The 284,831-nt window shown below is 42.8% G+C and overlaps 17 protein-coding genes across 44 annotated transcripts in view; 5 read left to right on the top strand and 12 right to left on the bottom strand.

Annotated features, from left to right (window-relative positions):
- The window catches only part of nrxn2a (neurexin 2a), a 187,996-nt gene extending 102,886 nt beyond the window's left edge, over window positions 1-85,110 (top strand). For 6 of the 12 annotated variants that reach the window (XM_048238051.1, XM_048238049.1, XM_048238056.1 and 3 more), the window contains 6 exons: window positions 56,234-56,415; window positions 70,174-70,345; window positions 74,210-74,299; window positions 77,115-77,443; window positions 80,196-80,274; window positions 81,949-85,110. In XM_048238051.1, the coding sequence (XP_048094008.1) occupies window positions 56,234-56,415; window positions 70,174-70,345; window positions 74,210-74,299; window positions 77,115-77,443; window positions 80,196-80,274; window positions 81,949-82,802 (1,706 nt within the window). In that variant the 3' untranslated portion in view covers window positions 82,803-85,110. Of the gene's footprint in view, window positions 1-16,327; window positions 18,289-56,233; window positions 56,416-70,173; window positions 70,346-74,209; window positions 74,300-77,114; window positions 77,444-80,195; window positions 80,275-81,948 lie in introns of those variants that run through there. The other 6 variants (XM_048238059.1, XM_048238061.1, XM_048238057.1 and 3 more) reach the window with 5 other exon arrangements.
- A 3,250-nt stretch (window positions 85,111-88,360) lies between these two features.
- Window positions 88,361-95,524, bottom strand: LOC125290906 (HAUS augmin-like complex subunit 3). Of its 2 annotated transcripts, none has more exons than XM_048237340.1 (6): window positions 95,485-95,524; window positions 93,537-94,310; window positions 93,214-93,426; window positions 92,189-92,577; window positions 89,699-89,963; window positions 88,361-89,154 (listed from the first exon to the last, which is right to left on the bottom strand). In XM_048237340.1, the coding sequence occupies exons 2-6, from the start codon at window positions 94,272-94,274 to the stop codon at window positions 88,948-88,950; spliced, it is 1,812 nt and encodes a 603-aa protein (XP_048093297.1). In that variant the 5' UTR covers window positions 94,275-94,310; window positions 95,485-95,524; the 3' UTR covers window positions 88,361-88,947. The 2 variants fall into 2 exon arrangements, with proteins under 2 accessions (XP_048093297.1, XP_048093296.1); XM_048237339.1 differs by lacking the exon at window positions 95,485-95,524 and adding an exon at window positions 95,026-95,226.
- A 1,413-nt stretch (window positions 95,525-96,937) lies between these two features.
- On the top strand, window positions 96,938-121,214 carry LOC125288335 (pecanex-like protein 1). Of its 2 annotated transcripts, none has more exons than XM_048234628.1 (36): window positions 96,938-97,346; window positions 99,136-99,439; window positions 99,942-100,150; window positions 100,261-100,366; window positions 100,561-100,600; window positions 100,900-100,995; window positions 101,200-103,059; window positions 103,968-104,097; window positions 104,487-104,662; window positions 105,031-105,088; window positions 105,201-105,351; window positions 105,522-105,679; window positions 106,382-106,535; window positions 106,658-106,690; window positions 107,002-107,173; window positions 107,299-107,409; window positions 107,593-107,684; window positions 107,791-107,900; window positions 108,132-108,237; window positions 108,333-108,425; window positions 109,099-109,249; window positions 109,548-109,692; window positions 110,718-110,895; window positions 111,073-111,181; window positions 111,490-111,619; window positions 111,724-111,782; window positions 112,353-112,568; window positions 112,931-113,184; window positions 113,628-113,858; window positions 115,626-115,729; window positions 115,906-116,053; window positions 116,413-116,643; window positions 117,047-117,321; window positions 119,394-119,563; window positions 120,454-120,881; window positions 120,966-121,214. In XM_048234628.1, exons 2-36 carry the CDS (start codon window positions 99,287-99,289, stop codon window positions 121,113-121,115), a joined length of 6,987 nt encoding a protein of 2,328 aa, XP_048090585.1. In that variant the 5' UTR covers window positions 96,938-97,346; window positions 99,136-99,286; the 3' UTR covers window positions 121,116-121,214. The 2 variants fall into 2 exon arrangements, with proteins under 2 accessions (XP_048090585.1, XP_048090594.1); XM_048234637.1 differs by lacking the exon at window positions 96,938-97,346 and adding an exon at window positions 97,680-98,160.
- Window positions 121,215-124,677: 3,463 nt separating this feature from the next.
- zgc:165604 (uncharacterized protein LOC792578 homolog) lies at window positions 124,678-131,672 on the bottom strand. Its single transcript, XM_048234650.1, has 6 exons — window positions 131,556-131,672; window positions 129,479-129,633; window positions 128,127-128,325; window positions 126,805-126,960; window positions 125,803-125,925; window positions 124,678-125,524 (listed from the first exon to the last, which is right to left on the bottom strand). Exons 1-6 carry the CDS (start codon window positions 131,617-131,619, stop codon window positions 125,316-125,318), a joined length of 906 nt encoding a protein of 301 aa, XP_048090607.1. The 5' UTR covers window positions 131,620-131,672; the 3' UTR covers window positions 124,678-125,315.
- A 757-nt stretch (window positions 131,673-132,429) lies between these two features.
- Window positions 132,430-149,216, bottom strand: pacs1a (phosphofurin acidic cluster sorting protein 1a). Of its 4 annotated transcripts, XM_048234557.1 has the most exons (25): window positions 149,100-149,216; window positions 147,654-147,872; window positions 144,704-144,791; window positions 144,409-144,498; window positions 144,000-144,125; window positions 143,736-143,880; window positions 143,355-143,437; window positions 143,077-143,160; window positions 141,424-141,483; window positions 140,680-140,840; window positions 140,363-140,456; window positions 140,049-140,114; window positions 139,767-139,873; window positions 139,378-139,510; window positions 137,876-137,980; window positions 137,248-137,354; window positions 136,692-136,846; window positions 136,342-136,470; window positions 135,549-135,657; window positions 135,332-135,374; window positions 135,155-135,197; window positions 134,867-135,008; window positions 134,304-134,542; window positions 134,023-134,142; window positions 132,430-133,803 (listed from the first exon to the last, which is right to left on the bottom strand). In XM_048234557.1, exons 2-25 carry the CDS (start codon window positions 147,806-147,808, stop codon window positions 133,685-133,687), a joined length of 2,703 nt encoding a protein of 900 aa, XP_048090514.1. In that variant the 5' UTR covers window positions 147,809-147,872; window positions 149,100-149,216; the 3' UTR covers window positions 132,430-133,684. The 4 variants fall into 4 exon arrangements, with proteins under 4 accessions (XP_048090514.1, XP_048090508.1, XP_048090535.1 ...); XM_048234551.1 differs by lacking the exon at window positions 149,100-149,216 and having other exon boundaries at window positions 147,654-148,212; XM_048234578.1 differs by lacking the exon at window positions 149,100-149,216 and having other exon boundaries at window positions 136,360-136,470; window positions 147,654-148,211.
- Window positions 149,217-149,949: 733 nt separating this feature from the next.
- Window positions 149,950-159,458, top strand: si:dkeyp-50d11.2 (calpain-1 catalytic subunit). Of its 2 annotated transcripts, none has more exons than XM_048234591.1 (22): window positions 149,950-150,231; window positions 150,443-150,708; window positions 151,025-151,094; window positions 151,246-151,364; window positions 153,724-153,857; window positions 153,996-154,164; window positions 154,258-154,341; window positions 154,448-154,533; window positions 154,750-154,824; window positions 154,941-155,101; window positions 155,295-155,455; window positions 155,665-155,676; window positions 155,813-156,024; window positions 156,234-156,273; window positions 156,562-156,627; window positions 156,724-156,781; window positions 156,886-156,950; window positions 157,067-157,135; window positions 157,260-157,338; window positions 157,435-157,551; window positions 158,956-159,014; window positions 159,348-159,458. In XM_048234591.1, the coding sequence occupies exons 2-22, from the start codon at window positions 150,457-150,459 to the stop codon at window positions 159,372-159,374; spliced, it is 2,115 nt and encodes a 704-aa protein (XP_048090548.1). In that variant the 5' UTR covers window positions 149,950-150,231; window positions 150,443-150,456; the 3' UTR covers window positions 159,375-159,458. The 2 variants fall into 2 exon arrangements, with proteins under 2 accessions (XP_048090548.1, XP_048090557.1); XM_048234600.1 differs by having other exon boundaries at window positions 150,079-150,191; window positions 150,448-150,708.
- A 54-nt stretch (window positions 159,459-159,512) lies between these two features.
- On the bottom strand, window positions 159,513-172,092 carry bbs1 (Bardet-Biedl syndrome 1). Its single transcript, XM_048234613.1, has 17 exons — window positions 171,808-172,092; window positions 171,037-171,113; window positions 170,917-170,951; window positions 170,310-170,582; window positions 169,646-169,692; window positions 167,975-168,013; window positions 167,701-167,773; window positions 167,263-167,394; window positions 166,937-167,043; window positions 166,488-166,608; window positions 166,074-166,232; window positions 163,185-163,254; window positions 162,693-162,851; window positions 161,382-161,515; window positions 160,829-160,963; window positions 160,588-160,674; window positions 159,513-160,425 (listed from the first exon to the last, which is right to left on the bottom strand). Exons 1-17 carry the CDS (start codon window positions 171,939-171,941, stop codon window positions 160,339-160,341), a joined length of 1,869 nt encoding a protein of 622 aa, XP_048090570.1. The 5' UTR covers window positions 171,942-172,092; the 3' UTR covers window positions 159,513-160,338.
- A 2,115-nt stretch (window positions 172,093-174,207) lies between these two features.
- On the bottom strand, window positions 174,208-179,177 carry LOC125289534. Of its 3 annotated transcripts, none has more exons than XM_048236437.1 (7): window positions 178,904-179,177; window positions 177,881-178,198; window positions 177,375-177,605; window positions 177,102-177,218; window positions 175,379-175,417; window positions 175,167-175,201; window positions 174,208-175,003 (listed from the first exon to the last, which is right to left on the bottom strand). In XM_048236437.1, exons 1-7 carry the CDS (start codon window positions 179,013-179,015, stop codon window positions 174,746-174,748), a joined length of 1,110 nt encoding a protein of 369 aa, XP_048092394.1. In that variant the 5' UTR covers window positions 179,016-179,177; the 3' UTR covers window positions 174,208-174,745. The 3 variants fall into 3 exon arrangements, with proteins under 3 accessions (XP_048092394.1, XP_048092403.1, XP_048092410.1); XM_048236446.1 differs by having other exon boundaries at window positions 175,379-175,408; XM_048236453.1 differs by lacking the exon at window positions 177,102-177,218 and having other exon boundaries at window positions 175,379-175,408.
- Window positions 179,178-185,523: 6,346 nt separating this feature from the next.
- On the bottom strand, window positions 185,524-190,515 carry ift46 (intraflagellar transport 46 homolog (Chlamydomonas)). 2 transcript variants are annotated; one of them, XM_048235500.1, is made up of 12 exons: window positions 190,409-190,515; window positions 189,812-189,908; window positions 189,637-189,716; window positions 189,370-189,503; window positions 188,762-188,836; window positions 188,526-188,619; window positions 188,295-188,423; window positions 188,041-188,159; window positions 187,879-187,945; window positions 187,032-187,092; window positions 186,851-186,936; window positions 185,524-186,122 (listed from the first exon to the last, which is right to left on the bottom strand). In XM_048235500.1, exons 1-12 carry the CDS (start codon window positions 190,430-190,432, stop codon window positions 186,030-186,032), a joined length of 1,059 nt encoding a protein of 352 aa, XP_048091457.1. In that variant the 5' UTR covers window positions 190,433-190,515; the 3' UTR covers window positions 185,524-186,029. The 2 variants fall into 2 exon arrangements, with proteins under 2 accessions (XP_048091457.1, XP_048091464.1); XM_048235507.1 differs by having other exon boundaries at window positions 189,370-189,500.
- A 1,457-nt stretch (window positions 190,516-191,972) lies between these two features.
- vps11 (VPS11 core subunit of CORVET and HOPS complexes) lies at window positions 191,973-201,350 on the bottom strand. Its single transcript, XM_048237915.1, has 16 exons — window positions 201,197-201,350; window positions 200,839-200,987; window positions 200,599-200,734; window positions 200,336-200,499; window positions 199,211-199,458; window positions 198,888-199,089; window positions 198,513-198,664; window positions 196,970-197,156; window positions 196,726-196,869; window positions 196,257-196,454; window positions 195,981-196,142; window positions 193,739-193,872; window positions 193,382-193,584; window positions 193,058-193,229; window positions 192,712-192,934; window positions 191,973-192,611 (listed from the first exon to the last, which is right to left on the bottom strand). Exons 1-16 carry the CDS (start codon window positions 201,336-201,338, stop codon window positions 192,447-192,449), a joined length of 2,781 nt encoding a protein of 926 aa, XP_048093872.1. The 5' UTR covers window positions 201,339-201,350; the 3' UTR covers window positions 191,973-192,446.
- Window positions 201,351-201,740: 390 nt separating this feature from the next.
- Window positions 201,741-214,436, top strand: nxf1b (nuclear RNA export factor 1b). Its single transcript, XM_048237374.1, is given in 23 exon segments — window positions 201,741-202,150; window positions 202,695-202,911; window positions 203,284-203,396; window positions 203,433-203,494; window positions 203,700-203,783; window positions 204,354-204,458; window positions 204,567-204,647; window positions 205,108-205,177; window positions 205,562-205,650; window positions 205,833-205,940; window positions 207,332-207,441; window positions 210,754-210,790; window positions 210,952-211,023; window positions 211,245-211,300; window positions 211,403-211,510; window positions 211,810-211,868; window positions 212,229-212,344; window positions 212,443-212,485; window positions 212,586-212,623; window positions 212,625-212,659; window positions 212,796-212,978; window positions 214,075-214,135; window positions 214,271-214,436. Coding segments are annotated over 23 exon segments (1,914 nt in total). The 5' UTR covers window positions 201,741-202,122; the 3' UTR covers window positions 214,310-214,436.
- Window positions 214,437-215,800: 1,364 nt separating this feature from the next.
- On the bottom strand, window positions 215,801-218,627 carry prdx5 (peroxiredoxin 5). The gene is made up of 6 exons (XM_048236551.1): window positions 218,468-218,627; window positions 217,223-217,357; window positions 216,960-217,091; window positions 216,591-216,629; window positions 216,418-216,482; window positions 215,801-216,081 (listed from the first exon to the last, which is right to left on the bottom strand). The coding sequence occupies exons 1-6, from the start codon at window positions 218,555-218,557 to the stop codon at window positions 215,973-215,975; spliced, it is 570 nt and encodes a 189-aa protein (XP_048092508.1). The 5' UTR covers window positions 218,558-218,627; the 3' UTR covers window positions 215,801-215,972.
- A 4,509-nt stretch (window positions 218,628-223,136) lies between these two features.
- On the bottom strand, window positions 223,137-240,056 carry esrra (estrogen-related receptor alpha). 2 transcript variants are annotated; one of them, XM_048270277.1, is made up of 8 exons: window positions 239,524-240,056; window positions 235,968-236,066; window positions 231,077-231,460; window positions 229,301-229,417; window positions 228,933-229,046; window positions 226,936-227,103; window positions 226,409-226,678; window positions 223,137-225,578 (listed from the first exon to the last, which is right to left on the bottom strand). In XM_048270277.1, the coding sequence occupies exons 3-8, from the start codon at window positions 231,453-231,455 to the stop codon at window positions 225,325-225,327; spliced, it is 1,302 nt and encodes a 433-aa protein (XP_048126234.1). In that variant the 5' UTR covers window positions 231,456-231,460; window positions 235,968-236,066; window positions 239,524-240,056; the 3' UTR covers window positions 223,137-225,324. The 2 variants fall into 2 exon arrangements, with proteins under 2 accessions (XP_048126234.1, XP_048126242.1); XM_048270285.1 differs by lacking the exons at window positions 235,968-236,066; window positions 239,524-240,056 and adding an exon at window positions 235,264-235,450.
- On the top strand, window positions 234,673-264,717 carry LOC125311928 (protein RD3). Of its 4 annotated transcripts, none has more exons than XM_048270335.1 (6): window positions 234,673-234,854; window positions 238,306-238,502; window positions 252,044-252,232; window positions 262,714-262,888; window positions 263,318-263,613; window positions 264,049-264,717. In XM_048270335.1, exons 5-6 carry the CDS (start codon window positions 263,318-263,320, stop codon window positions 264,392-264,394), a joined length of 642 nt encoding a protein of 213 aa, XP_048126292.1. In that variant the 5' UTR covers window positions 234,673-234,854; window positions 238,306-238,502; window positions 252,044-252,232; window positions 262,714-262,888; the 3' UTR covers window positions 264,395-264,717. The 4 variants fall into 4 exon arrangements, with proteins under 4 accessions (XP_048126292.1, XP_048126285.1, XP_048126302.1 ...); XM_048270328.1 differs by having other exon boundaries at window positions 263,285-263,613; XM_048270345.1 differs by having other exon boundaries at window positions 262,692-262,888; window positions 263,285-263,613.
- Window positions 242,652-260,722, bottom strand: LOC125311888 (potassium channel subfamily K member 4). Of its 2 annotated transcripts, none has more exons than XM_048270260.1 (8): window positions 260,311-260,722; window positions 249,048-249,177; window positions 248,504-248,771; window positions 246,765-246,879; window positions 246,513-246,673; window positions 246,160-246,346; window positions 245,639-245,781; window positions 242,652-245,560 (listed from the first exon to the last, which is right to left on the bottom strand). In XM_048270260.1, coding segments are annotated over exons 1-8 (1,626 nt in total). In that variant the 5' UTR covers window positions 260,312-260,722; the 3' UTR covers window positions 242,652-244,939. The 2 variants fall into 2 exon arrangements, with proteins under 2 accessions (XP_048126217.1, XP_048126222.1); XM_048270265.1 differs by lacking the exon at window positions 260,311-260,722 and adding an exon at window positions 250,883-251,135.
- Window positions 264,695-272,027, bottom strand: stx5al (syntaxin 5A, like). Of its 3 annotated transcripts, none has more exons than XM_048270318.1 (11): window positions 271,941-272,027; window positions 270,996-271,224; window positions 270,751-270,821; window positions 270,576-270,631; window positions 270,410-270,480; window positions 269,501-269,617; window positions 269,103-269,159; window positions 268,907-269,003; window positions 267,230-267,336; window positions 267,008-267,129; window positions 264,695-266,303 (listed from the first exon to the last, which is right to left on the bottom strand). In XM_048270318.1, exons 2-11 carry the CDS (start codon window positions 271,203-271,205, stop codon window positions 266,144-266,146), a joined length of 1,068 nt encoding a protein of 355 aa, XP_048126275.1. In that variant the 5' UTR covers window positions 271,206-271,224; window positions 271,941-272,027; the 3' UTR covers window positions 264,695-266,143. The 3 variants fall into 3 exon arrangements, with proteins under 3 accessions (XP_048126275.1, XP_048126264.1, XP_048126253.1); XM_048270307.1 differs by having other exon boundaries at window positions 271,932-272,009; XM_048270296.1 differs by lacking the exon at window positions 271,941-272,027 and adding an exon at window positions 271,564-271,806.
- Window positions 272,028-273,036: 1,009 nt separating this feature from the next.
- On the bottom strand, window positions 273,037-282,331 carry adssl (adenylosuccinate synthase, like). Its single transcript, XM_048237916.1, has 13 exons — window positions 281,917-282,331; window positions 280,926-281,028; window positions 280,690-280,758; window positions 280,541-280,591; window positions 280,332-280,398; window positions 278,219-278,326; window positions 277,897-277,978; window positions 276,700-276,826; window positions 276,394-276,548; window positions 276,162-276,286; window positions 275,966-276,063; window positions 275,719-275,868; window positions 273,037-274,708 (listed from the first exon to the last, which is right to left on the bottom strand). The coding sequence occupies exons 1-13, from the start codon at window positions 282,157-282,159 to the stop codon at window positions 274,656-274,658; spliced, it is 1,431 nt and encodes a 476-aa protein (XP_048093873.1). The 5' UTR covers window positions 282,160-282,331; the 3' UTR covers window positions 273,037-274,655.
- Between the last annotated feature and the right edge of the window lie 2,500 nt (window positions 282,332-284,831).

The raw sequence follows: 284,831 nt of genomic DNA, 5'->3' as shown, positions 1-284,831 counted from the left end.
GAGAGCACAGCACACCCAAGGTCTAAGCCCTCCTCTGGTCTTTGTTCCCCCGCCCTCACCCTCCTGCAGTGATGTTGTGCGGAGGTCTTGAGGTCCAGGGGAGTGGACAGTGGATGAGCACTGAGCTCCCTGGTCTCTCCTGCCAGTGCTGCACACTGCCCTAAGTGCAAAGTTTTGTGCCTTGTCACTCCTGATAGAGTCAATAGTGAGACAGTGGAAGGAGGGCGTAGTCTGTTGCACGACATGCAAAGTTGAAACGACTGGATCTCAAATGACTTAAGCTCCCTCTGGGGTTGTTTCTGATTTGGGAATGGAGTTTCATTTGAATGACTACAAGTTATTAGTTCACGTCTTCATTGTAAGTCCACCTCTTGGGAGTATCCTCACTGTAAAGACATTCATTCATTATTCTAGACTACATAATCCTGGTTGACTGTGGCGCTTGTTCTCAATGGCCATTCCTATGCCATTCTCTGGAGATGATTGTGTATAGTAGTGGTATTGCTGAATACAATATATTTTTTCCAAAAATCCTAAATAATGAGATTTGTACCATAAGAGGCTGATTACTTGTAAACATGCCTATCGTGTGCATTTCAGTGTAGTGTGTGTGAGTGTTTGTGTATGTGTGTGCATGTGTGTGTGTGTGTGTTTGTGTGCGTGCGCGTGGAGGACAAAGAAACAATGATGGCGCTCTTCCATGATTGATGGTTGCCTTTGTTCGGCTGCATTTATCCCTGCTGTTGTAATTGCTTTTTGATCATTATTACAAATGGGAAATTAGCGAGGCCATTAGTGAACCAGCAAACACCAAGTCTCCTCCACACCACAATAAGGTGCAAGGCAATCAAAGATGCTGACTAGGGAAGCTCAAGTGCAAAAGATGAGCTACTTTTGTCTTCCATTGCAATACTAATGAAGCATCCAGCTGCTGTTTGCTATGCCAGATGCAGCGGCGTAGCCATTTGCAAGGAAGACACATGAATACCTCTACGCCTCCTCTGTGCCGGCCTGCACTGAAGAACCCCATCCCTGCCCTGCACAATATTCAGGAGTCAATATTTCTTTTAAAGACTGGGCTTTGTTTTATTTGAACATCATTTGTTTATATATGCAGAACATATGGCTCGTTATTTGTTATTTGTATCACATTGTTGTAATATCCAGAAATATGCAGAATTCATCTTGGATGAAATGTTGCTGTTTGTGTATAAGTTGACAGGGTTACATTATTTCTGCCTGTCTGTGGTTGATTTGAGCATCTTTTCAAAGGGTGGTGGATTCTGGTCCTTAACTCTGCATTCCCTCTCCAACAGCAGTTGCGCACACTTAACTCTGATGATGCTCTCATGGAAGTACACTCCAACACTGGCACTGCAGAGCTGTTCTCAGCGCTTGTTGAGACTGATGTGTGATGTGCTTGTAGCACTCCAGGATAGCAAAATGTTGCTAAAATGGACTTGTTATATTGCAGTTTTGATGGAGTTTTGGGAATACTCAGAACTAACAGAGATCCAACAACAACACCCTCCCCATTTACTGGTACTGTAACTCCTACGGTACGGTAAAGCTAAGTAAAAATAGGTATAAAAATGATCTTTTGGCGTTATAATGGCACAATGAAAACAATGAGGAAAAACCCAACCTTGAAGGAAAGCACATTTATTCTGGAAAGAAAAAATCCTCATAAGTAATAAATGCTTTGAACAAAAACACACGTGCCATTGTGAAAACATATTTGTATACCTACTCTCATCTTTACACGGGGTGCTGCCAATGCATGTGGAGGGCACTGCTGTTTTCTTAGAAGACTCATAAATTAGAGACACACTAATTATACTCGTTTTTAATGAGCAAAATCATAAATGTCATGGAAATATTTCAAGGAACGCAACCATACACAAGTGAACACTAGAGTGCACTGTGTTTTCCTCTCTTGGAAGAGCTAGACTATTTGTACGAACAGGCAGTCCTCCCATAGTAATAGCATTTTAATCCCGTTGCTCATTTGAAGAGTACTCCCACGGTAGTGCTTTCATTTTTCCATGGAACATTCTGGAGTCTGAAGGTCTTTTCGAGTGTGACTGGAGATATTTAGAATGCATGTCGTGTCCATTTCTGTCTGTTGCTTGCTTGTAATTGCATTTCATTCATGTCTTTAATACAGTCCAGTGGATTCATGGCATTTTAATGATTGAGAGAAATTGCATGTGAGCTCAGAGACACTGGGATTAGTTTAAATACAGTATGGAGATGGAACACTTGAAAACCCCTAAAGCAGTTGGTATATAGGAAGTGTATGTTTAGAAACCAACAAACTCCACCCCATCAATTGGGACATATGTAAACTAACCAAATATCATACCATGCATCCTTTTCTACCTGTGCTCAGAAATACTTTTGAAATCTTCCAGATGAGTTTTTGTTTAAAAGTGTGTGTGTGTGTGTGTGTGTCTGTGTCTGTGGGTGTGTGTGTCTGAGTATGTGTGTCAGCGCATGTGTACAAGTGCTTTGTGCACGCTGGTATGAATATTCAGCTCCTAAATACAGCCCTCTGCTCGAGTCAATTGTCCATTAAATACTCTGTGTTGAGCAGCATGCAGCATGTTTGCTCAAGCATGCCGTTGGTGTTGTGCTGCGTGAGAGGAAAGACAGTAGGAGGAAGGCCCAGGGCATATGTTACTCAGTATGGCCAAACACAAACAAACCCTCCCACAGCCGGGCCTAGCAGGCCCCCCGCCACTGCACCAGTGTGTGCTCAACAAAGCGGGAAATGGAGAAAGGGGAGAAAGTGACCAGACATCAAGCCCTCATCGTTACGTGACTTGTGATCACTGCTCTCCGAGCGCGTGGCCATGCGTGCGCACGCGTGTGTATTTCGGAGAAACACTGAAAGGGATTCTGAGTTTTTTTTAGGCACGCTGAGCGTGATGTGCCAGCGGATTTCATCACAGGGGGGAATTTTTGAAGTGATGGTGTCAGAATGTTCACCATCATTTTCTCAGCAGCGCCTTCATATTGGCATTTATGTCGCTACCATTTTGTCTCACATTTGAAAGTGTGTGTGTGTGTGTGTGTGTGTGTGTGGAACCCATGCTAAACTGGTGCATTTTTTCTGGTTTTATGTTTTTGTATGGTTTTTAATGTGTAATTTTTGTATGAAGTGTATACATTAAACCAGATTGGTTTGCTTGGTTCAATTGGTTGTTATTATTTATCATTCCGTGTATCCAGTCATGTCAAGACAAATAGTTGTGTCTGGTTGCAGGGTCGTGGTCATATACTGTAAAGGCCTCTACATCTTTAGTTTGTCTTATAATCTTTTCACTAATGTCATCATGATTTTCCTTCTAATGTTTCCAATTTACTCTCTTCTCATCTTGTTTTTTTGGTTGAGATTGGACAAAGGCAGCAACAACTCCATTGACAGATGTAGATAGGCTTAGTAATCAGTAACAGTATCATAAAATGCTTTCTTTTAAAATGACTTTTTCCTTTAAAAAATGCACATGATCATACACAGTAAGCAATTAAGCAAAATCTACAGGCTGTGTCTCGTGAGGCACAGCAGCAGCAGTATAGACTAGCTGTAATTAACAGCAATCTGTCAATTCACTGTGTGCACAACTGGGCTTTAGGGACTCCTCTGGCATTTAGTGTATTCCAATTTTCTTTATGTTGAACACTTGCCAGGGCTCTTTTGAACTAGGAATTACTTCACCAGGGTGGCCTTTTGCTTCTGCCGGTGCGCTTGGCTGTAAGTACATGACTGGTTTGGAATAGCAGGGCCAAGTGGAGTCGCATGCAGGGCCATAAGTGGTGTTGAGCAGTATTGCTCTCACCTCCACTGGACCATCCAGCTAAATCACTTTAACAGCCCGCCTCTCCGCTGAATGGACCCATAACCAGATAATACGCCGCCGGCTCAGGCCAGTGGAACCCACTTACTGGGAGAAAATCCACAGAAAATCCACAAAATTGTTTCCTAGATGAGAGGAAAAAACTCCAGGCTGCACAGAGAAACTGTACCTAGTGTGTACTGTATGAAAAGGCTCCATAGGAGACTTTATGGTGGGAGTGTTTGCACCGTAAGGTAAATGTCAATGGTATCTGTGTGTCTATTCTGCGGTGAGCTTGACTCCTATGGGTGTGTGCAAGCGCATGTGTGCATGTGGCGCTCTTTAATAGTCCACCTTGCCATTGATTCAGTAGTGTAATATCCTCCACTGTCTTCCCTTAGGTCACCAAAGTAGCCGGGAGCTACGTCTGTGAGAATAGAAAACACTTTGTGAATACTGTATGCGCAGAGGAATACCTTTTTAACCAGCTTTTCTGCAGCACAGCACAAACCCTACGGCAATAAGTAACTCTCGCTTCCTCCTGTGGGTGTTGCTTCGCCAGGAACACGGCAGTTGTTGTTTTTAATATCAGAAATGATATAAGGAGGCTTGTAAACATCGGACGTCCATGTCTCATGGTCTAGTATCGCCTGCTGTTCCTGCTGCACATCCACAAGCTTCACTGGCCCCTTTAAAGAAGAGAGACTCTTGCTTAAGTTATGGCGGTGCACGTACACCTCCGGCTTTTTTATCAAATGTGAATAGATTCTCAATTACTCAGAAGATGAATATAACTACAGCGAAAAAAAGTATGGTTTTATTGGATTAGAAATACATGTACAACAACCCTTAATTCAGAAAATCCATTTCTGAGGGATGCTGTTGCCTCTATCTGTGGATGTGCTTTAGTCTCGCAGCTTAGTGGTCATTACGGACAAGCAATTCTGCCCCTTGTCCCTTTGCTTCTCACCCCGCTGCACTTCTGTTAATGTAGTAGATTGCTTTAGCCCAGCAGTCTCTCATATTTTATGGGGTAATAGTAATGATTGAAAAGGCCCGCGGATCAGTATGCATTGTCATGCATCCGCTCTGAATTGTTATTTAAAGTGAGGGTGTCAATAATGCCCTTCATTGTTTACTTACCGTGGTTACCGTGGAAGCATTGAATTACATCCCCTCTTCTTTAATTCATTACAGAGGGCTTCAAAATAGCAATATTGGATATATTTCCCAGGAGGACGAGGAATATAAATGTGCTGGCAACTCTGAGGTCTTTTGTTGTGATCACTGAAGTCTTTGGCATGCAATGACAAATACAGTTACACAAATGATACAGGGCAATGTGGTCCAGAAGTTAGCATTGCAGCTTTCCAAGCGGTTGATCTGGGATTGATTCAAAACCACTGCAAGATCTGTAAGTTGCTGTGGGTATTGTTTTATATATTATTAAATGAAGCTGTTGATTCGATTCGGCACAGGACCTGCTGGCAATGGCCTATACTCCTCATCCTTGTAGAATTAGATTTCTGGCCATGTTTTGAGTTCACACATTTAGCTCAGTTGGGAAGCAGACTGCACGCACCACATAGAGTAATCTAAGCTTGTTTACGTTCCTCCCTGACCCTCTAAGAGAATGAGTAATGAGTACACTTGACCATCCTGGTTCATTAACAGTTGTTGAAGCCTCATTATATAAATGGCTCACAGTGTGGTCAGACTGGGCCCCAGCGCATTTGTTACTGCAGTCTGAGAAGGTGTTGATTAAAACAGGACCGTACATACACAGGCTCCCCTTGAGCTTTAGTGTTTGTGATGGCTACGGTTGGATAGGATATGGCTGAGCTATTTTTGTTCCTGTTTTGTGTAGGTTAAAAGATGTTGTCAAGGGGGTATGTCCTCTATAGCCAAGGGAATTTGTGCACATGGAAGTTCTGCTAGTAAAGAGTTTCAATACTGTATGTGGCTCTAGAGCTTCTGAAGTAAACCTCTCTTGAAAGGCTGCCTTGCTGTGTGTGTATTGGCTATATTTGTTTGTGCATTTGTGTGTGTGTGTGTGTGTGTGTGTGTGTGTGTGTGTGTGTGTGTGTGTGTGTGTGTCTGTCTGTCTGTCTCTGTCTGTCTGTCTGTCTGTCTGTCTGTCTGTCTGTGTGGAGGTGGTTTTTGTATACTTTGAAAAGTAAACAGTTTTGATAGAAACTGCCCATGCAGTTTACCACAGCAGATTGTCCCCTGTGGTGAAGTAGCACAACTGAGCAGGATTCATTCACGCTTGGCAGCAGTGGCCATGACATTCTGTGATATTACAGTCTTTTACTAGCAGCTATATCTAAGTTATAGAAGATTTTTGCTGTGAGTAAAAATTTTAACATAAAACCTGCTGCCTCCAAAACCTGCTTCATCCAAGCATTGTCTTGAGTTGCCCTTTACAGCTAACCAGCATAATTGATGATTCCTTATAAACTCATAGTTCAGTTTATGGGAATACCTATATAATTATATTGGCATGTTATGTCATCAGAAATGCAATGCAGCATTCCAGTTCCCTAGATGGACAGTATGACGCAGAGTTTCTTTTGCCATCAGAATATGCAATATGAGCACGATATAAGCCAATAACTTGAATACGACCCTGAACATTAAAATGCTGAATAGTGAAAAGCTATATAAAACAATCCTTTTTGAAAGGAGTGTGTTTATTGATGTGTTTATTGACGTAATTGATGAGCTCCCATCCCTGCGACAGGCTCCCACAAGGGCAGGGATGGATTATTGAAGTGCAGGGAAAGGGCACATGTTCTCAGACGCCCAGTGAGCTCCGCAGGACATCGCTGTGCTGCAGAGGCAGCCACAGCTGAGCCGGAACACAGCCGGAGCCCAGCCGGAGCTGGAGTCTGAGCCAAACGTCTCCACCACTTTAATGAGTCACCCTCCCTCCCTCTGCCTCCACCTCCGTCCTCTCCACTCCTCTCCTCTCCGCCTCTCTCTCTCCCTCTCTCTCTCTCCCTCCGCATCTCAGGGCTCAGGATGGCGGCTGCCGAGGGTTCAGCCGCGTTTAATTGGGAGAGAATGCAGAGCTGGCGCTGCGTGTGTGTGTGTGTGTGTGTGTGTGTGTGTGTGTGTGTGTGTGTGTGTGTGTGTACGCAAGTTGATTTGACTCATCTCGCTGTGGTGGCAGTATGAGTGGCTGTCTCCATCGTGGAGGTGAGGGCAGGCGCTGACTGTGCGCAGTCCCCCATCTGTCCCAATGGCTGCCACAACAGCCGCTCAACAAGCAGGTCTGTACATGCGGGCGTGTGTGTAAAGGTGTTGAGTGTCCGGTGAGAACAGCCACACCTCGGGCGGAATCTCCCAGAATCCTTTTCACTTGGTCGACTTGGTCCAGGATGTTTGTGTTTGTCTTCGTGTTGAAAGAGTGTGGCGTGTTTCATTGGAGAGAGCTGCTTCTGCTGGCGCTGAGGGCTGCTGTGTTCGGTAGAGCCACAGAAATGACAGCCCAGACAAAGATCATATTTATACTGCAAGACGAGGCAGGCGGACAGGGTGATGTGGAGGGAAGAGAGGAGATGAGTGGGGTGTGTGTGCGTGTGTGTGAGGGGGTGGGCTGGGGGTGTTGTGTGGACACACTCCCAGGAAATGAGAGGCCCGGAGACAGCTGACAGTGCAGAATTGCGTTGCAGCAGAGGGAGAGAAATGACCAGCTGTCTCAGGGGGTCTGCCATGCACTCAGCAGGCTACCTACTGTGCGCTTCCACAGGAGGGAAAAAGGAAAGAAAAAAATGGGCAGTGTGGTGTAGAATGACAGCGTGCTTGTTATTTTAACTCTGACAGGGAGAAAGTGAAATGTTTGACCCTTCTCGCGGTGAATATGGGCAAAATACCATTTCCCCCCTAATGCACACAGCTTGAAAATCCCCTCTATGGTTACACATTAGCAATAGAGTCAGCAAGATGTGTCTGATTGTCGAGGTGTGGCCAGGGCTGGTGCAAGGGATCGATCATCTGTGGCATTAGGTCCCAGAGCCCATTGCCCAGGAGAGAAATGAATATCTCCCATCAGAGCCGCTGCAGTTGATAAATGGGGGCCGGGGAAGCCCGCATTGCTCATCCCCATCTTAGCCCTGCCAGCATTAGCATTGATCTTTACTGACATATTACTCATGGGAATGACCCCGGTCGAACTATGCAGAGATGCAGCCTTTTTTCTCTTTTTTTCGCCTGAAAAATGCAAACGTTTGTGCGATTCATCGGGGTCGGCACCCGACTGTTTGCGCTTTTGTTGTTGTGGTTGTTTGTGCCATTGTGGTGTTTACATCTCACTGTGGACAAGGTGTTAAAAGAGGTGCGTCCAGCTCCGTGGCTGCTCTTGGCAGACAGGCAGCGTTTGCAACCTAACCTCGGCCACTGGCATCATCAGTCGCTCTCCTGTCCAGGGCTGGGCTCCGGGGCAGAGTCCCAGATAAGGGCTGTCCTCTTCTCTTCTCGGCTGGACTCGGATGGCTGGCACTGGGCCCCAAGGCCAAACGGGGGGGCTCTCCACCTGAATCACATCAGGACTGGCCTGCTCCTGAGCCAAGCTGACAGGCTCACCCACCTGACTGGCTTTTAGCCAAACACCTCTCCAGCCACCACAGCACAACTGCAGCAGGCCAGAACCACACACTCCCTCACACTCACTCTATAGCAAACCCAAGCTCACACACATGGAGATAGACACACTCTCAAACTCATGCTGTGTGTGTGTGTGTGTGTGTGTGTGTGTGTGTGTGTGTGTGTGTGTGTGTGTGTGTCTGTCTGTCTGTCTGTCTGTCGCCTGACAGATTGTCCCCTGTTGTAAAATAGCACACCTGAGCAGGATTCATTCACGCTTGGCAGCAGTGGCCATGAGATTCTGTGATATTACAATATTTTACTAGCAGCTATATCTAAGTTATAGAAGAATTTTGCTGTGAAAAGATTTTACCATGATCCTGCTTCCCCTCAGGCATTGTCAGGAGTTACCTTTTACAGTTAGCCAGCATTACTGCTTATGCCTGATATAAATTCATAGTTCAATGTATGGGCTGTACCTGTATACTTATATAGGCCTATAATGTCAGGACTCCATCATATTATATAGGGCCCCTGCCTGAATCACAGATCTGGACTGGCCCATCCACTCCTGAGCCAAGCTGACAGGCTCACCCAGGGCCTGTCTGGGTATTACCCAAGCACATCTCTAGCCGCCACAACTGCAGCGGGGTCAGAACGACATACAGTACTCCCTCACGCTCATTCTCCAGGCTCCCACACATGGACAGTTACACAAACACTCAATTTTACACTGGCATCCACTCACGACTGCATTCCTCTCTTGACAAAGCAAACTGGTCGTTTTCTACCAAGTTTATCTACTGTACATGTCTTGGTACCTATCTTTCTCACCAACCATTCAGAGCAGTTTTCATTGGAGAATTTGATGTTTGCTGTTTGCATTTTATGTAATTTACAAGGCCGCAAGCAATGCATACTCACACACGTGTATGCGTACACAAACTTGTTGAAATATATATTGTTTTTGAGAACAAGCCAATATTTCCACTCCTAAAATCGTGTCTCTCCTATTGATTTGCAATCCTGTCAAGTTTGTTCGCTGCTTTGTTCAGTGATGCTTGCAAATAATTTTCTTTATCTGTATCTCGGGAATCTGATTAGGTTTTCCTTTTGCATAATTTCATACTTTTGTGTTGGCCTTGGACTATTTATATTCCCCACAAACAAAAACAGGAGCACTTGATTGTTTACACAGTACAGAAGCTGATCTGCTGTGATCTGCCGTTGGAAAAAAGAAATACAAATGACCACAGGGGATTGACCTCTGACCTTTCAGGGGAATACCAATACGATACAAATGATCACAGGGGATTGGCCTTTGACCTTTCAGGGGAATACCAATACGATACAATAGTGAGAAATTAAGTCAAACCATTGCCTTGCCAACGAATAAAGTTCCCGTCACTTTTGAAAAGCCAGCATGCTTTTATGGAAATATTAAACTGACACTGCAGGCATGTTTAAGCCTGTCTGAAGCGGATTTGCCAATGAAAAATGGCATGGATTTTTTAGTGTTTGTTATATTTTTTTTGTGTGTTTTTAGCGTATTTTGGCATGGTGTTATTTTCCATTTTGACAATAGAAAATAGCTTATTTTGTTTACTTGAGAAAACATGTTGTTCATTTAAGAATTAGAGACTTTGGCCGATCAATGTGAAATTGAGAATCCCATGCTGACACAATGCACTGGCATTGGAAAGATTGGTCAATTCAAGTCAATTATATGAATATCTGGCGTTTTTGTTATTTACTCCAAACTCTTTTGTCCCATTTAACACGTATTCACCTTAATGTGAATCTCACTTGATTTGTTTTTGTTGAGACAGCTGGAGATCCAGTGTGGTTACATTTCTCACAAGTCAGTGAATAAAGTCTGCCTGAAAACGAGATATTCACTACTGTTTACTTTTCTCCCTGTCTCTGCGCCAGAGCTCTCCTTGACATGACTTATTGGTCTTTTTAATTGACTGAAGGCTTCGAGTCTAAAGATCTTATCTGTCATTCTCCCGGGCTTTGAGCGTACTCACTCACCACATCGGCAGGATTATGTGGCTTTTTTCAGTTTAGGCATTCATGTGCCCTCTCTAATTGGATTTATCCCTAAGTGTGTGTTTCATATCAGTCTGAATACGATTAAATGGACCATGATTAGTTCAAAAAGCAATAAAGAGCTTTGAGTGAAGTTAATTGAAACATAATGTTTAGATGGGGAGGGGGAAAGTCAGCTGTTCTCCCCTAGCAAACTGACGCGTCAACTCTCCCGCTATCAGAATGCATAGCCTTACCATTTCAGAAATTATTTCGCTTTAAAGGGTGGTTGTTTGACACATATTCTAAACAAAGTGTCAGAAATCTCTTGGGATTTAGCTTATTGTTGTTTAGCTTCCCCTAGTGGAAAGACATAAAGACATGCATGACTCATAAACACCCAAACATTTTTCATGTCATCAGTCACTCAAATGGTACTGTATAGCCGGCGCCACTGTTGCATAGTAGGATGTGGTGCTCCCCCCTGCTGTGATACACAACAGCGTCAGCGACAGAGCACAGAGGAGCATTGTCTTAACACCATTAATTATTTAAGAGACACCGCATGTATGATAACGTCTAATATGCCAATGTGCATTAACATTTTACATCAAGTCCATGGACCTCCTCCTGTGGTAAGAGATGCACTGTGCAGGAACAGAATGCATTTGTTAAGCATCTGAGAGAGAGTCTGCAGAGCCATACTGTGAGAGCCTCTGAACTCAGCCTGTAGCTCCTCCCTGTAAAAACTGGTGTGATTGTTGATGTTGCAACTACTACTCACTTCGGACATACTGTACCTGAGACAGAGGTCATGATGCTACCTTGTGAATCTTTGTCCATCGTCGGTGTCTGCAAGTCCGTTACATCATGCCAGATATCCCTGGCAATGCTGTCTATAGCTTTGTGGTCTTGTCTGGTTGGGCAAGGCAGTCTCATGAGGTTATGATTTAAAATGCAAACGAAAATAGCAAATGCACACTTTGTCTAAGTTGTCTGTGTCAACCCTCTAATGTATGCATATGTGAGTGTTGTCCATGAGGTACACTTTGAGAGCATGTTTAACAAGTATTTTTTAACATGAGTGTTTATTACTGTATATACTGTAGGCTGCACTAAAATGTCAGGAACCATAAACCCTAGTTTAATATGCCATCAGAGCCTTATTGTATTGCAAAAAAGCCCACTGAGATGTTAACAGGGAAAGAAGATTATACAGCATTATGTACATATAGCTTTTTATGTATTTCCGTTTAACCTGTCCATTTAATTGGTCATTGTTTCACTAAGCAGTCCAGTTCTGTGATATAGTGCAGTTAGTTACACCTTAGGTCTCTCAGATGGTTTAAGTATCTATTTTTATATATATGAAGTGTTTTTTTGGATCTTCAAAGAAGGTGGATCTGTTTTAGGGGAGCATGACGATTGGCTTTGACGAATGTAAGAAAGATATGATACAAAAAAATACATTTTTATTTCTCACTCCCTCTTCATAATGAGCAGCCGAGGCCACAATGGGCATTATGAGCCAGCCAGCAAAGATTAAAAGGAAAATTTGAATATTGTCCTCTATAATTGCATTTTTAATCAGTGTTCTGCACGCTCACCTCCCCTCCCTCTCTCTCTCTCTCTCTCTCTCTCTCTCTCTCTCTCTCTCTCTCTCTCTCTCTCTCTCTTGCTGTGTAGAGGACAGGCCGTGAAGCTTCACTCAGCTTCACTCTGCACCATTAGAGTCGCCCCCGTTTGTACACATCACTCAGTGAGAGTGTTTCATCTCCAAGCGCCGGCTTTTATGTCAATAGGTTGTGCACTTTGAGATCAAGGCCGCCCCTTCTGTCGGTGCGCCAGGAGGACTGTGTGCGCGTCTGATGCGTTTGTGCGGGTGGGAACGCAGCTCGTCATAAGAAAGAGAAAGGTTCCCTCTCTCTCTCTCACACACACACACACACACACACACACACAGATGCTCGGGTTTGTTTTCATTGGCGCAACTGGATCTCTTGGGGTTGGCATGCGATGCGCGTGCCCGTGTGTGCCCAGAGAACCCTGCTCGCAACACGCCCGCCGTGATTGATGAGGTGTGCCAACCGTGGCACCATGTGGCCAAGGCATTGGAGTAACACGGGGGGGGCAACGTGTACTTCATTACCCACGTGTCTCCACTGCCACTTCTAATACCAAATCACCACTTGTTCTGCTAATTTCCTCTTCGACGCTCTTGGGAAACGCCATTTATTCCAAGAGTCTCCACTGAACATAGTCTCTGGCCTCCACTTACCCTAAGAGGTGGTCTAGTAGAGGTAGATGATATGAAACAGCACTCGCTGACTCACAGATTTGCATGGAGTAACTGGACTAGACTTTCCGTGTCGGCCAGTGAAGTGCCATATCCGTTAGCAAGTCTATCTTTTGGTATACGTGCTCTTACTGCCCTTCCACCACAACCCCCCCCCCCCCCCACCACCCCCCCACCCCCCCACTCCCACCGCATTCCCCACCATGAGCTACAGGATGTGACAAGCTGCCGCTTTAAGTTGAATTAAATCATCCCGAGATGTGAACCGCAGGCCATTGGTTCCTGAGGAGGTGGGCATGATGAGTAATTATACCCAAACGGCCATTATTAATCCTGATATTTCCTCCCCAGAGGCCTTAAAAAATGTGTAGGATTGAAAATACACAGCCACTCTGTCTGTGTGTGTGTGTGTGTGTGTGTGTGTGTGTGTGTGTTTCTGCATGTATTACTGTATGAGTGATATATTGAGTGTTAATTAACAAGCGATGCAACTGACAGACAATTGAGTTTAAACATCTCCCAGATTTATTGCTACTCAGTACATAATGGCAAATGAAAAGTAAGGTAGAGAAAGTGAACAGTCTGTTTTGGCCTTGTATAAAACATTGCAGTCTGTATAAAGCAGATTTCATTCCATTCGTCTCTGCTTCAGGCTTTAATGGAGAATTGTTTTATTTCTTTGCCTTAGAAGTAGTTCTGCAGAGTGATAAATAAGTGTAGCGAACCAATTCGGCAATGACAAAGCCATCAGGGTGTAAAGTTTAATGACATAAGGCAGCCTCAGCCTCAATGGTTTTCTAGTGGTTTCATCCTTGGTGGTTTTCAGAAACAATCATATTTCTGTTTATGTGTCTGAATTGTATTCCATAAGTGCTTCTAATCTTCATTGAAATCTTCCATTTATTGCCTGACAACTTAGGTTTCAGTTGTGTATTACTGGAATTTATTCAATACCGTGTGTTTTCAAAACATAGTAGTTGTGGAATGTTTACATCACAGCTTTCTCATGGAGATATATAACAAAGATGTTTAAACTGACAACTTAAATATTCCTGGGCACTATAAAAAGCATAAAATTGTGCCAACAGATGCTATACATTATAACAGATGCTATACATACTGTACATTCATCATATGTGCATCTATTCCACCCAACAAAGCAAAATGGTACAATGCTATGCATGAGTGCAACCAGTAGTGCGACTGCAGCTGAAAGGCGTCTGTGCGCCAGATATCAGCAGTGATGTGCCAGCGTTCTGCAGCCAGATGCAGCAGGAGTCCCAGAGGCCTTCTGAGACAGCGTATGCGAGCCCATCATGCATGTTGGATTCAGTTTGAACCCTTCACCCGTGATGGGGGTCAGAGCGACGTGCTGGCGAGAGATGAACAACTGGTGCTGGGTGATCAGCAGAGTGCAGATGGTTAATTTAAGCACTGCACCCCCCCCAACACCCCTTCTCCCCCTTCCCTGGCCCTTCCCCTGAAGTGTTGCGAAAAGAATCGTTTTGTTTGTTTTCCCCCCCTTTTTTATCGTGTTGAGCTTGCCCGGAGCAGGCAGATTGATTAATGCAAGCCTTTCATCGTGCGAAGATACCATCACTGCTGAGAGAGATGCTTCATATACACTCAGGGACTTGACAACGTGAGTCTCCTACTTAAAAAAAATGTCATCGTCCATTTTCCTCACGTCCTCTCAAAGCCTTTCATCGTGTCACAACTCTGACGTTACACCGTTCTCCGGTGGCGCGCTGTTACTGTTGTGGCACATATCATGTTTTGATCGTTTTAAAACCAACGGACCGCTTGCTAGTCCCAAGCACTGGATTCTTTTTATTTAGGTTCGGGTGTGCGCCTCTGGCTCTGGCAGGCGGCGGGGGTCTTTGATCTAATGTCACCGAGGTGTAATCCCTTTGCCAGGCCCCCACATCCACCCACCATCCATCTGCCATCCTGTCAGATGGCTGTTTGCGCTGTGCCGCTGCGCCAAGAATTTCTTTGCTGCATTCACCTCGGGTCTTCACCTCGCCTTCGCCCAACTTGACCCGAGTTTCGCACTTCTTTGAGAAAGGGGAGAGAAAAGAGAGGCAGAGCACCATTTGTTGACCTTCCTTTTGCCTCCAATGACTTCCATCTCACAATGTCTCCCATACACAGTATATCTCATCAACAAATTTCTTTCTTCTCAATTTTCCATCTGTACGTTTTCAATACTCAGGCTCTTGTCAGCTTTGCCGTGACACAGAAGGACCCTGCAACCTTCCACCGTGTCGCCTCAGTTCAGCGTGCCCTCCCCCCCCCCGGCTGGCCTCGGTTGGTGGAGGCCAGGCCTTGCTCCCTCTCATGCGGAGCTCTGAGTAATGGCCCCACACTGCCTCCCTGTCACCATGAAAGGTGGAGCCGGCTCCTTTCTGTTGCCCTTTTTTCTCGAGCACATCCTTTCAAGCGGCAAGGCAATCCCAGCTAAGATCTCTATCCGTGGTGATTTATCTGATCTATGTGTCCATAACACTCCCTCCAGCTCACACACTCCCGCCCTCCCTCCCTGCGCGCGCACGCTAATGTTCTAATTCCCTTTCACTCAGATACTTCCTCAGGCTTCATCGCCCTCACTAGCAAGGCTGGACGCTGGACATAAACACACCCTCCATCTAAACACACCCTCTCCCAGCCCAGCCCCATCTTCCAACAGATGGGCAAAATAGACGGGTCAGACAGGGAGTGTGTGGGGTGTTTTTTTTTTGCATATAAATTGGGGGACAGCCAGTAGTAAAAATAAATGATAACATGTTGTTCCGTGAGCAGATATTTCAACAGATGCAAGATGCAATGACCGATGGATGCAAGAGACATCACAGAGAAGGAGAAAAGGAGGAGGGAGGAGCGAGCCAAATAAGCAAATGGTCAAACAAGAGGGAAAAAGAGAGAGAACTGACAACAGTTCCAATAAATAACTATACACTTGTATAAGTGAGACAAGGTACAAAAAATGGTGAAAGAAACAGACAGGTCTTGTGAAGATTTTTTTGTGTGTATGTGTGTGTTGCTAAATAATTCATTGAAGTCTGGGACAAACCACTGCTATCTTGGTAACAGTGGGTGGGCTGCAATGGGTGGGCTGCATCTGGTATCTGGATTTGTTTCCAACTGTTTGCGCTCCCCTGATCAGCTCTGGAAATAGCGTACATTTGGAGAGCGATTGCTCCCCTCCCACTCAGGCTTCCATCTGAGGAGCGTCTTTGTTTCTGCTCTCCTGATCATCACGGGTTCCTCCTTTTCGTTCCTCCTTTTAGACTCAGCCTGGGCTGTTAAACTGGCCTCTCCTCTTCCCTGCAAAATCACTGGAGCATACTACTCTCTCTTTTTTTATTGAGCTCGCATGTTTGCTGTGAATTTGTCGGCTTGGGTGAATATGTGATCGAGCAAGTTGCCTTTTTGTGTGCCTTTACTCCGTGCGTCTGTATGTGTGCTTGCACACCATGCCTGCCTCAACCTACCCACCCCCTGTTCCCACTCCCACCCCTCCTCTCTCTCTTTCTCTCTCACTCGCTCCCTCACTCTCTCTTCCACACACACACACACACATTCACGCTCTCACACACACACACACTGCACCTCTCTCCTGCTTGCGCTCATTCTCGCGGCTCTAGTCTCTAGCGCGGCCATCTGAGAGGGGGCTGTGCACCCTGTGTCGGTGTGTGTTTGCAGCGGACAGCTCAGGTTGACGCCTCGCTTTTCTTTTATTTATTTTTTTTGCGCGCGTGTCGGTGTTCGGCCATCCTGGGATTAAAGCCATCGAGGATTCAGGGGGAGGAGGATGCTTCAGCTGCTGCTGCTGTTGATTTAATTAGCCTCCGAATCGTACCAGAGCAGCCGCGCGCCACTGAATGTCTGAGCGATCCACGCCGTGCCGTAGCTCCAGGAGGCGTTTTACAGCCACCTCTCCTCCCTCTCCCTCTATCTCTCTCTCTCTCTCTCTCTCTCTCTCTCTCCCTTCAGGGATCATTTTTTCCCCTCTTCTTCGTCTTTTCTCTTGAATACATCGGGAACTGTGCATTTTAAGAGGGGAAGCAGGAGACAGACAGGAGAAGAAGTGAAGGAAAATGCGGCAGCGATCAATATGGTGCGCGCTTGAGCAGAGGCAGAAGCAGGAGCCGAAGCAGGCGGACAAGGACTGGGTTGGATATTGAGTTGCAACGACTCTTCACTCTCCTCGCTTTCTTCTTTCTCTTGCTCGGAAGCTTCAAAGGTGAGGCGTTTGAGGCGGCTGGTGTGTCGTAGAGGAGACGTGCACACAGAGCCGGCAGGCTTTTTTTTTTTTTTACCACTTTATTTATTTATTTCCTTATTTTTTCCCCCCTCAACCCTGCTGCAGTAGATTTCTCTCTCCTGCTTGCACGTCGGTCTCTCTCTCTCTATCTTTTCTTTCTCTTCATCTCTCTCTCTCCCTCTCTTTTTTCTTGGGAGATAGGCAAACGTGAGAGCTCAATCCTGCAACCCCCTTTTCGCCAGCTCAGGTCAGATTTTTTCTCTCTCTCTCTCTCTCCCCTCTCTCTCTCTCATTTTCCCACATCTCTCTCTCTCTCGTCTCGTGTCTGGTGCTTTCCTTTTTTGCTCTCTATTTAGATAATCCTCGGCCCCGCCAGGATGCTCCTTATCTGTGTCTTTGCTGCGGAGGGGCCGCCCTCTGGGCCAGAGTGGTCTTAACGGCCCATAAGTCCTTCCTGAGGGGCGCACGGAGAGAGCCTCCCACAAAAAAACACGCCACGCCTGGCACCAGAAGCAACGCCCCCTGAGTTGGGCTTTTTTCCAGCATTGTTGGGGGTTTTTTTCGACTCCAAGATATTCTCTTGAGGGATTCTTCGAGTTTTGTTAAATGGTGATAGTGGAGGATTTGTCTGGTTCTGATGGACTGTGTGTTTAGCATGGCTGAGGAATGAATTTGTTGTCCTGAGTTAGATTACCACTGACCACCAAGAAGGGTTCCTGAATGAATGAAAAGTTTTTCTTGTTTTGGATATCACAGCCCAACTGTAAAAGAACTGGGAAGGGTTATCTTTCTTTTCCTATTCCGGAAATCACTTCGGCTTTTATGCTTTTTGCATCATTTGTCAACAAAGAGAGTGCTCTCGCTTCGTCCCGCCAAGCTGTTTTCCGACCAGTCCAGCGGATTATGGACGGAATGGGCGCCGTCGCCTCTCACTGAGATGTGTCCGTCACGTCGGGTGGAACCAGCGGAGGCCAAGGGTGCCTCCCCTCCACCTTCCCGATCCCGGCCGGAGCTAGTGCTGCCTAGGTGCGATAGTGGGAACGCTGGGAGCGTTGAGAGCGAGGCGGGCCGGGCAGGCCTCGGTTGGCGCTCCTGCTGGAGGTTGGCGCTCTCCTTGGCGCTGCTCGCCTCCCTCCTGGACAGAACAGGCAGTGCCCGCGTGTCCTCCAGCCTGAGCACGACACACCACGTCCATCACTTCCACAACAAGCATGGCCGAGTGCCCATCGCTATCAACAGGATGCCCATCCTCACAAGAGGCTTCCCCAGTAAGTTCTCCTCTTCGTTGTTGGCCTTTGCACACTGACATCGTTCATTTCATATGTGTTCTCTCAGTCCGCCCAATACAGAACACTGCTGTAGGAAATCTCTTTTACTGACTGAACGGATGCGAAAAACGCAGAAACTTAAGCCTGTTTCAAAAACCTTTTTTACAAACGAAAGTCAATAATATAAATGCGATTGATACAACACGAGGTCGTATTTATTTCTCAATCGTGTGACAATTCATACAAAAAATGCGGACTCGGTGTGCAAAGGCCTGTACACTCTCTCCCCTCTCCCCTTCTTTGGATAAACTTGCTCTTTGTGAGTCAGATTAGTAAAGTGAGGTTGTCCAAGCACATTAGCCAAACGCTAAAAGCTAATGTGAAGAATAGCATGTGTGTGTTCGGTGTCTCTAAGTGCTTTGGTTACATGACTAGTGAGGCCATATAAAGGTGCTTACTGGTGTTGCTTTCCTCTTAACTTCTGACCTTTTTACTCTTACTCTTATGTGTACATAAAACACACATAACACAAGTGCTCCCCTGCAGGCAAAAGTGCATAGAGTGGTGCAGGCCTCAGTGGAGTGTCTACTGTCTTAAGGCCGGTTCAGACCTCAGACTTCTTCCCTTGATTCAAACTGAGGGTTCAAAGCATTATTTTTACCAGCCCAAAAGTATCACAGCACTATAGAATAATATGATATCGGACACTGGAAGCATTTTTACTTTTCAGTTTCACATTTTATGACTTCTTAGAGGACTGGTAAAGGAACCTCTGTGGTCTAACCCAGTGTGGACAGGCTTGTTGTGTTGATATAGCATCTGTGTTCAAAAAGGGTGATTTAACCAAAAGATGAATCCATTATCAAAATCACACTGCAAATATAACATGTACTATATGTTATATCTTAACAGCAAATAATTACAGGATCCATGAAGCAGAGGAGACATTCCCCTATATCCACATCTTCCTACTTTGCTAAAGCCCTAATATAGCTTTTATATACAGATTCTACTAAGTGTATTGATCTGCACACAAGCACACCTTATGCACGTAGTTCATGTTTTCAGAATTACCCAAAAGGTTGTTTGACGGAGGCCTGTGTGGCTGAATTACATCCTCTTTTTGGTTTGACACTGAAATTGCCATTCTTGTGAATGGAAATGTATGTTTGAGGGTTTCTATTTCAGTGTTGAAGCCAGGCCAGGTTTGCAGCATCTACGAAGGCGGTGAGTCATCTATCGGTTATTGAGTTGCACTGACGAGAATGTGGCCAGCATGTCTGAATTGCATTCTTAGATGCAGCTCGCTCTGCTGAATCTCCCCATTGCAATATATCATATAATTTGAATGAACTGGCAACACCAATGATGTATGCTGCACCAACTGTGCCTACAGTAATATTTGATTAAGAACAAATGGCATCACACAAAATGGGAGGGGTATTTTAAGACCCTGTTAATTATGGAACACATGTTCACTGAAACGCTTTTTGTGCTATGCCCTGCCCTCTGTTCAGGAAGATCTATGGCACAAAGCATCCGCTCTGTGTTTCAAAACCTGCTCCAAGCCCTCAGTGATATGCTGTAGTGCAGTAACAACACACACTATGTGGCTGCTTGTGTAAAATCAATGCAGGGTGCCGTAGCAATTCACAAATTCAATCAATGCAATGTGCAATAACTAGTGGTGATTGTTAAGTAGTGGTAGTAACCAGTGATTTACTGATTAGGAAGTGGGGAAAGACAACAGCGTTCATTTTGTCACCTCTTGTTCAGTGCTTCCTGTTAGGTTAGGATGTGTTCGAGCAGAGCTCTGGCATCACCCTTGGATCAGTGAATTGAGTCCTCCTCAGACCATCCATCTTCCGCAGCTCTCACTTGGCTTGAGCAGTGTGGAGAGGGCCCGGTGGAGTAATACTGTCGGCCTGTGATGACATCAGTTAGTGGAATCATTGTCTGCGCCTTTTTGGCCTCGAATGGCTTGAGAGAGAGAAACATCTCACCACTCAGCTTTGATTCTCAGCCAGAGCAGGCCCATTCATCTACAAAAAAAAAAAAGAGATTCCAACATATTTCCAGTACCCTTATCTTTCTGACACAGCCAAGGTATTGGACATGAGGTAAAGTCAAGCAGACGTTCCGTGAATGATACGAGGACTGTAATAGCGTTCACCTTTTCCGTAGCGCAGCCTTTCATAGGCCTGCAGATCACTATAAATGGTGCTATTACAGAGGCTGTCAAAGGGACATGGTGAAAGGGTAATGTCTCAGATGGATATTGTTGTCCGATGGCCTCTGTTGTCAATGAATCGTTTCAGTTTTGTTGCTCCGTAACAGAAACAACCAATTCTGCAGATACAGGGAAATGTTTCAAAGACCTCCAGTGTCTGGTGCAGGGGTAAAGGATGTGCTCTCTTGGAGGAACAGAGAGAAACATAAAGGTGCTGTCCAAGAGGAATGATCACCTGCTCCGGCTGTGATGTACAGTACAGTAGGACCACACAGGCGTCAATGCGAGTGACTGCAGCGAGTTAAGTGAATGAGTAAAGACTATTGATAAGTGCCTGCCTCGGAGGGGTGTGGGCAAAGAGCGTGAATGACAAGGAGCAGGGGTTTGATTTCTGCCACACCATCCCGGATCCCCTTGGAGGCCCTCGTCGACATCGACACCCCGTGACAGGACACAGGCCTTATCCATCACACCTGCCAACGCCACCCCAGCTCCTCCACGCTGTCCCCTCGGAAGGAAAGCCCTACCAGTGACAAGAGGCCAAAAGCTCTCTGACATGCGCTCCTGCCAAAGCCTTGTCACGCTCCCCCATGCCGCACTGATGCGGCTGCTGCATGAAATGGCCTTTTCATTTGATTTCCAGAGAGTGGGAGTAGAAGCTGGAAATAAAGAATGCTGTTTTCATTGCATCTAGCCTAATGTTTTGTGCCTCCCATTGACTGCTCAACAACAGCAATTGAACCTACAATTGTATGTTCACGTTGTGATCCTGTGGCATGGCTGTCGCTGCGTTGTTGGGTTCAGTGGCTGGGACGCGGTCCTCCTGTAATAATCTCTAGCTGCTGTAATGATTATTAAGACGTTAGTGTTGATGTCGACCTCCTCTCATCTCTCACTTATGATAAGCACCCACAGGGCTCATGTGTCTTTGTGAGGATGCCGTGGTCCTCTACTGATCCCTCAGGTCCTCCTGAGCATCCCATCACCCCCCCTCCCCCCAGTGTTCACTGATGTAGATTCCAACCTCCACGCTCCCCGCACGCTGCTATCATCTCTCATTGTGATGCACAGGCGCCCCTCCCCGGCTCCTAATACCCCAGGCCCAATGCACTGATGGAAGCTGCTGTTTGACAACCAACGGGCCCCCTGTTTGCTCAGCCAGTCCGTCCCATGCATGTTGATGTGAAGGTTCCTGAGCCTGTCCAATCACATACGAGAAGGGTGGGTGGGGTGGGGGCTGAGGGTGGGGGAGGTGGTTGTGGGTGCTGCTGTCGTCATGACGGCAACCTGAGATCAAACTGCAATCTGTTCAAGGACTTCGCCCTTTTTCTGTGCACAGACTCACTTTTTTTACACTTTACGGCTAACGTCTGTGACTCGGTGAATATGCTGCCCACGCCTCTGCACATTTTCACACTTCCTGTGGAGGCTGTAGCTTTGTACACAAAGGGGAGTACACATTTATTTATTTATTTATTTATTTATTTATATATATATATATATATTTATTTATTTATTTATTTATTTATTTATTTATTTATTTATTTATTTATTTTCATTCAGATCATTGACCTGGCCAGTGTTTCTTTTTTGTATTGAATCCACACTGCATTAGAAATGGCCTGTAGACAAAAGGACAATAATGGATTTCTGCTGGAAATCAGTGCATGAATGTGCCATTGTTTGCCATTTGGTGCGTTTAACTGAATAGCTGTGACGACTGAGCAATTCATGTGGCTTCATATGCTTCAGCTGCAGTCGGACATTCAAGGCACATTGCTCTTACATTAGCAAACCTGATGACCATGAAACTCTACCCACTGCTGATTCTAGATCAGACATGGCTGTGATATGCAGCAGCTTTGCATTAGGCCCATTTTACCTACAGTCTAAAACAGACATGTCAAAGTCAAGGCCCCCGGGATGATATTTGATTAGTATTAGAACCGGCCCGCAGGCCACAGCCGCCGGCTGCTGTTTTGCACGCACCAATACTCCATTCCCCACAATGCAACTGTAGCCCACGAACTCACTTCGGCGCCACAAGTGGGCCTCAGCTTCATTATTCATCAGTATTCGGTCAGGGCAGATGTCAACTTTCAGCTACCCCCCTCCCCAGTGTTGTGCCTAAACGCGTTCATTGAACGAAAGTTCATGAACTCGTTCATATTTTGAGCGAACGTGAACTGAACGTACTGTATTACTACTGCCGGATGAACGTTACTGTGAACTCTTTCATTCTGGTGTCTGTGAACGGCACGCTCTTTCAGTTTAACTTCGTTGAATAGGGTGCCAGATTTCCACAGAGCCTTCCACGCGAAAACCCGGCTAAAACACACCGTGAAAAGGCCTTTATATGGTAGCATGAAGGTCACCATTCGTTAAACTATGGGCCGAGGTCCGTAATGTGGACAATGGTCTGCAGAGTGAAATTATTCCCGGGCCATCGTCTGATAATTTGCTGCGCAATTGATCAAGGAGCCGGCAGACAGGAAAAAAAAAACATTTCTGCAATTAGTAGGAAATACTTGTTTGGTGTCATCAAATATAGAGGCATAGAATTAAGTCGTGGTATGAGCGTTTATTCAATGCATGCGTGTGCCCGTTGGTAGCAAAGCTAAGCTTCAACCTATTGGAAGGCTATTTAATTATGAAACAACATTTAATAGAACGACATGGATTTATGCAACTTCCATAAAAAACAGAGCACAGCTTATATAAAACACTGTTTGGCATTAAGTATTAAAGTCAGCCAAAAGCTATTAATTAGTCTTAGTTAAAGATAGTTAAAGATCTCCAGATCAGTGATTTACGCATGATCTGTTACCATTCACAAAAGCTGGTATTGTGTTTCCTGAATCCTTACATTCAGGCATTCAAATTAAATGTAATTAAATAGCATATAAATATTCTATCAGTGTATGATGCTTGCATGAGGGAAACATCCCAAAACAACGGCACCCATATAACTGCTGTTGTTTTGAGAAGTATTTCTCATGCAAGCATCATGCAACAATGCAAAAACAATGAAACTGTTGTAGGCCTAATTATATTTTACATTAGTAAAGCAGTAGCCTACGCTGATGTGCATGTTTTCACAAACTTTTGTGAACAATCTTAGCATTTTAAACATTTGACTGTTTTGAAATGCATGTATAGCAATATAGCATAAAAATAATAATAATTGTGATATCATTATGATAATTTGATGGGGGGTGGGGGGAGGGTGTGGGTTCATGAAGGTGGGCCCTATGACCCCAAAGTATGCCTTGACTGGGCCTCAGGTCAAAGAAGTTTGAGAAAGGCTTATGTAGACGACAAAGCAGCAAGGAGGCATCGTATGATCATTTAAACAAGTTTTATGACAAGGTCGGTGAGGATGGGAAAAATCGTACATTTCTGTGCAAACTTTGCCCGCACTTCAGTCACAGTCATTATTCATTTAATCATTAAATAAAATACAATACACGTCTTGGTTCAATAGGTTACGTGCAGTCATTTTAATATGTTTTAATAAACATTGAACCAGTCCGGCCATTGGCTTGTAGCAAATTTGGTTTTTTGGCCCTCTAATGCATTTGACTTTGACATCCCTGGTCTAAAAGTTGTCAACTGACAAGTCTACTACGTCTACCTTACGGTAGCACGTTTGTCCGTGTCCACAAATTTGACATGTCCACAAATTAGATTTTTGTTTTAGCACCATATAATATAAAATAATATGATGTGGTGCAAAATGATGATTATATTTACAAAGTAACAAAATGGAAATTAAATGTCATAGAATGGTTATTATTTCATTGTCATATTTTTCTCACTTAGTCCAAAGAACACTTGAACCTTAATTCTCAGTTGATGAATTTGAAATGTGTTTTCACAACTGTCAGACTGTCTTGTCAGTCTGATTTAAAGTCACATTAGGTATCCCCTGAGTTGCCTGTTCAGTGCCTGCACTCATATACTGAACTCATACTGAACTCATATACAGTCTTGACTCTGAAAATGGGGAACAAGCATAATAAACAATATCAAGCCATAAACAACCACAGCCAATCAACCAATGCCGTTTCAGCCAATAGTGCATTTTAATTGTGTAGTGGCAGTAACACATCTGCTGTAGGATGGAGTAGTACAGAAGTCCTATTGTGATGTTCCGTTCCTGGCGCCAACTCCTCATTTCATGTGGCGGTAGTCGATTGCAGAGAGCCTAAGAGCGATCTGTTTGATGTTAATGGTGAGTCAGTTACTGGGATCATCTCATTCTTCTGCACTACCCAGCAGCACTCATTTGAAAGGAACAAGAAAGACTCACTCCCTCCCTGTGTTATAATGGATGTGAACTTCCTGAGTTGCCTGGATCCTAAGGCAAAAAAGAGAGATATTTCAGGTATTTCTGTTTCAGTGGAAGTCATCTGCCATGTCAGCACTGCTTGTGACTGTGTTTAAATAGAAGAACAGGCCTGCCATTTTAATGTGTTCCCCCATTAGTGACATGGATTAAAATAGTGGTATATGAGAGAGACTACCCAAAATGGCTACTTGGGTTGAATTAGGGGCTTGGATAGTTTCAAAATGTACACATTAGCTACAGTACAGCTTTGCAATTGTTTTTGGGACATCTCTGGAATGTTTTCTGAACATATTTGAAATATACGTAAATATTTCTACTTATATACCCAAACATTATGCAGTGCATTTTTATATGTAAATGAAAAATAACAGACATCCATAGTTTTGTTTAGTTTGGGTATGAGTCTGATTTAAGAAAAAATAAATGGCAAGCTCAGTGTGTGCTATTTGGCCGTAATCTCAGTTTGCCCACATCCTATGCTTTGAAACCTTGTCTGTAAGAAACAGAAAAAGTACTGAAAGCGCTATGCCACTATGATAAATTGCATAAATGACATGGAAAATTGAAACGAAAAATGGGTCATGACCTTGAAGGAACACATTTCCTTCTACTACATTATGCTGAAGGGAAAGAAGTAATGCAGGTTTATATTGATGCTCCAAGCATCTGCAGTCTCATGGCCATAGGCATATACTTTGCAGCACGTCTGTGTTGTCTGTCATGAATGCTGAAGACGTGTTAGAGATTCAGTACCATGCAGTTTTACACAGTGTGTCAGGATTTAGATTTGAATACATTATTGTGCAAGTTTGAGTCGAGAGTTGAAGAGTGTAGACAGCCCCTCAGAGTCTGAACGTCTGCGTTGATTGTTACCATTGTTAAATAGCTAATCCACGCTAACCTCATTCCAAAAAACATGCAGAAATCCAGCTTGGACGAACAGCAACGATAATGCGTAAATATAACCTCCATCTGATGGTCATTACTCATGTGTTCATTGGCTCGCTCTCTTTTTGTGTGGATCGGTTGGACCGTCCTCCGTGTTCTACCGGTGTTCTCGTTCCACCCACTCCCGTTTCCCCTGACGGAGACGAGAATAGCCTAGCGCACACTGGTACCTACTGTGATGGAGACAACGCACAGACAAACACACACACACACACACACAGACACAAAGGAACACTTACCTGTTAGGGTTATTGAAATTGCAGTTCTGTACATCCTGAGCTATATCTGAGATATATCTGTACATCCTGGTTGTAGAGAATACACAATTCTGTACTCCCCACTCCACCGACACTATTAATAATTTGCTTTTAAATAACATTTGCCAAAGGAGGGATTTGAGCCTTAAAAGAACTGGTTGCAGCTCATTGTGCTATTTAGAGAGATAATAAAATTATTCCTGGCAATCTCTCTAAGGATTACACAATTTCACAGATAAACGAGCACATAGCCGACACAAGCCATAATGATAATACTGGTGGCAGAAGTGGGATCCACACTGGCGCATCGGGGACAGCAGTGCTAACGCTAACACGTTCTCCTGCCTCGGCAACTCTGGAATTAAGAGGGGATTATTCCAGTGCTTCATCTCAGTGTTTACAAAACACCATGACATGGCCCGGCTCTGTGAAACGCCCCAGTCAGGGCATTTTGAAGTATGACATCATTGTGGAAAAAATTATAAAAGACAGAGCGGTTTAGACGTAAGGGCTGTATAAGCTCTCAAATGGCACTGCACACCTATAACTTTTACTGGAAGCGCAGTGAATCCAAACGAAGCTGTATCTCTGGCTGTGTGGGGGTCCACCATGTAATATTTATCATCATTTCTTCAGAGACTATAAAGGGCTTTCCGGGCACTTTGTTGCAAAGCTCTCTTTCTTCAGAGCTGCACTGTCATGACAGAATTTTTACGGCCTGCACAGCACATCAATGAGTGCAGATATACGTGGCTCTCATGCATTTGTCTTTTACTCTGAAACGAGCTTTTCATACCTGGTCTTAAAACTCCTTATATCACCACATCATCCGCCAGACACTACCGCACTGCTGTTTGGCTCCCCTTTGGTCACACGTGGGCTTCTTATGTGCCAGAGGAAACCTTCAAAGCTGCTCTGTCTCTCTTACACACAAATGGCGGAAAGGAACCCATTGTAATTCATACCTGACATTATCCTTAGCTGCACAGGACAGTAAATTGGGGTTATGGAGACTTTGAAAGAGTTTTTTTTTTTTCTTTTCGGGCTGTCTCACGGAGTACCTGGAAAATGCACGGGGGTCAGATGTGCCAGACGGGAGACACTGACAGCCCTCCAAAACATGTCACCCTCATTGGCATTACAAAGTATTTATCTCTCCTTCCTCGGAGGGTATTCTTTCACCACCTGCTCTCTCTGGGAGAAGCCTGGAGGGCACTCAGAAATCATCGGTGATAACAGTGTAATCAGATCAGAACACGTCCGCCGCACCGTGATTGCAAAGGGCACTTGAACCACTACAATCAAGCTGTGACTTTAAAATGTGAGCCTTTGCTGCTTAGTAATACCCCCTCCTCTGCAGCGACGAGACGGGACTGAGTGTGTGGAGAAGTGGCCAGGTCTGCCGCTCTGTCCAACTTCTGGGCCTCCCGGAACCAGCTGCCAGAGGTGGCAATGTCTGACTTCATCTTACCATATGTTTGTTCCAACCATTCACTAAACCAGGTGACGATAATTAGCACAGCTCTTCAGCCAGGTAGATCAGCTAATTACAGATTTCTACCTCTGCCAGCTGTCTTGACATACTTCCCCAAAGCCGTACAAGCACTGAGATTTTTGGCCCGATTTTTAGTCACAAGTTAGTCAGCCACGACGAAGTTCAGAATCGGGCTAAATTCCTGTCCGATCGATAGTTGTTTGTTGTATAGTTTGAGCCTGATTAGAATACATAGGGGCAGCCGTGGCCTGCACTTCGTTAGCGCTTCGGACTTGTAACCGGAGGGTTGACAGTTCGAACCCCGACCAGTAGGAATGGCTGAAGTGCCCTTGAGCAAGGCACCTAACCCCTCACTGCTCCCCGAGCACCGCTGTAGCAGGCAGCTCACTGCGTCGGGATTAGTGTGTGCTTTACCTCACTGTGTGTTCACTGTGTGCTGAGTGTGTTTCACTAATTCACGGATTGGGATACATGCAGAGACCAAATTTCCCTCACGAGATCAATAGAGTATATATACTTACTTATACTTTATACATAACTATATGTATAAAGTATAGCTTCCAACTGATCAGTTTGGATTGCTGCCATGTCAGACATCTTTGTTGCCTGTAGTAGTTAGAATATCTTATCTTATACACTCTGGACGCACAGTGCTTAAACTAATAGTGTACCACATGTGCATCAGTGTTGCAGCCTGCATTGTTTGGGTGGTAAGCCCAGTAATGCACAGACTAATAAAGTTAAATCAGTCATTAAATGTGGTACACTATTAGTTTAAGCACTGAGCACAGAGTGTACAAGATAAGATGTTCTAACTACTACAGGCAACAAAGATGTCTGACATGACAGCAATCCAAACAATGCAGGCTGCAACACTGATGCACATGTTTTGTTTTATTGTGCTACACGGTCTTATTATATTGACTAATTGAGAACAGAGCTAAAAGACGGTACCCCTTTTATTGGTTCTTTTAATTACATGGGGTAATCTCACTCCTGGATACACACTGTAACTGTCAAATATAAGTGGCAATTACAGGGGCACTCTTACATGCAGCAAATTGCATTATTAGATACTCTTACCAAGCACTCTGAAGGTGAATTATTTTATTATTACATACGGTTTCAACAGCCGACTTAGCTGCTGTTCATCATCAGTAAAGTATGACCCTACCACATTCTCCTGTGCTTCATGGGCATTTTCGCCAGATCTCCTTCTGGATACAAATGTGTTCCATGGTTCCTGCATTGTTCTATTTGAGGCTAAGTGCAGTACACATCAGAGGGTCATTGGCCATATTGTATGCCTGGCAGTTATTGTACTATGGCAGTTATTGTACTATGGCTATGTTATTGCTACAGGCATTGTAGCTTTATGTGTACACCAAGGACCCTGGTTTCAGTTTTTTTTTTTGTTAATGTGTCCACCTTCCAGTGAGTGCAGAGTTGAGAAATGATCTTGAAATACTGAAATGGTTTGGTTACTTGCAAAACAATGTGCCGTTGTATTAGGGGGAATGTTTTTTTTCTTTTTCTGGGTTTATTAATGCACAAATAGCCATATCGTTCTGCACTTATTTCAACACATTTTATGTTCTTATGTGAGAGACAGGCATACAGGCGGCACACTGAAAAACAAGACAGACCTTATTTTATTCCAAATGTTGCAGTCCATTAGACGACATAGCTTGAGGCATATTTGCCAAATTAATTTGATTGTGTCCCAGTGAATGGCAAAGATGGTGCGCTCTCTTAGAGAGGTTATTAAAGTAATATTATTTTAGCTCAGACCCAGTCAGAGTGGTGTTCAAAGTAAACTGTGAAAATTTCATTGACCACCCTCCAGCTCCAGTAATATAAGTCTCCTTTTTATGTGAAACATGGCCTATCTCAGCAAAGATAAATGCACTATGTATTTTAATGGATTCAACATTCACTCACCTCCTTTTACAGCTTGGCAGGGAACAGCACAATTTAATACTGTTTGCACACTAATAATAACAATTGTAAGAGCAGAGTACTTCCCTAAGGACCGTGTCATGTATTGCATTCAATGAGGCGAAAGACAGCTGACAACTTTTGCCTACTGAGACTACTGTGTAAAAAAGAAAGGAGTAACAGTAGGATTTGCCATTAATAAGACTGCAGTGGTCTTGTCTGCACACCGTTGATGTACAGAGAGGAGTCATGGTGAAAGCTTTTGTCTAGCCAGGGTTGGTTTCTCTACATTGTTTAATAGGCACTGGCAGTAAATTGCTTTCCTCTCGTTGTCTTTTATTCTTCACTTCTGTGTTGCCTATTTCCTATTATTTTCCTCTGAGCTCAAGGTGATAATTTAGTCCCACAATGTGTGTTGAGAGGGCTTCCTCTCTGTGACAGGCAACCCCCTGATGAAGAAGACGCTGTAATTAAGGGAAAGGGTTCATTTAGTCACCGAGATTCTCAGAGAGAAAAGCGTCCAGTCAATACAAGCATGAACAGAATGCATAGCGATGCCTGACCTAGCTGCCATGATCAATTTGCATGGAATCGCAAAGAAAGTACTAAGAACACTTTTCTGGCAGGAGCTGCACACTCCACATATGCTGCCAGGAATAAAACTCAACTTAATGTATTCCAGAATATTTACCTGTTATTTGTGTGTACAGAGGAGCAAAAGACTAGACCGCTCTCCAGTCAATTGGGAAGGCTTCGGGAAAGAGCCTGGTTTCTGTTCGGTCTGATTTCGGGACAGAACTGGAAGGCCTGAAGGAAATAAACGATCTCTTTCCTGCTCAGATCATCTGTATTCATGAGATGATTGGCGCCGCCGCCATGCGGTGTTTCACCGCCTACATTAGATTCCGGGGAGCCTTTTGTAATCTGCCTGCTATGTCGTTTGCTAAAAGTGCAAAAGAGATTCTCTTTGCGCGAAATTATGAATTGGTTGTGTGTTAAGTATGTGTCTACAGCTTAAATACGGGTCTATTTGTTTCCTTTTTGGTTGTATTTGGTCTATGTTTCTCTCCTTTGGCATGAGGTCTGGTGAAGACAGAGGAGGAGAGGCGAGGAGAGGAGAGGGGCTGTTTTACTAAGCAGCACCTGTCAGCCTCAGTGTGGGCCCTGGCAGCCACCATGTTCCCTCATTTGAGGGAGAAAGCTTTCGCAGACAGAGCCATGACTCATCGTCAATACAGTTTGTGGCCCCGTTCACAATGGGATATCCACACACACACACGCCCACGCACACTCATGTGTGCGTGCAGACATGCACTTGCAAACACACACAGACACACACACAGACACACACATACTCACACACATAGACACACACACACACACACACACACATCAGAGGTTGACGCCAGCCAAGGTGGATTCCCACTTCCAACGCTGCTGCGGGACAAAGCTGAGGGTTTTGATTCACAGTAGTATTCCTGTCAGCTGTGGTGTTCGCGGTGCCGCCAGCACACATGTCTCCAGCCCTCAGAGGACGCCATAGAGCACACTCACACACTCACTCTCACACTCACACTCACGGACTCCCCGCTTTCAATCCCGGAGAGGAGAGGAGAGGAGTGCTGGAGTGGGAGAGCTCTGAAGTGACTCATTCATCTGAAAAAAAAGATGCAGTAATCACAGCTTGATGACTATGTTTTAAAACAGGGAAACCATTTCAAAACTACCTTGAAGTAGAGGTCTTCTTTGTATTTTATCAGCATCTACTTAAAGGCCACCACCTCATTAAAGAAAGTTCTATGTCATTTTTGCTGCTCTTAATAAGACCAAAAGGTTATGAATTTAAGATAATAATGAGCCGAGTTACACAGAGATGTTAAAACACTTAAGCTGTGTGCCTTTGAGGTGAATATAGATAAATCACATTATTAACACCAGCGGAATACAAAAAAGCTGAGATTTTTTTAATATGGCTTGAATTGCATATGCACCATAGGCTGTAAAGATATGCACACATTTAACTTTGGTTAGAGCTGCATAGCTGTTTGCATCAGGGCCTGATTTTATTTTTCACTTCATGGTAATGTAATGACTATTACTTATACTGTAGTACGTAAGAGACAAGAAAGTTGGTGGAAACCACCAAGAACACCCATTTTTTTGTTGTTGTCTGGTCTAATGAGTAGCAACACTGGAGAGACAGAGCGAGAGAATGAAAGGAGTGGGAGAGGTGGGGGTGGGGCTGATGAAGCACAGAAGCAGCTCACAGGCACGGTGCCTGAAACAGACGGTGTAGCAAACTTGCTTTCACATGTCAGGCCTGGTGCATTAGCCCTGCATATTTTATGGCGGCCATTATTATTTCATATGTTTCCTTTTTATGTGTAGTCTCTGAGCCCCAGCTCTCAATGGCTGCTGAAAATACAGAAGGCTGTAGGTCCAGCAGGACTCTGATTCGCCTTCTATCCATTTGTCTCGTTTGATCTTGGGAGTCCTGTTTTTTCTCAAAAAAAAACATGACCCAGATCAATCTCATGAACACATGGTTATGATCGTTTCGATTACTGAGGACCCTGAAGCCGGCAGCTCGTGAAGCTCTTTCGAGTGTCTGGAGGTCTTGATTTCTTGGAAGATTGTGGGAGTACAGCTCTTAGTTCCAGATGTGACTGTTTGACTTGTGTTCTAGTTAGTGAATCCATGCTTCATGAAAAGGATGCTTTTTTAATGAAGGCTGAGTGTATTGTCTCAATGTGTTAACACCTTCCATGGCATGCATAACCTGATATTTCAAACATGGACCACTAGCTGGTCAACAGGCATGACCATGAACAAGTCCTCATTTGTAGGGTATACAGTAGGAAATGAGTAAAAGAGTCAGCTAGAAGGGCCCCAGGAGAGTGGAGACCTCCGCCAAGGCCAAATGCTGATTCGTGCTATGCTGGCAAAAGGGAAACTTAATTTGTCTAGCCACTCGATGAGTTGGAACTGCTCCAAAATTGAATGGGTTCTACTTTTGCACCAAGTTTCCTGAAAACTGCTCTGGTAGTTTTTTTATGTACTCCTGCTGATAGACAAACCACACCAAAAACATCATCTCCTTGACAGAAATAATTAGGAAATCCTATTGGTAATATGAGGCATGGAGTGTAAGTATAATGTAATGGACATTTTAGAATGATGGAGGAGTATTGCATTGTAATGTTATTGTAGTTCATTTGGAGTAGTATTTTTATTCTTCAAAATTGTGTTTTCATTCCTTAAAGTTGCCAGGTGTTTATATTTTTTTCCAAATGAAGCCTTGCTGTTTGCTTTGAAACAGTAGCAATCTAATGCACATTTGAACAAAAACAAACCTAGAATTATAAACCAAGGGCCATTTACATGATAAACATTGTTTACAGTCTTTCTCTCTGTATATGATCGCCATGGTGACCCAGAGGCTCTGCAGCAGCTCTGCTCCCACAGGGACAGCTCCATGGTGGGAGTGGCTGTTCAGCGTGTTTCAGCACCTCGGGCAGGGACAGCTCCATGGTGGGTGTGGCTGTTCAGCGTGTTTCAGCACCTCGGGCAGGGACAGCTCCAGAGCAGCTCTCAGTGGCCCTCCTCCGTATCTGCCACTGTCCATTTCAGAGCAGCATGTAGGGATAGCACCAGGATTATTTGCTGATAATCCATTTAGTTCAGTTCTGACTACCATGTCCTCTACATGTTTTGTCACGTCTTTTTGGGGAGGATGTGGTCTTCTATACAATAGAATACAATAGACTCGTAATGTTTTGAAACAACTGAACAAAATGAATGAATGAAAAAAAACTGCCTACCTATCATGATTGTGCATCAATTCTTTCCCCAGACCTTTTATGCTCAGTGCTACCTTCATACAGCAGCTGTGATATTTAGAAAGGTTACAATGTAAAAGATAGTGACAGAGGCTCACAGCAGGGGAAAAAGAAGACGTATTCTCAGAGGGTTGTTTTTCTACTCCCTGCCTGCCCACGTTTTGGGATCTTAAAACACACACTCACAAACACACAAAAAAAAGAAAAAGAAAAACAACTCCCACTTCCCACTCTCTTAGCAATGAAGCCCTGCCTAGACTGTACCTCAAGGCCACCCTGCTGTATTTTTACAGCTAACCTGCTCTCCTTATTTTAATTTTATCTGCCTCGAATCTGTTCTGAGCCAGCATCCTTCCCCTTCTTCTCTCTCCTTCTCACCCCCCCTCTCTCTCTCTCTCTCTCTCTTTCTCTCTCTCTCTCTCCCTCTGGTTGCTTTCCTCATTGCTCACTGGAGGAAGCTGGCCAGGGATGCGCCAGGCGGGCAGGCACCAAGCGAGAGAGCGAGGGAGCGGGGAGAGCAGGGAGGGAGCTGAGCGGAATACGAAGCAGCTTTACGCACTGCGCATAAGGAGCAGGGGACGGGAGGAGCAGGGCAGAGCTGCAGCTGCGCCCGAGCGCCAGGGGAACGCCAACAAAGACGGAGCGGTGCAGATCGCTGACGATAATGAGGGTGGGAGCTGGCAAGATGAAGAGAGAGAGAGAAGGATTGAGGGAGGGAGGAAGAGAGGGAGAGAGAGAGAAGGATGGAGGGAGGGAGGAAGAGAGGGAGAGAGAGAAGAATGGAGGGAGGGAGGAAGAGAGGGAGAGAGAGAGAAGGATGGAGAGAGAGAAGGATGGAGGGAGAGAGGGAGGGAATGAGTAAGGTCCATACATGACAACTCCTCTCTGATTGCCCCCTCCTCTCTGATTGCCCCCCCCCCCCTCCCTTTGTGAAGCCCCGCTAACCTCAGTGCAGTGGCTCTGCTGCTGCTGCTGCTGTTGTGGGTTAGCGGGTGATTTATACTGACTAGTCAAATTGTGGCCCTCGGTTTGCTAATCATGTTGTTAGTAAACTTAACAACACAAAGGCACACATGCTGTACACATGCTCAAGCACGTGCTGAGTGCTTGCAATTATGATTCCATTTGAAGTGCAAATTGCAGCAGTAGTGAAGGGCAAAGTTGGCTATTCAGAGTAAAGAGAATCAAATGGACAGATAGCGTGCGCATTCGGAGATACTGTCAGGTTTATCATCCACGATTTATCTCCTGGAGCCTTTAGGAAGCGGAGATGTCACTGAGAGTGTTGGGGGGGAGGTGTCTGTGAAACAGAGAGGAACCGAGCCCATCTAGCATCTAATGAGGGGCTGTGCTTTCCAATTTCATTACTTCTGCCCTACTCCTGTCGTTACGACGTCTCACTGACAAACTAGCTGCTTGAGCAGGTTACTCATTGGTGTTGCTGCATATATTTGTCATCAGATGGATTGCACCGACTGCTGTCCCAAATGCACAGAGAATGTGTGGAGAGAGGATGATCTAGAATGCGTTGTCAGCTTTTTTTTCCCCCACCCCTCTCTGGGGTGACATCCGGAGACGGCGAGGCAGAGCTCATCACACATGGCTGTCAATCAGAGCCCTAATCATGCAGAGCCTCCTCCCCCTCCGCCCCCCCTTCAGATAGAGCGGCCCGTATCACATTTACATTTCACCTTCAGCCTGTTTGCACAGGTTAGTTAATGCATTCATCTTTCTGTGTATGTGCTTATAGTGTGTGTGTGTGTGTGTGTGTGTGGGTGTGGGTGTGTGTTTCAGGGAGAATATGAGTGGTTGTGTGTGTGTGTGTGTGTGTGTGTGTTGTGTGTGAGTATGAATGTGTGTGCATGTGTGTGTTTGTTTGTGTGTGTGTGTTTGTGTGTGTGTGTGTGTGTGTGTGTGTTGTGTGTGAGTATGAGTGTGTGTGCATGTGTGTGTTTGTTTGTGTGTGTGTGTGTGTGTGTGTGTGTTTGTGTGTGTGTGTGTGTGTGTGTGTGTGTGTGTGTGAATCACTCTGTTTGTGTCTGTTTGTTTAAGTGTGTGTGTGTGTACCACTCTGTTTGTGTCTGTTTGTTGTGTGTACGTGTGTTACGTCTCATCATATCTGTAGTGCAGTTGTCTCTAGCTGCCGAACAAGTCAGAATGAGGCATGTTCCTCATGAGCACATCCACCCGTGAAAGCCCGAGGGGACTTTCTATTTTTACCAGTTGTGGGTTTTTGTCTCAGAGACATGACTGAGACTGAGTCTGCATTGCAGGGTCCCCCTTGCTAAGCTCTGTGTCTCTCTGTCTCTCTCTCTGCTCTCGCCATTCTCTCTGATGGGTTTCATGAGGAGCCTATTCTGAGCTAGTGGAGGTGGCTGACAGATGTTAAGAAGCACGTGATGATGGCTTCGCGCTCCCAGAATAAAATAGGGATCATGTTACCTTGTGTTGTATTTCTGTCACTCCCCTGAGTTGTGTGTGTGTGTGTGTGTGTGTGTGTGTGTGTGTGTGTGTGTGTGTGTGTGTGTGTGTGTGTGCGTGTGCTTTCAGTCAGGGTGGTGTTTGCTAGCTCTGAGGTGTGTAGTGGAGGTGAGAACCTGTCTGTGATGGCACCTCTTTGTACGTCGAGGCATGATTGATTTTATGTTCTTCTTCTCCATGCCCACGGAACGTGGAGATGTGTATTGACTTCTGTTAACTTTGCTTTTGCAAACGACACCTTTGTTGCACACATTAACATGTGCGTTTCTGCTCTTTGAGTTGAATGAGTAATGTTTTTAGAATGCCATTGATCCATTAAGCTAACAACAGAAATTGATTTTTTTTTGTTTGTGTGTAATTGTTGAAATAGTCCTTGTACGGTCCGTGTCTGAAAGCTCTTGCCATTTTTGACATGAAATGCCTGTGAATTTTTTCCCTTTTTCCCCACCTGCAGATTGGAATTTATTTCACCTTTTGTAGAGCATTTGGCAAGCGCTTACCTACCTACTGTGAGTAGTGAAAAGGTGCCGAGGACTGTTTTCAGCATGATTCCACTTCAATAGAGAGGACAAGGGAGAATATCAATGTCTGACAGTGCATTTTGGACGGCCTAATCTCTCCCTGACAGGCCCGACTGGTCGCGCTGCCCTGCCAGCCGACTGCTCATCGCTCAGGCTGCTGCTGCTGCTACCGCTGCTGTTGGAGGTGTGGATGTGGGCAGGGCCGGAAAGCATTGGAACACAGTGGATAAACTGTGCCCAAAAGCATTATTCCTTTATGCAAGCCGAGCAGAGCGGCAGGAAGATTTGGATTAATCTGTTGACTCATTGCTGCCGGTTGTTTTGTGGCGTTCCTAGCTGCCTGCAAACAGGGCCACGGTCCTCTGTGTCGTGTTCCACTTTCTCAGACCTCATGTACGACTGAATTTTTGTTGGGGGGGGTGTGATCACATTTCTTTATTGAGATCTTCATACATAAAATGCCAGGGATTTTTCAGTCAGCACTTGCCAAGAGTAAAAAGAATTATGTACAATTACGTACAATTCCTTTTAGAGCTTTTCAGAAATGGAACAAGCAGTTTTTTAATGGGAAATTAAACAGATCCTTCACATCCCTGATCCTTAGATTTGTGAAGCAAATGAGTTCAACAGATATATAAGCAAAGGGTCATATTTTCATTGGCCTGTCTGCTAAAAAAGGGAGGCAGTGTTCAACTCTCCAGCAATGAATTTGACGTAAATCTATGAATTATTTGTCATTGTCCAGCACATTCATTAAAACCTGCTCTGGTACATTACTGACTTATTAATCATTTGAAATAGAACAGCGGAAAACTCTCAGTACCTGACCAACATATACTATTATGTTGCTGCTAACCTTTAAGGAAGGCTCTGTTTATTAATTCATGGAGGGCTCAGGACCTGTTCCGCCGCTGAAATGAGCACTCGAGGGGCAATGTCGGGAGGAAATCACATGGAACAGATTTAATGGCTTGTGTAGTGGGGCCCACTAGATCAGCGGTCAGCTCGATGCAAGGCGAGGCAGGGCGATGCAACAAAATGTGAGGCGACACGGCGTTCCTGCGGTCAGAGCTATCGTTCCATCGGCGCCAAGCCGCCAGGTGGTCCAAGCACGCCAAACTGACCGGGCCATCTTTCCAGACTGCCCCCCACCCACCTACCCCCTCAACCTGCTCCCCAGCCTGCCCCAGATTCCGAGTGCAACGCTCCCGCTGCACTGCAGGCGAGGCGGAGAGGGAAGGAGAAAGACAGGCACTCCACCAGAGCACGGTGGCCTATTTTGATCAGACGTGAGATTGAGATTTCTGTGCACGATAAATAAAAAGGAAGATTTCCCCCTCCACTTCTTGGCCGCGAGCATTTCAGAGAGAGAGAGAGAGAGAGAGAGAGAGAGATATGTTGAATTTCATACACTCATTTTTACGGTGGTTCCTCTTCTGTGCGTGCTTGGTAGATCAGATTAACTTTTCTTTAGTTCAGTGTTTGCCGTAGAACATTTGAAGTTCAGTTACTGTGAAGCATCCCCCCCCCCTTCTGACACCCTCTGCACCCCCCCGCCCCCCTCCCACGTGTCAAACTGTGCTTTCCTCTGTCAGTGTGATACACACAGCAACAAATTAGAACTCAAGACAACTGTGCTGCATGCTGTCTTGTGCTCTGATTGAATTAGGAGCCTAAGCCCTTCTCCGAATCTGCATAAGCCTGTGCAAGACCTGCTCACTCAGACCTGCTCCGGCACAGCATGCCAGCACGCCGAGCTCTGCGGCACCAGGGAGAATCTGGACATTAGGCAGGGGACAGATGATGGTCAATATGCCACCGGAAAAAAGACTGGCAAGCTCTTCCCACCCCCTGTGACTACAATGGCAAATAGGACTTAACCTCTGGCTGCATTCAGTGTGCTCAGCAAATACTGTCCCTTGACTCCAAAAGGGAAAAAAGCTCCTCATAGTAATAGATTCACAGCAGAGATGTAAGAGCTCTCCATGTGAATTGGTGTGAAGAAAAGCAAGGTACTGAAGGAAGTAACCTTGTGTAGCTGAGGTATTCAAATAAAATGGCATTTAAACAGCTCATTAAGAGAAAGCCTCACCCAGATGACATGCATGGAACTATTTCACTCAATCACTTAAGAGATACACTATGTAGACAAAAGCATAGCTGTCAACCCTCCCGGTTTTCTCACAATTTTAGCTTTTTTCCCATTGTCTTCCCATTTTAATATTTTCCAGTGAAACAGACATTGTCAAAGCAGAAAAACATCATTGTGCTTGCTTCAAGGTGCGCACATGTGCGTCTTCAGAGTGATTGGGTGTCATCAGGTCTTGATGTCAATCGGTAAGCAAAGTCTCGATACAGCTTCACACCTTGTTCAGTTAGTCCAGCAGTTGTGTAGCCTGTGAATTCTTGCTATTAGCAGAGGGATTGCAACAGAAAGCATAATGTGGAAAATGCTCCTGTTTTTTGGGTTGGAAACCCGGGAATTCTCCCTTATTTTCAGAGCTCAATGTTGACAGCTATGGACAAAAGTACAGTATTGTGACACCTGTGATTATACCTACAGAAACTTCAATGACATCCCATTCTAGATCCATAGGCATCAATATGGAGTTAGTCCCCCCTGTACAGCTGCAACAGCTTCCACTCTTTTGGGGAGGATTTCCACAAGATTTTAGAGTGTGTGTTGAAATGTTTGCCCATTCATTCAGAAGAGTATTTGTGAGGTCCGAGACTGATGGCCAGGCTCACAATGTCTGTTCAAGTTCAACCCAAATGTGTTTGATGATGTAGAGAACCCTATTCTCTACAAGCTAGTTAAGTTATTTGACCGTTGCAAAAGAATAATGACCATTGCCATTGTCAACCTGGTTTTGTGGTTCTGCTTGATATATTGTTCCAGCAAGTAGTATTTTTCTACAGTATATTCTCGGGATGTATTTCCCTATACTGACCAACAGACACATAATCCCTTACCTCTGCTATTCTAAAACGGATAGTTCCGGTCCTTGATTATGATTGGCTGAATCGCTTTCAATGCCGTTGTAAAATCCAGCACAAACATACACCCTGATCGCATTTGGTTCTATATTACTGCGCTACCACAACTCAATACAAAAGTTAGAGTAGCTGCATCTCGAAGTTGCTTGGCAACCATTCTGATAGAGGAAATATATTTCTTGGCGGAATGCATTGTTACATTTCTCGTTGCTGTGCCTTTATTTGATTAAATCTTGCCCGATATATGTACAGTAGTAACCGTTTTAGAAAAGCAATAAGCCTCTGGAGGCCGTAGGTTACACTGATTTTAGAACAGCTAAGGAGGTTTTAGTCTGCTTGCACGTTGTGCCTAACAACGCCCCTTAGCTGTTCTAAAATCAGTGTAACCTACAGCCTCTCGGGGCTTATTGCTTAATTCTACATGTATAATATATACAATTCCATTGTACCATAGCACGGCCATTCTGCAGCACACCATCTGAACACACTCAGTAAGAACAGACCCTATTTCAGCCTGTCCACAGTTGGCCCCCGTGTCTGCCAGTGGAAAATGATACAGTAGTTATGCCACATCAAAGCCTGCAGTAGGCACAGCACAGCACAGCCAAGCAGCTTCAACCACAAACCATCAGTGTGACACTCAATTCTGCCAGTGCTTTTCATGTCCCCCCCCCCGCACTGGCCAAATTGCTCGGTGAAGGGCCCAACTGGGGAGGTATTAATTGGAAGCTCCATTGTGGGTGCTGAGAAATTCACCATCAGCCATCAGGGCATCCATTTTGATCTAAAGCCAACTAAATTCTAGATTCATGTTATGAAAAGACCATAATTTTGTTAGTGATTTTAGGGTTTTGGGCATTTTTGTCCCTTACATAAAGCTCTGCATAAAGATGTGCCGCAATCAGGAAAATTAGGCCTTTTATAACGCAACTGTACGTTAAGAAATGGAAGGTCTCCTGTTTATGTATTCAAAGTAGAATGCATTACCGTAATGCAAAGTGATGTAAGAGATTACATAAATGTTATTGTTTCAGAGGCTACAGTTGCTCCAACTTATCATGTATACAGTTCCCAGTATATGGGACATATTGGAAGTGAAATCACACTCAAAAATGCTTCATCTGTTGGCAACACTGGAGACCTAGCGTGTGTTGTACATACCGACGGCTACAAAAGCATTCCTTCTTTTATGAATCGGAGCTTAACTCCCTCTCTGCTATGGAGGTCCTCTGTGTAATGTTTACTTCACTGTCCCCACTCTGTCCCAGGGTTATATGTAATTAATTGCTGGATTTTTGGATTCAACTGTAAGTCGATAACAGTAATTACAGCTCTGAGTCACAGTCTGTCGTATTTAGTGGTCTCTTTTTTTTTTCTCACGCAATCAAGATACACTCAAGCCATTTTTTTTTGTCAGCAGTAGAAATTACACATACTGTATTTTTCCCATGGACTGCATTTGGTGCTCCTAATCTATATTCCTTCAGGAAGCGATGCATTACTTTGAAGAGAGCTTTTATTGAACTGATAACAACCCATTTTCAAGCATATGTGTGTGTGTGTGAGTTGGAAATTTTAAGTGAAGAAAGGATTGCGCACAAAAATCGTCGGGCACACTTAAAGGCTGACAGCCCTAAAGCATAAGCCCAGAAGCCGTCAAGGTCTGTCCGGCGTGTAGCCAGAGACACATTCCGCTTGGAACAGAAAAATCAATTCCCTTTCCTCTCTCTCTCTCTCTCTCTCTCTCTCTCTCTCTCTTTGCCTCTTTATCTCTCTCTCTCTTTCCCTCACTCCCTCCTCACTTCGCTCACACGAGCTGGCAAACCCCCATCGAAAGTCTGACAGGCGAAGAGCTTGTTTTAATTAGTGGTGTTGTGGAGAACACAAGACCGCACTCAAGAGTTTAGCTGTCATATCTGCAGCAGTAGCAACTGAGCAGTGTGTATCAGCACATGAAAGATGAGCATTACATATGCCCCTACAACCGCTGTAGAGCAAGATGGTGCCGCTCCTTCTCCTCCGAGGAACGGGTACAGGGGGAGGCAGCATATCTATTCTGTGCCCCATGCTGTTTATATTCCAGTCGAGGACGTCCTCTCATCAACCTTGCGCGATACTTTAAGTTGCATCTTGGAAGGTTTCTGGTGAGATGTTAAAGCGGAAGCTGTGTTTTCTCACAACCACCTCAAAGTCTCAAATTGGAAATGAGGATGCCTGGCATGCCAGTGCATAGATTTGTACAAGTCTGTATTTGAAGAGTCAACCGTGCCTTCTTTAATGTAACTGGTATGGAGTTTTGAGGTTGTTATTAGGTCCTTGATTATTTGATAATATTTTAAAGGTGTTAATACATCTTGTTGTTTTGCTGTCTCTGTATGAAAATTGTCACTTTCTGTATTTTATTTTATTTAATTTCATTTTCATTTTTCAGAAAAGGCCTAGAACATCTAATCTGAGGTAACTGAAGCAGAGGTGTGCAATTACAGCTTTCTGAAAATGAAAGTCTCGGTGTGTTTGTGCTCCGCTTCTGCACCATGCCTGCCGATTTCACCAATCTCTTCCAGACTGGTGGTTTCCAGGTGCTCGGCACCAAGCAAACACAGAGCAAGATTTTCACGTTTCTCAGCTTTGAAGTTCTACCTTTCAACTGGCAAAAATACAATCCACTGTTGGGGTTATACATGTGATTATACAGAACTTAAAAAGAAGTCTGAGAGAAATATAGAAAGTAAGAGTGTTGCTAAGGTTGTCCATGCTCCTGGGACACACCTAAACCAATTTAGTTGTTTTTTAGGTCTTTCATGACTAACCTCAGTTATAGCTGTGTCTTATGTAACCTTTTTCTCCATCTTGGTAACAACTTTAGCTATTTACATGCATTTTGGGCTGTAAAAATAGCACATTATTATTTACATGTTTAAGATTGAATCATTTTTGTCCAGCAGAGGAGATGAGTAAGACCCTTGCCCCAGTTTAAGGTGTATAATAAAAATCCAGGGTGACAGTGGGAGGAAAACAGTAGATTGGCCTCATGTTATTCAACACCACAATTGATGGGCAATAAAAGCCAATGATGTGAGGCGCTGTTCCACTTGACCTTCACTTTTACTAGTCTGAAATCTTCTCCTCACTTCTCGCAGGACTGTGACGAGCATTAAACAGAGGCCAAACCGCAACCCCTTGGTTATCAGTTTAATTGGATCAAACACAATTGCATCAGGTTGATTCCAGTGTAGTGAAATTTCACACCCTCTGTCTCCTCAAAAGATATGAAAAAAACTCAATAATATGTCTGCGTGTTTGTCTGATTGCAACCTAGATTTTCTAATGGTGTATTTGGAGCTCTGGCAGAGGCGGAAATAGAGGGAAGAATAGAGTGGGGATGCTAGAAAAGTGTCCTGGCTCATATTTACACATTTCTCAAAGACCTTGACCTCTCAAGTATCCTTTGGTCCCCTGACATACAATTATTTTTCAATAGAAGAGATTCTCAGCACATATCAGTGAACCTCGGTGGCAGAAAGAGTGCTCTTGGCTGTTTCTACCCTTTTCTGTTTCTTTTTTTATGTGGACTTTTTACAAGTTGGATTTTGAGTGTTCTGATAAATGTCGTTTTTGATCAGATGGAATGCATTATTAATGCATTTGTGGCGTCTACTTTGATTTACCCCCCAATTAGCTTTAATGATGACCAGATGCTAACTCAAATGTCCTTTGAAAATTATAGGTTTCCTGAAACTGCGTCGGTTTAATATTTAAGTGGGATGGCTTTGTCTGATGAGCCTTGAGGGCAATAAAGTAGTCTGTTGAAAAACTAGTCTGCTGAAGCAGCTGTTTAGAAACAGCGTTATGGAATTCTCCTCTGAAACTAAGCTAACTGCTTATTACTGAGGTAGATTGAAAAAACAACACCAACACCACTGATTAATGACAATATATTTTGAAAAGCATAGCAAAAGTAGTTCATTTCTTGTATCAGAAAGTGGCTACCGCTAAAACTTTTTACGCTGTGTTGCATTTTGGAAGCTACTGTAACTACTGCAGATGGATTGTCTGCAGATTGTCTCTACAAAAGATGTGTATTAAATACCTTCACAGTCCCTCAGGGGTTGTCTGCCATTAAACCGGAAACCCAGTGACAGGCTAGACAAAGAGCACCTCATCAGAGGGTTCTTGTATTTTTTTTAAACTGAATTGTTTTGGCCTGCCCACTGAATTGCTTAACTAAATGACCACTCAGAGAGCACAGACCTCTGCCAAGGCCAAATGCCCTATCTGGCGATGTTAATGAAAGCAAAATGTAATTCACAGATCTGCCCTGTGATTCAAATCCGATTCAGAAGTTAATGGCTTCTTCCTTGGCCTGTGCTACAGCCCTCCACTCCCTCCACTAAAATTCTTGAAAATCGGCCTAGCAGTTTTTTACATAATCCTGCTGATTGACAGACAGACAAAAAAACAACCAAATCATCTGTAAACTGTGACTATGCATCTGTCGACTGTGACCTCAGATTGGTGCCTGTGTTTACGCTGAAACTGCAGGAACAGCAAAAGCGTGTGCAAGATCCCTCTCCCCACCAGTGTGTGTTATAATCCCCACTAAATGAAAGTGTGTAATTAGAAATAGCAACAGAGTTTGGTCCCGTGGACTCACGGTGATGAGGTGGGTGTAGTGTAAATCAGAAACTCATTATCTGGAGCAAAGTGAAACTAATTAACAAGGCTGCCATCACAGTCGTCCAACACTTTCCTAGGTCTAGTTATATAAGCGTCTCACTCTTTACCCCTGCATATATAATATGTGCGATGTGTTAACATCCCATCCTGAAAAAATCTCTGGACAGCTGGATTCCTCTTTATGTCTTGGTGCCAATGACATACAGTTAAATTCTGCATCACACCTACTCTGGTCTCTGGCAGGTAAAGCGCTGGCTTCAGCTCATATTTACACATTTCTCAAAGACAGAAAGGCCGTGACCTCTCAAGTATCCTTTGGTCCCCTGACATACAATTATTTTTCAATAGAAGAGATTCTCAGCACATATCAGTGAACCTCGGTGGCAGAAAGAGTGCTCTTGGCTTTTTCTACCCTTTTCTGTTTCTTTTTTTATGTGGACTTTTTACAAGTTGGATTTTGAGTGTTCTGATAAATGTCGTTTTTGATCAGATGGAATGCATTATTAATGCATTTGTGGCGTCTACTTTGATTTACCCCCCAATTAGCTTTAATGATGACCAGATGCTAACTCAAATGTCCTTTGAAAATGATAGGTTTCCTGAAACTGTTATATAGGCGTCTCACTCTTTACCCCTGCATATATAATATGTGCGATGTGTTAACATCCCATCCTGAAAAAATCTCTGGACAGCTGGCTTGAGCTAACGCGTATACTAGGTGGAGCCTTCTCTTAACTCACAAAACATCATCGCTCCCAGTCACTTATGAACAATTCATTGAATGAAGTCCAGGGCCAGGGCTCATCCATTTAGCTACTCAACAAAGGGAGTTCTTTCTTGATCAGCGTAGAAGCTGCAGCTAATGCAAAATCTACTGGAAGAGCCTGGAAGAGGTAGCTCTTAGCATGCATCTCTCTGGAGAGATTACATGGTTCTTTAATGGATTTTCCATTCCTTTTCTGAACCATGATTACATCCATGGGATTTAGCCCAGCTTCTCCTCCTCTATTTGCTATTGATTTCCTCTGAAAGATTCTCCTCCTGGTCTGTCAATGGTTGATCCTTGTGTTTTCCATTAATGGTCTCTTGGTGCCCCTCCTGAAGTATTGACAAATGCTACACGAGACGGTAAGCTAGTAGGTGAATGTCTTCTGCTGTGTGCTGTCGCCATGTCACTTCTGGTTTAAACACACAAAGTCCTTCAGACTACCCAGAATCATGGGGCACAATGGTGGTATTTCTGAACAAAGCCTCCATAAAATGCCTTTGAAGTCACCCTTTGAGCATGCCCATACGTCTTTGTTTAAGACGTGTTAAGGTGTGAAACAAGGGAACGTGCATCCTGGTAAGATTGCCCTGGCTATTGTTCGTCATAGCCTGTAGCTTATATAATTAGACAGTGGCACTTTCTCTGTCGTGAGAAGAAAAATGTAACAAACTGCGGGGGATTATTCTCTTCCTGTCCTCCCTGTGTGCTTTTCATGCTGCCTCAGGTTGAGGACTTCATGGTTGGATTGTCGTTTGAGGTGTCCTTGGTTCTCAGCTTCTTATAATAATCAGAGAGGCTGTGTTCGCCCAGATCACACAACTGTAATTAGAAATGGAGAAAATGTATCAGAGGATACCACAGAGGACAGCCTTTGGAACAGCACCCAACAGACAGAGAGAGACAGAGAGAGAGAGAGAGAGAGAGAGAGAGAGAGAGGATGGATAAGGAGAGGAGACAGGTGCATGCTTAGATATAAATGAGCCCTGGTGACACATGTATATACTGTAATGCAACTACACATCAGGAAGTGATGGATGTGTGCGATTTCTAGTGTTTTCAGCCCAGTGGCAGCTCAGAGAAAGAAATGAGGGAAAAAATGCCAAAGTCAGGAAAAAAAGAAATAGAATCCTATTACGCGCAGAGCTCAGGAACTGGCTAGGCAAACTGACCATGTGAAACCCACCATTTTCGGGGGGTTTTTTTTGGTCACCCCCAAAATACACTTCAGTCATGGGAAAAGAGCAAGATCATTTCCGCAACAAGAGCTGCGATGCTTCTGCTGTAAATTGGCCTCTGTGTTAGAAGGGAGGGAGGGAATCATTGGAGTGGGGAAGGGATGACTGAACGTGGAGATGAGCGACTCTGTGGTGGCTACAGATAGAGAGAGAGAGAGAATGGGGGAGTGAGAGAGAGAGAAGGACTAACACGTTAGTGAACTCCTGCCTTTCAATTTACATCACCATCCACAAAGTCACTTGATGTGTTCTAAAGCCCCCCACCCCTTCGTTTCATGATTATGCTTGTGTCCTTTTCTGCATGCAAGACGTCTTCAGAAGCTGAACGGACCACTGCAGTAATTTTGTGTAAAAAAATTCTACTATCCTCCGTGAACCCGCGTGCCAGAGCCCCAGGGGCGTGTCTTCCCCCACAGATGTAATTGTGCCCTGCAGAAACAATCAGCCCCGGCCCAAACACAACATGCTAAATGAAAAATAGCAGTGCAAAACCTAACATGTTAATTTTGTGGCTAATTTTAAAGCCTGTGAAAGGCCCGAGGTGAGGTCAGAGCGCCCGGACCTTCCTCGCCCCGTCTGAAGGCATTAGTGGGTGCCACGAAGGGCACTGCCTCTTTTTGACACAGGGGCCGCCTGCCTATTAATTCACCTTTCGCTGTAATGAGGGGCCATCTTACTTAATTCATCCGTGAATAATTTATGAGAACACAGGGCGCAGATCATTTCTACGCACCAGGCAACTCTCGGCAAACAGGCATAGTCTTACTGTCACTTGGCCCATACATATCCCGATAATATTTCCATTATTATCGCTTTTTTTTTTCAAAAAAGAAAAGAATGCTGCAGTGTGCGCTGCAGAAAAGGTAATGTTATCTACATCTTTGTGTCTGCTGATAGAACTGGGAAGAGAGGGAGGAAGGTAGAGAGACAGACAGACAGACAGACAGACAACACAATACAACCATCACATTCAAAAAGCACAGCCAAGCTATTCAGATTGTTTAAAATGTACCTGACTTATCAGGCAAACAAAGAGGTATACGATCATTTTCCCAAACATGTCACGTATATATACAGTTAGGCTCATACGTTTTTGAACCCATGCATCCAACCTTTATAAGGACACCAATTTTCTTTGTGAATGAATAATGTATCATAAATAAATAAATGTTCTTACTTAAAATACAGGAATCATAAGTATTGACACCCCTATGTTAAATTCCCATTGAGGCAGGCAGGTTTTTATTTTTAAAGGCCAGTTATTTAATGGATCCAGGGTACTATGCATCCTGATAAAGTTCCCTTGACCTTTGGAATTAAAATAGCCCCACATCATCACATACCCTTCACCATACCTAGAGATTGGCATAGTGTTATTTCAGTTAGCCTATTATGGTTATGGGACTTTGCAAACGCCTTTGTCCAAAGCGACACACAAATACAAAAAACAACATAATATTTAAAATATAACATGGAACAGATTTGAATGTTGGTCAAACTATAATAAGGAGAATAGCAATAATAAACAACAATGTCAATTCAATAAAAAAGCCTAATAAAATAAGCAATGAAAACGAGGGGAAAAGCAATAATAAACAATAATGTCCATTCAATCAATAATATAAAAAAAATAATGACATGGTAAGACTATATTAAGGAGAATAGCTATATATATATATATTAGCTGGTTTGATTTGCATTGAGATCAATGAGCAAAGAAATTAGGATCAATATCCAAAAGATGATTTTATATTCCTCTTTTTAGTCAACTTTAGCATGGGTTCAAAAACGTATGAGCCTAACTGTATATGTATGGATATACACATGTGCGTGTGTGTGTGTGTGTGTGTGTGTGTGTGTGATAGATAATATAGAGGCAATAGCCTCTATTATCCTGCAATAGGATATGACAGGATAACAAGAGGGAAAGGGATGATGCTGGCATGTAAATACAGGGGGTTATATATAACACTCCCCCGGTGCTATGGCAGAGTCGGGTCACTGTCACTGTCATCGGCCCGTCCAGGTCGCCACAGATGCAGTTATTTATGGCAGCAGTTGAAGGAGACGGGCGCGTGGAAATGGCGTAAGGTTTCCATGAAATGCCTTATTAGCTCCATTATGTCTCAGATGCAGATATTCAGATTCACAAGAAGGGGACGGGGGGGGGGGGTTGTTTGCCACAGATCCCCTTTTTGTTACTCCATTGTTTGTTGGTTGACCCATTTAAGCATTGCGGTGAGGCCAAAAACTGCAGCTTCAGCTGAAACAAACACCTCTAACAGCTCCGACAAGATGCCTTTGTTCAAATGTGGATGCGAAATGCATGCATATTGTATCCAGGGACACAAAAAGGGGACACATGCTCAGAAAATGCACGGACACACACACACATATATACACACACACACACACACACACACACACACACACACACACACACACATATACACACACACACACACACACACACACACACACACACACACACACACACACACACACGCACGCACACACACATATACACATACACACACGCACACAACCTTGTATTAAAGGAATTATCCGGAGTAAAATGCACTTTAGATCAATTTACGGATGATTGGGAGTACATACGTTGAGTTGATATCAAAATCATGTCATTAGGATGTGTTTTTGAGAAAGTTCGATTTTACCGTTTTTTAGTCAAAACTTCGTTAAGCGTGGAAGTGAGAAGGGCATATTATTTCGCTACAAAACGCTATTTTTATACCTCTTCTACAGTTCCAAACAACATTACACTTACGTGGTAGTGAGTAGAGGGTCCCTAAAAGCCAAACCAAGTATCCCGAGGTCTTTATGTGGTCGGATAGAGAGTCCAGAATGAATTTCATCAAGCCAGTACCTTTCCGGAAATGTTGCCATCTTTGCTGCCATCTTTAGGGGAAAGTCCGTAGGAGTCGATTGCCAAGTGTGGAGTAACCATAGGGAGTAACACGCTCTGGAAATTCACAATTTTGTCGCCGTTTTTTAAAAAAAAAAAAACATAGTCCAGTATTTCTTTTGAAATTGAAATGAAGTTGTATCGACTGGACTATGTTTTTTTTTTGTTTTTTTTTAAACGGCGACGAAATTGTGAATTTCCAGAGCGTGTTACTCCACACTTGGCAATCGACTCCTACGGACTTTTCCCTAAAGATGGTTGGTTTTAAACTTTTTCAAAACACATCCGAATGACATGATTTTGATGTCAACTCAACGTATGTACTCCCAATCATTCGTAAAATTGATTCAAAGTGCATTTTACTCCGGATAATTCCTTTAATATATACTGTATGTTACAGTAAGTACCTATAACTCATAATTGAACCAAGCAAATAACTCTTGGGCTGCTGCAGCAGCACAGCGCAATATTATGCACAACAAGCCCTACCTAGCAAGGAGCTTCCTCCCAGTATCTGCTAAAATGAGGAATTGATCATATGAAATTGATATTGATTACAATTAGCATTTATATTTGTTGTCAGAGAAGATTTTAGAACCACATAATCGGGTGTCTAGTCAGCTAGTTGCCTGGGCAACATTAAGTCCAGTAGAGAGGAAGAGAAAGAGGATGGACTACTGCATAGTCAGCCTCTATTCCATTATAGCATGTTCATTTAATGCATAAATGAGGTGGGTTTCTCTGAATGGTGGTATATTGGAGGTTTGTGCATTAAGGTACTTTGATTGGCACTATGAGGTCTCATTCTGGTGTATATTTACTTCATGCACCAAAGTGGCGCTTGACTGGACTCACTCCAATATTTATATGTGAGTTTTTCCTTTCCAGTGGCTGATAACATGGCTGTTGCATATAGAGTTAAACAGACCAACCAAGCGTGTGTTTACAAAGTTGTGAACAGAATGGTTTCTATACCACCTGACCTGACATACAATATACACCACTCCAGTGTGGCACTCTCATATAGTGATTCCATTGCAACCCCACTGTGTAACTTCAAAACAGTGCTTCCAATATTCTGAAATGTAATAATGTGTTTCAAATGTTAATTGATTTCCTACCATTGAGACATTAAACTATTTTTAGTTCTGTCAAGATATCAATCAAAAGGTCCATAGAACAGTTCTGTTTACTTTTTACCCCCAGTTTCTCTATCAAAGGCAGTAGAAGGATTTGTCTTTGAACATAATATGCAAAGCCCCTACAGACAAAGTTCTCAGAATGACTGTTTAGAATATGTGTTTACATGACTGTTAGTCCTTAAGATTTTCTTATCAAACATAACATCAAATGTTTAACCAGTTCCTCTCAATCTGAATTTTTGAATTTTCTATGAGATTGGGGTCGTTTGTTGTAGTTGAGGTGGTCACACGAGCCTGGTCAGGCTAGCAGTCAGAGTATTAATGGAATATTGGGCCCCATATAAGCATAAATGTAGGCAGTGAGCGACTGAGAGGGAAACCCCATAACACTTCCGTTATCAACAGATACCTTGAGTCAGATGAGGTGATCACTTCAGAAAAGATGCCCCTGTTCTTCAGCTGATAGGGTTCACTTTTCAGAACAAATTGTTATTCATGAAAATGTAATGCTTTCCAAAGTTGGTTGTCAGTGCAGTTTGAATGAGTTTTGTCACGAAGAAACATACTTACTATAAATATGCATATGATAAATTCATCTTTTAAAAAATACTCATTGGACAGTTGAGTGTTTTGTGAATGAGACATTTTATCAAAAGAATAAATACCTTTTCAGGTATAATCAGGACTTTTAGGCAAACATAAAATCTGCTTTTACTATATTTGTTTACAAACTGTTTAGTGGTCCATCCACTCGTAAAATGACTCGCCTGTAAAAGGCTTCTGGAGAGGCTGTTGATCCTAGATTTTGTAATCTCTACCAAACATGTCTTTACATGTGAATACGTACGGCTTCCTCTAAACAAAAAGTACTTTAATTCACCACCCATTTAATTTCAGGCAAAATGGAAAATTCAATGCCAGAAGCCCTTTCATTTGTGTACTGTATGTGGTTATGTCCTTCCTCTGCACTCGCACGCTTTGGTATGGAAATTGGACACAATACCATGGCAGCTAAAAGCGTCGTTGCTAGCTTTTCCATTAATGCTTGTTTTCAAGGATGACAGCGATTGTTCACACGCACATAGTTCTCTAAGCTTGCCATCATTACCATCCCTGTATCCACTTGCCGAAGGTTCAGGGCGCAGGCCAGTGTTGTTTCACACAGCACAGACCTGTGGTCTTAGGCTAGGGGGTCAGGGCGGGCACCAGGGAAGAGAAAAGTGACTGCTAATTTAGTGTTTATTGGGTTCAGGGGTGAGGTCAGAAAAACACTGCTCTTGCTAGCTGGCCTGTAACATTTGCACCCGATCGCCATAAAGCTTAATGGATGGCTGGCTAACTAGCGTCTGATGGCAGGTGGCAATTGTATTATTATATATGATACAATAGAAATAATAATAAGTGTATTGTATTTTGATTGTATTCTGCTCCATTGTGTTGTATTGTAAATAATTCAACTACTCTCTCCTTTAAGTCTGTTGTGGACAAGACCAATAGGAATTCATGAATAGAGTAAATGACAGTGTTGTATTCTAGAGAGAGAGGGGCGGGCGTGGCGCTCGGGGGCATGTTCTGAGATGGAAGTGGGGAGCGGCTGATATGTTTATCAAAGCCCTGCCAACAAAACTGGGGCAGCCTGGAACTGGAGGCCAAACAAGTAATAGATGAGAGTTGTTACTCGGCACCATGACAACAAATCCAAGGCTTATTGCTCCCTGTGCATATGCAGCCTGCATATTGTACCCAAATTATCGTGCCTTACTAGTATTTGCCTAAGTCAGTTATGGCAAATAATTACGGTGTGAAACAGGATTATTCTGATCAAAACTTAATGTTTTTAACTTGAGGCATCCAAAATGCGTGTGACCAGTTCAACTTCAAGCAAAAGAACCGACAACTTTCAATCATGTTAATTTCTCTACTGCTATTATAGGGAGCAGTCTTAGTGACCTACCAACTAGCAAGTTCAGTGGAGCGTCACCCATGTCCTTTGGTCTGGACATATTCACCTCATGATGTGAATCCACAATATGTCCTGGTAGCTGGTAAAGAAAATAGATAAACTAAATAAATAAATAAATAAATAAAGTACTAAACTAAGAGCAATAACTAAAACATTGCGCAAGTAAAGTGACATGTCATCAAATACACCACATGAATACATTTTTGGTTAGTTTGTATAATAGAAAAGACATACAGTTAGGTTAAAAGCTTTATTATTGGGTTCTGACAAAGTGCTACCTTGTTTTGTTTTACGGCATCTAGGGGAGTCTTTAAAAGTTTAAATATTACATGTTTTGGGCCCTTGGCACTGTAGTGCCAGTGTCACTATATGAAACTGAAACTGATGTGCGAACGCTGTGTCACCATGGGAACATGTAGTCAAGTCATGTCCCTGACATAACAGGAGAGAGTGTAGATAACAGGATTGCTGTGTAGATCTGTGGATTCATACACCCAAAAGGAAACAGGTAAATAGCCAAACACGGTCAATAGAGGCATGCGCATTCCTCACACATGAATGGTTAAGCCGGAAAGCAAACGCGTTGCTGTAAGCAGGCTTAGGCTCATCTCAGGGTGCCGCTACTGTTCTCTCTCCTCAGTGGAAATGAGTGGAAATCCGGTGCGGTTTATCTGCTGTGATGTTTTACATGAGCGTAATTCTCTATGGCACCCATGCTGAGGTTCCATGAGAGAGGGAGGATATCATATTTCATGTCCTGGGGGAAAAAAAACGTAGAGTCACTGCAGCGAATGCTAAATCAGTGGTGTTGACTGGTGCTGTCCTTATGTTGTAATGCAGCGGCGTCTTTCCACCTTTTTTAAGCCTTACATTCACACTTATATTGATTTGACTACCTGTGTGTGTGGGAGTGGGAGTGTGTGTGGGAGTATGGGCTTCTACCTGTGCACCATGTAAGCCTCGAATATAGACATGTTCAGATAAGAACATGTTTTTCGTATTCAGGCATTGTGTTCCATTGCATTGTAATTCACTGTTTAATTTTACATAGAGACTAATGTGTTTTAATGAACTACAGCATACTGCAATGTGCGAGAGCTTAACCAAATTAGTGTAAGTGTCATAACAGAGATATTTGTGTCTGAAGCTCAGAAAAGAATGCATGAACTGTCAAATCTTTTCTTGGATATGAACTAGTTTATTGTCTTAACTCTTCTCAGATACTGACAGTTGTGTGATATGTCTATGCCACTAGTGTGATTCTGTGATGTATTCACATGATTTATTGAAAAAGCTTTCCTAAATTACACCAGATCAGAGCTTTCTTCAGTATTCTTTATTTACAAACAGCCATCATATATGCCACCAGAAATGTATCAGAGAGATATAGCACACCACAAAAGTAGAATATTAAAGGGTGGCTTTGTGTAGTTGCAAACCAACTAGCGCCTGCTTAAACATGCCCAAGAAATGACTGTGTTACACTAGAGTATAGAGTCCACCTTAGTGGTGAATCATTATATTTGATTCATCAGCTGTCTTGGTAAAACTTAGCTTTTGAGAATTTCAATTAAAATTGTATTAAAATACTTTCTTGGGCTGAGGAAACACATAGAATGTACCATATACATGCTTTCTACATGCCTATTGGATTTTAAATTAAACTTGTAAAGTCAGTACATCGATTAAATAACTCTTGACAATTGATTTAACAGCAAGCCAGTGTTTTTGTTTCTTGCTGTCTTGGCCAATTGTATGGATATGATTTTTTTTTCTTTTTTTTTTAAAAACTGTCATAGTTATGCGATAATTGAATTTAGTGGAGTGAAGCGAGAGGACCTGTGGGTTGGCTTTAAGTCCAACATTATTCCCAATTAAAGAAAAGCATATTGGACCCAGCAGTCTGAGATTTATGCTGGCATTCTGTTTAAGTCAGGTCTTATTGAGGTTTCCGTTTAATTATTTTTGCATGCAGTTGTGTCTGCTAGATCCCTTATTGCGTTCAAGCCCAGGGGCATTGTTGTGTGTGATTTCTCCCGATTTTCAGTATATTATCATAATTTCTTCTTCTTTTTTTTGTTTTCCATCTAAAAATTGTAATGATAATTGAGGCAGAGCAGAAGCCTGTGACAGACTGTTGCAGGTTGTTCTAAGAGCCTGTGACTGAGGCTACATTTATACGGTGACGATGAAAAGAGAAGACGCAGAAGTGGCGTTTTATTCGCATTTAGACGAGCATTCTCAGGGGGAAATCTTTGTTTATATGAAGACGCAAGAGTATGTGATATTCGATTGGATATGCATTCTAGACATTCTAATTTGACAGTTTAGCCAGAGAGGTAATGAAGGATCTTTGGTTTAGCCGTTTAGACGGAGACGCAACCCGGGTCGTCTTCAAAACTACACTCTGGAAGGAGTCTTCAGATTTTTGCGGGCAGGGTCGCCGTGTAAACGAAAGGCACTTCCTTCGCAATCGTTCTCGTATAAACGGCCCCTGAGTCACTGAAATGGATTCAGCCCAGAGGTATCTGCAGAGATTTACCGTAGACATGTAGCTCCATCAACACCTTTTTTACCTCCTTCATTTTTAGTTCAGTTTCATTTTTAGCTCAGTTTTTTCATGTCATGTTGTGTTTTGGCCTGATGCGCCACCCGCCACCTATCTACTAATCACAGGTCAGTAGTGTTTCGGCATCCGGGTTGGCAACCTCGAGTCAGGGGCGAGGGGGATGGGATACACCTCTCTACAGTAATTTGAAAGTGATTGCAGTACCAGTTTTGGCCACAATCTTACATGTTCCTTTAAATATGCTCATGTATGTAGATAAAATAGTAGCTTAAATGAAAAAAGTGATATACTGTAAATGTGATGCGAGCAGCGTGATATGAGGGGGCATGGGGAGAGATCCATTTCTACCGCATTAGTTCCTCGGTGAGTGTATTAACAATTACAGCCACAGGCGTTGGGTGTGTGCACTCTACAGAGCTTTTACACCCGCCAGTATTTCCAACTCTAGACAGTGGAGACATATGGGTTTGCCCCGTGGCACGATACCACCCGCACTTGAGAACAGAAAATCGAATGTGATATTCAGTGGGCAGGCCCCCAGAACTGCTCAACTTGGTGTCGAACTATAGTTTGGGCAAACTGGCAGCAGTCCATGGTTCTAGGACCTCTGCAGCCCACTTCATGACTCATGCCGTGTGGCTTTTAAAATGCTGTCCTTTCAGCATGGCCAACTCCTTAACACGGCCACATAGTTCAGTCTGTTGGCAGCGCGGGTCGGTCGGTGCGCTGTTTTTGTGAGAGGCTCGGGTCATTTCCATCTCTTGCCCCATTTGTTGTGATTTAATACACTGCTGTAGCCTGATGCAGCCGAAGCTCGGCAACAGGTTAGCAGGTTTCAAGAGCAGGTGTTGACCGCTCTGCCACCCTGGCGCCTTCCTGGGGGAAGGCTCGCCAGATAAGCTAATTTGATCCCCCTCACCTCCTCTGTTATCTCATTTAGAGCACGCTAGGTGCCAGGAATGACAGGTGGCACCGTGATAGCGACGTGGTGTGGAGGTTAAAGTTTAAAAGCTTTTTTAAATTGCGAAGGGTTGCCAAATTGATGAGACATAAAATCAGGCCAAGCACATAGAAAGATGGAGTTGTACATAATCTATGCCTAACTAAGTGCATGTAAAATGTGAAATGTGTAAGAAATGTAACCACATCCACATTTACTTATTTATGGCAAAATAGGTTTATCTTGTCAAATGTATGTTCTAAAACTAGAATTGTGTTTAAACAGTGCATAAACTATGTCCTTATCGTATATGTGTGTAAGGATACTGTCGTTTTTTTTGTTCTTTCAGTCTTAAAACAACATCATGACATTAATTATGAAGGCACTGAGTAGTTCTGACTCAGAGACACTGATAAAGCAGTCGCTAAGAGGAGTCACGCAGAAGGCTTTCCTTTCCACTTGCCATTTCTGCCTTATGCACCGACACATCTTGGCAGGAGTCCGCTATCCATCAGCTATCAGCTGGCATGACGTCACAAACTAGCAAAAGTATTGTTGTCTCACAAACACTCTAAACTGACCCAAGATCTGATGAAAAACATGTCAATTATCTATCTATTCACCTGTCTTTTTCTCTCTCTCTCTCTCTCTCTCTCTGTCTGTCTAACAGCTGGGACCACATACATCTTTGGAAAAGGAGGGGCTCTCATCACGTACACCTGGGCCCCCAACGAGCGGCCGAGCACGAGAGCGGACCGGCTAGCCGTGGGCTTCAGCACACAGCAGAGAGACGCCATCCTGGTGCAGGTGGAGAGCACCCAAGGCCTCGGAGACTACCTCCAGCTGCACATAGTGAGTACACTGTCTATTGGGTAACACTTTACTTTACAGTATCGACATAAGAGTGACATGGCACTGTCATGAACACATGACACTGTCATGACACATGAATCCTAACCTCTAACCCTAATCCTAATCCTAACTTGTTATGACAAAAACCGAATGTCACTTAATAACAGAAGCGTTGTGTCATAAAAGTTTATGACTTGTTTATGACACGTTCATGACAGTGTCATGTCACTCTTATATACTGTCAAGTAAAGTGTAACCGTCTATTGTCTATATGTTGTTTTGTATATTGTCAGTATTCTCTGTACTGCTAGAGTGAGACCATTGGCCTGAGCCAAATCCCTTATGTGTGCTAACTCACCTGGTTCTGATTCTTCTGAGTGCTGCTGGTCATCTCAAATAAGGCCCAGCAATCATGGGACTGATGTTATCACACAAACACTTTTGATTTGGTGGGCGAGGGAGAGTTTATGGATGGACAGCAAATACTGAGTCCAAATGGCTCAGGAATAGATGGGAGAGAGAAAAGCACATCTTTACAGTCATGTGGGGAAGGTTTCTGGGTCAGATAGACTAGAGGAGGCAGAGGAGTAGCTCTCCAGAAAAAGTCCTTAAGGCATGGCCTTATGTTAAGATATTAAATGACAATTGACCTTTGACCTGGTAATTGTATTTAAATTGAACACAAAATATATTGTGATTCCAGCAAAGTGTTCAGTACTAAGGAGCAATTTCTGTTACGATCACTGACTTTGATACTTTGACTTCCAATTTCACAGCCAAAAAAAAATAGTTTAGGAAATTGCAAACTGTGTCTGTGCAAAATGTGATATCCCCTGTTTCAGCCCATGAAGTGAAAGATCATTTGAGGCAGCTGATGGATCCCAACCAGGCTTCATTGCATGGATAGATGGGGGTGGGGATGGGGGGCAGAACAAAGACAGGTCAGATCAAGAAGGTCAGAAAGGAAAACAAACCATGCTATTTGTCTACCTGGAAAGGGTACACAAACATTTTGAAAAGAAATGGGATTCAATGTGGGATTTAGTCCAAAAAGAAAACACTAAGAACAGCAACATGCCTTCCCAGGAGTGGCCAGCCTGCCAGCATTTCCTCATGGACCAAGCATAAAATCATCCGGGAGCACTCGAATGGATCTTACGAAATCAAAATAAACAGCCCAAGACCTGCAGGCCTCTTTGGCCTCAGCTGAGGCCGGTTTTCATGACTCAGTCGAAAGAGGCTGGCCAAAAATGGGACACTGTGGAGAAAGTAAGCACTTATGCCAAACGCTCCAAGACTATCCCCAGGGCTATTGGCAGGATATATTGGACAGAGGAAGTAGACACTGAACCTTTAAGATGACATGGGTTCAGTTAGGTTTAGTGCTGGGCAAATACATACAGTTAAACCAGCAGGGTACTCAAGAGAGCGTAGACCCCCTGCCAAGGCCAAAAGGCATATCACGCAATGTATAGCAAAACTGAAATTAAATTAGCTGAGCTGTCCCATGAGTCAGTTCCTGTCCAAAATGTTGTCTTCCTCAGGGCATGCTACACATTTTCACCAAGTTTCAAGAAACTTTCAAGTCTGGTAGTTTTTGGGTATCACTTTTGACCGACAGACAAACAAGCAAACAAACCACACCACACAACCTCAAAACATTGCCTCCTCAATGGAGGTAAACTGGTATGTTACATCAGGATCTGGACAATGTGACATACCTGTAAGGCTATTGTGTTTCCCTTTGTGTCCGTTAAACAGCACATTTCATGCTGCAGTCGTCTTTCTTTGCATTGATATTTACAAGGATACAAGGATACAAGGATACAAGGAAGTGTATTGTCACATGCATATAGTTACTGGAAGTAAGAAATGCAGTGAAATTATGTCTGGTGTCAGCCTGTTTGTGCATTAATGGGGGGGGGGGGTAAAGAGTGCAGTAGAAGAGGGGTTTAGTAGATTAAGTGGCAAGGGCTGCATAAAAAAGGTGGGGGAGGATTGGGATTGGGTGGGGGGCACCAACAAGGAGCACCCAAGAGCAAGTTTGCACACTGGTTAAGCACTGCCTGTTATATCTATCTTTGGCTTCAACAAAGACATTTTCAGTTGGCTTTCTTCTCAGAAGAATAATTACTTTAGTTTACTCTTAATTACTTTGCAACATAAAACACAGTAAAAAAGGAAATATTTCCCTCCAGAGGAAATGGCATGTTTTCTTAGAATATCAAGCATTTGCCCATAAGACTGGCGCTAAACAAAAACACCACTCTGCTCCAGTGCCATCCACATCAGCATATATTGTCTCTATCTCTATTTATGTTTTCTGAAACTACACTGAAGTGGAGTTTGCAGTGTCATTAGGCATGACAGAGTCAGATAAAAAGTAAGCCATCCTTCTGTGTTTAAAACACATAAGGCCTACAATATCCTATTTACATTGCCACTATGGGCTGTATGAGGGTACAGTATGGATTTGTGAGTGTGTCTATTGACACCATAGAATACTAACAGACTATTGTACATTATCGGTCTACAGTCCATATGCCATTGAGTCAGTCCACATGAAGTGTTAACTGTCTGAGGAACAGAAATCGTTTTCTGGCATTTCATAACCCTCTTCAGTCTACACATTTGTATTCTAGATAGATAGATAGATAGATAGATAGATAGATAGATACTTTATTGATCCCCAGGGGAAATTCAAGTCTGTCAAGCTACAGCCATGAAAACCACAGAAAAAGACAGTAATATACAATAGAGAAATGAGAGCATCTGGGTCATCTTGTGTTTTATTGCACTATGCATAAGTGTTCACCAGAGAATGCTGGAGTACTGTGTAAATGGCATGAAGACATGTCAGATTTGAACTGCTGTGTAAATCGCATTAAGGCATGTCAGATTTGAACTGCTCTGGTTCAAACATATTGACTGGACTCACTGCTAAGTGAGTACCGCAGATCTAAGTGCCTAGGAACTGCTGTTGCCCATCTACAGAAATAAGGTTCTTTGTCTTAAGAACAGCTAGTGTGACAGATAAACCGTCGAGGGGGAGGGGGTTGGGGGATACAAACTGGCCATTGCGGCACTTTTTTTTCCTCTCTGGTGAAGATAGGGATTTCACAGGCCTGACGGAATTTGATCATAGGTTTGAGCTATCGTTCATTTTCTCATATAATCCAACTGGTCGAGAACAATACAGCGGCAGGAAATTGCTGTCACCCCTAAGCCAATCTCTCTCAGATGTCCTCTCCTCGAGTCCAGGCAGCTCACAAGCCAAACGATGGTGCGGTTTCTTATTACCGCGGAGTTTGTGAGAACACAACACTGTGGCAGAGTCCCTGTCGGTAACCGTGTGCCTCGCAGGAGCAGCGATGGTTACCGGTGCGGAATTGAGAGAAGAAAGGGGCCTCGTTGGTATTCCTGGCTGGCCGCGTGCTGTATCGATCTAGACGCAGAGGGTCCGGCTTCATCCGTCTTTGAAGCAGGTGGAATGAGGGAGCGCCCGAGATGCACCACCCCTCCTGTCAGTGTCACTGTGATGGATTAATGGAGCTTTCGGTGCAGCCGCGGCAGAGCGCGCGACCCCTGGCCAAAAGGGAAGGAATTGAACGGACGTGTGCGGGCACCTCTGCGCGACCCCCGTGTTTCCAACACCTGTAAGGCCGTTGGCCCGTGCTTGGGCAGGCACCGTCCATCCACAAACGGCAGTCTTGGCAGAGGGAAGTGTATTGGGTACTTTTTCGAGGACATCCGCAAAGCTGTCAAGCCCAGTCCATGACATTCCACTTCGGAATTCAATTACTCTCTTCACCACAGCAACAAAGGTTGTTTTTCTTCCAGTGAATTGTCATCACAAATGCTAGGGGTTTGCATGCATACAAGGAAAGGTGTCAATATTACGGATCTACAGTATGTCCGTATTGAACGCATATTGCTTTTATAAATAAAAAAAGAAAATGCTGTCTTTCATGTAATGGAGGACAAAAAAAAACATGTCTGCCACTCCCTGGGTGTACAAGAGGGAGAAAGTGCACAGTTATCTCTCCACTTCTCCTTCTCTGCACACTCTTGCCTCTGCTTTTCTTCCTCCTGGTCTCCATTGTGCCTATTGTCAGAGTGGCGCTGCTAACTGCGGGGAGATAACGGGAGGGTGGAGAAGGAGGTTTAGCTGGAGCAGAGGGCCCATTTAGGATTACGGAGCGCGCTTGGTGTGCAAGGCAGTACAATGGCACCGTCGGCTAACAGATCTCCAAAGCATAACACTTGATGACAAACTCGGAGATAATTTGATGCACATCCTGCGGAAAAGACAAAAGAGCTGGGCTGATGAGGAATTAAAGAGCTGGAACCCGTCCCGGCATAATTAGCTGAGCCCACCCGTCTGTTTGATTAATACTCAGATGAAATTAGCCTCCCCTCAGCCGTGGCACTCTGTAAATGTGCTCCATTAGGCTAGTTAGTCTGCACACAATGGCAGAGGCTATCTCAGTGGGTCAAAAGGCAAGGGCAGAGCGGCCATGCACGTATGAACATGACCGGCTGGCCGGCGCGCATGTGTGTGTGTGTGTGTGTGAGCACAAAAGGCAGGCTGGTGTGGTGCAGGCTTTGTGTCTTTGGTCCCCTGAGTGCTGGGATGACTTCCGGAGTCTTATCCCCGAATCGCTGCGCCCAGCGACGGTGACGATCTCATAAGCCCTCGCACCTCTGGTGCAGCCTGGCAGTCGTAAGCAGCACCACGCAGCAGGAGAGGAGGGAAAGAGGCGGGAGAGGAAGGAGAGAGAGAGAGAGAGGAGGAGGGAGAGAGAGAGAGAGGAGGAGAGGAAGGAGAGCGAGAGAGGTGGGAGAGGCTCAGGGGTCGCTACCCAAGCGAGTGAGGGAGCGGACGCGTGGCAGGCAGGCGAGGCTCAGCCTCAGTGGCGTGCGCACCTCACGTTTGACTCGTGGAGGACTCGGGCCGTGAAGCAGATGCCAGGGGCGGCCGCTGCCCCCAGGGGAAATCAGTCTTTTTAGTAATGTGTATCCCCTGGACAGATGTGGCATGATTAAAAGACGGAGGGGAAATCTGTCAAAAGGCGGTGCCTGGCACCATAATTACACCAGCACCTGCTCTGGAAGAGAGTGGTCTCTCGCCATGGGAAGGCATCTCATACAGCACATATAGTATAACTTCTTGGTTTCTTCTTAAAGTTTATTTTCATGGTACATCTGAGGAATACTGTGAGAGCCCCAGTAAGCTCATCATTAAAGCAGTACCAACTGATCAGTTAACCTACTGATATCATATCCTTTATACTGTAGATCTGGTTTGAATTGCCAGTGGAATTGTAAGTATAAACACTTACAAAAGACTCAGTATGCAGCATCATGACATTCTGTTCCTACCTGTCATATTATTGCACATGTGAGAGGTGGATTTAGCATGCTGGCTTTACTGTTATAATATTCCCTTTATTGCTGTCTCATTGACAGTAATAATAAGTAGCTGGAGATTATACGTATTTAATTAATCATAAAGTTGTTTTGATCATTTGTTAATCAGAAAAATCCTTGAGTCTAGCAGTATTGTGAATGTATTGAGAATGTATGAGCTTTTATCCTGTTTACAATATAAGAGACTTCCGTTAGAGCCTCTTCCTTCCTGAATATTGTATGGGGTTTCCACTGATCTGTTCTTTCACTGAGTGCAAGAATGCATTTGTTGATGTTCTGTAGTGAAGGGGACAAGTGAGGGGGATTTGAGTCTAAAATGGTGGTGTCTCTGATGGTGGTTCATCCTACGGACATTATAGGGTTATAGCACAGCGCTGTATCCTGATTTGGCATTATATATGAATTTTAGTTCCTTATTATTTTAGTGGCATTCCTTTTATTAACAAAAACAGTTCGACCTTTTTTTAAGAAACTTTACATCCCACAGTTGTAAACACCAAAACAGGCATGCATACACCATGTAAATTTCTGATGCAATAGGAATGAAAATGTCTTCTTCACAGAGCCTTGGAAATTACATATTGTTGTGCCTTCCCTTTAGAATCCACTTTAGAGGACCAAAATAGAAATGCAGTGTAATCCAAAGGGCTCTGGATCCATTTGCTTTTCATTAGGGATTTGCCAAAAAATGTTAAACACATAAAAAATGATGCACTCATATTTTCATACCATGTTTTATGTACAGAAAATACCAGATAAAGTTACTTCACCACATCAATCACTTGGAAATAGAGGTTAATTGGTGTAAACAGTGGCCTCATAAAACCATTTCTGGCATTAAATCACAATAAAAATGTTATTGATATAGCACTTTTGAAAATGTGCTTCAGAGTGCTTTCCACTCCCATTTGATTGACTAAACAATATGCAGAAAATCCATAAAATGGAGGAAAATTAAAAAAAAATTTTTAACAAGCTATCGAATGGGAGCTGACTGCATAAGGGACCCTAGAAGTGTAGGCACTGTTGTTTTGATATATTTTATGTTGTGGGAGAACAATTGTGCTTCTTATCATATAATGGAGACACCTCACAGAGCAACAGAACTGTGTCAGAAGTAAACACAGGATCTATTCTCTACAAATGAAAAGCTTCCTGGAAGCAATCATTTTTACCGCCATCATAGATCAGCAAAAATGGGAGTGACCTGAAAAGATGTGTCAGCTAAGCTTCCTCCGTTACAGGACATGCAAGTCGATGGGTGATTTATGGTATGGGGAGGACCAGGGTCTCAGTCAAACACTGACCTGGAGTGCCCTGTCTTAGCCGTATGAATTTTTGATGGCTCGTCTCAGTAGGGAATACAGCGTTGGCCTTTGGTGTGACAGTGGAAAGGCAGCACTCTGCATACAGGAAGATGCGGAGTGAACACTCCCAAGGTGACCCTGCAGATCAAGAGTAAACAGTCGGGGACGCTTTTGCAGCAGGATCAGGATGCTGCAACCGTGTACACTGTTTCCTTTTCCCTCTTGTCATATAGAAAGGCTTTGTTTTAACACTGCAATCCAAGAATTATAAATTAACAATCAGAGGCGAGTACTGCCTGAATGTGTCCAGATACTGACTGGGCAGAGCTCTTTATATGCCATCAGATAAAAATCATTTTTGGCTTTGGAGAATGGCAGTGTCGTAATTGTGCAATTATTGGCTTCCCTTTTGGAATGCTAATATGACCAAAAAAGCCAGGTGCAGTCTGAATAAGTTTCACACTGTTGCAAAGCAGCGTTGAGCTGGCACACCATCATTCAGCGCATTCAGTTCCCACATCCTTTAAGGGAATGCAAGTAGAGTGTAGCGAGCCAGCTATCATTTTTTGAATGGTAGAATCTTCTTTGGATGCATTAGCGAACCTATTTCTGTGTGGGTGCAATTTCAAGGTAACGTTTTTGTTAGAGATGTATACATGTTGTTTAGTTAAACTACAGCAGGCTGGCTGGAGATATTTGGAAGTTTAACATGGCCAGAGACCGAGTCTTTTCCCCTTTTTTTCTGGAGTCTGTGGAAGTAATGAGATTTGGACTTACCGGGTGCACTGGGATATCTCCGTCAGTGAAAACCAGACACTGCAGCGTGAGTGGACCACAGCTTCCTATTTGCCCCCCAGCAGATCCACATTGTGCATGCAGCGCTAGTGATTTGCCTTCAGGCCAGATTAGTCACAGGACAGGATTTTGGACGCTGCAAAGGATTAATTGGAGGCCCTGCTTCTCCTGAAATTACAGAGGACTCATTTATTCATTTATTTGTTTTTTTTTATCATTATTATTTTAAATGTCAAACTATAATCAGTGGAGATGTGAGATGAAATGCAGACAGGATTCATTTTTAACACACCAGACATTGTTAATTAATGATTTGCTTTGTTAGATACAGGTTTGTTAATAGTATCTCCTATCTCCTAATAGTTTGGGTGACCTTCAGGCTCCATGATCAGAAAGAAACGTCAAACACAAACAGCTTTAAAGGATTCCCAAAAAGCAAGCACTGAGAAAGTGTTTGTTTTGACTTATGTCGAAACAAGTATGCTTTGTGTATAGCATTAAGCATTAAACACAGATGAGCAAAGTTTTTTCAGTGCAACATTTCAGATGTAAAAATGTAGTATGTTAAGGCTGTAGCGATAAATGTGCTTTCGAAGACAAGTTTTTTCAGATGATGAAAACCCAAAACACCAGAATGGGCATGTAGCAGACATAAATGTTGGACAAGTGCAAAAGAAATATGAAAGATACATCAATATCTTCGTAGAAGAATTTCAAGAGTTTTCAGAAAAGCACGGCTTTCCAAGAGTCAGACCTCGTTTGGTTGCAGCAAAGCATCTCACAGGAGAGGACATGCCAGGGATGGTTTACTTGCAGGTCTGAAACAAATCTATCAAGAATTTTGTAGTGTATTATTACCTTTCTGCAGATAACTCTGCTTGACAGGAGAGCACAAAACAAGACAAGCAAAAGCGCCCATTCTCTCCAAATGTCACTGCAGTAGCGTCTCCAGAGGGTGTGTACGATTCATAAAGACCCCTAACCCTCCTCCTTTGATTTCCTGTAGCTGAACCAGTTGCGCTTCTTCAGCCTTGTCAAATGGAAGTAATCATGTATTCCATGAGCACAGGTGCTTATCTGCACAACTTGTGGTTATCTCAAAAATTCAGATTACGGGGCCGACAACAGAGGATGGTAATTTTGGAATAGAGAAAAGGCGCTAAAAACCACAATGTCAGTAATCTGCCGTATGTGTTACAAAAGATTTCCAGAAGGGATATGTGAAATAGGCTTGGTGAACTATTGTTTTTACTCTTTTTTTTTTGAAAAGGACCCAACAGATGACCTTTACACATAATCAGATGCGTGAAGTAGTGAAACATGTGTCATCAAAAGGGGACTGCTGGATTTCTTCGCTGTTGATTTGGCTTTGTGTGTTTACCTGTGTTATCATTAGCAGAGAGATAAGTAGCTCGTGGAAATAGAGGGAATGTGCTGGTTTTAATTTGCCACTGAGGCAAAGCATCCAGTTAGCATAAATTAGCTTTATGGCTCCTTTACCCTAGCCAACCCCTCTTGCTTTTTTAAGTAGGGCACATCATTTAAAAGGGTCCCTATTAATGAGAGAGGGTAACACTTCAAGTGGGTATTAATAAATGAGTGACCCACGGTTTCCCTGGCGTTAGATACAGCAGTGAAAGGAATGCTGAATCAAAAAGGGTCTTTGAAGCTATGTACTTTATTTTTTACACTAAACATATCCTAAACCAACACAGTGCTCCTGCAGTTAGGGTTGAATATATGATTGAAATGCTTATCATACGGTATAATAATATTCTTTGCCAAATACGCATAGTATATGTATATAAGTATGTATGTATATAGTTGCCATATACGACCCAATGAGGTAGTATTTGTATTGTACATGTACTGTGTGTACTGTATACTAGCGTACACTTGAGTGGTCTGAATAAGATATGCGGGGCTTCAGAGAGAGCCTGCTACACAAGAGGGTGTGAGGAACATCTTGGTAGGGCAGACGTGCAGCCGGTGCAGGCACGGAGAGTCGGCGGGAGGCAGCTGAGGAGGTGAGCGAGAGGGCATGACCCAGGTCCAGGGAGCGCCAGGAGGCCACGCTAACCTCGCACTCCGCAAAGGAACCCCCCGCTCGCAACACACACTCATCTATTTCAGGCTGCCGCAGGGTGAACGACGGGACAGCGCGGTCAGCCCGCCGGGCGGGGCCAAGGCGTCCTCTCCTTCAACCCCAACACTACCACCCCCCCCCCCAACCCTCCTTCCACCTGCACTCCCCCTCCTCACACATCCTCCACTCTTTTCTCGGCGCCCGGCGCAGTAGTCACATGCCGCTCTGTGCCGCGCCCAGCCCCCTCCCCCTTCCGCAGCGGAGGAGAGAGGATGTTAGCTACCCCACTGTCAGAGCAGATAGGGTCACTGAACATCACATCGAAGGGCCAGCACTGGAAATAAAGCACCGATGAGTGGGTGAGAGAGAGAGAGGGGCTTCACGCTTGCCTCAACTTGCCTCGGCTTCTGCGCTAGAGAATGGACACGCTAAAAAGCGATCCCTTTTACAGTCACACATTAACACCTGCGCAACAAGCAGTTTATTGATTCTCTTCTAAATGTACAGTAAATCCATTCCTGTTGGAGATCACATGATCAAACTGTCAGGGGAGGCTTACCTTTCCGAGAACATCCGAGTGGCTTTCACCTCTAGAGTTCACTAAAAGGTTGTACTCCATATAGTGGCTACCGGTACATACATATATGCGTGCATACTGTGCATGCATATATGTATGTACCTGTGCAGTCTCTCACGTGCATAGTTATATATTTAAAACCACATTTTCCAAATACAGTAGAGCCTAATAGACTGAAAGAGGACATGGCACTTGGCCTCCAGATGAACCAAACAGGATGACTGGAGTCTTGACTGTGCTGATGAATATTTAACCAGGTGTGCCATGCAGGGTGTGAGGTGTGGTGATTTAGAAACACATTATGTGAGGACCTCAGAATCTGATACTGAAGTGTAAATCTGTGTGAGGACCTTAGAAAGTGTGTGTGTCAATCTGTGTGAGGACCTTAGAATCTGATAGTGGAAATCTGTGTGAGGACTTTAGAATGTGTGTGTGTCAGTCTGTGTGAGGAATTTGTGTGAGTACATTTTTGTGAGGATTTTGGAATCTGGTTGTGGAAATCTGTGCGACCACTATTTGAGTGACATTGACATCCTTCAGATTTTGACCATATGAGACCAGGCTTTGAGAAAGACTGTAAGGCAGGGTGGGGTTCATAGGAGAAGGTATGGGGGAAAGCTTGACACTGGAGGACAATTCATGATTCTTTGCTTAAGTATTCACTAGGCATTGGGCACTGGCCATGGGCACTGGAGTGATGGATCTCCCCTAGTGCTAGTGAAATGGATGGAGAGGTGCTATTGTGCTGGAGGCTGTCAGAGAAAAAGACAGAACATGGGAGCACAGAGATGTGGATGTAGAGAGACAGTTCTATAAGCCCTTGGATTGCATCCAGAGACAGGTAAATGATAACACTGACAATGTACTCCCTCCTTCATGAAACATAACCTACCAGCAGTCCTTCAATCAAACTAGTCTGCTGCATCAATGGTTCTATATTGGAAGAAGGAAAAATACTGCTGGTATGGCACAGGAATTATCAAGATATATAGCAAATCATAATATAGGCAGTCAGATTTTAATGATGAATACATTTTAAAGGAAGGAAAGAACGAACTTACTTTGTTATTGATTACACTGATGAAGATGAACTGCTGCCTTCTAGTTGGGAGATCAACCAAGGGGCCACTGCCATTATCCCTGGGTAAAAGGACATAGACAGGGCACAATTAAAATAATGAGTCATTTGAAATATAGTCCATCTTCCTGAGGTTACACCGAAAGACAGTGACCCTTTACTTATATACAGTACTGCACAATGGGTCATTTTAGCCTGTGTTTCACCTCTAGAGTTAGTTTCAAGATTTCAAGTAGCATTTTTGAGTGCTTTGGAATGATGAGCAAACACAATGTTTTGGAGCCGCCATCCCAATTAGTTGTAATTAGTTTCCTCGGTGCAAATTAAAAGCCCACAAACCCGTCCTGCAGAGAGGGTACTGAGGAGAGAGCTGCTTTAAAATCCTCTCTTTGTGTGATTGAGTCAGAGTGCCTCTCTCTCTCTCTCTCTCTCTCTCTCTCTGTTGGCGTTCGGAAGTACCATCGCTCATTAGTGTGCAGGGGTTAGCCCATAGTTTTGTTTGTGTTTAAGTTGTTCCTCCCTCCATTAAAGAACCACTCGTATACATTGGCGCGTGACTGATGTGCAGGTCGTCCACATAGACGGGAGATAAGGGATGGGAGGGCAAAATGGCTGAGGGGGGTTCCGATTCAGCTAACCCCATTAGCTCTCAGTCCTTCTGATCTTGTATGTGTATCTCTGAAAGCCCCAATCAGTCCTTCAGGAGGAGAGGGAACGGGCGCGAGGGCTGCGTTTTGTTTCCGAGATGGATTATTCAGGAAGAGGGAGGGAGACGAGACGAAATGAAGACTTGCCATCGGCGAGCATCTCGAGAGGGCGAGGTGCCAAGGGCCTGCGATGAAATGATTTCCACCTTGCACTGTATGAACTGGAATTCCTGTGCTGAATACATGAATACTGTTCGGCGGTATTCGAAGCCAGAATTCATGGCTGTCTATTTCATCATGCTCAGGAGAAGAACAAGAATTTCTGCCAAGATTTCGTACTCCCAAAAAAGGAAAGCTGGAGTGCACCTGATTAGTCGGATCCATTCCTCTCTGCAGCACTCAGTCTGTCTGTCTGTCCACCTACCCACCTATGTATCTCTTAATCTATATCCAGCTCTGTATCTGCAATAGATAGCTATATCATAGTTACAGTACATATAACCATATACTGTATCTGTATTAATTACACAGATCTAATTATTTAGTTTCAATAAATATTTCAAATGGCACTGCATTTTTTACATTATATATATATTACACATTACTCTTTTACTGTAGCTGAAAAATGACCTTTAGAGAAGAAAACATATTTTGCATTGTTGATCTAGACAAGCATCGCAAAGACCCTTGACAATAAGTGAACTATTCTGAAAATTAATATATTACAATTAGAATGAGAAGGAATGCAGCAAATGCACACATTTCAAAGGCCGATCTGTTGTGGCAAACACAACAATAGCCATCGAATCTCTCATTGTGTTTGAGCTGTACTCCTGATATGGCTCAAGGAGCATTACTTTCTTTGTATTCACAACATGTTCTGGCATCATGTTCAGCCATTTGTCAGACACCTGCATTCCAATCAGCTTCCTCAGTGCATACAGGCTGGACCCTGACTCTGCAGGGCTCCGAGCCAGCCGCTCCTGCATGCATGCACGCCCGCAGTGGCTCCGCTTTAAAATTAGTGGAAATCATTTGATCACCTCCAGCCTGGCGCATTAGCACTTTGACCCGTTCTCCCCTCTTGGTGCTGCAGTGGCGCACCACACACACACCACACACAGACACACACACACACACACACACACACACACACACACACACACACACACATACGGCTCACCCCCACTCGCCACGCCAGCTCACATCTGAGCTCCAGACATCCAGACAGCCCCGCCCAGGGCATGTCCCCTGGCAGGCCTTCCATCTGGGACTTGAGACAGAGAGAGTGGAGGGTGGAAGGGAAGACCAAATAAGTGCGAATTCAGAAACAGCAGGATGCTGTCAACTCTGATCCATGTCAGAGTATTAGGTGGGCGCGGAGGGGAGAGGCAGGTGATGAATGCAAAGCACTGAGGCACATTTACAGAGGACGATGCCCAGGCTCCCCTCCCAAGGGTACGCTGCTACAACACGACATGACAGATGCCATTTTATATGCTGGCTCTGTCCGCTATATGTTGCCTTTTGCTTTTATGGCTTGTATTTGTCATTTTATGCTTTGTGCTTTTCCAATCTATCTTTCGTGGGCTTAACTAAATACGTATTTGCATTTGTGGCGTCGTATAACATTTGGTCAAGGACACTGAACAACACTGAAAATTAGCCTCCATTTGCAGTTTTGATGTTGATGGATGGGCATTTAGCTGGTATCAAGTTCTTTCCTTATCAGTATTACCAATGTCTGCTGAATCTCTAAAAATGTTGAATGTGTTGAAACATATAGCGCCATTTATCTGATTTTTCTCAACGTATTTGAATTGTTTCTTGTTCTACAGGAAGAGGGAAAAATAGGAGTCATATTCAATGTCGGGACTGATGACATCACCATCAATGAACCTGCCATCGCAGTGGCCGACGGAAAGTACCATGTGGTGCGTTTCACACGCAGTGGTGGCAATGCCACTCTCCAAGTGGACAACCAACCGGTCATTGAACGCTACCCTGCAGGTAGGACACCAGACGACTCGTGGGGGTCAAATGGTTAGATGATGATGGTTGGTCAACAAGAACACCCCCCGTGCTGATGTAACTATCACCCTGGCCCGAGTGGAGAGAAAGAGAAACAGAGTGATGTTGAGTAACAAAAGTCTTTTTACTGGAAAAGTAAACTGACAGATCCATTATATCATTATTTTTCAAGGCATCCTAAATATTCTAAAACCCCATGGCAAGGAAGGAATTCAGAAATAAGTTGCAGGCTTGTCTTTTTTTGCACCAAAGTGCAAATCAATTCCAATTGGAGCATGTATGGTGTTTTATTGGGAAGCATAATATTTCACTTTTTAACTATTCCCAGCTCCGTGTGAGTCACCACATGGAGAGCACAGATAACTACAGCATGAACAATCTAATAATGATCAGAAATTGACACAGTTGCCCCAAGTTGGCTCGCCTTACTCAGTCTGCCCAGGCATCCATGTGCTGCATTTTGCACTTGTTTTAAAAGCTTGTTTGGGTTTTGGCAAGAAAGGAAACGGGCAGATAGCGCTGGAAATATGACTCCCCCTTTAGCAGGGATTTGTTGATGCTGACGTTCCTTAAGCAGCTCAGCCACAGTTTCAGCTTCCCTCTCCCTGCAGTGTTCAGTGGAGACACACACGACAACAGCAATGACTTTATTAAATATGTATGTAATGACATTGGTTGTCTGTGTGAATATGATAACATTACCATATATGAGGCGACACCAAAGATCCACCAGCCTACAACAAAGCGGTTCAAGAAAATGTCTCTTTTTGAACCGCTGTGTGTGTTTTACTCGATTGTTGTCTTTCTTTCCTCCGTACAGTCCAGAAAGACTCTCTCTCTCTCTCTCTCTCCACTGTGTGCTCTGGGACCTGTTTCCTCACTCAGTTGCTGTTGAACAGGAAGACATTTTCTGTCTCTCTAATAGCTTCCCCTGCAGTGTTTCAATTTTTATTCAATTTGGATCCCACTAGGCCTGCGAGATTACTGTGCAGGAGTGGAGATCTCCTCAGAACCACAGGCCTAGGCAACCAGGCAAACCTGAATAGGTTTGTGCAGACAGTATATATGATAAGAAAAACACACGCAATTGTCTTTTTTGTCTCTCTTTAGTTAGATAAAGTAATTTGCAAATGTTCAAATTTTACTGTGGCATTATAGCAAAGTCTACAGCTCCAGGGTTAACTCTTGAGCTAGACTAGATTACCGCAATGGCTTTACCTTTAGAATCACTATAGGCTTTTCAACAGTTACATTCATATGTTGTCTCACAGAGGAGGACACACAGGAATTGTGTAGTCAAGGACACACAAGTTTTTTGTGCCATGAATGTTGCTAAAGAAATGGCTCGTCCGCCATTTACTCACTCGACTAAGCTGTTTATTTTTTAATGTGCTATTTTGGAACTTATCTGTGCTGTTGTCACACATTAGAGCCTTTAAAACAGGATTAGGAAGGTGTGAGCTTGGGCCTCGTTCAGAGTCCAGGGCAGGCTGCCAGATGGGACCGAAATAGCCCCTGTGTCTGAGTGAGAAGAAATGGCTCCTGAAAATGACAGGAGTCTCTTATCCATTCCATTTGTGCTCTTTCGTGTTGAAAGTACGGAGAAAAAAGTCCAGTATGATTAAATGTTTTAGATCCATGGTAACGATCACTTTGCCTGGGCTTGCTGATTATCTAATTGCTACTAATTAAGATAATGGTCCCTTTACTGTCATAGACATGCAGACCTATAGACATACAGTCATATAATAGTGTTAGACTTTGCTATGTCATTATCTGAAATTGTATATGAATAGGTTGTGTTTACCCCTCATTAAAAAGTGAGGTTGAAATGAATTTCAGATTTAGAAAGACAGGCCTTGTAAAGTTTGGTTTTTGAATACATACTGGCATTGGAACACAGAATCATTTTGACTGATGCTTTAAGTTTTTTTTCTTTTGAAATGCATATGAAGGTTTAATCACCTCGCCATCATGGAAAGTCAGTTCGTTTGTGTTTTATGTTCTCTCTGACAACTGATTGTCAGTATTATGTGCTCATTTGTGTTCTCCCAAGCCTGCATGCAGTGAGTCATGACCAACTCTCACTCTGGCCAGATTTAGCAATTAATTTGAGTTGAGAGTACTCAACCAACTCAATAACCAACTGATCTTCCGCTGAATGTTAACACCCCATCTTATATACTCAGGTGGTAGTTTTATTGCCAGATCCAACTGCTGTGTAATGCAATTTTCCACCTGAACAGTTCTTAATGCCCTCTTCACTAATCCTGCAACTTTGTCCACTTTGGCGAAATTGCCCACTCAAATGCCACTGGCTGATGGCCCGATGTGTACGCTGCAGGCCAGATACGTACAAATGCACCATTTGACATCAGTTCTTTGAATGTTTTCTACTTTTACCGAAACTAGTGCAGTAAACCTCACTGTTTGGATTATCCTCTCTGAAAAATAAAAAGCATAATATCAACAAACAGCAGCTGGCTTGTTAAGTGGAGAGACTTGCCATGTTCAATGATTAAGGCTGACTCATATGGGATAGGTCTAGGGAAATAAAGAATTTAAGTACATAATATTCTGTTACCACCTATGGATTTTGTGATTATACTGTACTCTGACGCATTGTGAGCCCACATGTGCATTTTAGTGTGTCATCTCCATATGCGGTAGTTGTAATGTTCTTTTAAGATCATCCTTTGCTCGGTTCAAAAAGACCTATTCACAGCCATAAGCTAAATTTTGCATGCCAGTTGCCTAGTATCCATGGTTTTGCTGTAAACCTTTTGTATCTGAGGCTTCACACATAGCTCAGGGAGGTATTTCAGGTTGGAAAACCTAGCTGTGTACCCAGCACGCCTGTGCCATAGTGGCATCTCTATTTTTACTTTTAACAGTTTGTACATACACACTGGTCCTGAGGTAATTTCACTCCACTGTGTGTTTATCAGCTATGGCTGGAACGACAAATAGAAATTGAACTGGAAGTTGGTTAGCTTTGACTGAAGTTGCTACTGGGAGTCACACTGTTGGGGAAGAATGACAGTTGTGCCAAGGCACTAGCAGAGATTCCATAGTAAAATCCCAAGGCAGACTATATCAGCCCCTCATCATTCACTCACTCTGAATGGGTGCCATTCAGGGAGCTCCTCCGCTGTTTACCGAAGAGCGCACTTGTCAGAGTTCCTCACACACCGAGGCTCAGTCAGTGGCAGAGAGTCGCGTTCTTTTCATTTTTATTTCATCAGTGGAAGAACATCTTCGTTTTTACCTGGAGCTTTGCACTCACTGTGTATAATGTGAATGACTGTCTTGATGATTTATACCGGAAAGTGTTTGCTTTGGTTTATTTTACCCAAATTTTGTATTTATCTGGAGACACTGTGGGGGAGCCTTTGAGTTAGTTATGATGTGCTTGACATTTCCCAAGCATGTTTGAGAAAATGTCTTCCTGATTCCTTTCTAAAGATTTATTAAATACAGAGTATGTGAATGTTTGATCTGTTTTATCCTAAAATTGCATGCATTGATATGTTGCCTTAATGCCTCATTCCTTTTCTTTGATGCAAATTTACAGGGACTATGTATATCCAATCCAACATTAACGATGATGACTAAACACTACTAAATATGTCTCCTATAAATATAAATAAACATATTTCTAACTAGAGGATGGTCATAAATCTGAACTCTAACCCACCATAAAATAAACCTAACTTTGGCGCATTAACCCGAAAGCTAATTCAGAATTGCTAAACTTGCTAGATTTGATGCCATGTCTTTCTCCTTGTGACCCATGAACTTCTTGATGTTAACCTCCTATCTGTCTTTCTAAATTCTTTGAAGGGAACTATGATAATGAACGGCTGGCAATTGCTAGACAAAGAATCCCATACAGGCTTGGTCGGGTAGTTGACGAGTGGCTACTCGACAAAGGTAAAAACAATTAATTGATTAACAAATTTAACTTCTTCACAATGTCTCTGAGAGATGTGCAGTTCATAGCGACGCTCATAGAGTGGTACACTTCTATATAATCCGAATTTCATCGATCCGATTCGATTATTTGTACAGCAAAGAATTTCAACAAAATGGCTGACATGCCGTACTGGGCCAAACGATCTCCACTGAGTGTCTTCCTCTCCTTTCACACCTAGAACTGCATCCTGTCAGAGACGGAGGTGTAATAACGTAACAATAACCCCCACTAACCCTCCAATAATACTCCATCATAACTGTCTGTAAATAGATGCTGGTTTTTATATGTCGTATGTCTGCTCCTGTGAACCCCCTCTAACACCTCTAACACTTCTCATAAACAGTCTTTTCTAAACAGTGCTTAACCTCAGACTCTAACCCCTGTGCTAAATAGTCAGGAGTTAAATAGGAAGAAAACTTCTCATATTGGCCTAAATTGTTTTCTCCAAAGAAGGTGGTGATCTCCAAAGAAGAAAAAAACTCTTAATTTCTCTTCATTTAAATTTAATATTTTTATCAGCAGATATAGATAATTTTCTAACATGCTGAATGATCCAATGATGTTATTATCACAGCCATTGAATATATGCCTTGCCAAACAACATATGCCTTGCCACTAATTGATTGTAATCTATAAAGCTGCTTTTTCCCCTTGTATTACCAGTTAAACATGCATTGTGGTAATTTCCTGAAAAGCTGAATAAGTTTGTGTGGACAGTATTGAGTCAGTTTCTGAAGTAATTATCAAGTAACTTCAGATAAACAAAATGCAATTATGTTTGTCTAGTAGAAGGAGTAAACAAAGACCTCTTTCCATTTCCATGTAACCTGCAGCCTCCTCATTGCTTCCTTTGCCTCCTGTTTAGTGGACTTAGTGATTCAATGGTCCTCTTGTATTTCAAAATAGGGAGCATGCCATGCCTTTTAAAAACTGACATTTTAAACCATGAAATAGAAAAAATGGCTGTAAATATTTCATTTTTAATTAAATTCATTACCCAGTGGGTTAGACCTCTCTAAAGAAGACACAGCCCAGAGCTTTTTTGAAAATCATAACGCCATGCTTCTATTTCTCATTCTGATTTCATTATGAAACCCCAAAGACATCAACTCAGCTCAGAGTCAAAGGGAAAGCATTTCCCCCCTGTTTTGCTCAGGTTGTCTATAGTTTCAACATCTCCATAAGGCTCTAGTGTCTAAGAGCAAGTCTGAGATAACACGTCTGTGAAGCTGTTAAATCCGCTACAGAAAGGTGAAGGCTAAAATAAGAGGAGGAAGCGCTAACAGATGCTAAAAAATACTCAGTTTTATTCTCGCATCACTGCGACTCGTTTGTAAACTTCAGAAATGAATGTCAGTGTACAGTAGTATTAAATGAATCTCACAGATGGAACACAGTAAAATAACATGTTTAATACCAGTGTAGTATGTTTTTTTTTTGTTCATATATTCTATTCTATTCCTTACTGGACTAACTTCATTTAACTTGAAGCCCTCAAACGCCTGAGGATCCCCTCCATTAACCATGAAGAGGCTCTTACCAGTGGCCTTATAGCAGCCTACTTGATAATGCACTGAGGCTGAGCACATCATTTACCAGTTTAAATAGACAACACTAGCCTGGACTGATGCCAGTTTTAAACAGCTAGTCATTCAGTGACTTCCTAAACAAACAAGCAAGATAGACATATTAGCTTTTGGCTATCTTAGTTTAAATAATTTCCAATAAAGGCTGCATTGACTGTTACACTCGTAATATGATGACTGATATATCTGTAAATGGAAACTGGAAGCTAATCTTTAAACCAGTTATTGAAACATTAAATGTAGACTACAATAGGCATTTTATAATTCTGGATATATTGAATCATATATGTGTGATTCAATCCAGTTAATTTTTTCCAATTGAGTGGTGCAGTTTTTCATTGCTTCCCAGCTAATACTTTCAGTCTACAAATAATTAATTGCAAAGATGAAGGTATACAGAGGGACCCCAAGTCATTTGCACTCTGTCTGTGTGTGTGCGGGCGTGTGTGTGTGTGTGTGTGGGTGTGTTCGTGTGTGTGTGTGTGTGTGTGTGTGTGTGTGTGTGTGTAATTCATTATTGTGGATCTGAGGCCATATGTCTATGCATGGAGCAAGAACGGGGAGAGGGGGTTCTTCTACGTAGAAGGTGGTGGGAACCCATTAATGTTGGAGCTGGTGGCCGATCAGATCATCATCCATGTAGATTAAAAGAAACAAGGCTTCTGTGTCTAAATAAAACATCCTCAGAAGCTCTCTGCACTCTCATTAATATTGTCCTCCAGTTCCACTCATTTTCCTTCCTTCATTATCTCCCACTGAAGTCTCATATGACTTCAGAGGCATAGATGATATGTGCTCATTTATTTTACACTGATTTGTGTTTCGTAGTGTTCTCTTTAGCCCCACTACTTTTTTGAGGCTGTCATGCATACTTGTGCTGGCAGTATTAATGTAGGTGGAAAGCAATACATTTTTCATATCACTTGGTGGTCCTTGATATTTAATCAGAAAAATCTGAAAAACAGGGACAGATTCAATAATGTGCCACTTTTTGCTCCTTCTATTTTTCCTCTCTCTCTCTCTCTCTCTCTCTCTCTCTCTCTCTCTCTCTCTCTCTCTCTCTCTCTCTCTCTCTCTCTCTCTCTCTGTGTGTGTGTGTGTCTCTCTCTTCCTCCCCCTCTCTCTCTCTCTCTCTCTCTCTCCAAACTGTCTGTATCTCTTTACATACTCCTCCGATGCATCACAGGGCGACAGCTGACCATCTTTAACAGCCAGGCGGCCATTAAGATCGGTGGCCAGGACAAAAGCCGTCCTTTCCAGGGCCAGATCTCCGGCCTCTACTACAACGGGCTGCAGGTGCTGAAGCTGGCGGCCGAGGGCGACACCAACGTCCAGGTGGAGGGCAACCTCCGCCTCGTCGGCGACGCGCCGTCCATCCTGTCAACGGAGACCACCTCGGCCACGCCGCCGGCCGCCGCCGACATGTCCACCACCATCATGGAGACAACCACCACCATGGCGACCACCACGACCCGCAGACAGCGCTCCCCGAGTCTGAAAGACAGCATCACACAGGTCAGTAGATGGGGGGACGCAGAGTGGTGGAGGTAGGGGTGGAGATGCGGATGAGAGAGGTTGACGGAGAGTCAGTGAAAATGAACTTATTATCATTGAAGCAGACTCCATTAAACGTTAACACACCATTAGTTTTCATACTCCAGCTGCGAGTGAGGCAGCCAGGGCTCTGTGTGACCCATCATTTTACGGGGCCTCTTGCCACGATCCTGATCAAATATTAATGTTTCTGGGGCTGCCGGTGTGGATATATGAGAAGCCAAACTGGATCAGTACTTTGCGAGGATCCAGTGGTAAGAAAACGAATATGCCAGACAATGGGCAATGAGATAAGAGAAATCTTTGACCTTTTCTCGGTCATGCGATATTGGGACTTTTCAAGCTGCGGTGGACAAGACGGGGGGTCTCGCTAAAAGCCCATAAATGATCACATGCGGTGGGCTGCGCTAGCTTCAGAATTAGTCTCCGATTTATTGTCATTGTGGACACATGCTCTGTCTCCTCCTTCACCATCTCCCTCTAACGTCCTTTAATCCCTCCCAATCATGTTTTACTTACTGAAGGACTCCTCACAGTCAACACATATGGCAAACCAGTCATATTTTGAGCCCAGAGGTTTAGAAGTTAAAGCCAACAGCTTTAGGATATCAGAGTGTTCAGCGCAAATTGAGTTTTAAAGATGCAATATCTTAAGAGGTGCTCTGTAATGAACACTCAATTTTCTCATGCCTTGCCAATGAATATGCTGTTCATCAACTTCGTCCCATGAGAAATCAGTCCAATCAAACCTTGCATTACCAGAAAGTAGAATGCATATTTAAACTTAACATATTTAGGAAAGCAATTATGTCTCAGTTCTAGGGTGAAATACTAGTTATATGAAAGTATGCATGTACTTTAACACAGTTTGTATAGTTACTATGAAACTTACTTAGTTGGCAAGCGCTTTTTGTCCAAGGCGGCATAGAAAATGAAGATGAAGTAGAGACAGAAGCAAGTGACTATTGCATTACTTACTGACTGTTCAATCTCAGCGGCCATTATATTTGCAGGACCAGAGTGAGGCCTGGGGCATATCTTATGTAAAGCTGTTTTTATCATCAATGTCATCATACAGGAGTTAGTGTAGTTTTCAATTATTCAACACTGTAATTTATTCAGTATTTGTCATTTATGATGGCCCATGTAAAACATTGGCAAATGTGTCCGTGACTAAGTAATAATTGCTTGCCATACTCATTTTCATATATGCAGATCAGCCTAAATTCTGTCGTGACATGTTATAGGAATTACTTGTAAAAGCGGACGATATTTGAACGGGAATACTAATTCAATGAAATTAGATTTAATACATTCTGAATGGCTGACAGGAGGAATTAAGGTTTTAAAGAGTTGCCAAGTCCATCCCTGTTCGTCACTGTTCACTTCACTGTTCTTGGCTCAGCGTACAGCTTTGTGAGAAGTGCTAACAGACCTTGGCATGCATGAAAGCACTTGGATAAACTGGCCTCTCAGAGTAACAAAGTATGACTGACTTTACCATCAAGTCTGCTGACATCACAAATAGCCAACATGACCTACAAACTATAGAAATGTTCCGGAAAGAAATTAGCTCATGCTGGCAGAGCCGCCGTCTGATGGTTTGCTTTGCTGATGGTGCCATGATTTTTGTATGGGCCCTTTATCTGCTGTTCTATGGAAGCTTGGCAGAAGAGGTTAATATTTTCTCAGAATGTATAAATTCACATTTCCTTGCATGACATTTCCCTATCCTACCACCATGTTGCTATTGCTCCCACATATATTCTACCAGAGCAGGGGCCGGAAGGTAACATTTTGAGTCGTAATGCACCATAAATGCACCATTTGCTTTGCCTAAATCAGAGTGGGTTATGTGTTCCAGCCTGCCAGTGACACATAGCTTGTAGTTAACCTTTCATGTTGCAAATTAGTTATTCTACAGTGGCAATTAGTGCAATTTAAAAGTACCAAACCATAGTAAAGATAATCTATGAGTCTTGTTTTGCCAAAAGATGCTGCTTGAATAAATATAGTTTGTGAAGGAGGCTGATAAGCTGTAAATATTCCACAGCTAAACAGATCTAAAATGTTTTTAATTATTATAATCAAATATTAACACAAGAACATTACACATACACTGTTTACACATTATAAAACAGTAAAAGCACAACATGATTGACTGAGATACTTGATTTCCCAGGGACAGAGATGATCATTGAGATGGATAGAAAGGTTTTGTCATTGTCAGGCAAATGCAGGCAATATTTGTGATATGTGTTTAAAACTTAGAGAGAGAGAGAGAGAGAGAGAGAGAGAGAAAGAAAGAGAGAGAGAGTCAGTCAAGTCCTCTCTACTGACAGGGTTTTATCTGTACAGTAGCCCTGACTGATAATTGTTGCTTTGGGCTCGGCTGCATAAACAGAAAAGCCATGGGTTCGCTTCATTAGCACGGGCTTGATTAGAAGTGTCTACATGATAATGGAAGAGATGAAGCGATGTCAATCACACACAAAGTGGCTATTTCCTCTCGGGAAGAGGTGGATGGCACCAGCACAGCGGTGCTGCTGGACATACAAAGGTTTCCTTCCATGGAAATGCAATCTTCTTCAGGGTGTTTTTCTCATGGATATGGACCCCCCATTGAATGTGTCCATTCAACACAAACAGTCATAGCAATGTGCTTTTTAATCAAAGAAGCCACGGTGATAATATTCACTCTCTCTCCGTGCAGAGCTCCGATGACCTGCTTGTGGCGTCGGCCGAGTGCCCCAGTGACGACGAGGACCTGGAGGAATGCGAGCCAGGCACAGGTGAGTGCGGGGCTCCCACCCCGTGGGCACTGCTTCCTCCCTGGGTACCCAAATGTCCCCTCTCCCCCTGGGTAGGGACAATCACAAAAAACGCACAGCACAAAAAGCCAAGACAGAGGGCAAGCAGACAGACCTGTTCTTATTCTCGCTTATTATAAACCTACTTTGCACCAAGAAGCAGCTTTTTTTCCCCCTCCTAATTTCTCACAGCTACAGGCAAGAGAGGTGCTGGCAGGGGCTGGGTGGCATCATTAAGATGCTGGCGCCTCCCCACTGGTTTCTAAGGTCAACGGTAGAGCTTAGAAACCACCCCTCATTCGATAGAGATGCATAGTAATCTGCCAAGCTTGTCTATATTCAAAAGAGTCAGAGCCATTGTTATACTACAGTTTCTACAAGTTTGTAACTGAAAAACAGGATATATGTTGCAGTCTGTATCATAATACATAGTGAAAGAGAGAGGCCCACAGATTTAGATTTAGCCTAATATTAAACCATGATTCAATAACTATAGCACTTTGTTTATAGTGAAATATCCTTAGATATGAAATGCTATTGGATGAAGTGTGAAAATAAACATAATGTGATTGTCCTTAATTCTTCTCATGACTGTGTTACATTTAACACTGACATTTTACAGGCAATAATTTAAATTGACAGCTACCGCATGTGTTAGATTTCAAGACTGTTGTGACAAATAATCTATCACTCACTTCCCCAGTTTATCTTTTATTAATATTCATTCCAATGTGTTATGACTATTCCCCAGTTTATCTTTTATTAATAGTCATTCCAATGTGTTATGACTATTGTAGATGTTAGGTGCCCAATGTTCCGCTATTTTCATTATAGTCCCACCTACAGTAACTGCTGTGAGATTATTATAAGTCATATTTGGTGGATCTTCTCACCTGTCCTGTGTACCTGTGGTTGGAAGCTTAGCTCTCCTGCTTTCCCTAAAAGGATGGCAATGTCATTTGTCCATCCTTGGTTACTAACACCACCCCATCCCTACACAATATCCTGCCTAAATCCGTCTCTTAGTCCCTCACTAACCCTACCTCATGAAGTCAATGTACCGGGACCCTTTCATCTCTCCCTGGACAGCCCCTACTCACACCCCCATGTGACCATAATGGTACTCGCTTCAATGCCAAGCACTATGAGAGAAAGTCCTGTGATTGCACGTCAGACTGACTGTCTGACTGGTTAACACTGAAAGACCAAGAGAGCTGGGGAAAGGATGTGTTTCTCTGTGAGGACAATCTTACACAGCTTTCTTTTTTTGTAATTTGCTTTTTTTCCCATGCAAAAAACATGCGGCCTATTTGTTGATGTAAGTGACCCAAACTCCATGGTATGTTATCTTATTTAAGCAAAAAAAAAAAAAAGAAGCCAAGAAAAATGCAAGAGATGAAAGAGAAGACTCTTTGGAAAATAGTTTGAAGATATTGTGCTATTTTACTCAGAATATATATAAATGCATAGAAAATGTTGAAGTAGTAATTATGCTAAGATAAATGTTAGGAGCAAATGCAAAGACATACGATCACAATCTGTAACAGACTAAGCCATAGAACTATTTTATACTTGAGTATACAACAGTAGTCTAGTCATCACCAGGCATGGCCTTTTACTGATTCTAACTCCTTTTATTTCTCTCCCTTCCTTTAGGAGGTGACTTAGTGATTCCCATGCTGACTGTGGATTCCCAAGACGCTCAGTCTGGCATCACATATTACCCAGCCATCCCCTCGCCCCCCACTTCCCTGACCCCCCTCCAGACCACCAAAGAGTCCCAGGGCCTCCCCGCCCCCCGCCCCCCCTGCCCTCCCGACCAGGAGGACTGCGGCGAGCCCGTGGAGGTCTCGGCCTTCGGCTCGGGCGAGATGACCGAGTCCGACGACGAGGACTTTTACAAAAACACCCCCATGGTCACCGATAGGACAGTCCTGCCCCCTCCCCCGGCCGCCGCCGCAGGAAGCGAGGGTGGGGTCCAGCCCGGGGCCGTCCCTCCGGGAGGCGCTGCCGCGGCCGCCGGCGCGGGCCCCACCAGCAACCCCGAGCAGCTGCACATCCCCGCAGGCAAGATGAACACCCTGAACACCCGCGACCAGATGCTGCTGCCGCCGGCACCACCGGCCTCGCGCCACCCGCCGCCCGCGGGCCTCACTCACTCACCCCCTGATTTCCCCCGTGTGTCCACAGCTCAGCCCGCCACGCCGCGAGAGAAGAACCCGCCCGGCGTGGCCGAGGTCATCCGCGAGTCCAGCAGCACCACGGGCATGGTGGTGGGCATCGTGGCGGCCGCCGCCCTCTGCATCCTCATCCTGCTCTACGCCATGTACAAGTACCGCAACCGCGACGAGGGCTCCTACCAGGTGGACCAGGGACGCAACTTCATCAGCAACCCCGGCGCCGACAGCAACGGCTCCGTGGTGAAGGAGAAGACGGCCGGCACCACGGCGACCGTCGCCAAGACGAGCACTAAGAGCAAAAAGAACAAAGATAAGGAATATTATGTCTGAGAATGAGTGATAGAGAAGTATAAAGAGAGAGGGAGAGAGAGAGGGAGAGAGAGGAGGGTTGGAGAGGAGGAGATAGTGGTCAGGGGAATTTTAGCACATTCATTCCCACACTGAATGCAGAATAATAAACAGAATCATGAAGGTTTTTTTTATACATTTGGAGACATCAGTGTGGTCCTGTTGTCATTATGAAGACTTACATAATGACACGAGGAAAACCAGCTCCATTTCAACATCACATGGTTATCAGCTATTTTTTATATTACGAAACAGTAGAAGGTTAGAGACCACATAACAGTGCTCCTAACTTTCCTGGTCATGACACAGGACTTAAGCACAGCTAAACTCTGCTTAACATTTTCTGTTCAACATTCAAGGTACATTTGTGAACAGTTATGTAAGTAAAAACAGTGCTGTGACAATGAAGGCACTGCTTTATCTGACCTACATCAGTATATTCCCTGGTCAGTCAAAAGAAGCAATGGTCCATCTTTATTTCTGTTTATTTTTCTCTAGCTACTGAGCCACAAGAGAGTGATTGTGAATTGGGGAGGCTTTGCACAAGCAGAGTCTTCTCTGTTGAGAACCAGGGTTGCGCTCAGGTTTGAGGGACATATTCTGCACCAGCAAGAAGCTGCTACCCCCCCCCCCCACCCACCCACCCACCCAAATTGTGGGGAACAGCTGTCTTACTGCTGATCGCTGTGACTGGCTCTACATAGATGTTTGATCTCAACTAAAGGGAGACTGTGAACTCTGCCCTTTGAACTTTTAAAAGGGAAAGCGTAAGTAGTACATTAAAGGACAAAGACAGACATGCAAATGGCCAATAAGACCACTGTTATATTCTATTAGCCTAAAAGGGAATTTTATTGAAGCAGTAATGTCCCAGTGGTCTGAAATCTGTTATTAAATTAGTGTTTGATCTTTTCAGACTAGTGTTGTAATGAACAAAATAAAAGACATCAGTTTTGAAACTGGGAGTCTATGGTGCAAGGAACTGATGTTATACCATATCTGGTTGAAGTTTTGAAATGAAACACAGGCTTATTTTTGTTAAAAGCAGAGGTCCATTATTCCAGTCTCGAGATTAAAAGAAGCAGCCTGCTCTGACGTGGCCTGGGACTCTCCAGCGAGGCCGATTAACCCTTAAAGGAGTACCGTCACACCGGTGTGACGGGAATGTTGGGAAATTAACATTCTAAAGAATATCTGGGTTCATTGAATTCAACATAGAATTTTAGAACCTTCAATTGTTGCGGAACTTAGAATGTTCAAAAACCTACACCTTTAAGGGTTAACACCAGTTAATGCACCGCCTTACCACCTTACCATCTCCTCTATGCCAACAGGTGGGAGAGAGTGTGCGTGCAGTGTGTCCACTATTACTGAGATGTGCTTTCATTTATGTGTAGCCTCCAGTGAACAAAAAATTATCAAGTCCCGATTTAAGTCACAAAAAAGGGGTAGGATACCATACAACTGGGAGTTAACAGTCCGGATGCTTTCTTTTTTTTGTCTATTTGAAGGAATTAGGTTTGTTATTGACTCCAGCAGGAGAAAGGCAGGGAAGGAGAAAGAAAAAAGCCCAAAAGTTAAAAGACACTGTATTTATGTACATAAGACAAAATCTTTTGACATTGTCAAAAATGTGTGTGTAAGTGTGCCAGAAAAAGTGAGCGAGCTCATGTGTGCATATGTATGAGTTTCTGTGCGTGTAATCGTTTCCTCCTCCATGAGACAGACTCAGACAATGACAAACACTCGGAAGACTTTTCTTGGCTTCCTCATTCGCCACAATAAGCACTTCTGCCAGATCCCCAGTGACACGTAACTGCAGACATTGAATATGAAAGGGATCTTTTTGGATGGTGAAAGTGAATCTGGAAGAACTTTCTGGCATCGCTGCAGTGGAAAGGAAAAAGGGACGCGGCCAACGTTGTGCTCAGACGCCTCATTTCCTCTCCTCAAAGTCAACATGAAGTGCAGTGAAGGAACGAAGAGTTGAAAAAAATAAATCTGTCTCATGAAAAGTGTTTTCCAATCAGAATAATGTGAATTGTGTTTAATTTTTTATTATTAAAATGAAATCCTCTCTGAAAAAAAAAAAACTAAACAATTTATGTATCGTCTAGATATTTCTCACTTTGGTTTGGAGGCAATCTTTTCCTGTGCTCACTCTCCTGATCAGCCTTTTTGTTTTTGTTTTAATTGACCCTGTATGTATGACAGACATGTTTTACACTGTAATATGGTAATTTTGCCACATAAAATAAATACTGAATCAAATAACAACAGTCTCCATGAACCAAGGAGAATGGACTCTTCTTCCACATGCACCTGATTTCAGTTGAATACTTATTATTTTCTCTACACACATGATTCAGCCATACCATACAAAGCCATGCTTTATAAATTATTTTTGTTACATTGCTTTTTTATTTGATATTTTTTTAACGTTCAGATATACTGTATGACACAGGCTGTCCAGGGTGTGCTGTGGTTCTTTATGTTCAAGTGTAGTGTTCCTGTGAGATCAACCTAAATCTGTATAAAATGGCAGAGGGGAGAAATACACTTGGCTCTACACTTTGTAAAATCCTCTCTGTGTTTTTATTTGGTCTCAACACTAAAACAATGGAGAAAAGTGAATGGTAATTTCCATTATTTAGCTATGAAGAATACTGAATGGATGGTATGCATACTGGTAACTACCATGTTTTACACACATTGGTCATTTACTAACAGTACGTGGCAGCTAGTGATCTACCTGGAGCTGTGGGGATTTTCCAGAGGTTATTAGAGTGAACAGCAGAGGCGTGGCCACAGGCCAGTGTAGTGGTTATTAGAGTGATCAGCTTAGGCGTGGCCACAGGCCAGTGTAGTCAAACTGACAGACTGCCCACTGTTCCTAGTCCTCATCCCACTCTGTAAAAACGCTCAGAAGTTAGATAGACATAAATGGATTAACTTTTTTTTTTTCATGTCCTATTTCATCCTTGGCTATGCAACTGGGCTGTCCCGCATATCCACCAGAATACACATCTGTTTTGCCAACAGCCTACTGAAGATATCGCCAGCCTCTCATGTGGCCTATGTTCACAGTATCACCATGCTCCTGAACACATTAACACATCAACACATTAATGTAAAACGTGTGGGTGCGATCTCATACCGCACCTCAGAATATTTTTGACATTGATGCCCCGATGCTCTTTGTTAACAACAACAAACTGAACTGTTGATTTTAGCTCCGCTCAACAGCACTTGGCACACACGACACTAAAGTAGACTGTGTGTCAATGTTTAATGTGCGGACATCAAATTGCTCTCAAGCAGTCAGTCCATTTCTAGAGAATGAGTCAACAACAGCACTGTTTATTTGTTTGAAAGTCAGCACCTGACCACTAAATGTGCCACCCTGCATCAGTGAAATGTTCTCTCATCGCATCTAATGTAAACACTCGGGGGAAAGTAGAGGGTAACAATTGGTTGCGAAAATTCTCTCGACAGACTCAACTCTCAGCACGTGCCCATCCATGTAATCACCACGTGGGCAATGGCAACACACTGGTTTTCAGGCCCAGTGGCGCTCTACTCATAACTAGCTTCACTGCAGCGCTGCAATTGTGAAACGACTGTGGGATCAGGTGCTGTCCGTGGTCCTGAAACAGATTAAGCTCCACACACAGCTGCCAGCAGAGACACAACCCACACAGCCTCACACCAAGCGTGGCCAGCAGAGAGACACAACCCACACAGCCTCACACCAAGTGTGGCCAGCAGAGAGACACAACCCACACAGCCTCACACCAAGTGTGGCCTTCACTTCTTCAGCTTCTGCTCACGCACTACCTAACTTCATCCAATCCCACACTACCTAACTTAATCCAATCCAATAAGTCAATAAGTGGCTCCATGCGCGCTATTGATCCACAACTACCCTGAATCTCAGGAGCACACCAGAGGAAGGGAGGCTGGATTGTAAATTAGCTGGTTTCCTACACTACCAATTAAAATCCCTGTTGAAAGGGAAATCCTTTCAGAAAGCACAGGGTAAAGAGGTAAATGCTTAAAAAGAGGTAGCACAGAGAAAAAGCCATTTAGTTGTTGCCTATCATTTTTTCAGTTTTGATCAATTCTGGTCTCCAGGTACATAGTCACAGCATCCTGAAGATGTACAGGCATTTTCTCTGTGCTTGCCGAGATTGCTTTGCACTCGCTTTCCACCTTCCACCTTCCAAAATTGCTCTGTTCTGCTTTGGCTTGTCTCCTCTGTGTCTTCAGGTCTGCTAGTTCTACACACTTGCACAGAGGAAATCACTGAGTGGGTGCTTTTTGTCCCTTTTACCCCCATGCTGTTGGGCTGCTGTAAAAATTGCTAGTATTTTTCTGTATGGCAGTAAAAGGTGGAGGAAGAGCTTGTAAAAATCTTTCAAAGCAAATCATTAAAACTCAGAGATTTCTTTGGCTATGGAGATGGCCTAGTTAGATTAGATAGACTTGTGTCACATAAAATGAAGCATTTTCTACTGCTTTGTTTTGACAACACTGACTTAACTTAGGCTGGCAGACTAGTATGAACAGTGATGAGACTGACATGATGCATTTCATGCAAAAAATAAAAAATAATCAAAAATTGCTCTTCGATAACCATCTGCGAGCACCAAATAGACAGATCAAAGGCCATTTCTACCAATCCCTTTCATCATGTAGTGAATGAACCATTTTGAAAACACGCCGATTTCCCCCCGACATCATCTTTTTCCAGTCCTCCAAAGCCAAACTGCCTATCTAGCAATGGGACTAGACTCCTCTCTGCCTTGCTGAATGACTTAGCTGAGGTACGGAGCACTTATCGCTTATCCCACAGCCAAATGAAGGTTCTCTATTAAATAAGTATGCTGAAAACCTGAGGGGTAACCTCAATGTCTAAAAACGGCTTTACAGCATCCAGACGCCTCCAGTGTAACGCTGTGTGTTACTGCCACCCTCAGGCTAAGGGGTAGTATAGCATCTTGTGCATGTGGGCTCAGGTGCAATCAAACTGCCAGACATGATTAGCAATCTATGTGGGGCTCACATAAATCTGCTCGTGAGCAGCTCAAACCTTGATGACATCTATAAAATGCTACAAGTGTGCATAAAATGTGGTCACCTCACCTCAGCCTCACGTGTGACAGAATTTCAATTATGACATAATTTAACTATGTCTACGGTACGTGTGATAGATCATAGCGCATTATGACAAATGCATGGTGCCCAAATGCACGCAAGGATGTAGCTAAACCTGCCACTGAACAGAAACTGTGCAGCAGGCGTGCCTCGGGTCATAGCAAACAAATGAGTTCTGTAGCAGACAAAATGTCCAATTCAGTGAGGGCCCACTCTGCACTCCCGTCACGTCCTCGGGAGTGTCAGCAGCCTCCAGGGCCTGACCATGGGAGCTACTGGGGAGAAAGATCAGGACTGTGGGGTCCTAGGGGGCGCTCTGTTATCTGAGCTTCAGACTGAATACATTTATACAAAAAAGCACAACAATCCACTGGGAATTACAAGACAAGGGACTGTGCCTTGGGTCTTTAGAATTGTTTAGTTATCTTTTCATTTCTGTTACATTGAAATTCATTAAAATGCATTATCATTTAAGTCAATAACTACGAAATGCGAAACTTTGTCAGGAAACATAAGTAGTATACAAATTAGCATTTCATGGTATGTTAATATTCACACAATTCATGTGGAACTCATTAAGGACATGAATCAACTGACGTCGTAAAAAATGAAAATATAAGAACTTTGCCATATATAAGCCAACAATTTCATCTCCTCATTTGGTATGATTATCAACACCTTTTTCATCACTGTCTCAGTCAGCTCAGTGACACCTCAGAGAGCCAGTGTGATGGAAAAATGAAGAAAGAGTTCATTCACATGGCCATATTCTAGTCAGAAACGTCTTCAGGCGAATGTCAGTTAACTTGTGAATTAACAGAATAAACTTATCATTACAAAATCTAAAAATCCATTCCCATCACCAACAGTATGCTGGTGCAGTAACCTGAGCAGTTCTTCTAATTGAGGTGAATGAGCTTATTCAGAGGGCACCTTTCAGTGCAGGCATGGGCCTGCTGCTGCTCATGTTCTACTCTCGGTTCTCCTGGTCCTCCACCACTCGAATGAGAGTGGCAGGATCCAGGTGGAAAAGAGTGTACAGTTCCCTTTCTCTCCTGAGGGTGGCGCTGCGTTCCACCTTGGTGCATTTGGAGCTTCGGTCTGCCGTCACCTCCTGAAGCTGCCTGTAGAGGGCGCCACACTGCTGTTCCAGCTCCCGCACAAGCTGAGTCAACTCCTACATCAGAGGGAGGAAGGGAGGGAGGGTGGAAGAGAGGGAGAGAAAGAAAGAGAGAGAGGAGAGAAAGAGAAATAGAAAAGGGACAGGAGGAAGATGAAGGACAGAACAGAAAGGATGACAAGAAAGAAGTGGTGAGATATTAATTGCTTTTTGATGGCAAAATATGAATACATATGATTCATCCTGTTTTTGAAGGCCTCCAGTACTCTGATGTGTTTGTAGTCTGTCCCTTTTCTGGACTTTCGTCGTCCTACAGCATTTAATTATTGGCAGAATCCCAGCACCCCAACCTAAAATCCACAGCGATAGACTAAACTGGTGTGTGATGAAACTGTCTGTCAGCATGTGTGTGTTGAGACAGCATCAGCATGTGCTTAGCATGCGTGTGCAATGAAACTGCGTCAGCGTGTGCTTAACAAGACCATGTAAGTGTGTGTGTGTGTGCGCGCGCGTGTTTGCTTTAAAACTGTGATGGTCAGCATGTGTGTATAAGGAGACGGTCGGCGGGTGTGTGACCTGTCTGTGTGGCGCTCAGACGTACCCGTGCACTAGGGCAGAGCTGGGAGGGGGTGGCGGCTGGAGAGGCGGACGCCGCGGTGCCCTGCGGGGGCTCCAGCCACTGTTCCAGACGCCTGCCGTCCCTCTCCAGGCCCGACACCAGCTGCAGCTGCTCGGACACCGCCTCGCTCTGGGCCTCGGCCAGCTGCTGGAGCTCGGCCTGACGCTCGGAGGCCACAGTGCCGATGTCGGCCGCACCAGCCAACCAGCCGTCTGTCTTCTCAAGAGCCTCGCACACCTGTAGTAACCTGCACGAACGGTAGAGCATGGGTGCATTGAGTGAAAGAGGACCGCAGAGCATGTGTGCATTGAGTGGAGGAGGCTAGACACAGAGCACCTCCCAGCACCAATTTGCCTGCACCTTCATTGAGATCTTTTTCCATAGCATGACTACAACATTTACAGCTATTACATTACATTAATACACAGGATTAGATGTTAAAATCCCTTATGCCAAAATCCAAGGTAAAAACACATTCAGAAGCCGCTACTCAAATTAACTTTAACAAGCATGCTACCCACAAATGGTCACAAACACAAGACAAATGGCCCATCCAACAGCAGTATATAGCCTTTCTTAAATCTGCTACATGTCACATGATACCACGAGTAGTGCTGCCACTAACGACTAATTTTCTAACGACTAATCTTTCGACTAATTTTTCGATTAGTCGGCTAATCTAAACGACTAATTTTTTTAAGAATCAAGTGTTTATTTTGTTGTGTCCGTTTTATTTTGAACTCAACTAAAGGGAAAACGTAAAATATATATCAACCTACTTTTGTTAGAAGCTGTATTACTGTAAGTAAACTGTTCAAAAACATTATGTATTAAAAAAAACACCCATTTAAAATGCTACCTTATGTCAGTCCTTTGTCAGACCTTTGATAGACTTTATTTGTATGCCAGTGTTGCCATGGACATAGACAACTTCTTTGACCTGAGGCCCGGTCATGGCATACTTTGGGGTCATAGGGCCCACCTACATGAACCCACCCCTCATCAAATTATCATTATATCACATCATAGTTATTATTGTTACGCTATATTGTTATACATGCACTTCAAAGCAGCCAGTGTTAAAAGTGCTAACATTGTTCACAAAAAGTTTGTGAAAACCTGCACATCAGAGGACTGCTTTACTAACGTAAAATGTAATTACAATAGTTCCATTGCTTTTGCATGGTTGCATGATAAATACAACAAAACAATCAAAACAACAGCAATTATATGAGTCATCGTTTTGAGATGTTTCCCTCATGCAAGCATCATACACTGGTAGGCAAATGGAAAGAATATTGACATATTTAATTATGCCACAAGCTTTTAGCCACGTTATTCAAATGACTATACAATACTCTAGATAGTGTATAGTCTGTGCTCTGTTTTTATGGAAGTTGCATAAATCCACATTGTTCTATTAAATGTAGTTTCATAATTAAATAGCCTTCCAATAGGATGAATTGGAGCTTTGCTACCAACGTTATCAAGTGGTTTCAGTTTCTCTCGGGCATTGAATGAACGCTCATACCACAATTGAATTGTATGCCTCTATGTTTGATGACACCAAATTAGCAAGTATTTCCTACTGATTGCAGAAACGTTTTCTCGGTCCGCGGTTCCTTGATCAATTGCGCAGCAAATTATCAGATGAAGCCCCGGGAATAATTTCACTCCGCGGCTCCGGACCAGCAGTGTCCATGTTACGGCCGGTGCTGGTCCGCGCTGCCCATAGTTTGAGAAACGCTGGACTTTGAAAGGCGACAGGAGTTGAGGACTTTGCAAATGAGCCTAACATCAGCATGTTCAAACCAAGTAGGCTACAGGCACTTTGCGCTCTTACCACATAGGTTACCCCACTTTATCAGTTGGCTTGAATGACATGCCGTTGCGTTGTCAACTTGAGACACTCTTCACTTCATTTATTTCAATTTCCACAATACTATATTAGTCAGAGTCTGGACTAGCGTAACCTACTAGCTTAGCTCCCCCCACTTAGCTCTGCCTAATAATGAATTGCGCTGAAAGCAGGCAGGCACGCAGCTTTGCTGCTGGCGTTAACAGTGTGCGTGCATAGCAGGGTTTAAAACATGACTGCCAAAGTTTTAGTAGCCTGTTTAACATCCAAAGACAGTCATTGTACTTTTCAAGAGTTAATAACATAGTTAATATAACATTACAGTGAGCCGTTTGAGACCAAAAATAAATAGGCGGTCAATAGTAAAACGACTCTTCGACTGAAAAAATTGCCGTCGACTAATTTTCATGGTCGATTAGGTCGACTAATCGCGGCAGCATTAACCACGAGCAGTTCATCAACCTGTTGTAGAGGACCTTTTATGATAATAATGATATGATAAATATGAAAATGTGATTTTCTTGTTTTGACTGTTGGTGAGCTTTGATGCCTATTTAAGTGTGATGAATACTGTGTCCTCTTTCTGAATGAACCCACTCTGTGCCGTCCATTACCTCTTTACTGTGGGGTCAGTGGAGCTGAGGACGGGGTCAGCCTGCGGAGCATCTTCCTGCAGCCGCTCCAGCCCTCTGGAGCGCTCGGCGGCCCGCGTCGCCTCCTCCCTCAGCCCCAGCGCCAGGCTCCGTATGTGGGCGGCCGCCTGCGTGTGTCCACGCTGCTCCTGCTGCAGCGCGTACTGGAGGAGGTCCAGCTGGGCCTTCTGCCACAGCAGCTCCCCCAGCAGACGCTCCTGCAGGCGTGCGTGCTGCGCCGCCAGCTCCCCCTGCTCCACCGTGTGGCCCCTCAGCACGCCGGCACACAGCTGCTGGGTGCGCCGCCACAGTGCCGAGCACACGCGCTCCTTAGCTACGGCAGGGCCGCTGTCAGGGTCGGGGGCCGACAGCTGGGACACGGTGGAGAGAGAGAGGAGCCTTGTCAATATTAGTGTCAGATTATTACAATAAAGTAATAAAGTAATAAACTCCTGTACAGGATTAACATTGTCAGGAATGATGTTAACATGCTGTCAGTGGTGTCTGTATGCTGTAAGAAGTCAATTATTTTGTAAGGGTTGCACAACATTCTGGTACATTGCTTGCAACTATTTGTCTAATGTTACAGACAAATGTTTATACATTTGCAAATGTAAATACATTTTTTTTTATTATTCAGAAATTGGTCAACAAAATGTAGATATAGCATCTTAAGTGACTATTGCAGATTCTCATATTATTTCTCATTTTGCTTTACTTTTTACTTTATTTTACTGTGTACTAAGTACTAAGTGTGTATCGTAATAACCTCATCATCAACCTTTGCACCACTTTTGCAACATTTACATATCAGTAAAACATCAAATAAAGTAAATACAGTATCAAGTAACTACATCCATCTCCTGTTTTTGTCATGTCATGGTGTAAGTGATGTAAGCGGAATGTAGTAGAGTATATTTTGTTCCTCCAATCTGTGCATCTCACCAGGTTAACAGGACGGTATGTGCCTCACTACTCAAACAGAACTCGCCTGAGCCGTTTCTCACCTTTACGTTTGAATGCCTTTGCTGGCTGAGCCACTCCTTGGCAGCGCTGGCTCCAGCCTCCTCTGCTCGCGCCTGGAGCAGCTGTCCCTGGAGCAGCATGTGTGCCGCCTGCAGCTTGCCCATCTCATTCCTGGTGTGGAGGTGCTGCGCCTCTCCCCCATCCACCACCTTCTTCTCCACCCCTTGCTTTTCTTCCAGCAGGGTAGATCTCGCCTGAGGTGAGGGTAGCCAGGATGAGTTAGATTTCAGATTGTTAGAATTGTGTAAAATCATAAGATAGTCGATAGTTCAAATTAATCTCTGAATAAAGAGGTCACCCCTACCTTGTAGTGATCCATAATGCACTGATGGGTGAGATGTGACTTGTGTAGGTACGGCTCCAACGGAAGCTGGGAGAGCAAAGCAGCTGAAGGCATCACGCTCGGATCCATCATCATCTGCTCCTGCTGTTGCCGCCCCGCTTCATCCTCGTTCATCAGTGTGAGCCTCTGCAGCCTGTCCACCTCCTCCTTCAGGTCCTGGAGCGCAGCGTTGGTGGCCATGTTCTCCCTGGCGATAGCCTTGACTGTGTCCCCTCCTTCGTCGCCCTCACTGTGGGACTGGCTCTGCGTGTAGCCCGTTACGGCCGAGGCGTGGTCGTCCCTCGCGAGCCTCAGGCACTGCAGCTGATGCAGGCGCTTCTGCCTCAAGCGCTGGTGTCTGCGCAGCTCCTCCAGCTCCACCTGCAGCTGCTCCACGCTCCTACCCTTCAGTTCATCTTCCTCACTGTTCTCCTCATCTCCACTGTTCTCCTCAGGCCCTGCAGGACCTTTCAGGAGCTCCATCTCCTCCAGGACTTGCTCGGTCAGGATGGGTTTACCAGATGCCTCTAAGGCATGGTAAGCCTGGTATTCTTCCTCTGACAGGACATTCTGAGAACTCAGACTGCTGAGGAATTGCATGAACTCCTTGTTCTCTGGTGTACCGTCAAAGATGTTGTCGAAATCTGAGGGATTCAGGGAAGAGGCTTCTGGGTAACCCAGGTGAGCCAGAATCTCCAGGAAGCGAGCCCCATTCATCATAAAGTCACGTTCACTCAAGTAGGATCAACTTATACACTAAAGAATGAGGAGAGAGATGAACTATTTCACTGCTTTAGGAACAATAACAACATAAACAATAATAATACAATACAATGGGCATTCAAAAGTGAAACTATTATGACAATAAAGATAAATTAATTTTCAAACCAAAGCAGCAGCCACAAAAGATCCAATGCTAAACAACAGTGTGTATAGTTAAGTTAAACAAGTTAAAAGCATGTATTAATGTGTTCAACTGCACACTTTAGAACTGAAAATATTAACAACGGCCAACAACAATGCTGCCCTAGCAGTGTAAACCATGACATTCACCAACCACTAATGGTTTGTGTCTACATTTCACAACGTCAGCTACATTAGCTGTCTGAACAGTTAACCAAACAAGAACGTTATGCTTTACGCTAGCTACTCTTACCCAAGTAATAAACAAACGAATTAGTGAGTTAACTGATATCTTTGAACCCAATTGCTGTTCAAACGTTAGATCATGATCATATGTTTTTAATATGCTTAAGCTCATAGATTGTATAACAGTATACTAGTACACTATGCTTCAGCTAAGTCAAAGAGTACTTATATACTCTTTGGCTAGGTTTAGCTAATGTTAGTTTAGCTAGCTGGCAGAGATGTAAATTATTAGAAAGTTCACTGTTGACGTTGTGTAACAGAGAAGCTGGTTTTCTTGCGAAAACGTTTCATGACACAACACACAACATAACATTAACGTTACCTGAAAAACTGGAAAAGGCTGATTAATGCTTGCTGTTGCTGAGACTTAGTTTACTGTATACATATCGGCACATATCATAGGTACATATCCGTCTCAAAGTGCAAAAAAACCGCCAGTGTGACATCAGTGAGCTATACTACGGCAAGTGGTAGAGGACAACAGTATAGAGCAACTGCGTCTGATTCCGTCTAAAATTTGACTAGAAGATAGCGTGCCGTGTGTATTTATCCTGACATGAAAAGTGTCATAAAGAAATATAATGGCAGAAATCAATCTGCTTAAAGGGGTGGTTCAGGATTTTGGACATAGGACCTCATTTCCAAGTAAGCAAGTGTGATATTTATCAGTGGAGACCGTTTTCAACACGTTTCATCCAGTCCTTCTAATTGCAGAGTTCGCAGGTGCTAGGCTAGCGCAAGTCAACGGTATGTGCTAGCCTGCCACTAAAAACAGTCTTACCTACTCCAAAGGACACTCGAGGCAAATTCCAGACAATCGATGTAAATGTCTGTGTTGATAGAATAGTGTAAGAAATACAACTACCCTCGCATCGCGTTGCAATAGTTATACTTTGTTCCCTGAAGTTGGTAGTAGTCATTTTGCATCTCAGCGGCGGACTGATATTACCAAGGCTACTACTAGGTATCCCCATTGGAGTGCGCTTTACTGTTTACTTTTTGGCGCAGTACTACTAACTGGAGCAAGTATAATTCTGCCGCTGCTAAGACACTAGTCTCTCAAAATGTAATGCGATCGTTGAAATGCAAGGATAGAATAATGTTAGAAATAAAACTATCAATACAGACATTTACATCGATAGTCTGGCGTTATAATTTATTTGCCTTGGGTGTACTTTGGAGTGGGTAAGACTGTTTTTAGTGGCAGGCTAGCACATACCGTTGACTTGCGCTAGCCTAGCACCTGCGAACTCTGCAATTAGAAGGACTGGATGAAACGTGTTGAAAACGGTCTCCACTGATAAATATCACACTTGCTTACTTGGAAATGAGGTCCTATGTCCAAAATCCTGAACCACCCCTTTAAGCAAAAACACCGCCCCCCAAACAAGATGAGATTGAAGCCTATCTTAAATGATTACATAGCCTACTTTACTAAAATTACTGTCTGTTTCCAAATCGTTTCCTCAGGTAATTGTAAAGGAAATGCATAATTTTCAACAGTTTTTTGTAATATCATATTTTAAAAATATATTCAGTAAAACCGGTTGCCACTGAGGGGAGCCATAGGGCTTATGTGCATTGTGGTGCATAGGCATATCATTTGGACAAAGTGCCGTAACTTTAGGGTTTAAATGTTTTCCAAGTGTGATAAGTTACAAGTGCAATCAGCATGATTGCAAAAAAAAAAGAAGTACGCATAGTTTGTGACGTGTGTGTGCAGTCCATCCCTCTCCTTCAGTGCACAAACATAGCAAAAGTATGCCCAATTTTGGTCTCCCGACTAGTTGATAAAGTAGACTGTTCTTAGGTGGTTATGGACAGAGCCCATATCAGTCTTTTTGTCCCCAGACTATTTATTTATTTCCATGTCTTCTCCAATAGACAATTAATTTCCACACAAAAATAAAAGGCAGGGGATATTATTTTATCTCGTTGACAGAACAAATAGCCTACTTTTCAGGCTTCAGGCTTCACTTGCTTATGATCTCCATCAATGTTTAGAGTTTTTGGAGTGTTTCACTGTATAAACTAGAAAGATGCCACAGTGATTCTCCACAACACCAGTAAATTTTCCCTTCAGGAAAATGAACACAGACGGAAAGATTTTTACATGGTCAGAGATCATCGAATTAACCAATTGAAAAGGCTCGTTTGCTTAGACAGGAAAAGGGTCAGACGGGACAAAGACGAATCAGCGAGTGCAGTCTCTATGACAGATTAGTAATGCAGCCAACCACGACGTGGAGTGTATTTTTCTTCCTGTAGGTGGGTGTGTGCTACCTGTGTGAATGGGCGAATTCGATAGGAGGAAGTTAGCAGGTTGGGGAGAAATAATGTTCGCTAGTCAGGATTTTTATTGGCATTTATAATGCCTGTATTGAGTATTTCAATTAATCGTTTATAAAATGCAGAGGACAAACAAGATCACGTGTTTATACTGTGTATTTTAGTCTTAATACTAGAGTATACGTGGATACACATCGACCGTGTCTATCAAACGAAGACACTCGCCAAGAAGACCATTGAAAAACAATGATAAGTTAGCCAGCTTGCCAACATCTACCGCGGTGGAAAAAGAAAAACCTAAGCAGTCTTCTCGGCGGCATGCAGTGGAAAGGATGAAGAGACCTGAAATCAACGGTAATAAATGCAGTTTGTTGATACGTTTATAAGGCCTTCTGCGTTTCGTTATTGTTAACCAAAATCATTTGTATTTAGTAACATTATAGCTATCATTACGTTAGCTAACGTTACTCGGTTGTGTGTGGCCTAGCTAAGATACTTATCCTAGCCAGCTAGCAATCAAGTGGCTAACCTAATATCAAATACGATTTGGAGGTTCCTAAAAACCCAGGGGACATTATAGTAGGTATAACTAGCCTCCCAGTAAACTGCCAGGTTACCATAGCAAGCTGGCGCACGTTGGAACTAACGTTACATTTCTTTTTTGAGGACTCGGTTGGAAACATCTGTGTAGTTTTTTGTCACTTGTCGTTCTTAGATAGCATTGACTAACTATACGTTAGGTGTTAAACGCTCATTTAATGGTAATGCACAGTTAACTTGGCCGTTTTGTCAGCCTCTTTAACTGAATGTTAGCTTGACAGCTATCCAACTAGCCCCCGTTCTTTAAAAGAGTTTTGGGGCTAACGTAATCGAACCTTCATCCAAGTCACTAACGTTATCATACTTTTAGCTAACGTTACCAGCGATAGCTATTTCTTACTAATTGAGATGATTTTTTATGAGCAAACCCAATTAATGCCAATATTCTTTTGTCTAGTAGCATTAACGTTGCAGACTGCAGGATCTTAAATACTATCTTCATCAAAGCTAACTTCGTGGTGATTAATAAACGTAGCTGATGTTGTCGTTAGCTTACAGTAACGTCAAGACCTCTAACGTCAACGTTGTATGGTCAACTTGTTTTCGAAATCTGATGGTCTTCGTTAAGGTGAGATTGATTAGCTGGTAAATGTTTCTGTAAATAAACGCACCAGCCACGTACGAAACTCTAACCTCAGCATACATTACTGTCAACCTAAGGCCAGCTGTAACCATACCTAACTTTGGTAACCTCAGTGTTGAAGAGGGAGTCAGCCCCCTGGTCAGGCACTGTGAGTCCTAGCTCACACTAACGTTAAACGGTTTTAACGTAACGTTAAGGTTTATTTTGTTATTGCAGTGGTTAACCGTATCCAATTAGGAATGCCAAACTGATCATTAACCACTAATGATAGTTATCTTAATCATAGCATCGTATGCATGTTGCTACAAATGATACCGAATGCACCCCTGTGAGTATTTGCTAACGTTTCTTCACTTTGTTACCGAGCTATTCTTGCTAAGTAGTTAGCGCAGAGTTTACCACATGGTGCGGCTAAAAATGTAGTTGATTTCCTGCGTTGCTATGTTGGGATACATTGTCTAGTTTGTGTTTTAGCTGAATACGTCAACTTGATTTTAGATAACTGACCTACGAGCACTCGAACAGTGTACTGTAATGTTATTGGAATAATGCAACACTGTAAAGGTTTATTGGAGTAGCATGTTTAGCTTCAGATGTTCTATCAAACTGTCATGTTCTGCATATGTTATGTGTGTTATGTTATGTTATGTAAAACATGTCCTATTTAAAATTAACTAGACAGCAGGTTGTACTGTTTTGTTTGTGTTTTTTGTAAATGCATAGTTAGGTATGGTAGTATGACCTTTACTGTCTATGAGCTTGACCAGGGCTTCCTGACACAGTTTTGAATGTATTGATTTGATCACGTGAATTCGAAGTTGTTGTTCTTCTCTGTATGAACATGATAATGCCTCTCCCTAGCCTGCATTTAAATCTACTGTCTGTTACTCTGCTGATTATGCAAATATTGTTGTCTTATCTAACAACCATAACAATCATCTTATTCAATGCCCATTCTAGGATGTGCAAAAATGAAGAAAGACCCCCAGTCACCCTCAGTGGAAGTGCCACTATAGGGACGGTGTAAAGGGGGAAGCTACAAGTAAGCAGTGTTCGGCTGCAGCCTTATAGGAAGCTTTACGGCCTTGGCGTGAATGATCTGAAGGGGACCATGGGCTCTCAGGCGCTTCAGATACTCCGTCAGGGTGTGTGGGCTTCACTGACTGGAGGCTGGTATGTGGATCCCCATCAAAGCACCTTCTCCAACTGCTTCCATCTCTACCTCTGGATATTCCTCCTGGCCTTTCCCTTCTTATTGTACATGGTGAGTTCATGCAGCTCCTCTGGTAGTCAAGTTGTTAATTGTTGGAAATGTACAGTGATTAGCTCAGATTATTTGTTTTTGCTCCTACCCCCCCCCCCACCCACCCACTGTCATCCTTGCTGAATCTGATTGAAGTCACTGATCACATCAGTGAAACACACCTGCTAAATCAAGAGATTGTTAATGTTAATACACTCGCTTAAACCCAGTTCAGTTGGTCAGTTTGGTGCAGGGGTAGATAGAGATCAGTGTGTTGAATATGGGTAGTTAAGAAAGGATTGATGTTGAGAACAGTTAGTAACTATGAAACGAAGACTGTGTGTTTGTTTACGTACAGTGCGCTGTATATATCAACATGCTTGATCTGTCTTGAAGGGACATTGTCCTCATCTCTACATCCTATGGAAGATTCGATGTCTACATGTTGGACTTGTACTTATAGAGCAGTCTGATGAGACAATATGACTAATAGACTTACACTCCTTAATTTGTTCACATTCAGGCTCTGCCACCCAGTTTGGTGGTGGCAGGCGTGTACTGTGCAGTGGTGGCAGCCTTTTTCACTGCCATAAAGGTGGTGAACTTTCGCCTCCATGCCATGTTTGACCTGGGAGAGATTGTGGAGAAGAGGCAGGCCTCACTCACCCCAGACAACCAGAGGGTGGAGGAAGGAGAGGATGGCTCAGGAGGACATGATGGAAACCAACGCAGGTCGGTGCATGCAGGACCACATGGTCTTCTCTCCACATGTCTTTGGCTGATGCGGTGTAGGCTCATTTGTGATCAATTGTTGGCTCATCTGGGGTTCATTGTGTTGCCAGGGACAGCAGTGTTGGTGTAGAGATGACTGTGTTCCGGAAGGTCAATTCAACCCCTCCTGTTCGCTGCAGTTCCCAGCACTCGTTGTTTGGACTTAACCAAGTGTCGGTAAGGATCAATAACCCCTCACTAGAGTGGTTTGTCAGTAAGTCAGTCAAAAGAATGGATAAGGTGTATGAAATTTACATCTTGCTTAAAAAATATATAGGATATTCACATTCCTTAGGTCTATCCTCTATTTTCTTCTTATTACTAATACATAGTAATGAATATTGTTCTCTTGGGCTAATGTTTCTTTTCAGGAATTTTTGCCTCAGCTTGATGACACAGCAGGATCAAAAGGTATTTGCACTGTCAAGTTATTCCAGGGAGATGTGTTCAAAGAGACTGGGATGTGGAGTTATTTTCTATAACATTCAAATGAAGGCTGAGTATCATCAGATTGGCTAATAATAGAGAAGAGGTGTTTTTTTTTTTAGTGTCCCAGATTCCTTGAATGTGTGTTGTGGCCTGGCTCCTGTCAGGGAATGGTTTAATTTTAGTGTGTATTTACCAAGGGACTACTTGATGTGGCTGATGCTATGAGAATTTAGGCTGAGCTTTTAAGACACACTTTCCTTGTTTCCTTGCTTATCTCCCAGATATCAAGGAGCTAATGCGAGAACAGGGTAGTAACAATGTGATACTGACGTCTGCGCACCGAGAGGACCTCCGCCACAGCTCACAGGACACTATACGTAAGCCCTCTAGACTCCCCACCGTGTGCCACAGACATGTACTCTTTTAGATAATAGGCCAGATCAAATCTTTCATTAAATCTATGCATTTTAATGTATATATCCGATATAAATGTTTTGACATAGATAAGCTATACCTACATATATGTATATCTACACCTGCTTTGAAAGATCTACTTTAGTGATGGTGATGTCTCTTTATAGGCGCTGGCAGTGTTGTTCAGTCGTGCCTGGCCGCTGCTTCAGGCCTCATGGCCGACTTCCCCGGCCTGATGGGGGTCGGTGGAGTCATGTCTGGTGGATTCAGCAGCCTCCACCCGAGTGGCTGCCCCTCCATCCCTCCCTCCCCTTCCAGCCAGGGGGACGGTGAGGAGAAGGAGCCGGTGGAGGAGGACTGTGGGGTGGAGGAGGACGGGCCCCTGGAGCAGCTGTCCCAGCCCAGCCCCGAGGAGGACCGGCTGGGCGGCTACTCCCCGCTGGGCCCTTCGGCCGAGTCGGAGAGCCTGGGCGACGCGCCCCTGAGCCCGCTCATCAAGAGCAGCCTGAGCGAGGAGCTGAGCGAGAACTTGCTGGGCCTCGGCCTCGACCCCGTGACCTTCGCCCGCGGCAAGGAGCATGCGGGCAGCCGCGGCGGCATAGCCATCGCGGCCGGATCTACGGACAGCTGCTTCAGTGGAGGGGGCGCCACTACGGATCGCGAGACCCTCAGCACGGTCAGCAGCTACCGCAGCGAAAAAACGGACTCGACCCAGCTGGAGAGCCCCTCCCTGGGCAAGCCCAACCTGCCGGCCTCCGCAGCGGCGTCCTTCGCCGGCGCAGGCCAGGGAACAGGGGGGGACGCTGCTGTTGGGCCGCTGCTGGACACCCCCTTGCACGGCGGCAGCGACACGGATGATCTCTCGGACAGCGAGCTACTCCAGTCGCCTTCCAAAGAGCTCTCGCCCGGGCAGGGCCTGGACCGGACTCTGGTAGAGGGCGAGGACCTGCCCGCCCTGCCCAGCGACATCCCCGCGCAGTCCCCGCGCCTCCCGGACTCGTCGCCCTCCAGCAGCGGCGGCGGTGGCGGCAACTCGGGCGTCTGCGACGTGGACCGCGGCGGCGGCGTGGCCGTCCCCCCTCTCCCCCCTCCGCGGCAGGCCAGCTCCGTCCCCTCGGGCCTGGCTCTGGGGCTGGTGTGCTCGGAGCCCGCGCTGCCCATCACGTCCCCGCCCTTCCTGCTGTCGGACCAGGCGTCCCTGCAGGCGCAGCAGCAGCAGCAGCAGCAGCAGCAGCAGCAGGTGGTGCGGCCCAAGGACCTGAAGCTGCTCCGTGGCGGCAGTGGCGCGGGCAGCGTGGACCACAGGCCCGGCCGGCGGAAAGCGCCTCGCAAGCGCGGCACGGCCGGGAGCAGCAGCTTCGACTGCGGCTCGTACCGCCGGCACCATCACCACGGCCACGGGCAGCACCGAGACTACATCCCCGTGCGCAGCCGGCTCGGCGCGAAGGCCTACAGCGAGAGCCTGTTTGAGGACTCGAGCGACGACGACGACGACGGCAGTGGCAGCGACATCAGCGCCGGCTCCAGCCTCGGCTCTCAGCGCCACTACAGCTCGGACGACGACGACGACGACTCGAGCTCCTCTACCTCCTGCTACTCGCCTGACCTGGCCAACGCCGCCATCACCGCGTCCACCCCCGCCTCGGCCAACCCGCTCGGTGCCCGGGACGGGGCCGAGGGCTCGGAGGCGGCGGGCCCTTCACACTCGCGCGGTGCCCAGAGGTCGTCCAGCACAGCCAGTGCCAAGACCCACGCCAGGGTGCTCAGTATGGACGGAGGTGGCGGCGGCGGCAGCCACACCAACGTGGGCTCCCTGGCGTCCACGCTGCTGCCTTTGCCCCCCGCGGCCTCGGCGCCCGCGCCAAGGCCCCTCACCATCTCCAAGTCGGACCTGGAGGCACGGGCGTTGCCCTCGGACGGCTTCGCCAGGGCACACCACCGGCTGGACTCTCTGGGGGGTTCTTGGGCCGGTAATCAGACGGGCTGGAGGGCCGGGGAACTCGTAGAAGAAGGAGCTGTCGGAGGAGGTGAGTAGCCCATCTCCTCTGCTTATTGCTGATGCTGATGCTGCTGATGCTGATTGTGTGTGTGTGTCTGTGTCTGATCGAAGGATATTAAGCCAAGAGAGCGTAATTGATACTACCCACTTATATGCCTTGGCTGTGGTGCATTGTAGTGTTGTTATCCACTAAGGTCCAGTGGGACTGCATTCCTGTTGTGAAAGAGTTATGTCTGATGTAGTCATGTGAAGATCCAGCTGAAATGATAAAAGATAAAGAAGAGTCAGGTGTGCTGTCTTGTTTACTTGCACTGAGAGCAGGCTGCCTTGCTGGCCCTTTGTGAACAAGGCTGACTCCTGTATGCTACTGGTCCAAACCGGACTCCTTTACTGCGTATTCATCCTAAGCAGAAAGTTCGAATCGGATAAAGTTCAGATGTGGCAAATGGGTCAATAGCCAACATGTTGTTCAAAAATTCTCCCTTCAGGTTGGTGTCTCCACAAACATTGTAGTCACATTGGTGTAGTAGGTAATGCCTCTTGAAAAGTGACATGTTGGCCTGTTGCCTTGAAAACCATGAACAAAATCACTTGAATTGCCCAGAACCAAAAGTCATTGTTTTGACAAAATTGTTATTAATTGTTAGAGGACTACCCTTGTTGCTGCTCCACCAAGTCCAGTAAGAGTAGTTTAAATTGCCTTTATGTAATTTAGGCTATGGCAGAACTACAACACTTCATAGGTCTGTTTTGCAGGGAATGTAATATGTGCATTTGTGGTAGGATTGTAGTATTCTTACACAAGGAATGGCAGTAGTTATAACTAACTGTTGTTGGGTGTATCTTTCCCGTGGTTGCTGCATGAGGTAGCACTGTTCCCCATCAGAACTGTGTTTGATCTCCGTCCATGAACTGTGTGTGTGTGTGTGTTTGCAGCGCTGGGCCCAGAAGAAGGCGGTAAAAGGGACTCTGTAAGCAGCGTGAAGAGAACCCAGGCCATCCGCCGACGCCACAACGCCGGGAGCAATCCCACCCCTCCCCCCTCATCCATGGGATCCCCTCCCAGGTATGCCTGCTAAGCATCTCCAGTTTCCTGCAGCAGGAGCACTGTTATCCCCAGCAATAGTATCCCCTAGGAGTATTATCCCCTAAGCGGTTGTGTGCTTCCATACCAGATAAGTTGGAGAATACTGGCAACACAAGTGTGCGGCCATTTGAAGGCTTCAGATCAGTTAATTAAATGAGGTTTGCTGCTGCTTGCATTCAATAAAGACTGGCAGTCAAATTGGGTCCTTTGGGGGGGGACTAGGAGATCGCCCAGCCTGGCACTTTGTGATTCCAATGACGCCCAATTACGATGTCTTCAGCTAAAGGAGCTCCTTGCAGTGCGTGCTGGAGTTTAAGAGTACTGGCTCGTTTGATCTCACTACCTCCATCTTTTCTCCGTCGTCTCAGCCTGCAGGACCTCCAGCGCACGCGCACCTCCTCCCACTCGCGCACACGCACCCTCCCCCTCCCCTCGGCGCTGCAGTTCGCCTCCTCGCTGCTCCTGCCCCGCTCCGGCGTGCACGAGGCCTCCACCTTCGACGACACGTCAGAGGGGGCCGTGCACTACTTCTACGACGAGAGCGGTAAATCTCAAACCTGTGGATCTCCAAACTGTAGCACACAAGTAGCTTGTGTACTTACATTTGTATGAGTGAATAGCTTGATGGTCTAACCGTTACAAACAATTTTTCAGTGACATGCATGTTTGTGGAAATCTAAATAAGGCCAGTCAATCTAGCTCAAAAAGACAAAAAATTTGCAACAGAAATGTCTCATGGTTCGTATTGGTCCTAATACCCTCCTGAATCATGATGCCGCGTAGATGGAGTGGAACATATTTTTTTTAGAGATTAAAGGCCAAAGTTGTGCCCAACACTCTAACAGTAACACTGTCAATACACTAGATTCTAGATAGACAAGTGATGACATGACATGCTTCTGCTGTCCGCAGGAGTGAAGAGGTCATATACATTTGGGCCGGCCGGTGGTGGTTACGAGGACCCAGTGCAGTAAGTTGCTCTTTGTCCATCAAGCGTTATCCGTGCCTCTAGTAACACTGAGGGACAGTGGTCAGTCTGAGGGAGTGCAATGCTCACCTGTTCTTTGCTCTCGGTGTCGCAGGGAGCGCGAGCGCCAGTCGCAGTCGTCCAGCTTCACCTCCACGGACGTCCAGGAGGGGGGGCCGGTGCTGTCCGTGCTGCAGCCCAGGCCTGTGGCACTGCTGGGCATGCAGGGCATGCAGGTGCGCCGTGTGCCGCTGGAGATGTCTGAGGTGAGCCCACAGCTGTCCAGCTCCACCAGCGGAAACGTCCCAACACCAGGCTTTTGTCCTCTCTAGGCTTGTGTGCACATGTTCCAAAGCTGTCAGCATTAACATAATAATCCTATGGACTAGAAAGACCTGATTAGCATCTGATTATTGTCAATTGTCCGGCCCTCTAGTTTGACATGGATCACGAGTCCCTTCACGAATCTCAGGAAAACACGCTGATGATCGAGGAGAAGGCCAAACCCAAACAGTACTACCGCTTTTGGGTTCTACCGGGGAAATGGCTCAGAGTTCGCTACGACCGACTGGCACTCCTGGCTCTCCTCGACAGGTGAGCTATAAGACCTGGTCAATAACTGCCATGCTTTACATACTGTAGTGCTGCTAGATGTAAAGATAGATAGATTCTTTCTTTCTTTCTTTTCTTTCACTGTAAAAACACAGTTGTGTTGCAGAGAACCTTGTCAGATTGATGGTCTTGTTTTTAATGTTCAATTACATGTGCTGTTGCAGTGTGATTTGGTCAGTGTTGCCTTGCTTGAAGGCCTGTTCCTAAATATTTGCTGGAATCATGCTAGTGTTGTGAGAGTGCGACATCCTAAATCCTAAAGGCCATGGCCATCATGGAATGTAGTAAATGCATTTAGTCTGCAGATTAAGTATAAACTGATATAGCTGATTTAATAGAAACTTGTTTAATATAAACCCTTACCACACTTTGATGTTAGCTGGTCTAATATTAAAGGAGCACGCCACCGTTTTATGAAATTGGGTTATTCACCGTCTCCCCTAGAGTTAGATAAGTGAGCAAAAAGATGTCTGTCTCCATGCATGCATTGTCTTAGTCCGGGAGTGCCCCCGCTAGCTTAGCTTAGCATAGTGAATGGAATCTTTCGTTGCCGGATAGCATGTTGTGAGCCAACAAATAATTCCTTCTTGTAGTGGCGTGTTCCTTTAAATGAGGAACTTAGAAGGACACCTAGAAGGTTGTGCAGTAATATAACTGGTGACTGTGCGAATGCCTTTGCTTCAGGAACCGTCGCGTTGGGGAGAACGTGTTTGCAGTGGTGCTCGCCTGCCTGGTCGCTTTCCTGGGGTTCCTGCTTCTTCTACAGGGCTTTTTCAGGGACATCTGGGTTTTCCAGTTCTGCCTGGTCATAGCCAGCTGCCAGTACTCCTTACTAAAGGTCAGAGTTCACCCTTTTGCCCTTTTGAGAGCAAAGATCAATTTTGAGTCTGATTAGTTCATTTTGTTTCCTGATAGTCTGAGTACATGCTCCACTAATCACTGACTTCTGTATCTCTGTAGAGTGTTCAGCCAGATGCAGCCTCCCCAATGCATGTAAGTACAAATAGAAAAGGAAGGTGAATGCAACACATGTCTACACATTGTGGTTCAAATGTTATTTACATTGTGAAATACAGTAAATATAATTTAGGAATGTAATAAAATATGTTATACAAATATAATACATAATGTTATCGAGGCAATAAAGCAAAGTGACAGGACGTTTTATGTGTCCTCAGTAGCAATAAAGGAAGCATTACCAATTACTACACAGATAAGGACCAGATATGCTGCAATTCAGGTGTTGTTTTGAGATTGGATCCCTCTGACGGACTGTAAAGGTGTGTGAACTTCCTTGTGCTCAGGGCCATAACTGGATCATCGTGTACAGTCGCCCCGCCTACTTCTGCCTGTGCTGCGCGCTCATCTTCGTCTTTGACCTGGGCGGCCGCTCCACCCGCCTGCAGCCTTTCTCCCTCTACGGGGTCACCTTCTTCTCGGCGCACTTCCTGCTTTGTGCTCGAGACGTACTCATTGGTCAGTTGCCAGAAAACGACCAGTCCGCATTCCCGTCATGGAACATATTTTTTGCATGTTGTGTCACTGTAGAGGCCTGACGTGTTGGATGTGCCTGATGGTGATTTGCGTTCTTCCTCCTGCAGTGTTCACCCTCTGTTTTCCCGTCATCTTCCTCTTCGGGCTTCTACCTCAGGTCAACACCTTCCTCATGTGTCTGCTTGAACAGGTGGATATGCACATATTTGGAGGAACAGGTGAGCGTACGCCACAGAGATCGGGAACCATCAGCATCAGTGTCCAGCAGTGTTTTTAAATGGGGAGAAACATTACGGTCACTTTGAATTTGTTTCCCCCCCGACTCACTGTGTGTGTCTGTCTCCTCCTGCTCTGTGATTTCCTGACTCAGTGTGTGTGTGTGTGTGTCTCCCTCTTTTCAGCCACCACAAGCCCTCTGTCATCCGTTTACAGCCTGATCCGCAGTGTACTGGTGGCTGCCCTGCTCTATGGCTTTTGCTTGGGCGCCATTACCGTAAGCGAAGCTTCAACACCGCTCTCAGAAATCAGAATATGAGGGGTTCACAAAGATATAACTTTAAAACCATTCTATTTTCATACATTTGTGTGTGTGTGAGCAGGTCAGCTGGGAGGAGCAGCATGTACCTGTCCTGTTCTCAGTGTTCTGCGGGCTGCTCTTGGCCCTGTCGTACCACCTGAGCCGACAGAGCAGTGACCCCACCATCCTCTGGTCAGTCCTCACCCCCACAACCCTTTACTCACTCCTCAACATTCACCTTACACTCTTACACTCTCAAAAATAAAACGAATAAGGAATATGTGCATTTCTAAAGGTGCTTGAGCTCTGTTAGACATTGGCCTCTAGGACACTGCTGTGCCAGTTAAACATCCATTGCCTCATGGTCTTGTTGTTAGACCCATTAAGAATGTTTTGCTTCTCTCTCTCCCTCCCTTCCTCCAGGTCTTTTGTGCGCTCCAAGTTCTTTCCAGAGCTGGAGAGCCGAACTCCTGAGGATCCTCCTGTAGAGATTAAAGATCCCCTCCCTGATAAACTGCGCAACTCTGTGGTAAGGCGTCCTCACTCAAACGCTACAGACTAGGCAGTGCGTCTATTCAATGCTTCTCTCATGTGCGGCTCCTTGTTTTTCTCCGTCACTTGCAGAAAGAGACTTTGCACTCGGACCTGGTCATGTGTCCACTCATGGCCATCATCACCTTTGCCATCAGTGCCAGCACTGTCTTCATCGCCCTGCAGGTCAGTGCAGTCCAGCCTGTAGCACCTCACCACAGAGAATTTGGGACTAACGGTGTAAATTAAGAACCATAACTATAATATATGCACCACTACACAGCAGATGAAGGATCTTCTTACCACATTATATCTTGGTGTACTTATGCTTATCTTTCTGGAGATGTGCACAGAAAGCTTTGAGTTTAGCAAGTATGTAGGCGAACAACATTACCTCAGTTGGTTAAGCAGACTACTATTATGGATTTGTGTTGCAAAATCTGTTCAACAAATGGTGTGAAATGAATGATTATGATGGTTGTATAGTATACAGCTATGTTTGTGGATTAAACTGAACCTATTTTGTATCCTCTGTGTCCTCTCCTCCTCTCCTTCTCTCCTCTCTCCTCCTCTCTTTCTCCATCCTCCCTCCTTCTCTCCCTCCTTCTCTCTCTCCTCTCTCTTTCTCTATCCTCCCTCCTTCTCTCCCTCCTTCTCTCCCTCCTTCTCTCTCTCCTTCTCTCTTCTCTCCCTCCTTCTCTCCCTCCTTCTCTCCCTCCTTCTCTCCCTCCTTCTCTCTCTCCTTCTCTCTTCTCTCCCTCCTTCTCTCCCTTCTCTCTCTCTCTCTCTCTCTCTCTCTCTCTCTCTCTCTCTCTCTCTCTCTCTCTCTCTCTTTTCTTCTCTCTCCTCCCTTCTCCAGCCTGCTCTGAGTTTTGTGCTGTACATCCTGGCCGGCGTGGTGGGCTTCCTGACCCACTACCTGCTGCCGCAGCTCCGTAAGCAGCTGCCCTGGTTCTGTCTGGCCCACCCCGTGCTGCGCTCGCGCGAGTACAGCCAGTTTGAGGTCCGCGGTGAGTGTCACAGCCATCACAACCAGGTTCCTCAGAGACGCAGTGCACATTTTTTGCCGTCTGTATACACGCCTGATTTAAAGTTCTCAGGCACTGCGCTGGAATTCAGGGGTGGGCTGGGCTGTTTTAACATTTGAAACTAAATAATCTTGTACAATGGCTTCAACATTTTTGAAACATTTTTAATTGCTTAAGGTTTGTGGAAGGGTTTAATAAAACAAGTCCATAATGTTTTGAGGGGTAATAGCAGGCCATGATGGGGGGGGTCTTTGAGTCTGATATTGTCTCTCTTCCTCAGATGCGGCCCAGCTGATGTGGTTTGAGAAGTTCTACGCCTGGCTGCAGTGTGTGGAAAAGTACTTCATCTACCCTGCAGTGGTGCTCAATTCTCTGACCACCGAAGCCCATGCTGTCGGACGCAGCCCGGACAAGGCCGGCACCTAGTAAGCATCTCTGGCTCTCATAATTTGTCACCTGAAACATGGGCCGGGTGGGCCAGAGTCACCAATTTTATGATGCCAGTTCAACTCCCACAGCTGAGTTAATATAATCTGGACCAGCACTGCACTCTTGTTAGCACCATTATTTACAGTTTTCCACAGTTGCTTTGTTGCTTTTCTCAGATCAGAATGAAAATTCTCTTAACTATTAGTTCAACCTCCACAACATTTAGTCATTTGTGCACATCATAGTAGCAATGTCTCCTTCCTCTGAACAAATTGCAAATGCTTTTGAACATGTATCAGTTGCTTTGTCATGTCAGTCAAAATGAACTATACTTATGGATGCTGAATAGTCGTTCCCAATAAAACTAATAGTCTTCATTTCATTGCTTGAGTCATTACATACAAAATTGGTGAACTAGTTATCAAATTCTGTGACAATGCTGTAGAATTGCAAAGAGCATATATAGTAAAACTGTGAAACTTACATATTCAGTGTCTTGTACTCACTTACTCCCCTAACCTAGACCTTAAATTTCCACTGGGGATCAATAAAGTATCTATCTATCTAACTAACTACAGCAATTTGTAACTTTACTGTAGTTTTCGAATGGCTGTACAAGTACTGTATAGTGCTGTCTTAAGCATTTTCAGGTAGTGCCTCCCGAGTTCTGACCTTTTTTTTGCATGGGAAAACACTGAGAGCATAAACTGTCGTAATGAAAACATGACAAAGCCATTTGACTATCTTGTTCATAAACGATGGTGTCAAGACTTCTCATTTTGATGACACTGGCAGTTTCATTGACATAAATACTTGCTTTTGAGAAATGGACTATCCATTTTGTGCAAGTGACGTGCTTTTGTAGGTTATCCACTAGGTTTTGCAGTTTGCACTAATTGTTTTGAGAAATGCACTAACTGCTGTGCAAATGTTAATAGTGATGTGAGAAAAGCACCAAAGCGACTGAGGAAAAACTGTAACTTTGACTCGCTTCCTAAAACTTGTCTCTGTCTCCCCCTAGTGGCCGTGCGCTCTTCATCTCCCTGGCCGGCATGAAGCTGCTGCGCTCGTCCTTCTGTGCGCCATCGCTGCAGTACGTCACCCTCTGCTTCACCGCACTCTTCTTCCGCTTCGACTACCCCCACTTCTCCGAGACCTTCCTGTTCGACTACTACTTCATGTCCATCCTCTTCAGCAAGGTTTGCATCTCACCTCCCCCTCCATTCAGTGCACTTGCCATTGGTTGTGTACCGTATACAGATTATCTGCATGAGTAATATTGGAGCAGATGTCACATGAAAGGCTTGACATCAACCCATTCCAAATGGCACACAGAAGGTGATTTTATGTGTGTGTGTGTGTGTGTGTGTGTGCAGCTGTGGGACCTGCTGTATAAGCTGCGGTTCGTGCTGACCTACATCGCCCCCTGGCAGATCACCTGGGGCTCTGCCTTTCACGCCTTCGCTCAGCCCTTTGCTGTGCCTCGTATCCTTCTCAGGGGTTCTGCCCTTGGCATTTCTGTTTAAAAATCATTTTGCCATTCATCCTGGCTACACTACTGCCTAGGTGTCTACATTGTGTTCTTTGATTGTTTAACTTAATACAACCCATAACTGATCAATATATTCTTTTCGGGGTTGGAGTTTTTTTAGGTGTGATTTATATACTAAGCGTTTTAGGTGTGATTATTCATGATAAGCGAGGATTTAAGATATTCAGGACTGTATTCACTGAGGATGCATGTAACTCTACTGGTGTGACTGCTGTGTTGCTTAACCGTGGCCCTGTTGCAGACTCCGCCATGTTGTTTGTTCAGGCTGTGTTCTCTGCCCTCTTCTCCACACCGCTCAACCCCGTCCTGGGCAGCGCCGTCTTCGTCACATCCTACACCCGCCCTGTCAAGTTCTGGGAGCGCGACTACAAGTCAGTTACGCACCCGCTCAGCTGAGTGTTCAGTGACCTCCACACATCAGGACGTGCCCACCCAGAGTGGTGCCTAATGATTTCTGATTTGTTCCACTTTGCAGCACCAAGCGCGTGGATCACTCCAACACTCGCCTGGCCACCCAGCTGGACCGTAACCCAGGTGAGTGCCCCCGTCTGCCCTCTCCTGCCCACTAGCCTGCCCCCGTCTGCCCTCTCCTGCCCACTAGCCTGCCCTCTCCTGCCCACCAGCCTGCCCCCATCTGCCCTCTCCTGCCCACTAGCCTGCCCTCTCCTGCCCACTAGCCTGCCCACTAGCCTGCCCCTGTCTACCCTCTCCTGCCCCCGTCTGCCCTCTCCTGCCCACTAGCCTGCCCCCGCCTGCCCTCTCCTGCCCACTAGCCAGCTCAGTGAGGATATGGAGCGTTTGGTTTTACATTTTTTCACCAGGATTTTAGTATTTTGTGAATAAGATTCAAATATTGGAATAGTTTGGAATTCCAGAAGGTTTTACTATTTGTTTTGTGGCTCTGAAGAATTTATGCCTTGATGTTTGCTGGTGCTATTTATATTGCTGTTGTAAAAAATACCATCATTTTATAAATATTTGTGATATATATTCTTAGTCTGTATCACACATCCGAGTCTGCACTTTTGTCATGAGCAGGAAATGGATTCTATCTGTCTCATTTGTGTCCAGTTGACCCATGACGGCTCATTCTGCCCTTTGCAGGTGCCGATGACAACAACCTGAACTCCATCTTCTACGAGCACCTGACGCGCTCGCTGCAGCACTCGCTGTGTGGGGACCTGCTGCTGGGACGCTGGGGCAACTACACCACGGGCGACTGCTTCATCCTGGCCTCCGACTACCTCAACGCCCTCGTGCACCTCATCGAGATCGGCAATGGCCTCGTCACCTTCCAGCTCAGAGGCCTCGAGTTCAGGGGTGAGCAAGAGAGACTGACCGCATTCACATGGGCATTTACACTGCATAAAATGCTAAGCCTATATACTAGACATGTAGTCGTAAAGTCCTGAACCCGCCGATGTGAAGATAAAAGCGTCTGCTAAATACTAGTCAACTTTAACTTTTAACTTGAATTCCACTACTACTACTACTACTACTACTAATAATAAATAGAATATCTTGGTGTTGGTTCCCATACATGGATTAAGCTTAGTCCTAGACTAATAGAAAACCACGGTGAAAATCTCCATTGAAAATGACTGTGATTATGTGGGAAACTGGCTGTAGAAGAAGCTTTTGCTCTGATCCTCCCTTGCCTGTTGTGGTCTCTCTCTCTCCAGGTACGTACTGCCAGCAGCGTGAGGTGGAGGCCATCACGGAGGGCGTGGAGGAGGACGAGGGCTGCTGCTGCTGTGAGCCGGGCCACCTGCCCCACATGCTGTCCTTCAACGCCGCCTTTGGCCAGCGCTGGCTGGCCTGGGAGGTGGCCGCCACCAAGTACGTGCTGGAGGGCTACAGCATCAGCGACAACAACGCCGCCTCCATGCTGCAGGTGTTCGACCTGCGCAAGATCCTCATCACCTACTATGTGAAGGTACTGCTTAGTGCTCAAGTCACCTACTATGTGAAGGTACTGCTTAGGGGAGACAATCCTCAAGTCAATTGTTTTGATCTATTAGGATGGTCCTGCTAATGGCAGTAGCAATTAAGCAAGATGGTGTATCAACTGTTGTTCACTTTATAGTGACCCACTTTTTTGGTGTTAACCCATTTTTCAAGTCCTAATGGACTTTCACTAGTAAAATTGTTTCATCCATGGTATATAATTATCTTTCACTATGATATACCTCAGTTACAGTTACTGCAATGGAATGATGGAAAACCTTAATCAATGTTTATCTAATGAAATACATTCATATATTAATACATTTAATTACATACATGTAATTAATATTTATACATATATGAATACATTTATGACTGTGGAGTAGTAATGGCGTAGATCTTAACCTTGTGTATGTATGTGTTTGTGTCCAGAGCATCATCTTCTACGTGTGCCGCTCTCCCAAGCTGGAGGAGTGGCTGGCCACCGAGGCCATCCAGGAGGCCCTGCGCCCGTGCCTCAGCCCCTCCTACGTGGACAGTGATCCCACGTTCAACCTGAACATCGACGAGGACTACGACCACAGGGAGTCGGGCATCACCCCCGCCTCCTTCTGCATGATCTACCTGGACTGGATCCAGTACTGCAACAGCCGCAGGCAGACGGTGAGCTACCACCCCACCCCACCCCGGACCGCGAGCGCGCTCTGTGACCGACGGTGGTGTCAGAATTCAACAAACAAAATGGCATCTCATCTCTATCTAGCTTTCCATTGTGTGTGTGTGTGCTGGAAAAATCTCTGGTATTCACACACTTGATCACTCACACTAAATGGGGAACTAACATGAGGGCTCGGACTGAGTCATAGCCACTTCCAACCAATCAACACATTGTATTTTGGTTGGCTGTTGAACTCCAAATATCAACCCCAGAATCGCAGACCCCGCTTTTTAACTTTGAAAGCAGACATAGAATAGAAAAGTGGTTTTACCTTGGCTTTGTTGAATAAGGGGAGTTAGGTGCATGGCCACAAAGCTACTGTCACACAGAAACACCGTTGTTTCCTTCTTCGTATGCAAATCTCAGACTTTGAAATTGTCTCTAAAAAACGGGCAAATCTGAATAACAGGGTTCCCACGGGTCATGGAATTTCTGGAATATCATGGAAAGTCAGGGAATTCTTGGGACAAAGTCATGGAATATCAGGGAATTTTGTTGTAGAAGTTTAAAAATTACTTGCCAAAATACATAAATACAGATATATTTCCCTGCAGAATTGGTGTATATCTGGTTATTAGCATTACTACTTGTTTGAGTAGTTGTGGTTAGCCCAACTTTGTTCATTCAATGCCCATTTAATCATCTCCCACTCTAAAAAAAAGTAAAAGATTCTTCAACGCTCTGTAGCTGCTCTGAAACCTTTGGTCGGCATATTGTACCATTCATTATAGTAGGTCATGGAGTTTCAGTTTTTTTTGTCAGGGAAAAGTCATGGAATTTTACATCAGACTTAGAGTGGGAACCCTGGAATAAAGACAGAGTATGATGCCAATACAGACTGTGATGCAAACCATCCCTCTGATCACCACCCCCTCCACACGCAACATTACCACTTCAAGGTGACAGGCAGAAGTTGCTGGAGTGTATTGTGAGCGGTCTTTGCCTACAAAGCATGAGAGGGCGCTAGATATATTTTAAAATGGGCTATTTTATTCCCTAGCCTAATTATAGGGTTTTAAATAGGCCTGTAAAATAGCATTTCAGCATGTTTGTGACAGACCAACGTTGCCTATACAGGGTTCCCATGGGTCATGGAATTCCTGGAATATTTTAAAGTATATTCCATACCTGGAAAGTCAGGGAATCTTATAATTTTTGGGGGCAATTTCAGGAAATTTTGTTATAGCAGTTTAAAAAGTCCTTAATACATTAATAGTAATATATTTCCCCGCAGCATTGGTGTTTATCCGGTTATTAGCTTTTTTACATTACTGCTTTCATAGTTAGCATTACTTTGTTTTGTCAATGGTTATTTATTAATTTCCTGCTTTAAAAAAGGCAATGAATCTAGATCTAATGCTATACGGCTGCTTGGTTGGTATATTGGTTTAGGTTTAGGTAAGGAAATGAAGGTTTTTATGTCAGGGAAAAGAGTGGGACCCAGCCTATGCCTTCTATGTGGATACCAGAGAAGAAAACAAAGTAGTCTGTTCATCCATGCTGTGTCATATTTCAAGTTAAACTGCATAGTACACAAGGGCAGCCTGGCTGTGGTCAGACTCTGTTATTAGCATCAGGTCCCATTCCACTCTGATGGCCATTTACAGCAAACAGCACTGCTTCCCAGAAGCCTCTCTGAAAGCCTTGTAGTATTGATCTGTTGTAATAAGAGCATGTCTGGTTGTTTGTTTGTTTGTTTGTGTGTGTTGCAGCCCGTTGAGGGCGAGAGAGACTCCCCTCTGGTGACGCTGTGTTTTGGCCTGTGTATATTGGGCCGCAGGGCGTTGGGAACAGCCTCTCACAGCATGTCAGCCAGGTGAGATTCAGCAGGAGATTTGTTTTTATTATTATTATTATTATTATTATTATTGGATCTTTCAGACACGTTGCCATAGAGATGAAGTTGTGCTGCATAACTAGCAATGTCAGTATAGGAAACGTTCAGCTCAATGTCTCCAGACTGTTAATGCTGTTGTGTGTGCCGTTTGGCAGCCTTGAGCCCTTCCTGTACGGCCTCCATGCGCTGTTCAAGGGGGACTTCCGGATCACCTCCCCCAGGGATGAGTGGGTGTTTGCGGACATGGACCTGCTCAACAGGGTGGTGGCGCCAGGAGTGCGCATGTCTCTGAAGCTCCATCAGGTGGGCCATTCCTGCACCACAGCCAACGTTTTAGGACAACACCCATCTTCACCGCCAGGCTGCTTAGCTGTCTGATGGTTCTGTCCTCTCCCCTCCTCTCCTCTCTCCTCCCCCTCCTCTCCTCTCAGTTGGCCAGGACCCCTTTGTGTCAGCCAAAGTTTTAGCCCGACGCCAGTCCTCATCGCCAGGCTTCTTGCTCACTGCTCTCTCTCCCCTCTTTTCCTCTTTTCCTTTTTTTGTGCTGTTTCCTGTCTTTCCCGTCCTGACTAATGGCGTTCTCTCTCTCTCTCTCTCTCTCTCTCTCTCTCTCTCTCTCTCTCTCTCTCTCCTCTCGTCTGCCCTTTTCTTGTTTGTACCAGGACCACTTCACGTCGCCGGACGAGTACGAGGACCCGGTGGTGCTGTACGACGCCATCACGGCTAACGAGGAGAAGATGCTGATCTCGCACGAGGGCGACCCGGTGTGGCGCAGCGCCATCCTGGCCAACATGCCCTCCCTGCTGGCGCTGCGCCACGTCATGGACGACGGCAGCGACGAGTACAAGATCATCATGCTCAACAAGCGCTTCCTCAGCTTCAGGGTCATCAAGGTGCGGCGCACAGCACACCCTGATACTCCACTCTGGCTTCTGCCATCTTCTGCTCTATGACCTGTGGGGTCTGTAGATGTTGTGATGGGATGCAAATCTCTCTCTGGGAATTGAAAGAGTGCACTTTGTCCACTTGTGTCTTGTAAGATGATCAAATCTGTTTCTATTTCCATCCCAACCAAAATTCCTTGAAAAACTCAAATTTCAAATTCAGCAGAGCGGTACTTAAACAGATTTGCCATTTTGGAAGACTTTATATATTTATTTATTTTTTCATTCAGTCTTTCAGTTTATTCATTTAATTTGTTCATCTCTCTCTCTCTCTCTCTCTCTCTCTCTCTCTCTCTCTCTCTCTCTCTCTCTCTCTCTCCTCCTGACTGGTGCTCTTCTGCGCCCCCTGCAGGTGAACCGTGAGTGTGTGCGTGGTCTATGGGCGGGGCAGCAGCAGGAGCTGGTCTTCCTGCGCAACCGCAACCCGGAGCGCGGCAGCATCCAGAACGCCAAGCAGGCGCTGCGCAACATGATCAACTCGTCGTGTGACCAGCCCATCGGCTACCCCATCTACGTGTCGCCGCTCACCACCTCCTATGCCGGCGGACACGCCCAGCTGCACTCCGTCTGGGGCGGCCCGGTCAGCCCGCACAACATCTACACCTGGTTCATCAGCAGCTGGGACAGGTCGGCCCACATACCACCACCACCACCACCACCACCACGCCACACACACACACACACACACACACACACACAGACAAAAGGCCAGTCTGTCAGAACAATATGTTATTTTTGGATCTGTATGTTGGATTGTATATTGAAGGTTTTGTTTGGGGCAGTACAATTGCAGTGTATACAACAATGAAAGTTTGTGAAGCCAAGTCATGGTCATGTGACTTACTTACTTAAAGCTTTTATTGTCCCCTAAGGGCGATTTGGTTTCCGACCAACAGCTGTTGGGTGCATAACCTGCTAGAAATCCCCTGTCAGATTAGTTTAGATTAGATTAGATCAGGGGTGGGCAACTAATTTCCCCAAGGGGCCACATGACAAACTGGGACTGTTGAGGAGGGCCGGACCCAAAATACCGAACTCAAGTCGGAACTCAATTTTGTCCAATTCTATTCTGTTCTTGTATAACATTAAGTAAATCATATGGTTTTGTTTACTACTCGTAAGTACAGATGAAAATGTGAGTGAGACAAAGGAAAAACAGCAATAGGCTATTTAATCTATGTCCAGTATTTAATCCTCATTCTCGAAAATTATTTTTTGACATTTTTTTTTTTTTTTTTTTTTTTTTTCAGTTTTCAAAGACTGATATAAAAAAGTACTACAATATCTATATAATTAGGCTAGGCCATGAAAATGTGAAGGAGTCAGTACAACCATAGGCCTGTGCCACCATTTCATCAACACTCAGCAATATTTCATCATTAAATCATTAAATGAACTCTATACAGAATTAGACTATGAAAATGTGGAGCAGACAATAGTAGGCTGTCATTAGTTAATCAACATGCACAAAGAAAACTATTTTAAAAATGTAGGCTTTGTTTTTGCTTTAACTTTATGCACAAAACTGTGATTGGTCAACTCGCCTTCAAGCAACCTGTGGGTAGTAGCATCATACTAGTTCGCTAACATAAGCTTTGCAAATAAACTCAGACATATTTTGGTTACAATGACGGGGTTATCCAAATGTAAACTATCTATCTGCCAGTAACGCGTTTTGAAATTAACGCCAGATCGCCAACAAACAGCAGGAGTTTGTTTGACAACCTTTTGCGGTGGTGAGCCGCCTATAACATAAGACACAAAACTTTGAAAGGTTTACGAGACTTAAAGGCAACTGCATTGTGTCGACGAGAAGCATAAATTCTATTCACCAGCACAATTCAGTGAGGGTGTTTACATCGTATGCATCCACGCACAAATGTATGGGTGTACAAAAAGCAGTCGCTTTCAAAATAAAAGCAACGATATTGATTTGCGTGCTTTATCTCTATGCTAGGCTCTTGACTATTGTTCTTTCACGGACCTTACACGGGCCGGTCAGGGAAAGCCCACGGGCCGGATGTGGCCCGCAGGCCGTATGTTGCCCATGTATGGATTAGATGAATTGTATTGTCCCAGAAGGGAAATTTGTCTTGGGCATACAGTGCTACATACCTGTAAGATTACCTGTACATATCAGATGACGTGTGGCTGATCATCTCTAAGGTGGTTTCCGACCGACAGCTGTTGGGTGCATAACCTGCTAGAAATCCCCTGTTGTCAGATTAGATTAGATTAGATTAGTTTCGATGAATTGTATTGTCCCAGAAAGGAAATTTGTCTTGGGCATACAGTGCTACATACCTGTAAGATTATCTGTACATATCAGATGACGTGTGGCTGATCATCTCTAAGGTGTTTGTGTTTTGTGTCTGCACGGCTGATCATCTCTAAGGTGTGTGTTTTGTGTCTGCACGGCTGATCATCTCTAAGGTGTTTGTGTTTTGTGTCTGCACGGCTGATCATCTCTAAGGTGTGTGTTTTGTGTCTGCACGGCTGATCATCTCTAAGGTGTGTGTGTTTTGTGTCTGCACGGCTGATCATCTCTAAGGTGTTTGTGTTTTGTGTCTGCACGGCTGATCATCTCTAAGGTGTTTGTTTTGTGTCTGCACGGCTGATCATCTCTAAGGTGTGTGTTTTGTGTCTGCACGGCTGATCATCTCTAAGGTGTGTGTTTTGTGTCTGCGTGCGTGCTGTAGGTTGCAGAAGGGGTGCGGTGCAGGCTGCAACAGCGGCGGGAACATTGAGGACTCTGACTGCGGCGGCGGCTCCACCTCCATCACCAACAACAACCCTGCAGGCCACCTACCACAGAGCAGCAGCACCACCGCCCCCCAACCCCACCTCACCACCACGCAGCCCCCTATGGGTAACGCCACACACACACCACACGCCACACACACACACACTCCACCTCACCACCACGCAGCCCCCTATGGGTAACGCCACACACACGCCACACACACACACTCCACCTCACCACCGCGCAGCCCCCTATGGGTAACGCCACACACACACACACACACACACACACACACACACACACACACACACACACTCCACCTCACCACCGCGCAGCCCCCTATGGGTAACGCCACACACACACGCGCGCCACACGCCACACACACACACACACACACACACACTCCACCTCACCACCGCGCAGCCCCCTATGGGTAACGCCACACACACACGCGCCACACGCCACACACACACACACACACACACACACACTCCACCTCACCACCGCGCAGCCCCTATGGGTAACACCACACACACACTCCACATGCCACACACACACTCCACCTCACCGCCATGCAGCCCCCTATGGGTAACGCCACACAAACTCCCCCCACAGTACAGACTCATGCAGGGGCTCAGTTACAGTGTAGAGTAGCATGCACGTGAACAACTATGTGCATGGTGTAGCCAGTTCCATTGATTATAGTGGAGGCTAATTGTTGCAGCATACACACTGGGAACGGAATGCTTCAGTTACATTCCTGGTGTAGCCTGCCTATTTCTGCCTCAGTATAGTGCAAGAGAAAACTTCAGTTTATGTGCATGTCAGGGCTAACTGTCAGTGAAAAATTATATGTGTTAGTCTGGATTATTGTGTTGTGTTTGTGTGAGTTGGGGGCAGTCACTGCTTTGTTTCTGTCTGTGTGTAGGGACTCTGCTGATTGTCACTCTTCCTCTTGTTTGTGTGTGTGTGTGTGTGTGTGTGTGTGTGTGTGTGTGTGTGCGTCTGCCCTGCAGGTACAGACAACCCAGTTGGTCCTACGTGGCCCCACCACCATCACCACCACCACCAGCCCCTCCCCCTGGCGCTGCTCAGCCAATCAGAGGGCCGCATGGACGCCGGGCTGGTCTCCTCGCTCCACCGCACCTCGTCCATCCAGGGCCTGCTGGGCCAGCACCTGTCCAGCTCGCAGCTGTCCTTCAGCAGCTCGGTGGTGCTGCCCCCGGCCGAGCGCTTCTGCCCCGGCAGCCTGCAGGACAACCTGGGTCTGCGCGCCGGCGCCCGGCCGGGCCTGGGGCTGGGGCTGGGGCTCGGACAGGGCGGCGGGCTGGCCTACGAGGGGCCCTACGGGAAGTGGAGCCTGTCGGGGAAGAAGGGCTTCAACGGGCCTGCCGCCGCCACGGCCGACGGAGACGGAGTAGCCCTGCAGAGCGTACGCACACAGGTGAGCACTTGAGACCGTTTTCACTTATTTCCCAGTTTGTTTGGGTTTTTTTTTTACTTACCGGACGTCGTTTTTGCTCTCCAGCCTATTCCTCCTGGCCATCCGCTGGACTCCAGCCCCACGATGGATCCGATGGGGGCCGGCCCGCCCTCGGAAACCACGCCCCTCACCTCCGACGCCCCCGCCTCCCAGGAGGAGTCCACAGAGCTGCCTTTACTGGAGCACCTCCGCTGAGTCCAGCCGAGTCCAGCCCCGGGTGCCCACACCCAGCCGGACGCTTCTCTGCCTTTGCCGAGGCGTGCTGCCAGGCCGCTCAGGTGGGGGAGTGGGCAGAGGGAGGGAGGCGGGCGGGGGGGGTGAGGTGGGGGCCTCACCAGAGTGACCAGGACTGATGCACTTTCAGCAGGTGCTCACTGTCCAAAGGTGAGTGGATGAGGTGGAGGTGGTAGTTCGGTCCAAGTATGACATGCAGTCCAGGGCCCCCTCGTGTTGACCATGATCACAGGCCAAAAAGCCAGTGCAATCTTTTTTTGTTTGTTTGTTTGTTTGGTTTTTTTTGCGAGGCAGATTTGAAAAGGTTTTCACCCAAAAAAAAAAAAAAAAAAACTGAAATTGTGTATCTTTCACATGATTCATGTCCCTCAGTTAAAACCTGCGGCAACGCAAAACTGAAATGAAATGACATGGAAAAGGGAACTCTGGACTCCTCCGCCTCCTCCTCCCCAGCTGCACGTGCAGGTTTCGGAGGCCGGGAGGGGGGGGGGCCTCGCCCTGCCCTGCCCAGTTCACTGCGCGCCAGATGAACTGATCCAGACCAGGGCAAGAAAATAAACAGAGGAAGCTCTCACTGACTCTTTCTATCCCCCCCCCCCCCCCCCCCCCCCCCCCCCTCCCTTGTGAGTGCTCTGCAAGGCTTTATCATTTCCAAAGTAAGGAGAATTATCAGGTTCTACTGGACATTGTCTGCCTGGCCTGTCGGGTCATGGCGGTTTCTGAGGGGAAGCTGGTCCAGATGGCCTTTTTGCTGTTGGCGCGCCAGACCCTCCAGGTCAGTGATGACCGAAGCACCAAAGGGACTCGTGCAACTCCCTTTGCCCCTGTCTCCAGAGATGACCCTTTCGGCACGAGGAAGGACATTCGTTCAGCTCACCTAGATAAGATTAGCACCCCTCTAATCATCTTCATGATCAGAATCACCTGTGGCCGCGTCGATAAATACACACTACACACACATACTTTTGCAAGTACACACACCACACACACATACTTTTGCAAGTACACACACACACACAACATACTCCCCATGTAGACAGCCACAAACACAGCCTTTCCCAACTGAGGTGCTTTAACCTTTATAGTTTACAGCCTTCTAAGGCAGAGGCACCCAGATACACACACACACACACACACACACACACACACACACACACTCTCGCGGGTCAAATGAGGAGGATCCATGAGAACTGCTGGTGGGTTGGGGTCCAGAGAGGAGGGGGCAAGAGAAGAGCTCTGGTCAGCTGGGGCCTGAAGATATCTCGAAGATTCCTGCAGCGGATGTCCTTTGATTTGGACTGCTCATGTTTTCTGTTCTTTTTGTATTATTATTATTTGTTTTTCTGTGACTTTGGTGGTTGATGCGAATGTGTCTTACAGGACTGGTCATCGGGACCTCCTTAATATGGCTGAGGAAAGTCATCTCTCTTTCCCCCTCCTTCAAAACACTTTTTGCCCCCCCCCCCCCCCCCCCCCCCCATGGACTCTCTAAGTCCCCTCCACACTGGGCAGGACCCCATGTACGTCCCTCCCATTGCAGTGCTACTGCTCTGACAGCCCTTACTACTTACAAACAACCCTAACCAAACTACTGGTGTCTCTACTTTAAAACACCTCCAGCGTTGTAGTTGGAGGAAGAAGCAAACAGAGCAGGAAATGAAAGAAGGAAACAAAAAAAGGTATTTATTTCTTTTTGTGAATTAATATCGTCGGGGAATAATTGGCCTTATTGGTCGTTGTGACGTGCTGAGACTAAACTGGATGGTGAGGACACGAGGCTGACCGCTGACGCCTCTGCCCCCTCTCGGACGGCCTCTCTTGGAGTCTGTGGAGTGTTGAACTCCTGAAGGGCTCCTGTTTATGGTGTTCAATACAACTGGAAATGTTCCTGTCACTTTAAGTTGTATTCTTTTTTTTTTGTTTTTTGCGTTGCACACCACCGGAAAAGGGCGAGTGATTCGCTGATGGAACCAAACGTGTCTCTTAAACCACCCCACAGAACACATATCAGTAGCCTGTCAATAAGTGCACTGCTGTGCGTGTGTGTGTGCGCGTGTGTGTGTGTGCGCGTGTGTGTGTGTGCGCGTGTGTGTGTGTGCGCGTGTGTGTGTGTGTGTGTGATTGTATGCGAGGAGTAATAGCACTATAGGTGTTTGGTTTTAGGAGTTGAAATATTGGCTTAGTTAATGTCCATTGGGTTACGGTCTCGTTACCTGAAGTATGCCGGATTGCATTCTTGACCCAAACGAGAATGTTCTAGTTGGTGGATCTGACCTCTCGACGGGCGTGTGGTGTGGCGTGCAGCCCAGAGAGCCTGATGAAATAGCCATGCTGATGAATGTCTGTGCCCCCGGGACGGCAGCCTGCAATCTGCTGGACAGTGACACTGGCCTTAGCCACGGGAGCCTGGGACGCTGACTCAGTGATGGGGTGTTGCCCCCTGCTGGAAGGGCCACTGGGGGTGGCGATGGCGATGATGCCTTCTTGCCCCGCGGCTGTGACGTGGTGTTTCTGGCACTTTGTATTACTTTCTTAACTGAATGATGCGGCAACACACACACACACACACACACACACACACACACACACACACACTAACACCCTTCTGCTGTGTGTATGCTGGAGTATTAGTAACTTGAATGCAGACTTTAGTTTGGAGCGCAGCCCACATCGATTGGTTGCTGTGCTGACGATGCAGCACTGAGCTGTGAAGTCAGTCAGGGCCCAGATGGACCGGTAATCCACAACGGCATGTTGGACGGGCGTGTGTGTGCGTGTGTGTGTGGGAGGGGGTTGTTGTACAGGCCTCTGCCTGTGAAGAATACAGATAGAGGTGGTGGTGTTGGCTCCCAACCCCACCTCACGGTCACTCGAGACACCCCTGACGTCATGACGGGTGCACCCAGCACTCTGTGTGTGTTTGTGCTCAGACACAGACGCATGTGGAGCTGACCACGGCTGACCGTTTCAGGCCTGTGTGTGTTGCGCTTGGCTCTCTAATCGAACCCTGACATCCAAAGAGAAAAAGCTGCTGCTGCTTCTATCCAAATTGGGAATGAACTGTCAAAATGGCAAATGGCTTTGATCAAGCAGTGGCTTTCATCTGCATCCAGTAACATTGTGACAGAGGTTGTGTGTCTCTGACGCAAACAGGTTTTTTTTTTTTTCTAGGACCATTTGTCTTTCTCTCATATTCAGTGTAATTTCCAAAGCAGACAGGAAGTACTTTTCTTACCAGGAGAAAGGAAAGCACAAGTTACTGGACAAACTTGGGTGTCAATAATAAAAGGGATTTGAAAATCTCTGCCATTTATGTACAGCATGTTTTGTATATAAATATATATTTAAAAATATAAATCTATTTTATTATTATTGGATTTCTGGTTATTTTTAAAGGAAGACACTACTTTGAGTCTTAGAGGAGGCCTTCTGGGTTTCTTGCTTCATCGAGAGACTGCCTCTAGGAGGGTGGGCATTCTCTGAACATTTGAATCATGACGTTTGGGGGAAGAATTGATTAATACTGCTTTTGCACAACTGTAAAATAGTATACCATCCCACATTTTTTATTGCTGTTTTAGTTCATACATGGGGGTTATTTTATTTAAAAACTGTAATTCAATATTCAAAGTCATGTACAGTTTTTTTTTATGTGATTTTCTTTTTTTGTTTCTTTGTTTCATTATTTAAATTAAAGCTTTTTTGTGTCATCGTTTGCAAAGCAAGAAGTGTGTGAGTTTTATTTAGGGTGAGTCGTGCTCAACGATGCAGTCATACTACACTGCCGTCATCACAAGAAACCTGCGCTGCATCTTAGCTTTGCCTACAATTGTCCCATTTGAAAGTGATTCATACTAATCAGCTTAAAGTACATTGTGTGGAACACGAAACTCAATCTAGAAATGCAGCAGAGATTTTCATGACTCATAAGCATTCATAATTCAGTTTCACAGGGTTGTTTTTTTTTTTTTTTTTTTTTTCTTCAATTCACCACAGGGGACTCCTAATTCTTTCCTGTTTTTATTTGCTGAAGTAACCCAGTAGATGTAACCCCGTAATGTACCAGTTAGTGATGTGAAAGTGTCCAGGTGGTTAAGCTGGCTGTTGCCCAGGTTGGCGGTAGCTGTTAATTCTTGGGTAAGCCCTGCAGCGCCCCCTAGCTTACACAAAGGAGCGCTTGATGAGCGAGGGGGTGTATCGGATCTCGTTGTAGCACTCCTCCTCTTCCTCCTGCTCCTTGGGGCTCCTCATCTTCCTCTCCTGGCCGGAGCGATGCAGCCAAAGCACCAGCACCAGCAGGGCCAGCAGCACCAGGGCCATTGAGAGGGTCAACAGCACCCCCTGCAGGATCCCAGGGGAATTGTTTGGTGCTGGAGGACAGCGAGAGAGAGAGGTTGGATGAAACTGGACATAGGCCATGACCCCTTTTAGTCAAAGGTTATAGAACATTTTTGTTATCACTCAACAAAGGGCAAGAAATGTATTGTTTGCCAATATACTGGAACAGGGAAACTATTTTTAGACTATTCCTTGAACCTTCCTTTTTGAAGAAATCATTTAATTACTGTACAAGGCTGTCATGTCTACATGGCTGACATTTGACATTGGAAAGTGGTTTCCAAGTGAAGGGGAGGTTCAGGATACTCACGTGTGTACACAGAGAGGTTAATGTAGCAGCTGTGGCTGCCAAGGACGTTGGATACATAGCAGCGGTACACCCCAGACGTCTGTGCCGATATATTTGCCATTTGAACAGAGCCTGACATGTCACCTTGGGACGAGAGCCATTTTAGAGTCACTGTTCATTCTATTGGATGAGAACTACAACTTTTAGGGAATGTGAGGTGAGAATGGAATGTGGGCAGTCATCTCTCTGTGTAAAGAGGATAAAACGCACGCACACGCACATCCAAGTCTGATCCTGGGTGCTGGACAAAAAAATGACGAAAAAGAGAGGAAAAAGTCTGCAACACCAGTATATGCTCCCAATTTATGTTTTAATTACCGTGACATTTCGGGCCAGCTCAGGGATGGATCACTGCACGGGCCTACCGGGCCCAGGCCCAGGGGCCCAAGGGGTCAGGGGGCCCTAAAGCCCAAGCCTTTGCATTGAATCATTGCCTCAATATTAACAAATCAGGATGTAGGCTATGAATCTGATTGAATTTAGTATTGGTCATCCCCAAAATGCACCAGAATACAAGAAATCACATCAAACAAATTAAAGAAATTCTTGGGGAGGACCCCCAAACCCCCCCTCCCACATATGCGACAATTAGTGGGGAGCCCTTAATACATGTGGGTCCAGGGGACCGAAAGTTCATAATCCGCCATGGGCCAGTTGAAGCCCTCACGGTAATTAAAACATAAATTGGGAGCATATACTGGTGTTGCGGCCGTCATCTCTCTCCCTGCATGTAGACATGTATCACAGGGTGTTGAACTGAAATAGACAAGCTTGAGGTCTTGCACCAGGGTTGTGGCGTCATTTGTGCCAGCTGATGGCTGTGCTGTGTTTATTTTTAGTGTTTTTGGTGTGTGCGTGCCAGAGACAGAGGATGTCATTCATTATCAACATCTTTCAGTTAATAACTGACAAAAGCTATTAGGAAGTTGTCATGAGATGGCGGTGCTGTCCCTGAGCTCTTACTGTCCATGTTGAGGGGCAGCGTGATCTTCTCCGGCTCTGTCTTCTCCCAGTGCATCTCGGGGGTGGGCACTCCCTCGGAGACGGCGCAGGAGAGCGTCACACTGCCACCGGCCTCTACGTTGCCCTCCCACAGACACACAGGCAGGGAGGGGGGCGCTGACCAGGCAGGAACATGAAGAAGAAAGGAGAGGAGAGTAAAACGCTTTAATATCCCCAAGGAATAACTTGACTTGCAAAACAAAAGTAATAGATGAGTAGATATTGTTTATACTGTGTGTGTGTGTGTGTATATATATATATATATATATATATATATATATATATATATATATATATATATATATATATGTACCATGTTTGTATGTATGTATATATATTTATATATACACAGACAAACACAGACACGGTACATATATATAAAACATCCATAAAATACAGTACACACAACACAGTGGTCATTGTCATGTCAATTTAGGTCCCTGGTGTCATCCAAGATGGAGCTAGATGGAAAAATAGGGGCAATATCAAAGTGTCATGACCCTAATTACTTACGTATGTTGCATCTGTTAAATGGCTCCCCTGGCTAGCACTGAACACTACAGTGTTTATTTCAATTTATCAGTACAGATCAAATGGATTTGAATGGCCTCTGTGACGAACTTAATAATGTTAGCTATTGTAAACAAGAGCACTTGAGGCCAAATCAGAGTTAACTAATGTTTATCTAGAATTCATTGGGGGCAGGGGAGGTGTTGATGCTTACTCCTGTGCTTGTAGAAAGTGTTAATGTGGTTATCTTGTGTGAATTAGGCTAGCAGAGCACCGCATGGGACCCAATAATTCAGTGAGCATTTTTAATTAAAGGCCAATTTCCAGACAAAAACATCAGGCTATTATCAAGTGCCCTGCAGGGCCACGTGCACATCAAGGAAGCTCATTCACGCATGAAGAACAGCAAATGCTTCATGGAGGAAATGCTGAAACAGGGAAGGGCAGGGCAAGGATAGAGGAGGGGGTTGTTTCACTTCCACAGTGGCAAGATCACCACAGATTAATCCATATGGCCCACTCTGGATAAGAGTGAGGAGAGCCAGTGTAAAAGTGAGTATAATGAATTTGATATGCATTTTGACACATGGTATGAATCCTTACTGTATTATTAATAAGTTTACAAAGACACATGGTATGAATCCTTACTGTATTATTCAAAAGTTTACTTTTGAAATCCCTGATGTGATGAGGCCTATGCATAAGCCATAATATCACAGGTTGGAAGGTGTCAGTTTTGGGATCAGCCGAGCGGTAAAGGAGGTCTCTCTTACCCAGTACGCTCAGGCTGAGTTCGCCGATCCCCGGATCTCCCACCTCTGGAGGGTTGCTGACCACGCAGCGATAGATGCCCGAGTCGGACACACGCGTGTCGTTCAGGATCACGTCGGCACTCCACGGGATTCCTGTGAACCCTACGCGGCCAGTGAAGGCAGGGCTCTCAATCACCTGCCCTTGGTCATACACGATCACCTGCAACACAATCACCTGCCCTTGGTCACACGATCACCTGCAACACAATAACCTGCCCTTGATCACACGATCATCTGCAACACAATAACCTGCCCTTGGTCACACACGATCGCCTACAACAGTGTTTCTCAAACTTTTTCAGACCAAGGACCAAGGACTTGAAGACCAAGGACTTGAATTTCCCCTGGGGATCAATAAAGTGTCTATCTATCTATCTATCTATCTATCTAGGACCACTTAACCAAAAACAAAAAAAAAATCACGGACCACCTAGCTAAAAAAAAAAAAGAGTAGACCTACTTCAACAGTATATTACAATAGGCCTACTCACTGAACCACCTTGCTTATTGTTTCAGAGGATTCATATGATTTCAACTGGCACAGCTTACATAGGCAGTGTTGCAGAACTGTTTGGATTTACATACAAGTTGGTTCAATATGGCAAACAACTCATCTATATTATATTTCACCATGTCTGCTCGCGGACCACTTGGAATAGCTTGCGGACCACCGGTGGTCCCTGGACCACACTTTGAGAAACACTGGCCTACAACACAATCACCTGCCCTTGGTCATACACTATCACCTGCAACACAAAGGGGTTCCATCCACTTATTGTCAACATGCAAAATAAAATATAGGATGGATGTCCGTAACCTTTCATTTCTATTGCACTGGACTGAGTTCCATTATCACACACTCACACACACACAGACACACACACACACACACACACACACACACAAACACACACACACACACACATATTTGAGACTTTGATCCTCCCACAACACTATAATTACTGTTTCTCTGAGCTTTGAATAGCAAAGTGCTGTGCTCTCTACTGTCTGTAGGAAACCAAGCCCCAGTTGTCACTGCAGAATTTGCACTCCACATAGTTCAGAATTCAGCAGCCTTGTCTAAAAATACAGCCCCAGCAAAATGTACACATATATTTCCATTGTCACATTTATGCAGATGTTTCTGCATAACAACCAAAGCATCCAGATGTGTCAGAGGTCACATTACATACAAGCTTTTGATACCCATCTGTAAAGCTACATCATGTTTATTCACACTAATGCACTAAACATGCAAACACAGGTGTCTTTTCCAGAACACCAGCGCGGTTTTCATCCAGGGTTGTGAGTACCTGTGAGGGAGAGTCGGGGTCTGAGACTGGCGCTACGGTCCAGATGATGTTGAGGCGCGAGAGGGGGATCATGGTGAAGAAGGAGCAGGGCAGGACCACAGAGTCCCCCTGGATGGCCTCCACATTGGCCTCCCGCACCATCACACGCACCGCGCCTGGAAAGGGCAGAGGAGGACAGCATGGTCAACTGAGCTCACACAAGACACAAAAGGACAGGCAGGCAGGCAGGCCTCTAACTCAGACAACTATTAATACTAGAATATATAATCCTCAAGCAGGCCTCTAATTCAGACAACTATTAATACACTAGAATATATAGTCCTCAAGCAGGCAGGCAGGCCTCTAACTCAGACAACTATTAATACACTAGAATATATAGTCCTCAAGCAAGCAGACTTCTACCTCAGCTTACTATTAATACACTAGAGTAGTATAGAAAGGAGCTGGGGTAGCATGCAGTAGTCTTAAAGGTTTTAGGTTGTAGGTTACAATGGCCCTTGTAATATAATTGACATATGTCTGTTGCTTTGGATAAAAGCATCTGCTAAATGAATAAATGTAAAATGCAAATGTACTCGTCCTCAAGCAGGCAGATCTCTAACTCAGTGTACTATTAATATACTACTCGTCCTCAAGCAGGCAGATCTCTAACTCAGTGTACTATTAATATACTACTTGTCCTCAAGCAGGCAGATCTCTAACTCAGTGTACTATTAATATACTACTCGTCCTCAAGCAGGCAGATCTCTAACTTAGCCTATTATATATATACTGTAGAATGTACTAGTATAGGGGTTTTGGTTTGTGAAGCCAGCGATCCCTATACATTGTGAAACTACATTACTGAATACACATTCCACAACCGTGCATCCAATAATGTAGTTTTACTGGGGTAATCGGGGTAATTACATTTTTAATGTAGTTTTACTGGGGTAATCGGGGTAATTACATTTTTAATGTAGTTTTACTGGGGTAATCGGGGTAATTACATTTTTGTTTTATTTTCCTCACACCCAATTATAGTGGTCCACAGGTTGCAGAATGGTTGTCCACAGGTTGCAGAATGGTTATCCCTAGGTCACAATCAATTGGAAATCCCTGTACAAGAATATAGAGATCCTCAGGCAAGCAAGGCCTCTATCTTAATCTGCTTTAATATACTAGAATAAGCCTTATCATGGATACGTTTCTCATTCTCCGATGGCCACAATGATAACTTTGCACATTTGAGTGAGTTGCCATTCAGATGAACTGATTTCATCCCATTCACCCACTCCAATTATTGTGCACAGGCCATGTCCTCCTGTCCTCATTCTACATCTCTCATTACTGTAATAATCACACACACACACACACACACACCTCCTCCCTCATCGCGTTGGTATTCCCAGGCCCTTTGTAAGTGTGTGGGAAATGAAAATCAGGCCTAATTGCACATGACAGACTCCGCCAGAGAAGCCATGGAGCCTCTCCGAGGGAGAACAAAGGAATCTGTGCTCATTTGGATGCTCTCTGATGCATCTGCCCAAATCACAAACATTTCTAATATGATTTCATCTAAACATTAATATTTTTTTTATGATTTGATGTTTAACCAAAGTGAAAATATGCCTCAAACAGTATTTAAAACTGATTCACTTCTTGCATAAGATTATTCATGTGGAGTGGAAATAATCGACTGACAAAGGTTTACATTTACATTTGTGATCGACTGCTAATGTGAATTTGACTTATATATTACATATAATAAAGCCCTAATCAACATTCCAAATGATAAACCATGCAATGATTGGGGTAATGTTTACATGGTGGTCAGCATTATTTGTGCCTCTTAATTGATGAACAGCCCATCAGAATTACTTTTTAGCATAATTTATTTTGTTGAATATATCACCATTGTTGTTGTTATTAATAACATATTGTAAACACATTGTAAACTGAATCAACACAACACATTTCCAGTAGACATTGTGCAAACACTGGTTCCCAGAAACAACCCCCAGCCAATACTTATGAATTATTAGTAATGCATTAGTGCTCATTCATAATAAAGAGAGAGGTTAAGCAGGGGACTCACTGTGCTGCAGAAAGGTGTTCAGCAAGCAGGCGGTCCACAGCAGCCACCATCCTGAGCAGCCCATCACTGACACACAATGAGCCGCTGTGTGTGTGTGTGTGTGGTTGTGTGTGTGTCCCTCTCTCCGACCCCCTCCCTGCACTCTCACCAGGCCCTGGCATTGACTGGGCAAAAATAATTACATTATTGAGCGACGAATCAAGGATCACCACTACCACCCACCCCCAACTAGTTCCCCCCGCCCTCCTGGTCAGCCCAGAGATGGTTCATGAAGGATGCACTGCATTTTGCTGTGAGTAAATAGTTTAGCGTCATATCAAATAAAATAAAAAACATTACAATGAAAGTCTGCCTTGTCACTTTCCCCGTTTCATTTTTGGATGTAGGTCAGGATATTTGAGCTGACTTATGAGAACCCTGTCTCGTGTTTTGATCCCCTAATCATGTCTTTGGGAGCCGTCATCCATCTGTACAGGATTACAATCATCTCGGAGAGCCCATGTCTTCCTCAGAGGGGGTGGAAAGACCGCTTGCCCTACATTTGTCAGGATATTTAGCAGCACTTCATATAGTCTGAGTGAATTTGACCACCAAGGCGATTTTAAGCGTTTTGGAATGTGCCTGGTGCCATCTGCTCTGTAGTCTGTTTCTTAACAGCATCTTCGACCTCCACCATCAGGCCCTGCGGCCAGACAGCACACTATTACTGTGCTAGTTCCTCCTCCTTAATCTTTAATGGGATGTGATTAAGTGTGCATGAGGTGGGAAGTTTTACGATGTGCTCCTCATCATAACATTTTCTAATATACATGTGCAGAGATTTGCTGTAGCATATATCAAATACTGGTAGGTTTTAGTAAATAGCCACTCAAAAAAAATGAAAAACATATTTTTTATTACCTATGCTTTTCAGTACACCAACATCCTGAAATTGGCAGTTACATTAAAATCACTACATGTTTCAGAATCATTCAACATGCAGAAATAGCTAGTGTCATATGATTACAGTTATTTGAACATCTAAGCAGTGGAAAATCTCTGTTTCTATTTTTTTGGTTGAGTCTTGACAATGTGCTTGACCAGAATGGTGGCAAAATCTAAACAAAAAGCTGGAATGTAACAGCAAAGTGCTTGCTGGTCGGATCCTTTTTAAAATGCAGCATATGAAAAGAATCTGGTTCACAAAAATCTGTGACAAGAATTTGCAGATACATGTTTCAAAAAGATCCATTAAATATATGTACACATCGATTTCACAATAAGGCAATTCATACAAAACACTTCACACTGGAAAGCCACATTGGTCCATATTAGCAGCATGGTATATCCTACAATGTTTAATGTTATAGACACTGAGTAATCAAATAAGCAACCACCAAAGAAGCTGTCACTCACAGAAACTAGTTTGGGGGAACCATAGCAACGTTCAATATGTTAGAAATTAAGGCCCACTTCAAATTCTCTCTGAAGCTGACGGAAACGTCCTCTAATAACTGCCTATATTCTTTTGGCAAGGCCTCTGTGTTATAGAAAAAAGATGGGGTTTAAGCAAAAAAAAAACAAATCTTTTATGAGATATTTGACTGATTCAACTACTACACTATAGATCACATTATTGCAATACAAGGGATCAAGTCAAAGGTAATCATCATATTCCACTATTGTTTGTTTACTGAACACCATAAAATTAACACAAAGTTCAAGTGTTATTGCACAAATGCAACATCAACAGCAAAACCCACTGGTGAGAACTAGTTTGTAGAGTGCACACACACAATATCCAGCCTCATACAAGGAATTACAGCTCAAATGGAAGTGTGTGCCTTTTTCTCAATGCAGCATCAGTTAGCCTTCAGCATCAGTTATTGTAACTTGAGGTGTTGTTAACCACAAATTACAGAATGAGTTTCAGCACCTCATCATTTCATTGAAGCTGAAAGAACTCCGGGGTGCTAAACCCCATCCACCCACCCTGGAAGCCAAACGGTCACGGAAAACACCAGAACACGGTCACGGAAAACACCAGAACACTGTGTCACGGAAAACACCAGAACACTGTGTCACGGAAAACACCAGAACACTGTGTCCAGGAAGCTCCTGATGAGATCGACTCGGAGTGTGAGTGGGCACTAAGAGGTCGGTTTGCTGTAGCCGAACAGGCCCACGGGGAGGTACTTCACATGCGTGGGCCACTGGGCGGCCAGCTGGAAGAACTTCACGTCGTTCCACTCCAGGCCATCTACAGACACTGAGAGACAGAACACATCTGCTTAGAACGGTTCCTTATAAGTTGAGCAGCTTAAAGTCATTCCAGTCTCTCTGTTTCTAAGCCCTTCATAGTGAATATTATAAGTGAATGTTATACTTGCTGTATGCAACTTAACAATTTCACGTCTCAGTTGAGTATCATATTGTAGTCACATTGGCTGACACAGAGATAGGTGATGTTATGGGGATGTGTCTGTACCTCGCAGGCTGGTCTGCTGTTGTTTGGATGAGCATATAAGTCTGGTGATGCCTTCGATAACTTGGCTCCTGGACTCGATGTCTCTCTCCTTTGGCTTCTTCCCAAGAAATATGGTGGGGACTGCGGACATCAAGGACATTTGAACAGAAAGGACGACTGTGAACGTTCACAAAGATAATAGGCAGCAGCGTTTCATCATTTTCCACCATGCAAACATGAGGTATGCATGTGAAATAAAGTATTAACCAGTATTAACCAGTATGAACCGTGCGCTCGTTCACCTTTCTTGTTCTTCTCCTTGGTGACCACAGTCATGGCCATGGTGTTGGCCAGGTGCTGGAGCTCGGCCGAGGACGAGCTGGGCAGCCGGCTGACCTGCAGCGAGCGGAAGGCGCTCTTCAGGGTGTTCTTGGTGCCCGCCTCGCGTCGCTCGCCCTCCTTGCGCTTGTCTGGCGCCGTAGCGGCCCAGTAGTCCACCTGCAGGCCAATGGCGTCCATCCCGTGAGCCATGATCGGGCTCCTGTGAAATGGAGAGCAAACACAGCGACAGGAGTTTTTAAAACTATTTAAGTTTGACTTCGTACCATTCGCAATTAATGATCGAGTCCGCAATCCTGGCAGAAAGTTGTTGACATGTCACTCAGTTCAACCACACCCAATCAAATTACACCCCTCTCTTCTGTGCTCCTGAGGCAACATGTTGATTGGCTGGAATGGTTTATGGCTCAGTCCAATCCACTATGTTTGTTCCCCATTTCCAGAGCTAGAACTGTGACTGTGTATGCTCTCAGTCATATGTGATACAGTGGACTCCATGCATTCAGTGGGGTCGTTTCTTCCGTACCCCATAACAGCCAATCCGCTGAGAGAAGGAGAAGGGGGTGGGGTTACAGCATCCTTCAAAGGGGAGCCGGCTGATCCGTGTGCCGGGGGTGAGGTGGAGGGCACAGACAGACACACAGACAGGCTCTCCTCACAGTCTCCGCCTGAGGACACACACACATCAAATCTCCCATAAAACATCTCCCATGTTTTAAATCATCCATTCAATAGTTTAAGGCATTATAGCCAGTAGAGTATAATTAATTCATTTGGTAGATTGTTCAATATAGTATAAATATAAACACTGTACCTGTAAACACTGGACTCGGCTCAACAAGCCCAACCTTCACCATCTGTTTTGAAGATAAACCAGTTCATCTTAGGCGCTTTAACAAAGCTACTCAGTACATTTCCACTTCTAGTCCATCTCCCCAATTTGTATCTAATATATATTAAAACTCATTCAGAACAATTCAATTGTACTTACACCAACAAATGGCACAAACTTCTGGCAGGAATCCTCTTCATGTCTAAACATCCATAAAAAAAAATAACACATGAGAAGTATCCTCAGAGCAGAATGGGTCATTTTAATACTGCCGACACTAGGGTGGGTGGGGGGGGGTTGGTCCTTAATATGTACGTGACATGCATACAGTTCCTTCAGTGACGTGACGTGACGTGATGCAGGCGGCTTGACTCACGTGTTGGGCTTGCAGGTGAGCATGGCCTCAGCGATGGGGAGCTGGTGAGTGACGCAGGCACCACTGATGTACTGGCTGATCCTCCCCACCACATCCACACTCTCCACATCTGTACCATGCAGTCAGTGACACACACACACACACACACACACACACACACGGTTAAGCACGGATGCTTGAGTATGTTAGTTATCTTGACATGGGCATTGTACTGATTGTGATAAGAAAATGCTTCCTGACTTATCATAACAATATTCAAACAGCATGACAAACCGAAATGCAAAACCAACCCAGGGAAATGGGGGCATATAAGAAAAAACAAACTTCAAAAAGAGGACATGTAAAATGGCTGCACTACTGTTTACTGACATCATACTGTTAACAAGTATTAAAAAAATAAAAAAAAAATAATCACTCAATGCTTCTTTTTATTGCTTGTCAACCTCCAATATGCTTTGGAAATCAGGCATTTAAAAGGTCCACATGTGGCGTCCACACAGTGAGTAGGTGGTTGGGAGAGCGCACCTGTGTGAGGGGGCGCACCTGTGTGAGTAGGTGGTTGGGAGAGCGCACCTGTGTGAGTAGGTGGTTGGGAGAGCGCACCTGTGTGAGTAGGTGGTTGGGAGAGCGCACCTGTGTGAGGGGGCGCACCTGTGTGAGTAGGTGGTTGGGAGAGCGCACCTGTGTGAGTAGGTGGTTGGGAGAGCGCACCTGTGTGAGGGGGCGCACCTGTGTGAGTAGGTGGTTGGGAGAGCACACCTGTGTGAGTATGTAGGTGGTTGGGAGAGCGCACCTGTGTGAGGGGGCGCACCTGTGTGAGGGGACTCTGCGCGGCTGAACAGCTCCCGCCAGCCGGAGTCCTGGAAGGAGGAGCTGTAGCGATTATCCAGCGAGGCCAGGTGCTTGGCCACGGGGTGAGAGCCTGCATGTGGACGGACAAAAAGGAGGAACAATGATGGGTTTTACAGATGATACGCATGACAGCAGGCAGCTGGCCTGATAAACTGAAAAAAAGTACTAGAACAGTATCAGTGAAATACAATCAGCAATTTAACAATTATAGTCAACATAACATGTATCTCGCAATAAACACATGAGCAGGTAGACATTGTGTTGTGACAACTGGCTGGCATGTCAACATACCCAGAGGAACTACCAGGATCCTGATGTGACCAAGCCAGTCGGACGTTTTGCTGGCCAGCTCAGAGACAAAGAAGCGGAGGATGGCCCCCAGATAGCTCTGTCCACCAACTGCCACCACCTTCACTGGCTTGGGCGTGGTGGAGTTACAATTACAGCTGCAGACACAAGAGAGGAGAGTAGGTCAGAGAGCAGGGAGTTGCTTCCAGAACGTTTAGAACAGCCATGTTTAGAGAGGAACCCTCTGGAACTGTGGACACAGAAACAGTTCCCTTGATGCATTTCACTTAACTCAAGCAACTAAAACATTACGCAGTACATTACGCAAGAATCAAATAAATAATCGTCCACTAGTAAGTGGCAAGCTTGTGTGTGTGTGTGTGTGTGTGTGTCTCTTTAATCGATTGCACTCACAACTTCTGAATAAGTAACTAAAATAAGCAACTAAAACAGTACATTATGCAAGAGTCAAACAAATAATCGTCCACTAGTAAGTGGCAAGCATGTGTGTGTACGTGTGTGTGTGCGTGTGTGTGCGTGCTTAATCGGTTGCACTCACAACTTCTGAATACGGCTGAGCAGCGCGGAGAGGGCAGCCTGGATCTCAGATGTGGAGCAGGTGCTCACCACCGCCAGACTCTGGGCCTGCAGGGCCTCGGACACATACTGCAGACACAAGAAAGCAACAATGTCACCTCACAAAGTTTCAACAGCAGCCACACACACACACACACACACACACCTCACCTCACATCTTACTGCAGACAAGAAAGCAACCATGTCACCTCACAAAATCACAACAATAGCTACACACACACACACACACATTACTCACATCTTACTGCAGACACAACAAAGCAGCAATGTCACCTTGCAAAGTCACAACAGCAGCTACACACACACACACACACACACACACACACATAACTCACGTCACCCAGCCAAAACAAACAACCACTTTAGATGCTCAATCCGTGACAGTGGACAAATGGAGAAGTTCTGACCAACACTACTCAGTAAGTGGCAGAGCAACAGAAGAGGCTGCTGTTGTTAGGGAAGCAGGAGGCTCCACAGAGTGAATTCTAATCAGGTCTCTCTGCTGCCTCAGCATGCAGCAGAGTGAAGTAAAAGAATAACAGTGGACGTGGATGAGGGCAGAAGGAAAGGAAGGAAGGGGTGAGTCTCACCTGTCCCTGCCAGTCAGTGCCGTTGACCAGGATCAGGCTCTCTGGCAGGGCGCTGTCTGACAGCAGGATCTGATTCAGCTGGTCGTACACAATCTTCCTCGGCATCTTCAAATCACAGATTCACAACACAAAAATGGGTGGTTAACAGATCTCAGTACAGCTGAATACAACAATGACAACAATCACCACTAAGCAAGCACCAATTGTGAAATTCTAGGCTGACACCGATGTAAAATAACCAATTCAACCAATAACCAGCGAAGATACTGACATTTTTTTTTATATTATTAAAAAAACAGAATCATTTTCAAGTCTTTCAGCCCTTCACAGCATTGTCTCTAAATGTGCTCGTCTGCGTATAACACAATGTTAGCTAGTGCAGAATTGAGGCCACAAAACAGATAAACACCAACCACTGCCATCGCTAAATGTCACATTATTTGCCGGTAGGCCGATACCAGTCAACAAGGCAAATATCAGCCGACAACAATGTTGGGCCGATATATCTGAGCACCCCTAATCATTACACAGTGACAAGCTGAGGCCCTGGCCTTTTCTCTTAATGAATTGGCATGGGAGGTTGGAGATCTGCAGGCTAAGCCTACTGAAGCATAGCTAAAAGATGGTGCATAGCAAGTCAGAATCATGATGATAGCAGGCTGGAGCTGTCCCTCACCAACTTCAAACGGCCAGCCAATGTCACAGACAAGCAAACAGCAAAGGCCCCCCAGAGGCTTGACAGTGCATGCCAGTCCTGTCAGATCTCACCACACTTCCCTCCGAACTACAGGGAACTCCTAATGGCCAATGGCAATCATTAGAGACTCCAGAGAGACGTTCAAATACCCACATATAAAGCCGTCGTGGAGAAGCAAACATTAGTCATATATACTGAGTCATCCGAATCCACACTGGGACCTCGGGGAGTTACATAAGGGCGAATTGCTGCCCACTCTTGTTCACTGGCAACATAAAAGCACATCCACCACCACGCACCACCCACACCAAGCCTAATCCCATAGAGCTGGAGAGCGAGAGAGAGGGAGAGGGAGCTGAGGTTGAGGCTGAGGCAACACAGCCCCCGAGGCAGCCCTGATTCAGCAGCCTCGTCTCCCACCAGAGCACCAAAGACTCTGCAGAAGCGAAAAGTGATGAAATAGAAAGTAAAACTCACCGTAGGCTAAACTTCTGACTCAATTTCCCCAACAAGTCAAGTCCCCACCTCCTACAGCCAACTCAACTCCGAGATTTAAAAGCACCCGCCTCCTACGTTTCATTTCAGTTTATCTTGTGATTTCATAGTCTTTATTCTGCGACAGTAAGACATTTACAGTTTACATTATTGGAGATTTACATTTAAAGTATGGTGGTCAAACTGCTATACAAACTGCACCCCTGAAACTGCACTGTGCAGCGTAGAGCTCAAATACAGGGCTCCATATTATGGGGAGAGAGCCAAGGTTCACTAGGTTCACACGAGAAACGTGTACGTCTGTCTGCACCTGTGGTGTGAGGTTGAGGTCCGGCGACCTCTCGCTGTCAGAGCTGTTGGTGCGCTCACTCAGGGGCTTGGACAGCTGCCGCTCTCGCATGGGCGTCCCACGCCGCTGCCTGGGCGTGCGGTCCCCGTCCAGTCTGCAGGTCAGGAGGAGCACATAACACACATGAGGCTGAGCCAAACTGCATTCTGGGTATAAACAACACAGCTGTGTCCTTGCTTGTCTCTGTATTACTATGATCTGCCAAAGATAACAAGGGCACAAATGAGGCACTGTGTTTATGCGTGTGGGATGGAGCCCAAATCTGCTACATCTGTCAGCTCCAACACCAACATTATTAGCCATGGAAATAAGGGTCTGGGTATTCTGAGCCAGGCCGTGGTTTCACAGACCTAGGAGAAGATATGCTCTGATTCTTCAGAGGAGTCCGTGGCCTTTCAGCTACTGACAGGGTTATGCAGGGGGTGACATCAGCCAGAACCTCCAGCTCTGTAAGCTCCTATGAATGAAAAACAGAGACAGAGAAAAATAGAAAAAGGAGAGAAAGAAATAGGGAGATAGAGGGAAAGAGAAAGAAGGAAAGAGACCGATGCAACAGGAGGTACATTGTGAGTAAAATAAAACTAAATAAAAGCTGGTCTGCCGTAAGATTCTGAAGATTTGGTTTGCCTCACCAGTGCATCTGACTCGGAGTTATCGTCCAGGTGTCCGCTGCTGGACCGCTTCAATCTATAATCCATCTGAGAAAAAAGGGTGAGAAGAACATCAAGCTACATCCATAATTTTAAAGCAGAAAAGTATCCACATGTTCAGAGAGCCTGGAAAAGTGTCAGTGAGAGATTACAGTCTGGAGATGCAAAAGAATATGCAGATTCACAATCTTTGTCAAATTGATTTTTTAAGAAGATCTGTTATCTGTGTCTCTGTAAACTTGAAAGAGGCTGATTAGGAAGCGAGTGAATCTCTGTCCTAGAGCTGGCCCACTCACTGTGCTCAGGGTGTCCCTGCCATGGCTGCATCTGCTGTTCAGGCTGCCAAACTCCGTCTGAGAGCTGGACTGGGACAAGCCCTCAAAGAACGGTCTGCAGACGAGAGCAGGGAAAAGATTCATGGATAATTCACCTTCACAAACAGGATTGTGTTATAGAAGTAAGGAAGGAAGAAACAAACAAATAAATAAACAAACAGACAGACAAACAAAGACAAACACACAAACAAAGAGGGAGAGAGAGAACATTCATACATGTGAATCTACTGCATGTATGTGTACAGTATGAGGGGGTGTATGTACAGTATGTGTGAGACCTGAGCTTTGGCTTGGGTGTACTGATGATGCTGTCTGTATCATCCATCTCTGGGCCGCTATCGCTGGGGTTGTACATCTCCAGGCTGTCGTAAAGGTCGTCCAGGTCCTCCTCCACATCCTGGATCTGCTCCTGAGACACGTGGTCCAGGCCAAAGCCCACCTGAGCCAAAAGGAATACAAGAAGGTCACCTCTCACACGTACAGCCATCATTCATGATACAACACAATTAGTCGATCCAGGGACGTCAGCCTCATTTTATCAAATGTGCTTGTCATTTCATTTTAAGAAGAGATTCGTCATTTCGGGTTAAGGCTGCAGTTGGCAAGTCTGACCGATTGAGGGGACTTAGCCAAAATTTTGAATGTTTACAACTCTCATGCCCCTCCCCCACTACCACCGAGCACCCTCTAATTGAGTTTATGCTCGTCAGTGCGCACCAGACTGCACCAGACTGTGATAGACAGTCAGATCTCACACAGCCCTGCTCTGATTGGACCAGAGGAACCGGGAGCTGTGGATTTTTCCTAAAACCGGCTGATTTATGTTGTTCTGTCAGAGCATAGTGTCGGTTTCAGTGAATATCATGCCAACTGCAACTTTAAATAAGAGATTCGGTAACGATCATCTTCCCTAAAGGTGGGAAAGAGGAGCTCAAGGCAGGGGGAGAGAAAAGAGGAAAAATGGGGGGAGGGAGAGAGAGAAAGAGGGATTAAAACAGTATTTTTAGGGCTTGATTATTTACCTCATCAAACACCTTGAACCTTTTCAGCAAGGACACAAACTTTTGCTTGATGTTAGGCTGCTGAGAAACAAAACAAGTTATAAGCAGACCGAAAACAAGACCATCAATGCCCATAGGATGCTGTCCTAAAATCCCAGCACAGGACAGGGATGTCAACTCAAGCCAGAACATCAAAACAGCATTTAAAAAAAATGCAGCTATCAACAAGAACATGACGCATCCTTATGGTTACAATTACTGACAGGCCTGTTCACTTAATAATTGTCAGAGACATGAACACTCTCAGGCCACAAGGGTCAGTGGGAGGGAGACAGGGAGGGGGTGTGGGGTGAAGTCGTGCCTACAGGCTATTGTGATGTGTCTGGCACAGAGGGTAGTGGACAGAGCATGTCAACTTCCCAATCTGCTCGCATTTGTTTTGCTTAGACTTCGCTGCCACGGGCAAACTGCTGTGGTGAATGAGGAAGCAGCATGATTATCTTGTGACTTTCTTTGAAAGCGAACAGCCTAAAGGGAAACTGTGGAACAATACCTGATCCAAATGCTGCCACTTTCAGAGCAGTGAGACTTCAGAAATGTTATGAGAAGTACAGGACTGGCCATCATACTGTGTATACGGAAAGTATTCACAGCGCTTCACTTTCTCCACATTTTGTAATGTTTCAGACTCATCTTAAAATGGATTCAATTATTTATTCTTTCTCATCACTCTACACACACAATACTCAAACACCCCACAAAAAAGCAAGTGTTTGGAGTGTTTTGTAAATGTATAAGAAATTAAAAGACTGAAAGCCTTGTGGCATGGTTTTCACTCTGACATACACCATCAACTGTGAGACCTTATATAAAGAGATGTGTGCCTCTCCTAATAATGTCCAGTGAATTCATTTAGGCACAGGTGGACTCCAATCAAGCTCTAGAAGCATCTCAAGGACCATTGATAGAAGTAGGATGCACCAGAGCTCAATGGCAAGTGTCATAACAAAAGGTGTGAATACTTATGTAAATAGATTATTTACAAAACACTCCAAACACTTGCTTTTTGTGGGGTGTTGGAGTATTGTGTGTAGACTGATGAGAAAAAAATTAATAATTGAATCAATTCTAAGATGAGTCTGAAACATAACAAAATGTGGAAAAAGTGAAGCGCTGTGAATACTTTCTGCTTTCCATATGCACTGTAAGTTTATCCAGCTAAGTAGCTAAAGGTAACTGAACCCTCCCTTTTTTATACATATATATATATATATATATAGGGGAGAATGACAGGAAGCGAGCGGGAGAGAGTCGGGGTGGGATCCGGAAATGACCACGGGGCGGGAATCGAACCCGGGTCGCCAACGTACGGTGCAGGTGGCCCAGCCAGTCACGCCACGGCTGGGACCAACCCTCCTTGATCTTAAAAAGAGTTAATGACGGAGTCTGTGTGCTGAATAGTGCTTCAGTGGGATGATAGCCAGGAGACTGCAGATATGGCCCAGCAACGTCTGGCCTGCTACTACTACCGGTCACTATCATACATGCCCCACCTACACCATCATGTGAGGCTTAAAGACAAGAAAGTACCAAGTTTAAGTTAATCTATTCGTTCATTAGCCATCTATTATCCATCATCTACTGGATCATGCTGTGGTGTGGCCATGTCCTTACATTTGCTCGCGTGATTGATGCAGCTGTGGTCAGTTTGTGTCTTGGCTTTTTCTTCCTCACCTCATCCTCATCATCAAAAGGGTACTGCCATGAAAGACAAGACACATAAAAAAAATTAAAAAAACAACCGACAAATTAGTCAGCCATTCTAACGTGACACACACACTCAAATTCCTACGCAGCCCAGCGACATGCTAAAAGCGGAGTTTGTGCCACTCATGCCCACACACACACGCGCACACACACACACTGCCTCTCGTCTGTGCTGTTGTCCGAACCTGGAGCGGGTCATCGCTGCCTTCCTGTTCAGATGAGTCACTCTCCTCCTCCTCCTCAGAGTAGTCAATGTCTGGGGAGCGGTCTGTTGTCAGCACAGAGGTGGACAGAACAAACATAACAACAGCTATATCAATCTCAGGGATCATAAACACGAGTTGATGCTCAATGGATTAAATAAGGTCATTTTTGATGCCATGTTCATATTATTGCATTCAGGGACTTCTGAATGTGGCCTACATCATGATATTGTACATGTGGAAATAAAAGAACGTACTATAATTGAATCCTTCATTCCAATTCACGGAAATGGCATACACTATATTTACTACTGCAGATTGGGATGGCCTAGACTAGGCTAGCTTTGGCCTTTCTTAGCCTACCTGATAGCTTGGTTTTGGGACCCTCGTGATCGATAGGTTGACTGGACAGGGAGTACACCCGGATCTCAGCCACGGGCAGAGCGGTGTCCTTCACCGTGGTGTGCAGGCCCAGAACGCGAGCCCCCTCAGAGGGATGCTGCATCACCTGAACAGGAAGTGAGGCAGGTAAGAGTAACATGTCTCAACTTCCTGTCAACACCTAAACAAAGTGGCCTCCACTGACTGGGCAGGTGTCAGTGGAACTGGGTGCTCTCACCATCTTACCTCTGCCATGTTGATGAGGCCCAGAGCGAGGGTCTTATAGCCCAGAATGGTGCGGTTCTTGTACCTTTTGCGCCGCTGCAGCATTATCTGGAGTCTATTGGCATCTCTCTTGAGGAAGTGAGGATACTGAGCAAGAAAAGAGGAGAGGATATAGCAAACAGCTTAAAGGTATAGTCCACAATGCTGGTGAAAGATTGCTAATATTTGAACTCGACAGCCAATCAAATTACATCCTTTCCTTCCGTTCTCTTAAAACAATGTCTTGATGGGCTGGAATTGTTATGGCACGGCTTGAGGCACTGTACTATGCTTACATTCAAAAGCAGGTGCCGTTTTACACAGACTAAACTCATTTAAAGTCTGAGCTATGCTCTCAACAGTTTAAAAGAGAATATTAGAGATATCTTACCTGTAAGGAGAAAGTCAACTGCAGATCAGTCTCAGTCAAACCAGCTGAGGACAAAAGGATTTCATTGGAGCGCAGAATTCGTTTTGAACCCTGAAAAGATACAGTGGTTATTGAAAGCAGGATAATAAGTTACTGTAAAGCACAACTGAATAGCCTATGGAGATGAAGTCCTTATATTAACAGATAACTGCTTTGCACAGAATCAGGGCTCACATTACTGGGACAAGTGACTTCTGTACAATTCACCTGGTTCTTGGGATCTCAAATAAATGTATAAATAAAAAAAATGATTAACCTGAAGTTTTACGGCAATGACAACTGATGTGAGATCACGATCCAGCTCTTTCAACATCACAAGCTTCTTCAAAGTGATGCTGAAGATCCTGGGGGAGAGAAATTGAGAAGAGGAGGAGGAGGAGGAGAGAGAGAGAGAGAGAGAGAGAGAGAGAGAGAGAGAGAGAGAGAGAGAGAGGCAGAGAGAGATGTTCCATTACTTAACAGCTCACACCTCAGGCAAGAGTAAACAGTGCAGTGCCAGACTGGACTGACACTGACAAAAAAAGAAGAAATATATCTGTAGGAATCATCCAATTTAGCTAAAGGTGTCTTATTGTGTATGAGTGGTTTCAATTAGTTTTCCTTACTAAAACAACTGTAGTGACTCGAGAAGAAGAAGAATCTAAATGTGTAACACTACAAAATTCATCTTAAAAAGCATATTTAAGATGGCATCATAAATCAGCCGTCACACATAACTCAGAAGGCTGTCAGGGCCCTGCTCTGAAGTAAAACAGGAAATGTCACCCTGGACTTCAGGGACAATGTGTCAGGGGGGAATTGTTGGTGTTGCAGCCAACGGAGTCCCATTAAGGATATTAGATAAGGACATAAATCTTCAGCCAGAAGAAAAAAGAGAGAAGTTGTAAGATCTGAGCTGTGAATGTCATGGCATGTGCCTGGCTGAAGATGGAGAATCTATCTACACAGAAAGACAAATGTGATATAAGGGACATGTAAGAGAAAGTAAAAACAAACACTTAAATTGTTCAACTTAATCATGTGTGTCAGTGCCGAAATGTGCGAACACAACCCTAATCCCAGCCAAATCAGTTCATTTTGTGAATCTACACAGATACCCTTCAGCTCCCACTCTGCCTCTCTCAGCAGACAGATCAATAGGTCTCCATTGCTTCTAATCATATTTATTGTCCAATTTTACAGAAAATTGCATCACGATAATCCTAAACAGATTCAAATTGGATCTCAAAGTTTGCTGTCCTTAAACCATCTAATCATATTTATTGTAAAATTTTATAGAACATTACATTAAGATAATCCTAAACAGATTCAAATTGCATCTCAAATTTTGCTGTCCTTAAGCCACCTTCTATAAAACCAGCTTCACATGTCTTGGTGTGAGAGAGCTTATATCCAAAAACACCGTCATCATGGCGTGAGGGAGAGCCTTTGACAAAGTAACATGCTTTGACAATTTTGTGAAACTCACTACACTCAAAGACTGTTTGGCATGAAGTTTAACCTACAGTATGATGAAAAACAGCACTCCCTCATGATGTTCCATCCCACCAGCTCCTCCGTAACCCTCGATGGCCTGCGCAATCACAAGATCTAAACACTGATGACTGAATTCTATTGGAGTGCAAAGAGTGAAAAAGAGTTCCACCTCCTCCGTTCCTAAAAGAACTGGGTGACTTATTCAGAGATTCAGAGATTGTACGACAGCATTCCTACAAGAGTGGAAACTACTTTAAAGGCAAAGGGTAGGTCCAGAATGACTAGATATTCTGTTTATGTGCTTCCAATATTGTAGCCACCCCTCTACATGCATCAAATAAGTGAAGGTAATCCTAACCCCACTGCATGTAGCACAAGGGTGGCTGGATCGGACACCTGCAGAACGGAGAGTGGCCCTGGCTTTCAAAGCCAGTCCCCGAGGCAGCTAAGAGTAAGTCGATTTGATCAGACTCTGACAACCTGAGGCCAAATTCACTTATGTGTCCATTTTTCCCTATTATGAGGTAATACTAGTAGGAAGATGATGTCTAGAAGGAGATCACAGACCAGCTGGTAATAAGATTAGGACATATGCAAGCAATTGTGACTTGATGTAATGTTCGCAGTTACATAAGCTTCTTGATTAAATTTACTCACAGCATAGAGCATAGAATATGACAATGTTAGACCACTCCAACATGAATTCCCTACACTTTGCACTGTCGACTGTTTTTATTCCCCAGATTTATTCTGACCTCCTCCACATGAACACCTCCAACATAGTCAGTCATAGAGGTAGGGAGCTCTCACACATCTCCTCTCAGCCAAGTCCTTGTATTTTCAAATCTCGGACATGTCACTGCCAGTGCCTCCTTTCCACCTCTGTTCCCATGCCTCACCTTGTCCCCTTCCCATCCGTCAACCTCTCTCACGATGAAGACCCTGGATGACATAGGCTACGTTCTACATTCTGCTCAAGAGTTTACCCAGCTAAAGGGGACTCCCCACACACTCTCTCCCTTCAGAAGGGGGTAGTAACAGATAATAGCCCATTCATTATAAACAAAATTGAAAACAGAAACAATTTTCATTTTGTTAGGGTGACAAGCTACCCTTGAACTGGCACACAAAACAATCTAATAACTAATCTAATCCCAACCAATACCCACACATTTGCAGTATTTCACATACATTCACAAGTTCTATGTATCTTTAACACAGTTATCCTAGATGGTGTTTAATGAGGGTGTATCTGGTCAAAAGCATCCCTTTCAGAGCACCATCAGCCATCATAATTATACATAAACTGCAATCATATAAACAATATAGCCTCCATAATAGCCTCCTATGATCGTAACTGTAAATGGACGATGCATATAATTGTATCCCCCTCACCTCTCACAACTGTACTCGATGGGTGATTATTAGGTGATTTCTGACACACCTTGACCAAAGGTGTCGTTTGTAGAGGAACTACTTCTACATCGTTGCAAACTATTTTAGCTTAAAGCACAAAACCAGTCTACGATCAGCCTTCGTCGCTAATTGGTTTTAGAAATGCGGACAGTTTCAAGCAATGGAAAGAATTTGAAAACAGGCTACAGCGTGATGTGGATTAGCTTCCATGCTGTTGCAGTGTAACATTGTTGACATACCGCAACCCAACGATCAGCGGAATCTGGGCTTTCACGGCACGTTTATTTGCGCCTACTTGGCGTTTGAAATCTTACCTGGGTACACAATTAGGAGATGACCGGTCAACTTCCCAGGTGGCATATAGGTTCATCTGCACCGGCCGAGTAGAAGACATTGTGACAGGCTTGAACGGTTGCAGGTGCGGTCCTGGAGCCGCTCCACTCCGCGGGAGCCCTCCTTTCTCCGTCATTACGAGGATTTTTCCGTGGAGACGAGGTGACTATTTAGATGCTCCCTTAACCATTCAAACAGCCCTAAGGAGTGAAGGCAATAGAGATCACGTCTCATAGGTTACTCGATTGATTCCTCCATACGTAACCACCAGCATTTCCCCACCGCTGCCAACAGCCGCTGTTCGTCACTGCTTCGTAGCTGGTGCGCGCGTGTCCTCTCTCAATACTTGCATTCCGCAGACAGCGCAGCAGCTGGGCTTTTCCACCGACCTGACAAGTTGAACGTTTCTCACAGCAGGAAGCGGAAATTTGCTCTTGAACTCCCCAAGATAGTTACGCCTCTTATTACGGATGCACAACATAGGCCTATTGGTTTGTGCAGTGATAGCCAACTGCGCTCTCGCTCTCACACACGCACTAACACTTGTGGGGGTGTATAAAACTGGCCGTCAATCAATTATCTATCTATCTAACTTTACTCGGCTTCTATTCAGAGTTGGCAACGTCATTAAATAGCATTTTTGTTTGTAGTTAAGCTAATTGATCTACCCATCTCCAAAATAAACCAAACAGGTTCATTCTGATACCTGAACCCTTGCTCATCATTCCCATCACATCAGTGCCTACCCGCATCCATAATCATAACACTTTAAGTAGCCACCCACGCTGCGGATTTCATTATAGCCTATGGTAGCCTATACGCAGGGCCGTAATGGAAGTAGAGCCACTAGCCTACCTAACACGTAAACCGACTCTGCCAGTATTATAATCATTAATTGGTGCCTGTTGTTATGTAGCGCGTGCTTATTGTTAAACGAATAAATCAGTAATTTATGAAACAATGTCTTAGTTACAAGCACTTTAGAAAGTGTTTTTCATTACCGCATTTTCTCTTGTTTATTCCCCTGTCTTTCACTGACCTATACTCGTCAGTTGAGAATCTGGGATCTTGTGATTGTTTCAAACAAAATGTAGAGCTGTGGAAATCTATGAAACAGAAGCTGAACAGTAAAATGTTATTTATAGATCTGTGCATATGTGTGTGCGCGTGCGCTCATACACACGCGCACGTGATAGATAAGTTCTGCAAGAAAAGTGTTTTTATTTATTCAAATTATTTATTTCATGAGTGGCGGTTTGACTATCCTCTGTCAGCTGTGGGACAGACACCTTCCTACGCAGCAATAATGTCGGGGGCATTCAAATGACACCAATGGTTTATCGTTGCCTAACGTTTGAAATATCAGACAACGATGCCGAGCAACTGGTTTTAGTCACAAACGTAGCACACTTGCTAAATAGGCCTACCTGTAATCGGTATGGTATGGTGGTGTACTGAGAACATCAGGTGACCGACTGTTGCATTCCTATCTCACCACTGCCGCCTATTGAGAAGTTTTGTGAAACAGTGGTCAATTTTGGTATGTTGTCGTAAGAGGGACGGCTTCGACTTCTCAGCAGATAAATAGGCAGAGCTTCAGTAAAGTCATGACCTATAACCTATACGGCAGTTCAAGAGGCGCTTGTCCTAACCCAGTTTCACATTTGCTCGTACAGACAGTTTTTGTGTTACTGTTTTATGTCATACTATTAGTTTTTTACTAATTTTACATTACTGTTTACCATGTTGTTAGTCGCTTTGGCTAAAAAGCGTCAGCCAAATGTAATGTAATGTATTAGCAGCCATGAATTCCATAATGGTGAGACTGAATGTATAAATACAAAGTCTTCCATTCTCTCTGCTTATGGGGCAGACAGCTAGCGGATCGTTAGGAAAGATTAGATGAATGTGATCATTTATGTTTGATGTTTGGGCCTTTGTTGGGCCTGAAATCGCTTATACAACCTTGCATACAACAAACACACTGTTTCATAAATTAATAGTGATGCAGTACCATAGGCAATATGTAGGTAGGCTAATATGATGCCATATGCAGTATCCCAATTATGACAGTTAACAGAAAATATTTTCTGTTAACTGTCATAATTGGTGTGTGTATATATATATATATATATGTGTGTGTGTGTGTGTACATATATGTGTGTTATAATGCTGCATATACTGCAAGGAACAACATCCAGTTGTAGCCATTAGGTGGGAGTGTTGTTCTCAAAATGTAATGAGCATGGGCAACAAAATATGTACGTGAACAGTTAATGGCAGCTTCAGGTTTCCACTGAGGTAATGATTTAGCGTAACTGTACATGGTTTATTTGTTTATTTATTGTTATATTAAGACGCAACCCAATTTACTGTGCGTTTTCGCCAATAAATAGGCATGGGTGACTGTGCCGTGCAAAAAATGCACAGCCAGCTTTTTTAAGGTAGTCTGTCCTAACGTATGGGGGGGATCTGTGGGACAGCTTCAGGACGATCAGTCGGATTCACCAATTCCCAAGGTGCGCTTTGTTTCAAGGAATCATATTTACAGTATTTAAGGTAGGATCACAGTCATTTGAAAACGTTTTCCCGTTTCATTTGTAAGCTACCAACAACTTACACTATAGGTATAGTCTTGTTGGGATATAGCAGTCAGGTTAATTTGGAGGCTGCACTTTTGTGGTTAGGTCTGGTCTGTTTCTTTACTTCGGTCTTAAATTTCTTATTCAACTGTATCATCCTCTTTGGTCCTGCGTGTTTCACTGGGCAGTCTAGGTAGTAGGGATGGAGCCTGTGTTTGCTGCGGGAGTGGCTTTGCGCTTGCGAAGCGACAGGGACCGTTCGGAGGGTCTGGGCCAGAATGACAAAGCTCACAAGTTCCTGGGACAGGACTTTGAGATCCTGAGAGCTCAGTGCCTTCAAAGTAAACGACTGTTTGAGGATGACTACTTCCCCGCAAAACACTCCTCACTTGGTTTCAAGGAGCTTGGACCGAGCTCAGCGAAAGCACAGGGGGTCCGGTGGCTAAGACCCACGGTGAGAGACTAATGCTGTTTGGTGACTGACCCCGGAGAGATCCGGTCCTCCTTTTCCCATTGCACTTTTTTAAATCTTATAGTCTTATACCTGAGCTGGAATTTAGTTTCCAGTAGTCTATGATTGATTACTAATGTACAAATACTGAAAACTAGGGAAAATGACAATACGCACTATGTCCATGATGAGGATGAAGTTAGGGATCAAGAAGTTAGGGTAAACAATCAGTCATTAACTCAGGGTGTTGAGAGTCAGCAGGGATGATTCAGTCACTCCTATGCTTGTCTGACCCATAGGTCTTCTCTGTGCACTTCAGGAGTTCTGCTCTGACCCCCACTTTATCGTAGATGGTGCTACTCGCACAGACATCTGCCAGGGAGCTCTGGGTACGTTCAAATCCTCAGTAGGGAAATCAGTGCCAAATGTGAATGCAAAGGGTTCGAATGACAAAGTACTGTTTGTAGATGTATGGCTCTGCAGGGAATACGTGGCCTTATTATTTCTTTCATAGTAGCCTTTGATGCATGTCCCTGACAGGTGACTGCTGGTTGCTGGCAGCCATTGCATGCCTTACCCTGAATGAGCCCTTGTTGCATCGGGTGGTGCCCCATGGACAGAGCTTCCACCATGACTATGCAGGAATATTTCACTTCCAGGTACTGTACTTTATCCTCTCCATTGTCTCTTACTGATACATAGATGTCTGTCTCATCCAATAACAACCACGTGTCATTATCTCCCAAACAGCCCTACTCTTATTGCAGTATCTGACTCCATTAAATCAAACCATAAGACCCTTGCACAGTCCCCCATGTTTAGACCATAACTTATAGTTTGACAGGTGTGGTATGAAATTCAAAGTGGCGTAAGGATTTCCATTTCTCCTTCGATCTGCCTGATCTTAGCTCGGTGACTGGCTTCCACAGTCCTTTAATCCCATCCCCCTCCCCATTGCTCAGTTACCATTCTTGCATATAAGCCAGCTTGCTTACTGCTATATTTAAAGGCTTTATTTATAGGTGAATGGTGACTCTATACACTGTGTTCTCCTCTCTCTGCCCCAACAGAACTTTAGGGCAGGGCCGCACAACCAGCACCCGTCTGCAAAATTCCAGTCATATCCACAGTTCCAGCGGCACTGTGTGTTACAGTTGCACACCCGGCTGGACAGAGAGAGAGAGAGAGAGAGAGAGAGAGAGAGAGAGAGGGATAAACATGAACACTAGCCTGCAGTAGACAGCAAATTCCCTGCAGACCGACAGCAATTCATTTTAGTCAGCAGGTGGAATAACACATAAGCTGCAGGGATTGCCCACGAGCATTGTAGTATTCTAGATGTAATCAGTTTTTGTTTGTCATGCTGTTTAAAATTTATACTCACTTTCTATAATATCACATAGTGCATTACTTCACTGTTCGGCACATACAAAACAATAGATAATGAAGAATAGATATCATTTTTTCGCTTTGGACAAAAGTGTCTGCTAAATATCATAACCATAACCATTACATTACATGTGTGTTAGTGAATGAAATTTGGTCTTACAGTTTTTTTCTGAATGCTTAAACACAACTGTGATTCTTATAGCACAATTTCTAAAACTATTAATACTTATAGCAAAACCACTCACTGAGTTCGCAAAACTAAAAGCACAAACATTGCTTTGCACTCAGTTTGCAATTTTGTAACACACACTTTGCACAACTGTAGGCACAATTTACTGCACAGCACTCTTTTTGCGAAACTGTAAACACAACTCACTGCTTTACACTCAATTTCCAAATGATCAACACACTCCTGGCAAATTTATACACATGTATGGCTATTATTTATACTATTTTGCCAACTCTCTGGCACACTTTCTCATGTGAAAACTGTTTTAGATAATTAGTTCATTTTGCTATCAGCCTAAGCACTATAAATAAGCCACAGGTAATGTACAATGGGTACAATGGAGGGAGCAGGAAAAGTGAGAAGAGAAAGAAATAGCCCTTTTACAGACAAAAAAAACTGTCTACATGTGGGGATATTGTCATGTCAGGCCTGGATACGTCATTCCAGAATATATTTTTCCCGGTGCCTTGGACTAAGACATTGCATGTGATAGACGAAATTTTGAGAGACGACCCGATGTAGACTGATTTGTTTTGTCTCAGTAAAATTGCTATTTTGTGTTTTGACTTGGAAAAACACACTTGTGTTTGTTTTGATGTTTGTAAATAAACACCAATACTTGAAGTTTGGATCCCTGTATGTTTACAGAACTATGACCATCAGTATGACCTCAAACAGTGTGTAGTTGGCACATTGTGTGCTTATTATTGTGATGGCTTGTGTTTACTTGTTTAATACGAAAACATCATTTTTACGAAGGTGTGAAAAGAGGCAAGGTGTGTTAGCTTTTGCAAGGGAACTACAATGTTTTGCTGATTGGGTGAAAGGTTTTCCTATTTGTGTGTAGAGTTTTGCAAAAAAAAGCCATAGTTACACAAAATGTGCTTAAGCAATCAGAAAAAACTGTAATAACATTACTACCCTGCACTTTAGCTCAGTTTAAGCTGGACTGAGTGCACTGAGGAGGAAGAACCAATAATAACTCACAGCAGCAGCATGTCCAGCTCCTGGTGCAGTAAAAGTCTTGGCATCCGTTTAGAAACCGCATATCTGTGTCACTCTCCCATGTGAAGTTGGCTCATTTCCCCCATATCTGCATTGCTGGGAACATTGCAGCTTGACAGATGAACCTTATTATTTGAACCTGAAGATTGTTGAGTTTAAACCAAACAACAGATGGTTTAGTGTGCTCCTTTGCACAACAGATTATTCATATACACAATAATTATTGATAATCATAGTAATTGACAATATACTGTGTGTTAATGTTTACTTGAAGTGAAGGAGGATTTATTTGTCACTCCTGGTGTTGCTGGTGTACAGCTGTGCCACCTGGTGGTCAGGTCAGGTGAGGTCATGACTGACTCAGCGAGTTACCCTCTCTGTTTGGCCCACTGCAGATCTGGCAGTTCGGAGAGTGGGTGGATGTGGTGGTGGATGACCGGCTGCCGGTGAGGGATGGAAAGCTGCTGTTCGTCCACTCAGCTGAGGGAGCAGAATTCTGGAGTGCACTGCTGGAGAAAGCCTATGCAAAGTATGGCAAGAGAAAGGCGACAATTTAGGAGTTTCTTGTATGAGCCTTTCATCCTAATAGAGAGACAGCTGTTTATTTCTCAGCTTTGAGACAACATTATGCTCCTCTGCATAGCAACACTTCCACCTTGTGTGACAGGCTGAATGGCTGTTACGAAGCACTCTCTGGTGGCAGCACCTCTGAGGGCTTCGAAGACTTCACCGGTGGGGTGACGGAGATGTACGAGCTAAAGAAGGCCCCCCCGAACCTCTACAGCATCATCCAGAAAGCGGTGGACAGAGGCTCCCTGCTCGGCTGTTCCATCGACGTAAGCAAGCTCTCGACTCTCCAGCAGCTCTGCCTGAACCAGAGAAAATGTCCGATGTCCGTCTAATGTCTGTCTCTCTGCCTGTGCTCACAGATCACTGGCTTCTTTGACATGGAAGCAGTCACCTTCAAGAAGCTGGTGAAGGGCCACGCCTACTCTGTCACAGGGGTGGAGGAGGTGAGTGAGAACTCTACCCCACTCACCTCCAGAGTAGCGGTGTTAAAATGACAAGAATGCTGCGTCTATGAGAACGAGCCCTTAGAGGAGGGTGTTTCCTGTTTAGGTGGAGTTGAAGGGGAGCCTGACCAAACTGATACGCATCCGCAACCCCTGGGGAGAGGTGGAGTGGACAGGAGCCTGGAGTGACGAGTAAGAAAGAGGGATGAGATGGAGGGAGGATGAGAGATAAAGAAAGAGTTGTGGAATGGACAAGCTGTGTATGGCGAGTACGCCATGGATTTTAAGTCAAGTCAAGTCAGTTTTATTTAGTATAGCGCATTTAACATGCACAAAGTGCAACCCAAAGCGATGACTTTTAAGACTGGTTGCAGTCAGTGTCAGTACATTAGCTGTGGTTCTTTTCAGATCACGGGAGTGGAACAGTGTTGATCCATCTGTCCGGTCCAGACTACATCACCGTAGTGAAGATGGAGAATTCTGGTGGGTCTCAGTCATGTTGTTGAATGTGGGTCAGTTATCGTTTTGGGGGTTTTCTCATTGGCCACCCTTCTCCCCTAAGCTCAGATGAGCTCACGCACATCCATCTCCACACACAGGATGTCCTTTAGTGACTTTATGCGGGAGTTCAGTCGCCTGGAGATCTGTAATCTGACACCAGATGCCCTGCAGGTGAGTCAGCTGAAGAAGTGGAACACGGTGCTCTACCCGGGGGAGTGGAGAAGGGGCAGCACCGCTGGCGGATGTAGAAATTACCCAGGTACACAACTCCCCTAGCCCTGCACAACTACATCTTTTACAACATTTATTTGTGTCAGTTTGTTTGATGGTCACTTATAGAGAGGAATTGAATTGACATACTGTGTATGTAAAGGTATTCAGACGACTAGTGACAAGTTATGAACATTAATGATTGATGTATGGGTTGCATGCATTGTGTTCCTGTTCCAAAGCAACATTCTGGATCAATCCTCAGTACAAAATAGCCCTCACGCAGCCAGACACAGACAGCCAGTCAGATTGCAGCTTTCTGGTGGCCCTGATGCAGAAGGATCGTCGTCGGTTACGTCAGGAGGGCAAGGACATGGAGACCATTGGATTTGCTATATATGAGGAACGTGGGTCTCTGCAGCGGGCAACACATACAGTAGAATTTACACTTAACCCAACTTAAAGGCAGAATCCATAATTAAATTCAGTAGGAACGTTATTGATATTATTAACACATCATCCTACTTAACAAAATGTTTTGACTATCACTGAAGTCTACTTGTTCATTGTGACAAAATCATATTTATTGACCCCTTTTTCTTTATCTAACAGGTTCCTGAAGAGGTATGTCAGTGCCTTCTCTGCATTATCAGCTAATTTTCAGACATCTCACAGTATTGACTCATATGAACAGGACAATGTTGTTGTTTCACACACACTCTTTGACCCTCCTGTGTTTTCTCTCCGCTGGGTCGGTCAGTGTAAAGGTCAGGCGGGGATGCACCTGCGTCGGGACTTCTTCCTGAAGCAGGCGTCCAAAGCGCGCTCGGAGCTCTTCATCAACCTGCGCGAGGTCAGCTCCCGCTTCTGCCTCCCAGAGGGGGAGTACATCATCGTCCCGTCCACCTTCGAACCCCAGAAGGAGGGAGACTTTGTGCTGAGGGTGTTCTCGGAGAAACCGGCCGACTCCCAGTATGTGAGGGAACCTAAAGTGGTTTTACTGCTGGGGATCAAATGGGAAGGTTAAAAATGAAACATGAAACATTTTGCTCATACTGTGATAAAATACAGGTCCAGGTCACCCTTGTCGCCCTGGAGGGTGAACAAAAAGATAAGGACAACACTGGGTTTTGATGGCTAGGAAAAGGAAACTGATTGATGTTGTGTTTCTGTTTGACTAGAGAGCTAGACGATGAGCTGACAGCAGATCTGCCTGAGGAGGTGAGAGACAGAAAGACTGACCAACAGCTAACTTAACGTTACACACACACACACAATCACACACACACACACACACACACAACCCATTTCTACTTAATTCAGTTACCCCTGTCTAGTGCCTCTTCGACTGGCCATTTTTATCAAGACCATTTAAGACTACAATTCAACGTTCAGTGTTTCAACATGCTAAATTATTCATGCTGAAATTTTTCGAATTGAAAGTTAAGTTATGATACCCTGGCCAGAAGGTGTTGTAGCCCTTTTTATAATGTGTGTTCCTCACTGTAGGAGCGGCTTGATGAGAGTCAGATTGATGAAGGCTTCAAAAACCTCTTCAAACAGCTGGCTGGACAGGTAAGACCATGGAAGATGCCAGGGGCGAGGGAGTGAGTGGTGTCATTTTCTGATCCTGCTTATGCCTGTGTATCACGACTATGCTTTTGTCAACAGGAAATGGTGATCACTATATCGAAGTTGCAAATGATCTTGAACAGGGTTGTAAGCAAACGTAAGTGTTCTCCTCAGGAAGCACATTGCATCGTGTACACTACCCTTTGATTGTTTTGTTTTGTACCTAAAACCTTACTGAACATTTGAATTGTTAATATGCAGATAAAGACCTGAAAACAGATGGCTTTGGAAAGGAGGCGTGTCGATGTATGATAGCTCTAATGGACGTATGTGGTCTTCTCTTTCGTTTAAATTCATGCACATGCACCTCATACACTTGTGTTCATCTTTCATGGACTTGCTTACATCTGGATTTATGTCTTATTGTGTTCCTCTCTGACAGACTAATGGCAGTGGAAAGCTAGGCCTGGCAGACTTCCATGTGCTCTGGGAGAAAGTTAAGAAATACCTTGTGCGTAGGATCAACCCCCTAAAAAAGATAATAGTAATACAATTCCATATTTATCATTATTTTGAGTTTGTTTTATTCAACTGAATGGAACTTTCCATTTCTTCCACTACCCCCAAATCCTCAGACTATATTTAGGAAGTTTGACTTGGACAAGTCTGGCACCATGAGCTCCTATGAGATGCGTCTGGCACTGGAATCTGCAGGTACAGCATACCAATGAGGATACTGGGAGACAGTACTGTCAATGCTCATTAATGAGATCTACTCAACTGTTGTTTCTTCTCTCCCCTGACCAACAGGTTTCAAGTTGAATAACCACCTCTTCCAGCTGATCATTCTGCGCTACGCCAAGCCAGACCTTAATGTGGATTTTGATAACTTTGTCACTTGCCTGATTCGTTTGGAGTCTATGTTCAGTGAGTACTAGTCACCCATTGATCAACTGGACACATCTACAACACCTAGTGTTCTTTAGTTTTACATGTGTAACCTCACACCAGAACGCTTAAGTTATGGTCAACAAAGTTACTTTTAATTTCTCATTTGCTTTAACTGGAATCAAACCTTTTTGATTATGAAAACCTGGTACCCTTACACCTACTCACTGGTGAGGTATTAATCTGAAATCTGACAAACTGAAAATGAGGGGCAACCAAACCAAGCAATTATCAATTTACATGAAACCCAAATCATGACCGTATTAACACAAAATCAAATAAGCCCCTTTCTTAGTTCACCTTTAGGCTATAGTTCCGTATTCACTAGGTCTTAACAATTCCCTTCAACAGGCATTTAGATTTAGTAAACCCCCTTCAATTACACATCATAACATCAACAGCACATAACACATTGTAATACACTTGTAAGCACCACAACACGTGATTCAGTATCACAAAAGTCCCTCCCAATAAGTTCAATGCTTTGGCATGACTCAATTCCCGCTGTCAACGACTGTTGTCACTTATAGTTAAATGTTCGCTCAGTGTCAGACAGGATGGTCACTTAAAAGTGTTCCACAAGAAAAGTATTAGCCAGTTCACGGGGTGAACGTCTATTCGTGCCAGTAACTGGAGTGGAGAGTCTCATGTGGCAGGGAATACTCACAGACCACACCGTTGGGGCCGCGGGAGTGAGAGAGGGGAGGGGAGGGGAGAGAGTGAGCTTGACGAACAAGCGCTGGCTTCTCTTGCAAGCTGACGTGATGAAACGTCCCACGTTAATCTAGAAAGACGACGAAACTAACACTTTGTTCTCTAAACTAATTTAACTTCACAATAGGATAACTAGTGAGGCAATTCCACCTCACACTACGACGTCATACACTTTCCGAACGGCAACAACGCAAAGTTGATTGAAGTGTAGACTTGTTCTTCTCCGTGACACAACCGTTCCAGGTATCCTTCGTCCAAGAACCGAACACAATGACACTACTTTGAACTGAACTTAAAGATACTTTACTTAATACTTAACTTAATGCAACTCGATAGAGTACCTTCACTTTTGTCTAACGTGTGTAGTCCACTTGAGGCTGCCATCTTCTCTCTCACTCGTCAAGGCTCCTTCTCCAAGTCCCTCCTCTCCATACTCCCCATTGACGGCACAACAACCTTTACAGCCACTGATTGGTTTACTGTCAATCCACGTCCTAGGCTGCTATTGAATATAGTTCTTCACAGGGGAGGGTTGACACGTCAAGACAGCGGTGTACAGAATAATTATCCATAGTCTGAGGCACCCTTACACATGGAAGTAGGCAAGTCATTTTAAGGCCTGATAAGGAAATGCAAGAATGTTTGCTTTGTCACTCTTTGCCTCTCCAGAGACCTTCAAAACAATGGACACCGATGCTGATGGAGTGGTATCCTTCAACTTCTCCCAGGTTTGTTGTTGCGGGCCTTCTTTATGGCAGACTTCTTTTTACAATGCTCTCACCAAAGAATGTATTTGGAACGGGAGTGACTGAGGTGCAGTTTTGTTTTCCAAGGCTACAATTTGAACACTTCTGAACCATTTGTATTCATCTGGTGTCATATTATATATGGAATATTATATCAAGTCAAGTTTTTTTTCCCTGATTGAATTAATCTGCTGTCATATCAGAGGAAGTGGAATGATGTAATTGTCCTCAAGGCTTTTTAGACTTTCAGACTATCAGAGATTTACTTTCAAAGGCTTAATGAACAGCTTGTCTTTCCTGTCTCTTCTCTTCCAGTGGATCTCTCTCACCATGTTTGCCTAAAGGGACATGTGCTGCTCTCGGAACTGGCCAATGCTAAAGGAACATGTGCTGGTCTCGGAACTGGCCAATGCAAGCATCTACATTTCCACTGACCGTTACCTTTGAGCTGTCTGGGACAAATCAAAACAACGATAGTACTAATTTCTCAGTGACTGAAATCCTTTATTGCCAATTTTCTTTTTTCACGGATATAGACAGATTTAAAGAGGAATGTTACAAGTAAACAGTGCATGTACACAAGTATGTAGCTAAGCCAAAGAGCATGATTTTGGGGCATTAGCTGTGCAAAAGTGCATCATATGCAGCATTAACCTCAAAAAACACAAAAATATCCAATGTGTGTGTGTGGTTTTTGGCTTTAGCTTGATACCATCATGGTATTTGATATGCAAATCATGTTCAAATCACTGCAGTGTTCTGGAATGTACTCTGTGTCCCTCCCTGCTGGTGATGAGACAAACTGTTCAATAAAAAATAAATAAAGCTTCTCTCAAGATCTCAACTCACTGTAGAAAAAAACGTAATGAATAATACTTTAATTTAGACATCTTCAAGAATAAACTTTTAAAACTCCTTCGCAAATAGCATAATAAATAGAGTGTATTTGACATAGAAATATATAACTACTCTGGACATATACATTCAAGACACACGTTATTGTTTTCTTTTCAGTAACCAGCCATCTATAATCTATGGTTTAGCACCATCACAAACAACTTTGGATTCAATACAAACTACTGTGTCCCATATCTGAGGTAAAGCTCACTGTCTGTCTGCTCACGGGGCAAGCAGCCCATATCCACCTACACTACGGAAGCCTGTGAGGGCATGAAAGGGCAGCTCAAGCTGGGCACTCCATCCACAGGGATGGGGGTCGTCTGGTGACAGCCTTGCAGCTAAAGGCTAACGCGTCTCCAGGTTCGCTAACTGATCTCACCGTCTTGACCTGTGTGTTCGCTTCGCTTCAGATGAGAGGCAGACCCTCGCTGATGGGCATGTTGATGTGGGCCGTCAGTAAAGGGGCACTCTTCCCCTCTCTCAGAACAAACACCTGCAGTCGCACACAAGGGGAGACACGTCAGTGCCAGACACACAAGAGACGTACACTACTCCATAGACAGAGCATTCATAAGCGTTAGGTCAGTGTTAAGATATGTATTAAGGCACAAGTGTTAAGATATGTATAAATATGTAGATTAAATATGTGGCTTACTTTGATGATGTCCGAAATGCCTTTGTCAGTCAGGCACTCAACAAACGTGTCGATCGGATAGTTCAGCCCAGGGACCAGCAGTGGGATCTAAACAAACAAGAGGACACAGTGGCTGGACGCTACGACATGATTCACATTGCCATTGACCTGAAGTAGGATTGCTACTGTACACGGCCATTAGCCTGGCTCATTCCAAAGCAAACAGAGTGTCAGCTGTGTTGAGGCAGAGGAGGAGGTTTACCTTGAAGAAGGCCGTTTTCATGCTGTACAGGCGCTCGTCAAACAGGAAGCAGACGACCAGGTTCATGACGGGGCGGCTGGCAGCTGTGTTCTGGATGTTCAGCGTAAGCTTGAAGGACGGGCCCAAACCCTGAACCTGACCACACAGAGGAGAGACGGGCCATTTCCAAGGGCACTGCACATCAACACTGAGGTCCTCAGGTTTACTATGTGCTGTGTCTTATCACTCTGGTTAGAGCCAGGAATCTTGTTGATGTTCAGTTCATGGCGCTATTGGTTACTTCCCACAGTGCCCAAAGCTCTCACTGTCACATGCAAGTGCTCATACCACAACTATTATATGCCTAACTATTATAACATCAGGGTACTTTGAAACACCCTACTGATACTGAACAGTACTTAATAAGATGCCTTTGTGACCATTGCATTAAGCTTGTCAAGTGGGCACCTTCTTTTGTCAATGCCAATATTCAAGCCAATAATAGTACATGGCATGCCATAAGACTGGGATAATATGATCTGTAGAGTTGGCTGTGTGTCGTGCTGACGCTCACCACTGCGTTCATCTTGAGAGGCTCGGTGATGCTGGCTGACATGGGCGCAAGGCTGGACTCCAGAGCCTTCACGTAGGCCCGCGCTGCCGCCAGACGCAAGCGGCTCAGGTCCATCTGGAAGGCCCTGTGCATAGCTACACAACACAGGCACAACATTAAAAAGTAGAAGGTCAAACATATGGGCAACACTGCTTAGCAAATAACACCATAAAGAGAGCGGATTTGACATAGAACATACAACACAAGACAAGTCATGCTCAAAAGGGTACAATAAAATATAAACTATGGGGAAAGGGCGTCTTTATGGGTCTCTTCCTTTCAATAACACCACCAAAGAAAGACAAAGTGTCCTTTGTAATGTATGGAGTTCTTCCCTACCAAACGTGTTATAGCCACACAGTGAGCTTCAAATAATCATGCTGTGAAATGCAACTAATTAACTTTTACTTTCAATAATGCTTGTTCAGTGAACAAAAGTATTATACACATTACTCAATGACAAACAATAGTACTTGGTAAGACTAACAAATACATAGTAAGAAACCCACAATTTGTCAGATAAAAGTCTACACATACGCAAAGAATTGATGGATAGCACACAACATAACCTATAGATGGGGCTGTAATGCAAAAAAAAAACATACTTGGTGCATGGTGTAAGGTTTTGCATGAATTTTCCCCCTGAACCGGAAAATGTCAGACCTCATATACCTCATCTACCAAAAAAGTGAGAGTGAAGGTGGAAACCCCAGCACTGCTATTCAGTACTGGCCCATCTTTCTATCAGCCCTACACTGCAAGAAAACGACAGATGATCTCAATCTTATTTCCTGTTCACTATAAACTTCACTTTCCTACATGTCTGCATTTAGCAGACGCTGCTATCCAAAGCGACTTACATATGTCAATTTATATTGCAAGGCCCACTGTCCCCGGAGCAACTTGGGGTTGCTCAAGGTCACAACGGTGGAAGCTGGACATTGAACCCACAACTTTTCAGGCTACTAGTCCAGCTTAAGGAGCTTGCACACTGCTCCAACAAACGGCAACAAACTCCAACAAACACCAACAGTTGGGTCAGTGTGGGCCGGCCGTCTGTGTTTGTTGGCGTTTGTTGGATGGAGTCGTTAAGAGTTTGACATGACAGTTGGTTTCATGAACATTCTAAAGACTACCAACTGACAATTTCCAACAGCTGCCAACTTTAGAATGTTGGAGTTTGTTGGTATTTGTTTGAGCAGTGTGCAAGCTCCTTTAGTATTACCTTCAGACGTACGGTGCATTGCTGGGAAGTGCTTTGACTGGACATACCCACAGCATTCTCCCTCTCCCTCATGGTCTGGTCCACATACAACTTGGTCTTCTTGGGGACGTTGAGGCGGATGCTCTGGGCCAGAGGGGGCCCTGGGGCAGAGTCCCTGTCCTCAAACACCGCTGTCCTCTTCAGGATCTTCACAATCAAACCTCCACCTAAAGGGCACATGCATGCGTGCACATGCACACATACACACACGCACGCACGCACACACATACACACACACACACACGCAGGCACACACACACGCATGCACGCACATACACACACACATGAACGCATGCACGCACATACACACACGCACGCACACACACACGCATGCACGCACATACACACACACACACACACACATACACGCACACACACACACACACACACACACACGCACACACGCACACACGCACAGCAGTTAAATGGGTCTCTGCTTTTAAATTCTAGAAGTTCAATGTTAATGTATGTTTATGCAATGTTAATGGATTCTTTCCTACCTTTAGTAGTCATGATTAAGGTACCATCCTCTCGTCCATAACGACCGAAGCAAATGCTGGTAACCACGTCCTGAAATTGCAAAAGGGCAAAGTTTGTTTTATGTTGTAGGATGAGCCGGGGTAACTCATATAGTAAAGCATTGCTATTTTAACTAGTTATATGCATATGCACATTATCAAACAGAAGGCTGTGCAAGCAGTGTAGGTGGAGGTTAAAGTAGAATGGTGGAAAGTGTCATAACCACACCAACTGAAACTGCCACTCTGTCTCTTGCACCTACCAAGGTACCATGATTGATGTTACTTACTGTAGGTGTCATGATTGATGACCGGCTAACCTTCTTTGACCATGTTGCCTCTGTGGCCCAGTCGTGCCACTTCACACTATTTAATATAAGGACAGTCAGACCGTACCTATCCCAACACGCCACTCACCTCCTAGTACAGACCATGGTTACCTCACGCCTTGACTACTGCAACGCACTCCTCACAGGCCTAAAACCGATACAGATGGTACAGAAAAACCGATACAGATGGTCCAGAATGCTGCGGCCCGTCTGGTCTTCAGTCAACCAAAGAGGGCACGTTACCCCGCTGTTCATTGAGCTCCACTGGCTTCCCTTAGCTGCCCGCGTCAAATTCAAGTCACTGATGCTTACATACAAAGTGATTGCTGGGTCACTTACCCACTTACTTAAGTGCTCTCATAAAGACTTATGTTAACCCTCGGCAACTGCACTCCTTCAGGGAACGTCGTCTGGCACTGACGTCCCCACACCCACAGCAATCCAGATGTTTTTTATCTGTGGACCCGCAATAGTTGAACGATCTGCCAAGTGTCCCTCTCTATCTTCAAAAAAAGTCTTGAAGACACAACTCTTCCAAGAATATCTCCTCTCCTAGCGCTTCTGACACCTCACACACCTAATATGCACTTATAGTGCCTTAATGCGTCTGGAAGGTGGGAAGGTTCCCACTTCTAAACTCCCAACTTCCAAAGTGAGAGCGTTCACTATGTTGAGTGACATCAAAACATTCTCCTGGGAGCTCTCCCAAAGCCCCCACTTCAAACTGGGAAGTTCCCTCATTTTACACACCGTCCCAATTTTTTCTGATTTGGGGTTGTACAAGTATTGCCAGATGCAGTTAGCCTGGAAAATCCAGACCCTGGTAATCTAGAAAGATTAAGGGTCTGGCCACGAATAATGAAAATGGCCCAACTCAAGGGGCGGCACCAAGCATGCATTTGAAAAAACTCACTGCACACAATTTGATAACACTACGACCAATGTTTACTGACTGATTCCGGACTTTGACGCAATTGGATAACACTACGACCAATGTTTACTGACTGGTTCGTTGCAGCGCTGTCGTCATCTGTTTAGCTCGCCTCATGGCCTGCCTATATCAGATACACCGATGTGATTGGTTCCTCGCGATGCAAGGGGTAAAAGTAACATGCATCATTTTTCATTACCAGAGTATCTCGTCGAGACAATTCAAATTGTGTTCTTGCGAGAACTCTGGATTTCCAGGGTAAGATGCAGTGGTAATTCCTAGCTATAGTATCCTCTGTACCAGTGTTTCCCAAACTTTTTTTCTGGGGACCCACTTTTTAAAAATGACAGACCATCGCGACCCATTTCACTTCAGATCTAACATGCAACCTGCATGGAACTATATTGTTTTAGGCCACAGGTTCTCAAACTTTTCTTGGGGGTATTCTTGCATGCTACGCAGTCGTCACTCTTCAGCATAGTAAGCTGTTCCTGTATTTCTAAAGAGTGATGTTGTAGGCTACGTTGCGTTGCAGACAAATGGATCCATAACACCGTCAATTCCTATGTAAACATAGCAAGTAACTCAAGTCGTTATATTGTAGCCTATTTGTGGAGGTTTCTTTATTTGGAAAGTTGAATCCGCATTTTCCTCTGGAGTTAAACGTTTGTTTGTAGGCCGTATACCAAGGCCGTGTATTAATGTTGTGACAAGCTATGTTGTAAGAATGTGAAATTAATAAATATCAGAACAAGAGGCTTTTGCGCAATAGTCAAAAGATAATGCGCCTTTACTGTAGCCTATAGAGTTTGCAAGGTGGAAAACGAGAGGAAATAATAGCGTTTAAAATGTCCATTTAAATTGTAGCCTAATATAATGCACTGTTGAGCGTTTTAAATCCGAAAGGAATGTGAGGAGGTTACTATTAACTAGTGCATCTACAATTGAAACTATCTACAGCCTATGACGCAAATTGAATAGCCATGTCTTCCGGTATACGGATGTCTGCTTTAGTTGACTAGATTTTAATCGGTCAAGTTGAAGAGCTGGTGTCCGTTAATGTTCGTGCAAATAGGCTGATTCATGTCCCTTCCATTTTACAACTGCGAGGTCCATGGCAGGCGCCCCACAGAAATGTTTCATTTTGCGAGTGAGATGTCCAGGCTGTCCCTTGTGCAACGTGTTCGCCCCCCAGTTTCAGAGCTATTTTAAATGCAAAATTGCACAGAGGGCCGTGACTGTGGTAAACAAACTATATCCTAATAGAAAACTGATAGCTTTCCTGGCTAAATGGTATAAGTTAGGCCTATTAGACAACATAAATTGTGCTGACGAACCCAAATAAAATCTCCTGCGACCCACCCATGGGTCGCGACCCAGTCTCTGGGAAACACTGCTCTGTACTGTAGCTTAAATGTTATTCTAATGCTGCAACTGTAGTTCTGTAGCTTAAATGTTATCTATTGCTGTAAGTCACTTTGGATAAACTCGTCTGCCAAATGAATTAATGTAAATGTAAATGGTCGGAAAACGTGTTTTGGCACTGACATGAACTAGCCACTGTGACCTCTGTGCAGCATTGTCTATGGTGAAGGGTGAAGGGTCACCTACCGGAGTCTTGATGGTGCTCACAAGATTTTTGTCCCGATACACATGCACCTCGCAGCTGGCCAAGGCCACCAGCACAGCCTGAAAACCCCGCGTGGGCAGGTCCATCACCCCCATGGTGGTCACTGGGGCAGGCAGGTAGACGGTCCATAACTTCTTCCCCTTTAAGAGGAGGAAAAGCCAACCAAAAATCACATTTATTTCCTGAAACGCTCTTTAGGAAATATTATTTAGAGTACTGAAAAGTAAAATGTCTTTGAAATTCATGGCATTTGTGTGTGTGTGGGCGCATGTGTATGTATGTGTGTGTATGTGTTTATATGTGTGTATGTGTGTGTGTGTGTGTGTGTATATGTGTGTGTATGTGTGTACAGTATGTGTGTGTGTGTTTGTGTGTGTGTGTGTGTGTGTGTGTACCTTCTGTGTGTAACCTTGCAAGGTCTCCTGAGCACATCCCACCACCACGTTCTTCCCCATCCTCACCAAGCCCACGGGGTGAGCGGACAGCTCGATGCAGTACTTAGGCTGCGGAGAATCCCTGTAAGGAAGCACAGACGTACAATGAGCCAGTGATGCCAAACTGCAAGTCAACTTCACAGAGTCACAGAGTTTGGTCATTGTTTAGGTTTTACCATTTTTTTTCTCTCAATGTGCTTATATGGACTCAGAAGGGCTTTGCTGGAACTAGCTGAAGAAAGAAGTTTAAGATCTGAAATATCTTATCTTTCAAGAAAGCCACGAATTTCTAAATCTTCTGCACATAATATGTCTATATATGGTATGCTGAGAAAGAAAGACAGTGTATGCTAAGTTTAGGGTTTCTTAAGAAACCTAATCGGGAGGATATGGTCTGTTTCACTACCCACCTACGCAGAATATATATATTTCCGTTGCGACACGCCACCGTGATACGGAACTCAACATCAAACTGACCAGTCACGTCCATCATAGTAGGCACACTTGGCAAGGACATCTGTCAAGATGCAAAGGCAAATATAGAACAGAGAAGGAAATGACTAAAAAAACACCAGCTAGAGATAAAACATTAACACTACATCGCCTAGACAACCTGTTTGTGTGTATGTGTGTGTGTGTGTGTGTGTGTGTGTGTGTGTGTGTGTGTGTGTGTGTGTGTGTGTGGCGTGGGGGTGCTTATCTCTGTGTTGGGGTGATTGTGTGATCTCTCACTCACCTTGGAGAGGATGGTAAAGGCCTCTGGGTCCAGAATAAAGACATCCTTATTCTCTGTACCAATGACCAGACAGCTGACCGCGTCCTCATCAGCCATATTCTTCTTCAGTGTGCCTATGCATGTGATGACCGTCTGGCAACGCACACACACACACACACACACACACACACAGGTTAATAGATGTCCAATTTGCCAATTTCACAGGAGGTCGTCACAGTGTAATTGAACTTCTGCTGGAATATCAAAGCTATCACTACTTGATAGCTGTCTTCTGTCAACAAACAGATTAATTAGAAATGTAGCGCTTTTTTCAAAATGTCTTTGTCAAGTTTGCCGAGGTTTAGGTTAGAAGATTTAACCTGAGTGAGGCCAGATGCCTGGACACTGTAAAAGAGGCTTATTGTATTTTGAATTCTGGATTTCACTGCTTCTCATCACCTGTCTCCGTATGGGCTGCTCTTTGTGCAAGTTGACGAAAGCCTCCATGTCCTGTGGCTCCAGCATAAGAAACCTGTCAAAAACATTCAAACCACCAACGCTCACCATAAGCCAACAGAAAATCACTAGGCACTGTGACACCACGTGCAACAGGTCAAAAGAAAATCACACTGACACAACAAACAAACAAAGTGATGTCACATAGTGTACAATATTCCAATCAGCATGAGTGTAAATGCTATAAATGGTATTTATTTATAAGGGTATTTATTACCTTAACGACCTGACGGAGAGGGGAACTTCAGCTTTGTCCCTAAAATACAGACATCAACGCATTATAGCAGATATGCATATTCAATATTGCTACAGTCAGTTAATAGGCACATATGCCAATACAAAAGATACATTTAAAGCGTTTCCATTGCTTTTTAGTGGGAAATAGTGTTGCACGGTGCACCGATACTATAAAAGTATCGCAATACCCTGAAATTAAAAATGTCACAATACCTAATTTTATTAATGTCAATACTAGTGACCAACCCCCCTAGCATGCACGTCTTTTCTACTCACACACTCACACATATAGCTGTCGTGCCATAAACAGCGAGACATGGCTGCTAGTTTAAGTGATACTGTGACCACATAGCAACACATAATAATAGTCTAATATCAAGTTGATTTGCTCACTTACATCTCTCAAGTTTGTGTTGCTAACCTACCTAGGCTATGGGATTTAGGTCATTTAGGCCTATTGCAGAGCTGTCAACTTTTCAAAAAAACATGGAGTGAGATTTGGTGGGGCCAACCAAAATTTTGCAGCGTATAACAGCTGTTTTGTTTGGTTCATTGGTGTATTTGATATAGGCCGGAAGTCCGGAATCAGTCAGTAAACATTGGTCGTATTGTGTTATCCATTTGCATGCAGTGAGATTTTCAAATGCACGCTTGGTGCCGCCCCTTGAGTTGGGCCATTACATTATTTGTGGCCAGACCCTTAATCATTCTAGATTACCAGGGTCTGGAATCTCCAGGCTAATCCTTGCATGCTCCCCTGGAAGAAATGTTGTATATTTTAACGTTTAAATGCATCAATCTTGTGCAGTTTGTAACACAAATCAGAGGTTAGACTTGCTTATTTTTATCTAGGGATTGAAATATTTGTGCTGTAGCCTAAGCTTTCGTTATGTTGATACTGCAATAAGTTCCCAACCACAAATCATATTTGCTGAGTTTCACTTCAGATATGGTCAAAGTGTACATTTCAGCACTCCATGAAATTATGCAGAAGTAGTCAGTGGTGTTGTTCAGTTAGTTAATCTAAGATAAGATAGTTATCTTGGTCATTGTAATGGCCATCTATATATGCTATATACTGTCTCTTCCTTTCCTTTTTCAGGACAGTTTGGGCTACCAATATCTGGGAAAGTAGGCCTATGATGTAATAATATTTACACGTCAGGTTTTATATCAAGAAAAAAAATATATTTTTGCATTAATGTCACCAGGAAGCATGCTAGTATATATATAGAAATATATATTCACATCTGTGTAAGTGGAATTGTCTGAAATCTGGCTATATAAGAACCATGATGGTGGGATAATCTATGACTAAGACATTTACAAAAATGTATGTACTGACACAAATAGTTTACATTAGAATACATCAGAATTTTGGCTCAAAGTTGGAGTTGGAGTTGGAAATGTGTTGCAGTTTCAAAACGGGATTACTTGGGAACCACTTATTGAACAGAGTCATGCTTTATATCCTCATATTCGGTAAGGTCTGCTGTTTATCGTGATATAGGGTTTGCCTTGTGTTGAACCTGGACTTGAGATTTTACTGTATCAAAACGATAATTTTGGTATTGTGACAACACTAGTGGGAAACAATTATGTTACAGCAGAGCATTATAAAAACAGGTTTAAATCTTTTTGTTAAACCCACCTTATTCCCTCCAACATTTCCTTTAGGGTCATAGTGTCAATCATGTCCTTAGGAAAATAAATAAAATCAACAATGAATCCAATTTGACAAAAAATGAACAACATGGAACATGTAGGTTGGATGAAACTGAAGAGTACTAGCAGGACTAGCGTTAATGGACTGATGTAACAGCAGCCCTACCTTTAGTCCAAACAAAAGAATATAACATTAAAAAGCTTTTGAACCAGATCTACAATCTAGATCTGGAGTGATGATTCTTTCAGTTATAACCAACATTCATAACACATTTATAGTCTACCTTAACCAGAATGCTGCCATATTAAAACCATGTTACCACTTTCCAAAAACAGCAGATACAAACCTTCAAGCTCTTGGATCCTGTGATCTGGCAAATCATAAGCATTACGATATATATATAGATATATATATAGTCCACAGGAAGGACAGGGACAGGGAGACATTATAACCTAAACTAGCTTAAACTTCGATGTTAAACTATACATACTGTATATAGCAATTATATTTATAATCAATCTCATTGAATATACTGCAGGTTCTGTCTAATATAAGAAAGAAAATATTTTATATTTTCCATTTGTGCCGTCACAATTTAAAAATGATGAAAAAATTAGGCCATTCCAGGCTATGATGGAGCCCAACTGACCTCCCTGGCTTGACTCCACACATCCTGTTCAAGGCCATTGATCTCCAGTGAGGGCAGGGTGAACTTGAAGTACGGGCGGAGATTCTTGTACACGTAGATGTAAGGGCCCGATGCCACTGCTACGGCCGGTGTGCGGGGCTCGTGCTGGTCCATGAGGAAGGCCACCAGGCCGGTGGGCAGGTCGAGCAGGGTGTTCTCACTCAGTAACCCCGTGCCACGGAATACCTTCAGCTTCATGTTATTCGCACCTGTGCCCAGATCACCAACCACCAGCTGCACAGCAAAAAGAAGACAGATAACCAACACAGAGAGGGCCCCATAACATAAACCATGAGATTCATATGTCATTCAACACTCATCAGTCTTCAACACTCCTTACTCTGATACATCACATATAGCTCAAGACTAGAGATACTGAGTGACGACTTTAGATATGCAACATTTAATCATGGTTTGGTTCTGACAGGTTTAACGGCCAACTTATGCCCAACAGAACCACCTCTTATGGCCGTTACAGAATCTACCTCTGTAACTGCCAACTTATGGCCGTTACAGAATCCACCTCTGCTTTACATCTGTTGAACCTGTTGATGCACCTAAGTCATACCTTGCTCTCGCCATCTCCATGCAAGTCAGCTAGAGCTGTAAAAAATAAATAACAATCAATATAACTGCACTGAAGAGCAAAATCATGATGCCAACACTTGTGTGCATAAGAAAAGCTTACCCATACAAGACGAAAAGGTGTAGAGATTCGCCACAGGATCATAATATGCATCAAGCCACTTAGAACTGGCCATGGAACTGTGAACCGAGAGTTACAATTAACTGGCTTGCCTACAACCTCTCACTATTAACCCTTAAAGGTGTAGGTTTTTGAACATTCTAAGTTCCGCAACAATTGAAGGTTCTAAAATTCTATGTTGAATTCGATGAACCCAGATATTCTTTAGAACGTTAATTTCCCAACATTCCTTTAATTAACATTGACTATAACTGTATTCGCATTAACATTCAAAAACAAAACAGCTAGTGGTATTTACGTTACAATTCTAAAACGTGTGGAGTTTGTCTAATGTTAACGTAACGTTACAATCTAACAAATCAATGTGTCTAACAGTTACAACATAACAGAGGATAGGATTGGAGGGGCAACGACAAAGTAACTAGAAATTCCTGGCAATGTAAAGGTATTTCATTCTAACAAAACAACGTTTCTCAAATTCACCCTTAATGTAATAGATAACGTTTAAGTAATTGTCTATCTACGTGACAATCTAGGTGAGGGATAAACGGCCAGTCAGTCAAGCATAATGTTAAGTTAATGTGTGCTAGGACATGCTAGCACTAACGTTAACGTGACAGAATTGCTTCGGCATTTCCATTTATGGAATACAATAACCTTTTGGAGTTATGCTTCCTTACCAGTTAGCTAGAATCTATTCTCCCATATAAACTGATTTACTTAATGTTCTCTTAATCTTTCTCCACAACTTACTTCTCTTGCTCAATCTGAGCAGCAGACATGGTGATTAGCTTGTTTTCCCAAATCCCCCTGTTATGATACCAGCCTTTCTTCAAAATGCAATTCCCTAGCGAGTCAGCACTCGATGCAGAACCATCCACATGCATGTATGACACTGGCCTGGAACAGTGATCGGGTATCAGACAATAGAGCTCAACCGAGAGAGCTAGTTAAATACCTAGAAGCTAACTTAACTGGCTGAACAGCGTTTTAATCCTTCAGTTTTCCTGTCACTATGGTAGCGAAGCAAGTGGCGGTGACGCATCTGAGTTACACTAAAAGATTCCCCCCTAGAATTACACCTTCTTGGTTTATAGTTCCTATGTTGAAGGCTGTCTTGTAGGCTGGGTGAACCCAGCGGCGAATTTCTTTTTCGCCCTGCAGCTTGGTCTGGTGAAAACCTTGATCTTCTCACCACATAAACCAAGATATGGGCATGAACCGGTTTAAGTTGGTTTGCTATACACATGATTTTTGAAGGCCATGTGAGAATGAGAATATGAGAATGCCAGTGAGAATGGACCCCTTTCTACATAGCTGATCCAATAAACATTGTATGTAGGCCTACGTGTTAAAAGAATCACATCAATATATCAGACATTAAACATTAGAGATACAGACATTTTAGAGGACCATGTTTGGAAGCAGCCCTAACAAGCCTCTGCAAAAGGAAGTAGGCCTATGCTACTTTCAGGAGGATAGTCTAGCCTATAGTTCAGAATTGACCAAATGACAACCCCTTACACAAATCCTCCACTCCCCAGCTCATCCAACCCGTTTAAAAACAAAGCATTTTCTGGCTAAATGACCCAGATGGTAACCCAACTTGGGCAGCAATCCGAGGCAGACCAATGAATGAACACTATGAGAATATAGCAAAGGAATACATTTCTCATAAATGGTGGTATTTTGGATTATTTTGGGTATCAGGAAATACCATTGAGTGGCTCTTGGCTCTATTTAAACTGAACATATGAGAGAACATATTTCTGCTAAAAAGTATGGAGCACCACCAGAACCCCACATGCACAAATGAAAATGCCCTGTCTTCTCTGTGTTCTTTATGTCTGCATGTTTAACACATGCACTCATTGTTTATATGGACCTGACCACACAGACAGGAAAACAGTACAGGAAATCAGTAACATCTGACAAGGAAACCATAGTTTCACACCTATTTGCAGGGGCGTCAGACTGGGGGTAAAACCACTTCTGATTATAGGGGCCCAAGGGTAGAGAGGGCCCTTGAAAAGTCTGGAATATATTTTATTTTACCTGGGTTGAGGAACATGGGGGCCCATCTTGTGCTACGCCCCTGCCTATTTGTACTTACAGACACTCAACATGAGGCTCAAAAACCTCAGATACCGCTAGCTACTGAAAGTGGTTACCTTAACCTCACGCATGGGGTAGCAAACCTGCAACAGGCTAACAGGTGTGGCTGTCAAATTCTTGCATCACATATCTGAAATGGAATGGATAATGGTGCAGTGAGCGATGTCTTTTTAAGCATTCATAGTTCACAGTTACAGCACTTACAACATATGTTGTGTTCACTTACAAAGTAAATGTTTTGGAGGGAGGAGTTGTGAGAATTCAGCTTTATTTCACAGCACCAGGGAAATCTCAAGAGCAAGTCAAAATTGCTGTAAGCAGGATACTCATCTTTTATAGAAACTCATTTGCCTACACTCATGTTCACTTAAAAAAACAAGCAAGACTTATCATACAACTACTTATTTTCCAGCCACAGAAAGTTCATCCTCTCTTTGGTGCTAAAAAAAAGTCAGCCACAATTGAAACACATCCTGTCGACAGACAAGTACAGTGCACAGCAGAGGTTAAAGGAGCACACATGAGTCCATAAATAATCTTGTAAACTGGCATTGAAAATATAAGAAATTATCCTCTCTAGTCTCTGAAATGAATGTACAAATGTGCAAAACTGAATTTGACTAAAAGAGCAATGAATTTGAGTCTGAGAAATTTTAGTTATTTTGAAATGTTTTCAGTTGCAAAAATATAGATGTGGTGTAGATGCGGTGGAGATGCTCAAAGATACGTATTCTGGTCAACACAGCGTCATAGGGCTCCACTGGGGGCTGTGTAAACCCACACAGGAACCACTATAGGGTTCGGCATAGACTTATTCACTGGGAAACACACCTCACATTCAAACAGACGGAACCATTATTTACATACCTCCAAATAGCTCTACATTCACTACTTCAGTTTTATGGTGAAAAAGAGTAATTGCTTCTATATTTGCCATCAGCAATTGGCACAGTCATCAACAATCATAAAAAGCATGGTCAAAATAAGGACAGAATAACAACATTCATTTTAACCATTTATTAATAAATATTACTTTGTACTGTGTTTATGTCTATTTTCATTTGTTGTTATCTTTGTAAACACAGTTTTCTTGCTGTCACGAGTAATTCAGAATATGACTCATATGTCACAATATGTTGCTCTTGATAGCCTAACAATAGTACCACGATACAGTGATTCTGCGATACATTGCAATGCGTTGACAGAAAATGATCTATGATAGATCACCATGTGTAACCAAAGACGGAAAATCCAAAAAAAGGGTGATAAACAGGAATTGTGTATTTAAAATACAAAATACAACAAAGTGCATAGAGTCGTTCATGTCTGCCATTTTCTCTCACGTCACAGTGAGAAGTCATGAAGTAGTAACAATGATAATGATGGCGGTGGAATCTGTTATAACATAATGCTTGATATATCGATATCCCTTACTATGCACAAACAGTGCATTTTATAAGTCTATGTTTATAAAAACAGAGGTCCACCATAAGTTGTGCCAGGAAATATATTGTGCCATACGTACACAGTACTTCCCTGTATGATAGACCTATTGCCTTTCTATCACATTGCCTTATCATGTGTTTTTAGGTGCCTGCTCCAAAACCACAGGTGTCTCTGCCTGCTCCAGGGCCACAGGTGTCTCTGCCTGCTCCAGGGCCACAGGTGTCTCTGCCTGCTCCAGGGCTCGAAGTGTCTGTACCTGCTCCTGGACTTCCCCAATGGTTGAGTACCCAGCTTCTGTCTTCACCTTCTTTGCGTGGCCTGTGGGAAATCTTCCTGGTATGAAGTCTGTGTATACATAAGGCAGCTGGACTACCTCTGGTGGGTTTGGCTGTGGATTATACATTTACATGTCTTGGTAATGATAAATAATAACAACTTGTGTAGAATCAGGTCTATAATTATTCATGCCTGCTAAAGTATAATATTATAATTTTCAAAACATTGTTATATTATCACCATACCATTATTACACAATTTTTAAAACTATTTACCTGCACATTGCTGGGTTCATCATATATACGATCCTCTGTTGCATAAGAACAAGTGATTTTAGGATATTATGAAGACACATTGGCTTTATTCCTCAATAGCAAATGATCCATCATAATGTCTTCATAATATCAAATGAATTGTTATTACGAAGATACATTCACAGCATTCTTCTTTTCAGGTATTATGATTAATGGTTTTATGGTAGTCCTACCTTCCATTCCTGTGTTTGGTCCTCTGTTTCCTAGAAAATCATTTAAAATGATAAGATCATGAGTTTGTGGTAACATACATTTTGACAACAACTTACAGGTTTTCATCATTACCTCTGTCTTCTGGAGTCCATGATTCATTGCTGAAGATACTTGGATATATTGAGTAAAAGACATTTCAGTACTGGAGCTAAAATGGACTGTCCATTGTTATTAACTATGGAAATACCAGGAGATCTGCAGTAGGCAACCTTCTCAGTACACTCATTTCAGTCTTTTCCTGTTAGCCGTGAGCATGGGTGTGTGACTGCTAAACCCCTCTACTGTACTATCTCCAATGTGCATAGTTTCCTGTGCTGTGCAATGCTAGAAACACTGCATCCAGCACATTTCCTATAGTTCCTGGGCTGATGTACATAGCAGATTTTATGGTGTTTTAAGCCCCCAACGTCGTCTTCAGTGCTGCATGAACAGTGATGGGCAAGATACTTAAAAAATGTAGTGAGCTAAGCTACCTGTTACTCTATACTAAATCAAGCTTAACTACACAAAAGCTTCCTCAAGACAAAATGTAGCTATAAGTTACATACATTTCGCAAAAGTAGTTTACTACATCAGAAGCTACTTTGTAATTTACAAAAAAAATAACATAAACCAATGAAGTGAACCAGCTTTCTGCAAAGTCAGTGCTATTTAAATAAGCTATAGCCAACTTAACTTAGTCATAACAGATACAGTAACTTGATCTACACATGTACAGTAACCTTGATTTACACCTGTAGGTTATAATATGTTCAGTTCAAAAACTATAACTAAAATAAAATCAATTTGAGAGAAAAAAAAAGTCTCCACGCAATAGCAAAAGGCAGGTAGGGCCTACTGAGAGAGTGTCCATATGTGGCCCAATTTAAATTTGGGCATTTCTTAAGTTTGCAGGATAAACGGCAAGCTAACTTTTTGCTCTAACTCAAGCTCTTAACTCAGACTCTTAACTATTCGAAGTACAGTAACAAAGGCATACACAATATAACAATGTGCGTGTGTGCATATTTGCATCTTCATTGTTGGGTGGATTTCCATGTGTAAAAGCTTCACCTCTTGATTATCCTAGTTTCATTTCACTTGGCTGAAATGTTGGTGTTACATTTAAAAGTACAATTACCCAGTCAGTATATCTTTACCATGTGCAAGTTAAAACTAATACAAACAATTTTGACAGTCTATTTTATAGACATTGTTCAATAAAACCACACAGTAGACTACCATCAACATCTTTGCAAGCACAATTTCATTGCTTCATCTCTGGCATGGAAAATTAGTTTGTCTTTCAAGTTTATGATTTATGTATGTGACCAGAAGGAAGCTCTACTGTGAGCTCCACAAATGCTCTGGAAAATAGCTTCTGTAAAAGCTACTGTACTACATGGTCAAAAATACAGCTAAGCTATTGAAAAGCTATCTACTCCAGAAAATAGCTTCACTACCACCAAGCTACTGAGAAATGTAAGCTAGTAGCTTAGCTACAAGTAGTGAAGCTACTGCCATGACTGTGCATGAAAGGCACTAGGGTTATAGGTAAGGGTTAGGGTTAGGTGCCTTGAAGTCGACAGTCGCAGCGCTCCCTTGAAGTCGACAGTGGGGGCTTAAAACGCCATCAAGCCACAAAGCAATAACAAGAACTGCTGAAATTCAGTGCACTCTTGTAGATTAACTGTAATACATTACCTGCATGATACTTCTTGATGCAGACAGCAATGACGCAAAAACAAAGCGCACAAATCACAGCAGACACAATCTTAATTTCATGTCTCCCGTCCAGGCCTCTACATATCGCATATTCACCTGTTTGGATAGTCATAAGGATTCAATAACTGTAACCTTCTCATATTCACATATAGCACTAGTAGATGTATTATTTTTTGAAAACATCATAAGCCCTCTTGAAACAAGAAGGATTTTTGCTATTGAGGAATAAAGCCAGAAGACTGTATGTCTTACCATTAACATTGACATGAGCCTCTGTACTTCCCCCTTCATTCGCTGCCACACAAGTGTATTTCCCACAGACTTTCTGGGTTGCTTCATGAACCATCAGTGTCTGGTTCATGTTCTGCAGGGCCTGTCCATCTTTCAGCCAGCTGTATGACACGCTCCCTCCACTGGCCTCACACATGATCATTAGAGTCGACTGAGTTGAGATGATGCTTACATTTGAGATACGTGGAGGATCTAGAATAGTGAACACCATCATTTAATAATATATTTTAAGTATGTTGTAAAATGTAACGTATGTATATTACACAGCTACCACAATGGCTGCATAATTTACTTAATGGCTTACTTAATGGTTATTAAAAAGAATAATTGATGGAAGTCAGAATAAGTAGAGAGAATGAAAGTGTCAGTTGCTTGAAAGAATTTAGTTTTACATTTTCAACAAAATGAAGAAAAAATGTGTGCAAATGTCACTTCAAAGCTGAGGGTGACATCTCAAGTGCACTTACATATGATCTTCAGTGTAATGAATATATTCTTCTTTATTGTACCATTTTGTAACATTATCTTTTCCACATACTTTCCTTCATCTTGAAGGGTCACAGAGTTTAAGACAAGACTGTTGTTTTGACAGTGGAATTGTGCTTTCTTACAGCAGTCCCCCAAACATGTGATGTTCGGTGCCTCAAAGCGTAGGCATAATGTAGAATTTGGTGTATGCTTGTACCATTCCACAGTAAAATTGCATACAGTTGGCTCCTGTTGAGTATTAAATTCTATTGATCCATTTAACTTTGCGTTAACTGTGTCCCCAGGTATCTCAATACCTAAAGGGAAAGAATAACATTTTTAAAGTCAAACATTTGAGGTAGTGAGTACTCAAATTCCAAGTTAACAAATTATCTGTTCCTAGAAACTCATGCTGGCTTACACACACATTTTACATCTAACTGAAGACAACTTACCAGTATTTTAAGAACACTGTTGTCAGTGTATGAATATCTAAATTTATATGATGCATACATGGGTAGGTTTCACCGTATATGTGTGTCTGTGTACATTATAATATGTGATTATGTTGGATAACTATATGTTGTTATTAATGACTAGACTTAGGAGCATCTTGACAATTTGAAAAATAAGTGCAAAATACAATTTGTTGGTACAAAACACATCTTTCAGTCATTTTAATCCTCAAATTGACCTTTTATTTTAGAACTATACCACTTCAACACATTATATTATATTATATTATATTATATTGATGACAAAAAAATGACATTTCATTTTACACTCCCAACACACTTTTGGAAGTACATATCTAGAATCGTCAATGACCACTTGCCATGTTTTACCCTTCAACAGATGTAGATTATAAACAAACAAAAAAACATAAACAATATTTGAAGAAGGTTTAATTTTTAGGCCTCGTAAAACAAAGCACTTGCCCTGATGGTGAAACTACCCACATAACTGGCATAAAACTTGTAAACACAAAATGTACAATGAAACTTAAAACTTAAAAGACTTACCTGAACACGTGCATAGGCAGAATAAAACATGAAACAGAAAACCATGACTATTAAACATGTTCCTTTTAAATCCAAGATCATTTTTCTGCTTAGGGGGTGAAGATCGCTGCATCACTGGCTGTCTGTCAAAAGCTTGTTAAACACAGGAAGAGCTAGCCTACTGTGTAGGCGGTACAACATGTCATGCTCTGAAGTGAATGAAAAAAAGTGCTGTTAAGTATCATGCTCAGATAGCACGTGTGCTATATTCCAATATGGGGGAGCTTTCTCCAAAGATTGTTAAGGCGGAGCAAGATATTTCATCAGGAGCCACTTCCGGGAACCCGGATCGCACGAGGGGGGGCAAAATCCCCCTTTATGCAGAGCAGAGGCAGCGACTGCTCCATTGAAGTCTATGGGCATAGCTCAGAATTTTACCACATATGCTAAGGTCTTGGTTCTATAGAGTTAGGAATGTGAATTTCGGGCACGTTTTCATGATCCTCAAACCCTTCTGAACATTTCAGGTACATTTTTAGCATTTTTGAGCATTCCAGTCTGGAGAAAATCGACTTTATATCAGGTGTCGCCCGGTTATTTATGCCGCTGCTGTTGGCGGTTGCAGCGTATGCTCATCAATACGTCATCGACACGCCTCTTTATGCAGACAGGATTCGATCCCCATTTCGCGCCCATAGACATGACGAAGTATCTTGCTCCGCCTTAACAATCTTTGCTTTGTCTACTCTGCAGTTTGACTAGCCTAGAAATCTAGACGCGCCCCTAGCGGCCGCAAATTACATTTGCTGCCAGGGCTAGTCTAGCAACTCTCCGTTGGCTTGTGAGCTCCAGAAATCGAAACTTAATCAGGCCAATGAAATCGTGTATAGAGTCGTTAGGTGGGCTTAACATAATGATTGATGGCAGAGTTGCAACGGTTTGGCTTGAATTCCCTGCTACTTGAAAACAAATAAGATGGATGTTGCTGCTGGCAAACAGTGTGACACGAGTTAAGCTTTTATTAAGTAGGCAAACGTTTGAACTAGCCAACTAGCTCCGCTGGTGGGAAACGCATGGGACTCATAGCGCTGCCGCTGTCCTATTGCGTGCAGAGGGAATTTGAAAGACAACTGATTATCCCGCCCCTCGGACTGAGCACTGCGAACGGTGAGTGTCCAGACCCTACATTTTAATGTGGGTCTGGCTCGTCAGGCTACAGTTTGAGTTGAATTTAGAGGAAGGGATCGGGGCAGGATAATTACCACAATATATCAAGATATCCTGAAACTCATGTAGCCTAAAGTACATTTTTCAAAGATTCATCTTTTCACTCAAATAGAGCTTTATGGGATAGCAGTACTCTATAGCCTGTATAACAGCAAATAAGAAAGATTGTGTAAAACCTGTGAAACTCCTCACATCACATCAGTTACATTTCTGTTGCCTAATGATATGACCACACTATTACATAAGACCACACTATTCTAATTTGAGCTGAAACTTAACCCATAGCTGCTGTGGCATTGTGGAGAAAAGTTTTCATTTTATTCAGGCAATTGAAGCGTGTTCTAGTTCGGATTCCATGTTCCATTGTGTAGCAGCCATTCTTTTGCATTTTGAGAGCAGATTTCTACTTCAGGAGACAATGTTATGACCAGCCAGCACTAACCCTGACATAAATTATATTACTATAGGAGTGTTTATTAAGCAAGAATAAGCAGAATTGGTGTGAGTTTGACAGCGTATTTTGCCGACAGACGCACAAAGTGGGCAGAGTCGGGCTGAAGTTAATTAATAAAAGATAGATGGATATATCAGAATTTAACACTGGTTGCATGTGATTGGTTTATTGAAATTCATTTTTACTGGAGAGGCCTCGCCAATTTCACAGTCCCCGCCTTGACGTAGCTTCCCACTACATATCACCGCCGAACTCTGCCTCAATAAATTAAATAGAGAGACACTATGTGGGAATGGTAGACTATATAACTGGGTGGACTGGTATTCACAAAGACGTCTACAACAAATACAGCTGTCTCTACTTCAGTCTCTTGACAGTGTAAACTCACAATGGGGCAGATGGGCCTGTGACAGGTGGATCTCAGCTGTAATTAAATATTACATTACATTACATTACATTACATTACATTTGGCTGACGCTTTTTAACCAAAGCGACTAACAACATGGTAAACAGTACGTTTTTAGAACAATTCTCACAATTTTAGGACAGTTTAAAAAAAACAAAAAAACATTAGAGTACAGTAAGAATAAGTGCGTCGGTGAGTGCTGTTTTTAACAGTTACTTGTCAGTTTAAAACGGCTGGTGAGTGCTAGGATCAGTAAGACTTGTTGTAAGTGTTGCTATGAGAGTAGGTGTTCTCTAAAGAGCTGGGTCTTCAGGAGTTTTTTGAAAGTGGAAAAGGATGTCCCTGCCCTTGTAGGAACTGGCAGTGTGTTCCACCAACGAGGAACAACAGATGAGAAAAGTTTGGATTGGCTTGAGCGTACCGGTGGTAGAGCTAGGCGTCGTTCGTCAGAGGAGCGCAGCGGTCTGGAGGTAGTGTAAGTCTGTATGAGGGCATTCAAGTAGGTGGGAGCAGAACCGGAGACTACTTTGTAGGCAAGCGTTAGAGACTTGAATTTGATGCGGGCCGCCATAGGTAGCCAGTGTAGCTGGATGAGCAGCGGGGTAACATGTGCCCTTTTGGGTTGGTTGTAGACCAGGCGCGCCGCCGCGTTCTGGATCATCTGAAGTGGTTTCACTGCGCAGGCTGGGAGACCTGTCAGGAGGGCATTGCAGTAGTCGAGTCGTGAGATGACAATTGCCTGAACCAGAAGTTGGGTAGCATCTTGAGTCAAGTAAGTCCTGATTTTCCGTATGTTGTAGAGTGCAAAACGGCATGCCCGGGCGACTGAGGCAACATGATCCGAGAAGTTTAGTTGGTTGTCAAGAACAACTCCTAGATTTCTTGCAGTCCTGGTCGGTGAAACAGACAGGGAGTCAAATTTGATGTTGATGTCGTGGTGTATGGTAGGTTTAGCTGGGATGACCAGCAGTTCAGTCTTTGAGAGGTTCAGCTGGAGGTGGTGTGCTCATCCATGTAGCTATGTCTGAAAGGCAATCCGAGATCCGTGCTGAAACCAGGGGGTCGTCAGGTGGAAAGGACAGATAGAGCTGTGTGTCGTCTGCATAGCAGTGGTATGAGAAGCCGTGCGAACGGATAATCTGTCCCAAGGAGGTGGTGTAGATAGCAAAGAGGAGGGGGCCCAGCACTGATCCCTGGGGGACCCCTGGCAACCAGTAGATATATGTGTCAACCAGTAGAACCACAGGGGTAGCCAAAACACAAACTGTATATCAACGGCTGCTATTGTATCATAACAGACAATATAATTGTGAATGCATGGACATTTAGGAGGTTTTACTACAGTGATGTTCAAACCATCACATCTTGGATCAGAATCATTAGGTTTGGTCAACATGCTGGACATCACAGGGACCAGCAGACAAAGAGCTGGGTGGGTCAGGTAAGGAGAGCTGTGGTTGGGGTATTGCTACCCTGGACAGGAGCTGGGCTTAATCAATTTTGGTGAGGGTCGTTGAAAAAATGCATGGAACCTGGCATAGACAGAGGGATAGGCATTGGTTGTGGAAAGGAGCAAAAACTGATTGATCTAGTTACAAATAGCTTAGTCTAGGGTGTTTTCTAGTTAACAATAGTTTGTAGTTGTAGTTACTGCAGTTAAACTTAAACTGATCGAATGTTACGGAAGAGGAAGGGCAGAGAGAAAAGGCTGTGCATAATTTTTCTCATATAGAATGACCAATCTGTACGTCTGCTTTTTTCAATTGGTATTTTTTAATTCCATGGTATTCTACAACTTCCGCACACAGTAAGCTATGGCGCAAGAGAGGATTATTGTGCAAGTCATTGTTTTTCTGACCATTTGTAATCAAGTTTCTTCACTTAACTGAGATCCTCTCACATCTCACCTCTGCACTCCCTTTCTCTGTCAGATAGTTAACAATTTTGAGCATTCTTGAATATTGGGGGCACATGTCTTAAGTCTTTTTAGTGACAAATAACATCTTTCATGGACTTTTGGATGATTGTTTTTCTGCCCTGCATAACAGTCACCCGTGTAATTAAATTGAATTACTGGCATGGACTATGGTGAAGTGTATTTTCTGTTCTGCATTCTAAATAAAGACCTCTCATTCTAAATAAAGACCTCTATTCGGATGTGGTATCTGCTGGTCTGACACAGCTGAGCTTTTGATTGCATGTCAGTTTACACTAGTGCTAAGTGTGGAGTTGTCAACACAGAAATGCTTAATGTTGCTTGGGTTGGATTTGTACACATTCTTGATTGGAGGTGATATGTGGTGGGTCTCTTACTGTCTGATGATAAAAATGAAGAATCTGCCTCTGGATAGCTTGTGATATGTTGATACTGCATTCAATATAGATAATCACATTTTTCTTAAGTCTGCCTGTGTTAAATGTATTAAACTTTCAGAATAGTTTATGTGTGCTAATACAGCACACTAGCACACAAGTTTTAATTTAATTTAGGAGGTTTTACTACAGTGATGTTCAAACCATCACTACATCTTGGATCAGAATCATAGGTTTGGTCAACATGCTGGACATCACAGGGACCAGCAGACAAAGAGCAAAGGGTGCTGGGTCAGGTGAGGAGAGCTGTGGTTGGGGTATTGCTACCCTGGACACGAGCTGGGCTTGATCAATTTTGGTGAGCGTTGTTGAAAAAAACAACACACTGATCCCACAAAAATCATGTGGTACATTACAAGATGATGTATGATAAAAGTAGATCTTTGAAGTATCTGACTGTTGTCTTTTGTGTAGAAATAGAAAAAAATAGATGTACAATTGTGGTTGCAATCCCCTTTTCTATTATTATGCTCTATTTAGCCAGGCAGAAACCTTTACTCGTACTTATAATAATAACTGCACTCTGTAGGCATGAGTGCCATAGAGTATAATGGATATGACTATTTCGGGATTCCCCAAATGAATATTTAATCAAACAGATATGCAACACATTGTATACAGAAACCTGACAAAGGCAACATTTGAAACTGAACCAAAAATCGGTTAGCCAAAAAAAAGAAAGAAAGACTTAACATGGTTTCATGAGAACCTTTGTGGTACATGTATGTCTTTCTCAGGTGCATTAGTAGATGCGGTAGGAATGCTCAGAGACGCACTGTGGGCAACCCACAACCTCAGAGCTCCACGGTGGGGCCTGGTTGTCTGGGCACAATTGTTTACAGATGCGCTGACTGCCACAATCACCAGAAAAACCGCTAGAGTAGATCAGAGGCATCCATTTTCCCATTTTTAATTTTGTGTGTTATATCTTACAAATTTGACAGAATACATTAACATTTGTTATGATCTCAAACCTATATAATGATAAAGAAATATACAGTCAAACAAAATAGCTAGCTATGAATATTGCATATACTGTATATACAGTATATATTGTCATTTTTTTTAAATAGCTGTAAAATTACTTTGATAAAATCCGAACATTTTCTTTCAAAATGTTCCTTAGATACATACTGTAAGCATTGATAGAGGATTACAATATTATACTTGAATGGTCTATTGTGTGCCACAACTGTTAAATGTTGAGACACTAAGAATGTTGTTTTGTTTGGAATTTTTATATAAATATCTAGATTGCATGTTGCATATTTTTCACATACACGTACCTCAAAATATGTGATGTTATGTTGTTATCAATTACTAGACTAGACTAGACAAGAATTAGCATCTTGACAATTGGGGGGAAAAAGGGCAAAAATACCTTTTGTTGACACAAAACAGTCATCTTCATCCTCAAATTTACATTTCATTTGAAAACTACACCACTTCAACTCCTTATACATAATTTTACTGTGGACAGAAAACTGGGCCACACTAGGACATTCTGCAATAATTATGATGTTGGAGAAAGCAGAGAATCATCGTTTTAATGTTGAGGCATTGAGAAAGTTGTTTTGTTTTAGAAGTATGCTAAAAAATATCGGTTTTGTATTATACATTATAATATTTAAGTGATGCATACACACTGACTTATGGTTGCCGAACTTAATGAACTCACTGAATTTTAAAATTCTTGTGAATATGGAAGTGTGTTAAGTGTGTTAAACGTGTGAATCTTCATACAGTAATTTCTTGTGTATTAGCCGCATTGTGTATAAACAGCAGGACAGTGTTTTATGCAAGTTAAAAAAACAGAACCATATTAATACCATATTAACTGCCCCCGTGTATTAACCTCATAGCTGAAGAAATGTTGCAAAAATCAATGTATAAACCTCGACCGATAGTTGGGAAATTACGGTAATGAAACGTAGTGGCTAGCACTATTGAATAGCACAATGTTCAGTACTATCTGGACATTTTACCCGTACCCGCTCTACCTGCCAGTTATGGATAGACCCATGAATCACAGTTAGATAAATAATCTAACCGAAAGATAAATAATTAGTCAGAGGTGAGGGTCACCATGAACTGTTAAGGTGGTGGAACACTGTTGGAACAAGAAAATATTGTGACTGAAATTGGTACCAGTGGATGAGGGTCAGATTGAGACAGAAAAGTTGTCTGAAAAGGTGTAATTTAATTTGTAAATGCAAACAATATGTGTGTATTGGACAAATTGTAGGGCCCAAGAGTGATGGCCTCACACATAAATAAAAAAAAAAGAAAATCATACTGAATGTTTTCCATATGTCTTCCTTAACAGTCAGGGGCCGCTGAGTTTAAGACAAGGCTGTTGTTTTTGCAATGGCACATTGTGTTTTGTGGTTCAAAGACCACAAATAGAAGGTATATACAAGGTCCAAATTATTCATTGAATATTCATCATGACCATTACTCCATTCAAGGTATCCTTTGTTGACAACCACATCATAGAAAAATAACAACACATATAACATATACAATATAATGGTTTACTTTGTTACTATGTATCATATCATCTTTATACACACTTTAAATGTAAGACATGGTAAAAACAGAAACGGAAAGCTTAGACTGTACAGGTAACGCTCCTTTCAGACAGGAAATGGGATCTGGTGGACTCATCCGGTCACCTATTCTGAGCTTAATCAAGAGTTAGTGTGTCTGCTTCTGTGGGGCCGGTGTGAGGAGCAAGCGGGGTGTCTGTCTTCTGTCCCTCAGCCAAGGCCTTGAAGTGCTGCAACAAGCAAGCAAGACACAAAGATTTCAAACTGGATGTCACCATTTTTGACTATACTGTATATTGATGACATTATATATATATATATATATATATATATATATATGATGAACTATATATACATTATGACCATTATGTTCCATCATATGCCCTACAAATTCATGTGAAATATAGTTTGGTAATTTCTTCATGAATCTTGGGAATCTCAGCCAAAGTGAAACTGATATGTGATATTTTGTTGTACAACAGGCTTAAAGTTTTTTGTCATACCTGAAGATGACGGCAGAGTTTAAATAGTAGGCTAAAAGAACTTGTTCAGATTACAAAGTGAAACTGACTAAAAATGTCTTGGCTACTTCATATTTACTCCGCTTTATAGAATAGGCACTCACTGCACGATGCAACAAATCTATAGCCACATTGCACATGTATAGGGGGAATCACACAACCATATCTATTCGACATCAAGTTGGATCTACTCATAGGTAGGCATACTAATGCATTCTCTCCACCTTGATCTGGCTTCTAGGGTTAAACAAAGTGTTCAACATCATTGTGAATTCAGACATACTGCAGGCCTATCTGACCAGTGTGGTGCCTTCCTAATTGTATTCCTGAGTGTAGCTGACAAACACATTGTGCATCTGATGGCGATTGCAAACTTGTATCTGTCTGAGTAGGATGCATAGAAGAAATATGTATGTTGGAAATGGTAGTCTTATTACCTGTGAGTTCCTAAATTCAGAGTAAAGTGTAAACAATACATGGAGAGACTGGATTCTGCTTTTGTAGACAGGAATGTCCAGAACACCTGTGAAAGGAAGGAATCCATAGAAATATATGTTTTATTAGTTATCTGCAAATTCAATACCATTAAAGATAATGGCAATGGTAAAGGATACTTACCACAAATTATGTCAATATAGTCAGCCAAATCACAGTTAATGTCTGCTGTTGGCAGGTTCACCTATGAAAGTAAAGTTAAAATAATGAAGGTGGGGTAGATTTGAATTTGGAGGCAACAACAGCCAACAACAAATAAAAACAGTTTTGGCCTTATAAAGGTGGCTAATACTGACATTCCAATAATGCTTGCACTTATACATTTGCAATTTAACTGGACTAGTTAATGCCATGTCTGCAGCAACATCTTAGGTATGACATTTACATAATAACATAATTTCATGGGAATGTGGTCACGGTGACCTTGAACTTTGACCTCCATGTAAACATTTGTACTAAATGTTAAGCTTGTGCTCTAAACAAACGTAACATGCGCACATCCAGAAATAGGTAATCAGAAGAGCTGTCTATTGCTCCCAGGCAGTAACTTAGCTTGTTGGAGAAATTACCCAATTTTCACCCATTTTCAGATTTTATGTGATGGTTACTGTACACTTCATGTTTCAAGTATCAGAATTATGAGTTTTAATGCTTTGTAAGGTTTCCAGTATAGAAAGGTGGGACTTGACAAAGGGTCAAGTGAACATTTGTACCAAATTTGCCCAAGCACATGCCTTGAGATATTGCGTTAACAAAATCAGGATGGACAGACGTAGACAACCCGGAAACATAATGTGTCCAGCCAATTTGTCAGTGCCATTAGTGCTTTTGTTGGTGTTCATTGTTTTTCAGCAGTTAGATAGATAACCTCACCAAAACTGTTGCTTTTAATAAACAACCAACACATACAAATTACAATACAATTACAAATAATACAATAATGAAAGTGCAATTAAAACTTCACACAAACCTTTCCCAAAAGCTCTTCAAATTCTGGTGGCCATTCCTGCATCAGTGTGTCAATATCCGGCATTGGCCTAAGGAAAGTGCACACATGAACAGATTTAAGCCAATTGACATCTTGCATCTGCTCATTGCATGCAAAGACAATGAGAATCACTATGCCGCTAACCTGGTATAGTGCACGGTAGCAGGAGGTTTCGAGCGGTGAAGCTCACTTATGCTTTCTATCCAATTCTCAATAGCCTTAGGGTTCTTCTCTGGGTTTTCTATACTTTTCACCTTCAGTTCCTGAGAAACACATACAGTACAATGCATACAGAGGAATATTTACAATATCACAATACAAATGTGTGGTGTGTGTTTGTATACTTCACACAGTGAAATATACAATACAAATACAAAATATACAAACACTCATCTTACAGTGATATTGTGTTGTTTGCTATTTTCAGAGAGCCACAAGGACAGCACTGTGGGATCAGACTGCTTGGTGCATGGCTCATCCAGAACAAGCAAGCCCAGATTATCTGGCTTCCCATCTGGGCGAGGAACCTAAAGAACATACATGTAGACACATTACAGTTAGAAACAACTTTATTGTTGTTTTGCTGCTGAGACCTAAAGAAATGTGTAAGGACACACGTTCTGACTCACTTTAAGGAATGCATCGATGTCCCCCACTGCTGGGATAAAGTCAGGGATGAAAGGTTTAAGCTTATGGTCTAGCTCAACAGTCTGTGGCGTGTACCTATAACAGAGTCAAGACCATATAGCATACTGAGTCACACCGTGTAGGATGTGGTTCTGTTTAGTACAAATAGCATGACTACATGCTGCCACTGACTGCAATTGTGGTTTTTGGTGTGTGTGGTGGGCAGATGAACACGTACCGTGTGATGTACTGAAAAAGCTCTTTAATCTCTGCTGTGACAGGCAAATGGTCAAAGTCTGATGGATCGTACGCCCTGTTAAAGCATATATACAATATAAAAGATATGAGAGACCAATGAAGCAAATAGTAGAGCTGAATTTAACATTAACACATTTACCATATAAACTACACTATTTTACATATTGCATAATATTAATGCAGGCTTATTAACGTGAAACTGACATGGCTTGTTTAACGTGCAACTGTCTGGCTTGCATTTCTCCTTCTCCCCATCAACATGTAGTGTACCAAAATAAGCCATTGGAACAGCATGCATGTCTGTATAATATACTGTATAAGAAACAAAACATTGTGTCTTTTCCCACCTTCTCTTATAGACCCTTTCAAGAGAGTTCCATTATCAGCATCATAGTTGGCCCCACAAGACTTCCTTTTTAACATTCCATATGTTATCTTAATGCAGAGGAAGTAGATTGGGGCCCAAATAGAACGTTCAAGCATTGTTTTTGTTTTTATTGTTGAAAGGGTCTATACCAGAGTGGGGGAAACCCTCAAATGCCAAACATTCTGGGCCTAGCACCGAAACTTCTGACATCAATAACACACCCTTCTGGAGCAGACCCTTGTTCTCCCTCCTCATCATCTGATTCGGACTCATCTGAATCATCATCGTCATCCTCATCTTCTTCTTCATTCTCACTCAGACCATGCTGACCTCCCTGAACACTCTTCTTTTTCTGCTGAGAGATGGAAGCATATAACAGACATTATTGTAATAGTATAAAAGTATTTACTGTTCAACATAATATTAAACCAGAGTATAATATTGTCCACTCTCATATTTCACTGCTTTGTATATGGGATTCCTCTTACCTTACCATCCTCCTCAAATTCATCACTGCTGTTGGTAGCCATAACGTTACGGTTTTTTATTCTAGTTGCTGATCTGGATGCTACAATAAATGACTTAATATTAGTTTAAGATAACCAGTTGTTTGTAACATAGCCAAGGCATTAGTGTCAAGTCCTCACATTAACGTTAACTTGCCTGTCTGACGTGGTGTTGGAGTGTAAACACTTGCTATTTCCTCCGAATCGTTCACGTCCAAGCTTTCGTCGTACGGCTGGTTACTGATCAGTTTAGTCTGAAAACATATCCACATTAGAATTAACGTTAGCGAGTTACCATTAACGTTACATAGGGAACAACTGCTTAGATTAGCTAACGTGAACGTTACATTTCTTACATGTTAGGTTAACTTACCCGTCTACAAAATAGCTAACATTGGCTGGCAACTTTAGGTTAGCTATTGTTCCAGATAGCTACACTAGTTCACTACCATTCTAGCAAAGGTTACACCATAGCACTAACGGCAGTATCTTAACGTTACCTAATGTGGTTTCTTTTGTAGTAAACTACCAGCCCCTCTGTTATTATCCAAGCTAAACAGCAAATTAGCGTTAGCATTACAAGTCAGTGTTAGCTAATGTTAGCTCTGAGCCTCTGGATATAAAAATGAGATGTTTGCATGAAACTCAATTCCATCAAGAAAAATAACAACTACTTCTCAAACTCTGCATTAAAAGCAATCGATCTTCCACTATTCGTGATTCTCTGTTATGTTAGCAGGACGATTAAACTTGCCTTTGACCGCTCTGTTTTCTCCATGAAGCAAACCAGCCTGTTGCGTTTACCGTCACCCAGGAAACCAGACGAAACATGTAACTGAAAACTAGATTGGCCAGGTACAAATACGGTCCAGGCGCAGTATCTTTGGATAGGCGACAGGTGTCTAAATTGTTTCATTTCTTGGGAGAGTTAACCTATTCATGTTAACAAGAGAGGCCTACAATCAATGACTGTAAAAAGCAATACATTTAATTAACAGTAGTATTTGCATAACAATATTTTTTTCCATATTCCACATCAGAATCAGAAAGATTTGCAAATAGTTTGTTTAAGAGAATAGCCTATCCATTATTTTGACAAATAAATAGTTTGTGTAAATATTCTGTGAGGCATATGTAAGGCAAGTAAGATAGTCTTGCAATCAGGGATGGGCAAAATTAGGTGTAGGCCTATTTTAAGTGTATCAAAATAAACTACAAAATACTGTAGCCACTCCATGTCTCAAAATAAAATACTGTAGGTGTAAAAGTCTGGCTTCAGAAAGTAAAAGTCCTACCATGTATTGTTTCTACCTGGCTGAGGAGTTGTGCCAATTTCAATCAGCTGGTTTAGTGAATGGTCGGAGTAAATATGTGGCAGGAGTTTTAGTTTCTGAAGTCAGACGTTTACACCTCTGCTAAAAATACTCTTTAAAGGGAGCATGAAATCACTTTGCAAACCTTCCATATCTGTCTATTTTATCCCTTCATCAGTTCACTGGCTCTGTTGTTTAAGTGGACAATGTTTAAGAGCAACATCTTTTTTCTGCCTACGAGACATGCCATAAACCTGCAGTCAAAAGATCAACTATGCTGATCTGTCTGTTACATCTCATATCCTAAATATTGCATCACATGTACTCAACATCACAACTGAGCTTGTCAAGTGGCAAAAAGTGGAGACAAGTCTCTGACATTAATCGACAGTATTGTTAATGCATGCCCAGATTGCCTGATATTGCACTGTGTAACACTGTTGATCAGGAAGGATCATGACCCTTTTAGTTGGTTTTTAACTAACTGGGTATTGTGTAATCGCTAAATGGTGATATATTGACGCCAAGGGGCTTTCCTAATAATTTTTTATCACGTTGCTTTAGGTAACATACATGAGGCAACTTTGTGTAATGTCACAACCAGTTCCAAGAAACTGATTATTAATGTTTTTGTATTTGAAAAACATGTATTATAAATACTGCCCATCCCTTTTTGTAATTACAGTGTTTTTTCCCACTAGTATTTTAATTTCATTTTGTTCGGTTATTTCTTAATTTAACCTTTCCTGCATGACTGTGATTCAAAGTCGCACTAAGCTACCAACCAGTGCTAAATTTGTCAGTTCAGTTTCATTCTGAAGTGATGAAAATGATTTGTAGAAATTCATAGGGGCCTTCACAGCCCCACAAAAATGATTGGACAAAACAAAACAGCAGGAAGACGGCCTATAGGCCTTAAGTGCACAACACAGCCATTTTAAGTTCACAGCATAGGCTGTGTATTTGTCATAAGAACATGATAATAACTTCACAAAACATGAGAACTGTGAACACAACATTATTTATAGGGGGTTTATAAATCCACTGTTTTCAAAACATAATGGATGTGGAGTTCTTTGCTAAGGCACAAATGCATCTAAAAGAAAAAAAGCATTTCATTAATCTGATTACACACTTCTATGGATAGTATCATTAATGGTTGAATACAATATTGAAACAACATAAACCTCCAAAGACAAGACTTAGCAGGCAAAGCTGTAATTACAGGGATATTTGACATGTTAGTACTAGCAAATTAATAAATACAGCATTAATACAACAATGACATTTGTTAATGTGAGAGATTCCTTCTCTTCATCAATTTTTGTTGTGAGTGTTGTATGAACTAGCTTTTAAGCACGATCTGTGGTGTAGATGTGGTGGTATACACAAAGGTCATTCTTGGTTGTGTGCATTGTGCGGGAGAACATAACGTGACTTCAACCGCCTACAGTTAAGCAAATGTCTTAATGTCAGTTCTCATGCATTTCTCTTTGTGTGGATGAGAAGATCTCGCTGCAGGTCAGCTTCCAGACCTCCTGGCACGGCCTTGCCGGGGGGATCTGTGATCAAGGTGAGTTTATTAAACACTCCGCGGCCAAAGTAGTCGGCCACCACCGAGAATCCATCGTTGGAACACCGTAGCTGTGAATCAGAACAAAAAAATATTGCATTACTGTTCAGCACAAAGGAACAAGAAACAAAAAGCCCAAAGAGCCAGCGACCAGAGCGGAAGCTGTGGTACCTGTCTGTTGAAATGATCGTGCAAGTCTCTCTTCTGGTCCTGAGCACGCAGCATGTCCATAACTTTCCGGTTCTCTGGTGTGCACGTAGGACACTCGGCCTCGCACTCGGCGTAGCTCTCAAAGCAGTGCTGATGGAACGAGTGACCACACAGGAAGTGAACAGAGGGGAGCTCGAGTGGGCTGTTGCACATGCTGCACTTGGTCTTCTGGAAGATCTTTGCACTATCAATACAAATAATGTGGTCAGTCGTTAGTTGCATTTTCACATGGTCTTCCCATGATCAGATCTAATGTATTTTTAAAAAGGTGTGTTGCTAGTAGGCCCTGGTTTGAACTAGTTTTAACCTAGTTTTCAGCTCCTGTATTTCAGATCTTAGGTGAGCCGTTTCCTCCCGGTATTGCCGAATCTTGCGTTCATCATCCTCAATCTGCAGACTCTCTCTCTGGAGCTTGTTGATGAGGTAGTCCTTGATCACAGACAGAGTGGCTGTTGAGTTATGAGCCAATGTCTGCACCACTGGAAAAGAAAAACATACAGAAGGAGGATGTTAGCCAGAACATGTTGCATGCAGCTGCCATGGTGTGAAAAAATGAAATGCCACAGAAATCTACTTTCTACTTCTCATAGTCTACAAGACAGCAGACTTCCTTGTAGTTCAGTTTACTTACCCAGCAATGGAGGCATTAGGTTGTTTTGGTCAATGTGTTGCAACACTTCACTGATGTATGCCTTGCAGTCTTCCTCTTTGCGTGCAAAGTAACCCAACGCCTGCTCCCACAAGCAAACCTCCTGATCACCAAAGCGCTTACATGCCTCAACCACTTTCCCATATTCTTCATTCTGCATGTGGTAGTGCATAATCTGCTGATACCTTAAATACACACACACACAATATCTAAGTATATACTCAGACAACCGTTTTAGTTTGATGTCTTTAAGTCTGTGTACACATCTTGCCGTTTTTACAACATTCTCAAAGTGAATTAAAGACATAAAATATAAAAAAATATGAACTTGTCACTTACAGTTTGCCCTTTTCATACAGATAGAGAATTCCTTCTTTGAAATTGTGCATTTGACAGAGTACAAGCGCCTTGTCAAAAACTGTATTGTCGCTTCTCAATAAAGACAATGCTGCCCCCTGCAGGACTTTCTTCTTCTGCAAGAATGAAAAATACAAAGGTGTAAGAGATATTTTTTCAGAAAGCAAGTGACCATATTTACAAAGCACAAGACACAATTTCAGCCGATGAGCAAAATAAAAAATAATAACAGACATTTCAGCATTGAAACAGTCTAAACATTTGTGAAAACATGGGTTTCATCTACTACACTCCTAAACTAATTAAATTATGATTACGCAAACAACCATATCAGTATAGGAACCAAAAGCACACCCTGATCTCGTATGAAAAGATTATAGTAAGCACACTCATGACTCATGATCTGGCAGAACCTCTGGCAGTGCTTTCTGAAGATAACCCCGTGCCCTGCCATGCAGTACCAGTGGAAAGGCTCTCTGCACACAGTAGCAAACCCTGTGGTGAAAGACCACTCGTACACCATATGGTGCTTGCACTACTTCTGCTCCTACGCAATGTGGTGCTTGCACTACTTCTGCTCCTACTTGCATAAATACTCCATGCAGTGCCAATATTACTAGCACCACTACTCCATGAGATGTACATATTACTAGCGCTCCTACTCCATGAGATGTTTATATTACTAGCGCTCCTACTCCATGAGATGTACATATTACTAGCACCACTACTCCATGAGATGTACATATTACTAGCGCTCCTACTCCATGAGATGTTTATATTACTAGCGCATGAGATGTTTATATTACTAGCGCTCCTACTCCATGAGATGTACATATTACTAGCGCTCCTACATGAGATGTACATATTACTAGCACCACTACTCCATGAGATGTACATATTACTAGCACCACTACTCCATGAGATGTACATATTACTAGCGCTCCTACTCCATGAGATGTACATATTACTAGCACCACTACTCCATGAGATGTTTATATTACTAGCGCTCCTACTCCATGAGATGTTTATATTACTAGCATTCCTATTCCATGAGATGTTTATATTACTAGCGCTCCTACTCCATGAGATGTGCTTTATGGATGCTGCATGCTTTAACATACCTCCTATTCCATGCTGTGCTTTATGGATGCTGCATGCTTTAACATACCGTACCTCCTATTCCATGAGATGTGCTTTATGGATGCTGCATGCTTTAACATACCTCCTATTCCATGCTGTGCTTTATGGATGCTGCATGCTTTAACATACCGTACCTCCTATTCCATGCTGTGCTTTATGGATGCTGCATGCTTTAACATACCGTACCTCCTATTCCATGCTGTGCTTTATGGATGCTGCATGCTTTAACATACCATACCTCCTATTCCATCCTGTGCTTTATGGATGCTGCATGCTTTAACATACCTCCTATTCCATGCTGTGCTTTATGAATGCTGCATGCTTTAACATACCTCCTATTCCATGCTGTGCTTTATGGATGCTGCATGCTTTAATATACCATACCTCCTATTCCATGCTGTGCTTTATGAATGCTGCATGCTTTAACATTCCTATTCCATGGATGCTGCGTGGCTTTAACCTGCTATTCCATGTTGTGTTTTATGGATGCTGCATGCTTTAATATACCTCCTATTCCATGCTGTGCTTTATGGATGCTGCATGCTTTAACATACCATACCTCCTATTCCATGCTGTGCTTTATGAATGCTGCATGCTTTAACATACCTCCTATTCCATGCTGTGCTTTATGGATGCTGCATGCTTTAACATACCTCCTATTCCATGCTGTGCTTTATGGATGCTGCATGCTTTAACATACCTCCTATTCCATGCTGTGCTTTATGGATGCTGCATGCTTTAACATACCTCCTATTCCATGCTGTGCTTTATGGATGCTGCATGCTTTAACATACCTCCTATTCCATGCTGTGCTTTTATGGATGCTGCATGCTTTAACATACCTCCTATTCCATGTTGTGTTTTTATGGATCCATTCCATGCTGTGCTTTATGGATGCTGCATGCTTTAACATTTAACATGGATGCTGCATGCTTTCATTACCTCCTATTCCTGTGCTTTATGGATGCTGCATGCTTTAACATACCTCCTATTCCATGCTGTGCTTTATGGATGCTGCATGCTTTAACATACCGTACCTCCTATTCCATGCTGTGCTTTATGGATGCTGCATGCTTTAACGTACCTCAGGGTTTTGCTCGTGTGCCCAGTCCTGCAGGCGCAGCTCCAGCAGCGTGTCGTACACACCCTGAGACGACAGCGGCTCTACCTCGATCATGTGCTCCAGAAAGGCCTTCAGCTCCCGTGGGTTGTTCGCAAATATGGGTATGAACTCCTCGGGACTTGCCTGGCAAGTGAGTGAGAAGACCGGTCATTTGTTAAGTGTGTACCGGGTAAGCAGTTCCAAATATTTCAGCTGAACTATAATTAGTAAACACTTTGTAACTCAGGTCAGCTGTACCTTATTGATTGAGGCTCTATCTATATTGTCCCGGTCAGTGGGATCCTGGCTGGGGTGGTAGTCCGTGCACAGGCCCTTCAGCAGGAGAGTGGTGCCTTCAGGTACATGGTGCATCAGAGTTTTCCCATAGCGCTTCATGTTGCTCTCTGCCTGCTCAAATGGGAGCCGGCCAATGTAACGCAGAGCCTCTTGATAGTTCTGAGGTAGGTTTGATAAAAACAGAAAAGATAGTGCTGTTATTCCCAAGAGCACATTTTACAGACTACACACACAGACAAGTAACATTTAAGGTGATATGAATATGTCAATAAAAGAATAATATTTATATTGTGGAACATTACATGTTTTAATAACCCCAGAAAACCTTCAAACAACTAGACACTTTAGAGCATTAGAACAACATAAGCAAAATACATATAGAATAAAAAAAATAACTGGTTTGCATACTTGGTAGCCTTAATTAATTTACCTTGAGATCCTCAAGCTGAATCTTCAAATACCATTCATGGTGCATATGCCTCTCTGCTAGGAACACTGCATGACTGTGATAGCCAGCTTGACGGAGTACCTTGATGGCAATCTCCACATCAAAGTGTACTTCGCTTTCACTGCTCTTTGGGGACAAGAAGAACAAAGGAACATTTATATGCTAGATTTTGCGTGATTTTTTATTACCTTTTTAAAAATGACAAACACAGCGTATAAACATATACCTTTATGAACTCCTCTAGTTTGGAGCTGTCCTTTAGTTTGGTGTAGCAGTTGAGCAGTAGTGTGGTGTGGTCAGCGTTAGGGAGTGACTGCCTGTGCAAGGCCTGTAAGTATGCAGTCAAGTTATGGATCCTCTGTGCATCAAGGAATTTGCGGATCACATAGGAAGGTTCCAGCTTTCCTATTGTGCTAAAGAGGACACATGCTTGTATTAGCACAAATAGTACTCGATTTTGCTCAGTGTGCGGGCTGCTTATTCAGGATCCTGGATCAATGATTTCGCTGTGCCGTCATATGTTGCACTGGTCATCCAGAGTTTCTGCTAACAGAGGCGACTTACATTTTGTGATTTATGAGTAATAACCCATAGAGCAAAATGTTGTAAATTCACCATGCACATACTTAAAAAAAATAATAATTTTCAATTTTCATCTTCCCCATTGAGCCCTTGGGCCAGATTGTAATTGGCCCATTGTATATTTTTGCCTGGAAAAAAGTAAATTCTCCATAAAGCTGTTATTGTAATTATCATCATTATAATGTTTGTCCAACCAACTGAATAACCAGTAAGTAACCAGTTGATAGATTAATCTGGTATACAAAAATTAAACTTGTGTATAACATTACATCAGGCCAGTTACTGGCCAAGCAACTTGCCGGACATACTCTTTTACTTACACTTTTTTACTTAGTTGGCTTATGGACTGACTGACTGACTGACTGACTTTACTTTACAGCATATAAAAATTACAATTACAAAAATTACAAGCTATAAAAAATTATTTTTTTGAGATGACTATAATTTTACAACCTTTTTGTTTTTGTTTATTTGTGAAGTGACCTTGGGTGACATGAAAGGCGCTCTAAATAAAATTTATTATTATTATTATTATTATTATTATTAGTGCCATTACTTATATTGAACCCTGAAAAATTGTTCATGATGAGATTTGATATAATATTTTACTAAATTTTTTCAACTGTTTTTTGATAATTGCTTTTCTGTGCTATATATGTATTGCTTTTTTCTTTATGTACAGCATTTTGTTAGCCTAGAAATCTTGCTCAAGGGCACTTCAGCCGTGCCTACTGGTCGGGGTTCAAACAGGCAACCCTCCGGTTACAAGTCCGAAGCGCAAACCAGTAGGCCACGGCTGCCCAAGTAGCGCTATCCTATTGCGTGATTGCAATGGCAAGTTCCCAGACCCTACATCTTGATGTGGGTCTGGTTCGTCAGGCTAGCATTTTGTGCTTTTCTGTGCTAAATATATATATATATATATATATATATATATATATATATATATATATATATATATATATATATATATATATATATATATATATATATATTATTGTTATTATTATTATTATTATTATTATCATTATTAGAATAAAGGAGTATCCATACAGCTTAATAGGTTAACCTTCAGGTAAACAGCATCTTGGCTGGTAGACACCACCAACAGCATAGCTGATACTGATAATAGATAAAAAACAGTAACCTTAAAAACAGTGAAAGACACATATTGTTGCGTTTCATACCGGATATACTGTTGGATGGCTCCATCGTGGTCTCCTTTAATATAGAGATGGTCTCCATACTGCCTGAAGATTTCAGACAGGCCATCATTGTCCAAGTGCTGACTCTTGGCTAGGTTAATGGCCATCACAAAAAGGTTTTTCTTGAACAACATCTACAAACCATCAAGCCACAAGGCATTAGAATCAAGGATTATTGTATTAGCAACTCATTGAAAATAAAAGATTCATACATTCAGGATCAGCTAACACAATCAATTACCAGCATTGTAGAAGCTCTAGGGAGTAGTTCAGGACAATACAAGATATTGCATGCAGCATATTAAAATGACGGGTCAAAGACCTTGAGGACTCTGTCACTATTTATCATGAGCTCACCTCCAGCTTGGTTTGAGTGTCTTTCTCTTGCAAAACAAATATCTTTCCATCTCGGGTCAGGACATAAAAGGAGCCCCATTCTGCCAGCACATCAATTATGTCATCAAAAGCGGCACTGTAAGCTATAAACTTATTGTCCAGATCATAGATGGTCAAAACTTGCTTTTCAGTTGGAGATGTCTCTCTGCTTCCAAAATCTGTCCTATAAATAAAATGCCACCAATACTTACATGTGCATCATTACAGTGCATCTATTACAAAAAATAGCCATGAATTACAAAGTGGTGTGTAAAATATAACCAACAGGAAGTGCACTAACTTACTTATTGGGTGACTTTGTATCTCTGGTGAGTAGCAACAGATATCCCCTGTGCCAGTGAGCCAGGAGCTTGTGTCCATCAAAAGCAAAACAGGGCCCCCTCTCATCAGGCTGGTAAAGGTAGACACAGTCATCTCCTGCCACAATGAACTGAGAGTCCTGAGAGGGGTCTGTTAGTGCGGAACAGCACAGCGCACAGCCATGGGTGTCCAGCTCCAGTTTTGGGTACTCCTTCACAGACAGGGTGTAGCACTGTCCACAAACACAAAAGCAGAGAGAGTTCAAGTTCAATTTATTTCTTTGTCCCAAATGGGCAATTTGATTGCAGACAGGATCACATACCACACAACAATAGACACAACATACTACAATACAGACAGATATGCACAAAATAATAATTTAGTTGTGATAAATAGGTCTGACAGAGAGAGTTCAAGTTCAATTTCAAAGCAGAGAGAGTTCAAGTTCAATTTATTTCTTTGTCCCAAATGGGCAATTTGATTGCAGACAGGATCACATACCACACAACAATAGACACAACATACTACAATACAGACAGATATGCACAAAATAATAATTTAGTTGTGATAAATAGGTCTGACGATGCCTAAAAAGATGAGTCAATAAAACCAAGATAAGATTTCATTAAATAAGTTAGATATAAGAGGAGGAAGTGAATACGGGGGTCACTAAATGGACAAGTCTATATTTTCCTGTTGTATGCATTCAGTACTTGGATAGAAAAGGGGATGAAGGAATTTTTGTACCTCCACTCTAGTGTTTCCCACAGAAGTGAATTCTTGTGGTGGTAGGTTTGCAGAATTAACTTGAATGCAACAGTTTTTAACAAATTAGTGCAGCGTGGTTATGATGCTAACCAGATTTAAGCACAATGTAGTACAACCTGGAAAATCATTGTGTGGTGGTCAATTTTGATATTGTGGTGGGCCGCCACAAATAAGTCAGTGTATGGGAAACACTGACCTCTGTTTAAAAGTAATAATAGGAGTTTTAAAACGCAAGCCAGATGGCAGCACATATTCAGAATACAGAGCTCCATCATCATTAAAGAACATTTTACATTATGAGAGTGTGGTGTGGCAGAAATCATGTCAGAGTGTTCCCATACCTGTACTTTCTCAAGTGTGGCAACAAACAGATGTGTGACTTTGCCAGCCTGCCGAAAGGCAAGACCTGTGATTGGGCAGTTGCCCTCATGAAGGGTTAACGTTTTACTGTGCCGGTCCCTGGTAATGTCTCCTTTAGTCAACACCACGCTGCCATCTGTAAAGCCTTCCAAAACAACACAACAAGTTGTTGATCATGACTAACAGTGCAGTGCATCCCTTCCATACACTGATAATACTAATACTTATCATACATAATACATACCGATAGCCATGAAGTTGAGGTTTTCGTGCACACTGAGGCAAGACACCTCTGTGGGTTTGTTGCCAGGGATAGCAGGGAAAATCCGAGTGCATAAAGGATTTCCACTGTCCCTCTTATCTAAATTCCAAACCTTTACCTAAAATGTGACAATACAAGAGATACAAGAGACAATACAAAACAATACTGCAAATCTATTATTTTTTCCTCATTTGAATTAGTCACTGATAAAAGAGCACCTACCAGAGGATTTATTCCCTGTTCATCTTGACCAACAGACACCAAGATGCTGTGCTGTTTAAGCTGATACAGGTGTGTCACACGAAGTTTGTAAGCTTGAAAAGACGTCAACTGCAGTGATCGTGTCAAGAACCAAATCTGTCCTTCCATATGTACACAGTGTTGGTTAAGGACAAACGACAGGTTTGGCAACATAAGACTGACATGATCAAGTAACTGTCTACAAAACGTGAAACCATGACAATTTCCTCTCTAAATTATCGTTGCTTGCAACATACATATTAACTATTGTTACTGCATTACAAAACAGCGAACAGTAAACATTCGTTTTATTTGTTCATTTTCATTTCAATAAGGATATCTCCGAGTACGATGTGACCTCGCCCGGAATCACAAGCTGAAATTCCGAATGGCAACATGAAATTCTTGCCATTTTCTCCAGGGTCTTTCACAGTTTCTTTATCAAAAAACACAAATCGCCTCCACTGTAAGAACGCAGCCATTTTTTCCTCATTCAGTGCTATGTGCTCATGTGATGTAAAAAAGCAGGTCATATGACATGGGCGGAGAATATCTGCCAATCAAGTAAATCCCGGAAGTAATAAAAGTGGCATCAGAGAAATTGCATTTAACATTTGTTTCACATGTAACAAGAAATCCCTATTTTAGAGCACAGAGTATGTAAGAAAACATGTCACATCCGTAAAGGAGCACGAAGTAGTGTGCCAAAAATTGGGCAAATGTATTTGGCATGAAGGAGGGAGGAGACGGCCACCAGTGTGTTCAAGAACGACTGACGTCGGACAACATGCTACGTTACATGTGTGGCCGTTTGTGTACAGGTAGAGCTAGACATAGGTAGGCCTTCATACTTATGGTACATGCTAAACATGCACTGTTGTCATATAAATTAATGGGGAGGACCAGGATACACCGATAAAACCAATATCCCAGTGTACATAAAGGTGTACAGTTGAGCAAGTAGGTCTATGTCTATTCTAGATATCGGATTCATGTTCTTTCATGTTGTGTACTGCGCATGTCACATTCGGTTTGAACATGGCCATGCTAACAGTTTGGAATGCGCATGCCCAATCTGTAATCACTTTGAGTTAGCTTTAGCTAGCTTTCAAAGAAACAAAGCAAGGGCCTTTGTTCCAACAACTATTTAGAGAAAAAGTTTAAACATTTGGAAACAACATATTAACACACATGGTTGTAACAAATCAACTATAGTCAGTGGCTACGAACCATTACCCAGGCGCGGACGCCCGAAAACTAACGACAATGGTTGATGATTCCCGTTACCACAGTGGTAAGAATGCATGAGTTGTTCCCTAGCTAACTGCGCTAGTTAGCCATCCACGTTATGTGTTAACTTTCCTGAGTTGGTCAGTGTATATCACTTTAATTGCTTTGAGTTAACCTATTATTTTCACCATATTTAGCCATTCACTTGCCAAACAGTCACGGTGTACAACCAAACCATCGACAGATGGTTTACGTTGGTGGCCTTTCGTGAGTTCATACTTCGAACACAGCTTGCAGCTAGTTCTAGCCTGCCTGCTGGTTAGCCAACGTATTGCTTGGTAGCAGCTACTTCAGCATGCGTGCACGTCTTTCAGAATGGCCCAACGTTACTTAGAATGGCAAGGAATTAACTGTTATTTAATCACATTTCCTCTGACTTGTAGTTATACTGTATAATTGCTATATAAAGTATGACAGCATGCCACTACTTGTTGAATGTTTATCATATAACGATAAGCTAGCTGTTCAAGTACGTTAACGTACGGAAGCCGAATTGTATCTAACTTGGAATTGCACAGCTCATCTGGACCTCTTTATTTGTGATTCAGAACACGACGATCGAGTTGGAGGTCCAAAGCACCGCGTTCGGAAAGGCAGGGGTCCCTTCAGAGCGCCCATATATAGTGAACATGGTTCAAGATCGAAGCATCGCGGAGGACACGGTGGGGCTAGTGGTGCTGGGTCCAAGGGAAAGTTTGAAGAGAACGATGGCGACATAGCCATGATGGATGATGGTCCACAAGATGACGGCTCGCAGCGCAGATAGTGAGTTTGTATTTGTGTGAAATATCTCTGTATAGTATACTCTTTTGATCCCGTGAGGGAAATTTGGTCTCTGCATTTATCCCAATCCGTGAATTAGTGAAACACACTGCACACAGTGAGGTGAAGCACACACTAATCCCGGCGCAGTGAGCTGCCTGCAACAACAGCGGCGCTCGGGGAGCAGTGAGGGGTTAGGTGCCTTGCTCAAGGGCACTTCAGCCGTGGCCTACCGGTTACAAGTCCGAAGCGCTAACCAGTAGGCCACGGCTGCCCCTGGGGGTCATTCTTTGTATATTTCTGTGATTGATTTGTATGTATGTCTATATAAACCCTTGTTTGTTTATAATTTTGTCATTCTATTCATTGTTATAGTAACCCATATGGAAGGCCTAATGGACGTAATCGCAGAAGAGGAGGTGATAGAGGAGGTGGTGGAGGAGGAGGAGGAGGAGGAGGAGGAGGAGGAGGTGGTGGTGGTGGTGGTGGTGGTTTTACATATCGAAGTCATGCAGGCAGACAAGGAGGTGGAGGTGGCAGCGGCGGTGGAGGAGGAAATGGACGAAAGAACTGGTTTAAAATGAGTGTGAGTTTGCTAATCCTTAAATTATGTTTTAAAAACATGGAAGAAACGTAGCTGTACTTTTCACACCACTAGCTGCAATCTGTTACATCAAGAGATAAAAAAGACATTTTGTCCATACTGATTCAGGCCAGTTTGTTTGTTTGTTTTTATCTCTGAAGAGTGCAGAACGTTCTTTGCTAAAGTGAATGCCATCATTTCTTCCCAGATTCCACATGGTAAAAAGTATGACAAGGAATGGCTACTGACAGCGCTTCGAGGTCTGTGCTCTGTGCCATTCCATCCTATTCATGTGAGTTTTATATTTCTCCCTTATCCAAATTCTGTGTTTAAACTTATTGGGTACTGTACATACATGATGCCAAATTGGAATCAATTAATGCGTGGTAGGTTAAGATTCAGGCTGTTTTATTTTTACCGATAGCCATAGGTAAAATTGATTTGCATTAAAGAGTTCTTATACACACACACACATAGAAGCACAGACAATGACTCATAATAGTACTAAGGGGTTCAGTCCTCTCTAAAACATAGTAAACACAAATTATAATACAAAACAATCAAAGTAATTAGAGTCCATTGATTTAGATAAAATATTTATTATTTTAGCTTTTGTTGACACAAAATTGTCTTGAAAACCAAACATATTTCTATACAAACCAAATACTTCAAGCAATGGCAACAACTAGGCCAAAAAGAAAGAAGTAATGTTGGAAAATGTGAACAATTACAATGCAATGACTATGTGAATTAGTATAGTTGTGTTTCTTAGGTCATGTCCCTAGTTGCTAGGTGAGTTGCTTGAAAAGTTGGAATTGTTGTTCACATTTAATGATTGCAAGTCATGCTTTTATGTCCACAGTATCATACAGATGGCAATAGAGCTATGTTTTATGTAGAGGACTCCATGACTGCAAGTGCGTTAACAAAAGTGTCACGGAAGATCACAGATAAAGATGGTTATAAGGTACTTCAGTTTTACTACTACAGCTGTTTGCATATTTATCTACTATCTATTGAAAGAAAATATCATCTAGCAAAGATTCATGTCTAAAAGAGACTTTGTTAATTCCAGGTGACTGTTCTGATGAACTCCTGCCCTCCCCCTCCCTTCATCAACGCCGAGTTAAAACCAGAAGATCTTGAACACTTAAAGGTGCAAAACATAGTAAATACAAATCCAAATATTGTGGGCAGCCGTGGCCTACTGGTTAGCAGTCTGGACTTGTAACCGGAGGGTTGCCGGTTCGAGCCCCGACCAGTAGGCCACGGCTGAAGTGCCCTTGAGCAAGGCACCTAACCCCTCACTGCTCCCCGAGTGCCGCTGTTGATGCAGGCAGCTCACTGCGCCGGGATTAGTGTGTGCTTCACCTCACTGTGTGTACACTGTGTGCTGTGTGTGTTTCACTAATTCACGGATTGGGTTAAATGCAGAGATCAAAAGAGTATATATACTTATACTATACATATGCTATGCTCTGGTATACCATATCATATACATCATGATTTCACTCCGCCCCTGACAGCGGTGTTCTGTGTCTGGTAGAAACCGATCATGTTTTTCAATCTTGAATTATTTCTTGGGTTGAATTTCTTTTTTTTTCTCCTATTTTTAGCAATGTATGGCCAAGCGTTTTGATGGCTCCCAACAAGCTCTTGATCTGAATAATATAAGGATAGATCCTGGTAAGAAAATGTTTTTTGTTGTTGTTGGGCTTATATTGTAGTTATACAGGAATACACTGTTGTTCCAAAGGTCTCATAATAGATGGGCATCATACATTCCTTGTAATGTCATTGTCAGTAATTGGGTTTTCATATGACCAGTGGTTGAAGTAGAAAACTGCTAAAAGTAAAAGAAAATAATGTTATTTTGAGATAAATGCACTACATAAAAAAAGCCTCTGGATTGCACAAGGCAGTTAAAGTTACCAAACCAAACCTTATTTACTGCATCCCACCAACATACGTCCATTGTAATGACAACAAAGTTGGTTTACCTAAACAGTGGTTAGACCCCTTCCTAGAGTTTTGCTTATGATATTAACAATTCCTTTTCCTTTCCCACAGACCTGGTATCTCAGAACATAGAGGTGGTGTTGACAAGGAAGAGTTCTATGCAGGCAGTTATTAAGATTATTGAAGAAAACATTCCAGAGGTAAGACATGATGTGCATTTATTTAGAGCGTAAACAGAATTTCTTCTTCTTGCTTCTCATGTCTCAAAAAGGAACAACCCAACACACAATGTAGTCTGTATGATCTGACTACATAATGAAATTTAACAATCTCCTTGTCCCTTCTAATTTGCAGTCTCCTCTTCCATCTTTTCCCTTTACAGCTGTTGTGTTTAAACCTGAGCAATAACCGACTGTACCGTCTCGATGACTTCTCCAGTATTGTCAGCAAGGTGCCAAACCTGAAGATTTTGAATCTCTCCCAAAACGAGGTGAGAGTGTGGTCAATATTGTTGGTGCATGAAAGCTTTGATAGTGCTGGGGGAAACATAACACATGGGTAATGTCTGCCCCATGTACAGGAATTTCCCCTTGGGTATCTATCTATCTATCTATCTATCTATCTATCTATCTATCTATCTATCTATCTATCTATCTATGACCCGGGCTCATTTCTTGGTCCCCATCTCTCTCTATCTTTCTCCTACCTCATTTCTGCTCTCTACTGTCCTGTCTAGTCCCACCAGGATATCGCAATGTTGCGATTGTAGCAATTAATGCATTTTGTCCAACCACCGCTACTTTTCTGCAAATTTGACCAATCATCATAGTTTCCAGACAAATTTGACCAATCACATCAGTACCTCGCACCACACTCATTTTTACAGACAATGATGAACGCATAGGCTTAGCAACAAAAATAATTGTTGAAGACCTGCATTGTTATTCTGCTGACTTGTCCTCAGCTGTTTGAGATGTTAAGCTTGTAGAAATGTTACCTGTACTCGCTCAGACCATGACTGACAACTGACTGCCTTGTTAGTTGTCGAGTGTAAGCTATCTCTTTTACAACAGAACAAACACAGCAGCTCTTGAGGTCGTCCAAAAACAAAGTCTTCTCACTGGAAGTAATGAGAGAGGAGTAAATTTAGTAATTTGCGGCTTTATTGCTCTTATCCTCTTGTATGAATATGCAACAGGAAGCTTACCTCTTCACAATTCTATAACAAAAAAAAACGTCATAATGGTCGAGTCCCTTTACATCAATTGTCATACTCACTCCCCATGAGTACTTAGTCTCTGTTTTAGGCTACAACCTACAAACTGGCATCACAAGAATCATTCAGTCATTCAACCAATTTTTAGTTTTTTTATAGCTTTTCCTGTTTTTCAACCACACCCTTTAAAACATTATTTGGAGAATTTTGTTCTGTTTGTTTCATTTTAAAAAAGGTATACTGCTTAGTGAATTACCCCAGCCAAAGCATTTCTTCATTTACAAAAAAATCAGAACAGTGTGATTTTCACTAGATCAGTCAAACAAAATGTTCAAATGCAACAGAAAAATTCAAACAAAAACAAAACAAATTGTAATTTCTTTAGGCATTTGTTGCTATGTCTTTGCAACAAATGCCCAAAGGCACCACAAGTTCCATCACAATCTTTTAGAAAGATTGCTGCGAAATCAGGCATTTTAGGATCAACAATCAAACAACAACGCAACAATAAAAAAAAAAAAGGCCTGCAAAATTCCTGGAGGGAACTGCCTGTCAATAAAGGCTTGAAAATCCCTCCAAAAAACTGATAGTGATTTTGTAGAGTGGTCCTGAGAGTGTTGGTTTGTGTGAACATTCTGATGGGTGTTTTTTTTTTGTTTGTACAGATCAAAACTGAAAGGGAGCTGGATAAGCTGAAAGGCCTCAAACTTGCAGAGCTGTGGTTAGAAGGAAACCCCGTGTGTCAGCATTTTAAGGACCAGGCCATGTACATCAGGTTAGTCCGGTATAAGCCGCCATAGTGAACATGAAAAACATGTTGACAATACAAGTGAATGGCACTTGTCACTGTTATGCCCTTTTTTAGATGTATTAACATCTTGTAGCCTTTCCATGATATGGAATAGATAGAAGGTCTCATTAAGTATGTCTATAAAAGGTGTAGGTGAGGCAGGTTACAGCAGCATGGTACTGAAGATGGATGTAAAATTATGTATGTAGTGTATATTGTGTTGTTATTGTCATGTGGCTTGCAGAAAACTTTGCTGCTGTTGTCCCTTGTTCAGAGTGACTTGCCGTGAACATGAACATTGAAATTTAAGGTAAACACTGGACAGCCACACCAGTGTCGTATAATAAAACTTAAATCACCACACCACTAGCTTCTCTCTGTTAACCAAAACAGCAGAGCCCACTAGGTGTTGGTTACCTGCTAGTATCCCTCTCGTAACACCAGCCACCTGACCATACTTATTCAACACGGTCACTAATTTCCAGCCACTGCCCCAGTAACCAATCACAACTCCTCTCCTCTGACTCGACATGCACCTCTGACCAGGAAGTGCAATATCACTGATTTTCAACTTAATGATTTTAGGGCTTTTTTTTTTTATCACTATCTCTTCTCTGCCTTGCACTTCTTTAATGAGCTTCTTCTCTTGTCCTTTCACACAACATTTAGGCCATTCTCCCCTCTACAGATGCCACTACACAACTTAGTAATTCTAAATTGAAAACAGAAGCCATTTCTATAAGCACACTGAAGTGTGCTCCAAAAAAATGTGTGCTTTTAATTTTCATCTGTCACTTTGACCAGCAACCAAGGAAGTAAAATTTCCTAATATTTTTCAAACACCAGCCATTTGCCAGATGCTTTAAGCCTCTGCCCATGTTGACGCAGTCTGCCCAGTGATCCATCACCATCGCTCTTTTGGCCAGTGAAGAAGGCTGGTTAGCCAGTGACGGGTAAGATCCCACCTTGAATTTCTGGGACAACCTAAGGCAGGCACAGCCACACAACTGGCCTTATCAGTCTCACTTCACAGAGAAGCGAGATGTGGGCAAACAGTCTATGGTTTGATGCATCGCTCTGACTATGTATAGACCCTTTCAACAAGAAAAACAAAAACAATGCTTGAACGTTCTATTTTGTTCCCAATCTACTTCCGCTTCATTAAGATAACATATGGAATGTTAAAACGGAAGCCTTGTGGGAACAACCATGATGCTGATAATGGAACTCTCTTGAAACGGTCAATAGTCTATGCATCCAACGAACTGGAGACACAGGGACCCATTCCTGAACGTGAGCGGGCACTGCGCTCAAGGGCAGAGGTGGCAAGGGCAGTTATCTTGATGTCACAGAGTAGAAGGGCACCTCTGTGAGAGAGGGTTGACTATGGCGCTATATTGGAGCTCTGTTCCTGCTGAATACAACACCAGGCTGCTGGCTTGCTGTTCCTATCCTGCTGTGGGCACATTACAGTCAAAAACATTACACAGTGCATTTGTGATGATTCGTACGTGGGATGCTTACTGAGGACATTGTGCTAACTCTTAGAGAGCTAAAGGGTCCTTGGTTAGTATTATGGAGACATCCAGTAACGTGGCAAAACTCCAGTTCTAGGAATCTGTGCTCTGTAGTGGGAGAATGCTTGGCGCTAAATTTCTCTTCATTCCATATGGCTTTGTTAGGCACTTTCCTCCCCCATCATATCCAGTGCTGAAAAATGCAGCATTTTCTTTGCCACTAACATTCTTTCCTTCATGCTTTTTAACACCTTCATTGTACTCATTAAAGTACAATAAACTTAATTTGATACCCTTGCTTGGCATTTTCTTTCTTATCTTTGCATGTTTCATTTACACACAACATTGACAACAACCGAAAAAAAAAAAGATACTGAGCTAGTTTAAATTTTTAACTTTTACCATACTATTAATTTACTTTCTGTTTGCTTTACTGAACGGCAACTTTGTCTCGACTGTTTTAGGCTTCTTTTCTCCAAACATAGTTGTCCCAGATCTGACAGCATCTAACATTCTCATCTTCATGTAGTCAGTCTCTTCATGGGCTAAGGTGTTTGATAGTTACCCTCACACATGAGTTTCATTTGAGTTTTCCTCCTCGAGAGCCCTGTGGCCCTTTTAAATGATGCTGCATGGGGCAACTTTTCGAGCAACCTGGCTGGGCTATCACATAATTAGTTCCTAGTGTTCCGATTAAATGATCTTGACTGCTTCCCACTGATTAAATTCTCCAGATAAAAATGTGTTGACTAATATTAGTGGTCAAGTTCCCGAACAACATTGCTCGGCAGCATTGCCCAATAAGTTGCCTCTGTGTATCATCACACTGCCTTGCCCAGTTCGTTTGTGGAGTGGGCAGCAGCTGCACGCTCATTACCAGTTACCACCCCCCATGCCCTAGTCCATCTCCTCAGACGTCGGGGGGACGGTGGTGAGTATCGTTGAGGGGTAAGTAGATGATTTGGTGGGTGGTGGGATGAGGTTGGGGTTTTTTTTTTTTTTTTTTTTTTTATTATTATTATTATTATCATTATTATTGAATTTTCTGAAGTTACTCTGCAAACATTTTTAAGAGGTTTAAAGAGTGGGCGTGCACATTTGGGTGTGATAGTGCTGCTTAAAAAATATTTAATTCTAATGCGATATCACTTAATTCCAGCTACAGCTGGGTTTAGCTCAATTGTTTTATATATTTCTGCAACTTGCATGCACTGAGTGTTTTGCTACTTCAGTGTGTGGTTTTTTAACGTTGTAAATGTTTTTTGATTTGCATACGCTATTGTTGAGACGATTGCTTTACGTGGTGCTGCATGGGTCAGTCTGGTATAGACTCGTCTTTTGTGTCAAATGCTTAACGGTTCTGGTGGTTCTTGTGTGGACACCATATCTGTATCACAGAACTGAACAGCTGCAGATAACATTGTCTGAAGTGAATCCATAAGTCCATGGATCCGTGTAGCTTGCAGTAGGTTCCTCTACTGTACCTGGTCTTCTGTGGTGAATGGTGTATTTTCTGGGGTAGGACTGCTAGGCAGAGTGGAATGTCTGGGCTCAGGAAGTTGAGGGCCTTCATGTAAATACGCATTGCAGGAATAAAGTCTGACTTAGGAAGTGGCAAATGTTATCGGTTACATCTCTGTAATTCTCTGGACTGTGGAGTTTTGTGTGTGTGTGTGCGAGCAAGCTCAAAAAGGGAGAGATCAATTATGATCTCTAATAATGATCAGTTATGTAATTTCTATGTTCTTTGTGTTTTCTTGTATCTTTGAATGATGAACAGTGCTGTTCGGGAGAGACTTCCCAGACTTCTGAAGCTGGTATGTCCTTTACAATGCATCATTTATTTTCATTAACCAAATTTGATGTCCAAGTCATTTCTTTGAGAATTTGCTTTATTGTGTCAATAAGTAGTATAATCGATAACTAGGCCGGTGCTCTGGAGGTGGATATTACTCAGACTTTCATGTGTGTGCCATAGGATGGAAACGAACTCCCCGCTCCCATTGTGTTTGACCTTGAAGTAACCCCTGCGGTACTGCCGCCGTGTAAGGTAATGGCAGCCTGCTTTGTGTGTCAAAAAACATGTTATGCTGTATGTCAAATAAAGCTCATGAGGGTGTGCAAAAATGAAAATATTTCTCCAAACTGGAGCCAAATAGAACATGTTGGAAGGAAATATCAAGCTCAATTCCCCCTTTTTGTGCTCTGTAATGCTGTTATAAATGGCTTTCATTACAAATAATTATTATTTTTTTCATCCTCACCATACAGCCCAGTTACTTTGCCTCAGAAGAGATCAAGACTCCGATCCTGATCTTCCTAACACAGTAAGATAATTTGCTTCATGCGCTCTGTCTGTTTGTGTATTAGTGAAGCATGTGGAGATGAGTTAGAGTATGAGGGTGCTGATCTGTCCCTGCCCCCCTCAGGTACTACAGTGTGTACGACTCTGCTGACAGACAGCCCCTCCTGGATGCCTACCACGACAGTGCCACCTTCTCTCTCTCCATCCCCTTCTTCGCGCAGAACCCCTCCAAGTAGGCATCATGCACTCCTCTGTATAGGTCACTCTTTACGTGTATTAATGTTGCAGTCATGCCCGTGCCCATGACCGTGATGTTATTCCACGTCATTATGCATGTCGTTAGACATGTAGTAACTTGTATGTATGTATGTATGTATGTACATGTAACCTTAATTTTTCTGACAAGCATTGGATTGATATGATGGTGTATTCTGCAGATCGTTCCTCTATAAGACCTCTGACTAATTACTGGTATTTTGTACTTTTTTCTTTATATTATGCATTTATATTTTATACCTTATTTTAATTTAGATGTACTTTAGGAGACTATCAAAAAGACAGTCGCAATCTGAAAAGACTCAAAGACCCAAGTAAGTACATTCCCACCTTTTTTTTATTTTATAGTTCTGTATCTTAAAAGGCATCCTATGCACATAGCTTTGAAGTCATTTTGATTGTAAACTAACTTGTAAATGGGAGAATGGCTGTTCCCCGACCCCGATCCGGAGACTCGTATGTGTCATGATGTTTTAAGCCCCCAAAGTCGTCTTCCAGACAACGCTGCATGGAAGGCACTAGGGTTAAGGTTAGGGTTAGGTGCCTTGAAATCGGCGGTCGCAGCGCTGCCTTGAAGGCGACAGTGAGGCCTTAAAACGCCATCGAGCCTCACATATTGCACTTTAAAGCATGTATGACCGACGGTTTGCCAAACTCTTGTTTTTGCTATGCAGCCACCCGGTTTCGACTTTTGAAGCACACACGTCTTAATGTGGTGGCCTTTCTAAACGAACTGCCCAAAACACAACATGATATTGCCTCTTTCAACGTTGACGTGAACACCTTCACAGTGAGTATACATACCAAATTCAATTCTCGGTATGTGGAATATAATTTCATTGTGTGTGTGATTTCCTAACTTTGACTTTTGTGTCTCACTCTCTATAGAATACGCTCTTGTCATTCACTGTCAGTGGAGTGTTCAAAGAAGGTGAAAAAATACATGCTATTTTGTCTCACATATTCATTAGATTCCAGTTGAAGTATTGATAGTAAAACTATTTGTTTAATTTTAACTTTACTCATACTAGTGGATGGTAAATGCCGGGAGACCTTCAGAGCATTCTCCACGTGTCTTCATTGCTGTACCAGCAGGAAATTCAAGGTAAGAGCAGAAAACTGCTATGATGCAAAACATGTTCACATTTGGTTAGTTAAAACTGACAAAACAGATGAACTTAAAACCAGCTTACATTTCTCTTTGACCTACCGATCGGTCTGCTGTGCGGTGCGGCCTGCAGTCTGTGCATAGTGAATGATGAGATGTTCGTACGGAACGCCACGACGGAGGAGATCCGGAAAGCGTTTGTGGCTCCCGCGCCGACCCCCTCCAGCAGCCCTGTGCCCACGCTCTCGGCCGCCCAGCAGGAAATGCTCAGCGCCTTCTCCGTGCAGTCCGGCATGAACCTGGAGTGGTCTCAGAAGTGAGTGTTGGGTTTCTTACCCGGGGTCAGACAAACCCGGCTTAACATTAAATCAGCCAGGTTTGAAGGCTGGCTGTAGCGTTCATATGTAAGGCACAAGGGTCCTTTTTTGGGAACACCATTTATAACAGTTTTCGGCATTTTGTTTCCATCTTGTGGTTTTACAATGTCTGGCGTTCAGCCATTGCTGTTAAAGGAATTATCCGGAGTAAAATGCACTTTAGATCAATTTATGGATGATCGGGAGTACATATGTTGAGTTGACATCAAAATCATGTCATTCGGATGTGTTTTGAGAAAGTTCGATTTTACCGTTTTTAGTCAAAACTCGTTAGCCTGGAAGTGACCAGGGCATGTCATTTCGCCGCTACAAAACACTATTTTTATACCTCTTCTACAGTTCCAAACAACATTACACTTACGTGGTAGTGAGTAGAGGGTCCCTAAAGCAAAAACGAGGGTCCTGAGGTAGGGGAAAATCCGTAGGAGTCGATTGCGGAGTGTGGAGTAACATGCTCTGGAAAGTCACAATTTCGTCGCCTTTGTTTTAAAAAAAAAAAAAAAAGTATTTCTTTCGAAGTTGTATGCAACAGCAAACCCTAGCTTACTAACAGGTTGGAATTTTGAAATGTCACGTGACGTGATGTCGTGCAACGACGTGATGCACGACGTCGACTCCTACGGACTTTCCCCTAAAGATGCCAGCTGCAGCAGCAACATTTCCGGAAAGGTACTGGCTAGATGAAATTAATTCTGGACTCTCTATCCGACCACAAAGACCTCAAGATACTTCGGTTTGGCTTTAGGGACCCTCTACTCACTAGCACGTAAGTGTAATGTTATTTGGAACTGTAGAAGAGGTATAAAAATAGCGTTTTGTAGCAGCGAAATGACATGCCCTGGTCACTTCCAGGCTAACGAGTTTTGACTAAAAACGGTGAAATCGAACTTTCTCAAAACACATCCGAATGACATGATTTTGATGTCAACTCAACGTATGTACTCCCAATCATCCGTAAATTGATCTAAAGTGCATTTTACTCCGGATAATTCCTTTAACAGGTTGAATTCATTCTTTCAACCCTTCCACCCCCAGGTGCCTGCAGGACAATGAGTGGGATTTTGACAGGGCTGCCAAAATTTTTACTGACCTTAAAGTAAGTACACAAATCCACATTGTCCCAAAACATCTTATTTTGAGATCTTTATTTGTGTGAAGGTTATGGTTGAGTGTGCCCTCTAGGGAAATGTTTTTGAATGTGCCATTAAAAATATTTTTTTTTCTTTTGCAGGCTCAAGGGAAAATCCCAGATGTCGCTTTTATAAAGTGAAGATGTTTCCTCCGTTGGTCATGAAATGTACATAGATGTACATTTATTTTTACAAGCATCAATAGAATTTTACAACCAAGTCTTGCACTATGAATTATGAATAAAATATAAAAATGTTGTCTGCCAACCTGTTTTGTCTTCTATGTAAATTAACAGTGTTGGTACAATAAGTGGTTTGCCAGAAAGGACTTTCACCTCAAAAATATACTACCATTCAAAAGTTTGGAATCACTCAAAAAATGTCAGTGAGAAGACCATACTCAAGACCGATACGGTCAGAAAGTTTTCTTTTTTGTGGTTGAAATGATTATCAGAACCCTTGCAGTTCCAGTAAATCCTTGTAGACGTTGACGTTGTAGGGTTGAATTTGTTGAGATGATCTGCAGAAATGATCTCTCGTGCCGTCTCGAGCACTTTTTACACAAGTTGAATTGGCTATTTTCTTGCCCTGTGGTCAAACTGCTCCCACGACAGCTCAAGAGGGGTGATATCCTGTCACTCCACTGGCCAGACTATTAGGCACAGAATGCTAGCAGACCACTGCCTCCCTAAATCGGTCTTGCATTAAATGGAGCAATCCTTTTAGATCATAGTCCTGGAGTAGGATGGGATGAAATGTAATACTACAAATGGAGGTAGGTTCACAAATGATGGCAGGGTTTTGCAAAATGGAGTGATGGCATTCCTTGTACAAGTCATTTTAATTACTCTGCACAAATGTACCACTTTGTCTGAAGCCTTAGGATCAATACATTTGCTCAACTGCTCTTGACATGAAGGGCTCGGTCAGCATTTTTAAACTGTTCTCTTTGATCCAAATGTCATCTGAGTCCACATAATTTTGTCCCAGCCACCCTTTGTACAGTGTTGGTTCTTTTCATATTTTGATTTTTGATCAAGATGAGTGACATTTTTATACGGCTGCTAAATGAGGACATGCGAGGTATGAGTTTCTCTAACTAGACTGACATGCAGATGAACACCAGCCTCTCCACTTTAATCCTGTTGAGAGCCACTTTGCACTTTTCTGTTAAGGACTTATTTTCCCAATAATGACCCGACGTTCTATACATTATCCCTCTTATTATACGGTTACTTGCCAAAACGAATAAATGAACTCCACGATATGTCTCGACATTTATTTGTTACCGTTTCATTGTTGCCTTTGCTGAAAAACGGTCATTATTTAGAGGTCCTTAGGTGAAAATAATGACCGGTAGAACTTCGTTCTACTTGCATTGTGAAGAGCCGTATAATTATGAAAATGATATGCCAATTTAATGGCTTCCACCTCAGTTAGACAAACAGGGTTGCCTAGTAATGAATTAATAATTTCACAAGATGATGGAATACATAATGGGCAATTTCAAAATGGACTTTTCTGAATGTCTCTGTAAATATTTAATTAGAAACCAGCTGCAATAAACATAAGCATTTTCTGCATTTAATGTGATTTTAATCGGAAAGTAACATTTTCTGAGAGGCTCAACATTTTCCAACAGTGGTGTACTTTATTTGTCTCAATGATACATATTGTAAACGACCATTTTGAGTAATACGAGTTGCATAGCTATGTGCAAAAAATTAAATTGTGCGTCTTAGCTTTTCACCTGACTTTTAAGTGCCAAGTCATCAATGGAGGGGGTTGTAAACTGACTTTGGCTTAAGCCAGATCTGATAGGATGTTGGTTGCCAGGCTACAGGTTAGCCCTGTGCCATCAGGCTCCACATTGATCTTCTTGACCACGCCGTCCTCGACCAGCATGGCGTACCTAAGGAGTTCAGACAAGACGGATGAGCAGAGTGCGAGCTACAGTATGTGCCCTTTATAATGAAGCCTGCCACCCAGTGGACTGCAGCTAAACTCGGACCTTGGATTTGATCCAGCTGACCTATTTGATTCGTTCTTCATTCTTAGCAGTCTAGAACAGGCTGAATGCTGCAGGATGTGAGGTTGTCGTCATACAAAACTGCATTCTGGGTAAACCCTTTGTTAGCAATACGTGTTTTTTGTGGTACACTGGTTTCATTTTTTTGTGCAAATGTTTTCTGTTTTACAATATTGACGACATTTGTACCAAGGCCTGAAATACAGACAGTTGTCATACCTTTTGGATCTTTGGTTTCCAAGAACTTGCACAAGCTGATCATTGTCCAGTAAAAGGTCCACTGCCTAAATAACAAGAGCAGGGCCTCAGTAAGAAAGTAGGACATTTTAACATACATAAAAACATTATTTATGTTAAATATAAAACATATTTATTGGAAAATAGCAACTCACTTTTGTGAAAGCTCCTGTGGGATCAGCAAGCATCCTCACCTACGGATTGACAAGAATTTTTCGTGTCAACAATTCAAACACAAAAAGTGCAAATCGGTACACATTATCTGTATGCTGTACAATTCATAAGTCAGTAGTTTACAGTATGACTACTTTTGAGACCATTTACAGGACAGAAAGTTTCTATCATATTTCATTTCTATCAGTTGAGCGTGTGTATACTGTAGTAGTCCACTATAGACTAGTACTAGTGTACTGTACCTGTTGGCTACCATTACAGATACACTTGGTTTTCTGTGTTATACGTGCACCTGCTGACGGCCCAGTGTAAACAGTGGTAGGTTACATCTGATTTTGTCCACTACTTACTTTGCCGTCTGTTCCATGTTCTTTGCCCCAAGCAGCCATGACGAATGCATCATTTACTGAGACACATGCTACTTCCTGGATGCCTTTGCTCCGAAGTTGCCCAGCTTGCTCCACAAACCCAGGGAGATGAGTCTAAATGTTGAACATGGGAATAAAAACTAAACTCATCACAACAATTTGGGAAACTGCATCTTGACCAGCATCTATCTATAGGCGTATTGCAATAATCAGTGAGGGTCATTTTGAAAGCCATAAGTACAGACCTTGGAGCACCCTGGTGTGAAGGCTCCTGGAACAGCAAACAGTACACCTTTCTTCCCTTTGAAGAGCTGGTCCATGGAAACCTTCTTCCCAGGCTCTCCCTCCTGGACCTCCACTGCAGGCAAAGCCTCTCCAATCTAAATACACAGAGTTAGTAGAGCATTTTGGAGTAGGTTTTCATGTGTATAGTAGCCTACTGAAGGATTATAGGTTACTCAGATGATGCACTTCAACTGCCCTCTAAAGGGAAATGCAGTAAAATTCCCCTTAAAAAAAAGCATATTTAAAAGGACAGACACCAGCTCTACACCCACGTTATGCTCATGAACTGTCAATGATCAGTTTCACAAATTCCTACGTGGAAAAATAATGTTCCCTCCCACGTCTTCATCAGAGCCCGAAGACCGTGATGTCCCGTTTACATACCCTAACCTTCACATGTCGCCACAGTGCCATCGTGCTGTCTGCACATGCGCATAACAATGGATGCTGAATACGATTACAGAAGCCATCACCAGTCTAGCACGCCAAGCAATGGAATGTAGCCAGCATCAATTCCGGTGTGCTTTTACGCATTGTATTCAAGTATTTTGAGTCGATCTTAACACAAAAGTCACTGAGAATATGCTTAAAAAACAAAATGCAATTAAAAAATAAAGAGGCCACAAAAAAGTAGAAAAAGTAATTCCATAGGCCAAGTAAGATTCCCTTTTGCCATCCTACTTAGGCTACGTCAGAAATAACTATTTTCAGAGATCATAAAGCAACGTTAATGTCTGTTATGCGCAACATTAAAATATGCATGCATGATAGTTTAGTTCGTGGTTTTGGCCTCATCTTAGCAATGTAACTTTCCCCATCGTCTACGCATAGCCTTACATTTCTACGTCATTAGATAAATAATTAACCACGGATTAGATGAGTGCAAGATAAGATGTAAGATCAGATAATATGTTAACTAGTCTGCTGTGTTAGCTAGTTAGCTAGCTGTTGAACGCAACAAACTAGCGCTTCACGTTGCAAAATGTTACATTTGTTCCCGAAACAATGGCTAACCTAGGCTATTTACTGTGAAACAACATCAGCATGGCGGCCCAGGATTTGCGCCGTTATGTTGGCATAGGCCATTCATGCAGGCGCATTTGTTTTATCCAAAACACGACATGTGCCTTTTGCCAAGGTCAAGTTCGCACGCAGCTAACTTCGAGATCACAGAATATTCAGTTGCAGAGTTTAATTAATTTTACCTTAATTGGCATGTTGAAACAAAATGTGGTGTGCAGCGATCTGATGCTGTGGACAGCTCGAGTCCCTCTCAGGATCGCTGATGTATTCATGGTTTATATCTGCAGCAACCACAGTTGACGGCGTCGGAGCGTTGGTTCCACGTAAGAGACGGGACAAAGTCTACCCGGCTGTTCCCAAGTTAGATAGCTCCGCCTCTATGAACGGGATTTGCACCTGCTCAGCCACTCTGACCGTTTTAGGTTACTCGTTTCCAATCAAAACTAAAATATATAATATAACTTGTTAGGACAAGTACATTTTTAATATTAGACACCTGAGGAAGAGAAGGCTTATTGGTTGCCAAGGCTGAACTAGGTACAGCTTCAAAAACAGGCCCTACGCCTACTCATAAGTTTCCATTGACCTACTTAACCTATAGCTAAATAAGACCTAATTCATTAAAGAGGCCCTCTACAACTCGGGCACTTTGGGCCTGTCTGAACTTAAAAAAAAATAATGATCTCCATAGACACATTGAACATCATTGATAGACTCACTAATTTGCTTTCCAACAAAGTATGATAGTTGATACATTTGCATGGCTCTGGAATATTATATTTTCTGAAGGGTCTCAAAGTACTATTATATGCCCCATATTTGGGAATTATAATATAGGCCTAACTCATTATGTTACATTATCTTTACCTAATCATAGGCTGCCACATAACAAATCCTTGGACTTCATGAACTAAATGTGTTATTGCCTAAATATATAAATGCGTTATTGCCTGTGATGAAACTCATTAATGTTGGTGACTTTTATAAATGAAAAAGTGGTGCTTTTGCACACCTCCTTGGGATGCGCGTGTCGGAGAAGGACCACAGTGTTACTAATATCAAGGAAGTAAGGTTCCCGTACACTGTCTTTTGCAATTGTAGCTTTTTATTGGAACGTTTCGGTCAGATGACCATCATCAGGCAATTTACGATGCAATAAATTGCCTGATGATGGTCATCTGACTGAAACGTTGCAATAAAAAACTGCAATTGCAAATGAAGACAGTGTGCGGCAGCTTTCTACTTCCTTAAAGATGCCATGTGTAAAAATTGAGGAATTAGCATGCTAAATTACTAGCCACGGCCCGACAGGTGTCATAATACCAGTTTCTGCCATGGGAGGCGGTATGCAGGCAACATAACCGCCAGCCAAACTGCAATACACGAATAACTCGCACGGCTTGTGGGCGTACTTGAACCAAAGAGTATACACCTGTCGGGCTGTGGCTAGTAATTTAGCATGCTAATTCAGGTTGATATCTCTGCAGCACTATACCTTGTCATTTTTTTAATTACATCATCACCCTTATTTCTTCTCATTCTTTTGATGCGTGTAGCTCATTTTTTTGGATATTTTTACCTCAATTCTTACACATGGCACCTTTAAAGAAAAGTTTTAGAAATAAAATGCCATTTTTAATTATTGAAAATGGTTCAACATGCCATCTACATCTACACATTCATTTTAATCCTTAAGCCAGTGCCTGCCAACACATAGCATCAACAGTATATGGCCATTTGGAGGATACGTCCTGAAATGGGCAGGATTGCAATTAGTATATTTCCAGATCTGCTTGTCACAAACATTTTATTTGTTCCTGCCACAAACAATTCACAGCAATTGAAGAGTCAAAAATATGTCCAATGTTCCTAACCACTTTTCCTTCACCTTGACATCATGAGGTTAGGGAAAGATGTGGGGGAGAATTCATTAGCTCATAGGGACAATACAACCTCAGTGCCAGGGAATCTGACTGCATTATGTGACGGCAGATGTTATTGACTTGGGTCTTAAAAAGTAATTTCTGAAATGAATTGTGGGATACTGCCTCTTTTCTCTTCCTGCAGGATAATTTAGTCCAGTGTATCCTAAAAGAGATGAGAGAAAGCACTGAAGCACCTTAGTGTTTAGAGAATTTGGCCAGCTTATATTGTGCCTGTCATTAGATACTTCATTTTCCTCTGTTAGGAGCCTTCCCAGGAAAAAAAGACTATTCAGCTGCAGCCATAGTCTTTATACTTGATAGTATTGTCTCTGACAATCATGTTATATGGTACCTTTAAAGAACCATGTGCTCTAAGGTAGTACAGAAATTATATTAGTATATAGATATAGATACTTAGATATTAAATACTTAGATATAAGTCAGTAACAGCTGCACATATGGCTGACAAAGATAAAAGGTCACATTGAAGCAAAATAGTGCCATATACAAAAACACATGACCATGATGAATATGAAGGTATGATGGATGAGAAACGCATGCCTTGACTCATTATAAATCCGTAAAACATCAGTCTGAACAAAACATAAGATAAGAGAAGGTAATCAGAGGGAACTAGATTTGCTAAAATGCAACTGATATACATTGAAAGTGACTATAGCAATTTACTAAATGAGCAGTTTGTAGAAGTATAATCCATCTCTCTACTCTATTATAGTGAAGAGCTCACCCACTGGTTCTCGTGTAGCCCTGAATTTACACATTCCTCAACAACAGGTGAACAGGTGGACCAAGAGGAAGCGAACCAGACAGACAGGACAAAATTCAAATGAGACCAATGATGTGTGATGGCGTCTGTTAATTTATTACAAAACACAAAACACCAACAATCTTTTGTTTAAAATATCCCTAGTTTCCTCTGGTGTTTTAGAACTTTTCTTGTCTCACAGTGATTCAATATGAACAAGTTGAGATAAGTCACTACTGATGAACCATTTAGCTTGACTGAAAGAAACAGTACACAGAGACATTCACAACCATTAGACTGGAACCCACACGCAAAACAAAAACAAAAATATTAACAAACATCAGCAAATTGAGTAAAAAATAGAATTTAATCTTTTTAAATACAATATTTTTAAAATACAAATATTGATTTGTTCGTTAACTTAATAATAAGCTTGTGTTATTACTATTGATTATTACCACTTATTACGTTTGAGGTTTGATTTACAGTATGTGAATATACAGGGACATGTGAAACAATGTTTTGGTAATCAGTTGTATTGCTCATTTACATAAATATACACAAACATACTAACATCTATAGATGACCTTAAATTATCTCTAAATTATGTGATCTCTGAAAACACCTCAATATCCGACAGACAGATGGCAATATATAATGATTATCCATATGGAACACCATGGTAGTATAATCATAACATTAGAGATATTATTGACACAAACATCAACATTTTTACAACTCTGTATGGACCCAGATATCCATGATTATGTACACATTCTATGCTCTCAAGTTTTAACTGAGAAAACACTTACTTGAGCGTACAAAAATCAATGCAAAATAACAAAAATGAAACATATATTGTTTTCAGGGCCAAAAACTAAGGTTTATAGAGAAATAGATAAAAATAGTTTGTCTATAACAAATACATAAAAGTCTGCCATCTCAAACCCAGTCTCACACTGCACTGTGCACCCTTCAATAGTAAGGCTGGCAATGTCTGTTAGTATAAGAACAAGGAAATAATAAAAAGAAACAGACTAACAACAGGGAACTGTCTTGCAGTGTTCAACACTACTTACAGTTTGTGTCTGAAGCCTGCAATACCAGAAACACTACTAAAAACTAATAACAAATCATTCATGTTAAAAATGTCAAGATCCCTGGTTTTGTATTTCTTCCAAAATTCAATTAGTACCCATTAACAAACCTAAGGTTTTTTTTTATTATTTTTTATTATTTTTTAAATGAGTTCAATACAAAACTAACATTCACAACATTCTCTCAAATGGATTGCTTTATTGTCATACCAAACCTGAGGCCAAGCAAAACTATAGTATCCCTAACTGGACATGGTTCATAAAGACCCATTACATGAAACTATGAGGAGAAAAACAAACAAACAAACAAACACTAGTTATTAAAGTACCCAAGCATCCGAAACTACGACTCGAGGACACTTGTTGCATGTAGTATGTTCTTTCATATGGCAAAACCTCCTGCTCTAGCTGGAACACTTCTGCTCCCTGGTGAAGGGAACAGCAGCCATTGCCAATGCAGTGTACTGCATGAGTCAAACAATCGGACAGTGTACACATACAATCACGACAACTTACAGTATGAAACTAGGAAAGCACCCTGAAACGAACATGTAACTTTGAATTTCACATAAGGGACTCAGATGCCGCATGAGTAGTAGTGACTGAAAATTTGAGTGTGTTCACTGGAACACCAACTGAGAGGTGTGTGATCGAGTGATCGAATTATGTCTGAAAGAAAGGACAATAAGGTAGCATAGTTGTGGGAGTCTGAACTGATTATGTTTGCATATACCAGACAGAAGTCTGACAACAATCATCCACAGCAGTAAAAACAAATGGACTTAACACATGGTCACAGGGTCCCCCATCCATCCCCGTTCCCCTTCAACCCCCCCCCACCCCCCCCACCCCCACCACCAACCCCAACCCCGTAATGTGAGGCTCACCATGTTGCATTAAATGTTGCTCTGGGCCAAAATGGCTAGCAGGCTAAAAAGTTCCACACAGCTTTAGAGTACCTCAGGAGGTCAAATATCTGTCTATGGCAAAGTCCAGCACGCCTGCTTCAACAACCGATGGCTGAATCAGTGTGTGTCACTTTCATTCATTTTCAGTTGGTGTGTAATCCAAATATCAAAAAAAAAAAAAAAAAAAAAAAAAACTTCATCGCGTTAATATTTTTTCGGAGGTCCAAAGCTGATTATCCATTCTGATTTCCTCTTTGAATAAACAGGCTCCTCTGAAAAGTTCTGAAAAGATCCAATAGATTCCAGGGGCTGATGCCACCTCGCCTACAGGGCCTGGGATTGCAATTTCCCTGATCTTGATGCACCATCATCGGTTATACAACACAGTGGAATCGCTGTGTACTATACAGTGTACTAACTTGCTCTCTCTCTCTCTCTCTCTCTCTTTCACACACTCACACACACAACACACACTAACCCCTACTCTACTTTAACAACTCTCGGTATAAATAAAACTATTGTGACTATTTTATGCTAATATATACAGACAGATATCTGAGTTGACAATCATGGTGTTCCCTTTTTGGACTCAAACATTTGCTGTGTGCAAGCAATCCATGTCGGATTCAGTCTACCAAAACTCATGTTACACGGTGCATTTCTTTTCCTTTCAGAGGACACTCATCTCTGGACGGTGCACATAACATTGCTGAATGTTGCACAGAGGAGCTTGTTATCGTCCTTCCATCCCAAAAGAGGAAACTGATTACTCACTCCCCCACTGCCAAGGACGATGGGTGAGGTCAGTGTCTATCTGGTTTGCGTCTGAGGACTGCAGAACACAAAGGTGGCAATTCCCTTCACCAAGCTTGCTCCTTTATTTCCTCTCAGCTTAATAAACTGAAACTGCACTATCCACAACGTTATGACTATTATTACTCTCTACAAGTTGTTTTGTAGTTATATTGCTTTTAAAAGTATTGCATCTGGTTTAACATTTGCCATACTATTCTGTTTCACACATATACCCACATGTAAACCATGCTGTGTGTGAGTGTGTATTCTGTCCCTAGATTCCTGCCTGCCAGACACACAAAATGGTTTCCAAAGATCCTGTCTATGCCCAACTGTGCATATCACAAGCAAGGTGCTTTTGTCTTTTACACTTCTTGCATACATCTATACTACAAAAGGTTACTGTTTTAGGGAGAGGAAAAGTGTTTATAAAAGCTACTGAAAGCACGCCGCATGTAGGTTTTTACACTATTGAAATGTGTGTTTGTTTTTAGTTGAGCCTATGCTTCTTTGTTCCAGTCAAAAGCTGTGTAATGACTTCAAACAAAGATACACTCACACTAGTTTGAGAAATAAAATCATATGACATTTTACTTTGCGACATTCATGCTTATATGACTTGAATGTACAATAATAGCTAATTTGTAGGCATTAAGTGGAAGTTACATATATTTTTTACACTAGTCTTTGAGGATATTCTTAACATTTTAAGTGGAAATGCAGCTGAAATGGGGCCTAATATAAATACTGCTAGTGTGTATCTCTGTACACAGGAATACATAATTACTTCTACAAGATTATACACAGCTACCTCTGATGGGTTCACAGCATATTGAATGCCATCCTTTGCAAGGGGAGGCAAGGGTCGATTAAGTAAAGCCTGTTTAGAATTTCAAAAAGGGAAACATATGGTGCACCGTTACTTTATATTGCTTCTTTCCTAACTGCAGGATTGCGTTTTTATTTCAATGTCAGAATATCTAACAAAAAGTGCCCAGTGAACATTGTAAATGAACATCTGACTAATCTGAATAAAATGTGAAGAGAAGGAATTCAAAGTGACATTTCACACACACCAAACTAATCTCTACCAGCCATTGCAGCATTCTGTCAATTGTCACAAAAGTTAATTGGGATGTTCCTCCTCCTACCCCACACATAAAATCAGTGGCCCAATGGTGTCCGAAAGATACAGCTGGCGGCTGGAGATTAGGTTGAAAGAGTATGGAGTATGGCTTTAAGCACTCATCTACTGTAATATTTGCTGCAGTTTGCCTCTTCTTCCACAGGACTACACAAGGGTAAGAGTTTGACAGCTATAGTGTGTGCCTTAAACACACATCATGGGGTCTTTCATAACAAACCTTTTATGCCATAAGTCAAATGTTCTTTCATAGCGCCATGATCACTATCCATCCAGCCAGCCACGTTAAAAAAAAGGGATCAACTGGTCAGCCTTCCACGAAGGTATGACCACCTCTCACAAGTTCTCCTTCCTCCATCCATCAGTCCGTCCGTCCATCGGTCTGGAGCTTGGAGTGTTTTGCTCTAGGGCGAGTCCATCATGGCCTCAAGCATCTCCAGGAAGAGTTTGTGCATGGGCACGCCGCCGCGGGTCTTGATCCCGTAGAAGGTGGTGAGGGCGCGGCCGGCAGTCTGGCGCAGCAGGGGCAGCGTGAGGAGCAGGCGGCCGGCGCGCTGGGGGTCCTCGGGCCGCCGCTGGCTCTCCAGCTCCAACAGGGCCTGGTGCAGCAGGTCGCGCAGCTTCTGCACCGCCTCCATGTCCTCGATGTACACCGAGTCTGAGAGGAGACAAGTGCAGGAAGGGAGGAGTGGGAGAAGGAGGAGGAAGAGGAGGAGGAAGAGGGGGAGGAAGAGAGGGAGGAAGAGGAGGAGGAAGAGGGGGAGGAGGAGGGGGAGGAAGAGAGGGAGGAAGAGGAGGAGGAAGAGGGGGAGGAGGAGGGGAGGAAGAGAGGGAGGAAGAGAGGAGGAAGAGAGGGAGGAAGAGGAGGAGGAAGAGAGGGAGGAAGAGAGGGAGGAAGAGAGGGAGGAAGAGAGGGAGGAAGAGGAGGACAAGATAAAAAAAAAGATAACATTAAAAAAATACCCAAAAGAGTGTCTCAAGTGGCGCCATTCTGTACATGAAAACATACACATAAGTAAAAAGATAAAACAAAAAAAGAATCAGTCATTAGATACATCAGTGCGGCAGAGAGAGGAGTTACAGTATATAGTTTGATGGCCATGGGTAGATAGATAGATACAGTAGAGGAGGAGGAAGAAAGAGAAGAGAACGGGGGAGTGAGAAAAGCAATAGCTGGGAGTGTCGCAGCGACTAGTGCATTCACATGCAAATGCAGGCTTTGCCGACTGATGTTTGATGACAACAGATTGTGATGCATGTTCTATTGACAGGGCAATCACCGACAGCTTGAGTATTTGCATACCAAATAGAAAGTGTGGGGGCTAGGCAGCCTATCAGAGGGAATCTAGTGTTTACTGTAATCACTGGTGTCACGAGGCCCGCTGGAACAGGAGGGAAAATGTCCATTACACCTTTTTTTCCCACAATGCTTTACAGCAGACAACACATTCTGCAACTGACCACATTCGGGGGGAAAGTTGTGGTTACCTGAGTTGGTAAGGGCTATGGCCTTGAGCATGACGAACTCCTCACGGTCCAGCTGTAGGGAGCGGAAACGCCGTGCCAGCTGGCTGATGGCGGCGTTGAGCTCGGTCAGGCCCGCCACGCGGGACATCTCCTCGTCCAGGACAAAGTCCTCGGCGAACACCACCTCGTCCTCGCAGCCTAGCGAGCGGTAGGCCACGCCCAGCACCAGCACCTCCAGCCACACCGACTGCAGCACGGACATCTGGTCGGCCAGCGAAAGGGACAGGAAGCCTGTTGGGGGAAGAGAGGTGTCGAGAGAGAGGGTTTCAGGGAGGTGACAGGCATACCACACTTCGTAAAAGCTCTGATATGACACCCAACCGAATCCTTAATCCGGGAAAATCAGCAGCTGGCACCCCTCTCCCCACAAAACACCTCTGCTTGCTATTCAAAAGGCTCACGGTCTCCAACCCCCTTCCCCAAAACAACCCTCTCGCACTTCGTTCCTTTTGTTGTCCCTGTTTCCTCTCCACCTCCTACTCTCTCACCAGGGATGTGTTTGGCCCAGCCGATGATGACCACCAGCTCCCTGTCTGCCAGGTCACAGAGCGTGGTGAGGGTCCGCTGGGCCGTGTCCGCCTGCAGCGGGTCCGGCATGGCGAAGAGCTTCTCTGGCTCGGCCACCAGCAGGTGGGACACGATGATGTTGGAGGAGCCTGAAGGACATCAGAATAGAGGAGAATCTCAGTTATAGACCCTTTCAAGAGAGTTCCATTATCAGCATCATAGTTGGCCCCACAAGACTTCCTTTTTAACATTCCATATGTTATCTTAATGCAGAGAAAGTAGATTGGGACCCAAATAGAACGTTCAAGCATTGTTTTTGTTTTTATTGTTGAAAGGGTCTATATTGTTTGCAGGTCCAAGTTCAGGAGCTCAGCAGTAGTGATCCTATTTCCGTCACCCATCCTGTTAGTAGTAAACCATCTACTGTAAGTATTAAGGTATAAGCATGCATTTGCACTTGTTTTTATACTTCCTAGTCTGCTCAGATTCCATACATGTACAGTTGGTGGCTTGATAGTGCAGTAATCACAAATAATTGGGTCCACACAGAGAAATTTACATAACTAGGACTCCAGCGAACTCTCGCATACTTGCACACTCATTGGACAATCAGAGCCTGTGCGATTCGATGCAGGGGAAAAAAAACATCTTGTAGTAAAGAAGGTAAGCAATTTTGCAAATGTGGGGACGACACAAAACTTGGCCATAAATATTTTGTATGCACTTGCGGTGATGGCCTAGTAATGTGAATAGCGGACTATAACCAAAAAAAAACAAATTGGATTTGCACCAAATAAAGGCTGTGTTGTGGGGTGGTGTTTCTACAACATGCACAAAACGTTCAAGCAGTGACATGTGGTTTAATGCATATGGGTTAACATGACATGAGTCGGACAGAAGATGGGCCTGTCTTTAGTTCCTGAATTCTGTCTCTCTCAAGTCACGTTAAATGGTGTGATTAGCAACTAGAATTAAAAGAATTTCCGGGGTGACACCCCATGTTATTATTATTATGCTATAGGTTCAAATTTAGCTAATTAGGTTAATTTAGCAAAAAAAGCCTAATTAGTCAAAGAGTTGTGTGTAAATAAAGGTTAAGATATTATATTCTAATGAAATGAAGTACCGATATTTCTAACACAAAATAACTAGCATAAAATTACAACGAATTTTCTTCTCTGCACTGGTTGTTACAATAAGCCTAAATACATATAAATAGTAATGATTATCAAATAAAATGTATAACAGCATGCTATTTCAAACCAAAAATAAACAAACAATTATGTCTAAAACACACTCCACAGTGGCACTGTCTCATCTAAGATCTGGAGCAGAGGCAGGAAAGGGTAAAATTTCTCAACAAATTCTCAAAAATTACAAAATGTGAGCAAACACAACACTATGCAAATTAGATTTATCTACTGAAATGAAAACTCCACGGAGTTTGTTTTGTAGGCTACATGATCCCCAACTAGCGTGCAGTGCAGAGCTACACCAACACACCAGCCACGCACATCAACTACACTCAACTACGTGTATGCCACATGCATAGTTTAGGTGAGTTATAGTTTAAACAGAGAACTATTTGTGTGAAGGTATTAGCTGCGTAGATTCAAGATGAATCTAGCTAGTTGTATGTTTTTGAAGTGCAAGACTGAAATAAGCGTCACGAGTAGGCTACGTGAAAGTATTGCAGCAGCTAAGCTACCATGATTGAGGGGAACTGTGTAATTACGTGGTATCAGTGGGTGGTATCGATTCATTTTTACGAGTACAAGTACGGGTCCAGTATCGGCCCGATCCCCGATGCCAGTATCAGTATCGGCCCATCCCTATTATTATTTATTGCTTCAGATGTTGAGGAGACGAAACCCCAGATTTTTATTCTGTTATACAAGTACAAGGAGATATTATAAAGTAATTTTGAGTCTTGATTCATTCCATCAGAGGCCTGGTATGGCTGACCCCAGTAGCTTACCTTTCTCTCCCTCTTTCCTCAGTGGTATCGGAGCACTCTGGTACGTGGCGTTCTCCACTTCGGGACGTCGCTTGTACTTTTGCCGCCCTCCTCTCACTCGGTCAAGGCGCACTCCTGAATTAAAGAACATTGGGGGACAGCCACAGAAGGTTAATGGTGATACGACAAGACATTAAATATATAAAACAAAAACCACACAACCCTGAAATATAGGGGCACAGCTGCAAGAGATTCAACAAGTAGGGAAAGGACTGCAACTGGTTTCCAGCTTAGATGCTATCCTGGCTCCAGCCCCAGTAAGCAGGGCTGTGTGGTCCACAAAAAGGTGTGCTCCCTATGGGCAGCAACACTGGACTCAGGCCACTCACCCTCTTTGAGCATGCCCACTTTGAGGCACTTGGTGAAACGGCAAGCCTGGCAGGCCTTCCTGCGTCGCTTTGTGATCTCACACTCGTTGGATGCCGGACAGCTGTACTCAATGTTACCTAGGAAACAGACAAAGACAGGAAACGCAAGGTGTGAGAGAAGCATCCAAATGAACAGGGAAGCGCTCCAGACCAGTGGCTTGTGACTAGCATTAGACAGCACAAAAAAAATGTAAACAAAAGAAAAAACAACAAGAACTAGAACATTAAGAGGGCTGAAAACAGTTCTTTGTATTAAGTTTTTCAATCTACACAAAGGAAGAAAGTACCCAAATAATAAACCCTTTAGGTTTACTTATGCATGATAATAAAGATCAATGTCCCTTTTATCTGTATTTGTATTCTCAAAATTTGTTGGGCCTTTTTTAAAACAAACGTGTAACCTTGAAAAATAGGTCAAGCTAAAAAAAGTGGGTGAGTCTAAGGTGACTTGAGATTACATTCAGGTATAGCCTTGCATGGTTACAGTTTTTTTTTCTCTCCAAAATATCCCTTTTTGAAAGATCTTTGCAGGGATGGACAGACAGACAAGGTATTGAATTTACTGTAACTGATGGAATGTCTCTATAACATATTACATGTTAAGCCCTTATGAGGGTTTGATTACAGCTTAATATTTATCGATATTTCAGCCCCCAAAATGCATACCATTACAGTTATTTTCAATCGCTAACAAGTGCTTACCCATACTTCAGATACTTTTTCTAAACTCTTAACACAGACTCACACCTACAAAACACAATTGGCCAAATGGATAATTTTCTTCTCAAAAACACATTTTGTTAAATAGATACTAACACATCTTTCTCTGCACACACTAACTTTACCAAAACACTGGAAATCTGACTCAAAATGAAATTATTCTGTCAAAGAATAACACTTGATTTCACTTCACATGGTACATGCAGTCAATCAAAGTACACCAGGTTTCAAAATACTGGCTATTGACATTACAAAAACGGCATAGACTTTTATGTTTTAAGTCACAGTTTTACAGGTATTTGCATGCAAAACATGGTATCCACCGTTTTTACACCAAATTTCTTGGTTGGGAACTGTATGGCCACATGTAATGTTCATATTCAAAAGCATTCCAGTAAAAAGCAAATCAGTTTTTTTCCCTTTACTGTTTACTACAGGAGGTAGCCTACAGTGGAAATACTGTTTACAGTATGATAGAACGGAAAAAGTTTTACAGTATTGCTTACAGTAAACAAAATATCCATGAAACACACAAGAGCATTCTGAACAAAAAGCAACAGCAAAAAGGGGGGCTAAAAAAAAATCTCTGCGATCTTCAGAGTTAGGCCACATGTTTTCATCAACATCACATCATATATTATACAAGGCGATGCACCTGGGATAAAACCATTTGGTAGCAGAAGCAGAGCAGAAGCAGAGGTTTTTATATTGTATCTAAGGTTTTTAATATTGTGTTTGCTATTGTGGGATGTTGTGTGTTAACGTAAATACTACAAAAACAATCCATAGTTTTGTTGGGAGGTATAGCATGTCTGTTAAGAAAGTGTAAGCATTGTGGAAATGTGTTCACTGACTGCATACTGTGTGAAAACGACATGAAATGTGTGAATGGTATGGCCACAAAAGACTGTATGCTGTGCTAATTGTGTTTAGAGTTTTGAAAATGTGGTTAAACAAAAAAAAAACTGGTTAGACAAACGCTTGTTAGCGACTGAAAAAAACTGTAACTCAACTCACCTTGTATTGTTCTCTTGAAAAAGGCCTTGCAGGCTTCACACGAGGCCACCCCGTAGTGATAGCCCGACGCCACATCTCCACACACTAGGCAGAGCCTCTTGGGCAAGGTGCTCAGGGCGTACTTGCACCGTCCACCTCCGCTGCCCGTGGACCCTTCCTCGGCGCCGTCCCCGGCCTCCTCTTTGAAGTGGCAGCGCAGCGCAGGTGTGTAGAGCGGCGGCGAATAACGACCGGTGCCGTCTCCACGGGTCCCTCCGCCGCCGCTCTGGGACGAGTCGGACGAGGCTCCACCGGGACTGGCGCGGCCCCCGCCGGCTCCCTCGGGGCTGCTGGGCTCCGCTTTAATGTAGAGATCTGAACGGCGCTCCCTGGAAGACATTATTCCTGCCACAGGAGAAGCACAGAGGACATACAGTTACAGTTACCGGTACATAGCTATATAATTATAATAACATTTTTTTAAGCATTCTGCCAACACTTTTGTTTAAACTCGTTTTGACATGGAAATATACCCAAGTTTCTCCGTTTTTTTCATCAGAGTAAGTTTAGATTTTATTAAACATTTGCCCAAATACTTGACACTTGCTTAAAAGATAGGACTTGGGTGTGTGATCAGTCAAAGCTTTTTAAGATGTCTATGAACAGCAACTTCATGTTTTAAGCTAGAGGGTTAGCCAGTGTTTCAGTCTTTCATAGGAGCATGATAACTTTAACACATAGTCTAAGTTCTGATTACAGCTACAGCTCTGAGTAGCCTTCAGTGTTGCTGGATAGTTTTCAGAGGCCATTCAGCATAGCGCTGAAATACATATACAGGTAACCAGTGGCTAGCCTACATAGGCCTAGTCATATAACTCTTTACCCTGAGAAGTGAACATATGTTAATGTATCAACATAAGAGAAAAGCTTTCCTCTAACTTCAACAGAAGATTTACCTTTTAAATACAAGTTAACAAAAAACACACAAATCCAAGCTCAGTCTCATCAGAACGCAAAATACACTTTGGGTTAAGGTGTTGCTCACTGTTTCATACTAGCTGGCTGGCACAGTCAGCTCGATTTGCAGTCAGGCTTTCTATCAGGCTTGGAATCATGTAATTCCATGGTTTGCTTTCATTTCTTCAGTATTGTATTTTTCTGTTGAATGTATATCTTCCATATACTAAGCCAGTGTTTATCAAACTTTTTCAGACCAAGGACCACTTAATCAATAAAAAAAAGCCTAACGGACCACCTAGCTAAAAAAAAAAAAAGTACGGAACACTTGGGCTAGCTTGCGGACCCCCGGACCACACTTTGAGAAACACTGTACTAAGCAAAGCAAACATGCCTACATTCCCATTCGGCCACATTTATATCTGTTTATATATTTGGCAAGACCTTTGTTAGCAACAACACAAAACACCTATGAGAACACAGAGGTCTGCCATGTAATTTACTTCTAAATTCTGATGGATTTTAAATTACATAGACCCAATCAGCATTCTTGTTTCAACAGCAATAACAGAGTAGCCTAGAAATCTAGATGCGCCCCTAGCGGCAAATTACATTTGCTGCCAGGGCTAGTCTAGCAACTCTCCGTTTGCTTGTGAGCTCCAGAAATCTAAACTTAATCAGGCAATTGACATCGTGTATAGAGTCGTTTGGTGAGCTTAACATAATGATTGATGGCAGAGTTGCAACGGTTTGGCTTGAATTCCCTGCTACTGGAAAACAAATATCCTATTGCGTCCTATTGCGTGCAGAGGGAATTTGAAAGACAACTGATTATCCCGCCCCTCGGACTGAGCACTGCGAACGGTGAGTGCCCAGACCCTACATTTTAATGTGGGTCTGGCTCGCCAGGCTAATAACAGAGCCTTCCTGGTGGCATTAAACCAGGCACCTCAGCTACTTTGTTGAAGTACTCAGCATAAATTGGTAGCTATTACTAGGTTATAAGAAAAAGGCGCTGTTATTAGAAACTGAGGTCAATGCTGAGGTCAGTGAATTTACAATCAGGACACATTCTAATAGATGGGCAAAGTGCATAGCTCACTGTAGTGAGGTGGCGGACTCCTACAGTGGCTTGATTGTTAGACAGTAGCAATTACCTGCTAATACCACTTATGCAAACATCTAGAAAACATTCCCTTCTCCAATAAGTAGGCCACTACATTTCATAACAACCTTAAAAGGTTCTGAGGTTTGACACTGACAGTGACACATGACAAAGTGTAAAAACTGGAAGTGAATATTTCCACATACAAGGGTATGCCAGACTATGTGCAACAGTGGATGTATAATCTGAGCCCCACTGCCTGCTGCCAGGGCAGATTAGGGTCATTAATCCAGCAGAGAAGAGCTTCAAGCCTTTAATTAAACTGCCAGAAAGAGGCCCAGATTGTAGAGCAGCAGACTATAAGATCCAGTACCCAAACAATGAAGTTGCTACTTTGTCAATCAAATACACAATATTGATTCAGCAAAACTGATTCAGCAAAATGGTTAACTTAATGTCTAAGGTTAAGTATGAAAAATACCATTCTCATATTCTCATTCTCTTGAGGTAAAACTCAACCATCATCGTAAACACTATGGGGCCCACATGACAAAACAAAAGGCAACAGCTGTATTGCAACTTCAATTGGCACTCATAACTCAAAGCATGTGCTATACGTCACTGGACGGTATGTGTTGCTAAACTGTATTATAGCAAATCTCATTAAATGCTTGACTGTCCTTTCTTTCACTTCCCTTTGTCTCATCCACACATTTCACTGCCAATGAAAACTTCTGTTGTACTAATTCTAGCTGTTATTGCTTATTTCACAAAGACAGGGCCCAGGACATGAACATGTACAAAAAAGTGTGGGTCAACCAAGCAGCCATTTCTCAATAAACGTTGTCCTGCTTGGCTCCCCTCAACTCTCTCATGACATGTTGGGCAATGCTGGGCAATGTACAGAGTTGCTGTAATGGGCTGGTGTCTGGGGTATGGTGTAACACTCTGCCCTACAATCCCATTCCCAATGCAGTATGACATGTAACCTTTGCTATTACATCCCTTAGCCACCTCTCTCTCTCTCTCTCATTCACTCTTTCTACTTTTCTGTCACTGCAGTGCCGTGCTTCCAAAAGCTATCATTAGAGTGAGCCAGGCAGCCAGAGGATGGCAGACTGGCTCAGGTGAGGCAAAACAGGAAAAACGTCACGCAACCGCCTTATACCATGCAGCATATTTACATTACATTACATTACATTTAGCAGACACTTCTTGACCAAAGTGACTTACATAAGTCAGCTATATTACAAGGGATCACATTGTCCCCTGGAGCAACTTGGGGTTAAGTGCCTTGATCAAGGGCACAACGGTGGAAGCCGGGAATTGAACCGACAACGTTAGCCCAGCTCCTTAACCACTACACTACCACCATGTTTATCAGAATATTTGGTTAACCTGTTTGAGATGGTTATTGTGTAAAGTATTGACTGTGAAAAGTGATTCAGAGACAACAATTAAACGATGTCATGCGCACGAGCTCCCTATTCCAAAGATTCTAGAACAGAGCTCTGTTCTAGAATCTTTGATTTCTACCCTTTGTGTGCTAACCTCCTCAAGTAACGTTACGCCTGCGAGGAACACCGCGTGTTCCAGCTTTGGAATGGATTCACGGCATGTGCTTGAAGAAAAGCACTGGAATGACACAGAAAAGGTTATTAAAAATGTCAGCGCCAGAACATATATGAAATATTCTGCATCAAGCAGCAGAGTAGATGCGAAGACTTCCACGGACAGGTATCAATTTATGTCATGTAAACATTATAAACTAAAGATTAGCTTGGGTAAAAAGAAAGGTTATGGTCGTTGCCAGGTTAGCGAACAACCCTAACGTTACAAGCTAGTTCTAGCAAACTAGAAGCTATGCTAAGAAGCCAGATGGTCGCTTCAAACCCTGTGTTTGGCGGAATAATGTCAAACATGGGTCTGCTCAAAAGATGAGGACTAGCTTTTACTCCTATATAACTTACTGACAATGAATAGGTAAGTTGACTGGCGAAAAATGGGTTGGGAATGGCTAACGTTACTGACGCTGCTGTAATTAGCAACTTTAACATCACTTGCTAGGGCTTCTACAACAACTCCAAGCAAGCTAGCCAGCTAACATCAATGTAGCTACCGTTAACTGTGTTGCTAGCCGACTTACCTCCACCTTTAAAGGTAACAAGAGAGCCGGCGATATGTCCTCACCCTTCTGTGTTAACTCTCAGGGCTGGTAGTATCCAGCCGTAAACTAAATTAATCTGTCTCGTTTCCAATAAACTGTCTGAACTATAAACTTAGCTAACGTCACATCTGTAGCAATGTACATTTTCCAACATAACGTTACTGTCTGCATGCAAACTCAGTGTCGAAGGCTATTGGTTGGTTGGAGGGAGGAGGGAACCTTTACAGTTGGGGGAGGACACTTATTAATTTATTAATAAGAAAAAGAGACAGCGTCTCGACATTGTGAAAATTGAGGATGTGTCCATATTACACACACACAGGGCTACATACGACTGTAACGGAGAATGACAGAATAGCCGGCTTAGCTTTCCATTAATTTGAGCAGGCCTTTAATTATAACACGTTCGAATATGCAGTGCGCAGGTTAGGCCAATGTAGGCCTACTGTGTTAATCGAAAAATGCACAACACAATGTACTTACACCCTATAGTATGACATTGACATATGATTGTTATGGCCATTAAGTCAAATAATTGCTTATTTGTATTAATTACAAACCTTTAACAAAAATACTTAATATTCCCCTCTAATTAATAATCCTATTATTTCATATTGCATATAAGAAAATACATATAGAATGAAAACATATTGAGATCACAGAATTGTAAATGTGTAGTATACCTGATCTGTAGGGCAGTTTCTCTGTGTTGCTAGTGCTGAGTATCCTCTTTCTCTCAGTTGCTGTATGGCTTGGTCAGTTCAATCTGGTCATCAGGAGCCCTATGAAACATAAACATACAAGATATAAACTCAAGGTTACTAAAACATTGTATGCTATGAATTGTATGTTACACCACAGTGGAAAACCAATGGCAGATTTTGACAACTGTATAGAATACAGTAGGTTATAGAATTGCATCAAATAAAGAAAACTGTTTAAACTGCTTTATACATTTTATACACTTTCTACACATTTTCTTAATTATGAAAATCTGTGCTCACTCTCCTTCGTTCTCTCAACTTTTTTAATCTTAAAATGTTCACTGCCATGACGCCTCCAAACTGATAAAGCATTTAAAGACTTTAACTCTGCCTTTCTCACTCAACGTCATGCACATGCTAAATTACTGTGATTCAAATAGCTACTACAATGACCAGTTAGGCCTAATTAATAATGGTGAATGACCATCACAACTCTGAATATTTTGTCACATTTCACACACTGACTGCTGTCATATCTCTATAAAAATGGAAGATGTTCTGTTACCTGCCTGTTCCCATCAACAGTTTGACATAAAATGCTGACATAGGGGAGCTGTTTCTTTGTCACAACACAAGCATGCATTCAAATGCTCTCTCTCTCTTTCTCTCTCACTCAATCTTGCTATCTCTTTCTCACCCAATTGTACTCACTCTCTCTCACACACACACACCCTCCCCCTCTCTGTGACACATTCCAAAGGTCAAAGTCACAGGAGGGCTTGAAGGACAAACGCAATGACTACAATCTCTTTCTGTATCATACTGCAGGCACACAAAAGGGAAAACAACCCTTTAAACTGGGTGATAATTTACCAAGTTTTGTAGGAAAGAGGCAAGACAAAAGAAAAAAGAGGAAAGATAAAAGGCTTTCACTTGTTTCAAGCACTACACTATAGATTTATAGGCAGCAATATCGGCATTACTACTAACAATATGATCATTTTACTATAGGTGGTCACTGGTCAATTAGTTATATGACAATAAGATATTTCTATAATAGCAACATACTATAATAAAAGATTAATAATCCTGCATTTCAAAGGATATTTATCTTCATTAGCAAAGAACAATAATTCAAAAGAATTAACTTTGCAATGGCAATCAGACATCTGAGTGCAATGAATATAACTGTTATACTAACAGTTAGTAAGCACTCAGTGTTATACTAACAGTATAACACTACAGTAACCACCAAATTTATCCAACTTTTTAAAGGGTGTGTTTACATTTTACAAAGGCAAACAATTTTAAATTGATGTTTGCCACAAAACTGGCCTCAGAATAACCTTGATAGGACCACATGATAAAATGATATACAAGGATACCATGAGGGTTGTGTTGAATAAGTTTTAATACAGCTGTAAAGGTGTAAGTCAAGTACTGGTCTCACACTTTCAGACATATTTATATTTATTTGTATGACACCCACAACATACACACTTAAACAAAGTATTCTGTTTTTTCTTATAAGCTACTCAAACATAGACATTTTTAGTCAGTTCTTTGTCTTACCATAAACTAGCTTACTCAGACAAAAACAAGGATGTCTAAGGGTCTGGTTAGACAGTTAGCCAGTAAGTGTTAATTAAACATAATCCAGTTACAGTAGTTTTCAGTTGTTATGTGATTTGTGAACTGTCTGAACTGTCTCCCATCCATGCTTTATGCAGTTTAGATTAAGTGTTAGTATAATTTGTATTTTAGTATATTTAGTATATTCTTTATCTTCTACTGTCCTTATTGCTTAGTTGTGTTTTTATATTATATACTTTAATTACTTTTTCTGCTGTTAAAGAATGTGTATGTGTTGTCTGTATGCTGCTGAGACCTTGAATTTCCCCTGGGGATCAATAAAGTATCTATCTATATATCTATCTAGAAGACTTGAAGTAGTTGAGATGTCTACTGTGTCAAGGACTTTTTAAATCAGGAGAGCAGAGTGAGAGTGTGCCCTACTGAATCCTTCCTGAGTCCTCCTAAGCTTCATGTTTTGAGTAGAATAATGACTTTCCACTTTTCATCTCTTAAACTCACTTGGAGGTTAAGAGTGTTTATAATCTAACTAAGACTGATCTTAATCCATTTATGAACCAAACTGAAAAATGTAAACATGTCAATTTCAAAGTTATGCACTTTTATGTTCCATGGAAAACAAGGAGCAAGGTAGCTGTAGCACAATTAATAATGTCAGAATAACGTTGTCTTGAAAGGTATACCATTCCATACTAAGCTTGGCCTCCTGTTCACTGTATTTCAGAGGGTTGCTAGACCAGACTTCAGAAGGTGACCTTGCCCAGTGAGCCTTGACTGGTGAAAGGTTTACAGCGAAACTGGATTACAACTTCTTAAGAGCAGGGAATCCCACTCACTGCCACAACTGCCCATGTTCCCTCCATATCCTGAATGACCACTTAACCTACTGACTGGTGTCTGAAGCTTAATGCTCTACTACAGGTGAGAAAATAATACTGAAATAAACAAATGTGCAGAGTTAACAAAATCACGTGTTCAGCAACACTGCAGCAAGCTCAGAGAGAGAGAGAGAGAGAGTGCCACTATGACACATTGCTCTGTCCCTCTGTGCAGACACACTGAAACTGTGTCCAAACTGTACCTAAGTTACCCCAGACGTAGGCTCCTATGTATCAAAATAACAGAAGTACCAAAAGATATACCCTATCCCAATCCAATCAAAACTAAATATGACTAGCTGTTAGATTTGTAATACACTGCATTGAAATCACCGCAAATCCAGACACGTAGCCTACTCGTAGCCTATAATGTATGAATATATTCTGCATAACATTTGAAGTTGGGTGTTCTTTGAAGATGAACCGGCTTCATTACGTCAGTTGTTACGTCGCAAAAATGCCTCGAATGCTGGGATGCCGATAGCTCCTAGAGCACAAGTAGTGAAGTCTATTTTTGGACTTCAACTGAGGAATCTATTGGCAAATGCGACGCATCTCGTGTAGTGGAGGTGGGAGATCTTATTCGCTGACACAAAGTGAAGCGCACACACAATCATATCAAGGTCAGTCCTTGACAGGAAACAATTGCAACTAACTTTTTTACAAACTGCATCGACTCCAAATTATGTTAATGACATGCACACGATAGCCTAGTCTCCCTTAAGCAGGTTACGGGGCAGCAGGGCTGTGTTCCCCTGGAACATTGTACAGGTTAGGCTACTTCAAAAAATACCGTATCTGCTGCAAGTGGGCTATTAAAACAATGACGTTACCCTATCCACGGAAGCCTTGCTGACCAAATGCGGCAGGTCTACAAGTCATGCTCACATGCTGACAAACAGGGTCACGTTCGATCAGGTATACAGTTCAGAACGTGCATAGGTGTGATACACATGAATTGTTCAGTTCTGCGACAGAGCCATTGTTAACATCTCGAGCGTAATCAGGAATAGAACAGTTATTGTGGATAATAAAAAACAACAGGATAAAGCTAGTCTACTTACAAGTGTTTGTGAAAACATTTCTGATGGTAAGCGTCTCAAACCAACCGGTGCCGGGGCAACAGAGGCTCTGTAACTCCCCCACAGTAGACTAGAGGGCAGTTGGTCGACCGTCTCAATCCAGTGATCCACTGTGAACATGAAACTGCATACCAATTTTCTTCAGATGATGCTCTGGCAGTAAGTAGGCCTAGTCTATATTAACACCACCTTGACTGTGTTCTATGATTGTTAGAGTTTACAGATTCAATTGCAATGGCATTAAAGCAGATCTCGCGAGTGACGCCACAGTTTAACCTACAGAGCATTAACCGGCCGCCTTTAGTTGCGTTGGCTATAAGGTTGACGGCGTTACATTCGGTGAATTGCCTAATTCGTTAATCCATATTTTCATCCGCAGTTCTGACGGGGTTCTTGCAAACGACAAATTGTGTTAGTCACTATCAAGGTTCGCGTCTTCCGCTGATACAACTAAGGTTCTAGTTACGTAGGCTATATCCCTTCTTCTCTCTCCTCCCTCTCCCCTTTTGCGTCTGCTGTCTCTCCGTTACGTCCGCGCGCCCCCTCCAATCCCGTTCTCCTCTGCGGGCGTCATCAGCGTTGCAACAATGAAGAAAAATTGACCTACTGTAGGCTAATGTAGTGTCTGATGAACTGGTTTGCAAGCCTTGTCTACATATATCAGTAGCAAGTCTTTTCAAATGTCTAATTCTCTATACTGCACTTTTCACACGTTTAAAAATAACACAAACTTCAGCCTGACACGGTGCCCAGTAAATGTCTACTGCTGCGTGTATCTTCACATAATAATCCGATTCCGCACTCTGCTGTTAACCTGAATATACGTATTATCCATGGTAAATTATGTGACAAACTAGAGGGCTTTTGCCTACGAGCCCACCGTTATATTTAGGCTACAGAAACGGATGTCATAGCCTACAATTTATGCGCCGTAGGTTTAGGCTACTATACCAGGGGTTTATCTAGAGATACAAAATGACATGCTATACCTTTATAATATTGCCTAACAGTTGTTGGAGTGCCAAAATTGATTTAAACATATGAGGCTGTTATATTCAGTGGAATGCTATCTATTCGCTCCACAGAAACACGCGGCACAACTGTAAATCACACATCGCTTTAGATGGCATGGAAAATGTTTGCGCCGCGCTCTGTCTGTTCGGTCTTGTGACACTGACCCAACTTGCTGCTCTAGGCCACCCTCGTCAGCTGGTACGTGGAACAGTTTTGGGCACAGTGCCAAGGAAGAGGGGGTCAGCGAGACTGCAGAGCTGAGAGGGGAAGAAACTGAGGTTTCCAATCCTCTCAGTAACTTGATCACAGCAACTGGCATTGGGAAAGGAAGAGCGTCTGAGCCCGGTACAATGCTGTAACGGAAAAGAGCGTGTCCCGTCGTGGAAAATTCTTATATAGAAATGTTAACGTTGTGTAATCATGTGGTAGGCTACCCGCATACACTGTTGACGGGTCAGCTGGGAAAAAACGTTTGCTTAAGTGAATTGTAGACTAGATTAGCCTATTGCTATGCGTCAAGTGCTGGCCTAATACATTACTCTGATCACGCACGAATAAAATGGGCGAATATCTTGGTGTAGGAGTAGCCTACAAGGTTTCCTGCTGTCATGAAAGATTAATACAAGGAAGGAAGATTGCAAGACTGAGTGTTCTCTCTGTCATTGAAAATCTACCAACGACCTTGAATTGAAGGTCATATGCAGAAGCCGCAGAAGTCTGCATTTAAATTGTGCTGCATAGCGCCGCTCTGCATCAGTTTGAGGTACAACATGAATTAAACGAACGCGTTTAGATGTCGCGTTTCCCCCCTTCAAAATACTCACATGGTGAGGTCGTCAAGACTGTCATGTTTGATGTGATCTTTCACTGATGTTGGGTGGACGCCATTCCATAGAAGGAGTCATGCCCAAATGGCAAATGGACAAGAATACCACCTCAGGTCATGACCTCAGGACAGGTGGACACCTACACAAATGCTATACCCAAAATATCAACAAGAAAGCATATGCAAATGAACACCAACACACACACGCACACACACACACACACACACACATACTCACACATACAGAAACAGACACACTGCTCAAAAGCCTTTTCAGATGCATTCCATTATTTTTTAGCAGACACTATGAGTTGTTAGACCATTTGGTGATATCCTCTTTGATTTTCAATTATGTTACAACAAAACAGGGACAACTATAGGAACAGTGGCATTTAAGAAGCAAGAAGAAAGGCGCACACTTTGCCAAACATAATTTGAGTATTATACCTTAGTAAATACTGAAAACCAAATATTGCCTAATGATATGACCATTTGTGTGTGTTTCAGACCACATTCCATTTTGATGTAGACAGTTAAATGTACTGGCTAATTGCACATTTTCTTTTATACTGTTGATGACAATGACAAGAGTGAAATCATTCAAGACAGAGCAGAGAGAGAGGAAAGTAATTCAATGTAGACATAGATGTTTTAAAAGGTGTTTTACCCCCCTCTAGTGGTGGTTTGTCTGATTGGCTGATTACTGCATGGTGTGCCAGATCGTCCAAATGACGTCTGTATGTGTCCTCGAGCACAAGGTCATTCAGATACATGCTGGCTAAGACATTCAGAGAAGCTCATGCAGTTACGCTTTATAAAAGCTCTGCATCTAGGTGAAAAGTAAGTTCACCTTCTGACATTTCTCCTTTGTCTTCATCTGAATTGCAATGATGTATTTTAGTCATGACATCATTATGTGATTCTGTAGCCTACCTTTTGACCATCCATATATTTAAAAAGAAAAATGTACAAATACACACATCGCATGTCATTGCCAAAAAAAAGAATCTAAAGAAGAAACAATGAAAAACAGTGAAAGTTTTTCTTAGACACTCAAATGAGCGTAAGTGTGTGTGCACACTTCAATTCAGTTAATCTTCACTGCTTCGGCACCCGCTCTTAATGTCACTATTAACTTAACTGTCTATTGTCACTATTATTAACTGTCACTATAACTTAAATAATATACGCAACAATAAAGACATAATTGTCATAGCAGGTTTACATTTGTCCTAAATTGATCTCAACAGACTAATTCACTTAACACTGTTAAATCCATTTTATTGTCCCTGGCATACATTTAGGCAAATATGAGGGATTGCTCCCTGAAGGCACGTGTAAGCTAATTATACTCCATATTCCATACAGCTCATTGCTCTAAAAAGAGTTATCTGTGCAATTCAATGTCCTTTCAGAGTATATGGAGTCAGGTTACAAGTTAATGGTTCACTGACAGACAGAGATCACTCATCATTTGAAATATATGGTCATACATGATCTTTTACAATATAGAATATGCTATACATGAGGTGTTCATCAATACAATCTTTGTGGTGCATTATAAGTGGAGTCTCAAAGGGATGGATGGGTCTTCGTACATATACCCTTGAAGATTAATTATAAAAAAAAATGGAATAACAACAGCAACTCACTGCAATGTAATAGCAACGTAATAGATAATAGATTGCAAAAATAGTTGCTTCTCAAAGGAATTATAAAACAGTTTTTTTCTCAGAACAGTTATGATGTCTTTGGTTCTAGGTTCTTTTATTGAATTTATTTGCATTTGCTGACCCTGAAATACAGATAGTTACACAAAGAAGGATGCCCCAACCAAACAATCAACATGCATAATACATAACAAAATTCATATACAGGCACACATCAGTTTGGCTTTGGTGCAAAAAAAATAATGACATTCTTTTAAAAGATCAATCTAAGATCCAAACACATATTTTGAGACACACAAGACTTCCAAGTGGCTATCTAGTTGTGCCAAATAGTATAGAGCCAAAGTGGCTACCCAGCAGCAGTGGTGTCTCTTTGTTCATGTTTACATATATGTTCAGGCATTGGGCAGGCTTTTATCCACAGCAACTTACAAAACGTGTTGTAAATGTAATACTGTATCTTAACAACGACAAAAACTCATAATAAGTATAAATTATAAAAAAAAAACATTGCACTTTAAAACTATTGTTAACATCCAAATGTCTTCTATTTCAGATAATATATAAATGAAATATCCCCTCCCCTAGTTAGTGCTACATGTCTTGTGTGAGCTCTGGGCAAAGCCCTTCTCCTAGAGGGTGCTGGGGGAACTGTTCAGACTGGGTGCTTTAGAGAGGAGTTTCCATCTCTATAATTGAAAATACATGCAATATGTGACTAAGGCATTTTCCAAATGCTATCAACATTATTATATTATTGTGATTGTTTGAGGTGCAATGTCACACAATTTGCTAATCTTGTCTTTAAAAAAAGCTTCCTGTACCTACAATTGACCTTGACATATTAGAAAATGTTGCTAGTCATGTGGAAAACCATTTTTAACATCTATATTAACTGTGGCCTGTAAAAAATGAGCATTAGCATTAGCATTGTAAAGGCACTGGACATTTCAGCTCAAAAAATGTGCTTTGGCAATTTAATCAGTATGAACAAACCAACTTCTCATATAGAATAAGCTATCAGCGTGTAATGGATGAATTGCAAACAGCAGAGCACAGGTAATGAAACCATGCTAGCTAGCTAACTCTTAAATTGTGCTGAACATGCAGCTCAGTGCAGCCATACGGTGAAATCAGATGAAAAAAAGTACATTTTACTCACATCTGCAACATTTTTAAAATTGTATTTTTACTCTGTAAGAGCAGATGCTGAACACAATATATATCCTGCATAGTGTTGCTCTATTTGTCAATGGCCTCAAACCAAAAATGTTAGAGAGGAGTTGGGTCAGCTTGCAGCAGCCATCTTGGCTCTGCAGCACTGCAACCTGAGTTGATCGAGGCACTATTCCTAACTGGATCGGAGTGACAGGATTTCAGGCATAAAATCCACAACATTTTCCCATTTTTTATGTGCACATACAGAAAACAAGACTGCTCATGAAATCCTGCCCTTCAGTCCAGTCAGAGATGGACAGCATTCTGTGAGGCAAGAAGAACCAGGGGTGTGATTTTATTCTGAGGAGAAGTTCCCATTAGACTTTCCCTTTCATCCCCATCACTATCTATGTCATAGTATCACAGCTCTAATTTTTATTATGAACTCATGCATAACCAAGCACACTTTCAGGAGTTGAATCACTGAACTTCAAGAGGTAAAACAAAGTATCTGCTGTCAGTCACTGATTTTATTTTTCAAGATTATCTGTTAGATTAAAGAAACTTATTGATTTTGAGTGGAAAGGGACATCCTCTCGCATCATGTTACTCAATACTGAATTGATGATTTCCTCATTAATATTTTCCTTATGGGCAGTGGAACAGAGGCACTCGATTCTTATGGCAAACATCAGTAAAGAAACAGAGTCTTTGAGAACAGTATGTGTGGTTAAGGCTTTGGAGGAGCAGGAGGGGGGTCAGTTGGGGGGCCTACATCCCCGTTAGGATCTTTCTTGTCTGGCTTGGTGGGACTTGTCTTAGGGCTCTTATGTGTAGGCCGCCTGGCTCGCCTCTTCTTTGGCTTCCGTGGCACAGGGATGGCGTTGGGCAGGGTGGTGTCGACCAGAGAGTCCAAATGAACCTTCCCGCTCACCGCGTCAGAGGACTCATCGATGAACGCCAGATTTTCCCAATCCAGACTTGGGCAGATCACTGGCGGTTGGTTCTCCTTCTCTACATCTCCGTTGGGCACGCGCTCTGTCTCCGTTGCTGCCGAGCCACTCTCCGTCCCAGACTCAGACTCATCGGAGGAATAAGAGGAAAAGGAAGAGCCCGACTCGCTGTGAGGCTGCTGCCCATTCTCTCGGGGTTTCCCATCCTCCCCCGTTCCGGCAGTGCCAGACCCACTGTGGCCATGGCTGCGATGGCCGCGCCGTCGTCTGCGCCTGGAACGCTTGAACGGGTCGTCCATGTTCGGCATGCGGAAGTCCATGTTCATGTTTGGCATGTTGGGCATATTGGGCATGTTCGGCATGTCCAAGGCTGCAGCTCTTGCTCTGAGCTCCTCCATCTAGAAAGAGACCAGTGCAAGACAGGATAAACGATAGAGAGAAGTGAAAAGAACAGAAGAGAAGAGAAGAAAGCTCACCTCAGCTCTAGTCTTCTTGAAAAACACCCGCAACCAATTCGCAATCATGGCAAGGATGGAAGCGAAGTAGGCCAAGCCAACGAGGATCCAAAACCACACTAGAGGCTTGTACCAGTGGTCGCTCCCCTCAAACCCTGAATCACCTGGAAAAATAAATAGCACAGAAGTGTGAAAAAGGAACTTGCCAAACTGCTATTAGAGGTGGTTATTCTAGACATGTTGTAAGTCGGCCTCTAGGGGGAGATGTATGTACTTATGTACTTATAAATAATTCAGACAGCAAATGAAATGACGACTGATGATCTGGGCACAGTCTTACTGTAGGGCATACAACTTGATTATTGAAAAAAAAGAAAAGATTGGTGTGGTGTTAAAGATAGTTCAGATGTAGAGTAGGTGTTTGTTTTGCTTGGAGGTCAGATAATGTGGCTGTATGATCAATATGTAACACTTTGCTGTTGGTCATTAACCTTTGGGCAGAGGTTCTTGTCATTTGTTATGAAATAACTGACACATTTTACCTGCAACATAGTCTCCAAAGCCCACAGTTGTGAGTGTGATGACCACATAATAAGCTGAATCAAGTAGCGTCCACTTTTCCACTTCCTGAAACACCAGGATGGGTACAGCAACAAAGAGGGCCAACCCAAGCAGGATGGACAGCACTGCTGTGATGATGCGGACTATAGTTGGGCTCACCTTCCATTTCTTCAAGTGGCATCATTTGGAAACAAAAATGGATACATTTTAATTATTTGTATTAATATTTCCAAATGATAAGATGGCTGGTAATATCATTTTGTTGGTTTTCTCGAAAATAATTTCAAAGTTTTACTGACGTAAAGACATAATGAGAGAATGTGTAATATATTACCAAGAAAAGCATCTCTACTTTGGCAACAGCATTTCTCAGTGCAGTCCCAAGGTGATCACCAACTCCAGCCAGGAGAATACCAAACATGGGAATCCCCACCAGAGCATAGAAAATACAGAAGAGTTTTCCTCCATCTGTTTTTGGGGAGATGTTCCCATACCCTAGAGACGGATAACACTTACTGTTATTAACATAATTGCAGACAAAAATAAAGTGCAGAGCTATGGTAGCCAGCGAGGGACACACACACACCAATGGTTGTGATGATGGTGCCAGAGAAGAAGAGGGCGCTGGCTATATCCCAGCTGCTGGTAAAGGTGCCGTTGACAGTCGGATCTGCACCACCCCCAAGGGCATCTGCCACCTCCTGCAAACAGAGAGTGGGAGGATAAGAGAAAAACAAGTATATATATATATTTTTTTTTTAAATATTGAAATAAAGAATAGATTAAGTGTGAAACAAAAAATCATACTTCGAAGCTGAAGTGAATGGGGATTTTTGCAAAAAAATTGAATGCTTTTAGACCTAATACAATAATGATATACTGTATATTTGACAGTAAATAGTTGAGACTGGATCAGGTTCCTTATGTGGTTTTTGGTACATCTGTCTGAAGTGCTTTTATGTATTTGTTAACCATTTAGAGAAATGTATATCTATAAGAAAAGGATGAAGAATATAATCTGATCATATTTGTTTGCTTATTTGTCTTGCTGTCAGTTACACAATCTTTAAGTCCAGAAGCATTTTCATTTTTTGTCAACAATGACTTGTTGACTGCACATACTGCAACTAGTCATTATTATTTTTGTAAATATTTTATTATTGCTGGGTTTGGTTAAAGGCCACTTAATTTTTAGGTTAAAGAATTTCCAATCCACTCACTGAAGAAAGGAAGAAAACCAAAAGAATGGTGACTAAAATGCTATAGCAGACTCTTAAAGCAACACCAAAGAGTTTTTTGTACCTTAAAATAATGTTTCCAAAATTGTTTCCGTGGTTAATCAACTCGTAACAGGGTGAACGGCACTTCTGCATTCGCTTCGCAGCACTCTATCGGCTATAACCACACTATGTAAGTTTGCCAGATCGGGTAGCAGGCTTGTAGTTCGATGGAATGAGACATAAGAAACTACACATTTGACTTGCATGATGTCGCAATACTTAATACTTTCATAAAATCATGCAACATATTCTACCTTGTCTACGGACATCTTTATTTGCAAAGCCGTTGCTGGATAAACAAATAGCGTGCGTGCAACAGAGGAAAAGTTCTTTGGTGTTGCTTTAAGTCAACCAAAAGCACTTTTAAGTTTACTGTAGAATCTTTAAGAGGACTTTTCTTGGGGTCTGTGTGAGTGCTCCTCGATAGGTTAAAATCATGGACATACTTTTGTTTCTTATACTCAAGAAAAGAGAAGCCAGTCTGCAGGGACAGTGTAATCTGCTGCCATCACATGCTCCCTAGAGCTCCCACAAGAAGAGGGGGTTAGTACATCAATCAGTTTGTGCAAGAATCATATTCATTAATGGTGCAGTCCTCAATACTGGTGAGATGTAGTTCATATTTATATTTAGTTCACTTTTATAAAAAACAACCTAAGAGACCAACTGCAGGGACAACTCCCACTGGAGCAACTCGGGGTTAAATGCCTTGCACAACAGTGGCAGCTGGAAATCAAACCCACAGTGGAAGTTTTGGCCTCCGCCCGAATAAGCATGGCTCAATCTGAACCATTTTTTTAAGTTTGGACTGTGAACACTGGATTTTTTTTTTTTTTGCACACACTGGACAGACAGCTTGCAGAACACAAGGAGAATTTCACTAAACTCTACGAAAAGTGTAATGTATAATAATCAAGGAAGTTTAAGACACCTTTAAGTTTAAGTCATTGTTGGCTCAACAAAGCCACAGAGGACTGAGAGATAACTAAAGACGGACAGCCCATAGTCACTGCGACATGGCTGTAGGATGTCTCTGTCTTCTTACCTCAATGAGTGCTTGCAGGACCTCCGGGGAAATGCATGAGTAGTTGTTGAGGTATGCCTCCCGCGTTCTCTGGAGCTTGGCGTAGTTGTCCTCCTCGAAGGGCACCTCAAGAGCGCGGAACACCAGGGCCCCCAGCACCAGGTAGAGCAGCACCCCAGTGAAGATGGTCAGGAGGGTTGAGCAGCGCATGCTGTTGCCTCCACTCAGCCCTAGGCCCCCCTGTTTCCTGCCTCCCCCACTGCCGGTGCTGCTCCGTTCGGCGCCCCAGCTGCAAGACCAAAGTCAGCCATTAGGGGGCACCCCTACCAACCCATGTAGCCATATCAATGTGTAACCCCACTACCACCACACCACACAGCACAGTAGCAGTAGGCAAAAAGGGCTTTTAATCAAAGTCAGAATCAAATGTTTGTTTTGGTTCCTGTTTGTTCCACTGGGATCACGTTTTCCGGGCTTGAAATTACACTTTGCTATCCAAAGATTCCGCCCATGCTCGGCATTACACAGCGTCTAAAGTCATTCCATTCCAGTGATAGTTCCATACCTTTCCTGGTCTCTCTCTTCCTCCTCCTTCCTTCTCTTCCAGTTTTTCTTGTTGCGGTGACTAAGAATGGAGTCTCGCGATCCGTAACTACGAGGGAGCCCTCCCTCCTCACAGTCTGAGAGTTGTGTCACTGAGGATACAGACACTTTTTTGTCTTTCCTGTCTTAAAACTACATACACAGTGACTTGTGATTTTATAGTTACATAAACATTTCATAACCATTGTGGGATGACATCAATGAGTAAAGAAATTGTGTATCATCACCATTTGATGTGATGATACCTTGCAAACACAAATAAGCCCCAAGGCCTAAAAGAAAAACATTAAAGGGCTTTCATCTCTAACCCCAGGGCGAATTTCAATTTGTGAAATTGTTCTCACAACCAGAGCCTCACACGATTACACTTTAGTAGCTGTGACACTAATGTTGTTTGCACATTGTAATGACCCATGCGTACAGGTAACGAGTGAACGCTCAGCAGTTTGTTATCACCGCAGGGAGACACTCCTTTGTACGTTCATGTGCCATAGCAGGAAGGGAATACACCTGTCATTGTATCCATATGGTGCATACAGAGGGAGCATAAAAGATTGGGAAATGAGTGGAAGGTAATATATACTGCTCAAAAAAATTAAGGGAACACTTAGGTTTTCCACAATTGTTAAAACACATTTTTTGAAACCTTCCACCCTTTTCTCCATTCTCAAACTACATTCACAGAATGTCTGACAGTTCTTGCAAAATAAAACACTCGCCTCAAAAGTTTTACTTGTGCTCAGAACCAAACAGTGTCAGAGTACCGATCCAGTGTATGATTGAAGTGTTCCCTTATTTTTTTTTGAGCAGTATAGCAAATGAAGGAAAAGTATTGTTGGTTTGGAGTAATTTTAATTGACCAATAGAAAAATCTACACCATGTTCTTTAGTAATTCCCTTAGGGGAGCTGACAGTGAGACACAAAAAGAAAATGCAACAACAAAACGTCGACAGTTGTTTGAAGTAATCTAAAGTAATTTCTCAATATGTTGGCCTCAGTCAAGTGTGACAGTTCTATATCTACAGATACCAGTGCCTTCCCCAGGGGCCACTGCAATAACGTGCCTTGGTTATGAAGCTATGGCATGTGACTGTGCCAATGTAACTTTAGAGGGTGCATGCCATCCCTGAGTTGGAACTCATCTTAGATGTCAATATAAGCCCCATCACAGAGTGCTCCGCATTTGATTTAAAACGTGTGTGTCTGTGTGTGTCTATTTGGTTACTGTTGGTTACTATTACTGTAAGTTGTTTGTGTGCACATGTTTCAAAGCATGTTGCGAGTTTGTGTAGGCCTATTTTAACATTTATGCCCATAGCATTTCTGTAATGGCTATTTAAAGTGAATTGTTTCAAATTATCTCTATCTACTGATGAGTTTTCAGATGAAAAACGTTAAAACTATGTTAACTTCATGTCCAGGTTCCCGCATAGACAACTCATAGATAGATAGATAGATAGATAGATAGATAGATACATTATTGATCCCCAGGGGAAATTCAAGAATCAACTGTCAACCACAGTTTTAAATTAAAACAATGTCCTTTGTCGTGTTACTTTAAACACAGTAAAAATTGAGATAAAAAAAAGTTACATAAACCTTCTGACGGCAGAGCTAATCTATCAAGACACAGTGTAGTCATTCTATATGTACCTAAACATTTCTACTTGAAATCAAAATGCGCTGACTGCATTCAAAGACAAAGAAAGTAAGTCTACAGTATTGTCTGGAAATGTTCCCTGAAGCTCCATGACTAATTTCACAAAGAATGTAGTAGTCCGGTGGCGTCTCCCTACCTCAGAATCAGTGGAGTAAATGGTCCAGCAAATCCAGTTGGTAACTGCAGAGATCCTCACAGACCGCCACCACTAACAGTCGGGGAGTATGGATGAGTGAGCAAGAGAGTGTGTGTGTGTGTGAGAGTGTGTGTGTGTGTGTGCGCGCATGCATGCCACAGACGATTGGGGTGTGAGTGTGTCAGAGGAAAGCTTCGCTATTGCTGAGTGTCGGGAATAAGAAGATACTGAATCAAACTGACCCCATGTGGATTCTGTGTGTGTCTGTGAAAGTGTATGTGTATCCAAACCTGTGAGTGAGAGTGGCTGTGATTGTGTGTGCACAAACATGCGTGGTGGTGCCTGTGTGTGTGTGTGTGTGTGTGTGTGTGTATGCATGTGGCTGAGTGTGTGTGTGTATGAACAGAGCATATGGGATGAAGGAGGGAGACTGTTAAACCGAAAGACAAGGGGAGGCTGGGGAAAGAGGGAGGGGCCGATGCAGATATTTGGAGCAGGCAGGAGTCCGCTTGTTGCTCTCCCACAGCGCTTGCCTCCCCTCGCCTCCATCTCCTGCCTCGGCGAGGTCCGCTTCTCTCCCTGCAGCGGCTCAGCTTTGGGTACACACATGTAATATTCAAAAGGCTAAAAATAGGGGCTCTAAACAGTCTCAGCTGAGCCCCTTAAACTTGTGTCTTGTCTGAATGAACATCCCTGTCTGGGAGCGAGCGTTCTTCTAGTAACTGCCTTCCAAGGAAATAACTTTGCTTAACATTTCATTATATCGTCTGTGTAAGGTATTTGCATGAGATGTGTATAGCTTTTCTGCTGTTTATTGAGTGTGCCTTCACCACCAAGCTAATGATATTTTAGTGGTCTTGTTGTATGAAGACATGTGGAGCATTCTTGCAACTCAAACCTACTACCACACCCTTTCTGAGCTGGCTCAGTGCATAAATATTTATCCTGAGCCCCTTGCCATGTTTCACCACACTATCGTTCCCTCCCTGCCTTTCATTTTTTATCCTCCCCTTCTCCCTCTCTCTCTCTCTCTTTCTCTCTCTTTCTCTCTCCCTCTCCCTTCTGTCTCTCTCTGTGTCTCTAGCTCCCCCGTCCCTCTGTATCTGGGTTGCACCCTGTAAAAGGCTCTCGGTGACTGGTGGCGTGCATTGCTTCTGACAGGTTTATGCGGACGGTGCTGACGAGAACCGCTGCCGACGCTGCGCTGGCTAGGCAGTGAGTGGTCAGCTCAGCTCAGCGGCGCTCGGAGAGCAGTGCCAGGAGGGTTGTGCTGAGACTGCTGAGACGACTGCTACTGCTGCTGCTGCTGCTGCTGCTACTGCTGCATGACTGAGGAGTGGGAGTGGAAAGGTGTGTGTGTGTATGTGTGTGTGTGTGTTGGTTGAGCACAGATACCGTTACACTGATCTTAGGGGAATCCAATGATCACCCTGACTCACCCCCTTAAATGAAATCGTTACCTGGTTAATGTGCTCTTGCTCTCTCTCCCTCTTCTGTTCCCTCTCTCTCCCTCTTCTGTTCCCTCTCTCTCCCTTTCTCTCTCCCTTTCTCTCTTCTCCATGACCGATATGGGATTTTAAAGACCAATACCAATTTCGATAGCTGAGGATTTCAAAAACCGATAAACTATCAAATTTATGGTAAAATCATCAACATTAGTACATTAGTACTTAGGACTTATGTTTGCATTTTGTTGCCCTGCCACTCTGGCACATTCCATCAAAGTCAAAGTTCTTTGACTACAGCGCACTGTAAATCATACTGTAGCTATTTGCGTTAAGCCCAGCAGCAAGCACAATACAAATCTTTGGGCCATTCACTCAACTTGGCAGCAAGTGCAGCACATGCTGGTTCCTATCAGTAAGCCCCTTATGTGTGACTGTAGAGAATGCGTCATTTTTTTATCATCACTTCTTATAAGCATTGTTTGCTGTGGAGCACTTGTATTATCGCTAGTTATAAGCATTGTTTGCTGTGGAGCACTGTGTGTTCCTCTTCAGGTTTGTTGTCAACAAATAATAATAGCTGATCTGCTGACTTGCATCTCTCATGTTTGTGTCTGTAACCTGTTGGTTTTTAATGACGAATGAGTAACAACTATGCAACTATTGGCAAACTTTTACATAGCCTCCTTCTAGCCATCAGTTAGCTCATGTCATGTTTGCGTGTCAACACTGCTCACCAGAAATGAACATTGCATGACGCTCCTCTGCGATCCAAGACAGGTTCTCTTCAAGTTGTTTGGATTTTCAATATTGTTTTTTCAATATTTATTTTAACTAATCAAATAGCAAACATCCTGACTTACATCCTCATATGCACATCTCATTTCCAAATAATAGCCTACAGACATGACACAAGTTATTCTCCTTTAAGTGAAAGGCACCTAATTAGACTTACACACCACTAATACAATGTAATCATGACATTAGGTGTTAAAAAAGTTTATAAATATTAAATATTTAAATGACAAAATATTTTAGGCTACTTGTAGTTATCCACTACACTCCACTTGTAGTTATCCAACTAATATGTATGTATGTATATGTATATATATATCAGGGTAGGAATTTCACGGCGTTGGCGTTCCCCTTGCGTTGGCGTGAGGCCCCTTTGAAAATCAGAGGTTTACAGGCCACGGTGGCCTTGGTGCCCCCTTCTTTCAATATTCTGCTTTGCGTCGTACTAATAGTGATTTTTATTTAGCCTGTGGCCTGTCAAAATAATCTTAGCATTCACAGCGCAAATTAATTTAGTCATTTACGCAGTGGAGAAAGTGGCAGCGCAGAAAAAAAGAAAGGGCGTCCAAATTCACCCATTCTCAGTTGAACTACTCGCGAAGTAGCCTATTCATCACACAGACATCACACGTATCACATGAAAGAGCTTTTTCTCAGCTTTTAAACGATGTTAGCCGATAATTGCTGTGTTGAACGGTTCGCGAGAAAAGTAAATAATATAATTCAATTTAATCATACATTCTACTGAAGGTTTTGCGTCCCATGATCTCCATACCCATTCATCTCGGTGTAATACTTTACGAACCCTTCTTTTAACACATGACAACCCATATATCAGAATAAACAGGAGACCTTACCGACCACAAAGGTGTAAAGCAGTCCCCTGTACAGTTAGCCGTTCCAGAGTAATCCAGTTTTGAATTTGCAGTAAAGTTCGACATACATGGATGTCTCCAAATTTGGGCTTTAAGTTTTACAATGTGTTTAAATTGTTACACATGATTTCATAACGGGCCAAATACAAAATAAATGTTACAAATATCGCCTATATATTGATAAATCAGAGGACAGCTAACTAAGAGTTTGTAAAAGTAGCCTTAATGATCACAAAATGCTAAGCATGCATCTAGGCTATTTGTGTTTCTTAAAGCTGAGCTGTGCTTAAATTGTTCAATACATGATTTCATAACAGGCCAAATATAAAATAAATGTTATATATAGCCTAGATATCTGTAAATATTAGATAGTCAGATGATTTACAGTTCTATGTAATATGTCATGTTTTCATTTAATGTTTTTGTAATGTTTCATACAGTGATGCAGGTCTACTGCAGTGAATAGGCTAAATACAACTTTGATAATTTTTATAACCTACTACTAATAGTTAACTTTGGCCTTGGTGCCCTGACATGTGGCCTTTGTGCCCCCCACCAAATATGCCCAACTGAAGGCCAAGTGGCCTTGCCCCCAGAATGGTGAAATTCCAAGCCTGATATATATATATATATATACACACACCACACACACACACACACAGCACTGGAAAAAAATTAAGAGACCGCTGCACATTTTTCTGATGTCATCTTACGGTTGCTGAGTGACACTTACATTTATAATGAGTATACTATAGACCCTTTCAACAATAAAAACAAAAACAATGCTTGAACGTTCTATTTGGGCCCCAATCTACTTCCTCTGCATTAAGATAACATATGGAATGTTAAAAAGGAAATCTTGTGGGGCCAACTATGATGCTGATAATGGAACTCTCTTGAAAGGGTCTATATAGTATATACGATTGTAGTGTTACAATGTAATAGAGGAAATCACAAAGAAAATAGATAGGCTTCCTGCATGACCCATTCCGAATGTGTTGTCTGTGATATAATAAATACAACACATTGGGAATGGCAAGAAATTTGGCAATACTACTTTCACACAAGACACAAGTGATGGCACCCCTGTTTATGTCAGATTTGGACAGGTCTAGAAATACAGTGCTAAATAATGTAAATACAATGTCTGGAAGTAGTGTATCTGTGTTTGTGCATGCGTGTGTATATGTGACTCATTTGTAGGATACTGTAGTGTTGATGATACCGAGCTTGTTCTGACATTAACAGGTTATCGGATTCTTGTAGGTTACCGCTCTGTAGTTCTTCTGTGGTAGTATGGTTTTCATGCTCCTTAATCACATTAAAGATGACAGGTTTCACATATCTCCAAGTAATTGTGCTGATTTGACACTGACTAGACTATAATGGAAAATTGGTTTCTTTTTATACAGTATATGAGAGGGTTGGGTCTTACCTCCAGGTCTTATGAAATCTAAAAATAAACCAAATCAATATTTCATGAAATAGGCAATAGGTTCCTTGTAAATGTATTACTTTTACTTTTACTAGTAATTACAATGGTATTTCAGTGCACTTAACTTCTAACTTTTGGGAGTTGATCAAAACAGTTCTCTTTTGGCAATATAATAACAATGAGATATTCTGTAGCCTACTGATTATCAGTTTGTTGCATGTTTAGACCTTGTATATGTGTTGCACAACACATGTTGCACTTGGCAATCACGGTGGGGATTGATATGGTAGTGGACCATGATGATCATAGAAGAAGTGAAGGAGCAGTACCCCCCAATTATGGTGGGGTAATTCGCACTCTGCTGTGGAGCACTCAAAAAGGTGGACCAATGCCCACAAAGGAGGACACTACCCAGGTCCAGACAGGGCTTGAAATTTGTACAAATGGTCACCCTAGAAAAAACAATGGCATTAGGTAATGGTCAGAAAATGAATGAAATGACAGTCGAAAGTTATAGTGCTGTTGTTAAGTTACTCTGTATAACTGTGTTTATATTTCACAAATACACCAACAATCAAGTTAGTCTCCACCACTCAAACAGTGCTAACATTATCTTACTGTTGAATGTAATGTTAATACTGGAAATTGAGAAATTTAGATAAATGATCAGTATTTGGCTCTCCTTTACTTCATTTTAAAATAATTATCGGTTAGATAGATAGATAAACAGTTAGATAAATAGATCAGCAAATAGCTAATATCGGCCGATGATATCGTCACACCGATTAATCAGCCAGCCTCTAGTTCTCTCACTTTCAAATGGTCTACACTCTTCCGCTCTGCCTCTTATTCTATCATTCTCTTATTCACTCTTTCTTTTGGTCTCTCTCTTCCTCTCACTCTTTCTTTTGGTCTCTCTCTTCCTCTCACTCTTTCTTTTGGTCTCTCTCTTCCTCTCACTCTTTCTCCAAGCCTTTTGGGTTAGATAGACATGATTAGACATGCAATGCAGCTACAGACCTGATCCCAGTACACGATTAACACCCCATGCCCTGGACTGAACAGCTGTATGGTTAATACACGTCTGGGCACTGACTGCATCAACTGTGCTACATTATTTAACATCAATATTGGTACACTGCTGTGCCTGCAGAACAGAGCCCTGGATGAAAATGAAAAATCCTCCCGACTGCTGCAGCTGCATATATCTGTGTGCATTCCACTTTTTACAGTGCACTTCAATTTTATCCAGAGTGAATATTAATAGTTGAAATGAAAAGATGCAGTATTTTGATAGAGAGCACAACAAAGCTGCACAAAATAGAGAAAGTTGATATATTTATGAAGTTAGAAAATGTCCTATATTGCAGCTATACAAATGACGAATGGTTCTGGCAATGCAAGTTGGGGGGGGTTGATAATTGTTTTGACGCTTTGAGTTGTTGAATTTCCTTCTCCATAACCCATAGTCCCAGCTTACTGGTTAACATTTGTACGTGACCTCAGCAGATTGAAAACAATGTCACTGCAGGGTCATGTCCTAAATACAAGTCTGCCATGCTGCCCTTTAAAAACTATGTATGCATCTTAACAACTCTGCAGACAAGCAGCAATCACACTGAATTGTTTGCTGGTTACCATAGGAAAAGCTAAGATGCAAACTGTTAATGTGTGAATATACAAATGGAAAATGTAAACACAGACGGACCACTGAGAACTGTTGGAAAAGTATCAACAGAAGTCTGTCTAATATCAGAAGAGGTAGAGAGAGCAGAAACCAAAGTGAGAGCTGCTGTGCTTTGTGTTGTAAGCCTGTAAGATCTACTCCTCCACCCCATTAAAAAGGTGATAATTCAGGGGGTAAATAATGTGCCCCCATGATGAAGCCGTGGCTAAGTATAAATGGGCTGTGCCGCTGCTGAGAAGGGGACATGTGAGTGGAACATGCCCTGCCGTAGCTGTAAATTAGACAGGTGCAGATGCCGTCTATCTGGCCACTCCTTCAGATGTCTCCTGCATGTCACTCTCATTAGATTGTTTGTTTGTTTACTCATGGGACAGAGGAAACCAGTGTGACACAGCCAAGTCAAATGGAGATGGAAAATGAAACACTGCATGTGAAAAAGTGTCAAGTGCATTATCCGGAAAGAACTCTTCCTGTCTGACTGTCTGTGCCCAGTTTAATTTACTGATGCATCTCTCCCTTTTTTGTGCTGGTCTGTTTCCAAGCCACTACTCATTTTAATAAGCCTTGCCAGTCTTGGACAGGTAAGCTATAGCTTTCTGCTCTCCATTTGTCAAAGTCAGCATTTTCTGTCGGCTGGTAAATAGAGTTAATGAGGTTAAAGAAGGATGTAACACATGTACACGATGCAGTGTACACATGTCCAGGCAGCCGTGATAGATCATGACACAGACACACTAGGTGAGACCAGTTGGCTTCATTTCTCAATTTCTCTCATCTCTCATGACATATATCAGATGAAACAGGATCTATACCGTATCTATATCAGTCTATGAAGTCAGTTGGAAGTATGGATTTTGGATGTTTTTAAAAAAAATTATCTTGCTAGACTTCGTCATTGATTAAACTTCAATTTCCAGTGAAGTTTCTCTATGATCTGAGGAGACATTTGTTTGTAAAAGGAATTTGGAGATTAACATAATAGGTCGAAAAAGAGGCGGTATTGTGGGTGTACTCATACATTTGCACTACATTGTTTTATATGCTGTAGGATAGGTCCTCTCTCTCTGAGGAACAGGGTTAGTGACAGACATGTTGTGTTTACATGGCATATGTGATTGTGTGAGTTGGCAGGGTGTGCTTTTTTGGGGTGTTTAATTGTCTCTTTCTAGATATGGGATCGCTTAAGGGCCACTGGATATCAGTGCCCAACAGTAAAATCAGGAATGCACATGGAATGCACTTATCTGCAAATAGATGTGGTCCCTCACAACAAACCCTGCCCAGTCATTCAACAACAAAACAAGCTCATCTGTGGGATACAATGTAACAACGTTCTTGATGCTGCTTTAAAGCTCCAAAGCTATCTAAAACAACTGCACTGGGAACGTGTGGCTTTACAGGGTCAAGTGCTGGTGTGCCAACGAACTTAGCAGTCCCCAAATGACCTACCCCTGGGCTGAGGCTTTGCCAACAAGAGCCATTTTCCCTAACACCTCTGCCATTTTATGGTGTCAAAGCCACACTGAATTGAGATTGTTCAGAGGGCAAAGTGGGCACTATGTGTGGCCTGCATAATGACAGGCAATTAATCACAGCAGACGCTGCTATTCTATATTTTGCCAAAGAAGAACAGGGACGTGATGCAATGCCAATCGCAGACTGTATGAAGGCCCAGAATATTGACAGCTCTGCCTTACAGTGGGACACAGACTCTCAGCAAACAAACACTTCTCTCCCAAATAGCTGCGGAGTTAAGGTGGTGTGGGTTCTGGTCTGAACACCCCCTTGAGTCTGCTGGTGTCTGGGCTTGGTTGCTGGCTACGCCTGTGTCTTGCTCCGGCAGCCTGGCATGGCCGAGCAGCAGTGCATGATTTGTTTTGTAGTTGTACATTTATTCCCTCACTCTGCGCCATCAGTGCAATTTCGTGAGAGCTTCCCCTCCAGATCACATGGCTCCCAAATCCTGAGTCGGGGCCAAACGCTATGAAATAGGAGTCTTACAACTGAACTCAGACAGAGCGCAGTTAATCCAGGTCACTGACTGGGCACGGTGACAGATGCAAACTGGAGATATGCAACAGCATGATTCTCAGGGTCATAAAAGCAAAAGAGATTATTTTAAAAGGAAAAATAAGAAATAGACACAAACACCTATGAATATGTCAGCAAACCACAAAGAGGACAAAGGAAAATCAACACAGAAATTAAATTAGATTAAATGTTTTGTTAAAAATCATCCTGTTAATATTGAGGAGAAGGATATAGACATAGAAGTTATTTCTTCAGTTGCAAGTCTGCAGTCATGAGCAGAATATCAATCAATGGCACATGATGATTCTACACAGCAACTAAACTGCCACAGTCCAAAACAGGCTGTTGTGGGTTTTTAGCTCCTTAATTCCTTGGATGATTTTCAGATATGATCATTCAAAGCTTGGCCTTTATATGTTTGACAGAACAGTTTCTCTGAAGAAATCAGCTGAGTGAATTACCGGATCGTTCTTTTCTGGGTGACATTAATTGATAATTCTAAGAAGATTGATACTGCAACAGAAAGGCAAGCCAATATTGGAGCCATTAATGGATGTGTTTGTTAATGCAGTTTCTCCATATCCTAACAAGGAGTGAGCCTCTTTGTTAACCATTGTGTATAATCTGTTGCATTATAACCCATGTATGTTTTCTGCTTTTTCAAAAGCCACATGCTAGTTTCAAGAGAAACAAATTTCAGGTTAAGATGTCCCCACATGTTTGCTTTATCATCAGACTGTAGAACATAATCACTGTAGTGTCAGTATTGCCTGATGTTGAAAATAACTACCTTAGCAAGTTTATATGAGCACTGCTTCAGTTAGTCGCACAACTCGATGAAGTGTAAAATTATTTTGAAAGCACCATGAAAGTCTGACTGAACAGAAATAAATTACATTGTCTCACAAATCATATGATTAAAGCTAATAGATGAGTGCTTAAATAAATATATATATATATACAGTATATCATATCTGCTTTCAGATCACTCCTTTAACTGCAATATTAAATCTGTATTCATTGCTCAGTTTATATCACCGATTGAAAAAAAAAAAAAAAAAAATCCATCTTAGGTTACAATGTTAGAGTCATGCAGACCCACCAAACATTCCTGCAAAATGTCTGAAGCATTTCCCCTGGACCCCTTCCATTTCACTTACTTGTGGTTTTGAAGGTCTGAGTGTTTGTTGTTTGTTCTGTATTTCCCCTCTTCTGTTCATAAAGATGTTTTCTGCAGTCCTTACATCCTTATGAGTCAATACAACTTCAGACTGAAAGACCAAAGATGATTTGAGAAGAGAGGCAAGGTGTGAGGAAACAACATGAGTGACGCAATGTTTACCGGTTCAAAAAAAAGCTGTAGTCTTCTAAAACATGAAATTGATTGAACTAATGGGTGGAATTACCAGGAATGGTGTGTACAAGAGAGATGCAGGATGTGTCAACAGAGAGGGCTGAGAAACAGGACATGTCCGTGAGAGAAAAAAAAATCATTGTTGATAACTTCTGTTCCATCAACAGCGCTTTTTCAATTAGGTCTTTTTGATGATGTATGTGTTTCTGGGTCAGGAAATTGATTAGTAAGCAGACGTCTGCAATTTGTCCCGTTTAGTCAAAGACGGGTAGGCCACCGCAAGAGCAAAGAGAAGCTCGGCTCTACAAAACAGCATCTTCTGATAACCAGATAGTATAGTCTGGGTAACTGAAGCACCACTGAAATGCATCTCCAAATTGGAAAGAAAGCGTAAGAAGTTAAAATCTTTGTTATGCTTTTATGTTGCAGGGTTGTTAAAACCTCTTATAGGAGACTTATTGTAGGATCAACACTAATATTAACATTATATGATTTTATGGCATACACATTCCTGTGGTTTGCTCATACCAAACTATGGTATCATGTAGATCACACATACTTACATTTTGATCTATGCAGAGTTGCACAGATATCACATTAAACAACCGCAAGTTTCCGCAAGTACTGAGCTGGTGCAAGTAGGACTGAGGTTCACCTCAACCCAGTTTGCTGGTGTAGAGAGAGGGAGAAGCAGGGCTGTTTCCCCTAAGGCTTTGCACTAAGCAGACTAAAACACTCACCTGCAAGTAGCAGCTTCCACTTCTGATCAATACAGAAGACTACGCTCTTACATTTCACATTAATCTAATCCAAACCACTTCCAGTAGCTTTTAAGGAGACTTCGAGAAATAAGGGGAAAGAAATACAGTGAATAATGGCCTTTAGAATTGGCTGATGTTATCCATGTAACAACTCTGATAAGTGTTTCAGGAACAAAATTAAAGTTGTTAAAACTGTATTAAAAATGAGCAGGAACAAGAACAGTCAGGCGATTGCAGAACCTTTACAGTGACTGTAGCCTCTATCCGCTACACATATTAATGTTGTTCTCCTTCTTGCTGCATTATAGCTTATTATTATATGGAAGAGTCAACAATGTGCTTTTATCTTTCCCAAAATCCCAAACAGAAATGATGAAAAAAGCATGTCTAGTTGAATGTGTAGTGAACAATAACACAAAATACATCTTACCGCTCCAATCACTATAATATCTGGACCAATAATATATATAATATATGATAATATAATAATAAGAATATGTCCAATAATACTCCAATATGCCTGGAATTACAAATAAAAGTGTAAATAATGCTTTTTTACTTTAAAATATTGTCAAAAGTTGTAAATATTCCTAGAGTATCTTAGTGCTATGTAATCCTATGGTAATCCTATGATATCATTCAGTTGAATGGGCATAACTAGGTTCCATATTTGCATGCTGTTGCCAGATGGCAACAATTATAGTAGTAAGTACTAACAACATATCCTAGTCATGTGATCTAACAATTATTTTTTTCATATCAAAATTAAAGTCCCCTTATTCACTTTTAAATAGTAAAATATAGGTTTGTGTTGCTACCAATTAAAAAACACTAAGATATTGTGTCCATATGGCAACACCATGCAGTAGAGGGCTAAAGGTTAAAATTTACATCATGTGGTCAGATATGTGGTGACCCACCTTGCTTCAAATAAATGATACCAATACTTTTTAAGTCATGTAAGATCACACACACAGAGAGAGAGAGAGAGAGAGAGAGAGAGAGAGAGAGAGAGAGACTTGATTACAATACCAATCTCCCAGGGTATTGAACTGCAGTCCAGTGACTAAGGTTTTGTACCATCGACTATCTTACATCATCCACTGGTAATCCATGTGATTATTTAGATAAAAATGATGTGTTACCTTTGAACAGATAGAAACATCTTTAAACATCATAATGTAATGCTAATAGTTCATTGCAGATTATGTAATGTTACTTTAAAAGAAACTACCCAATATTCCTTATTCATTTTGCATTCTTTGATGAAGGCCTGTTACTTTCAAACTAAACCAAATGTTGTCTATAACTGTATACAAATATACAACCTTGGAGAAATCCTTCTAATGAATATCATTTTAAAAGTTCAGTTATGTTGTATGTCTGGGTGTGAATATGACTGTCAGTGTGTATGTAATGTGTACAGGGGCCATCTATATTTACAACAGATTACCACTCATCCCCATGCCCTCCCCAAACACATCCAGACACAAGGCAGACAGGGCCAGTTAGCATCTTCAGTGTGAGCTTGGACTGATGTCTGGTTTAGCTGTAAGACCGTACCCTTGTGTTCCATGACAAAGGAAGGGAAAAACTCAAAACAGACTTTACTCTAAGTCCAAGGTGAGGATTTTGCTACATTTGTATATTATGTTCTATTTTACATAGCCGTTGGTGTCCTGTGACTATTATTGAATACAGTATAACACGTTGAGTACAGTGATGATATATGCACTTCAGTGATGAGACTATATAATATGCACTCACTTAAAGGGGTTAAGGTTAGAAAGTAGACTTATAAAGCTACAGAGGCAGTTGTGCTTTTTCTCATAGTTCTTCTGATAGTGTTGCTTTGTTCTTAATAGTATAGTTATTATATCATAAAGGCTATGTCATAACTGGTTACAATTTTGCCATTTCATCAAAAACTCTGGCCGACTCACATGTGGAGTCACTTTTACATGAATGACAACTCCCATGAACACATAAACTCTCATAACCCCTTTTCTAACATCCCAGATTACACACATAAAGTCGGCTCTGCTCTGTTAGATGTTCTCCTGGTCGTCTGTGTTCTCCGCGGGACCGCAGGTCCTCGACCGGCCCCCTCCTGAGGAGCTGGTGACGCGGATGCTCATGCTGGAGCTGACGGCGCTGCTCAAGCACACGGAGAAGCAGCATCAGGACCGCGTGGCCGCGGCGCAGCGCCGACGCAGCTCCTGCGTGGACTACAGCTGGCTCGCCACGCCGAGGAGGCCGTCTTTCCAGCTCCCCACCAGAGAGTTCCTGGAGTTGGAGGAGCTCTGCGCAAAGATCCCTCCCTCCCAGTGTGGACCGGTGATTCTCAGGTAGGTAGATTACTTCACATCAGTGGACCCAGCCAGCAAGGGTGAATCAGAAGAATAAAATAGCTGTTTATCTCATGTACAGATGTTGTCAGCAATTCAGGGAAAAGGTCACTGATATTTGAGCTCAGGGAATGAGTGCTCATACAAAACAGACAGGTGGTGGATCATGAGGAGCAATTCATTTAAATCTGATAAAAAAGTGTGTTGGATTAGAGTTGCACACTGCACCTTTAAACACCTTTTTCTCTTCTGGCAAAATGTATTCCTTTCTCCAAAGGAATTTCAACAAGCTTCATTAAAAACCCTTTCATTAAGAACAAATTAAGGCTCATTTTTACAGGGCAAACTGGACAAAGCTTTTTGAGAATGTTACTGGATGTTGAGTTATATGTTGATATACACCTTCTTGCTCCTCTCCACTCTGACGGAGCACAGGGTGCGTAACCTCGTGACCGAGTTCGAGCCGGAGGTCGGCGAAGTCTCGCACCTCTTCCGCTCTGTGCTGTGTGCCTGCCTGGACGAGGAGGAGCTGAGGGTCGAGACAGACGGCCCCAACCTCAGGGAACGCGCCCAGCTCTGGCGACGGCAGCACAGTCGGAGCCTGTCGCTCATCGCCCTGCCCTCTAGCCTCCGAATCCACCCGCTCTGGAACCCCTTCAAGCCTGGAGGAGACGACCGCACCCCGGAAGTGGAGGAGGATGGAAGAGGTGGTGTCGCGAGGCCCATCAGAGCGAGGAGTCTGCCGCAGATTAGTGTGACAGAGCACAGCGCACCAAACTGAGACTGAGGGAGAAAAGGCCGGTGAAGCATCAACACAGGAGGATGACTTGACACACTATGGATGACTGACTGGCGCGCGCACACACACACACACAAAGATTTTCACCATTATCATGGTGAAAGTTCATTGAAGTCCATCATACAAGGTATGGATACCAAAAAACTGTATGTTACTTGTGTATGTCGAGTAATTTTGAGTACACTTGTTTTTGTTTTACAGCAATATCTTTATTTGGTTGAAAATATTCTGGCAGTAGACTGCTTTGTGCATAATGCTGTAATTATGATATCAGAAGTAATATAAGAACAGCTTCACATTTATTTCAAAATTGAGCATAATGTCACTTATTTATTATCATTTACAATATGTAAAGTTGGATTTCATTTTTAAAAAGTACAAGGTCTCAGCCTCTCAGGGTTCTCTTCTGACCCATTCATTCTCTATGACACACTGTCCTTTTGCACACCGAGACCTTGATGACTGACACTTCCTTTCCAATGACAATACATTAAAGACACACACTGACCGATACTCTGATTTGCTGGTCCTAACCAGAGGCTGATACAAGCTGTAGAAAGCTTCAGAAAATATCACAGGAATGACAAATTGTAGATAAAAGCAGTTTTCAAATGTCATTAGTCAACACACACACACATTCTTACACATCCTCACAGACTTGACATTTGACTCAACAACAGAACTTACAGCAAACCATCCCCCTGACCTCACGTCTCCCAGGGGGACAGGGGGGAGAAGAGACCAGTATGCCACGCAGCCCCTTCAGCCTCTAATTGTAGAATAAATGCCTGCCAAATGCACAGTGGCTAGTGTGCTGCACTCACTGTTGACAAACATTTCCCACGCTGTAATCAAACAGAGTTTGCATCTGTGCCCTAATAACCCTAATCTTGCCGAGTGAGTGAGCATGACTTAGAGAGTTAATACAGAGGGATCAGTAACAGCCTTGGTAATGTTAAACCATGATAGTCCTACTTGGAACACAGGCAGTTTTTAACACTTGTTAGAAATGGACATGGTCTAAATGAAACTGGAAAAAAACTATACAAAACAATAAAATAAAATAAAATTAATTTGCCCAGGGTCTGTGCATTCATACCTCAGATGGTGTAAGCAAAGTGTTGGGTAGGCAATCATTAACAAGTATGCACCATGAGCAGCAAAGAATACAGAAACCAATCCAACACAGCTCCCTCAAAAAGACAACAACAACAACAACAAATGGCCTAAATAAAACTGGACACAGTGAAGATATAGATCAGGACTAATAATGTTGGGTAAAATGAAAACAACAAGGTCCTGAACAGTATCTGAAATATTTCAAAATAATATTTCATTACAATACTCAATAAGCCAATTCCAAATGACATGGCTAGTGCAGGCTACTTATTCAATATCACACACTTGTTCCCTGTTCCAACTACATGTTGCACTTTACTGATCATGGTCCAATTTCAGACATTAAACAGTGAAAGAAGACGTGAAAGAAGAATTAAATCAAATCACAACTGAAAAATCGCTTCTGGATTATTACGGTCATTCCCACCTGTGTGATTGCACAGGACCGCACCAGACAGGTAAGATGAACCAGGTGAGCATCTCACAAGGTGAGGGTGTGATGGGCGGATGAGCTAAGAAACTCCACTTTTGGCCACATCCTCTACCAACACCACCTGGCCTGTTCCATCCAAACATCCTCATCCCGTCTCCTCATACATTTAACAAAATCATTCAGGCTAAGAAGACGACAAAGACAATGAAGAAAACCATGAGGATGAGGAAGATTTTGATGAGAAGCCAACGGTTGCCAGACACCGATTGGAAGTACTTAAGGATCTCTGTGTGTGCAGCCTCCACGTTGAAGTGGGCATCCTCAACGTTGTGATCAATCCTGAGGGGAGAAGATGGCGAAATCTATTAGACAGATTAATTATAAATGATAAGAGGACCTACTAGAAATATACACATAACTCTGTACAACCATTATGAAACAGTATTACATCCTTGTGTAAATTAGTTGAAACAAATGTAATTTCCCCTGAATTACAATTCAGTACTGACCCGATTTTCATGAAATTTGGTGGAAAAGTGTAGCATGCTCCATGGAAGAACTTGTTGGATTTTATAGCAGATCTGAATCATGGGCTGGATCCACAAAGTGTTTCACTTTCACTAATGTTGTGATACACTATCTGGCCTGGGCAAAGGCCTGTTCACTCCAAGTGCCCTTTTAGTTTAAAGTGGTCTAATGCAATTTAAGTGGTAAGCAATTAGAATAATTACTGTATCAGCCAGTATGTGTTTTTTACACCTTGTTTCAATTACTTCGCACAATGTGATATCTGTTTCAAGGTAAACCAAGGGAGGCACCACTTTGGTCTGCATGTGTTTCTCTCATTTCACTCTGAATTCACTCCCTCTTATTCAGAGTGACTTACAGTGAACTAACTACAGAGACAGCCTCCGCTCTGCTTTGCTCAGGGGCACAATGGTGGCAGGAAAGAACTTGCAACCTTCTAGTGTTCCATTTGAAAACCCAAATCATAGACCACCACCACCACCCTCTCGGCCCTTCTCTTTATCAACCTGGCTCACCTCTGTACAACTTCCTCCTGCTCCTTCACCATATGAGCCAGCTGTTGAAAGATGGAGCCCAGCTCCACGATGGTGGTCTCGATGTTCTGCATGGTGTCTGCCCGGCTCTGAATGTAGGAGTTCTGAACAGGCACACAACAACATTAAAGCCCTCTCAGCCGTCTAAGATTTTACATGCTAACACAATCGATACATCAGAGCTCTTAAAACCTACCAACCTACCTGTTCATTTACAAGCTGCATCTGCTGGCTAGCACGGGAGTCCATGTCTATGGACACATCACCTGGGCTCCTAGACTCATCTTGCATTAGTAATGAGTTTCCTGGATCTGAAACGGACACATGAAATCACACATTACATTTACATACATGTACCCATTGAGTAGACACCTTCATCAAAACGCTTTACAGCACAGTTCAGGTATATATTTTCATCAGTATGTGTGCTCCCTAGGTATGGTGTTGTTGACACCTTACTCGACCAGTTTCACTACAGGGGCATACAAATACAATTTTACAATCAAAAGAGTATATATACTTATACAATTCACACTACCAATGGTTATAAACTAGGGCTGCACAATTAAAGGTATCCAATGCAGTTTTGTTTTTTGTGTGTGCTACTCGGCTCCCCCTGCAGTTGTGAGTATGTATTTTACACTACGGTCATAAATACTCCTCTTACTAGGTTTGTTTACAAACCGCCAGAGATAATTTCCGAAGGGCCATGTCAACTTGGGGCAGCCGTTGCCTACTGGTTAGCGCTTCGGACTTGTAACCGGAGGGTTGCCTGTTCGAACCCCGACCAGTAGGAAAGGCTGAAGTGCCCTTGAGCAAGGCACCTAACCCACTGCTCCCCAAGCGCCGCTGTTGTAGCAGGCAGCTCACTGTGCCGGGATTAGTGTGTGCTTCACCTCACTGTGTGTTCACTAATTCACAAATTGGAATAAATGCAGAGACCAAATTTCCCTCACAGGATCAAAAGAGTATATATACTTACTTACTTATATAAGGTAATATTGCATGATTTAATACAAATAGTAGGCTATTGCACAATTGCCGTAAAGCAATTCCTGATTCTCTGGGCCATTGGCCAGCAAGTTGCTGGTTCTCTGTAGCCGGCTAATCTATGGCTATGGAGGGTGAGTGATTCTCCTTAATACAAGTACAATTACCATCAAAATGACTTTGAAGCCATTATAATAAGGTACAAAAACTTGCCTAGGATGACTTTAATTGATTTATAATCAAAATCACAATTTCAACTCATGCAATTTGCTAAAGCAAAATTTGAAATATTGAACTGAAGCATGACTTTCAAAGATTATATCACAAGTCAAATCGCAATCGTAATATCTGTCAGAAATTTGTTCCCCAAATAGTGCAGCCCTATCATAAACAATGAGTGCTTTGCTGTCAGTCTCAACAGGATCTGAAGATTCATGTGAAAAAAACCCTTTTGGCCTTTGCTTCCTATCTGTATTACTGTATACTGGTTAGCACTCTGGACTTGTAACCGGAGGGTTGCCGGTTCGAGCCCCAACCAGTGGGCCGCGGCTGAAGTGCCCTTGAGCAAGGCACCTAACCCCTCACTGCTCCCCGAGCGCCGCCGTTGTAGCAGGCAGCTCACTGCGCCGGGATTAGTGTGTGCTTCACCTCACTGTGTGCTGTTTATGTTTCACTAATTCACCGATTGGGTTAAATGCAGAGACCAAATTTCCCTCACGGGATCAAAAAAGTATATATACTTATACTTATACGTATTATGGCCTTTGGTTTACATTTGGTAGATTCCACTCTTGTACCATCAAAATGCTGCCTGTCTAAGTAATGCATGACACCTTCAGTCACAGCAGACAATGGCGAAGTGTTTAAGACAGCTGGTGGGTTTGCGCTTACTGAAGTTGTGGGCTTGCAGAGGTGAGGCTGCATTGGGCGAGTAGTGCGTGGGGGCCTGAGAGAACTGCTCTCGTCGACTGTGCTGCTGTTTCAGATTCTTAAGAAGAATAAGTAGAGAAGGTCATCAACTCAACAGTAAAACCAAATCATTTATTTCCTGTAAGATATTCAGTGTGTGAATTTGCATTACTCTCACCTCTGTTCTGACCTCCAACACTGACTTGAAGTCATTTGACATGGCTGCCAGCTTTGACTAGAATAAGGAAAACAAAAGGTAAAATTGTATAATATAGCACTACTTCAAAGGATATTTCAGTGCTTTTGATGTAAGGTTGTCAGAGACATGTTATCGTTTGAAGCATCATCGATCTGATATGACCCATGAGGTGACCTATGGTCTAACAAGCATAAGCTAAATGGCAAGATGTTTAACATAACCACACTGCTCAACTTGATGATAATGGACATGTCTCTTTCCTCTTCAAGAAATGCAATAACAATGACATGCCTTGACATTCTAGGATGAAAGGATATAGCTTCTCCAAAGGAGTGAGATGTTTTTGTCGTAGTGTTTCTTGTGTGATTGAGTCTTACTTGTAACGACACAACTACTGTGTTGGAATGTGTCTGCAGGTGCCGGCCATTCTGTCCACTTCTGGAGCGCACCAGCTCCTGCAGTTGGGCTATCTGCTTATTTAGACTGTTGATGTCCTGAGGGAAACGATCAGAGGACAGTGTTGATATGTTATTTAAGCGATATGGCATGAGTGAGAGTTGGGTTGGAAAAAGATATACCCACTTCTGTGGTTCGGCCATGGGTTTATCCTTTATCAACCCCACGATCACGAGCCTTATTGCTTTTATACAACAATACAACAATTGTACTACCAACTAATCAAGTTTGTTACAACAGTTCTACTACCGACTAATCATGGTTTGTTCATCCTCCGTACAAAAAAATAGTTCTTGTCTGTATGTCACATGCTAAATTGAACATTCACTCTATTCCAGCCCATTCCACCTTATTCCGTTTTCTCACTCAATAACTGTCAAATGCGAAGTTATGAAATCGGTGTTCTCCCGTTTTTAAATTAATAGAACATTCATGTCAGAGTGATAACTATAGGTAAAGTCTCTAAGAGGGCATGTCCTGGTGTAACGGAGGCGAACTGAGGTAGCATGCTAGTTGCCCGTGTAAATCCTCACACCCCTGACCTTAAGAACGCTTCTAACCGCTGAGTTGGAAGCCTGGGCTTTTAGCTCAGGGGTTAGAGCATTCGACTCCTAGGCCTGTGTGTGTTGAGGTGGCGGGTTCAAGGGCCATGGGCAGCGGACGAATTACGACCTCGGTTATAGTGGGATATCCCCACTCTGGAATGCCTCTTGCATCAATCATAAATTAAGTCTGACGAGACCGAACAGTTGCACATGTACCTCTATTTACCATGCTACTGTTAAACTTGTTCTAGTTTACATGTGATACAACAAAATTATTTTTCTTACCTGTTTCACAATGTACGTTAACTCATCGATTTCAGTGGCTTTATCATCAAAAAGAGACTTCCTTTTGGCAACTGCACATAAAAGGCAAAATATCATACATTTTTGTTTGAAAATAATCTGTCAACAAAGGAAATGTTGTTATTCTTTCAACAAAAAAAACACTTACGTATCGTCAGCTTTTCAAGTTTGGCAAAAGTATTACTCAAGTCTCTCCCAATACGTCTATAAGAAGTAAGAGAGAGATAAGTGAGACAAACAAAATGACATGAAGTGCACTGCACGTTAACAAAGCACACCAAATAAAACACAAATGATTCAAAGAGCTTATTGCAGATACGCACTTTGCCACAAGAGTGAAGTCACTGCGTTGTCTGACAGCACTGAGAGCTGGTTTATTAGTCTGGAGGCCATTCTGAGAAAGCATGACAAAACGATTACCAACGATTAATTATTCAACGGTTAAAAGAAGCTAAAACACAGTATTTGCATATCAAATAACTAGTCATGTCTATTCTGGTGTCCTTTACATGAACAAACAACTTCTCACACAGTTTGTCCTGATCCCACCTTATCTCAGAGGGCTCACCTGTCGTCCCTGCAGAGACCGGCACACAGACTGGAACTCTGTCGTACGGTCACGGCAGGACCCCCCACCTAAATCTACAGGGGGGGCGAGGGGCAGAGAGGTAGAGAGGGGGGCATCGGGCTGCTGGAGCAGTTGTGGCTGGGTGAGGGATGGCCCCAGATACACCCCGTCCTCATTGCTCCTGGGTCCGTGGCGCCGACGAGTATTCATGAGGCCTATCGCACATCACCTATCAGAACAGATGGAAAGAGAAGAGAACAGATCTACATTGTATTGTGCAATAAACAGTGCAGTATACCTGCAGACATCTTCAGAAGAGTTGTTTTTGATGGGGCTTGATGACACATCAATTCAGCTGTAGCATGTGTGAGTGTCGATTTAACAGCTGACACACGTCCCATTCTAGCAGCTATAATAAGCGTTTTTTTTTTAACTACTTTAACTTTAACTAAATGATGGTGCTACTCGGACTGCAGTCATATGCAACCCGCTGATCCACTGAGGAATGCATCAATATGATCATTCAAGCTCTTCACATACAGGAGTTTACGCAATGGCTGATTCTTACTTCTCATTGGTCCAAATGAAAATGAACTCAACACCTGAACTATTAAACATCAGCTGTTCACTTCTTATAAACTGGTAGTTAACTGAGAGTAAGTGTACCCAAAGGCACGATACTAAAACACAGTGAGCCATTATAAACAACAAATAACCTGTTACAACTAGAGCCTGAGGCGCTAACAGTTCATTTTGGTGTGTTGCGTTAGCTGACAAGCTGGCTAACGATGTTGTTAGCTACCACCAGCCCGGCTGTACTAAATGGCAGGAAAGGAAACAGAATTGTATTTAAATAGTATTTGCATAATCTATTTTAACTTGTCATCCATGTCTCAATATGCCCAACACAGAAAATAAGGTGAAGTAATTTCATACCGGAATTACCTCCTGATGGTTTCTTCGTGTATTTTGATCCGGGTCCTTGTCGTGCATATGACATCATGCCACGTCGACGTGTACATTTCATTTTTTGCAATGCCCCTAATGTGCGCAGGATGGCAGCACATTCACAAGTTCAGTACAAACCACATTACATTAAAGGAGAACTATGCAGTTTGTTTAGCTTAATTTACCTTATCTTCACAGCTTCAGAGTCATTGGAATGGTTATATTAGTTTTTCTGGGGCAAATGGTGGCTGTCTCACTTCCTCCTAGCATCTGTGAGCAGAGAAACCCCCCTTGCAACTTTGGGCCAGCGGGCCGCCGGACTCAGAGACAGAAACTCCACAGCCTCGCGATGAAACAAATTGCTTTACTGCACTACACACATACACGCTAGGGACCGGCTAGAACAAGGTAGGGATAGAGTTTCTCAGACATTTGTCATGGCAGAGCCAGCGAAAAGAAGCAAAAAGCGAGTAAACCGTTGTCACAGGAACGGGGAAGAGGAAACGGCAGACTGACCGATTGAGGAGTGTCGTAAAATATATACTCTAAAGCTGTAGGGAGATAGCCTGACGAGCCAGACCCACATTAAAACTATAATAGATCTAGTTTAAATTACTGTTTGTTGCCTATTTACACCAGAATTTTTTGAGTGCATGCCAAACATGGCTAGAGGAACTTGAAGAGCAATTTGCTCAATTTGACAAAAAAAAAGCCTAGTACTACTACAGACTACTTAAACTTTTTAATATGTGCACGGTGTAAAAGTTTGAAACATTAAACTAAAATATGCGTACACTATATTTAACTTCATATTATCATATAGCTACCAAAACATAAATGTGTATTTAGCACACAAGAAACCAAAATATGGATGTGTATATTGCACACATTACATGGGTCATATTTCCCAATACTAAGAAAAACAACCTCCTTTGAAGGCATTTATGATGATCTTACATCATCCTAAGAAATTAAGCGGTGCTTCTGGTTATCACACATATTTAACATAACATTATTTTTCATAACTTAACCCGTTTCCTAATTACATTTCTGAAAGACCATTTTTACTTACAAAAGTGTAAGTCAACAAACATGCAGCTCAAACATTTTATTGTTCTGAAAGAGCAGATAATGAGTCAAAAATGTTGACATAATATGCATAGGAATGCCAGTGAGCTTTGATTATTTTAACATACAAATATTTGCTTGTGATCCTTTGTGATTAAAATAATGTTCTTTACCATTCAAAGAAAAAAATTGCATAAAAAAGAATCTTTAAATGTTGTTACTGACTACAACTATTCATTCAGCAGCTGTTGCAGTTACACATTGACACCAATTCAAAGGGGAATCATCAGGTTAGATCCATGAAAGCTCTTAGATTCTTATTACAAAGCTCTTCACTGGAGCACCCACAGCCATAGGTAGCCTATGCACCAAAAGTGCATGGTTTCAGAATGACATTGCTTGATAATTAGGCTACAGTGCAAGTGTTTATGTATAAGATTTTATAATTTTTTTTAAACAGCGGTATAATATACATCATATGGGCAAAGCAAAATAAGAAGATTGCTTCAACAGTCAACAAAATGTTAAATGTATTTTTGAAAAAACGATAACAATCACATCTGCACATCCAGTCCAGTGGTAAAATTCAACCATATGCCTATTTTAAGGCTTTTCATTTTTACATTTTAATTTAGGACAGACTAAAAATGAAAGAAAGTCCTATAACACTTGCTTGTGGTCCTTGGCACAAGTAATTTAGCTATAGCCAATTTTCCTTCCACTCATTAAATTGTTTTATTTGTGTTATTTATTAGGTTGGGTCACATCATACCAATAAGTGAACACGAGCTATGAAAGCATTTTTGCTAACAGTCTGTCTGTGGTTATCAATTTCCTTTGCATCAGGTACACAGCCTAAATGCTCTTTCCCTCCTAATCCAAGTGGAGGTCTGCTCAATGAATATGGTCTCATTTCATATTTACGGTTATACATTGTAAAAATGTAAACAAGATGAGACATTAGAATAGTCTGAATAGTTCACAGGCGATTGCTTAGAAGTGTAATTTTGAGCCTTAGCTAGCTAGCTAGCAACAAAACACAAATAACCAAGAGAGGATGGAAATCAGGTGCAGAAAAATCACAGGACTTACGTGAAATCATTTTGAGGTCACAAAGTTCTCAGTTAATGAAAATAACCTTCAGTGAATAAAAATAACTATATGAAACCATTTTTACAGTTATGCTACAAGGATGTTCACTTAATATCAACCTTCAAATTAAACACACCACAAATCAAAGTTCTTTTCCAAAACCTTCATGACATTATCAGTAGGGGAGAAAAAAAAAAAACACAGGTAGAAGGCCTGTAATACTCCTTCAAATCCTCCGTTGAAACAGAACGCCCAGATTCCATCCCATATGACCACAATGTCATGGTCAGTCATTTTTTTTGTGTGCTGGAATATTTCTGATATAAAAAAGCCTTTATGGAATGTAAGTGGGCACTGGTCTGGTGAACCATTTAAAGGTTAGATGGGTCAGGTTACACTGAACCTGTGCTCTCAATCTGCTGCTGGTGCTGATGTTTGACTGGAACATTATGAGGGACATTATGTGGTGCAATATTTAACATATTCTTTGCATTGATCCACAAAATGTGGACTGGAGTCCCACATACTAGGGACACTGTGTGCCACACTAGATCAAAACAGCTTGATCATGCTTTCACGCGACTTGCCGACTCCAACCCATTTCACTACAAAAGAAAAGACAGACAATGTAAAATGGTTAAAATTAGCAAGGCAACAATTTGTCTGTTATAAGTCAGCAAATAAAACTTGAGCAGGGCAATTAAATTGAATTGCATATACTGTTGAACACAGTCGATAGTTTTGCAGCAGCAGTATCAATAACATGCAATGGTATATGGCTTTGCAAATATATCCAGTATGTTAATGTCAACAAACTCCCTGAAATGTGTTCTATCAAATATTAAAAGGGGAATGCCTTAATATAAACAATAGGTGCCACTAATTCTCCACTCATTTGTCATTAAACAGAAGGCAGAAAGGTGCAAGATGATGACGTCATAAGCACCAGTCAAACCTCAAAGAGGACAATTACACAGAAATATGTCATGTTTGTTAGTTTCATCCAGCTGCTTTTATACAGCTCCTATGGAACTGTTTTTCAGAGCAATTGCAGTCATCTGAAATAATCAAATTCAGATGGATATGCAATTAGTGACAGGTCTAATTACAGGACACTTAGGAACAGGATGCGTTCATTTTCAAGTAGCCATTTACAGCGCTGGCTTAAAGAAATGCAAGCTGGACTTTAAACAATGCATGTTGGAATTGTGCAAAAGTCCGTGAAAAATCAACGGAATTCCCCTCTAACAATGTCACACATAGAATTGCTGATTAGCCTACGTGCAGCTTTAGGGTTTATCTGTGTGTGTTTAGGAAAAGGGGAAACTGTTGGGCGTCTTTTCGGGTGTGTCCAGATTCATGTAGTTGTTTTTTTTGGACTTTTGCACATAGATCTCCGTTTCTCAAGGTCACTGAGTACTGTCGATTTTTTGGTTTTACCTAGCTGGAGTTGCTGCAGCCAGGCAGCTACAGCGCTACACTCTGGGGGCATGTTCCCCCCCCCCCCATGTTCATGTCTCCAGAGTGTAGCACTGTAGCTGCCTGGCTGCTAGCTGCAGCAACTCAAGCTAGGTAAAATCGATTGTTTTTTCCCGTACCAAGCCAAGAGCAATACCTGGCACTTGCAGAAACTTCTCGATGAAGCGGATGTAGTCCTGTGCTTGAGAAGGCAGCTCATCAAAACAACGCACGGCTTCAGTGCTGCAACACCATCCGGGCAGAGTCTCGTACTCCACTGACACCCGAGTCAACATGTCCATATTTGCTGCGCAAAGCAGAAAGCCAAGTCAAGTAAAAACACCTTAAAACATCAAAGAAACAATGTAAAACAGTGATAGGTAGGCAAAATAACAGCATGTTACCAGGGAAACTGGGAAGGGCTTGTCCATCAACGGTGTACGCAACGCCTATTTTGATCTCAGGCAGAGTGTCCAGGATGTCCAATTTCGTCAGGGCAATGCTGATAGGGGAAATGATGAACGGCATGAACACATAGAAACAGGAAACACAGAAACAGGAACATCTGAATGACTACAGAGAGTGGGGGCTTGTACTCACGCAGTGAATCCATTGATCATGTGGGCATATCCGACTAGAACCAGGTCCAACCAGCCACAGCGACGTCGTCTGCCGGTGGTGACCCCAAACTCTCTCCCGCGAGACTGCAACAGAGAGCCTGTGTCCTGCACATAAACCACAACTCTAATCAGGTTACACAAGAGCAAAAACTACTACAAACGAGAACCCATGTAGCGGTGAGTTTTACTACAACAGAAGTAGTAAGCCATACATTGTCCTGCTCTGTTGGAAAAGCTCCAACTCCAACTCTGGTGGTGTAGGCCTTCACCACGCCATAGACGCGACCCACATGGGACGGAGGCACTCCGAGCCCTGTGCATACACCTCCCACTGTGCAGTTGGATGAGGTCACAAACGGGTAGGTTCCTTAAAGAAAAAAAGAAATAATAATAATAATTTTTAAAAAAGAAATAAAAAACAGAACAAATTTACAACATGGATCATCCCCTTGCAGGTTATAAAGTAGTTTGTCCCTTCAGTACACGGAGGTCAGCAAACTGTCCTTTCTGAAACTCACCAAAGTCAATATCCAAGAGAGCTGCATTAGCCCCCTCTACTAGAATCTTCTTGCTTGGTCCAGTCAGAGCTTTGTGCATGAAATACACTCCATCAGTCACCAAGGGGCGCAACCTCTCAGCAAATCCCTATGAAAAGAGTATGGTATTATATATATATACAGAAATCAGGAATCACAAAAATGGCTGCATATACATGGTTAAAATTGGTCTAAACAAACGCATTGACTACTGGCTTCATATATCAAATGTGACCCTGCAAGGCGAAACCAGTCGTCTTGCGCACAGTGCTATTTTGAGAAAAATCCACGATAAACAAATGTACGGGTTAAAATGTCAAATTTCACGTTTTCGCATAATTCGACAGTATAGTCTACACTTTCATATTGTGAACAAATTTCACGGATAAACATACGTTTTGACTGTTAAACCCTGACTTTATTTAGGTGAAGATTAAACACATTAGCAGTCATTCCATTTGTCCATGCCTCTATAAGGTTTTATGGTAGAGCTAAAATGTAGCCTACTCGTTACTCAATGTGTAAGCTCTCTATCGTTCTTGGCAGATGTAACCGAATATGAATGTGAAAGACTTGCCTTTCAGGGCACGAACGGTCAACAGCACGAACTTTTAGAAATATCCTGGCGTCATTTTACGGACCAGGAGAAGTATTCCATTGACGTAGCACATTTTAAAATTGGGCCTATAGCCTACACAATCTGTGTACACAGAACTTCTTCTCCCCTTGCTTCCCCCGAAATACATTAATTATATTCTATAGTGACACCTTATGACCGTCCCAGGTATTAACTAGGGGGCAGAAAAAGACACTCACTCGGTTGATAAAACTGCACAGTCAGTCATCCGCTTCAAAATCACGCTACCGTAAGGCTAATAATAGCTGTGTCCTCACACTATCGCACGTGACAATTTACTTAAAAAGGTGATTTTCTCCTCTTCTGGCGTATCGTGACAGAAGAACCATGCCAACTTAGGATGCGGTTATCATATCAATACTTTTTGCAATACCCTCGATATACATATCGTTGGAAAGCTTAGTCAATGGTCGTTCATGTGAGCACATTAACTTAATTTTGTAAATTTTACCAAAACGACTGGTTTCGCCTTGCAGGGTCACAAATGATGATGTGCAATAAATGATCATCAGAGACCAGATGATACATTCAGCAAAACTCACCTTTAGCTGGTCTAGTTCAGCATCAACATCAATGTTGAGATTAGGATACATGGCCTGAAAATGACCTGCCAGAACTCGGAATCTACAACACACAACCAATAATTATTTAAATCAATTAAATTAATATGCTCATAACGTCCTCACTATTAACCTCCCAGCATATCAAATTATATTTTTAATTTATAGCCATTACACACAATTCAGGTACAGGGGCTATTGTTTGTTTTTTTGTTTAAATAATATTCATAGATGAGCTTCTCTATCCGTGAACAACCAGTGAAATGGTTTCTAAGAAACACAAACGGAAAGGTTGAATACTCACTTCTCCTCAAAGACTGCGAAGTCATCCACCAAATCACACACCCTCAGTCCATTGCGGGCAGCTTTAGAAGAGTATGCTGGGCCAATGCCTTTTTTGGTAGTTCCCAAACTATATACACCAAAGAAAAAAGTCTTGTTTAAAATTGGTTATGCTCAAATCGGCCTCAAATTTTCACATCGTCAATAGATATTAACACATGCAGGGCCATACTTTGTATGTTGGGAAAACCTGGCAGATAGTACTGCTAATGGCCACCTTACACCAAACAAGTCGTGACTGCAGCTAGAAAATAATCCGATTGGCGCTGCCATGTCAGCTACTCAGCCATTTATACATGTTTAAAACATTGTTTGTATCTCCTCACGCATCCACATTTATCCATGCTTTACGTAATTACCAAATTTGACCACTGATCTTAACTCCCATAATTCACTACAACTACACCGTTGGACCTGTGTGTTTCAGGTTGGCTTTTTTCACCAGCAGAACCGCACCAGAGTTCGTTAGATGGTTGCAGACTGAGACCACCTCTTTTTGGAGGTCTCAGACCGATCAATTTGGTGCGCACCTGAATGCGATCGTTGCATTCGACCAACACAAACAAACCGAAACAAGGGCTCAAAGGCACTCGAGTTTGATTAAAACAAACTAAAGGCTGTCGGTGTGGAAACGCCTTAAGAGAATTCTGAGTCATTGAGAGCACTAATCAACCAGCAGCTCATCCATGGTTTAGCAAACCAACAACAATTGACCGTTCGCAAAACCCTGCCCATCGAACGCAGATGAGCCAATGACAGCCCAGTAGCTCCATGCAGGCAGACAAGGCTCGTAACTTCACCTTACGGCTCCATAGAAATCTATTGGGAGCGTTGATTTTTGTCCGGTTTTATAGTGATACGAGTTGAAAAGGACAGTCAAATGACATATGGGATTAGCGCAACATCGATACACAGAAAAATGCCTTTCAATCTTGATTAAGTTTTCTGTAATTATGTTTTAGATTAAATTCTCTCGTCCCAAAACTCCACTATTTTAAGCAAAGGATTACTCCTTAGCAAACCATAATGAAACAGTGCTCCACCACATCTGTGGATTAAGCCACACAGTCAACTCAATGCAAGTAAGATAAATAAGGATGTTAATTGTTTTCAGCATTGCCAGCATTGTGTATAAAATGATAGTCACTTGGAGGAGAGTTAACAAACGTTAGCATAGTTAGCTAACCGCTGCTAATAACGTGCTAGCTTCATCACGTCAGAGAAGCATGGGGCTGTGCACAGTAGTGTAACATTTATTATATTCACCATAAAATAATAAAGTAGAAGTGGCTCTGCAATGTAGGCTATGTTTCCGGTTTTTGGCAGCACCATGTTCCTTACATGACATGGCCCAGTGTCCTTGTAACATGCATGCAAGTCTATCTAGCACAGCTAATATTAATATCAGTGAATCACACTCGCCTCCTGTTTAAGCTTGTCACCCAACAAAGCTAGATATGATTTTTTATACGTGTCTCCATGTCATACTGCAGTCTTTCAACGGATTGTAAATGAATTTAGGTCCGTGGCTCTCTAAAAGCCACTTGTGCTGTAACTTTTACAGACAGTAAATTAACAGCTACCATTGAATTTCTAGACAACTCCGGTCTGAGTTTGACGGGCGTAGTACAATAACTAGGGGGCGTGGCTTTTGGGAACGGTCAATTGTTTGCCTACCTTAAATTATATGACAAGAATGCAATGTTAACTATAACAATAACCATTAAACCATTTTAACAATACCATTAAAACTATAACGATAACCATTAAACCATTTTAACGATACCATTAAAAACTGATGTTGCACTGTCAATTACTAAAAAACGTTTTCTAAACAAAATTCACGGGATCCATAGGAATGATTAAGAGTCATCACTCACCCCACCCTGATTTCAAACCTCCAAACCCATCCACATCAAAGTCTGGCATTGCATCGCTTGCACACCATCTCTACTATTGGAATGCCAGGACCACGGCCAGCAACCAAGCCAAAGATGCTTATTCTCAGTGCTCAATATCAACCATTCCAATGGGTGAACTGACCTTTATAAGTGATAGGTCGTGCATGCACTTACTTTTTCCCAGCCTGCAGTTGTCTTTGTTGCTCCTGTATTCCATCAACAGCTTGATGAAAGTTGAACACTGTCAGAATACAAAACATGAGACATTTTACTCCAGATATCATAACCACTTGAATATGCAAATAACCATGCAACTGGGAAAAACACAACTTCACCATCTTATCAAGACAAATATATTGGTAGAATAATGAGAAGGCTCTTACCGAGGTGTGCACGATCAGAAATCTTCAGTCTTTCCTCCCATCCTGCAAGTCCTAAAAACAGATAGGACAAATCAAAAGTAATATAGTTAATATAGTTATATAGTTAATAGACTGGTTTCTAACTGAACATGTTACTCAAGCAAAATCACCTTTTCCTTTCTGTAGGTTTTTTTCAGCCTCATCAAACAACCCAGGCAGATGTATCACAACCCCGTTGCCTATGAAGAGAAACACCTGATTATTGATACAGATTGACTTGGGCATGAATACAGTGCTGTAGCAGCAGTTTTGAATTAAAACCTTAACACAATTACTCTGTGCACTGCAGATGTCATTGTTTGTGATGGGTAGAAGGGCTGAAGAGGCATATATTTTGATCACATACCAATAAAGGACATGGCCTTTTTGTTCAGCACTCCACTGGGCAGCAGGTGGAAATCGTACTCCACCGAGTCCACCACCACGGTGTGTCCTGCGTTGTTTCCTCCCTGGTGACACATAGGACATTAATAATTGGATTCCATCATACACAAGCAGAACTAGACCATCTCTCCGTGAGTGCATTACGTAGCCTACATCTCTGCAAAATGTATTCTAAACACTATACCTACAAAAACACAAGAAACTGCGAGAGTTGATGACTTCGGGCAACGTTGCAATCTCGCCGACAGCTGTCGCTATTAACCATCCCAAAGCTATGTAATTTAAAGTTAGCAAGTTAATCAATCAGCCTAGTTGGCCCGCTAACTACATTACCACCATTTCCAAAGTTTGTTCTTCGAGTTTCAGACTAACTCAATTTTCCCAGTAATTTAGGACTTAGTAAAGTAATTTGCCAAAGCCTGCCATTAACGGTCGCTGTATGTTATCTAACGTATCTAGATGAAGCAGCTATGTTAAATACGAGGTGGCTAACGTTAACACTTTTCTGTGACCAACTTCTACGATTAACGCGATTTACGTAAACCCAAAGCCCATCATACCATTAACGTTCTACTTCAAAGAAATTCATATTTCAACTTATCATTTTGTTCACACCTATCGATTACTGCATCATTACATGCTTCGCGCTAAAGCATAACGTTACCAAAGGCCTGCAAGTTGTGGTTAATGCTTGACCTTCGTTACTTTGGGAAAATGGAGCTAGTGTTAGTGAACTAGCTAGTGTTTTGTTTGACCACGTTGTCTAGCGTTACTTACGTTTTATTGCTAAATCGGGTAATATTAGTAATTACACTAAACAAAAATAGTATTACACTTCACGAACTTCAACCAGTTAACATGCACATTTCACTGGCAGTTAAGAGTTAACGTTATCGGAGTAGCTTCAGCTAACGTTACTTTGGCTTCTCCGTTAGCTAGCATGGAGTGCTTACCTGGCACCTGCATACAATATCTGCATCCATAGCCAAGAGGTCCACCACTTTGCCCTTTCCTTCGTCACCCCATTGGGCCCCAAGAACTACTGTCACTTTATTCTTTGGCTCCCGAGGAATCCGTAAAGATTCAACCTCACTCTCTCGGGGTCTCTTCATGGCTGGTTCCCCATTTAGCGAGGCCGTTTCCTGGCCATTTGACATACCATTGTCCGCGGCCATGCTGCGTGCTTGTAAATGCATGAATGTGCTGCAATGTGTTCGTTTCGCCGACAACGTGCTGCGTGAATCTAGCGCCAACAATGTACTCTGTTAAAAAAATCCGGTGACCTCAGCCAATCACGATTCAGCCTGAGACTCAACCTCATGATACCATAGCATGATCCCAGAGAATGTCTAGTAGGAGACTGCGGGCTTGCTGGATCAAACCCACTAATAATAGTTTATATTTATTGGTGACTGGTTAAAATCACTGTAGAGTCAACGTGGAGTAGGCTAAGCAGATGTCGCAGAATTTCCCGCGTTCTCCAATCTGCCCTTTTTACCCGCCAAATGCAATCCACCTATTTCAAAATAAAAGTCAGACTGCGGCAAGTGTAGGTTGGATACAACTTGTAGGCTACTGTAGTAGTCAGTTTGTAGTTAGTCTTTACAGACTGTACTCTGTGAAAAAGCTATGAGAGTTATTGAGAACACAAGTCCTCAGACTCAGTTGTACATGTGTAGGCATAATCTATGAGAATTTGCAGGTCTGGCCTTGAACAGATCAGATTCACTGGACTGATGACAGTCCTGACCCACGTATGCAAATGAACAATATCAGGGGCATCGTTAGAATGTCTCAACATTAATAGAAAACTCTTTGGCGCGTTCCATCATGTAACTAATCTATGTTTATATTCATGCGGTTTGCCTGACAGACAGAGGTTTCTCTCGAAAACGACGTACAGTAGAGTTACATTATTAGTTAAAAAATAATAGTTCCAAATAAAGTTGTTGTAAAGCCTTGACGGATTTCCTGTCTACCAACAACAAAACTAGCCTAGTTGAGCAGCCTCTGAGCAGAAGACGCTCACAACGTTATAAACATTATAAATGTAACCTGATAGTTGGCTACTGTAACCTAGAATCAGCCTTTTTTGTAGGCATATCCTTGCTGTCTCAATAATAATTTTGACATGGGGGTTTGACTCTGGGGGCTCTCCCCCATCATTTTTTTAACCGAGTAGCCTATGTGATTTCCTTTATTCTGGTGGATTTTAAGATGGCCTATAGTGCTACTGGAGAAGGGCATATTTTCGTTCACATTCATCCTGACTGCACAAGCGAACCTGGCTGAGCTGAGCATTCTTACTTAGCCTAATAGCACACCTAACACTAACACCTTACCGTGGCATTGTGCTGTCCCGTCCACTTTTCCTTGGTCATGTTCAATATTTAATTGGCCATGTGCTTATTATAGCTTAACTTAGGCTAGCCTATACCATGAATTGGAGTTTGGTATTTCTGTTATTTGGAGCCAATGAATGAGACCCAGTAGCCGTGTTCAAAATAAAATATTAGATATAAGGTTAGTGTAAGAGCACCTTTAATAAGCCTGACCTCTGTGGTTGGCAAATATTTTATGACTGATCCTCCACTTGCTATTGGCTGTTGTTGATTTAACCATTGACTTGTAATTTAATCAGCGCATTGTGCACGGCTGCTTTTTGTACCTTTTTAATAGTATCAACATTAAATTTAATCTTTATAACTTGGTTGATGTGTGTGTTATATTATCCAGTCACAAGCTTGAACGAACCTGGTTAATAGATTGTGTAAGACATTGTCCTTCTGCAGCTGACCCTGGCTGCAGCTTGCAGATCGGGGCTGGGCTCAATGTGGGGCTTCTCGCTGGGCTGGCGTAGTTGGCTACATTACTGCTCCTGGTGGCCCTTGGTGTTAGTGATATTAAAGACCTCTTACACCAGTGCTTCTCAAACTTTTTCTGTCATTCTCCACTTTAGAGGTGGGGAATTTTCAAGCCCCACCTGACCCCATCAGCCCGACAAAATGGTAATGTTAAAATATTATTTTCGCATTTTGGTTCCCCATTACATTTCCTGTCTCGGTCTGCTGGATCTTACATTGTTTTAAAGCTGCAGTTGGCAAGTCTGACAGATTGAGGGGACTTAGCCAAAATGTTGAATGTTTATAACTCTCATGCCCCTCCCCCACTACCACGAGCACCCTCTCATCAGTTTGTGCTGGTCAGTGCGCACCAGACTGTGATTGACAGTCAGATCTCACACAGCCCTGCTCTGATTGGACCAGAAGAACCGGGAGCAGTGTATTTTTGCAAAACAAACAGGCTCGGTGGAGGTAGAAGTGCATTTTTTTCTAAAACTGGCTGTCGGTTTCAGTGAATATGATCAAAAAAATCTTGCCAACTGCAGCTTTAATTCATATGTCGGTCTGTTTATGACTCCTATGTTTGGGTGTGGCTATTATGTTTTGATATATGATCTTCCTTGTCAAAAAAGAAAGGCATTATTAAAGATAGGCACAAAAAAACTCCTCCTGTTCATCGTGCCCCACCTGTCATGTCTCTATGCCCCACTAGTGGGGCCCGCCTCACACTTTGAGAACCACTGTCTTACACTAACATCTCCATTGTTGACGTGAAATATGTCTCCATAGTGTCAAGCAGTGAAGTGATAACATTATGCAGGCAGCCAATGTTCACATCACTGGAGTCAGAAAGAAGAAACCAAGACAGGCCCTGCTGGCTCTGTTAGGTATTTCTGTCCCTCCCAAACTGAGTTAAAATGGTGTATAACTAGGTGAATGTGTGCGGAAATGCTGTCTTTTGTTACATTTCAAGCACTTTCACCTGTTCTGATTAAGTTCTAAGAAATAAGCACCAATAATGATCA

Source organism: Alosa alosa, chromosome 2 (assembly GCF_017589495.1).
Source record: "Alosa alosa isolate M-15738 ecotype Scorff River chromosome 2, AALO_Geno_1.1, whole genome shotgun sequence".
NCBI classification, from domain to species: Eukaryota; Metazoa; Chordata; class Actinopteri; order Clupeiformes; family Clupeidae; genus Alosa; species Alosa alosa.
This window is presented reverse-complemented; position numbering and strand designations above follow the sequence as displayed.

Bases quoted from the DNA above. Each gene is read 5' to 3' on its own strand.
- LOC125289534 (XM_048236437.1), bottom strand. From the start codon at position 179,015: ATGCAGCGATCTTCACCCCCTAAGCAGAAAAATGATCTTGGATTTAAA. The intron at 175,418-177,101 runs GTAATGTATTAC...TCATTTTAAATG, and splicing joins CATCAAGAAGTATCATGCAG to ATTTTCTAGGAAACAGAGGA. The intron at 175,004-175,166 runs GTAAATAGTTTT...TATAATCCACAG, and splicing joins ATGAACCCAGCAATGTGCAG to CCAAACCCACCAGAGGTAGT.
- pacs1a (XM_048234557.1), bottom strand. From the start codon at position 147,808: ATGACGGAGAAAGGAGGGCTCCCGCGGAGTGGAGCGGCTCCAGGACCG. The intron at 134,143-134,303 runs GTGAACGAGCGC...TGATGTCCGCAG, and splicing joins CAAGGAGAAGAACAAGAAAG to TCCCCACCATATTTCTTGGG. The intron at 133,804-134,022 runs GTACAGACACAT...TCTGTCTCTCAG, and splicing joins ACAGCAGACCAGCCTGCGAG to TGTCTGTAGATGGCCTGGAG.
- zgc:165604 (XM_048234650.1), bottom strand. From the start codon at position 131,619: ATGGGCTGCTCAGGATGGTGGCTGCTGTGGACCGCCTGCTTGCTGAAC. The intron at 129,634-131,555 runs GTGAGTCCCCTG...TGCCCTTTCCAG, and splicing joins GAACACCTTTCTGCAGCACA to GCGCGGTGCGTGTGATGGTG. The intron at 125,926-126,804 runs GTAAGAGCTCAG...TCTCGTCCCAAG, and splicing joins GCTGCCCCTCAACATGGACA to GTGACATGTCAGGCTCTGTT.
- vps11 (XM_048237915.1), bottom strand. From the start codon at position 201,338: ATGGCTGCGTTCTTACAGTGGAGGCGATTTGTGTTTTTTGATAAAGAA. The intron at 200,988-201,196 runs ATATCCTTATTG...AACACTGTGTAC, and splicing joins AGGTCACATCGTACTCGGAG to ATATGGAAGGACAGATTTGG. The intron at 199,459-200,335 runs GTATGGGAACAC...GTTTGTGGACAG, and splicing joins CCACACTTGAGAAAGTACAG to TGCTACACCCTGTCTGTGAA.
- bbs1 (XM_048234613.1), bottom strand. From the start codon at position 171,941: ATGCATGTGGATGGTTCTGCATCGAGTGCTGACTCGCTAGGGAATTGC. The intron at 167,774-167,974 runs GTAATAAATACC...TGTTTTTGACAG, and splicing joins CTCTCCGTCAGGTCGTTAAG to GTTTCTTATGCTGGAGCCAC. The intron at 166,609-166,936 runs GTGGGTAGTGAA...GCTTCCTTACAG, and splicing joins AATATATATATTCTGCGTAG to GGATTCTCCGCAGCCTAAGT.
- ift46 (XM_048235500.1), bottom strand. From the start codon at position 190,432: ATGGAGAAAACAGAGCGGTCAAAG. The intron at 188,620-188,761 runs GTACGTGTTCAT...ACTCTGTTATAG, and splicing joins CTTTTTCAGTACATCACACG to GTACACGCCACAGACTGTTG. The intron at 188,160-188,294 runs GTAAGATGAGTG...TGTGTTTCTCAG, and splicing joins GCAAACAACACAATATCACT to GAACTGAAGGTGAAAAGTAT.
- esrra (XM_048270277.1), bottom strand. From the start codon at position 231,455: ATGTCTTCCAGGGAGCGCCGTTCAGATCTCTACATTAAAGCGGAGCCC. The intron at 229,418-231,076 runs GTGAGTTGAGTT...TCTGTTTCCTAG, and splicing joins TTTCAAGAGAACAATACAAG to GTAACATTGAGTACAGCTGT. The intron at 227,104-228,932 runs GTAAGCTACTGG...GATGTCCTTCAG, and splicing joins GAGGAAAGAGGGAGAGAAAG to GCTCCTCCAACATCATCGTG.
- LOC125290906 (XM_048237340.1), bottom strand. From the start codon at position 94,274: ATGATGAATGGGGCTCGCTTCCTGGAGATTCTGGCTCACCTGGGTTAC. The intron at 93,427-93,536 runs GTAGGGGTGACC...CCCTCACCTCAG, and splicing joins GCATTATGGATCACTACAAG to GCGAGATCTACCCTGCTGGA. The intron at 89,155-89,698 runs GTACGTCTGAGC...CCTCTGATGTAG, and splicing joins AGCTCTGCCCTAGTGCACGG to GAGTTGACTCAGCTTGTGCG.
- prdx5 (XM_048236551.1), bottom strand. From the start codon at position 218,557: ATGAATACATCAGCGATCCTGAGAGGGACTCGAGCTGTCCACAGCATC. The intron at 216,630-216,959 runs GTAAGTAGTGGA...GTCAATCCGTAG, and splicing joins AACATGGAACAGACGGCAAA to GTGAGGATGCTTGCTGATCC. The intron at 216,082-216,417 runs GTATGACAACTG...TGAACTCCTTAG, and splicing joins GGAAACCAAAGATCCAAAAG to GTACGCCATGCTGGTCGAGG.
- LOC125311888 (XM_048270260.1), bottom strand. The intron at 248,772-249,047 runs GTATGGAACTAT...TTGGTCTTGCAG, and splicing joins GAAGAGAGAGACCAGGAAAG to CTGGGGCGCCGAACGGAGCA. The intron at 246,674-246,764 runs GTGTGTGTGTGT...ATCCGTCTCTAG, and splicing joins CACCATCATCACAACCATTG to GGTATGGGAACATCTCCCCA.
- adssl (XM_048237916.1), bottom strand. From the start codon at position 282,159: ATGCATTTACAAGCACGCAGCATGGCCGCGGACAATGGTATGTCAAAT. The intron at 280,592-280,689 runs GTGATTTTGCTT...ATCTGTTTTTAG, and splicing joins AAACCTACAGAAAGGAAAAG to GACTTGCAGGATGGGAGGAA. The intron at 277,979-278,218 runs GTGAGTATTCAA...TGTGTGTTGTAG, and splicing joins TTCGCAGTCTTTGAGGAGAA to ATTCCGAGTTCTGGCAGGTC.
- si:dkeyp-50d11.2 (XM_048234591.1), top strand. From the start codon at position 150,457: ATGGAGCCTGTGTTTGCTGCGGGAGTGGCTTTGCGCTTGCGAAGCGAC. The intron at 151,095-151,245 runs GTACGTTCAAAT...TGTCCCTGACAG, and splicing joins CATCTGCCAGGGAGCTCTGG to GTGACTGCTGGTTGCTGGCA. The intron at 156,025-156,233 runs GTATGTGAGGGA...CTGTTTGACTAG, and splicing joins GAGAAACCGGCCGACTCCCA to AGAGCTAGACGATGAGCTGA.
- LOC125311928 (XM_048270353.1), top strand. From the start codon at position 263,318: ATGTTCTCCTGGTCGTCTGTGTTCTCCGCGGGACCGCAGGTCCTCGAC. The intron at 263,614-264,048 runs GTAGGTAGATTA...GACGGAGCACAG, and splicing joins TGTGGACCGGTGATTCTCAG to GGTGCGTAACCTCGTGACCG.
- LOC125288335 (XM_048234628.1), top strand. From the start codon at position 99,287: ATGGGCTCTCAGGCGCTTCAGATACTCCGTCAGGGTGTGTGGGCTTCA. The intron at 109,250-109,547 runs GTGAGTGTCACA...TCTCTTCCTCAG, and splicing joins CAGCCAGTTTGAGGTCCGCG to ATGCGGCCCAGCTGATGTGG. The intron at 116,054-116,412 runs GTGGGCCATTCC...TGTTTGTACCAG, and splicing joins TGTCTCTGAAGCTCCATCAG to GACCACTTCACGTCGCCGGA.
- stx5al (XM_048270318.1), bottom strand. From the start codon at position 271,205: ATGAATACTCGTCGGCGCCACGGACCCAGGAGCAATGAGGACGGGGTG. The intron at 269,004-269,102 runs GTGAGAGTAATG...ATTCTTCTTAAG, and splicing joins TGTTGGAGGTCAGAACAGAG to AATCTGAAACAGCAGCACAG. The intron at 267,337-268,906 runs GTAAGCGCAAAC...TGTCCGTTTCAG, and splicing joins TCTGCAAGCCCACAACTTCA to ATCCAGGAAACTCATTACTA.